At 46.1% G+C, this 285625-nt stretch overlaps 5 protein-coding genes across 6 annotated transcripts in view; 4 read left to right on the top strand and 1 right to left on the bottom strand.

Moving 5' to 3' along the window:
• The first annotated feature begins 14320 nt into the window (after nucleotides 1–14320).
• On the top strand, nucleotides 14321–48768 carry ZFTRAF1 (zinc finger TRAF-type containing 1). The gene is made up of 4 exons (XM_058815064.1): nucleotides 14321–14670; nucleotides 32840–33078; nucleotides 35592–35803; nucleotides 48360–48768. Exons 1-4 carry the CDS (start codon nucleotides 14338–14340, stop codon nucleotides 48749–48751), a joined length of 1176 nt encoding a protein of 391 aa, XP_058671047.1. The 5' UTR covers nucleotides 14321–14337; the 3' UTR covers nucleotides 48752–48768.
• A 20856-nt stretch (nucleotides 48769–69624) lies between these two features.
• Nucleotides 69625–182664, top strand: TONSL (tonsoku like, DNA repair protein). Its single transcript, XM_058812454.1, has 35 exons — nucleotides 69625–69667; nucleotides 74110–74205; nucleotides 82455–82597; nucleotides 86373–86525; nucleotides 86634–86676; nucleotides 87662–87704; nucleotides 88067–88086; nucleotides 88478–88607; nucleotides 92396–92422; nucleotides 92940–92966; nucleotides 93136–93162; nucleotides 93592–93618; nucleotides 93852–94023; nucleotides 95663–95774; nucleotides 100202–100347; nucleotides 101988–102140; nucleotides 117249–117374; nucleotides 124054–124158; nucleotides 124201–124228; nucleotides 126179–126243; nucleotides 128671–128760; nucleotides 132030–132102; nucleotides 143406–143569; nucleotides 145160–145271; nucleotides 148244–148901; nucleotides 152909–153059; nucleotides 160513–160615; nucleotides 167490–167785; nucleotides 168717–168818; nucleotides 168898–168999; nucleotides 171739–171880; nucleotides 174964–175169; nucleotides 177468–177541; nucleotides 179611–179744; nucleotides 182472–182664. The coding sequence occupies exons 1-35, from the start codon at nucleotides 69625–69627 to the stop codon at nucleotides 182564–182566; spliced, it is 4188 nt and encodes a 1395-aa protein (XP_058668437.1). The 3' UTR covers nucleotides 182567–182664.
• A 1116-nt stretch (nucleotides 182665–183780) lies between these two features.
• Nucleotides 183781–211455, bottom strand: VPS28 (VPS28 subunit of ESCRT-I). Of its 2 annotated transcripts, XM_058809022.1 has the most exons (9): nucleotides 211172–211451; nucleotides 211024–211052; nucleotides 210704–210741; nucleotides 208008–208097; nucleotides 207779–207884; nucleotides 201414–201515; nucleotides 199777–199830; nucleotides 194508–194599; nucleotides 183785–186005 (listed from the first exon to the last, which is right to left on the bottom strand). In XM_058809022.1, the coding sequence occupies exons 1-9, from the start codon at nucleotides 211395–211397 to the stop codon at nucleotides 185888–185890; spliced, it is 855 nt and encodes a 284-aa protein (XP_058665005.1). In that variant the 5' UTR covers nucleotides 211398–211451; the 3' UTR covers nucleotides 183785–185887. The 2 variants fall into 2 exon arrangements, with proteins under 2 accessions (XP_058665013.1, XP_058665005.1); XM_058809030.1 differs by lacking the exon at nucleotides 201414–201515 and having other exon boundaries at nucleotides 183781–186005; nucleotides 211172–211455.
• A 42-nt stretch (nucleotides 211456–211497) lies between these two features.
• HGH1 (HGH1 homolog) lies at nucleotides 211498–236401 on the top strand. Its single transcript, XM_058812336.1, has 7 exons — nucleotides 211498–211799; nucleotides 212019–212546; nucleotides 215461–215558; nucleotides 220208–220306; nucleotides 223053–223144; nucleotides 229977–230099; nucleotides 234863–236401. The coding sequence occupies exons 1-7, from the start codon at nucleotides 211498–211500 to the stop codon at nucleotides 234962–234964; spliced, it is 1344 nt and encodes a 447-aa protein (XP_058668319.1). The 3' UTR covers nucleotides 234965–236401.
• Nucleotides 236402–250075: 13674 nt separating this feature from the next.
• LOC131562439 (maestro heat-like repeat-containing protein family member 1) overlaps nucleotides 250076–285625 on the top strand; it is an 82608-nt gene continuing 47058 nt past the window's right edge. The window contains exons 1-8 of the mRNA XM_058812209.1: nucleotides 250076–250205; nucleotides 254098–254243; nucleotides 257939–258070; nucleotides 260473–260523; nucleotides 265686–265848; nucleotides 274550–274648; nucleotides 281471–281622; nucleotides 284970–285110. Of these exons, the coding sequence (XP_058668192.1) occupies nucleotides 250184–250205; nucleotides 254098–254243; nucleotides 257939–258070; nucleotides 260473–260523; nucleotides 265686–265848; nucleotides 274550–274648; nucleotides 281471–281622; nucleotides 284970–285110 (906 nt within the window). The 5' untranslated portion in view covers nucleotides 250076–250183. The remainder of the gene's footprint in view (nucleotides 250206–254097; nucleotides 254244–257938; nucleotides 258071–260472; nucleotides 260524–265685; nucleotides 265849–274549; nucleotides 274649–281470; nucleotides 281623–284969; nucleotides 285111–285625) is intronic.

Below are 285625 nucleotides of genomic sequence, written 5' to 3'. Positions count from 1 at the left end.
ATTACCCTAATTAGCCCCGCCCACCCATAACCACGCCCAGTACCCCATCCCAGCCCTAATTACCCTAATTAGCCCCACCCACTTGTAACCATGCCCAGTACCCATCCCAGCCCTAATTACCCTAATTAGCCCCGCCCACCCATAACCATGCCCAGTACCCATCCCAGCCCTAATTACCCTAATTAGCCCCGCCCACCCATAACCACGCCCAGTACCCCACCCCAGCCCTAATTACCCTAATTAGCCCCGCCCACCCATAACCACGCCCAGTACCCCATCCCAGCCCTAATTACCCTAATTAGCCCCACCCACTTGTAACCATGCCCAGTACCCATCCCAGCCCTAATTACCCTAATTAGCCCCGCCCACCCATAACCATGCCCAGTACCCATCCCAGCCCTAATTACCCTAATTAGCCCCGCCCACCCATAACCACGCCCAGTACCCCACCCCAGCCCTAATTACCCTAATTTGCCCCGCCCACCCATAACCACGCCCAGTACCCCATCCCAGCCCTAATTACCCTAATTAGCCCCGCCCACCCATAACCATGCCCAGTACCCCATCCCAGCCCTAATTACCCTAATTAGCCCCGCCCACCCATAACCACGCCCAGTACCCCATCCCAGCCCTAATTACCCTAATTAGCCCCGCCCACCCATAACCACGCCCAGTACCCCATCCCAGCCCTAATTACCCTAATTAGCCCCGCCCACATGTTCCCACACCCATTATCCAACCCCCAGCCCTAATTAGCCTAATTAACCCCACGCACTCCTAACCGTACCCGTTATACCAGGCCTAATTACCCTAATTAGCCACGCCCACCCTGTAACCACACCCAACATTCAACCCCAGTTTTAATTACTCGAATTAGCCCCGCCCACCTCATAACACTTCCCTAATTACCCTAATTTGCCCCGCCCACCCCATAACCACGCCCAACATTGGCCCCCAGCTCTAATTACCCTAATTAGCTCCGCCCACATCAATCTACACTCAGTATCTCATCCCCAGCCCTAATTACCGTAATTAGCTCCTCCCACTCCATAACCCAGCCAATCCCCATCCCTCTCTACCCTAATTAGCCCCGCCCATCCATAACCACACCCAGTATCCCATCCTTAATTACCCTAATTAGCCCCGCCCACATCAATCACTCCCCAATATCCCATCCCCAGCCCTAATTACCATGATTAGCCCCGCCCACCCTGTAACCACACCCAGCATCCACCCCTAGCTTTAATTACCGCTAATTAGCCCCGCCCACCCCCTCACCACACCCATTATACCAGCGCTAATTACCTTAATTAGCCCCGCCCACATCAATCTACACTCAGCATCCCATCCCCAGCCCTAATTACCCTAACTAGCTCCGCCCACTCCATAACCCAGCCAATCCCAGCCCTCCCTGACCCAATTAACCCCGCCCACGCTAAGCCACGCCCACCCCGGCGCTCTCACCGCCCTTAGCCCCGCCCACCGCGGCGCGATGCCCATATATGGCCAGTTAGCCCCGCCCAGCAGAGTCCCCAGCCAATCAGCGCGCTGGGCCCGCCCTGTAGGGCTCTCAGCCAATCGGCGCGCTCGGCCACGCCCCCGGCCCTGCGCGCGCTCCGGGCTCGCGGCTGCTGCCGGAAGTGGCGGTACCGGGGGGGGGCGGGGGGGGGGCAGGGGACAGGGGGGGACATTGGGGACAGTGGGGGGGCTTGGGGACAGTGGGGGGGCTTGGGGACAGTGGGGGGGCTTGGGGACACTCGGGGGTCTCGGGGACAGCGGGACAGGGGAGGGACATTGGGGACATCGGGATGGGGGGACATTGGGGACATTGGGGGGAATTGGGGACGTCGGGATGGGGGGACACCAGGACAGGGGGGCTTGGGGACAGTGGGGGGGCTTGGGGACACCGGGAGCCACCGGGATAGGGGAGGGACGTGGGGACAGCGGGACAGTGGGGGGACATTGGGGACAGTGGGGGGGCTTGGGGACATTGGGGGGGCTTGGGGACAATGGGGGGGCTTGGGGACACTCAGGGGTCTCGGGGACAGCGGGACCGGGGGGACATTGGGGACATTGGGGGGCTTGGGGACATTGGGGGGACATTGGGGACAATGGGGGGGCTTGGGGACACTCAGGGGTCTCGGGGACAGCGGGACAGGGGGGAAATTGGGGACATTGGGGGGCTTGGGGACATTGGGGGGGCTTGGGGACAATGGGGGGGCTTGGGGACAGCGGGACAGGGGAGGGACATTGGGGGGCCTGGGGACATTGGGGGGAATTGGGGACAGTGGGGGGGCTTGGGGACATTGGGGGGGCTTGGGGACAATGGGAGGGCTTGGGGACACTCGGGGGTCTCGGGGACAGCGGGACAGGGGAGGGACATTGGGGACATCGGGATGGGGGGACATTGGGGACATTGGGGGGACATTGGGGACATTGGGGGGAATTGGGGACGTCGGGATGGGGGGACACCAGGACAGGGGGGCTTGGGGACGATGGGGGGAATTGGGGACACCGGGAGCCACCGGGATAGGGGAGGGACGTGGGGACAGCGGGACAGGAGGGGACATTGGGGACAATGGGGGGGCTTGGGGACATTGGGGGGGCTTGGGGACAATGGGGGGGCTTGGGGACAATGGGAGGGCTTGGGGACACTCGGGGGTCTCGGGGACAGCGGGACAGGGGAGGGACATTGGGGACATCGGGATGGGGGGACATTGGGGACATTGGGGGGAATTGGGGACATCGGGATGGGGGGACACCAGGACAGGGGGGCTTGGGGACAGTGGGGGGGCTTGGGGACACCGGGAGCCACCGGGATAGGGGAGGGACGTGGGGACAGCGGGACAGGGGAGGGGACAGGGGGACAGGAGGGGACACCGGCATGCGGGGGGGGACATTGGGGACATTGGGGGGGCTTGGGGACATCGGGGGGGGCATTGGGGACACTCGGGGGGGTTGGGGACAGGGCAGGGGACATGGGGACACCGGGACAGGGGTGACAGGAGAGGGGACAGAGGGACAGCGGGAGCTTGGGGACACCTGGGGGGGGCTTGGGGACATTGGGGGGGTTTGGGGACAGCGGGACAGGGGAGGGGACAGGGGGACAGGGGAGGGGACAGGGGGACACCTGGGAGGGTTGGGGACAGCGGGGGGGCTTGGGGACATTGGGGGACACCAAGACAGGGAGAGGACATTGGGACGGGGGGGGGGGGACAGGGGGACACGGCGGGGTTTGGGGACACCTGGGGGGGCTTGGGGACATCAGAGGGGGGTTTGGGGACATTGGGGGGGTTCGGGGACACCTGGGGGCGTTGGGGACATTGGGGGGACTTGGGGACACCAGGGACACTGGGACAGGGGAGGGGACACGGGGACAGGGGGACACCGGGGGGGCTTGGGGACATCTGGGGGGGCTTGGGGACACCGGGGGGGGGTTTGGGGACACCGGCGGGGCTTGGGGACAGCGGGACAGGGGCGGGACAAGGGAGGGACACGGGGACACCGGGGGGGGGGGGGCTTGGGGACATTGGGGGGGCTTGGGGACATTGAGGGGGACATTGGGGGGGGGGCTTGGGGACACCTGGGGGACAGGAGGGGATGACGGGGGGAGGTTGGGGACATTGTGGGGGGGTTGGGGACACCTTGGGGACATCAGGCCAGGGTTGGGGACATTGGGGACACCAGGAGGGGCTTGGGGACATTGGGGACACCTTGGGGACACCTGGAGAGATTTGGGGACACCTTGGGGACATCGGGGGGGCTTGGGGACATTGGGGACACCTTGGGGACATCTTGGGGACATCAGGCCAGGGGAGGGGACACAGGGACACCTGGGAGACACGGGAGGGGCTTGGGGACACCTTGGGGACACTTTGGGGACCTTGAGGGACACCGGGCCGAGGGAGGGGACAGGGGGACACTGGGGGAGCTTCGGGACACCTTGGGGACATCTTGGGGACATCAGGCCAGGGGAGGGGACACAGGGACACCTGGGAGACACGGGAGGGGCTTGGGGACACCTTGGGGACACTTTGGGGACCTTGAGGGACACCGGGCCAAGGGAGGGGACAGGGGGACACTGGGGGAGCTTCGGGACACCTTGGGGACACCTTGGGGACACCTTGGGGACACCTTGGGGACATCTTGGGTACACTGGGGACACTGGAGACACCTTGGGGACACCTTGGGGACACCTTGGGGACATCTTGGGTACACTGGAGACACCTTGGAGACACCTTGGGGACATCTTGGGGACACCTTGGGGACACCTTGGGGCCCGGGGAGGTGACAGTGGGGGGGAGGGGACCCTGTGCCCTCAGTGCGCCCCCGTTGTCCCCGCAGGTCCCCGAGGTGTCCCTGGCGCCATGGGGGACACCGGGGTGGCCGCGTCACACGCCGGGGTGGCCTTGTCACACGCCGTGCTCTGTGTCACCAGCCTGGGCTGCGCCGTCGCCGCCAGACAGGTTGGGGACATTGGGGACACCCTGGGGGCACCCTGGGGACATTGGGGACACCTTGGGGACACCCTGGGGACACCTTGGGGGCATTGGGGACACCCTGGGGACATTGGGGACACCTTGGGGACATTGGGGACACCTTGGGGACACCCTGAGGACACCCTGGGGACACCTTGGGGGCATTGGGGACACCCTGAGGACACCTTGGGGACATCCTAGGACACACTGGGGACATTGGGGGCACCCTGGGGACATTGGGGACACCTTGGGGACACTGGGGACAGCCTGGGGACATCCTAGGACACACTGGGGACATTGGGGACACCCTGGGGACACCTTGGGGACACTGGGGACAGCCTGGGGACAGCCTAGGACACACTGGGGACATTGGGGACACCCTGGGGACATTGGGGACACCCTGGGGGCACCCTGGGGACATTGGGGACACCCTGGGGACATTGGGGACACTGGGGACAGCCTGGGGACAGCCTAGGACACACTGGGGACATTGGGGACACCTTGGGGACATTGGGGACACCCTGGGGACACCCTGAGGACACCCTTGGGACACCTTGGGGGCATTGGGGACACCCTGAGGACACCCTGGGGACACCTTGGGGACACCCTGGGGACATTGGGGACACCAGGGACAGGGAGGAGTGGGGACAGCAGGAACAGGGGGGACAGCGTCACCTGTGTCACCTGTGCCGTGTCACCTTTGCCACCCGTGCCATGCCCTGACCCCTGGCCCCACCATGTCCCCACAATGTCCCCATGACGTCCCCATGATGTCCCCATGTCCCCAACGATGTCCCCGCAATGTCCCTGCCACGTCTCCCCCTGAGGTCCCCACCATGTCCCCCTGATGTCCCCAACTTGTCCCACAGATGACAGGTGGCCCAGCCACCCCGGTCCCCACCATGTCCCCACCATGTCCCCCTGATGTCCCCATGATGTCCCCACCCTGTCCCCCCAATGTCCCCGTGATGTCCCCACGGGTGACAGATGGCCTGGCCACCATCCCTGTCCCCACAACGTCCCCTGATGTCCCCCTGATGTCCCTACAATGTCCCCACCATGTCGTATGATGTCCCACAATGTCCCCATGATGTCCCCACCGTGTCCCCACAATGTCCCCATGACATCCCCACAATGTCCCCCCAATGTCCCTGTGATGTCCCCACAATGTCCCCACAGGTCACAGGCCCAGCCACCGCCATGTCCCCACGATGTCCCCACCGTGTCCCCATGTCCCTACAATGTCCCCATGACATCCTGATGATGTCCCCTCAATGTCCCCACAGGTGACAGCTGTCCTGGCCGCCATCCCCGTCCCCGTGATGTCCCACCATGTCCCCACCACATCCCTGTGATGTCCCCACCGTGTCCCCATGACATCTCCACGATGTCCCCCTGATGTCCCCTCCATGTCCCCCTGATGTCCCCACAATGTCCCATTGATGTCCCCAGAGGTGACAGCTGGCCCAGCCACCGCTGTCCCCACCTGTCCCACAATGTCCCCACAGTGTCCCCCTGATGTCCCTGCCGTGTCCCCACAGTGTCCCCGTAATGTCCCCACGACATCCCCGTGATGTCCCCACAATGTCCCCATGACATCTCCACAATGTCCACCCAGCGTCCCCACGATGTCCCCACAGGTGACAGCCGGCCTGGCCACCCCTGTCCCCCTGATGTCCCCACAATGTCCCCACCATGTCCCCCCAATGTCCCCATGATGTCCCCTCAGTGTCCCCACATTGTCCCCATGACATCCCCACAATGTCCCCACCATGTCCCCACCATGTCCCCTTGACGTCTCCATGATGTCCCCACCATGTCACCGTAATGTCCTCCTGGTGTCCCCATGACATCCCCACGATGTCCCCACGGGTGACAGGTCTGGCCACCACCCCGTCCCCCTGATGTCCCCACAATGTCCCCCTGATGTGCCCTGGTGTTCCCATGACGTCCCCACGGTGTCCCCATAATGTCCCCTCAATGTCCCCCTGATGTCCCCACAATGTCCCCATGACACCCCCACCATGTCCCCGTACTGTCCCCACAATGTCCCCTCAATGTCCCCTCAATGTCCCCATGACACCCCCACCATGTCCCCGTACTGTCCCCACAATGTCCCCTCAATGTCCCCTCAATGTCCCCATGACATCCCCACCATGTCCCCACCATGTCCCCCTGATGTCCCCTCAATGTCCCCTCAATGTCCCCTCAATGTCCCCATGACATCCCCACCTTGTCCCCACCATGTCCCCCTGATGTCCCCACCTTGTCACCACAATGTCCCCATGACATCCCCACAATGTCCCCATGATGTCCCCTCAATGTCCCCATGGTGTCCCCCTGATGTCCCCACCTTGTCACCACAACGTCCCCTCAATGTCCCCATGACACCCCCACCATGTCCCCGTACTGTCCCCACAATGTCCCCACCATGTCCCCTCAATGTCCCCATGACACCCCCACCATGTCCCCGTACTGTCCCCACAATGTCCCCACCATGTCCCCTCAATGTCCCCTCAATGTCCCCATGACATCCCCACCTTGTCCCCACCATGTCCCCCTGATGTCCCCACCTTGTCACCACAATGTCCCCTCAATGTCCCCATGACATCCCCACCGTGTCCCTGTGATGTCCCCATGGTGTCCCCTTGATGTCCCCTCAATGTCCCCACCATGTCCCCCTGGTGTCCCCACCTTGTCGCCACAATGTCCCCTCAATGTCCCCATGACATCCCCACCGTGTCCCTGTACTGTCCCCACAATGTCCCCATAATGTCCCCACAATGTCCCCTCAATGTCCCCATGACATCCCCACCGTGTCCCCCTGATGTCCCCCTGATGTCCCCATAATGTCCCCTCAGTGTCCCCATGGTGTCCCCGTGGTGTCCCCACCTTGTCCCCACAATGTCCCCTCAATGTCCCCGCAGGTGACCCCAGGCCCGGCCGCCGGTTTCCTCCTGCAGGCCCTGGTGGCCGCCAGCACCGCGATGTCCCCTCTGTGTCACCTCCATGTTCCCACGATGCCACCACCGCCGCCATCCCCTCAATGTCCCCATAACGTCCCCAAGGCGCCACCGCCGCCGTCCCCTCAATGTCCCCACGACGTCCCCAACGCGCCACCGCCGCCGTCCCCTCAATGTCCCCACCATGTCCCCGAGGTGCCACCGCCGCCATCCCCTCAATGTCCCCACGATGTCCCCAAGGCGCCACCGCCGCCGTCCCCTCAATGTCCCCACGATGTCCCCACAATGCCACCACCGCCGTCCCCTCAATGTCCCCACGATGTCCCCGAGGTGCCACCGCCACCGTCCCCTCAATGTCCCCACGATGTCCCCAAGGCGCCACCGCCGCCGTCCCCTCAATGTCCCCACGATGTCCCCACAGTGCCACCACCGCCGTCCCCTCAATGTCCCCACGATGTCCCCGAGGTGCCACCGCCACCGTCCCCTCAATGTCCCCACGATGTCCCCACAATGCCCCCACCGCCGCCGTCCCCTCAATGTCCCCACGATGTCCCTGAGGTGCCACCGCCGCCGTCCCCTCAATGTCCCCACGACGTCCCCGCGGTGCCGCCGGGCTCCTGGATCTGCTCGGTGCTGTCGCAGCCCTTGGTGGCCTTCGGGTGCCACCGCCTGAGCGGCGACGGCGCCACCGCCGGGGTCCTGCTGGCCTCGGGGACGGCGGTGGCCGCGCTGGCGGCGGCGTGGCCGCGCTTCGTCGCCGAGGGCCGCTTTGTCCCCGCGGGTCACTTTGTCACCGCGCTGACGGCGGCGTCGCTGCTGGCGCTGGCGGCGCTCACGGGCAGCGCCACCGGGGCGGCGGCGGCGGCGCTGGTGGCACTCGGGGACGCGGTGGCACCGGGCGCCGTGCCCTGGGTCAGGGCGGCGGCCAGCGTGGCGCTGCTGGGGACGCTGCGGGAGCAGCGCAGGGGACAGCGGGGACAGCGGTGAAGGACAGCGGGGTGGCGCTGGCGTGGTGGCACTGGGGTGGTGGCACTGCGGGGACACCATTAAAGGCAGGGTGGCACCCAACTGGTGGCACTGGGGTGGCTTTGGGTGACACTGGGGTGGTGGCACTGGGGTGGTGGCACTGCGGGGACAACAATAAAGGCAGGGTGGCACCCAGCTGGTGGCACTGGGGTGGTGGCGCTGGCGTGGTGGCACTGCGGGGACACCAATAAAGGCAGGGTGGCACCCAACTGGTGGCACTGGGGTGGCTTTGGGTGACACTGGGGTGGTGGCACTGGGGTGGTGGCGCTGGGGTGGTGGCGCTGGGGTGGTGGCACTGCAAGGACACAAATAAAGGCAGGGTGGCACCCAACTGTTGGCACTGGGGTGGCTTTGGGTGACACTGGGGTGGTGGCACTGGGGTGGTGGCGCTGGGGTGGTGGCACTGCGGGGACAACAATAAAGGCAGGGTGGCACCCAACTGGTGGCACTGGGGTGGCTTTGGGTGACACTGGGGTGGTGACACTGGGGTGGTGGCGCTGGGGTGGTGGCACTGCGGGGACAACAATAAAGGCAGGGTGGCACCCAGCTGGTGGCACTGGGGTGGCTTTGGGTGACACTGGGGTGGTGGCGCTGGGGTGGTGGCACTGGGGGGACATCATTAAAGGCAGGGTGGCACCCAACTGGTGGCACTGGGGTGGCTTTGGGTGACACTGGGGTGGTGACACTGGGGTGGTGGCACTGGGATGGTGGCACTGCAAGGACACAAATAAAGGCAGGGTGGCACCCAACTGGTGGCACAGGGGTGGCTTTGGGTGACACTGGGGTGGTGGCACTGGGGTGGTGGCACTGGGGTGGTGGCACTGCGGGGACAACAATAAAGGCAGGGTGGCACCCAGCTGGTGGCACTGGGGTGGCTTTGGGTGACACTGGGGTGGTGACACTGGGGTGGTGGCACTGGGGTGGTGGCACTGCAAGGACACAAATAAAGGCAGGGTGGCACCCAACTGGTGGCACTGGGGTGGCTTTGGGTGACACTGGGGTGGTGGCACTGCGGGGACACCATTAAAAGCAGGGTGGCACCCAACTGGTGGCACTGGGGTGGTGACACTGCAAGGACACCAATAAAGGCAGGGTGGCACCCAAGCGGTGGCACTGGGGTGGTGGCACTGCAAGGACACCAATAAAGGCAGGGTGGCACCCAACTGGTGGCACTGGGGTGGCTTTGGGTGACACTGGGGTGGTGACACTGGGGTGGTGGCACTGCAAGGACACAAATAAAGGCAGGGTGGCACCCAACTGGTGGCACTGGGGTGGTGGCACTGGGGTGGCTTTGGGTGGCACTGGGGTGGTGGCACTGGGGTGGTGGCACTGCGGGGACACCAATAAAGGCAGGGTGGCACCCAACTGGTGGCACTGGGGTGGCTTTGGGTGGCACTGGGGTGGCACTGGGTGGCACTGGTGGTGGTGGCACTGCAGGGACACCAATAAAGGCAGGGTGACACCCAACCGGTGACACTGGGGTGGTGGCACTGGGGTGGTGGCACTGGGGTGACATTGGGTGACACTGGGGTGGTGGCACTGGGGTGGTGGCGCTGGGGTGGTGGCACAGCAGGGACACCATTAAAGGCAGGGTGACACCCAGCTGGTGGCACTGGGGTGGCCTTATGTGGCACTGGGGTGGTGGCACCGGTGGTGGTGACATTGGCATGGCACTGGGGTGGCTTTGGATGGCACTGGGGTGGTGGCACTGTGGGGCACACCATTAAAGGCAGGGTGACACTGGGGTGGTGGCCCTGGGGTGGCTTTGGGTGGCACTGGGGTTGTGGCACCGGTGGTGGTGACATTGGCATGGCACTGGGGTGGTGGCACTGGGGTGGTGGCACTGCAGGGACACCAATAAAGGCAGGGTGGCACCCAGCTGGTGGCACTGGGGTGACTTTGGGTGGCACTGGGGTGGTGGCACCGGTGTGACACTGGGGTGGCACTGAGGTGGTGCCACTGAGGCTGGTGACACTGGGGTGGCTTTGGGTGGCACAGAGGTGGTGGCACTGGTGGCCCTGGGGTGGCCCTGGGGTGGTGGCACTGCGGGGACACCAATAAAGGCAGGGTGGCACCCAGCCAGTGGCACTGGGGTGGCTTTGGGTGGCACTGGGGTGGTGGCACTGGGGTCACAATGGTGTTGGAGGTGATGGCACTGGGGTGGCACTGGCGTGACAGTGGTGGCACTGGGGGTGATGACACGAGTGGTGACACTGGGATGGTGGTGACACTGTGGGGACGCCATTAAAGGCAGGGTGACACCCAGCTGGTGGCACTGAGGTGGCTTTGGGTGGCACTGGGGTGGTGACACTGTGGGGACGCCATTAAAGGCAGGGTGGCACTCGAGTTGTGGCACTGAGGTGGCTTTGGGTGGCACTGGGGTGGTGGCACTGGGGTGGCACTGGGTGGCACTGGGGTGGTGACACTGTGGGGACGCCATTAAAGGCAGGGTGGCACCCAACTGGTGGCACTGGGGTGGCACTGGGTGGCACTGGGGTGGTGGCACTGCGAGGACACCAGTGAAGGACACCAGGGTGGCACTGGGGTGGCTTTGGGGTGGTGGCACTGTGGTGGCACTGGTGTGATACTGATGGTGGCACTGGGGTGGCTTTGGGTGACACTGGGGTGGTGGCACTGCGGGGCACACCATTAAAGGCAGGGTGGCACCCAACTAGTGACAATGGGGTGGCACTGGGGTGGCACTGGTTGACACTGGGGTGGTGGCACTGGGGTGACATTGGGTGACACTGGGGTGGTGGCACTGCAGGGACACCATTAAAGGCAGGGTGGCACCCAGCTGGTGGCACTGGGGTGGCTTTGGGTGACACTGGGGTGGTGGCAGTGATGGTGGCACTGAGGCGGCACTGGGATGGTGGCACTGGGTGGCACTGGGATGGTGGCACTTGGGTGGCACTGGGTGACACTGGGGTGGTGGCACTGTGGGGACACTGGGGGGTGGCACTGGGGTGGCGGCAGTGATGGTGGCCCTGGGGTGGTGGCACTGATGGTGGCACTGGGGTGGTGGCACTGGGGGGTGACACTGGGGGTGGCACTGGGGTGGCGGCACTGATGGTGGCACTGGGGTGGTGGCACTGATGGTGGCACTGGGGTGGTGGCACTGGGGGGTGACACTGGGGGGTGGCACTGGGGTGGCGGCAGTGATGGTGGCACTGAGGTGGCCCTGGGGTGGTGGCACTGTGGGGACACCAGTGAAGGACATCAGGGTGGCACCGAGGTGGCACTGGAGGGGTCTCACACTGCTCCACATTGGTCAATTCTGGTTTATACTGGTCCAGACTGGTTTATAATGATCCATACTGGTCCATACTGGTCTATACTGGTCTATACTGGTTTATAATGGTCCATACTGGTTTATAATGATTCATACTGGTCTATACTGGTCTATACTGGTCTATACTGGTTTATAATGGTCCATACTGGTTTATAATGATTCATACTGGTCTATACTGGTCCATACTGGTTTATAATGATCCACACTGGTCTATACTGGTCCACACTGGTCCATACTGGTTTATAATGATCCATACTGGTTTATAATGATCCATACTGGTCTATACTGGTCCACACTGGTCCATACTGGTTTATAATGATCCATACAGGTCCATACTGGTCCATACTGGTCCATACTGGTCCATACTGGTTTATAATGATCCATACTGGTCCATACTGGTCTATACTGGTCCATACTGGTTTGTAATGATCCACACTGGTCTATACTGGTCCATACTGGTTTATAATGATCCATACTGGTCCATACTGGTCCATACTGGTTTGTAATGATCCATACTGGTCCATACTGGTCCATACTGGTTTGTAATGATCCACACTGGTCCATACTGGTCTATACTGGCCCATACTGGTTTATAATGATCCATACTGGTCCATACTGGTCTTTACCAGTCCAGACTGGTCCCATACTGGTTTATACTGGTCCATACTGGTCCGTACTGGTCCCTACTGGTCCAAACTGGTTTATACTGGTTCTTACTGAACTGCACTGGTCCCGCACTGGTTTGTACTGGATTACACTGGTTTATGTTGGTCCTTACTGGTCCGTACTGGTCCGTACTGGTCTGTACTGGTCCAGACTGGTCTGTACCGATCTATACCAGTCTATACTGATGTATACAGGTCCATACTGGTCTATACTGGTCTATACTGGTTTATAATGATCCATACTGGTCCATACTGGTTTATAATGATCCATATTGGTCCATACTGGTCTATACTGGTTTATAATGATCCATACTGGTCCATACTGGTTTATAATGATCCATACTGGTTTATACTGGTCCATACTGGTTTATAATGATTCATACTGGTCTATACTGGTCCATACTGGTTTATAATGATCCACACTGGTCTATACTGGTCCACACTGGTCCATACTGGTTTATAATGATCCATACTGGTTTATAATGATCCATACTGGTCTATACTGGTTTATAATGATCCATACTGGTCTATACTGGTCCACACTGGTCCATACTGGTTTATAATGATCCATACAGGTCCATACTGGTCCATACTGGTCCATACTGGTTTATAATGATCCATACTGGTCCATACTGGTCTATACTGGTCCAGACTGGTTTATAATGATCCACACTGGTTTATACTGGTCCATACTGGTTTATAATGATCCATACTGGTCCATACTGGTTTATACTGGTTTATAATGATCCATACTGTTCCCATACTGGTCCATACTGGTTTATAATGATCCATACTGGTCTATACTGGTCTATACTGGTTTATAATGATCCATACTGGTTTATACTGGTTCAAACTGGTCCCATACTGGTTTATACTGGTCTGTACTTGTCCATACTGGTCTTTACCAGTCCAGACTGGTCCCAGACTGGTTTATACTGGTTTATACTGGTCCATGCCAGTCCATACTGGGCCATACTGGTCCATACTGGTTTATAATGATCCATACTGGTTTATACTGGTTTATAATGGTCCATACTGTTCCCATACTGTTCCCATACTGGTCCATACTGGTTTATACTGGTCCATACTGGTTTATAATGATCCATACTGTTCCCATACTGGTCCATACTGGTCCATACTGGTTTATACTGGTTTATAATGATCCATACTGTTCCCATACTGTTCCCATACTGGTCCATACTGGTTTATAATGATCCATACTGGTTTATACTGGTTTGTAATGATCCATACTGTTCCCATACTGGTCCATACTGGTTTATAATGGTTTATAATGGTCCATACTGTTCCCATACTGGTCCATACTGGTTTATAATGATCCATACTGTTCCCATACTGGTTTATACTGGTTTATAATGATCCATACTGTTCCCATACTGTTCCCATACTGGTCCATACTGGTTTATAATGATCCATACTGGTTTATACTGGTTTATAATGATCCATACTGTTCCCATACTGGTCCATACTGGTTTATAATGATCCATACTGTTCCCATACTGGTCCATACTGGTTTATAATGATCCATACTGGTCCATACTGGTTTATAATGATCCATACTGGTTTGTACTGGTTGCCCCGAGCGCGTCCCCCCCCGCCCCAAGCCCCGCCCCCAAACCCCGCCCTCTCCCTCCTCCCCTCTCCCATTGGTCCGCCCTCAGTGACGTCACCAAACCACGCCCCTCTACCGGCAGCCACCAACCCTACCGTTGCAATCCCCGCCCCCGACCCCAAACCTCACCCTCCCATTGGCCGCCTCACCCATCGCTCCTCCCTCCTCGCCCTCCCATTGGCTCCCTCCTTTCCCGCCCCGCCTCTCCCTCCCTCCCATTGGCTCCACCCCTGAGGGGAAGCCGTGAGGGCGGCCAAGATGGCGGCGGGGTGAGGCGGCGGCGATGGCGGCGATGTCCGGGCCGGAGGAGCGCGATGCCGGCGGCGGCCCCGCCGCTCCCTCCGCTCCTTCCGCGGCCGCTCCGGGCCCCGCGGCCGCGGCCGCGCTGGGGGGAGGAGGCGAAAGCGGCGGCGCGGAAGAAGCGGCGGCGGCGGCGGCGCTGCTGTTGGAGGCGGGCGCCGATCCCGACGCGCCGCCCAAGAAGCGGCTGAGGGCGGCCGGGAGCGGCGGCGGCGGCGCGGAGGGGGCGGCGGGCAGCGTGAAGCTGGAGGAGCGCCTCTACTCCGTGCTCTGCTGCACCGTGTGCCTCGACCTGCCCAAGGCTTCCGTCTATCAGGTACGGGGACACGCTGGGGACAGGGGGACACGCTGGGGACAGTGCCACCCCCTTGGGGACAGGGGGACACTCCCTTGGGGACAGGGGGACAGGTGGTGGTGGCACCGGGACAAGGCTGAGGGGGTGTCAGGAGGGGATTGGGGACAGTGCCACCCCCTTGGGGATAGTGCCACCCCCTTGGGGACAGTGCCACCCCCTTGGGGACATGGGGACAGGTGGTGGTGGCACCGGGACAGGCTGAGGGGGTGTCGTGAGGGGATTGGGGACAGTGCCACCCCCTTGGGGACAGTGCCACCCCCTTGGGGACACTGCCACCCCCTTGGGGACATGGGGACAGGTGGTGGTGGCACCGGGACAGGCTGAGGGGGTGTCGTGAGGGGATTGGGGACAGTGCCACCCCCTTGGGGACAGTGCCACCCCCTTTGGGGACAGGGGGACAGGTGGTGGTGGCACCGGGACAAGGCTGAGGGGGTGTCGTGAGGGGACTGGGGACACTGCCACCCCCTTGGGGACAGGGGGACAGGTGGTGGTGGCACCGGGACAGGCTGAGGGGGTGTCGTGAGGGGATTGGGGACATGGGGACACCCCCTTGGGGACAGGGGGACACCCCTTGGGGACATGGGGACATCCCCAGGTGGCACCAGGACGAGGCTGAGGTGGCACCGGGAGGGATCGTGAGGGGATGGGGACGGTCCTGAGGGGATTGGGGACAGTGCCACCCCCTTGGGGACACTCTCAGGGGACAGTGCCACCCCCTTGGGGACACTCTCAGGGGACAGGACACCCCTTGGGGACACGGGCACAGGGCTTTGGGGACATGGGGACAGCCCGCGGTGGTGGCAGCGGGGACAGGTTGAGGGGACAGCGGGACAAGGCCGAGGTGGCCCCGGGAGGGACCCTGAGGGGATTGGGGACAGAGCCACCACCTCGGGGACACCGGGACAGCCCCTGGTGGCCCTGTCACCCCCTTGGGGACACCTGGACACCCCTTGGGGGACATGGGGACAGCGGTGGTGGCACTGGGACAAGGCTGAGGTGGCACCGGGAGAGGCCCTGAGGGGGTGAGGACGGTCCTGAGGGGATTGGGGACAGGGACAGCCCTTGGGGACAGGGACAGCCCTTGGGGACAGGGACACCCTCAGGGGACAGGGACACCCTTGAGGGACAGGGGACATCCCTTGGGGACAGGGGACACCCCTTGGGGACAGGGACACCCCTTGGGGACACCCTCAGGAGACAGGGGACAGGGACACCCTCAGGGGACAGGGGACACCCCTTGGGGACAGGGACACCCCTTGGGGACACCCTCAGGGGACAGGGACACCCCTTGGGGACACCCTCAGGGGACAGGGGACACCCCTTGGGGACAGGGACACCCCTTGGGGACACCCTCAGGGGACAGGGACACCCCTTGGGGACACCCTCAGGGGACAGGGACACCCCTTGGGGACACCCTCAGGGGACAGGGACACCCCTTGGGGACAGGGGACAGGCGGTGGTGGCACTGGGACATCCCCAGGTGGCACCAGGACAAGGCTGAGGTGGCACCAGGACGGATCGTGAGGGGATTGGGGACAGAGCCACCCCCTTGGGGACATGGGGACACCCTCAGGGGACAGGGACACCCCTTGGGGACAGGGACACCCTCAGGGGACAGGGACACCCCTTGGGGACATGGGGACACCCTCAGGGGACAGGGACACCCCTTGGGGACAGGGGACAGGGACACCCCTTGGGGACACGGGGGGGACACCCTCAGGGGACAGGGACACCCCCTTGGGGACACCCTCAGGGGACAGAGCCACCCATTGGGGACATGGGGACACCCCCTGGTGGCCCTGTCACCTCCCTTGTGGCATTGTCACCCTCCTAGTGGCATTATCACTCCCGTTGTGGCATTGTCACCCCCCTTATGGCACTGTCACCCCCCTGGTGGCACTGTCATCCCCCCTGGTGGCATTGTCACCCCCCTAATGGCCCTGTCACCCCCCTTGTGGCATTGTCACCCCCCTTATGGCATTGTCACCCCCCTGGTGGCATTGTCACCCCCCTGGTGTCCCTGTCACCCCCCTAATGGCCCTGTCACCCCCCTGGTGGCATTGTCACCCCCCTAATGGCCCTGTCACCCCTCTGGTGTCCCTGTCACCTCCCTTGGTGGCCCTGTCACCTCCACTGTGGCCCTGTCACTCTCCTTGTGGCACTGTCACCTCCCTGGTGTCCCTGTGCCCCCTCTGGTGGCTCTGTCACCTCCCTTGGTGGCACTGTCACCCCCTTTGTGGCCCTGTCACCTCCCCAGTGGCACTGTCACCCCCTTGGTGGCCCTGTCCCCCCTTTGGTGTCCCTGTCATCCCTCTGGTGGCTCTGTCACCCCCTTTGTGGCACTGTCACCCCCCTAATGGCCCTGTCACCTCCCTTGGTGGCCCTGTCACCCCATTGGTGTCCCTGTCCTCCCTCCTGTGGCCCTGTCACCCCCCTGGTGGCCCTGTCACCCCATTGGTGGCCCTGTCACCCCCTGGTGTCCCTGTCACCCCCTTTGTGGCACTGTCACCCTCTTGGTGGCCCTGTCACCCCCCTAATGGCCCTGTCACCTCCCTTGGTGGCATTGTCACCTCCACTGTGGCCCTGTCACCCCCCTAGTGGCACTGTCACCCCTCTGGTGTCCCTGTCACCCCCCTATGGCCCTGTCCTCCCTCCTGTGGCCCTGTCACCCCCCTGGTGGCTCTGTCACACCCTTGTGGCACTGTCACCCCCTGGTGTCCCTGTCACCCCCCTAATGGCCCTGTCACCTCCCTAATGGCCCTGTCACCTCCCTTGGTGTCCCTGTCACCTCCTGGTGTCCCTGTCACCCCCCTATGGCCCTGTCCTCCCTCCTGTGGCCCTGTCACCTCGCTGGTGGCCCTGTCACTCTCCTTGTGGCACTGTCACCCCCTGGTGTCCCTGTCCCCCCTCTGGTGGCTCTGTCACCTCTCTGGTGGCCCTGTCACCCCATTAGTGTCCCTGTCCTCCCTCTGGTGGCCCTGTCACCTCCCTGGTGTCCCTGTCACCCCTTGGTGTCCCTGTCACCCCTCTGGTGGCCCTGTCACCCCCCTTGTGGCATTGTCACCTCCCTTGGTGGCCCTGTCACCTCCTGGTGTCCCTGTCACCCCCCTAATGGCACTGCTACCCCCCTATGGCCCTGTCACCCCCTGGTGTCCCTGTCACCCCCCCTTGTGGCACTGTCACCCCCCCTGGTGGCCCTGTCACCCCTCTGGTGGCTCTGTCACCTCCCTTGTGGCACTGTCACCCCCCCCCCCCCCATGGCCCTGTCACCCCCCCAGTGTCCCTGTCACCCCTGGTGTCCCTGTCCTCCCTCCTGTGGCCCTGTCACCCCCCTTGTGGCCCTGTCACCCCCCCACCATGTCCCTGTCACCCCCTTTGTGGCACTGTCACCCCATTGGTGTCCCTGTCACCTCCCTGGTGGCCCTGTCACCCCTTGGTGTCCCTGTCACCCCCCCCAATGGCACTGTCACCTCCCTTGTGGCATTGTCACCTCCCTTGGTGGCACTGTCACCCCCCTGGTGTCCCTGTCACCCCCCCATGGCACTGTCACCCCCCATGGCCCTGTCACCCCCTGGTGTCCCTGTCACCCCCCCTGGTGTCCCTGTCACCCCCCGGTGTCCCTGCCACCCCCCTTGGTGACAGCCGGTGTCACCGCGGGGGTTTTGTCACCCCCTGTCCCTCCAGGGCTCATTGGGGGCCACCAACGTCACCCCAGGGCCACCAAGGCCATCCCAGAGTGGCCCTGTCCCCTCAGGGGCCACCAAACCCCACCCCAGGGCCACCAAAGCCCCCTCAGGGGCCACCAAACCCCCCCAGGGGACACCAAAGTGTCCCCGAGGCCACCAAGGGCTCACTTGGTCCCTCCTGGGCCACCAAAGTGTCCCAGGGGCCACCAAACCCCCCCAGGGGACACCAAAGTGTCCCAGGGCCACCAAGGGCTCACTTGGTCCCTCCAGGGCCACTGAGTCCTGGCCAGGGCCACCAAAGTGTCCCGGGGCCACCAAAGTCCCCTCAGGGGTCACCAAAGCCCTGCCAGAGCCACCAAAGCCATCCCAGAGTGGCCCTGTCCCCTCCTGGGCCACCAAACCCCACCCCAGGGCCACCAAAGTCCCCTCAGGGGCCACCAAACACCCCCAGGGGACACCAAAGTGTCCCGGGGCCACCAAAGTCCCCTCATGGCCACCAAGGCCATCCCAGAGTGGCCCTGTCCCCTCCTGGGCCACTGAATCCTCCCCAGGGGACACCAAAGTGTCCCAGAGGCCACCAAGGGCTCACTTGGTCCCTCCTGGGCCACCAAAGTGTCCCGGGGCCACCAAAGTCCCCTCAGGGGCCACCAAAGCCCTGCCAGAGCCACCAAAGTCCCCTCAGGGGCCACCAAAGTGTCCTGGGGCCACCAAAGTCCCTTCCTGGGCCACCAAAGCCCTGCCAGGGCCACCAAGGCCATCCCAGAGTGGCCCTGTCCCCTCCTGGGCCACTGAATCCTCCCCAGGGCCACCAAAGTGTCCCAGGGGCCACCAAACCCCCTCAGGGGCCACCAAACACCCCCAGGGGACACCAAAGTGTCCCGGGGCCACCAAAGCCATCCCAGAGTGGCCCTGTCCCCTCCTGGGCCACTGAATCTCCTCCAGGGGCCACCAAAGTCCCCTCAGGGCCACCAAGGCCTCACTTTGTCCCCTCCTGGGCCACTGAATCCTCCCCAGGGCCACCAAAGTGTCCCAGGGGCCACCAAAACCATCTCAGGGTGTCCCTGTCCCCTCCTGGTGGCCACCAATGTCCTCTCACGGGCCACCAAACCCTCCTGGTGGCCACCAATGTCACCTCATGGGCCTCACTTTGTCCCCTCATGGGCCACCGAACTCTTGCCAGGGCCACCAAAGTGTCCCAGGGGCCACCAAAGTGCCCTCAGGGTGTCCCTGTCCCCTCGTGGGCCACCAAATCTCCTCCAGGGGCCACCAAAGTCCCCTCAGGGCCACCAAGGCCTGGGGCCACCAAAGGCTCCCCCTGGGCCACCAAGGGCTCCTTTGGCACCTCCTGGGCCACCACAGCGCTGGAAGGGGCCACCAAAGTGTCCCGGGGCCACCAAAGTCCCCTCAGGGGCCACCAAAGCCCCTTGAAGGGTGTCCCTGTCCCCTCAGGGGCCACCAAACCTTCCCCAGGGGCCACCAAAGTGTCCCAGGGCCACCAAAACCATCCCAGGGTGGCCCTGTCCCCTCCTGGGCCACCAAACCTCCCCAGGGGCCACCAAAGTCCCCTCAGGGGCCACCAAAGCCCTTTAAGGGTGTCCCTGTCTCCCCAGGGCCACCAAACCTTCCCCAGGGGCCACCAAAGTGTCCCAGGGCCACCAAACCCCTGCCAGAGTGGCCCTGTCCCCTCAGGGGCCACCAAACTGTCCCAGGGGCCACCAAAGTGTCCCTGGGGCCACCAAAGTCCCCTCAGGGGCCACCAAAGCCCTTTAAGGGTGTCCCTGTCCCCCCAGGGGCCACCAAACCCCTGCCAGGGCCACCAAACCCCTACCAGGGCCACCAAAACCATCCCAGGGTGTCCCTGTCCCCTCCTGGGCCACCAAACTGTCCCAGGGCCACCAAACCTGCCCAGGGGCCACCAAGGCCTGGGGCCACCAAAGGCTCCCCCTGGGCCACCAAAGCTCTTGACGGGGCCACCAAAGTGTCCCAGGGGCCACCAAACCTCCTCAGGGGCCACCAAATCCCCTCAGGGGCCACCAAAGTGTCCCAGGGCCACCAAACCTCCTCAGGGGCCACCAAACCTCCTCAGGGTGGCCCTGTCCCTTCAAGGGCCACCAAAGTCCCCTCAGGGCCACCATGGCCTCACTTTGTCCCCTCAGGGGCCACCGAATCCTTGCCAGGGCCACCAGATTGTCCCAGGGCCACCAAAGTCCCCTCATGGGCCACCAATACTGTCCCAGAGTGTCCCTGTCACTTCCTGGGCCACCAAACCCTCCTGGTGGCCACCAATGTCCTCTCATGGGCCACCAAACCCTCCTGGTGGCCACCAATGTCACCTCATGGGCCACCAAACACCCCCAGGGGCCACCAAAGTCTCTTCATGGACCACCAAACTCTCCTGGTGGCCACCAATGTCACCTCATGGGCCACCAAACCCTCCTGGTGGCCACCAATGTCACCTCATGGGCCACCAAACACCCCCAGGGGCCACCAAAGTCTCCTCATGGACCACCAATGCCACCTCAGGGTGTCCCTGTCCCCTCCTGGGCCACCAAACCTCCTCCAGGGCCACCAAGGGCTCCTTTGGCACCTCCTGGGCCACCAAAACCCTGGAAGGGGCCACCAAAGTGTCCCAGGGCCACCAAAGTGTCCCCAGGGGCCACCAAAGTGTCCCCAGGGTGTCCCTGTCCCCTCAGGGGCCACCAAACCTTCCCCAGGGGCCACCAAAGTGTCCCAGGGCCACCAAAACCATCCCAGAGTGGCCCTGTCCCCTCCTGGGCCACCAAACCTCCCCAGGGGCCACCAAAGTCCCCTCAGGGGCCACCAAAGTCCCCTCAGGGCCACCATGGCCTCACTTTGTCCCCTCAGGGGCCACCGAATCCTCGCCAGGGCCACCAAACTGTCCCAGGGCCACCAAAGTCCCCTCCAGGGCCACCAAAGTCTCCTCGTGGGCCACCAACCCACCTGGTGGCCACCAATGTCACCTCAGGGCCACCAAACCTCCCCAGGGCCACCAAAGCCACCCAAGATGTCCCTGTGCCCTCCTGGGCCACCGAAGTCACCCCAGAGGCCACCGATGTCCTCTCATGGGCCACCAAACCATTCCAGGGTGTCGCTGTCCCCTGATGGGGCCACCAAATCTTTCTCAGGGGCCACCAAAGTCCCTTCATGGCCACCAGAAGTGTCCCAGAGTGGCCCTGTCCCCTCATGGGCCACCATCGTCCTCTCAGGGGCCACCAAAGTCCCCTCAGGGTGGTCCTGACCCTTCATGGGCCACTGAATCCTCCAGGGCCACCAGAGTGTCCCAGGGGCCACCAAACCCCCCCCAGGGCCACCAAGGCCTCACTTTGTCCCCTCCTGGGCCACCGAATCCTTGACAGGGCCACCAAAGTGTCCCAGGGCCACCAAAGTCCCCTCAGGGTGTCCCTGTCCCCTCATGGGCCACCAAATTACTCCAGGGGCCACCAAAGTCCTCTGTGGGACCCCTCTGTCCCCTCCTGGGCAACCCAAGCCTTCCCAGGGCCACCAAACGCCTCCCCAGGGTGGCCCTGTCCCCTCCAGGGCCACCAAAGTGCCCTCAGGGGCCACCAAAGTCCCCCAAAGTGTCCCTGTCCCCTCCTGGGCCACCAAACCCTCCTGGTGGCCACCAAAGTCCGCCAAAGTGTCCCTGTCCCCTCCTGGGCCACCAAAGTCCCCTCAGGGGCCACCAAAGTCCCCCAAAGTGTCCCTGTCCCCTCCTGGGCCACCAAAGCCTCCTGGTGGCCACCAAAGTCCCCCAAAGTGTCCCTGTCCCCTCCTGGGCCACCAAACCTTCCTGGTGGCCACCAAAGTCCGCCAAAGTGTCCCTGTCCCCTCCTGGACCACCAAAGTCCCCTCCTGGGCCACCAAAGTGCCCTCAGGGGCCACCAAAGTCCCCCAAAGTGTCCCTGTCCCCTCCTGGACCACCAAACCTTCCTGGTGGCCACCAAAGTCACCTCAGGGCCACCAAACCATTGCAGGGCCTCCAAAGTCCCTCTGGGGCCACCAAACCTCTCCTCCAGACCTGCCTTGTCCCCTCAGGGGCCACCAAAGGCCTTGAAGGAACCACCAACGTCCCCTCAGGGCCACCAAAACCATCCCAGGGAGCACCAGAGTGTCCCCGGGGTGTCCCTGTCCCCTCAGGGGCCAGCAAAGTGTCCCAGGGCCACCAAAGCGTCTCAGGGCCACCAAAGTGTCCCCAGGGCCACCAGGGCAGGGATGGATGATGGATGGATGATGGATGGATGGATGGATGATGGATGGATGGATGATGGATGGATGGATGGATGGATGATGGATGATGGATGGATGATGGATGGATGGATGATGGATGGATGGATGATGGATGATGGATGGATGGATGGATGATGGATGGATGGATGGATGGATGGATGATGGATGATGGATGATGGATGGATGATGGATGGATGGATGGATGATGGATGATGGATGATGGATGATGGATGGATGGATGATGGATGGATGGATGGATGGATGGATGGATGGATGGATGGATGGATGGATGGATGGATGGATGGATGGATGATGGATGATGGATGGATGATGGATGGATGGATGATGGATGGATGGATGGATGGATGATGGATGGATGGATGATGGATGATGGATGATGGATGGATGATGGATGGATGGATGGATGGATGGATGGATGATGGATGATGGATGATGGATGGATGGATGGATGATGGATGATGGATGATGGATGGATGGATGGATGATGGATGATGGATGATGGATGGATGGATGGATGGATGATGGATGGATGGATGGATGGATGGATGATGGATGGATGATGGATGGATGGATGATGGATGGATGATGGATGATGGATGATGGATGGATGGATGGATGGATGATGGATGGATGGATGGATGGATGGATGATGGATGGATGGATGGATGGATGATGGATGATGGATGATGGATGGATGATGGATGATGGATGGATGGATGGATGATGGATGGATGGATGATGGATGGATGGATGGATGGATGATGGATGATGGATGGATGGATGGATGGATGGATGATGGATGGATGGATGATGGATGATGGATGATGGATGGATGATGGATGGATGATGGATGGATGATTGATGGATCCATGGATGATGGATGATTGATGGATCCATGGATGATGGATGATGGATGATGGATGATGGATGGATGATTGATGGATCCATGGATGATGGATGGATGGAGGGGGTAATTAATGGTGGAGGTAATTAAATCTGGGCCTAAATAATGTCAGGGTGGGATCCCTTTCATTCGTATTGATTGATTGCTTTATTGATTAATTAAGTATTTGGTTATTTAATTGATTAGTTATTTGATGAATTGTTTGATTAATTCAGGGATTGGTTGAGGAATTAAATGTGGGATTAATTAAATCTGAGGCTAATTATTTTCAGCATAGGATCCACTGAATTGGGGATTGATTGATTGATTGATTGTTTGGTTATTTAAATGAGTGAATATTTTATTAATTGATAATTCAGGGATTGATTGAGGAATTACTTTTGGGAATAATTTAATCTTGGGTTAATTAATGTCAGGATGGGATCCAATGAATTGGGTATTGATTGATTAATTGATTGGTGAATTGAGTCGTTATTGATGAATTATTTGATGGATTGATTGATTGCTTGATTGATTTATTCAGGGATTGACTGAAGAAATTATTCTGGGAATAATTAAATGTGGGGTTAATTAATGCCAGGATGGAAACCAGTGAATTGGGTTTTGGTTGATTAATTGAGTATTGATGAATTATTTGATTAGTTGATTGGTTAATTCAGGGATTGATTGAGGAACTAATTCTGGGATTAAATTAATCTGGGGCTAATTAATGCCAGGATGGGATTTAATGAATCTTTTATTGATTGCTTGATCGATTGATTAATTTATTGATTGATTCAGGGATTGATTTTTGAATTAGTTCTAAGAATAATTAGATCGAGTTAATTAATACCAGGATGAGATGCAATTAATTGGGTATTGATTGATTAATAATTGATTAATTTAATAATGGCTCATTTATTTAATTAATTGGTTGATTAATTTGTTCATTGATTAATTGATTATTGATGTATTATTTAATTTTTTGATTGATTAATTCAGGGATTGATTGATTGATTGACTATTGATTAACTATTTGATGAATTGATTAATTAATTCAGGGATTGATTGAGGAATTAATTCTGGGATTAATTAAAACTGGGGTTAATTAATGTCAGGATGGGAACCAATTAGCTGATTAATTGATTATTTAATTGATTGATTGATCGATTAATCCTGAGGTTAATTAATGCCAGGATGGCATCCAATTAATTGGTTATTTAGTTAATTAATTAATTGAATAATTATTCATTAATGGATCGATTAGTTAGTGGATATTAATTTATTAACTGATTGATTAACGAAATCTGGGATTAATTTAATGTAGGATTAATAATCCAAGAATCAGGTCAAATTAAATGATTAATTGGATAATTAATTGATTAAAATGGGAATATTTGGGATAAATAATGGGAAATTATTGATAAATAAGGAAGGAAAATGAGGATGAATTGGGAATGTTATTAAGAAATAATGGGAGAAATTATTGATAAATAAATGGGGGGAAATTGGAAAATTATTAATAAATAATTGGGGAAATGATTGAATAATAAGGGAAGAAAATGGGGAAAAATTGGGAATATTAGGGATAAATAATAGGGGAAAGTATTGATAAATAAATGGGGGAAATTGGGAATATTAGGGATAAATAATTGGGGAAATTAGTGATAAATAAATGGGGAAAATTGGGAATATTAGGGATAAATAATAGGGGAAATTAGTGAGAAATTAATGGGCAAATTGGGAATATTAGGGGTAAATAATGGGGGAAATTATTGATAAATAAATGCCGGAAATGGCAAATATTACGCATAAATAATGGGGGAAATTATTGATAAATAAATGGGGGAAATTGGGAATATTAGGGATAAATAATGGGGGAAATTAGTGATAAATAAAAGGAGGAAATTTGGAATATTAGGAGTAAATAATTGGGGAAATTAGTGATAAATAAATGGGGGAAATTGGGAATATTAGGGATGAATAATGGGGGAAATTAGTGATAAATAAATGGAGGAAATTTGGAATATTAGGGATAAATAATTGGGGAAATTATTGATAAATAAATGGGGACAATTGGGAATATTAGGGATAAATAATGGGGGAAATTATTGATAAATAAATGGGAGAAATGGAAAATATTAGAGATAAATAATGGGGGAAATTATAGAGAAATAAATGGGGAAATTGGGAATAAAGGGATAAATATTGGGGGAAACTATTGATAAATAAGGGAGGAAAATGGGGGCAAATTTGGAATATTTGAGTTAAATAATACGGGATATGATTGGTAAATAAAGGTGGAAAATGAGGAAAAATTGGAATATAATTAATAAATAATAGGGGAAAATATTGGTAATTAAGGGAGGGAAAATGAGGAAAAAATGGGAATATTTGGAATAAATAAAAGGGGAAATTATTGATAAATAAATGGAGAAAAATTTGGAATATTATTAATAAATAGTAGGGGAAATTATTGATAATTAAGGGAGGAAAATGGGGAAAATTGGGAATATTTGGGATAAATAATGGGGAAATTATTGATAAATAAATGAGGAAAATGAGGAAAAATTGGTGGAAAACTGTGAGTAAAAAAGGTGGAAAATTGAGGATAAATTTGGAATATTATTGATAATTATTAAGGTTTAATGATAGGAATAAATGTGGAAAATTAGAGATAAATTTCAGCATAGTTCCTACAATAATTTAACCCTTGAAGTGCCAAAATGGAGAATCCCATTGGGTTTCTGTGGGACGGCACCTCCATGACCACCCCGTGCCTCAGTTTCCCTCCCACCAACCCAACCACAAATTCCAATGTGACCAAATCCCCCAAAATTCCCATTTTTGAAATTCCCAATGGGAAATGGGAGTCAATGGGCAATTGGGGATCAATGGGGAATTGGGGATCAATGGGCAATTGGGGATCAATGGGGAATTGGGGATCAATGGGGAATTGGGAGTCAATGGGGAATTGGGGATCAGTGGGGAATTGGGGATCAATGGGCAATTGGGGATCAATGGGGAATTGGGGATCAATGGGAATTGGGGATCAATGGGGAATTGGGGATCAATGGGGAATTGGGAGTCAATGGGGAATTGGGAGTCAATGGGGAATTGGGGATCAATGGGGAATTGGGAGTCAATGGGGAATTGGGGGTCAATGGGGAATTGGGGATCAATGGGCAATTGGGGATTAATGGGGAATTGGGGATCAATGGGGAATTGGGGATCAATGGGCAATTGGGGATCAATGGGGAATTGGGGATCAATGGGGAATTGGGAGTCAATGGGGAATTGGGGATCAGTGGGGAATTGGGGATCAATGGGCAATTGGGGATCAATGGGGAATTGGGGATCAATGGGAATTGGGAGTCAATGGGGAATTGGGGATCAATGGGCAATTGGGGATTAATGGGGAATTGGGGATCAATGGGGAATTGGGGATCAATGGGCAATTGGGGATCAATGGGGAATTGGGGATCAATGGGGAATTGGGAGTCAATGGGGAATTGGGGATCAATGGGCAATTGGGGATCAATGGGCAATTGGGGATTAATGGGGAATTGGGGATCAATGGGCAATTGGGGATCAATGGGGAATTGGGGATCAATGGGGAATTGGGGATCAATGGGGAATTGGGAGTCAATGGGGAATTGGGGGTCAATGGGGAATTGGGAGTCAGTGGGGAATTAGGGATCAATGGGGAATTGGGAGTCAATGGGCAATTGGGGATCAATGGGGAATTGGGGGTCAATGGGGAATTGGGGATCAATGGGGAATTGGGAGTCAATGGGGATTTGGGGATCAATGGGGAATTGGGGATCAATGGGGAATTGGGGATCAATGGGGAATTGGGAGTCAATGGGGAATTGGGGATCAATGGGGAATTGGGGATCAATGGGGAATTGGGGATCAATGGGGAATTGGGAGTCAATGGGGAATTGGGGATCAATGGGCAATTGGGGATCAATGGGGAATTGGGGATCAATGGGGAATTGGGAGTCAATGGGGAATTGGGGATTAATGGGGAATTGGGGATCAATGGGGAATTGGGGATCAATGGGGAATTGGGAGTCAATGGGGAATTGGGGATCAATGGGAATTGGGAGTCAATGGGGAATTGGGGGTCAATGGGGAATTGGGGATCAATGGGGAATTGGGAGTCAATGGGGAATTGGGGATCAATGGGGAATTGGGGATCAATGGGGAATTTGGGGTCAATGGGGAATTGGGGATCAATGGGAATTGGGGGTCAATGGGGAATTGGGAGTCAGTGGGGAATTAGGGATCAATGGGAAATTGGGAGTCAATGGGGAATTGGGGATCAATGGGGAATTGGGGGTCAATGGGGAATTGGGGATCAATGGGGAATTGGGAGTCAATGGGGAATTGGGGGTCAATGGGGAATTGGGGGTCAATGGGGAATTGGGGATCAATGGGGAATTGGGAGTCAATGGGGATTTGGGGATCAATGGGGAATTGGGGATCAATGGGGAATTGGGGATCAATGGGGAATTGGGAGTCAATGGGGAATTGGGTGTCAGTGGGGAATTGGGGATCAATGGGGAATTGGGAGTCAATGGGGAATTGGGAGTCAATGGGGAATTGGGGATCAATGGGGAATTGGGGGTCAATGGGGAATTGGGGATCAATGGGAATTGGGAGTCAATGGGGAATTGGGGATCAATGGGGAATTGGGGATCAATGGGGAATTGGGGGTCAATGGGGAATTGGGAGTCAGTGGGGAATTAGGGATCAATGGGGAATTGGGAGTCAATGGGGAATTGGGGATCAATGGGGAATTGGGAGTCAATGGGGAATTGGGGATCAATGGGGAATTAGGGATCAATGGGGAATTGGGAGTCAATGGGGAATTGGAGATCAATGGGGAATTGGGAGTCAATGGGGATTTGGGGATCAATGGGGAATTAGGGATCAATGGGGAATTGGGGATCAAAGGGGAATTGGGGATTAATGGGGAATTGAGAGTCAATGGGGAATTGGGAGTCAATGGGGAATTGGGGATCAATGGGGAATTGGGGATCAATGGGAATTGGGGATCAATGGGGAATTGGGGGTCAATGGGGAATTGGGAGTCAGTGGGGAATTAGGGATCAATGGGGAATTGGGAGTCAATGGGGAATTGGGGATCAATGGGGAATTGGGAGTCAATGGGGAATTGGGGATCAATGGGGAATTGGGAGTCAATGGGGAATTGGGGATCAGTGGGGAATTGGAGATCAATGGGGAATTGGGGGTCAATGGGGAATTGGGGATCAATGGGGAATTGGGGATCAATGGGGAATTGGGAGTCAATGGGGAATTGGAGATCAATGGGGAATTGGGGATCAATGGGGAATTGGGAGTCAATGGGGAATTGGGGATCAGTGGGGAATTGGAGATCAATGGGAATTGGGGATCAATGGGGAATTGGGGGTCAATGGGGAATTGGGGATCAATGGGGAATTGGGAGTCAATGGGGAATTGGGAGTCAATGGGGAATTGGAGATCAATGGGGAATTGGGAGTCAATGGGGAATTGGGGATCAATGGGGGATCAATGATAATCAATGGGAATTAATGGGGGATCAATGGGAATCAATATGGAATCAATGGGAATCAATGGGGGTCAGTGGGGAATCAATAGGGAATTGGGAATCAATGGGGAATTCCAATGGGGAATTGGGAATCAATGGGGGTCAGTGGAGAATTGGGGATCAATGGGGAATTGGAGGTCAATGGGGAATCAATGAGAATCAGTGGGAATCAATGCGGTATTGGGAATCATTGGGGAATCAATGGAATAATCAATGGGGAATCGATGGGGAATTGGGGATCAATTGGAATCAATGGGGAATCAATGGGGAATTGGGAATCAATGGAGAATTCCACTGGGGAATCAATGGATATCAATGAGAAATTTGGAATCAATTGGAAATTAATGGGAATCAATGGGGAATCAATGGGAATCAATGGGGAATTGGGAATCAATGGGGAATCGGGGATCAATGGAGGATCAATGGGGATGAATGGGGAATTAGGAATCAATGGGGAATTCCAATGGGGAATTGGGAATCAATGGGGAATTCCAATGGGGAATTAAGAATCAATGGGGAATCAATGGGGAGTCAATGGGGAATCAATGGGAATCACTAGGGAATCAATGGGGAATCAATGGGGAATTGGGGATCAATGGGGAATCAGTGGGGAATTGGGAATCCATGGGAATCAATGGGGGATCAATGGGAATCAGTGGGAATCAATGGGAATCAGCGGGAATCAATGGGGAATCAGGGGATCAATGGAGGATCAATGGGGATCAATGGGGAATTGGGAATCAATGGGAATCAATGGGGAATTGGGAATCAATGGGGAATTGGGAATCAATTGGGAATCAGTTGGGAACTGGGAATCAATGGGGAATCAATGGGGAATCAATGGGGAATTGGGAATCAATGGGGAATTCCAATGGGGAATTGGGAATCAGTGGCGTATCAATGGGGAATCAATGGGGAATTGGGAATAAATGGGGAATTCCAATGGGGAATTGGGAAGCAATGGGGAATCAATGAGAATCACTAGGGAATCAATGGGGAATTGGGGATCAATGGGGAATCAGTGGGGAATTGGGTATCCATGGGAATCAATGGGGGATCAATGGGAATCAGTGGGAATCAATGGGGAATCAGGGATCAGTGGAGGATCAATGGGGATCAATGGGGAATTGGGAATCAGTGGGGAATCAATGGGGAATTGGGAATCAGTGGGGAATCAATGGGAATCAGTGGGGAATCAATGGGGAATCTATGGGAATCAATGGGGAATCAATGGGAAATTCTAATGGAAAATGGGAATAAATGGGGAATTCCAATGGGAATCAATGGGAATCAATGGGAATCAATGGGAAAATTCTAATGGGAAACTGGAAATAAATGGGGAGAAATAATGGGGAGAAATGAAGAAAAATTGGGAATATTTGGAATAAATAAAAGGAGAAATTATTAATAAATGAAGTGTGAAAATGGGGAAAATTTTGGAATATTTGGGATAAATAATGGGGGAAATTATTGATAAATGAATGGGGAAAATGAGGAAAAGTTGTGAATAAATAATACGGAAAAAAATTGATAAATAAGGGAGGAAAATGAGAAAAATTTGGAAATATTTGGAATAAATAAACACTAAAAATCTGAAAAATTCCCATTTTTTGTGTCCCCAGTGAACCAAGGGGCACCTGATGTGCGCAGGGTGTTTGATGCACTGCTGGGAAATGGGGAATTCCAATGGGAAAATGGGAATCAATGAGGGATCAATGGGGAATCAATGGGGAATCAATGAGAATCAATGAGGAATTGGAAATCAATGGGGAATTAATGGGGAATCAATGGGAATCAATGGGGAATTGGGGATTAATGGGGAATTGGGAATCAATGGGAATCAATGGGCAATTGGGAATCAATGGGGAATCAATGAGAATCAATGGGGAATCAATGGGGAATCAATGGGGATTCAATGGGAAATTCCAATTGGGAATTGGGAATCAATGGGAATCAATTGGGAATCAATGGGGTATTGGGGATCAATGGGGAATTAATGGGGAATTGGGAATCAATTGGGAATCAATGGGGAATCAATGAGAATCAATGGGGAATCGATGGGGATCAATGGGAATCCATGGGGTATTGGGGATCAATGGGGAATTAATGGGGAATCAATGGGGATTCAATGGGAAATTCCAATAGGGAATTGGGAATCAATGGTAATCAATGGGGGAATCAGTGGGGTATTGGGGATCAATGGGGAAGTAATGGGGAATTGGGAATCAATGGGGAATCAATGGGAATCAATGGGGAATCAATGGGGATTCAATGGGAAATTCCAATAGGGAATTGGGAATCAATGGGAATCAATTGGGAATCAATGGGGTATTGAGGATCAATGGGGAATTAATGGGGAATTGGGAATCAATGGGGAATCAATGAGAATCAATGGGGAATCGATGGGGGTCAATGGGAATCCATGGGGTATTGGGGATCAATGGGGAATTAATGGGGAATTGGGAATCAATGGGGAATCAATGGGGAATCAATGGGGAATCAATGGGGAATCAATGGGGAATCAATGGGGAATCAATGGGAATCAATGGGGAATCAATGGGGATTCAATGGGAAATTCCAATAGGGAATTGGGAATCAATGGGAATCAATTGGGAATCAATGGGGTATTGGGGATCAATGGGGAATTAATGGGGAATTGGGAATCAATGGGGAATCAATGGGGAATCAATGGGGAATCGATGGGGATCAATGGTAATCAATGGGGTATTGGGGATCAATGGGGAATTAATGGGGAATTGGGAACCAATTGGGAATCAATGGGGAATCAATGAGAATCAATGGGGAATCGATGGGGATCAATGGGGATTCAATGGGAAATTCCAATAGGGAATTGGGAATCCATGGGAATCTATTAGGAATCAGTGGGGTATTGGGGATCAATGGGGAATTAATGGGGAATTGGGAATCAATTGGGAATCAATGGGAATCAATGGGGAATCGATGGGGATTCAATGGGAAATTCCAATAGGGAATTGGGAATCCATGGGAATCAATTGGGAATCAATGGGGTATTGGGGATCAATGGGGAATTAATGGGGAATTGGGAACCAATTGGGAATCAATGGGAATCAATGAGAAATCAATGGGGAATCAATGGGAATCAGTGTGGAATTGGGAATCAATGGGGAATCAATGGGGTATTGGAGATCAATGGGAACTTGGGGATCAATGGGAAATTGGGAATCAATGGGAAATTGGGGATCAATGGGAAATTGGGGATCAATGGGAATTGGGGATCAATGGGGGATTCCAATGGGAAAAGAAGGGAAATTGGGAAGAAATAATGGGGGAAAATGAGGATAAATTGGGAATATTTGGAATAAATAATAAGGGAAAATATTGATAAATAAGGGAGGAAAATTGATAAAATTTGGAATAATTTGAAAAAATAATAGGGGGAAAATACTGATAAAAAAACAGGGGGAAAATGAGGAATTAAATGGTGAAAATGAGAAATAAATATGGGGGAAATTGCAATTGAAAAGGTGGCGAAAGGTGAATAAAAATTGGACAAAATTTGAAATTGAAAAGGTAGAAATACGAGAAATCGAATGGGAGAAATTTCACTTTAAAACGTGGGAAAATTATAATTAAAAATTCTTCAAAAACGGGGAACTCAATGGAAAAAATAACTAAAAACAGGAAAAATTCCCATTTTTTTTGTTTCCCCAGTGCACCAACGGGCACCTGATGTGCGCGGGGTGTTTCATCCACCTGCTGGCCGACTCGCGGCTGAAGGAGGAGCAGGCCACGTGTCCCAACTGCCGCTGCGAGATCTCCAAGAGCCTCTGCTGCCGCAACCTGGCCGTGGAGAAGGCGGTCAGCGAGCTGCCGGCCGAGTGCGGCTTCTGCGCCCGCCAGTTCCCCCGCTCGCTGCTCGAGCGCCACCAGAAGGAGGAGTGCCAGGACAGGTCCGTTTTTGGGAACGTTTGGGGGTTTTTTTTGAATTTTTGGGGTTTTTTTTGGAATTTTTGGGATTTTTTTTTGAATTTTTGGGAATTTTTTTTTGGAATTTCTTGAGGTGTTATGAGGTCTCGAGGTGGCGTTTGGTGGTTTCCGGGTGGTTTTTGGTGGTTTGGTGGTGGTTTAGGTGCTTTTGGAGTGGTGGGACTCCTCAATGTTCTTGAGATCTTCGTTGGAGCACCATCAGAAGGATGTCGGGGATTTCTTTGAGGTATTTTGGGGTCTCGAGGTGGTGTTTGGTGGATTCGTGGTGGTTTGGGGTGGTTTTGTGGTGGTTTGGGATGGTTTTGGGATGGTGGGACACCTCAAAGTTCTTGAGATCTTCATTGGAGCACCATCAGAAGGATGTCGGGGATTTTTTGAGGTATTTTGGGGTCTCGAGGTGGTTTGGGATGCATTCGTGGTGGGTTTTGGTGGTTTTTGGTGGTTTAGGTGGTTTTGGAGTGGTGGGACATGTCAAAGTTCTTGAGATCTTTCTTGCAGCACTATCAGAAGAATGTCTAGGGTTTTTTGAGATATTTTGGGGTCTTGAGGCGGTTTTTGGTGGTTTCCAGGTTGTTTGGGGTGGTTTCGAGGTGTTTTTGGTGGTTTCTGGATGGTGGGACACCTCAAAGTTCTTGAGATCTTTGGAGTGCCACGAGAAGGAGGAGTGGCATGACAAGAGAAAATTTTTTGGGGTTTTTTTTGCGATTTTCTTGAGATTTTTTGGGGTTTTGTGGTGGTTTTTGGTGGTTTTTGGATGGTGGGACACCTCCAAGTTCTTGAGATCTTCCTTGGAGCACCATCAGAGGTTGTGTCAGAATGGGTGATGGATGGGAATGGTCCTGGATGGGAATTTTTGGATTTTCTTGGGGATTTTTGGGGATTTTGGGGCCGGTTTGGTGCCGGTGGGATGTGGCCGTGGAGAAGGCGGTCAGCGAGCTGCCGGCCGAGTGCGGCTTCTGCGCCCGCCAGTTCCCCCGCTCGCTGCTCGAGCGCCACCAGAAGGAGGAGTGCCAGGACAGGTCCGTTTTTGGGAATGTTTAGGATTCTTTTTGGAATTTTTGGGATTTTTTTTTGAATTTTTGGGAATTTTTTTTGAATTTCTTGAGGTGTTATGAGGTCTCGAGGTGGCGTTTGGTGGTTTCCGGGTGGTTTTTGGTGGTTTGGTGGTGGTTTAGGTGCTTTTGGAGTGGTGGGACACCTCAAAGTTCTTGAGATCTTCATTGGATTGTCACCAGAAAAAGTGTCAGAATAGGTGAAAGATCTTTTGGGACTTTTAAGCATTTTTGGTGGTTTTAGGGCAGTTTTTGGTGGGTTTTGGGTGGTTTTTGGTGGTTTTGGGATGGTGGGACACCTCAAAGGTCTTGAGATCTTCCTTGGAGCACCATCGGAAGAATGTGTGGGATTTTTTTGAGATATTTTGGGGTCTCGAGGTGGCGTTTGGTGGTTTCCAGGTGGTTTGGGGTGGTTTCGGGGTGGTTTTGGTGCTTTTGGAGTGGTGGGACTCCTCAATGTTTTTGAGATCTTCATTGGAGCACCATCAGAAGGATGTCGGGGATTTCTTTGAGGTATTTTGGGGTCTCGAGGTGGTTTGGGATGGATTCGTGGTGGTTTTTGGTGGTTTTGTGGTGGTTTTGGTGGCTTTGGGGTGGTGGGACACCTCAAAGTTCTTGAGATCTTTCTTGCAGCACCACCAGAAGAATGTGTGGGATTTTTTTGAGGTATTTTGGGGTCTTGATGGGGTTTTTGGTGGATTCGTGGTGGTTTCGGATGGTTTTGAGGTGATTTTGGGTGGTTTCTGGATGGTGGGACACCTCAAACTTCTTGAGATCTTCATTGGAGCACCATCAGAGGAAGGTCTGGGATTTTTTGAGATATTTTGGGGTCTCGAGGTGGTTTTTGGTGGTTTCCAGGCGGTTTGAGCTGGTTTTGAGGTGGTTTTTTGTGGTTTCTGGATGGTGGGACACCTCAAAGTTCTTGAGATCTTCCTTAGAGCACCATCAGGAGAATGTCTGGGATTTTTTGAGGTATTTTGGGGTCTCGAGGTGGTGTTTGGTGGATTCGTGGTGGTTTGTGGTGGTTTTATGGTGGTTTGGGATTGTTTTGGGATGGTGGGACACCTCAAAGTTCTTGAGATCTTCCTTGCAGCACCATCAGAAGGATGTCTGGGATTTTTTGAGGTATTTTGGGGCCTCAAGGTGGTTGGGGATGGATCCGTGGTGGTTTCGGGTGGTTTTGAGGTGCTTTTAGATGGTTTCTGGATGGTGGGACACCTCAAAGTTCTTGAGATCTTCCTTGTAGCCCCACCAGCAGCACTGTGAGGACCACTGAGGGCTGGGAATGGTCCTGACTGGATTTTTAGGAATTTATGGGGATTCTTTGGGCTTTCGGACCATTTCTATCCCGAATCTCCCCAGAACCCCACCAATTGTCCCCAGATGTCCCCAAATGTCCCACGTTGTCCCCGTTTTCTCCGCAGGGTGACGCAGTGCAAGTACAAGCGCATCGGGTGTCCCTGGCAGGGCCCCTTCCACGAGCTGTCGGTGCACGAGGCCGAGTGCTCGCACCCCACCAAGACGGGCAACGAGCTCATGGACATCCTGGACGAGATGGACCAAACGCGCAAGAAGGAGATGCAGCTCTACAACAGCATCTTCAGCCTGCTCAGCTTCGAGAAGATCGGCTACACCGGTACGGGGCCACCGCAGTCCCACCAAACTCCATGGAATTCCAGAAAATTCCACAAAATTCCCAAGGTTTATGGGGTCTTCTGGAAATTCTCCATGGATTTCAGGAGGTTTTATGGAGTTTTCTCAAGGTTCTCCATGGTTTCCAGAAGGTTTTGTGGGGTCTTCTAAAGGTTCTCCATGGTTTCCAGAAGGTTTTCTGGGGTCTTCTAAAGGTTCTCCATGGTTTCCAGAAGGTTTTCTGGGGTCTTCTAAAGGTTCTCCATGGTTTCCAGAAGGTTTTCTGGGGTCTTCTAAAGGTTCTACATGGTTTCCAGAAGGTTTTATGGGGTCTTCAGAAGGTTCCTTGAGGTTCTAAGAAGGTTTTTTTGAGTTCTCCAAGGGTTTTCCATGGTTTTTTAGAAGGTTGTTTTGAGTTCTGCAAGAGTTGTCCATGGTTTTCTGGAGGTTTTATGGGGTCTTCTGAAGGTTCTCCATGGATTTCAGGAGGTTTTATAGAGTTTTGTCAAGGTTCTCCATGGTTTTGAGAAGGTTTTCTGGGGTCTTCAGAAGGTTCTCCATGGTTTCCAGAAGGCTTTATGGGGTTCTCCCAGGGTTGTCCATGGTTTCCAGAAGGTTTTCTGGGGTCTTCAGAAGGTTCCTTGAGTTCTCAGAGGGTTTTCTGGGGTTTTCCAAAGCAGGAGATGCAGCTCTACAACAGCATCTTCAGCCTGCTCAGCTTCGAGAAGATCGGCTACACCGGTACGGGGCCACCGCAGTCCCACCAAACTCCGTGGAATTCCAGAAAATTCCACAAAATTCCCAAGGTTTATGGGGTCTTCTGGAAATTCTCCATGGATTTCAGGAGGTTTTATGGAGTTTTCTCAAGGTTCTCCATGGTTTTGAGAAGGTTTTCTGGGGTCTTCTAAAGGTTCTCCATGGTTTCCAGAAGGTTTTCTGGGGTCTTCTAAAGGTTCTACATGGTTTCCAGAAGGTTTTATGGGGTCTTCTAAAGGTTCTCCATGGTTTCCAGAAGGTTTTATGGGGTCTTCTAAAGGTTCTCCATGGTTTCCAGAAGGTTTTATGGGGTCTTCAGAAGGTTCCTTGAGGTTCTAAGAAGGTTTTTTTGAGTTCTCCAAGGGTTTTCCATGGTTTTTTAGAAGGTTGTTTTGAGTTCTGCAAGAGTTGTCCATGGTTTTCTGGAGGTTTTATGGGGTCTTCTGAAGGTTCTCCATGGATTTCAGGAGGTTTTATAGAGTTTTGTCAAGGTTCTCCATGGTTTTGAGAAGGTTTTCTGGGGTCTTCAGAAGGTTCTCCATGGTTTCCAGAAGGTTTTATGGAGTTTTCTGAAGGCCTTTTGAGGTTTTCAGAAGGTCTTATGGGGTTCTCCAAGGGTTCTCCATGGTTTCCAGAAGGTTTTATGGAGTTCTCCAAACGTTCTCCATGGTTTCCAGAAGGTTTTATGGGTTCCTCAGAAGGTTCCTTAAGGTTTTGAGAAGGTTTTATGGGGTCTTCAGAAGGTTCCTTAAGGTTTTGAGAAGGTTTTATGGGGTCTTCTAAAGGTTCTCCATGGTTTTGAGAAGGTTTTATGGGGTCTTCAGAAGGTTCTCCATTGTTTTCAGAAGGTTTTATGGGGTTCTCCTATGGTTTTCCATGGTTTCCAGAAGGTTTTATGGAGTTTGCAGAAGGTTCTCCATGGATTTCAGAAGGTTTCATGGGGTTCTCCAAGGGTTGTCCATGGTTTCCAGAAGGTCTTCTGGAATTTTCCAGAGTTTTCCAAAATTTCCTGATAATTTTTTTTTTGATTTTCCAACATTTCCCCAAAGGTTTTCTGAACTTTCCCCACCTGTGAAAATGAGGTTCAGGAGATCTCCTGGAATTCCAGTAGAATTTGGGTCCTTGTGGGATCCATTGATAATTCTGGGAATTTTGTGGGATCCTGGTGAATCCTTGTGGGATCCATTGATAATTTTGGGAATTTTGTGGGATCCTGGTGAATCCTTGTGGGTTCCATTGATAATTTTGGGAATTTTGTGGGATCCCGAGGAATCCTTGTGGGTTCCATTGATAATTCTGGGAATTTTGTGGGATCCTGGTGAATTTTGAGGTTCCATTGATAATTTTGGGAATTTTGTGGGATCCTGGTGAATCCTTGTGGGATCCATTGTTAATTCTGGGAATTTTGTGGGATCCTGGTGAATCCTTGTGGGTTCCATTGATAATTCTGGGAATTTTGTGGGATCCTGGTGAATTTTGAGGTTCCATTGATAATTTTGGGAATTTTGTGGGATCCTGAGGAATCCTTTTGGGTTCCATTGATAATTTTGGGAATTTTGTGGGATCCTGGAGAATCCCTGTGGGATCCATTGATAATTTTGGGAATTTTGTGGGATCCTGGTGAATCCTTGTGGGATCCATTGATAATTTTGGGAATTCTGTGGGATCCTGGTGAATCCTTCAAAAATTTGGGAATTTTGTGGGATCCTGGTGAATCCTTGTGGGATCCATTGATAATTTTGGGAATTTTGTGGGATCCTGAGGAATCCTTGTAGGTTCCATTGATAATTTTGGGAATTTTGTGGGATCCCGAGGAATCCTTGTGGGATCCATTGATAATTTTGGGAATTTTGTGGGATCCCGAGGAATCCTTGTGGGTTCCATTGATAATTTTGGGAATTTTGTGTGATCTTGGTGAATCCTTCAAAAATTTGGGAATTTTGTGGGATCCTTGTGAATCCTTGTGGGTTCCATTGATAATTCTGGGAATTTTGTGGGATCCTGGTGAATCCTTGTGGGATCCATTGATAATTGTGGGAATTTTGTGGGATCCTGAGGAATCCTTGTAGGTTCCATTGATAATTTTGGGAATTTTGTGGGATCCTGGTGAATCCTTGTGGGTTCCATTGATAATTTTGGGAATTTTGTGGGATCCTGAGGAATCCTTGTGGGATCCATTGATAATTTTGGGAATTTTGTGGGATCCTGGTGAATCCTTGTGGGATCCATTGATAATTTTGGGAATTTTGTGGGATCCTGGTGAATCCTTGTGGGTTCCATTGATAATTTTGGGAATTTTGTGGGATCCTGAGGAATCCTTGTAGGTTCCATTGATAATTCTGGGAATTTTGTGGGATCCTGGTGAATTTTGAGGTTCCATTGATAATTTTGGGAATTTTGTGGGATCCTGAGGAATCCTTTTGGGTTCCATTGATAATTTTGGGAATTTTGTGGGATCCTGGAGAATCCCTGTGGGATCCATTGATAATTTTGGGAATTTTGTGGGATCCTGGTGAATCCTTGTGGGATCCATTGATAATTTTGGGAATTCTGTGGGATCCTGGTGAATCCTTCAAAAATTTGGGAATTTTGTGGGATCCTGGTGAATCCTTGTGGGTTCCATTGATAATTTTGGGAATTTTGTGGGATCCCGAGGAATCCTTGTGGGATCCATTGATAATTTTGGGAATTTTGTGGGATCCCGAGGAATCCTTGTGGGTTCCATTGATAATTTTGGGAATTTTGTGTGATCTTGGTGAATCCTTCAAAAATTTGGGAATTTTGTGGGATCCTTGTGAATCCTTGTGGGTTCCATTGATAATTCTGGGAATTTTGTGGGATCCTGGTGAATCCTTGTGGGATCCATTGATAATTGTGGGAATTTTGTGGGATCCTGAGGAATCCTTGTAGGTTCCATTGATAATTTTGGGAATTTTGTGGGATCCTGGTGAATCCTTGTGGGTTCCATTGATAATTTTGGGAATTTTGTGGGATCCTGAGGAATCCTTGTGGGATCCATTGATAATTTTGGGAATTTTGTGGGATCCTGGTGAATCCTTGTGGGATCCATTGATAATTTTGGGAATTTTGTGGGATCCTGGTGAATCCTTGTGGGTTCCATTGATAATTTTGGGAATTTTGTGGGATCCTGAGGAATCCTTGTGGGTTCCATTGATAATTCTGGGAATTTTGTGGGATCCTGGTGAATCCGTTTGGGTTCCATTGATAATTTTGGGAATTTTGTGGGATCCTGAGGAATCCCTTTGGGATCCATTGATAATTTTGGGAATTTTGTGGGATCCTGAGGAATCCCTTTAGGTTCCATTGATAATTTTGGGAATTTTGTGGGATCCTGGTGAATCCTTGTGGGTTCCATTGATAATTTTGGGAATTTTGTGGGATCCTGACGAATCCTTTTAGATTCCATTGATAATTTTGGGAATTTTGTGGGATCCTGGTGAATCCTTGTGGGTTCCATTGATAATTTTGGGAATTTTGTGGGATCCTGGTGAATCCTTGTGGGTTCCATTGATAATTCTGGGAATTTTGTGGGATCCCGGTGAATCCTTGTGGGTTCCATTGATAATTTTGGGAATTTTGTGGGATCCTGGTGAATTCCTGTAGGTTCCATTGATAATTTTGGGAATTTTGTGGGATCCTGGTGAATCCTTGTGGGATCCATTGATAATTTTGGGAATTTTGTGGGATCCTGGTGAATCCCTTTGGGTTCCATTGATAATTCTGGGAATTTTTTGGGATCCTGGTGAATCCTTGTGGGATCCATTGATAATTTTGGGAATTTTGTGGGATCCTGGTGAATTTTGAGGTTCCATTGATAATTTTGGGAATTTTGTGGGATCCTGGTGAATCCTTGTGGGATCCATTGATAATTTTGGGAATTTTGTGGGATCCTGGTGAATCCTTGTTGGTTCCATTGATAATTTTGGGAATTTTGTGGGATCCTGGTGAATCCTTGTGGGTTCCATTGATAATTTTGGGAATTTTGTGGGATCCTGGTGAATCCTTGTGGGATCCATTGATAATTTTGGGAATTTTGTGGGATCCTGAGGAATCCTTGTGGGTTCCATTGATAATTTTGGGAATTTTGTGGGATCCTGGTGAATTTTGAGGTTCCATTGATAATTCTGGGAATTTTGTGGGATCCCGAGGAATCCTTGTGGGTTCCATTGATAATTTTGGGAATTTTGTGGGATCCTGGTGAATTTTGAGGTTCCATTGATAATTTTGGGAATTTTGTGGGATCCTGGTGAATCCTTGTGGGATCCATTGATAATTTTGGGAATTTTGTGGGATCCTGGTGAATCCTTGTGGGTTCCATTGATAATTTTGGGAATTTTGTGGGATCCCGAGGAATCCTTGTGGGTTCCATTGATAATTCTGGGAATTTTGTGGGATCCTGGTGAATTTTGAGGTTCCATTGATAATTTTGGGAATTTTGTGGGATCCTGGTGAATCCTTGTGGGATCCATTGATAATTTTGGGAATTTTGTGGGATCCTGGTGAATCCTTGTGGGATCCATTGATAATTTTGGGAATTTTGTGGGATCCTGGAGAATCCCTGTGGGATCCATTGATAATTTTGGGAATTTTGTGGGATCCTGGTGAATCCTTCAAAAATTTGGGAATTTTGTGGGATCCTGGTGAATCCTTGTGGGATCCATTGATAATTTTGGGAATTTTGTGGGATCCTGAGGAATCCTTGTAGGTTCCATTGATAATTTTGGGAATTTTGTGGGATCCCGAGGAATCCTTGTGGGATCCATTGATAATTTTGGGAATTTTGTGGGATCCCGAGGAATCCTTGTGGGTTCCATTGATAATTTTGGGAATTTTGTGTGATCTTGGTGAATCCTTCAAAAATTTGGGAATTTTGTGGGATCCTTGTGAATCCTTGTGGGTTCCATTGATAATTCTGGGAATTTTGTGGGATCCTGGTGAATCCTTTTGGTATCCATTGATAATTCTGGGAATTTTGTGGGATCCTGGTGAATTTTGAGGTTCCATTGATAATTCTGGGAATTTTGTGGGATCCTGGTGAATCCTTGTGGGATCCATTGATAATTTTGGGAATTCTGTGGGATCCTGGTGAATCCTTGTGGGATCCATTGTTAATTGTGGGAATTTTGTGGGATCCTGAGGAATCCTTGTAGGTTCCATTGATAATTTTGGGAATTTTGTGGGATCCTGGTGAATCCTTGTGGGTTCCATTGATAATTTTGGGAATTTTGTGGGATCCTGGTGAATCCTTGTGGGTTCCATTGATAATTTTGGGAATTTTGTGGGATCCTGGTGAATCCTTGTGGGTTCCATTGATAATTTTGGGAATTTTGTGGGATCCTGAGGAATCCTTGTGGGTTCCATTGATAATTTTGGGAATTTTGTCGGATGCCGAGGAATCCTTTTGGGATCCATTGATAATTTTGGGAATTTTGTGGGATCCTGAGGAATCCCTTGGGGATCCATTGATAATTTTGGGAATTTTGTGGGATCCTGGTGAATCCTTGTGGGTTCCATTGATAATTTTGGGAATTTTGTGGGATCCTGGTGAATCCTTGTGGGTTCCATTGATAATTTTGGGAATTTTGTGGGATCCTGGTGAATCCTTGTGGGATCCATTGATAATTTTGGGAATTTTGTGGGATCCTGGTGAATCCCTTTGGGTTCCATTGATAATTCTGGGAATTTTTTGGGATCCTGGTGAATCCTTGTGGGTTCCATTGATAATTTTGGGAATTTTGTGGGATCCTGGTGAATTTTGAGGTTCCATTGATAATTTTGGGAATTTTGTGGGATCCTGGTGAATCCTTGTGGGATCCATTGATAATTTTGGGAATTTTGTGGGATCCTGGTGAATCCTTGTGGGATCCATTGATAATTTTGGGAATTTTGTGGGATCCTGGTGAATCCTTGTGGGTTCCATTGATAATTCTGGGAATTTTGTGGGATCCTGGTGAATTTTGAGGTTCCATTGATAATTTTGGGAATTTTGTGGGATCCTGGTGAATCCTTGTGGGTTCCATTGATAATTTTGGGAATTTTGTGGGATCCTGAGGAATCCTTGTGGGTTCCATTGATAATTTTGGGAATTTTGTGTGATCTTGGTGAATCCTTCAAAAATTTGGGAATTTTGTGGGATCCTTGTGAATCCTTGTGGGTTCCATTGATAATTTTGGGAATTTTGTGGGATCCTGGTGAATCCTTGTGGGATCCATTGATAATTTTGGGAATTTTGTGGGATCCTGGTGAATCCTTGTGGGTTCCATGGATAATTTTGGGAATTTTGTGGGATCCTGGTGAATCCTTGTGGGTTCCATTGATAATTTTGGGAATTTTGTGGGATCCCGAGGAATCCTTGTGGGTTCCATTGATAATTCTGGGAATTTTGTGGGATCCTGGTGAATTTTGAGGTTCCATTGATAATTTTGGGAATTTTGTGGGATCCTGGTGAATCCTTGTGGGTTCCATGGATAATTGTGGGAATTTTGTGGGATCCTGGTGAATCCCTTTGGCTTCCATTGATAATTTCGGGAATTTTGTGGGATCCTGGTGAATCCTTGTGGGTTCCATTGATAATTTTGGGAATTTTGTGGGATCCTGGTGAATCCTTGTGGGTTCCATTGATAATTCTGGGAATTTTGTGGGATCCTGGTGAATCCTTCAAAAATTTGGGAATTTTGTGGGATCCTGGTGAATCCTTGTGGGATCCATTGATAATTGTGGGAATTTTGTGGGATCCCGAGGAATCCTTGTGGGTTCCATTGATAATTTTGGGAATTTTGTGGGATCCTGGTGAATCCTTGTGGGATCCATTGATAATTTTGGGAATTTTGTGGGATCCTGGAGAATCCTTGTGGGTTCCATTGATAATTTTGGGAATTTTGTGGGATCCTGGTGGATCCTTGTGGGTTCCATTGATAATTTTGGGAATTTTGTGGGATCCTGGTGAATCCTTGTGGGTTCCATTGATAATTTTGGGAATTTTGTGGGATCCTGGTGAATCCTTGTGGGATCCATTGATAATTTTGGGAATTTTGTGGGATCCTGGTGAATCCTTGTGGGTTCCATTGATAATTTTGGGAATTTTGTGGGATCCTGGTGAATCCTTGTGGGATCCATTGATAATTTTGGGAATTTTGTGGGATCCTGGTGAATCCTTGTGGGTTCCATTGATAATTTTGGGAATTTTGTGGGATCCTGGTGGATCCTTGTGGGTTCCATTGATAATTTTGGGAATTTTGTGGGATCCTGGTGAACCCTTGTGGATTCCATTGATAATTTTGGGAATTTTGTGGGATCCCGAGGAATCCTTGTGGGTTCCATGGATAATTTTGGGAATTTTGTGGGATCCTGGTGAATCCTTGTGGGTTCCATTGATAATTCTGGGAATTTTGTGGGATCCTGGTGAATCCTTGTGGGATCCATTCATAATTTTGGGAATTTTGTGGGATCCTGGTGAATCCTTGTGGGTTCCATTGATAATTTTGGGAATTTTGTGGGATCCTGGAGAATCCTTGTGGGTTCCATTGATAATTTTGGGAATTTTGTGGGATCCTGGTGAATCCTTGTGGGATCCATTGATAATTTTGGGAATTTTGTGGGATCCTGGTGAATCCTTGTGGGTTCCATTGATAATTTTGGGAATTTTGTGGGATCCTGGTGAATCCTTTTGGTATCCATTGATAATTGTGGGAATTTTGTGGGATCCTGGAGAATCCTTGTGGGTTCCATTGATAATTCTGGGAATTTTGTGGGATCCTGGTGAATCCTTGTGGGTTCCATTGATAATTTTGGGAATTTTGTGGGATCCTGGTGAATCCTTGTGGGTTCCATTGATAATTTTGGGAATTTTGTGGGATCCTGGTGAATCCTTGTGGGATCCATTGATAATTCTGGGAATTTTGTGGGATCCTGGTGAATCCTTGTGGGTTCCATTGATAATTTTGGGAATTTTGTGGGATCCTGGTGAATTTTGAGGTTCCATTGATAATTTTGGGAATTTTGTGGGATCCTGGTGAATCCTTGTGGGTTCCATTGATAATTTTGGGAATTTTGTGGGATCCTGGTGAATCCTTGTGGGATCCATTGATAATTCTGGGAATTTTGTGGGATCCTGGTGAATCCTTCAAAAATTTGGGAATTTTGTGGGATCCTGGTGAATTCCTGTAGGTTCCATTGATAATTTTGGGAATTTTGTGGGATCCCGAGGAATCCTTGTGGGATCCATTGATAATTTTGGGAATTTTGTGGGATCCTGGTGAATCCTTGTGGGTTCCATTGATAATTTTGGGAATTTTGTGGGATCCTGGTGAATCCTTGTGGGATCCATTGATAATTTTGGGAATTTTGTGGGATCCTGGTGAATCCTTTCAGATTCCATTGATAATTCTGGGAATTTTGTGGGATCCTGGTGAATCCTTGTGGGTTCCATTGATAATTTTGGGAATTTTGTGGGATCCTGGTGAATTTTGAGGTTCCATTGATAATTTTGGGAATTTTGTGGGATCCTGGAGAATCCCTGTGGGATCCATTGATAATTTTGGGAATTTTGTGGGATCCTGGAGAATCCTTGTGGGTTCCATTGATAATTTTGGGAATTTTGTGGGATCCTGGTGAATCCTTGTGGGATCCATTGATAATTTTGGGAATTTTGTGGGATCCTGGTGAATCCTTGTGGGATCCATTGATAATTTTGGGAATTTTGTGGGATCCTGGTGAATCCTTGTGGGTTCCATTGATAATTCTGGGAATTTTGTGGGATCCTGGTGAATCCTTGTGGGATCCATTGATAATTTTGGGAATTTTGTGGGATCCTGGTGAATCCGAGTGGGTTCCATTGATAATTCTGGGAATTTTGTGGGATCCTGGTGAATCCTTGTGGGTTCCATTGATAATTTTGGGAATTTTGTGGGATCCTGGTGAATTTTGAGGTTCCATTGATAATTCTGGGAATTTTGTGGGATCCTGGTGAATCCGTGTGGGTTCCATTGATAATTCTGGGAATTCTGTGGGATCCTGGTGAATCCTTGTGGGTTCCATTGATAATTTTGGGAATTTTGTGGGATCCTGGTGAATCCTTGTGGGTTCCATTGATAATTCCGGGAATTTTGTGGGATCCTGGTGAATCCTTGTGGATTCCATTGATAATTTTGGGAATTTTGTGGGATCCTGGTGAATCCTTGTGGGTTCCATTAATAATTTTGGGAATTTTGTGGGATCCTGGTGAATCCTTTTGGTATCCATTGATAATTCTGGGAATTTTGTGGGATCCTGGTGAATCCTTGTGGGTTCCATTGATAATTTTGGGAATTCTGTGGGATCCTGGTGAATCCTTGTGGGTTCCATTGATAATTCTGGGAATTTTGTGGGATCCTGGTGAATCCTTGTGGGATCCATTGATAATTTTGGGAATTCTGTGGGATCCTGGTGAATCCTTGTGGGTTCCATTGATAATTCTGGGAATTTTGTGGGATCCTGGTGAATTTTGAGGTTCCATTGATAATTTTGGGAATTTTGTGGGATCCTGGTGAATCCTTGTGGGTTCCATTGATAATTCTGGGAATTTTGTGGGATCCTGGTGAATCCTTGTGGGTTCCATTGATAATTTTGGGAATTTTGTGGGATCCTGGTGAATCCTTGTGGGTTCCATTGATAATTGTGGGAATTTTGTGGGATCCTGGTGAATCCTTGTGGGATCCATGGATAATTTTGGGAATTTTGTGGGATCCTGGTGAATCCTTGTGGGTTCCATTGATAATTTTGGGCATTTTGTGGGATCCTGGTGAATCCTTGTGGATTCCATTGATAATTTTGGGAATTTTGTGGGATCCTGGTGAATCCTTGTGGGTTCCATTGATAATTTTGGGAATTTTGTGGGATCCTGGTGAATCCTTGTGGGATCCAATGAGAATTTTGAGAATTTTGTAGGATCTTGATGGATCTCTTTAGTATCCACTGGTAATTTTGGGAATTTTGTAGGAGCCTGGTGAATCCAGTTAAGCCCTGCAGACAATTCCAGGAGTTTTGTCGGATAAGGGCGAACCCTTGTAGCACCTGGTGGTGACTTCTGGAACTTTCCATGGCTCCGGTGAATCCGTAGGAATTCAGTGACAATTCCCGCCTTTTCCCAACATTATTCCCGTCTCATCCCAAATTTTTTTTTTCCCATTTTCCCCCCATTCCCAGAGGTTCAGTTCTGCCTGGATGGACTGGGATGGACTGGGAGGAACTGGGATGGACTGGGAGGGGACTGGGATGGACTGGGATGGACTGGGAGGAACTGGGATGGACTGGGAGGGACTGGGATGGACTGGGATAGACCTGGATGGACCGGGATGGACTGGGATAAACTGGGATGGACTGGGAGGGACTGGGATGGACTGGGATGGGACTGGGATGGACCGGGATGGACTGGGATGGACTGGGAGGGACTGGGATGGACTGGGAGGGACTGGGATGGACTGGGATAAACTGGGATGGACTGGGATGGACCTGGATGGACTGGGAGGGACTGGGATGGACTGGGAGGGGACTGGGATGGACTGGGATGGACTGGGAGGAACTGGGATGGACTGGGATGGACCTGGATGGACCGGGATGGACTGGGATGGACCGGGATGGACTGGGATGGGCTGGGATGGACTGGGAGGGACTGGGAGGAACTGGGATGGACTGGGATGGACTGGGATGGACCGGGATGGACTGGGATGGACTGGGATGGACTGGGATGGACTGGGAGGAACTGGGATGGACTGGGATGGACTGGGATGGACTGGGATGGGACTGGGATGGACTGGGATGGACTGGGATGGACTGGGATGGACTGGGATGGACTGGGATGGACTGGGATGGACTGGGATGGGACTGGGATGGACTGGGATGGACTGGGCTGGACTGGGATGGGACTGGGATGGACTGGGAGGGACTGGGAGGCACTGGGATGGACTGGGATTTCCTGGGAGTTCTTTAGGAAAATGGTGAAGCGTGTTGGGATCTGATGATGATTCCGGGGATTTTGTAGGACCCTGGTGAATCCTTTTGGGATCTGATGAGAATTTTGTGAATTTTGTAGGACCTTGGTGAATCCAGTTAGGATCTGGTGATAATTTGTGGAATTTTGTAGGATCCTGGTGAATCCTTGTAGGACCTGGTGATGGCTCCTGGAGCCTTCCAAGACCCCAACGAATCCGATAAAATCCAACGACAACCCCTGCCCTATCCCAACGTTATTCCCGACCCTTTTCTCATCTAATCCAATTTTTTTTTTTTTTTACTTTTTCCTCTCATTTCGCAGAGGTTCAGTTCCGCCCGTACCGCACGGACGACTTCATCACGCGCCTGTACTACGAGACGCCGCGCCTGGGATGGGCTGGGATGGACTGGGATGGACTGGGATGGACTGGGATGGACTGGGATGGACTGGGAGGCACTGGGATGGACTGGGATGGGACTGGGAGTTCTTTAGGGAAATGGTGAAGCGTGTTGGGATCTGATGATGATTCCGGGGATTTTGTAGGATCCTGGTGAATCCTTTTGGGATCTGATGAGAATTTTGTGAATTTTGTAGGACCTTGGTGAATCCAGTTAGGATCTGGTGATAATTTGTGGAATTTTGTAGGATCCTGGTGAATCCTTGTAGGACCTGGTGATGGTTCCTCAAACCTTCCAAGACCCCAACGAATCCGATAAAATCCAACGACAACCCCTGCCCTATCCCAACGTTATTCCCAACCCTTTTCCCGTCTAATCCCAATTTTTTTTTTGGACCTTTTCCTCTCATTTCGCAGAGGTTCAGTTCCGCCCGTACCGCACGGACGACTTCATCACGCGCCTGTACTACGAGACGCCGCGCCTGACGGTGCTCAACCAGACGTGGGTGCTGAAGGCGCGCGTCAACGACTCGGAGCGCAACCCCAACCTGTCGTGCAAGCGCACGCTGAGCTTCCAGCTGATCCTCAAGAGCAAGGTCAACTCGCCCATGGAGTGCTCCTTCCTGCTCCTCGAGGGGCCCTACGACGACGTCAAGATCAACCCGGTCATCTACCACTTCGTCTTCAGCAACGAGAGCAACGAGACCGACTACATGGCGCTGCCCATCGTCGACTCGGTGGAGTGCAACAAACTGCTGGCGGCCAAGAACATCAACCTGCGGCTTTTTATATTCCAGATCCAAAAATAAAACGTGACATTTTTTGCCCCGGGTGGGGGGGAGGGGTTTTGTTTGGGGGCGGGGCGGGGAGGGAGGGAAGGGAGGAGGAGGAGGAGGAGTTTTAGCGGCGGCGTCGGCGGCGTTGGCGGCGTTGTCGGACGCGGTGGGAGGTGGTGGAAGCATTAAAGAACGGAGTTGAAGCGGTTGAGAACGGGTTGGAAGGGCGAAAAAAAGCGGCGGGGGAAGCGGCGAAAAATGGGTTGGAGGCGACGGACGTTGGCGGGGAGCGAATGGAGTTCGCTTGGAACCATCAAAAATGCGTTGGAAGAGAGAAAAACGGTGGGGAGGCGACAGAAGTTGGTGGTGAGCGGGCGGAGTTGGCTTGGAATCATCAAAAATGGGTTGGAAGGGACAAAAATGGGTTAAAAGGGACAACAATGGGTTGGAGAACACAAAAAGTGGGTTGGAAAAAACAAAAGTTGGTGGTGAGCGAGTGGAATCGGCTTGGAACCATCAAAAATGGGTTGGAACCATCAAAGATGGCTTGGAACCATCAACGATGGTTCGGAACCATCAAAAATGGGTTGGAATTGGTAAAAATGGGTTGGAAATGATAAAAATGCGACGGAAGAGAGAAAAATTGGTGGGAAGGCGACAAAAGTTGGTGGTGAGCGAGTGGAATTGCCTTGGAACCATCAAAAATGGGTTGAGAGTGACAAAAATGGGTTGGAAGAGAGAAACGTTGGTGAGAAAGTGACAAAAGTTGGTGGTGAGCGAGTGGAGTTGGCTTGGAACCATCAAAGATGGGTTGGAACCATCAAAGATAGGTTGGAACCATCAAAAATGGGTTGGAACCATCAAAGGTGGGTTGGAATCATCAACAATGGGTTGGAACCATCAAACATTGGTTGGAAGAGGCAAAAGTTGGTGTTGAGCCAATGGAATTGCCTTGGAACCATCAAAAATGGGTTGGAATTGGTGAAAATGGGTTGGAAATGATAAAAATGCGTCGGAAGAGAGAAAAATTGGTGGGAAAGTGACAAAAGTTGGTGGTAAGCGAGCGGAGTTGGCTTGGAACCATCAAAAATGGGTTGGAACCATTAAAAATGGGCTGGAACCATCAAAGATGGGTCGGAAGACAAAAATGGGTTGGAAGAGGCAAAACTTGGTGTTGAGCCAATGGAATTGCCTTGGAACCATCAAACAACAGGTTGGAAGTGGCTAAAATGGGTTGGAATTGGTAAAAATGTGTTGGAAATGACAAAAATGCGTCGGAAGAGAGAAAATTGGTGGGAAAGTGACAAAAGTTGGTGGTGAGCGAATGGAGTCGGCTTGGAACCATCAAAAATGGGTTGGAACCATTAAAAATGGGAGGGAACCATCAAAGATGGGTTGGAAGAGACAAAAGTTGGTGTTGAGCCAATGGAATTGCCTTGGAACTATCAAAAATGGGTTGGAAGTGGTAAAATTGGATTGGAAATGACAAAAATGCGTCGGAAGAGAGAAAAATTGGTGGGAAAGTGACAAAAGTTGGTGGTGAGCGAGCGGAATCGGCTTGGAACCATCAAAAATGGGTTGGAAGGGACAAAAATGGGTTAAAAGGAACAAGAATGGGTTGGAGAACACAAGAAGTGGGTTGGAAAAAACAAAAGTTGGTGGTGAGCGAGTGGAATCGGCTTGGAACCATCAAAAATGGGTTGAGAGCTACAAAAATGGGTTGGAAGAGAGAAACGTTGGTGAGAAAGTGACAGAAGTTGGTGGTGAGGGAATGGAGTTGGCTTGGAACCATCAAAGATGGGTTGGAATTGGTGAAAACGGGTTGGAAGAGAGGAAAAATGGGTTGGAAGGGACAAAAATGGGTTGGAAGAGACAAAAATTGGCGTTGAACCAATGGAGTTGGCATCGAACCATCAAAAATGGGTTGAAAGCGGCGAAAATCGGTGGTGAGCGAATGGAATTAGTTTGGAACCATCAAAGATGGGTTGGAAGAGACAAAAGTTGGTGGGAAGGGACAAAAGTTGGTGGTGAGTGAATGGAGTTGGCTTGGAACCATCAAAGATGGGTTGGAACCATCAAAGATGGGTTGGAAGAGACAAAAGTTGGTGTTGAGCCAATGGAATTGCCTTGGAACCATCAAAAATGGGTTGGAATCATCAAAGATGGGTTGGAATTGGTGAAAACGGGTTGGAAGAGAGGAAAAATGGGTTGGAAGTGACAAAAATGGGTTAGAAGTGACAAAAATGGGTTGGAAGAGACAAAAATTGGCGTTGAACCAATGGAGTTGGCATCGAACCATCAAAAATGGGTTGAAAGCGGCGAAAATCGGTGATGAGCAAATGGAATTAGTTTGGAACCATCAAAAATGGGTTGGAAGAGACAAAAGTTGGTGGGAAGGGACAAAAGTTGGTGGTGAGTGAATGGAGTTGGCTTGGAACCATCAACGATGGGTTGGAACCATTAAAAATGGGCTGGAACCATCAAAGATGGGTCGGAAGACAAAAATGGGTTGGAAGAGGCAAAAGTTGGTGTTGAGCCAATGGAATTCCCTTGGAACCATCAAACAACAGGTTGGAAGTGGCAAAAATGGGTTGGAATTGGTGAAAATGGGTTGGAAATGATAAAAATGCGTCGGAAGAGAGAAAAATTGGTGGGAAAGTGACAAAAGTTGGTGGTGAGCGAGCGGAGTTGGCCTGGAACCATCAAAAACGGGTTGGAAGGGACAAAAATGGGTTAAAAGGAACAAGAATGGGTTGGAGAACACAAGAAGTGGGTTGGAAAAAACAAAAGTTGGTGGTGAGCGAATGGAATTGCCTTGGAACCATCAAAAATGGGTTGGAAGAGACAAAAACGGGTTGGAAGAGTCAAAAATTGGCGTTGAACCAATGGAGTTGGCATGGAACCATCAAAAATGGGTTAAAAGCGGTGAAAATCGGTGGTGAGCGAATGGAATTAGTTTGGAACCATCAAAAATGTGTTGGAAGAGACAAAAGTTGGTGGGAAGGGACAAAAGTTGGTGGTGAGTGAATGGAGTTGGCTTGGAACCATCAACGATGGGTTGGAACCATTAAAAATGGGCTGGAACCATCAAAGATGGGTTGGAACCATCAAAGATGGTTTGGAACCATCACAGATGGGTTGGAAGAGACAAAAGTTGGTGTCAAGCCAATGGAATTGCCTTGGAACCAGCAAACAACAGGTTGGAAGTGGCTAAAATGGGTTGGAATTGGTAAAAATGGGTTGGAAATGATAAAAATGCGTCGGAAGAGAGAAAAATTGGTGGGAAGGCGACAAAAGTTGGTGGTGAGCGAGCGGAGTTGTCTTGGAACCATCAACAATGGGTTGGAACCATTAAAAATTGGCTGGAACCATCAAAGATGGGTCGGAAGACAAAAATGGGTTGGAAGAGGCAAAAGTTGGTGTTGAGCCAATGGAATTCCCTTGGAACCATCAAACAACAGGTTGGAAGTGGCAAAAATGGGTTGGAATTGGTGAAAATGGGTTGGAAATGACAAAAATGCGCTGGAAGAGAGAAAAATTGGTGGGAAGGTGACAAAAGTTGGTGGTGAGCGAGCGGAGTTGGCCTGGAACCATCAAAAATGGGTTGGAAGGGACAAAAATGGGTTAAAAGGGACAAGAATGGGTTGGAGGACACAAGAAGTCGGTTGGAAAAAACAAAAGTTGGTGGTGAGCGAGTGGAATCGGCTTGGAACCATCAAAAATGGGTTGGAAGAGACAAAAACGGGTTGGAAGAGAGAAAAATTGGTGGGAAGGCGACAAAAGTTGGTGGTGAGCGAGCGGAGTTGGCTTGGAACCATCAAAAATGGGTTGGAAGGGACAAAAATGGGTTGGAAGAGACAAAAATTGGCGTTGAACCAATGGAGTTGGCATCGAACCATCAAAAATGGGTTGAAAGCGGCGAAAATCGGTGGTGAGCGAATGGAATTAGTTTGGAACCATCAAAGATGGGTTGGAAGAGACAAAAGTTGGTGGGAAGGGACAAAAGTTGGTGGTGAGTGAATGGAGTTGGCTTGGAACCATCTACGATGGGTTGGAACCATCAAAAATGGGTTGGAACCATCAAAAATTGCTTGGAACCATCAAAGGTGGGTTGGAAGAGACAAAAGTTGGTGTTGAGCCAATGGAATTGCCTTGGAACCATCAAAAATGGGTTGGAAATGACAAAAATGCATCGGAAGAGAGAAAAATTGGTGGGAAGGCGACAAAAGTTGGTGTTGAGCGAATGGAATTGCCTTGGAACCATCAAAAATGGGTCAGAAGTGACAAAAATTGGTGGAAACCCAATCTAAATGGTTTGAAAGTGCCGAAACACGGTCGACCCTGGACAGAAACGTTTGGAAATTGTCCAGAAATGGGTAAAACCGTCAAAAATGGGTTGAAGCTCAAGAGAAAGGTCTTGAAACCATCCAAAACCGGGTGAAAGCACCAAAAATGTCTCAAAACCCAACGGAACGGTCTCGAAACCATCAAAAAGTGGATGAAACCTTCAGGAATCGGTCCAAGCAGCACAGAAAGGTCGTGAAGCCATCAAAGCTCGGGTTGAAACCATCAAAAATGGATTGAAAGGGACAAAAATGGGTTGAAAGTGACAAAAGTTGGTGGTGCAGAAATGGAATCGCCTTGGAGCCATCAAAAAGGGGCTGGAAGTGGTAAAAATGGGTTGGAAGTGAAAAAAAGTGGCTGGAAACCACCAGAAATTGGTCCAAACCCAAAAGAAACGTCTTGAAACCACCAAAGTTGCTTTGAAACCACCAAAATTTGGTCCAAACCCAAAAGAAACGTCTTGAAACCACCAAAGTTGCTTTGAAACCACCAAAATTTGGTCCAAACCCAGCAGAGAAGTCTTGAAACCACCAAAGTTGCTTTGAAACCACCAAAATTTGGTCCAAACCCAGCAGAGAAGTCTTGAAACCATCCAAAATTGGTTGAAACCAGCAGAAAGGTCCTGAAACCATCAAAAACTGGCTGGAAACGTCCAAAGTTATTCCAAGCCAATGGACGGGTTTGAAAACCATCGGAAGTCGTTTTGAAGCCACCAAAAAGTGGTTGAGAGTCAGAAAAACGGGTGGGAAATGGATGGGATTGGCTTGGAATCATCAAAAATGGCAAAAGTTGGTGGGAAAGCATCAAAAAATGGTTCGAGACGGAAAAAAAAAAAGATTTGAAAGCGACAAAAATTGGCGGAAAAGCGACGGAAATGGGTGAGGCCCAGAAAGAAGATCTTGAAACCGTCAAAAATCGGCTCGAAAGGGGAAAAAATTGTCTGAGAACAACAAAAATCGGTGAGGAACCAAGAGGAAATCTTGAAATCGGTCGTTGGTTTGGAAGTAGCAAAAAATGGGTGGAAAGTGTAAAAAATGGACTTGAAAATCGTAAGAAGTGGTGGGAAAGCAACAGAGGAGTCTTGAAACCATCGGAAGTTGGTGTAAACCAAGAAAAATTGGCTCGAAACCACAAAAAACAAAAAAAAAAAAAGCTTGAAATGACCATAAATGGGTGAAAGCCACCAGAAGTTGGAGTTAACTCAATGGAAGCGTCTTGAAATTGTCGAAAAATTGGTTTGAACCCATCAAAAATTGATAAAAATCCCCCAAAATCAGCCTGAAACCACAAAAAAAAAAAAAATCATAAAAAGAAATTACTTGAGATCACCAAAACCGGTTTGAACCCATCAAAAATTGATAAAAATTCCCCAAAATCAGCCTGAAACCACAAAAAAAAATTAAAAAAAAAAAAATATTACTTGAGACCACCAAAAATGGTTTGAACCCATCAAAAATTGATAAAAATCCCCCAAAATCAGCTTGAAACCACCAAAAAAAAAAAAAAATCATAAAAAGAAATTACTTGAGATCACCAAAATTGGTTTGAACCCATCAAAAATTGATAAAAATCCCCCAAAATCAGCTTGAAGCCGCCAAAAAAAAAAATCATTAAAAAAAATTATTTGAGATCACCAAAAATGGTTTGAACCCATCAAAAATTGATAAAAATCCCCAAAACCAGCTTGAAACCACCAAAAAAAAATCATAAAAAAAAAATTACTTGAGACCGCTAAAAATGGTTTGAACCCATCAAAAATTGATAAAAATCCCCCAAAATCAGCCTGAAACCACAAAAAAAAAATAATAAAAAAAAATTACTTGAGACCACTAAAAATGGTTTGAACCCATCAAAAATTGATAAAAATTCCCCAAAATCAGCTTGAAACCACAAAAAAAAAATCATAAAAAAAAAATTATTTGAGATCACCAAAACCGGTTTGAACCCATCAAAAATTGATAAAAATCCCCAAAATCAGCTTGAAACCACCAAAAAAAAAAAAAAAATCATAAAAAAAAAATTTACTTGAGACCACCAAAAATTGGTTTGAACCCATCAAAAATTGATAAAAATCCCCCAAAATCAGCCTGAAACCACAAAAAAAAAATTCAAAAAAAAAATTACTTGAGATCGCCAAAAATGATTTGAGACCATCAAAAATTGATAAAAATCCCCCAAAATCAGCCTGAAACAACAACAACAAAAAAATAATAAAAAAGAATTACTTGAGACCACCAAAAATGGTTTGAAACCATCAAAAATTTCTTCCAAACTATCAAGAATTTCTTCCAAACCCAACACAAAGATCTTGACACCATCAAAAATTGTCCTCAGCTCGTGAAAATTGGGTTGAAACCGCCAAAAATGATCAAAACTCAATGGAAGAAGGTCTGGAAACCATCAAAAATTGACCCAAACCCACCAAAAAATGGATGGAGACCACCAACAGAGAGGTCTTGGAACCACCAAGAAAAGTTTTAAACCGTCCAAAAATGGTCAAAACTCAACGGGAAGGTCTTGGAACCACCAAAAATTGACCTAAACCCACTGAAAGTGGTTTAAAAATCCCAAAATTTTGTCCAAAACCAATGGAAAGGTCTTGAAAGCATCAAAAATTGGTTGAAACCAAGAAGAAATGGTCAAAACTCAACTGAAAGGTCTTGGAACCACCAAAAATTGACCTAGACCCACCAAAAATGGTTTGAAACCATCAAAATTTGGTCAAAACTCAACGGAAAGGTCTTGAAACCATCAGGAATTGGTTTGGAATCACTGAAATTGTCCTAAACCCACCAAAAATGGCTTGGAAACGCCAAAAATTGGTGGAAACCCAATGGAAGGGTCCTGAAACCACCTGAAATTGATCTAAAACCACCAAAAGTGGTTTAAAAAGACCAAAATTTTGTCCAAAACCAATGGAAAGGTCTTGATAGCATCAAAAATTGGTTGAAACCAAGAAGAAATGGTCAAAACTCAACTGAAAGGTCTTGGAACCACCAAAAATTGACCTGAGACCACCAAAAATTGGTTTTAAACCATCACAAAATGTCCAAACTCAACAGAAGGGTCCTGAAAGCATCGAAAATTGGTTGAAACCAACAAGAAATGGTCAAAACTCCACAGAAAGGTCTTGGAACCGCCAAAAATTGACCTGAAACCACCAAAAGTGGTTTAAAAATACCAAAGTTTTGTCCAAACCCAATGGAAAGGTCCTGAAACCATCAAAAATTGGTTGAAAGCAACAAGAAATGGTCAAAACTCAATGGAAAGGTCTTGGAACTACCAAAAATTGACCTGAAACCACCAAAAGTGGTTTGAAATCATCAAGAAATGGTCAAAACGCAACGGAAAGGTCTTGAAACCACCAAAAATTGACCAAAAACCACCAAAAGTGGTTTAAAAATTCCAAAATTTGGTCCAAAACCAATGGAAGGGTCTTGAAACCACCAAAAATTGACCAAAAACCACCAAAAGTGGTTTAAAATCATCAAGAAATGGTCAAAACCCAATGGAAAAGTCTTGAAACCATCAGGAATTGGTTTGGAATCACTGAAATTGTCCTAAACCCACCAAAAATGGCTTGGAAACGCCAAAAATTGGTGGAAACCCAATGGAAGGGTCTTGAAACCATCAAAAACTGCTTGGAACCTTCAAAATTTCATCCAAACCCAACATGAAAGACTTGAAACCACCAGGAATTGGTCAAAACCCAACAGAGAGATCTTGGAACATCAAAAATTGCTTTGAAACCACCAAAATTTGGTCAAAACTCAACGGAAAAGTCTTGAAACGCCCAAAATTGTCCTAAAATCAAAGAAGTTGGCTTGAAACCACCATAAACTTCTTCCAAACGCAGCAGGAAGATCTTCAACCGCCAAAAACTGGTGGAAGCCCACCAGAAACGGTTTGAAGCCATCAAAAATGGTTGAACGCCACCAAAAATTTGCTCCAAACCCGACAGAAAGGCCTTGAAACATCAAAAATTGGTTGAAACCATTAAAAACCGGGTTTAAACCATCAAAAATGATCAAAAATCACTGGGAGGGTCTTCAAACCGTCAAAAATTGGTGGAAAGCCACCAAAAATGGTTGGAAACCACCAAAATTTAGTCAAAAAAAAAAAAAAAAGGAAGGTCTTGAAACCCCCAGAAATTGGTTGAAACCACCAGAAAATGGCTTCAAACCATCACAAAATGGTCAAAACTCAACAGGGAGGTCTTGTAAACCATCAAAAATTGCTCAAAACCCACCAAAAGTTGTTTGAAACCATCAAGAAATGGTGAAAACTCAACAGAAGGGCCTTGAACGCACCAGAAATTGGTGGAAACCACAAAAATTGGTTTGAAACCACCAAAATTTGGTCAAAATTCAATGGAATCGTCTTGAAACGATGAAAAATTTGTCGAAAGCCACCGAAAATGGTTTGAAGCCACCAAAATTTGGTCCAAACCCAACAGGTGAGTCTTGACGCCACCAAAAATTGACCTGAAACCACCAAAAATGGTTTGAAACCATCACAAAATGTCCAAACTCAACAGAAGGGTCCTGAAAGCATCGAAAATTGGTTGAAACCAACAAGAAATGGTCAAAACTCAACGGAAGGGTCTTGGAACCGCCAAAAATTGACCTGAAACCACCAAAAGTGGTTTAAAAATACCAAAATTTTGTCCAAACCCAATGGAAAGGTCCTGAAACCATCAAAAATTGGTCGAAACCACCACAAATGGTTTGAAACCATCAAGAAATGGTCGAAACTCCACGGAAGGGCCTTGAAACCATCAAGAGTTGACCTAAAGCCACCAAAAATGGTTTGAAACCACCAGGATTTGGTCTAAAACCAATAGGAAGGTCTCGAAACCATCAAATTTTGTCCTGAAACCACCAAAAATGTTCTAAACCCACCAAAACTGGCCTTGAAATGCCGAGAATTGGAAACCCAATGGAAAGGTCTTGGAACCACCCAAAATTGCTCTGAACCCATCCAAAATGGTTTGAAGCCACCAAAATTTGGTCCAAACTCACCAGAAAGGTCTTGAACCGCCAAAAAATGGTGTAAACCCAACGGGAAGGTCTTGAAACCACCAAAAATGGTTTAAAACCATCCAAAATTGGTCAAAACTCAACGGAAGGGTGTGAAACCACCAAAAAATTGAGCTAAACCCCCAAAAAATGCTTTGAAACCACCAAAATTTGGTCAAAAACCAACGGAATGTTCTTGAAACCGCCAAAAATCGGTGGAAACCCAACAGAGAGGTCTTGAAACATCAAAAATCGGTTGAAACCACCACAAATGGTTTGAAGCCACCACAATTTGGTCCAAACCCAACAGAAAGGTCTTGAAACCATCGAAAATTGACCTAAACCCACCAAAAATGGTTTGAAGCCGCCAAAAACGACTTCAAAATGCCAAAAAATTGGTGCAAACCACAGGGAAAAGTCTTGAAACCACCAAAAATGGGTCAAAACTCAATGGAAGGGTCTTGAAACCACCAAAAAGGGGTCAAAATCACCGGAAATGGTTTGGAATCGTCACAAAAAAGGTCCCAACCCAACAGAATGGCCTTGAAACCACCAAAAAAGGTTTGAAACCGTCAAGAAATGGTGAAAACCACACAGAAAAGTCTTGAAACCACCAAAAATTGGTCAAAATGACCAAAAATGGTTTCAAGCCATCAAAAATTGGTCGAAACTCAATGGAAGGGTCTTGAAACCACCAAAAAATTGAGCTAAACCCCCACAAAATGCTTTGAAACCACCAAAATTTGGTCAAAAACCAACGGAATGTTCTTGAAACCGCCAAAAATCGGTGGAAACCCAACAGAGAGGTCTTGAAACATCAAAAATCGGTTGAAACCACCAAAAATGGTTTAATGCCATCAAAATACGGTCAAAAGCCACCAGAAATGGTTTGAAGCCACCACAATTTGGTCCAAAACCAACGGAAAGGTCTTGAAACCACCAGAAATTGGTTGAAACCACCACAAATGGTTTGAAGCCACCACAATTTGGTCCAAACCCAACAGAAAGGTCTTGAAACCATCGAAAATTGACCTAAACCCACCAAAAATGGTTTGAAGCCGCCAAAAACGACTTCAAAATGCCAAAAAATTGGTGCAAACCACAGGGAAAAGTCTTGAAACCACCAAAAATGGGTCAAAACTCAATGGAAGGGTCTTGAAACCACCAAAAATGGGTCAAAATCACCGGAAATGGTTTGGAATCGTCACAAAAAAGGTCCCAACCCAACGGAATGGCCTTGAAACCACCAAAAAAGGTTTGAAACCGTCAAGAAATGGTGAAAAGCACACGGAAAAGTCTTGAAATTTCAAAAATTGGTCAAAACCACCAAAAATGGTTTCAAGCCATCAAAAATCGGTCGAAACTCAATGGAAGGGTCTTGAAACCACCAAAAATGGGTCAAAACAACCAAAAATGGTTCCAAGCCATCAAAAATCGGTCAAAACTCAATGGAGGGGTCTTGAAACCACCAAAAATCAGTCAAAACTCAATGCGAAGCTCTTGAAACCAAAATTCATTTTGGACCCACCAAAAATGGTTTGAAACCACCAAAAATTGGTGGAAACCCAACAGAAAGGTCTTGAAATCGTCAAAAATTGGTCAAAGCCACCCAAAAATGGTTTAAAACCGTCACTCAACGGTCGAAACTCAATGGGAAGGTCTTGAAACCATCAAAAGTTGCTTGAAATGACCAAAAATGGTTGGAAACCATCAAAGAATTGTCAGAACTCATTGGAAAGGTCGTAAAACCATCAGAAGTTGTCCTAAAGCACAAAAAATGGATGTGGAGTCCCCAAAATTTCTCCCAAAGCCGATGAAAAGTCTTAAAACTCTCAAAAATTGGTTTGAAACCACCGAAATTTGGTCCAAATCCTGCAGGTCTTGAAACCACCAGAAATGGGTTGGAGCCACCAAAAAATGGTTTCAAACCATCAAGGTTTGGTCAAAACTCAACGGAGACGTCCTGAAACCATCAAAAATTGGCTCGAAACCATCAAAAATTGGTCCAAATCCGAAAGAACGGCGTTGACATCATAAAAATGGGGCCAAACCCACCAAAATTGACTTGAAACCATCAAGAATTGGTCAAAACCCACCAAAAATGGTTTGAAAGCACCAAAATTTGGTCCAAACCCAACAGAAAGGTCCTGAAACATCAAAATTTGTCCTAAACCGTGAAAATGGGCTTGGAACCCCCCAAAATTTCTTCCAAAGCCAACGGAAATCTCTTGAACCACCAGAAAGGTCTTGAAACCATCGGAAATGGGTTGGAACCGCCAAAATTTGGTCAAAAGTCAACAGGGAGGTCTTGAAACCACCAAAAATGGTTTAAAACCGTCCAAAAGTTGTCAAAACTCAATGGGAAGGTCTTGAAACCATCAAAAATTGGTCAAAACCCGCCTAAAATTGGTTTGAAACCACCGAAATTTGGTCCAAATCCAGCAGGTCTTGAAACCAGCAGAAATGGGTTGGAACCACCAAAAAATGGTTTCAAACCATCAAGGTTTGGTCAAAACGCAACGGAGATGGCTTGAAACCATCAAAAATTGGCTTGAAACCATCAAAAATTGGTCCAAATCCAAAAGAACGGCGTTGGCATCATAAAAATGGGGCCAAACCCACCAAAATTGACTTGAAACCATCAAGAATTGGTCAAAACCCACCAAAAATGGTTTGAAACCACCAAAGTTTGGTCCAAACCCAACAGAAAGGTCCTGAAACATCAAAATTTGTCCTAAACCATGAAAATGGGCTTGGAACCCCCCAAAATTTCTCCCAAAGCCAACGGAAATCTCTTGAACCACCAGAAAGGTCTTGAAACCATCGGAAATGGGTTGGAACCGCCAAAATTTGGTCAAAAGTCAACAGGGAGGTCTTGAAGCCACCAAAAATGGTTTAAAACCGTCCAAAAGTTGTCAAAACTCAATGGGAAGGTCTTGAAACCATCAAAAATTGGTCAAAACCCGCCTAAAATGGTTTGAAGCCACCAAAGTTTGGTCCAAACCCAACAGAAAGGTCTTGAAACCACCAGAAATGGATGAAACCCACCAAAAGTGGTTGAACACCATCAAAACACGGTCGAAACCACCAAAAATGGTTTGAAGCCACCACAATTTGGTCCAAACACAACATAAAAGACTTAAAGCCGCCAGAAACTGGGTGAAACCACCAAAAATTGGTCAAAACCCAACAGAAAGGTCTTGGAACATCAAAAATTGGTTTGAAACCACCAAAAAATTGGTCAAAACCCAACAGAAAGATCTTGGAACATCGAAAATTGGTTTGAAACCACCAAAAATTGGTCAAAACCCAACAGAAAGATCTTGGAACATCGAAAATTGGTTTGAAACCACCAAAAAATTGGTCAAAACCCAACAGAAAGATCTTGGAACATCGAAAATTGGTTTGAAACCACCAAAAATTGGTCAAAACCCAACAGAGAGATCTTGGAACATCAAAAATTGGTTTGAAACCACCAAAACTCGGTCAAAACTCAATGGAAAGGTCTTGAAACCATCAAAAATTGTCCTAAAAGCACCAAAAATGGTTTAAAAATCCCAAAATGGCTCCAAACCCACCCAAAAGGTCCCAAACCCCCCCAAAACCTCCTCGATCCCCCCCGACCCCAAATCCCCAAAAATCGACAGAAAAACGACGGCGAGACCTCGGAAACGCCAAAAATGACGGAAAAAATTCCCGGAAACGACGGAAATTCGGCAAAATCGGCGGCGCCGGCGGCACCGGAGAGGATTTGGGGGAAATTTGGGGAAATTTGGGGAATTTTGGGGAAATTTGGGGAATTTTGGGGCGGATTTGGGGAATTTTGGGGAATTTTGGGGTGGATTTGGGGAATTTTGGGGCTGATTTGGGGAATTTTGGGGAATTTTGGGGAAATTTGGGGAATTTTGGGGCGGATTTGGGGAATTTTGGGGAATTTTGGGGAAATTTGCGGAAATTTGGGGAATTTTGGGGCGGATTTGGGGAGGGGTGGCGCGGCCGCCGCTCGTTTTATTAGAGAATAAAAAAATTGGGGGAATTTTCCAATTTTTGGGGTTTTTGGGGGCGGTGTCACCGAAATTGGAGGATTTGGACCCCAAATTGGGGAGGTTTGGGGTGGATTTGGTTAAAATTTTAAGTTCTTGGAGAGATTTCTGTGACATTTTTCTGCTTTGGGGTGGTTTGGATGAAAATTGGACATTTTGGGGCGGCTTTGACCAAAGTTTGCTGATTTTGATGAAAGTTTGAGGGATTTGGGGAGGCTTTGACCAAAATTTCAAATTTGGGGTGGTTTGGGTGGAGATTTGTGGGGTTTGGGTTGGTTTGGGTGAAAATTTGATCTTTTTGGGGTGAATTTGACCAAAATTTGCTGATTTTGACCCAAATTTTCTGCATTTCCCCAAAATTTGAGAATTTGGGGTGGTTCTGACAAAATTTTTGAATTCTTGGGGTGGTTTGGGGTCATTTCTGTGAAGATTTGTGAGATTTTGGTTGGTTTTGATGAAAATTTGAGGTTCTTGGGGTGAATTTGACCAAAATTTGCTGATTTTGACCCAAATTTGCTGCGTTTGGCCAAATTTTTTAGAATTTTGGGTGGTTTAGGGCCAAATTTGGAGATTTTGGGTGGTTTTGATGGAAATTGTTGGGGTTTGACCCAAAATTGGAGACTTTGGGGTGGTTTTGGTGAAAATTTGGGCATTTTGATGAAAATTTGAGGTTCTTGGGGTGATTTTGACCAAAATTGAGGAGTTTTGGGGTGGTTTTGATGAAAATTTGAAGTTTCGGGGTGGATTTGACCCAAATGTAGCAATTTTGGGGTGGTTTTGACCAAAATTAGAGGTTCTTGGGGTGAATTTGACCAAAATTTGGAGATTTGGACCCAATTTTGCTATTTTTGGTGGAAATCTTTGGGATTTTGGGGGGTTTTGACCCAAATTTTAGACTTTTGACCCAAATTTTAGAATTTGGGCTGATTGAGGTCCAAACGTGAAGATTTTGGGTGGTTTTGATGGAAATTGTTGGGGTTTAGACCCAAAATTGGAGAGTTTGGGGTGGTTTTGGTGAAAATTTGGGGATTTGGATGAAAATTTGAGGTTCTTGGGGTGGTTTTGGTCAAAATTGGGAGTTTGGGGGAAGTTTGGATGAAATTCTGGAGTTCTTGGGGTGGTTTGGGTGAAAATTTGAAGTTCTTGGAGTGGTTTCAACCAAAATTTGAAGATTTTGGGTGGTTTTGATGAAATTTTGAGGTTCTTGGGGTGGTTTTGATGAAGCCTTGAAGTTTTGGGGTGGTTTTGACCAAAATTTAGCAGTTTTGGGTTGGTTTTGATGAAAATTTGAGGCTCTTGGGGCGATTTTGACCCCAATTTGCTGCATTTCTCCAAAAATTAAGGGATTTGGGGTGGTTTAGGTCCAAATTTGAGGATTTTGTGTGGTTTTGACAAAATTTGAGGGGTTTGACCCAAAATTGGAGAGGTTTGGGGTGGTTTGGGTGAAAATTTGAGGTTCTTGGGGTGAATATGACCAAAATTTGCTGATTTTGACCCAAATTTGAGAATTTGGACCCAAATTTCAGAATTTTGCGTGGTTTAGGTCCAAATTTGAAGATTTTGGGTGATTTTGATTGAAATTGTTGGGGTTTGATCCCAAAATTGGAGAGGTTTGTGATGGATTTAGTGAAAATTTGATGTTCTTGGGGTGAATTTGATGAAATTTTGCTGATTTTGACCCAAATTTCAGAATTTTCAGCGGTTTAGGTCCGAATTTGAAGATTTGGAGTTTTGATGAAAATTGTTGGGGTTTGACCCAAAATTGGAGAGGTGTGGGATGGATTTAGTGAAAATTTGGGGGCTTTGGTGAAAATTTGAGGTTCTGGGGGTGATTTTGACCAAAATTTGCGGATTTTGATTAAAAAATGAAGAATTTGGGGTGGTTTGGCTCCAAATGTGAGGATTTTGGGTGATTTTTGTGCAAATTGCTGGGGTTTGAACCAAAAATTGGAAGTTTTGGGATGGGTTTGACCAAAATTAGGAGTTTTGGGGTGGTTTGGATGAAATTTTGAGGTTCTTGGGGGTTTCTTTACCAAAATTTGCTGATTTTGACCCAAATTTGCTGATTTTGTCCAAAACTGTAGAATTTGGGGTGGTTTTGACGGAATTTTTGAATTCTTGGGGTGGTTTTTGGGTGGTTTTGGTGAAAATTTGAAGTTCCTGAAGTGGTTTTGACCAAAATTGGAAGGTTTGAGGTGGTTTTGATGAAGTTCTTGGGGTTTTTTTACCAAAATTTGCTGATTTTGACCCAAATTTGCTGATTTTGACCAAAATTGTAGAATTTGGGGTGGTTTTGACCAAATTTTTGAATTCTTGGGGTGGTTTTTGTGTGGTTTTGGTGAAAATTTGAAGTTCCTGAAGTGGTTTTGACCAAAATTGGAAGGTTTGAGGTGGTTTTGATGAAGTTCTTGGGGTTTTTTTACCAAAATTTGCTGATTTTGACCCAAATTTGCTGATTTTGACCAGAATTGTAGAATTTGGGGTGGTTTTGATGAAATTTTTGAATTCTTGGGGTGGTTTTTGGGTGGTTTTGGTGAAAATTTGAAGTTCCTGAAGTAATTTTGACCAAAATTGGAAGGTTTGAGGTGGTTTTGATGAAGTTCTTGGGGTTTTTTTACCAAAATTTGCTGATTTTGACCCAAATTTGCTGATTTTGACCAGAATTGTAGAATTTGGGGTGGTTTTGATGAAATTTTTGAATTCTTGGGGTGGTTTTTGGGTGGTTTTGGTGAAAATTTGAAGTTCCTGAAGTAATTTTGACCAAAATTGGAAGGTTTGAGGTGGTTTTGATGAAGTTCTTGGGGTTTTTTTACCAAAATTTGCTGATTTTGACCCAAATTTGCTGATTTTGACCAGAATTGTAGAATTTGGGGTGGTTTTGATGAAATTTTTGAATTCTTGGGGTGGTTTTTGGGTGGTTTTGGTGAAAATTTGAAGTTCCTGAAGTAATTTTGACCAAAATTGGAAGGTTTGAGGTGGTTTTGATGAAGTTCTTGGGGTTTCTTTACCAAAATTTGCTGATTTTGACCCAAATTTGCTGATTTTCTCCAAAACTGTAGAATTTGGGGTGGTTTTGACGGAATTTTTGAATTCTTGGGTTGGTTTTGGGTTGGTTTTGTTGAAAATTTGAAGTTCTTGGGGTTTTTTGACCCAAAATTTGCTGATTTTGACCCAAAATTTGCTGATTTTGACCCAAATTTGGTGCATTTGGTGTAAAGAGCGAAGGGGGAGTCACTGGGACGGGGATACTGGGAGTGAACTGGGAGCAAACTGGGGGCAAACTGGGATGGAGCTGCTGGAGATACTGGGAGTTACTGGGGGTTACTGGGAGTGAACTGGGAGTAACTGGGAGCAAACTGGGAGTGAACTGGGAGTTACTGGGGGTTACTTGGATGGTGATACTGGGAGCACTGGGAGCACTGGGAGTGAACTGGGAGTGAACTGGGAGGGAACTGGGATTGATTGGGAGGTACTGGGAATGAACTGGGAGCACTGGGAGTGAACTGGGATTGACTGGGAGTAACTGGGAGCTACTGGGAGCTACTGGGAATGAACTGGGAGCTACTGGGAGTTACTGGGATTTACTGGGAGCTACTGGGAATGAACTGGGAGCACTGGGAGTGACTGGGATGGTGATACTGAGAGCACTGGGGATACTGGGATTTACTGGGAGCTACTGGGAATGAACTGGGAGCACTGGGAGTGAACTGGGATTGACTGGGAGTAACTGGGAGCTACTGGGAGGTACTGGGAATGAACTGGGAGCTACTGGGAGTTACTGGGATTTACTGGGAGCTGCTGGGAATGAACTGGGAGCTACTGGGAGTTACTGGGATTTACTGGGAGCTACTGGGAATGAACTGGGAGCTACTGGGAGTTACTGGGATTTACTGGGAGCTACTGGGAATGAACTGGGATTCACTGGGAGTGAACTGGGATTGACTGGGAGTAACTGGGAGCTACTGGGGTGGGGATACTGGGAATACTGGGAATAACCGGGACTTACTGGGAATAACTGGGAGTTACTGGGAATGCACTGGGATTGACTGGGAGTTACTGGGGATACTGGGAGCACTGGGATGGGGGAACTGGGAGCACTGGGAGTACTGGGAGTGAACTGGGAGGGAACTGGGATTTACTGGGAGCTGCTGGGAATGAACTGGGAGCTACTGGGAGTTACTGGGATTTACTGGGAGCTACTGGGAATGAACTGGGAGCTACTGGGAGTGAACTGGGATTGACTGGGAGTAACTGGGAGCTACTGGGGTGGGGATACTGGGAATACTGGGAATAACTGGGACTTACTGGGAATAACTGGGAGCTACTGGGAATGCACTGGAGGTGAACTGGGAGCAAACTGGGAATGAACTGGGATAACTGGGAGTTACTGGGAATGACTGTGAGCAAACTGGGAGTTACTGGGAATAACTGGGAGTTACAGGGAATGAACTGGGAGTTACTGGGAGCTACTGGGGATACTGGGAGCACTGGGATGGGGATACTGGGAGCACTGGGAGTTACTGGGATGGGGTTACTGGGAATACTGGGAGCACTGGTAGGTGGATACTGGGAGCTACTGGGAATGAACTGGGGGCCACTGGGATTTACTGGGAGTTACTGGCAGTGAGCTGGGAATACTGGGAGTGAACTGGGATTTACTGGGAGCTACTGGGAACACTGGGATGGGGTTACTGGGAGCACTGGGAGTGAACTGGGAATAACTGGGAGTTACTGGGATTTACTGGGAATGAACTGGGAGCCACTGGGAGTTACTGGGGTTGACTGTGAGCAAACTGGGAGTTACTGGGAGCAAACTGGGAGTTACAGGGAATGAACTGGGAGTTACTGGGAGTTACTGGGAGCACTGGGATGGGGTTACTGGGAGCGCTGGGAGTGAACTGGGAATAACTGGGAGTTACTGGGATTTACTGGGAATGAACTGGGAGCCACTGGGAGTTACTGGGAGCTACCTGGGGCTTACTGGGAGCGAACTGGGAATGAACTGGGAGTTACTGGGAGTTACTGGGAGTTACTGGGAACACTGGGATGGGGTTACTGGGAGCGCTGGGAGTGAACTGGGAATAACTGGGAGTTACTGGGATTTACTGGGAATGAACTGGGAGCCACTGGGAGTTACTGGGAGCACTGGGATGGGGATACTGGGAGCGAACTGGGAATGAACTGGGAATAACTGGGAGTAAACTGGGATTTACTGGGAATGAACTGGGAGCCACTGGGAGTTACTGGGAGCTACCTGGGGCTTACTGGGAGCAAACTGGGAATGAACTGGGAGTCACTGGGAGTGAACTGGGAGATGCTGGGAGCACTGGGGATACTGGGAGGGCGATACTGGGAATACTGGGAGTGACTGGGAGCAAACTGGGAGTTACTGGGAGCTACTGGGAGCACTGGGATGGGGTGGCGGAGAGCTACTGGAAATGACCTGGGCAGCAAACTGGGATTTCACTGGGAATGAACTGGGAATAACTGGGAGTTACTGGGAGCTACTGGGAGTGAACTGGGAGCACTGGGAGTGAACTGGGAGTTACTGGGAGCGAACTGGGAGTGAACTGGGAGCGAACTGGGAGTTACTGGGTGTTACTGGGAGGTACTGGGAGTGAACTGGGAGTTATGGGGAGCAAACTGGGATTTACTGGGAGTAAACTGGGAGGTACTGGGAGCTACTGGGGTGGGGATACTGGGAGCTACTGGGAGCACTGGGAGCGAACTGGGAGTTACTGGGAGTTGCTGGGATTGACTGGGAATGAACTGGGAGTAACTGGGAGTAACTGGGAGCTACTGGGGATTACTGGGACTGAACTGGGAGTTAACTGGGATTTACTGGGATTTACTGGGAGTTACTGGGAGTTAACTGGGAGTTACTGGGAGCACTGGGATGGAGATACTGGGAGCACTGGGAATACTGGGAGGGGGATACTGGGAATACTGGGAGTGAACTGGGAATAACTGGGCGCTACTGGGATATACTGGAATTTACTGGGAGTCACTGGGAGCAATCTGGGAGTTACTGGGATCCATTGGGATTTACTGGGAGTTACTGGGAGTCACTGGGAGTCACTGGGAGCAAACTGGGATTTACTGGGCGTTACTGGGAGTCACTGGGAGTTACTGGGAGTTACTGGGAGTCACTGGGAGTCACTGGGAGTTACTGGGAGCAAACTGGGATTTACTGGGCGTTACTGGGAGTTACTGGGAGTTACTGGGAGTCACTGGGAGTCACTGGGAGTTACTGGGAGCAAACTGGGATTTACTGGGCGTTACTGGGCGTTACTGGGAGCAAACTGGGATTTACTGGGCGTTACTGGGAGCAAACTGGGCGTTACTGGGCGTTACTGGGAGTTACTGGGAGCAAACTGGGATTTACTGGGCGTTACTGGGAGTCACTGGGAGTTACTGGGAGCAAACTGGGATTTACTGGGCGTTACTGGGAGTCACTGGGAGTCACTGGGAGCAAACTGGGATTTACTGGGCGTTACTGGGAGTCACTGGGAGCAAACTGAGCGTTACTGGGCGTTACTGGGCGTTACTGGGAGTCACTGGGAGCAAACTGGGATTTACTGGGCGTTACTGGGAGTCACTGGGAGTCACTGGGAGCAAACTGGGATTTACTGGGCGTTACTGGGAGTCACTGGGAGTTACTGGGAGCAAACTGGGATTTATTGGGCGTTACTGGGAGTCACTGGGAGTCACTGGGAGCAAACTGGGATTTACTGGGCGTTACTGGGAGTCACTGGGAGTTACTGGGAGCAAACTGGGATTTATTGGGCGTTACTGGGAGTCACTGGGAGTCACTGGGAGCAAACTGGGATTTACTGGGCGTTACTGGGAGTCACTGGGAGTTACTGGGAGCAAACTGGGATTTATTGGGCGTTACTGGGCGTTACTGGGAGTCACTGGGAGCAAACTGGGATTTACTGGGCGTTACTGGGAGTCACTGGGAGTTACTGGGAGCAAACTGGGATTTACTGGGCGTTACTGGGAGTTACTGGGAGCAAACTGGGATTTACTGGGCGTTACTGGGAGTTACTGGGAGCAAACTGGGATTTACTGGGCGTTACTGGGAGTTACTGGGAGCAAACTGGGCGTTACTGGGCGTTACTGGGCGTTACTGGGAGTCACTGGGAGCAAACTGGGCGTTACTGGGCGTTACTGGGAGTCACTGGGAGTCACTGGGAGCAAACTGGGATTTACTGGGCGTTACTGGGAGTCACTGGGAGTTACTGGGAGCAAACTGGGATTTATTGGGCGTTACTGGGCGTTACTGGGAGTCACTGGGAGCCACCAGGGGCGCCCTCCCCTCCCCGAGCCGCCTCTGAGGGCCGGGCGGAAGCGCCTTTTCCCGCCTCACCAAAGGGGCGGGACTTCGCCTCTACTGACCAATAGACGCGTCCGTTCCGCCTCTCCGGGCGTTGATTGGTCAAGGCGTTAGCGCTCGGCCAATCAGAGCACGAGGGAGGCGTGGTCCCGGCGAGCGGCGGGAATGGCGGGCGAGCTGAGCGCGGAGGCGGCGCGGGAGATCCGCCGTGAGTCGGGGCTTTAATGGCGCTGAACGCGGTTTAAACGGCGCCGGAAGGGCTCGGAGCAGGGCTGGAAGGGGGCACGGGCACGCTCAGGGCTCCAAGAGTGACTTCCGAGCCGGAGCCTCCTCAGGAGGCCCCGCGGTCCCCTCACGATTCCCTCCCCTCAGGCCGCTATGAGCTCCGGTTCCCCTCACGGGTTTCAGATCTTCGCCCCGAGGCTTTTCAGTCCCTCAAACCCCTCACAGGGGCTCAAATTCACCTCACAGGGGTTCAAATCTTCACCCGGGGCCTTTTCAAACCTTCAAACCCCTCACAGAAGCTCCAGATTCTGTCACGAATGTTTAAATTTTTATTTCGCGGCTTTTCAATCCTTCAGACCCCTCACAGGATCTCCAAATCCCCTAACGAGGGTTAAAATCTTCACCCAGGGACTTTTCTGGCCCTCAAACTGCTCTCAGGAGCTCAAAATCCCCTCATGAGTGTTTAAGTTTTTATTTTGGGCCCTTATGACATTCCAACAACTCACAGGAGCTCCAGATCCCTTCACGAGTGTTTAAATTTTTATTTTGGAGCTTTTCTGACCCTCAGACCCCTCCCAGAAGCTCAAAATCCCTTCAAGAGTGTTTACATTTTTATTTTGGGGCTTTTCTGACCCTCAAACCCCTCACAGAAGCTCCAAATTCTGTCACGACTGTTTAAATTTTTATTTTGGGGCTTTTTAACCCCTCGCAGGAGCTCCAGTTCCCCTCACGGGGTTAAAATCTTAACCCTGGGGCTTTTCATTCCCTCAGACCCCTCACAGGAGCTCCAAATCCCCTCACAAGTGTTTAAAACTTTTATTTAAAGGCTTTTCAAACCTTCAAACCCTTCACAGAAGCTCACTTCCCCTCAAAAGTGTTTACATTTTTATTTCGGGGCTTTTTCATCCCTCAGACCCCTCCCAGGAGCTCCAGATTCCCTCATGGGGTTTAAAATCTTAACCCTGGGGCTTTTCAATCACTCAGAGGCCTCACAGAAGCTCACAATCCCCTCATGATTGTTTTAATTTTTATTTTGGGAATTTTCAGTCCCTCAACCCCTCACGGGAGCTCCAAATCCCTTTCACGAGTGTTTAATTTTATATTTTGGGCCTTTTCAATCCCTCAAACCCCTCCCAGGAGCTAAAAAACCCCTCATGATTGTTTTAATTTTTATTTTGGGGCTTTTCTAGCCCTCAAACACCTCACAGGAGCTCAATTCCCCTCTCGAGTGTTTAAATTTTTATTTTGGTGCTTTTCAACCCTTCAAACCCCTCACAGGAGCTCAAAATCCCTTCAGGAGTGTTTTAATTTTTATTTTGGGCCTTTTCAATCCCTCAAACCCCTCACAGGAGCTGAAATCCCCTCACAAGTGTTTAAATTTGTATTTTGGGGCTTTTTAATCCCTCAAACCCCTCATAGAGCTCCAAACCCCATCATGATTTTTTAAATTTTTATTTTGGGGCTTTTTAACCCCTCAAACCCCTCACAGAAGCTCAAAATCCCCTCATAATTTTTTAAAATTTTTATTTTGGGCCTTTTCAATCCCTCAAACCCCTCACGGGAGCTCAAAATCCCCTCGTGATTTTTTAAAATTTTTATTTTGGTGCTTTTCAACCCTTGAAACCCCTCACAGGAGCTGAAATCCCCTCACCAGTGTTTAAATTTTATATTTTGGGGCTTTTTGATCCCTCAAACCCCTCACAGGAGCTCAATTCCCCTCACGAATGTCTAAATTTTTATTTTGGGGCTTTTCAACCCTTCAAACCCCTCACAGGAGCTCAAAATCCCCTCACAAATTTTTAAAATTTTTATTTTGGGCCTTTTCAATCCCTCAAACCCCTCACAGGAGCTCAAAATCCCCTCATAATTTTATAAAATTTTTATTTTGCGGCTTTTCAACCCTTCAAACCCCTCACAGAAGCTCAAAATCCCCTCATAATTTTTTAAAATTTTTATTTTGGGCCTTTTCAATCCCTCAAACCCCTCACGGGAGCTCAAAATCCCCTCATGATTTTTGAAAATTTTTATTTTGGGGCTTTTGAACCCTTCAAACCCCTCACAGGAGCTGAAATCCCCTCACGAATATTTAAATTTTTATTTTAGGACTTTTCAATCCCTCCTTTATTTTATTTTTTTTTTTTTTTTGAATGAGTGGATTTTCTTTGGAATTTCCTGGACTTTTGTGAGAAATTCTTGGATTTTTAAAAAAAAATTCCTGGATTTTTGTAGGAATTCTCTGGATTTTCTTTGGAATATCATGGATATTTGTGGGAATTCCCTGGATACTTTTGTGAATTTTCTGTATTGTTTAAAAATTTCTTTTTTTTTAAAATTTTTAAAAATTTTGGTGAGAATTTCTTGGATTTTTTTTGGAAAATTTTTTTGATTTCTTGGGGAATTACGTGGATTTTTGTGGGAAATTTCTGGATTGTTTTTTAGGAATTCTGTGGATTCTGAAAATAAATTCTTGGATATTTGTGGGAATTCTCTGGATCATTTTGGGAATTTTCTGGATTTTATTTTTTAATTTCTTGGGCACTTCTGGGATTTTTTTATTTTTGTGAGCATTCCCTGGATTTTTATGGGAATTTCTTTGCTTTTTTTAGGAATTCCTGTATTTTTTGTGGAAATTTCTTGGATTTTTGGGGAGAATTTTCTGGATTTTTTCCCTGGAATTTCTTTGGGTTTTCTTAGATTTTTATGAGAATATTTTTGTTTTTTTTTTTTAGGAATTCCTTGGATTTTTGTGAAAATTCCCTGCATCCTTTTGGAAATTCCCTGCTTTTTTTGTGGGAATTTTCTGGATTTTCATGGGAAATTCTTTGATAATTTTTTTTTAGGAATTCTTTCAATTTTTATGGTTTTTTAAAATTTTGTTGGGGGAATTTTCTGGATTTTTTTGTTTTTTATTTCTTAGAATCTTGTGGGAATTTCTTTGCTTTTTTTAGGAATTCCTTGGACTATTTCTGGGAATTTCTTGGATTTTTTGGGGGGAAATTTTCTGGATTTTTTTTTCTGAATTTTTATGGGAATTTCCACAATTTTTATGGGAAATTCTTTGCTTTTTTTAGGAATTCCTTTAATTTTTCTGGGAATTTCTGGGATTTTTGGCGAGGAATTTTCTGGATTTTTTTTTTTCCTGGAATTTTAAAATTCTGGATTCTTTAAATGGGAATTCCCTGATTTTTTTTGTGGGGATTCCCTGGATTTTTTCGGGAATTTATTGGATTTTTGTGGGAATTTTCTGCATTTTTTCTCGGAATTCTTTGATTTTTTTAGGAATTCCTTGGATTTCTATAGGAATTCCTTGACTAAAAAAAAATTGTGGGAACTTTGTGGATTTTTGTGGGAATTCCCTGTATATTTATGAGAATTTTTTGATATTTTTAGGAACTTTTTTAAATTTTTGTGGGAATTTCATGGAGTTTTTTAAAATTTTCGGGATATTTTTGGAAATTTTGTGGATTTTTTGGGGGAATTCCCTGGAATTTTTTGAAATTTCCTGGATTTTGGTGGAAATTTCTTGTTTTTTTTTTAATTCCCTGGATTTTTAAAAAAACTCCTTGGATTTTTGTGGGAATTCCCTGAATTTTTATGGGAATTTCTTTGTTTTTTTTTTTAGGAATTCCTTGGATTTTGGGGGGATTTTTTTCTTATTTTTGTGGGAATTCACTGGATTTTTTGGGGGGAATGTCTTAGATTCTTTTAGGAATTCCTTCAATTTTTGTGGAAATTTCTTGGTTTTTTTGGAGGAATTTTTCTGGCTTTTTTCCCTGGATTTTTATGGGAATTCCCTGGATTTTTTTGTGGATTTATAAAATTTTTGTGGGAATTTTCTGGATTTTTATGGGAATTCCCTGGATTTTTCTGGGAATTTCTTGGATTTTGGGGGATATTTTAATTTTTTTTTCATTTCTTAGATTCCTGTGGTAATTATCTGGATTTTTGTGGGAATTTTTTGGTGACAATTTTTTGGATTTTCTTTAGAATTCCCTGGATTTTTTTGGAAATTTCTTGGATTTTTGTGAGGATTTTCTGGATTATTATTAAGAATTCCCCAGATTTTTCTGGGAATTTCTTGACTATTTGGGTGATATTTATTTTTGTAATTTCTTCGATTCTTGTAGGAATTCCCTGGATTTTTATGTGAATTCCCTGGAATTTTTTTGTGGTTTTTTTTTTTTTTTTTTTAATTTTTGTGGGAATTTTCTGAATTTCCTTTCGAATTCCCTGGATTTTTGTAGAAATCCCCAAAATTCTTGAGACAATTCCCTAAAATTCCCCTAAAAACTCCCCAAACCTTTGGTAAATCCCTCATCCCAAAAATCCCCTCTAGGAAAAAACCCAATCCCACCCTTTCCCCACCCCAAATTCCCAATTTTTTTTTTCCCAAATTGAATTTATTTTGGGAATTTTTCCTGGCAGAGCTGGAGAAATCCAAGGAGAAATCGCGGCGGGTCGGGAACGCGGCCGAGGAGGCGGCGGCGTGCAACCGAATGGGCGAGATCCTGGCTGCAAATGGTGAGAAAATTCCAGGGAAAAATGGGAATTATAAACTGGGAATTGTGAGAATTCCAAGTGGGAATGGGGCTGGAGAGATCCTGGCTGCAAATGGTGAGAAAATTCCAGGGAAAAATGGGAATTCCAAACTGGGAATTGTGAGAATTCCAAGTGGGAATGGGGCTGGAGAGATCCTGGCTGCAAATGGTGAAAATTCCAGGGAAAAATGGGAATTCCCAACTAGGATAAATGGGAATTGTGGGAATTCAAAGTGGGAATGGGGCTGGAGAGATCCTGGCTGCAAATGGTGAGAAAATTCCAGGGAAAAATGGGAATTCCCAACTGGGATAAATGGGAATTCCAAGTGGGAATGGGGCTGGAGAGATCCTGGCTGCAAATGGTGAAAATTCCAGGAAAAAATGGGAATTCCAAACTGGGATAAATGGGAATTGTGAGAATGGGGCTGGAGAGATCCTGGCTGCAAATGGTGAAAATTCCAGGGAAAAATGGGAATTATAAACTGGGAATTGTGAGAATTCCAAGTGGGAATGGGGCTGGAGAGATCCTGGCTGCAAATGGTGAAAATTCCAGGGAAAATGGGAATTCCAAACTGGGATAAATGGGAATTGTGGGAATGGGGCTGGAGAGATCCTGGCTGCAAACGGTGAAAATTCCAGGGAAAAATGGGAATTCCAAACTGGGAATTGTGGGAATTCAAAGTGGGAATGGGGCTGGAGAGATCCTGGCTGCAAACGGTGAAAATTCCAGGAAAAAATGGGAATTCCAACCTGGGATAAATGGGAATTGTGGGAATTCCAAGTGGGAATGGGGCTGGAGAGATCCTGGCTGCAAATGGTGAGAAAATTCCAGGGAAAAATGGGAATTCCAAACTGGGATAAATGGGAATTGTGAGAATTCCAAGTGGGAATGGGGCTGGAGAGATCCTGGCTGCAAACGGTGAAAATTCCAGGGAAAAATGGGAATTCCAAACTGGGATAAATGGGAATTCCAAGTGGGAATGGGGCTGGAGAGATCCTGGCTGCAAATGGTGAAAATTCCAGGAAAAAATGGGAATTCCAAACTGGGAATTGTGAGAATTCCAAGTGGGAATGGGCCTGGAGAGATCCTGGCTGCAAACGGTGAAAATTCCAGGAAAAAATGGGAATTCCAACCTGGGATAAATGGGAATTGTGGGAATTCCAAGTGGGAATGGGGCTGGAGAGATCCTGGCTGCAAATGGTGAAAATTCCAGGAAAAAATGGGAATTCCAAACTGGGATAAATGGGAATTCCAAGTGGGAGTTGGGCTGGAGAGATCCTGGCTGTAAACGGTGAAAATTCCAGGGAAAAATGGGAATTCCAAACTGGGATAAATGGGAATTGTGGGAATTCCAAGTGGGAATGGGGCTGGAGAGATCCTGGCTGCAAACGGTGAAAATTCCAGGGAAAAATGGGAATTATAAACTGGGAATTGTGGGAATTCCAAGTGGGAATGGGGCTGGAGAGATCCTGGCTGCAAATGGTGAAAATTCCAGGGAAAAATGGGAATTCCAAACTGGGATAAATGGGAATTCCAAGTGGGAATGGGGCTGGAGAGATCCTGGCTGCAAATGGTGAAAATTCCAGGGAAAAATGGGAATTCCAAACTGGGATAAATGGGAATTGTGAGAATTCAAAGTGGGAATGGGGCTGGAGAGATCCTGGCTGCAAATGGTGAAAATTCCAGGAAAAATGGGAATTCTGGGATGGGATAAATGGGAATTGTGAGAATTCCAAGTGGGAATGGGGCTGGAGAGATCCTGGCTGCAAACGGTGAAAATTCCAGGAAAAAATGGGAATTCCAACCTGGGATAAATGGGAATTGTGAGAATTCAAAGTGGGAATGGGGCTGGAGAGATCCTGGCTGCAAATGGTGAAAATTCCAGGGAAAAATGGGAATTCCAACCTGGGATAAATGGGAATTGTGGGAATTCCAAGTGGGAGTGGGGCTGGAGAGATCCTGGCTGCAAACGGTGAAAATTCCAGGAAAAAATGGGAATTCCAAACTGGGATAAATGGGAATTGTGGGAATTCCAAGTGGGAATGGGGCTGGAGAGATCCTGGCTGCAAATGGTGAAAATTCCAGGGAAAAATGGGAATTCCAAACTGGGAATTGTGGGAATTCCAAGTGGGAATGGGGCTGGAGAGATCCTGGCTGCAAACGGTGAAAATTCCAGGAAAAAATGGGAATTCCCAACTGGGATAAATGGGAATTGTGGGAATGGGGCTGGAGAGATCCTGGCTGCAAATGGTGAAAATTCCAGGGAAAAATGGGAATTCCAACCTGGGATAAATGGGAATTGTGAGAATTCAAAGTGGGAATGGGGCTGGAGAGATCCTGGCTGCAAATGGTGAAAATTCCAGGGAAAAATGGGAATTCCCAACTGGGATAAATGGGAATTCCAAGTGGGAATGGGGCTGGAGAGATCCTGGCTGCAAATGGTGAGAAAATTCCAGGGAAAAATGGGAATTATAAACTGGGAATTGTGAGAATTCCAAGTGGGAATGGGGCTGGAGAGATCCTGGCTGCAAATGGTGAAAATTCCAGGGAAAAAATGGGAATTCCAACCTGGGATAAATGGGAATTGTGGGAATTCCAAGTGGGAATGGGGCTGGAGAGATCCTGGCTGCAAACGGTGAAAATTCCAGGGAAAAATGGGAATTCCCAACTGGGATAAATGGGAAATCAAAGTGGGAATGGGGCTGGAGAGATCCTGGCTGCAAATGGTGAAAATTCCAGGGAAAAATGGGAATTCCAAACTGGGATAAATGGGAATTGTGAGAATTCCAAGTGGGAATGGGGCTGGAGAGATCCTGGCTGCAAATGGTGAAAATTCCAGGAAAAAATGGGAATTCCAAACTGGGATAAATGGGAATTGTGAGAATTCAAAGTGGGAATGGGGCTGGAGAGATCCTGGCTGCAAATGGTGAAAATTCCAGGGAAAAATGGGAATTGTGAACTGGGATAAATGGGAATTGTGAGAATTCCAAGTGGGAATGGGGCTGGAGAGATCCTGGCTGCAAACGGTGAAAATTCCAGGAAAAAATGGGAATTCCAACCTGGGATAAATGGGAATTCAAAGTGGGAATGGGGCTGGAGAGATCCTGGCTGCAAATGGTGAAAATTCCAGGAAAAAATGGGAATTCCAAACTGGGATAAATGGGAATTCAAAGTGGGAATGGGGCTGGAGAGATCCTGGCTGCAAATGGTGAAAATTCCAGGGAAAAATGGGAATTCCAAACTGGGATAAATGGGAATTGTGAGAATTCCAAGTGGGAATGGGGCTGGAGAGATCCTGGCTGCAAACGGTGAAAATTCCAGGGAAAAATGGGAATTATAAACTGGGAATTGTGGGAATTCCAAGTGGGAATGGGGCTGGAGAGATCCTGGCTGCAAATGGTGAAAATTCCAGGGAAAAATGGGAATTCCAAACTGGGATAAATGGGAATGGAATTTTGGGATCTGGGATTGGAATTTTGCGACCCAGGATTGGATTTCGGGATCAGGGTTGGAATTCTGGGATCGGAGCCAGAAATTTTGGGATTGGGGCTGAAGTTCTGTGATCAGAGCTGGAATTTTGGGATCAGGGCTGGGATTTTGGGATCAGGGCTGGGATTTATGGGATCAGGGCTGGGATTTTGGGATCAGGGCTGGGATTTATGGGATCAGAGCATGGATCTGTGGGATCAGGGCTGGGATTTTGGATTCAGGGCTGGGATTTGTGGGATCAGAGCTGGAATTTTGGGATCAGGGCTGGGATCTGTGGGATCAGAGCTGGAATTTTGGAATCAGGGCTGGGATTTTGGCATCAGGGCTGGGATCTGTGGAATCAGGTCTGGGATCTGTGGGATCAGGGTTTGCATTTATGGGATCAGGGCTGAGATTTGTGGGATCAGGGCTGGGATTTTGGGATCAGGGCTGGAATCTGTGGGATCAGGTCTGGGATTTATGAGGTCAGGGTTTGCATTTATGGGATCAGGGATCGAATTCTGGCAATCAGGGCTGGGATTTATGGGATCAGGGCTGGGATTGGATTTATGGGATCAGGGCTGGGATCTATGGGATCAAGGATTGGATTTATGGGATCAGGGCTGGAATTCTGGCGATCAGGGCTGGAATTTTGGGATCAGAGCTGGGATTTTGGGATCAGGGCTGGGATTTTGGGATCAGGGCTGGGATTTTGGGATCAGGGCTGGGATCTGTGGGATCAGAGCTGGAATTTTGGAATCAGGGCTGGGATTTATGGGATCCGGGCGGGGATTTTGGAATCAGGGCTGGGATTTTGGAATCAGGGCTGGGATTTGTGGGATCAGAGGTGGAATTTTGGAATCAGGGCTGGGATCTATGGGATCAGGGCTGGGATTGGATTTATGGGATCAAGGATTGGATTTATGGGATCAAGGATTGGATTTATGGGATCAGGGATTGGATTTATGGGATCAAGGATTGGATTTATGGGATCAGGGCTGGAATTCTGGCAATCAGGGCTGGGATTTTGGGATCAGGGCTGGGATCTGTGGGATCAAAGCTGGAATTCTGGCAATCAGAGCTGGGATTTTGGGATCAGGGCTGGGATTGGATTTATGGGATCAAGGATTGGATTTATGGGATCTGGGATTGGATTTATGGGATCAAGGATTGGATTTATGGGATCTGGGATTGGATTTTGGGATCAGAGCTGGGATTTTGGGATCAGGGCTGGAATCTGTGGGATCAGAGCTGGGATCTGTGGGATCAGGGCTGGAATTTGTGGGATCAGGGCTGGAATCTGTGGGATCAGGGCTGGGATTTTGGGATCAGGGCTGGGATTTTGGGATCAGGGCTGAGATTTGTGGGATCAGGGCTGGGATTTTGGGATCAGAGCTGGAATTTGTGGGATCAGGGCTGGGATTTTGGGATCAGGGCTGAGATTTGTGGGATCAGGGCTGGGATTTTGGGATCAGAGCTGGGATTTATGGGATCAGGGCTGGAATTTTGGGATCAGAGCTGGAATTTGTGGGATCAGGGCTGGGATTTTGGGATCAGGGCTGGGATTTTGGGATCAGAGCTGGAATTTTGGGATCAGAGCTGGAATTTGTGGGATCAGGGTTTGCATTTATGGGATCAGAGCTGGGATTTTGGGATCAGGGCTGGGATTTTGGGATCAGGGCTGGAATCTGTGGGATCAGAGCTGGGATTTTGGGATCAGGGCTGGGATTTTGGATCAGGGCTGGAATCTGTGGGATCAGAGCTGGGATTTTGGCAATCAGGGCTGGGATTTTGGGATCAGGGCTGGGATTGGATTTATGGGATCAAGGATTGGATTTATGGGATCTGGGATTGGATTTATGGGATCAAGGATTGGATTTATGGGACCAGGGATTGGATTTATGGGATCAGGTCTGGGGTTTATGGGATCAAGGATTGGATTTATGGGATCAGGGCTGGAATTCTGGCAATCAGGGCTGGGATTTATGGGATCAAGGCTGGAATTTTTAGATCAGAGCTGCGATTTTGGGATCAGAATCAGGATTTTTGGGATCAGGGTTGGAATTTTGAGATCAGGATTTGCATTTATGGGATCAAGGCTGGGATTTGTGGGATATCAGGGGTTTATAGGATCAGGTTTATAGGATTTATAGGATCAGGATTTACAGGATAATTCCCATTCCGGGTCTGTTCCATGAATCCCTGGCCTGGCACCGTGAGGAGCTGCAGCTCCTGCAGCGCTCAGGGCTGTGGGATATCGGGGCTATGATATATCAGGGCTCAGGGCTGTGGGATATCAGGGTTATGGTATATCAGGGCTATGGGGTATCAGGGTTATGGTATATCAGGGCTGTGGGATATCGGGGCTATGATATATCAGGGCTCAGGGCTGTGGGATATCAGGGTTATGGTATATCAGGGTTGTGGGATATCAGGGTTATGGTATATCAGGGCTCAGGGCTGTGGGATATCAGGGCTATGGTATATCAGGGCTATGGGATATCAGGGTTATGGTATATCAGGGCTGTGGGATATCAGGGTTATGGTATATCAGGGCTGTGGGATATCAGGGTTATGGTATATCAGGGCTATGGGGTATCAGGGTTATGGTATATCAGGGCTATGGGATATCAGGGTTATGGTATATCAGGGCTCAGGGCTATGGGGTATCAGGGTTATGGTATATCAGGGCTATGGGATATCAGGGTTATGGTATATCAGGGCTCAGGGCTATGGGATATCAGGGTTGTGGTATATCAGGGCTGTGGGATATCAGGGTTATGATATATCAGGGCTATGGGATATCAGGGTTATGGTATATCAGGGCTCAGGGTTATGGTATATCAGGGCTCAGGGCTGTGGGATATCAGGGCTATGGTATATCAGGGCTATGGGATATCAGAGCTATGGTATATCAGGGCTCAGGGCTGTGGGATATCAGGGGTTTATGGGATCAGGGCTATGGGATATCAGGGTTTATAGGATCAGGATTTATAGGATATTTTTTGTTCCCAGGCCGTTTCCAGGAGGCCCTGGCCCAGCACCGTGAGGAGCTGCAGCTCCTGCAGGGCTCAGGGCTATGGGATATCGGGGCTATGGGGTATCAGGGATCAGGGCTATGGGATATCAGGGCTGTGGGATATCAGGGCTATGGGATATCAGGGTTATGGTATATCAGGGGTCAGGGCTGTGGGATATCAGGGTTATGGTATATCAGGGCTATGGGATAGCAGGGTTATGGTATATCAGGGCTATGGGATATCAGGGCTATGGGATAGCAGGGTTATGCTATATCAGGGCTATGGGATATCAGGGCTATGGGATAGCAGGGTTATGGTATATCAGGGCTCAGGGCTATGGGATATCGGGGCTATGGGGTATCAGGGATCAGGGCTATGGTATATCAGGGCTATGGGATATCAGGGTTTATAGGATTTATGTGATCAGGGCTGTGGGGATTTATAGGATCAGGGGTTTATAGGATCAGGATTTACAGGATATTTCCCATTTCCAGGCCGTTTCCACGAGGCCCTGGCCCAGCACCGTGAGGAGCTGCAGCTCCTGCAGGGCTCAGGGCTGTAGGATCAGGGCTGTGGGATATCAGGGTTTATAGGATCAGGGCTGTGGGATATCAGGGTTATGGTATATCAGGGCTATGGGATATCAGGGTTATGGTATATCAGGGCTCTGGGATATCAGGGTTATGGTATATCAGGGCTCAGGGCTGTGGGATATCGGGGCTATGGGGTTTATGAGATATCAGGGTTTATGGGATCATGGTTTATGGGATCAGTGGTTTATAGGATCAGGTTTATAGGATTTGTAGGATCAGGATTTATAGGATATTTCCTGTTCCCAGGTCTGTTCCATGAAGCCCTGGCCCAGCACCGTTTGGAGCTACGGCTCCTGCAGGGCTCAGGGCTGTGGGATCAGGGCTGTGGGATATCAGGGCTATGGGATATCAGGGATCAGGGCTATGGGATATCAGGGCTATGGGATATCAGGGATCAGGGCTATGGGATATCAGGGCTATGGGATATCAGGGATCAGGGCTGTGGGATATCAGGAATCAGGGCTATGGTATATCAGGGCTGTGGGATATCAGGGTTATGGTATATCAGGGCTATGGGATAGCAGGGTTATGGTATATCAGGGCTGTGGGATATCAGGGCTATGGGATAGCAGGGTTATGGTATATCAGGGTTATGGTATATCAGGGCTATGGGATAGCAGGGTTATGGTATATCAGGGCTCAGTGCTATGGGATATCAGGGCTATGGGATATCAGGGTTATGGTATATCAGGGCTGTGGGATATCAGGGCTATGGGATAGCAGGGTTATGGTATATCAGGGCTCAGGGTTATGGTATATCAGGGCTATGGGATAGCAGGGTTATGGTATATCAGGGCTCAGGGCTATGGGATATCGGGGCTATGGGGTATCAGGGATCAGGGCTATGGTATATCAGGGCTATGGGATATCAGGGTTTATAGGATTTATGTGATCAGGGCTGTGGGGATTTATAGGATCAGGGGTTTATAGGATCAGGATTTATAGGATATTTCCCATTTCCAGGCCGTTTCCACGAGGCCCTGGCCCAGCACCGTGAGGAGCTGCAGCTCCTGCAGGGCTCAGGGCTGTAGGATCAGGGCTGTGGGATATCAGGGTTTATAGGATCAGGGCTGTGGGATATCAGGGGTTTATGGGATCAGGGCTATGGGGTTTATAGGATCAGGATTTATAGGATATTTCCCATTTCCAGGCCGTTTCGAGGAGGCCCTGGCCCAGCACCGTGAGGAGCTGCAGCTCCTGCAGGGCTCCGGGGACACCCTGGGCTGCGCCGTCGCTCACCGCAAGGTTGGGGAGTGCCTGGCTGAGCTGCACTGCTTCCCTCAGGCTCTGCAGGTGAGGGGGAACGGGAAATTTGGGAATTTCGGGAATTTTGGGAATTCTGGGAATGTTGGGGTGGGGTTTGGGGAGGTTTGGGAAAGGTGGAAATCAGGAAAATGGGAGAATTGGGAGCGCCTGGCTGAGCTGCACTGCTTCCCTCAGGCTCTGCAGGTGAGGGGAAACGGCAATTCCTCCTGCTTTTTCCTAATTTTTCCCATTTCCCCCACTTTCTCCCATTTTAAACCAATTTCTCCCATTTTTAACCAATTTCCTCCTTTTTCCCCCCATTTTCCCACCTTTTCCTCCCAGCCCCATCTCCAGCCCCTCTCCCTGCCCTGGCGTCTCTCAGACCCCTCAGAGCAGCAAATTCCTCCCAATTTCCCCAAATTTTCTCCAAATTTCACCCAATTTTTTGCTTTTTTTCCCAAACTTTCCAATTTTTCACCAATTTCTCCCTTTTTCTCCCATTTTTCCCCCATCCCCAGCTGCAGCACCTGTCCCTGGCCCGTTCCCTCAGTGACTCATGCAGCAGCAGCGCTCCTGATTTTTCTCCTTATTTTTCCCATTTTTGACCCTTTTCACCCAATTTCACCCAATTTTTTTTCCCAAATCCTCCCAGATTTTCCCATTTTTAACCAATTTTCCCCTTTTTTAACCAATTTCCCTCTTTTTTCCCCCATTTTCCTCCCTTTTCTCCCCAGCGCCATCTCCAGCCCTTCTCCCTGCCCTGGCATCTCTCGGAGCCCTCAGAGCAGCAAATTGCTCCCAATTTCTCCCAATTTTCACAAATTTTCTCCCAATTTTCTCCCAAATTCTCCCAAATTTTCCCTTTTTTTTTCCAATTTCCCCATTTTTAACCAATTTCCCCCTTTTTTCCCCCATTTTTCCCCCATTTTCCCATCTCCAGCCCCTCTGCCTGCCCTGGCGTCTCTCGGCCCCCTCAGAGCAGCAAAGTCCTCCAAATTTCCCGGAATTTTCCCCAATTTGAACCAATTTTTTTTCTGTTTTTTTCCAAATCCTCCTGAATTTCTCCCAAAATTTCCTTTTTTCGCCATTCTTACCCACTTTCCCTGTTTTTTCCCCCATCTCCAGCTGCAGCCCCTGTCCCTGGCGCGCTCCCTCAGTCACCCCGTGGAGCAGCAAATTGCTCCCAATTGCTCCCAATTTCTCCAAATTTCACCCAATTTTTCCCAATTTTTTCCCAAATTACTCCCAAAATTCTCAGTTTTCCCCATTTTTACCCCATTTTCCCCTTTTTCCCCCCATTTTCTACCAATTTTTCTCCCCATTTTCCCATTTCCAGCCCCTCTCCCTGCCCTGGTGTCTCTCGGACCCCTCAGAGCAGCAAATTGCTCCCAATTTCTCCAAATTTCTCCCAATTTTTTTTGGTTTTCCCCCAATTTTCTCCCAGAAATTCAATGTTTTCCCCATTTTTCCCCACTTTCCCTGTTTTTTCCCCAGCACCAGCTGCAGCACCTGTCCCTGGCGCGCTCCCTCAGCGACCCCCCAGAGCAGCAAATTGCTCCCAATTTCTCCCAATTTTCTCCAAATTTCTCCCATTTTTTTCTATTTTTTCCCCAAATTCCTCCCAAAATTCCCAATTTTCCCCATTTTTAACCAATTTCCCCCTTTTTCCCCCCATTTTTCCCACATTTTCCCATCTCCCCCCCCTCTCCCTGCCCTGGTGTCTCTCAGACCCCTCAGAGCAGCAAATTGTTCCCAATTTCCCCAAATTCCTCCCAAAGTTCCCATTTTTCCCCATTTTAACCAATTTCCCCCTTTTTTCCCCTATTTTCCCCCCATTTTCTCATCTCCAGCCCCTCTCCCTGCCCTGGCGTCTCTTGGACCCCTCAGAGCAGCAAATTCCTCCCAATTTCTCCCAATTTCTCCCAATTTTCTCCAATTTTTTTCCAATTTTTTCTGTTTTTTTCCCAATTTTTTCCCCAAATTCCCCATTTTTCCCCACTTTCGCTGTTTTTTCCCCCAGCACCAGCTGCAGCACCTGTCCCTGGCGCGCTCCCTCAGTCACCCCTCAGAGCAGCAAATCCCTCCCAATTTCCCCAAATTTCTCCAAATTTCTCCCAATTTTTTTTTGTTTTTCCCCCCAAATTTATCCCAAAATTCCAATTTTTCCCTATTTTTCACCAATTTCGCTGTTTTTTCCCCCAGCTCCAGCTGCAGCACCTGTCCCTGGCGCGCTCCCTCAGTCACCCCTCTGAGCAGCAAATTCCTCCCAATTTCTCCCAATTACTCCAAATTTCTCCAAAATTTTTCCAATTTTTAACCAAATTCCTCCCAAAGTTCCCAATTTTCCCTATTTTTAACCAATTTCCCCCTTTTTTTCCTCCTTTTTTCCCCCATTTTCCCTCATCCCCATCTCCAGCCCCTCTCCCTGCCCTGGTGTCTCTCGGACCCCTCAGAGCAGCAAATTCCTCCCAATTTCCCGGAATTTCTCCCAATTTTCTCCAATTTTTTCCCAATTTTTTCCCCAAATTCCCCATTTTTCCCCACTTTCCCTGTTTTTTCCCCCAGCACCAGCTGCAGCCCCTGTCCCTGGCACGCTCCCTCAGCGACCCCTCTGAGCAGCAAATTCCTCCTAATTTCTCCCAATTTCTCCCAATTTCTCCAAATTTCTCCAAAATTTTTCCAATTTTTAACCAAATTCCTCCTTTTTTTCCTCCATGTTTGCCCCATTTTCCCATCCCCATCTCCAGCCCCTCTCCCTGCCCTGGTGTCTCTCGGACCCCTCAGAGCAGCAAATTCCTCCCAATTTCTCCCAATTTCTCCAAATTTCACCCAATTTTTTTTGTTTATTTCCCCCAAAATTCCAATTTTCCCCCATTTTTCCCCACTTTCCCTGTTTTTTCCCCCATCACCAGCTGCAGCACCTGTCCCTGGTGCGCTCCCTCAACGACCCCTCAGAGCAGCAAATTGCTCCCAATTTCCCCAAATTTTCTCCAAATTTCACCCAATTTTTTCTGTTTTCCCCCCAAATTCCTCCCAAAATTCCCATTTTTCCCTATTTTTACCCAATTTCCCTGTTTTTTCCCCAGCACCAGCTGCAGCCCCTGTCCCTGGCGCGCTCCCTCAGTCACCCCTCTGAGCAGCAAATTGCTCCCAATTTCTCCCAATTTCTCCAAATTTCTCCAAAATTTTTCCAATTTTTAACCAAATTCCTCCCAAAGTTCCCAAGTTTCCCTATTTTTAACCAATTTCCCCCTTTTTTTCCTCCATGTTTGCCCCATTTTCCCATCCCCATCTCCAGCCCCTCTCCCTGCCCTGGTGCCTCTCGGACCCCTCAGAGCAGCAAATTCCTCCCAATTTCCCCAAATTTCTCCAAATTTCACCCAATTTTTTTTGTTTTTTTCCCCCAAAATTCCAATTTTTGCCTATTTTTAACCAATTTCGCTGTTTTTTCCCCCATCCCCAGCTGCAGCACCTGTCCCTGGCACGCTCCCTCAGCGACCCCGTGGAGCAGCAAATTGCTCCCAATTTCTCCCAATTTTCACCAATTTTCTCCCAATTTTCTCCCAAATCCTCCCAAATTTTCCCTTTCTTTTTTTTCCAATTTCCCCATTTTTAACCAATTTCCCCCTTTTTTCCCCCATTTTCCGTCATCCCCATCTCCAGCCCCTCTCCCTGCCCTGGTGTCTCTCGGACCCCTCAGAGCAGCAAATTCCTCCCAATTTCCCCAAATTTCTCCAATTTTCACCCAATTTTTTTTGTTTTTTTTCCCCCAAAATTCCAATTTTTGCCTATTTTTACCCAATTTCGCTGTTTTTTCCCCCAGCACCAGCTGCAGCACCTGTCCCTGGCGCGCTCCCTCAGCGACGCCGTGGAGCAGCAGCGCGCCTGGGCCACCATCGGCCGCACTTTCCTCTTCATGGCCGAAGGCCCCGAAATCCCCGAAATTCCTGAAATCCCAGAATTCCCAGAATTCCCGAAATTCCCTGAGCAGCCCCAGGAGGCCGAGGGCAGCCAGGGGAATTCGGGAATTTCGGGAAATTCGGGAATTTCGGGCGCTGGGAGCGCGCTGCGCCGGGCGCTGCAGGCCTTCCACAACAGCCTGCGCATCCTCGAGACTCAGCTGGAAGGTGAGGAGGATTTGGGGAAAAATTGGGAAATTTTGGGGAAAATTTGGGAATTTTGGGGAAATTTGGGGAATTTTGGGAGTGTAGGAGTGGAATTTTGGGATTTAGGAGTCAAGTTTTCCAGGTTTGAGAATGGAATTTTGGGGTTTGGGAGGGGAATCTGGTTTCCAAATCCTGCTATTCCCAGAATTCCCAGTTGCAAATCCTGGAATTTCGATCCCAAATCCCAGATCTCCTGGTCAGAAATCTTGGAATTTCTGACCAAAAACCTTGGAATTCCAGTAACAGATCCCAGAATTTTGATCTCAAATCCCAAAATTCCAAATGGCAACTTGCAGCATTTCGATCCCAAATCAAGGAATTCTGATCCCAAGTTCCCAAATGTCATTCCCAGATCTCCAGATTTCAATCCCAAATCCTCAGTCCCAAATCCTGGAATTCTAGTCCCAGATCCCCAGATTTTGACCCCAAATCCCACATTCCCAACCCCAAATCCCGGAATTTTGAACTCGAATGTCGGAATTTCATCCTCAAATCCCAGAATTCCCATATTTTCCCAATTTTTCCCATTTTATCCCGTTATTTCCAGGTGTTGTCCCGGTTCCGGAGCTGGCTCAGATGTGGAGCCGCCTGTGCCTGACATTCCTGAACCCAAACCCCAGAATTCCCATCCCAAATCCCAGAATCCCAACTCCACATCCCCAAACTAAGAACCCAAATCTCAGAATTCCCAGAATTCCCAGAATTCCCAGAATTCCCATTTTATTCCCGTTTTTATCCCGTTATTTCCAGCTGTTTTTCCGTAGCTGGCCCAGATGTGGAGCTGCCTGTGCCTGACATTCCCGACCCCAAACCCCAGAATTCCCATCCCAAATCCCAAATCCTGATCCCAAATCCCACATCCTCAATCCCACATCCCAGAATCCCCAAATTTTCCCAAATTTTCCCATTTTTATTCCCATTTTTGTCCCGTTTTTTTTCTCTGCAGGCGTTTTCCCCGTGGCGGAGCTGGCGCAGATGCGGAGCCGCCTGTGCCTGACATTCCCGACCCCAAACCCCGGAATTCCCATCCCAAATCCCAAATCCTGATCCCAAATCCCACATCCTCAATCCCACATCCCAGAATCCCCAAATTTTCCCAAATTTTCCCATTTTTATTCCCATTTCTGTCCCGTTTTTTTTCTCTGCAGGCGTTTTCCCCGTGGCGGAGCTGGCGCAGATGCGGAGCCGCCTGTGCCTGACATTCCCATCCCCAAACCCCAGAATTCCCATCCCAAACCCCAGAATCCTGATCCCAAATCCTACATCCTCAATCCCACATCCCAGAATTCCCAAATTTTCCCAAATTTTCACATTTTTATTCCCATTTTTGTCCCGTTTTTTTTCTCTGCAGGCGTTGTCCCCGTGGCGGAGGTGGTGCAGATGCGGAGCCGCCTGTGCCTGACATTCCCGACCCCAAACCCCAGAATTCCCATCCCAAATCCCCAAATCCTGATCCCAAATCCGAGATCCTCAATCCCACATCCCAGAATCCCCAAATTTTCCCAAATTTTCCCATTTTTATTCCCATTTCTGTCCTGTTTTTTTTCTCTGTAGGCGTTGTCTCCGTGGCGGAGCTGGCGCAGATGCGGAGCCGCCTGTGCCTGACATTCCCGACCCCAAACCCCGGAATTCCCATCCCAAATCCCAGAATTCCCATCCCGAATGCCCGAATCCTGATCCCAAATCCCACAACCTCAATCCCACATCCCATTTTTCCCAAATTTTCCCATTTTATTCCCATTTTTCCCTGTTGTTTTTCCAGGCGTTGTCCCCGTGGCGGAGGTGGCGCAGATGCGGAGCCGCCTGTGCCTGAACCTGGGGCTGGTGCAGGAGTCGCTGGGGAACCCCCGGGAGAGCTCCCGGCTGCTCTGGGACTGCCTCAAATGGGCTGAGTGAGGGAACATTCCGGAAATTTGGGAATTTCTCGGAATTTTGGGAATTCTGGGAATTTTGGGAACGGGCTCTGGGGGGTTCGGGGGCGTTTTTGGGGCTTTCCGAGGGGATTTTTGGGGGTTTCCAAGTCAATTTTTGCAATTTCGGGGAGGATTTCTGAGAGCTTGGGATGGAATTTCGGAGAGGATTTTGGGGATTTTGGGAATTGTGGGGTTGGGAATTTGGGGTGGAATTCTGGGATTCTGGGAATTTTGGGATTTTGGGATTTTGGGATTTTGGGAAGGAATTTGGGGATTTTGGAGAGGATTTTGGGGCAGTTTTGGGAAGGGATCTGGAGATTTGGGACGGAATTGTGGGGTTGAATTCTGGGAATTTTGGGATTTTGGGATCTTGGGAATTTTGGGAATTTTGGGATGGAAATTTTGGGAATTTTTGGATTCTGGGAATTTTGGGAATTTTGGGATTTTGGGATGGAATTTGAGATGGAAATTTTGGGAATTCTGGGAATTTTGGGATTTGGGGATTTTGGGATGGAATTTCGGATGGAAATTTTGGGAATTCTGGGAATTTTGGGATTTTGGGATTTTGGGATTCTGGGATTTTGGGATTTTGGGAAGGAATTTGGGGATTTTGGAGAGGATTTTGGGGCAGTTTTGGGAAGGGATCTGGAGATTTGGGACGGAATTGTGGGGTTGAATTCTGGGAATTTTGGGATTTTGGGATTTTGGGAATTTCGGGATTTGGGATTTTGGGATGAAATTTGGGATGGAAATTTTGGGAATTCTGGGAATTTTGGGGATTTTGGGATGAAATTTGAGATGGAAATTTTGGGAATTCTGGGAATTTTGGGATTTGGGATTTTGGGATGGAAATTTTGGGAATTCTGGGAATTTTTGGATTTTGGGAATTTTGGGATTCTGGGATTTTGGGATTTTGGGAAGGAAATTTTGGGAATTCTGGGAATTTGGGGATTTGGGGATTTTGGGATGGAATTTGGGATGGAAATTTTGGGAATTCTGGGAATTTTGGGATTTGGGGATTTTGGGATGGAATTTGGGATGGAAATTTTGGGAATTCTGGGAATTTTGGGATTTTGGGAATTTTGGGATTTTGGGATTTTGGGAATTTTGGGATTCTGGGATTTTGGGATTCTGGGATTTTGGGATTTTGGGAAGGAATTTGGGGATTTTGGAGAGGATTTTGGGGGAGTTTTGGGAAGGGATCTGGAGATTTGCGACGGAATTGTGGGGTTGAATTCTGGGAATTCTGGGAATTTTGGGAATTTTAGGAATTTTGGGATTTTGGGATGGAATTTGGGATGGAAATTTTGGGAATTCTGGGAATTTTGGGAATTGTGAGATTTGGGATTTTGTGATGAAATTTAGGATGGAAATTTTGGGAATTCTGGGAGTTTTGGGATTTTGGATGGAATTTGGGATGAAAATTTGGGATGGAAATTTTGGGAATTCTGGGAATTTTGGGATTTTGGATGGAATTTGGGATGAAAATTTGGGATGGAAATTTTGGGAATTCTGGGAATTTTGGGAACGGGCTCTGGGGGGTTCGTGGCCGTTTTTGGGGCTTTCCGAGGGGATTTTTGGGGCTTTCGGGGGCGGAATTTGGGCATTCCGAAGTCAGTGTTGGAGATTTTTGCGAGCGATTTTTTGGAATTTTGGGATGGAATTTTGGGAATTCTCTGCTTGGGTTGTGGGAATTTTGGGACAGAATTTTGGGGTGTTTGGGTTGGGAATGTTGGGAATTCCCATTTTTAAGGAATCGGGGATGGGAATTTCAGGATTTTCAGGAATTTTCTCCCAATTTTTCCCCTTTAGTTCCTCCCAGTGCCTGGAGGATCTGGGGTGGGAATTTTGGGAATCTGGGATTGGAAATTTGGGAATTTGGGAGTGGATTTTTGGGAATCTCGCATTGGAATTTGGCAATTTTGGAGAGAATTTTTTGGAATTTTAGGGAAAAATTTGGGGAATTTTTTGGGTTTTGGGATCGGAATGTTGGGAATTTCCATTTTAGGGGATTTGGGATCAGAATTTCAGGAATTTTCTCCCAATTTTTCCCCTTTAGTGCCTCCCATTGCCTGGAGGATCTGGGGTGGGAATTTTGGGAATTTTGGGACTGGAAATTTGGGAATCGGTGAATGGATTTGGGGAATTTGGGAGTGGATTTTTGGGAATCTCGCATTGGAATTTGGCAATTTTGGAGAGAATTTTTTGGAATTTTAGGGAAAAATTTGGGGAATTTTTTGGGTTTTGGGTTCGGAATGTTGGGAATTCCCATTTTAGTGGATTTGGGATCAGAATTTCAGGAATTTTCTCCCAATTTTTCCCCTTTAGTGCCTCCCAGTGCCTGGAGGATCTGGGGTGGGAAATTTGGGAATTTTGGGATTGGAAATTTGGGAATTTGGGAGTGGATTTTTGGGAATCTCGCATTGGAATTTGGCAATTTTGGAGAGAATTTTTTGGAATTTTAGGGCAGAATTTTTGGAATGTTTTGGGTTTTGGGACTGGAATGTTGGGAATTTCCATTTTTGTGGATTTGGGATCAGAATTTCAGGAATTTTCTCCCAATTTTTCCCCTTTAGTGCCTCCCATTGCCTGGAGGATCTGGGGTGGGAATTTTGGGAATTTTGGGATTGGAAATTTGGGATTGGAAATTTGGAAATTTTGGAGTGGATTTTTTGGAATTTTAGAGGAAAAATTTTGGTGTTTTTGGGTTGGGAATTTGGGAATTTCCATTTTTGTGGATTTGGGATCAGAATTTCAGGAATTTTCTCCCAATTTTTCCCCCGTCAGTGTCTCGGGGTGCCTGGAGGATCTGGGGTGGGAATTTTGGGAACTTGGGATTGGAAATCTGGGAATTTTGGAGAGAATTTTTTGGAATTTTAGGGAAAAATTTTGGGAATTTTTGGGGTTTTGGGTTGGAATTTTGGGAATTTCCATTTTAGGGGATTTGGGATCAGAATTTCAGGAATTTTCTCCCAATTTTCCCCCTTCAGCGCCTCGGGGAGCCTGGAGGATCTGGGGTGGGAATTTTGGAAATCTGGGATTGGAAATTTGGGAATTTGGGAGTGGATTTTTGGGAATCTCGCATTGGAATTTGGCAATTTTGGAGAGAATTTTTTGGAATTTTAGGGCAGAATTTTTGGAATGTTTTGGGTTTTGGGACTGGAATGTTGGGAATTCCCATTTTAGTGGATTTGGGATCAGAATTTCAGGAATTTTGTCCCAATTTTTCCCCTTTAGTGCCTCCCATTCCCTGGAGGATCTGGGGTGGGAATTTTGGGAATTTTGGGACTGGAAATTTGGGAATCTGGGAATGGAAATTTGGGAATTTGGGAGTGGATTTTTGGGAATCTCGCATTGGAATTCGGCAATTTTGGAGAGAATTTTCTTGAATTTCAGGGAAAAATTTGGGGAATTTTTGGGGTGTTTGGATCGGAATTTTGGCAGTGTCAATTTTAGTGGATTGTGATCAGAATTTCAGGAATTTTCTCCGTTTCCCCCGTCAGTGCCTCGGGGAGCCGGGAGGATCTGGGGTGGGAATTTTGGGATTGGAATTCTGGGAACTTGGGATTGGAAATTTGGGAATTTCAGAGTGGATTTTTTGCCAATCTCACATGGGAATTTGACAATTTTGAAGAGAGTTTCAGGAATTTTGGGCCGAATTTTGGGGAATTTTTGGGGTGTTTGGATCGGAATTTTGTCAGTGTCAATTTTTGTGGGTTTGGGATCAGAATTTCAGGAATTTTCTCCCATTTTCCCCCCCTTTTCAGCGCCTCGGGCTCCCTGGAGGATCTGGGGTGGGAATTTTGGCAACTTGGGATTGGAAATTTGGGAATCTGGGAATGGATTTGGGGAATTTGGGAGTGGATTTGGGGAATTTGGGAGTGGATTTTTGGGAATCTCGCATTGGAATTTGGCAATTTTGGAGAGAATTTTTTGGAATTTTGGGCCGAATTTTTTGGGGTTTGGGACTGGAATATTGGGAATTCCTATTTTAGTGGATTTGGGATCAGAATTTCAGGAATTTTCTCCCATTTTCCCCCCCTTTTCAGCGCCTCGGGCTCCCTGGAGGATCTGGGATGGGAATTTTGGGAATTTGGGATTGGAAATTTGGGAATCTGGGAATGGATTTGGGGAATTTGGGAGTGGATTTTTGGGAATCTCGCATTGGAATTTTGGCAATTTTGGAGAGAATTTTTTGGAATTTTGGGCAGAATTTTTGGTGTGTTTGGATCGGAATATTGGGAATTTCCATTTTAGTGGATTTGGGATCAGAATTTCAGGAATTTTCTCCCATTTTCCCCCCCTTTTCAGCGCCTCGGGCTCCCTGGAGGATCTGGGGTGGGAATTTTGGCAACTTGGGATTGGAAATTTGGGAATTTTGGAGAGAATTTTTTGGAATTTTGGGCTGAATTTTTGGGGTTTGGGACTGGAATATTGGGAATTCCTATTTTAGGGCATTTGTGCTCAGAATTTCAGGAATTTTCTCCCATTTTCCCCCCCTTTTCAGCGCCTCGGGCTCCCTGGAGGATCTGGGGTGGGAATTTTGGCAACTTGGGATTGGAAATTTGGGAATTTTGGAGAGAATTTTTTTGAATTTTGGGCAGAATTTTTGGTGTGTTTGGATCGGAATATTGGGAATTTCCATTTTAGTGGATTTGGGATCAGAATTTCAGGAATTTTCTCCATTTTCCCCCCCTTTTCAGCGCCTCGGGCTCCCTGGAGGATCTGGGATGGGAATTTTGGGAATTTGGGATTGGAAATTTGGGAATTTGGGAGTGGATTTGGGGAATTTGGGAGTGGATTTTTGGGAATCTCGCATTGGAATTTGGCAATTTTGGAGAGAATATTTTGGAATTTTGGGCCGAATTTTTGGGGTTTGGGACTGGAATATTGGGAATTTCCATTTTAGTGGATTTGGGATCAGAATTTCAGGAATTTTCTCCCATTTTCCCCCCCTTTTCAGCGCCTCGGGCTCCCTGGAGGATCTGGGGTGGGAATTTTGGCAACTTGGGATTGGAAATTTGGGAATCTGGGAATGGATTTGGGGAATTTGGGAGTGGATTTTTGGGAATCTCGCATTGGAATTTGGCAATTTTGGAGAGAATTTTTTGGAATTTTGGGCAGAATTTTTGGTGTGTTTGGATCGGAATATTGGGAATTTCCATTTTAGTGGATTTGGGATCAGAATTTCAGGAATTTTCTCCCATTTTCCCCCCTTTTCAGCGCCTCGGGCTCCCTGGAGGATCAGTTCCGAGCCCACCTGAACCTGGGGCTGCTCCAGCAGCGCTCGGGGGACGCCCGGGGGGCCCTGGGGAGCCTCGGCCGCGCCCGCGACTGCGCCCGGAAACTCGGCCAGAAACACAGGCAGGGCGAGGCCCTGGCACACCTGGGACAGGTCAGAACCTTCCAGAACATTCTCGCAGCTTTGCGCAATTTTTAGGATTTTTTTGGGATTGTTTTGGGATTTTTTTTCAGATTTTTTTGTAAATTTTTTGGCGATTTTTGGTGATTTTTTTGTGATTTTCTTGCAAATTTTTTTGATTTTTTGGGTGATATTTAAAAAGATTTTCTGTGTGGTTTTTTGACTTTTTGACTATTTTTAAAAATTTAGGGAAAAAACAGGGAATTTTCAGATTTTTTTGCGATTTTTTGGGAATTTTTGCGATTTTTCCGCAATTTTTTCGGACTTTTTTTGGATTTTTTTGGGGGGATTTTTTTCGGGATGTTTATGGCAGATATTTTTGTATTTTTCCAGGTGTTTTTCTACTTTTCCTTGAGTTATTTGTGGAATTTTAGGTATTTTTGAGAAAAATGTTTGGGATTTTTTAGGGGATTTTTATCCAATTTTTGGGGGATTTTTTTGCAATTTTTTTCTCAGTTTCATGGGGTTTTTTTGGGAATTCTGGGAATTTTTTTGAGAATTTCGTAATTTTTTTTGGAAATTCCATTAAATTTTTTGGTAATTCCCAGAAATTTTTGCTCACTGTTCATTGAGAGATTTTGGGGATTTTTCTTTTAAATTTTTTTCACAATTTCACAGGATTTTTTTGGGGAATTCTGGGAATTTTTTGAGAATTTCCCAATTTTTTGGGGAATTCCATTGAATTTTTTGGTAATTCCCAGGGATTTTTGTTCACTGTTCATTGAGAAATTTTGGGGATTTTGGGGATTTTTAAAAATTTTTTTTCTGTATTCCACGGGATTTATTTGGGAATTCTGGGAATTTTTTTGAGAATTTCATAATTTTTTGGGGGAAATTCCATTAAATTTTTTGGTAATTCCCAGGAATTTTTGCTCACTGTTCATTGAGAAATTTTGGGGATTTTTTTTTTCTTTTTTTCTGAATTCCTCAGGATTTTTTGGCAATTCTGGGAATTTTTTAAAAATTTCCCAATTTCTTTTGGGAATTCCATAAAATTTTTTGGTAATTCCCAGGGATTTTTGCTCACTCTTCATTGAGAAATTTTGGGGATTTTTTTTTATTTTGTTCTGATTTTCATGGGATTTTTTTTGGGAATTCTGGGATTTTTTTTGAGAATTTCACATTTTTTTGGGAATTCCATTAAACTTGTTGGTAATTCCCAGGGATTTTTGCTCAGTGTTCATTGAGAAATTTTTGGGATTTTGGGGATTTTTTTTTAAATTTTTTTTTCTGAATTCCACAGGATTTTTTTTTGGGGAATTCTGGGAATTTTTTAAAAATTTCCCAATTTTTTTGGGAATTCCATTAAATTTTTTGGTAATTCCCAGGGATTTTTGCTCACTGTTCATTGAGAAATTTTGGGGATATTTTTTTTTTTCTTTTTTTCTGAATTCCTCGGGATTTTTTTGGGAATTCTGGGAGTTTTTTGAGCATTTCACAATTTTTTTGGGGGGGAATTCTATTGAAGTTTTTTGGGGTTTTTTTGAAAAATATTTTTCTGAATTCCACGGGATTTTTTTGGGGGGGAATTCTGGGAATTTTTTTGAGCATTTCACAATTTCTTTTTTGGGGAATTCGCTGGGATTTTGCTGATTCTGTGTTTTCCCCGCAGGTGCTGCTGTCCCTGGGCGATTTCGAGGGCGCCAGGCGGGCGCTGCGCCGGGCACTGAGGCTGGGCACCGACAGCGCCGACACCCACAGCGTGCACAGCAGCCTCCGGCACGGTCAGTGGCACAAAAAGGGTTAAAAATGGCACCAAAATGGCACAAAATGGCACCAAAATCCCCTGAAATGGCACCAAATGGGGCTGAAATGGTGAAAAATGGCCCCAGATGGTGCCCAAGGGTGGCCGGGCACTGAGGCTGGGCACCGACAGCGCCGACACCCACAGCGGGCACAGCAGCCTCCGGCACGGTCAGTGGCACAAAAAGGGTTAAAAATGGCACAAAATGGCACCAAAATCCCCTGAAATGGCACCAAATGGGGCTGAAACGGTGAAAAATGGCCCCAGATGGTGCCCAAGGGTGGCCGGGCACTGAGGCCGGGCACCGACAGCGCCGACACCCACAGCGGGCACAGCAGCCTCCGGCACGGTCGGTGGCACCAAAAGGGTTAAAAATGGCACCAAAATGGCACAAAATGGCACCAAAATCCCCTAAAGTAGCAGAAAATGGCACAAAATGGGGCTGAAATGGTGAAAAATGACCCCAGATGGTGCCCAAGGGTGGCCGGGCACTGAGGCTGGGCACCGACAGCGCCGACACCCACAGCGGGCACAGCAGCCTCCGGCACGGTCAGTGGCACAAAAAGGGTTAAAAATGGCACCAAAATGGCACAAAATGGCACCAAAATCCCCTGAAATGGCACCAAATGGGGCTGAAATGGTGAAAAATGGCCCCAACAGGTGCCCAAGGGTGGCCGGGCACTGAGGCCGGGCACCGACAGCGCCGACACCCACAGCGGGCACAGCAGCCTCCGGCACGGTCGGTGGCACAAAAAGGGTTAAAAATGGCACCAGAGTGTCCAAAAATGGCACAAAATGGCGCCCAGTGATGCCAGGTGGAGCCAAATGGCACCAAAATGGCCCCAGGTTGCACTAAAGTGGCAAAAAACAGCCCAAGGGTGGCACCGCGATGGAACCAAATGGCCCAAAATGGCCAAAAGCGGCACCATGATGGCGCCAGGGGGCACCGAAATGGCAAAAGAATGACAAAAATGGCACCAAATGGGACTGAAATGGCCAAAAGTGGCACCAAAATGGCGCCAGGTGGCACCGAAATGGCAAAAGAATGACTCAAAATGGCACCAAATGGGACTGAAATGGCCAAAAGTGGCACCAAAATGTCCCCAATGTCCCCAACGTCCCCAGTGCCCCAATGTCCCTCAAGACCCCAACAGCCCCAAAGTCTCTGAGGGTCCCCAACATGCCCAGTGTGCCCAGGGTCCCTGAGTGTCCCCAATGTCCCCAATGTCCCCAACACCCCCAATGTCCCCAATGTCCCCCCAATCCCCATAATGTCCCCAGTGTCCCCAATGTCCCCAGTGTCCCCAACACCCCCAATGTCCCCAATGTCCCCCCAATCCCCATAATGTCCCCAGTGTCCCCAATGTCCCCAATCCCTCTAAGTGTCCCCTCTGTCCCCTCAGCCTCCCGTGTGTGTCGCCGTGTCCGTGCCCTGTCCCCTTGCTGTCCCCTCGCTGTCGCTGTCACCCCAATAGATGCAGTGTCCCCAATGTCCCTGAGTGTCCCCAATGTCCCCAACACCCCCGATGTCCCCAATGTCCCTCAAGTCCCCAGTGTCCCCACTGTCCCCTCTGTCCCCTCAGCCTCCCGTGTGTGTCGCTGTGTCCGTGCCCTGTCCCCTCGCTGTCCCCTCGCTGTCCCCTCGCTGTCCCTGTCACCCCAACAGACACAGTGTCTCCAATGTCCCTGAGTGTCCCCAGTGTCCCCAATCCCCGTAATGTCCCCAATGCCCCCACTGTCCCCTCAGTGTCCCCAGTGTCCCCAGTGTCCCCAATCCCCCCAATGTCCCCAATCCCCCAATGTCCCCAATGCCCCCACTGTCCCCTCAGTGTCCCCAGTGTCCCCAGTGTCCCCAATCCCCCCAATGTCCCCAATCCCCCAATGCCCCCAATGTCCCCTCAGTGTCCCAATGTCCCCAATGCCCCCAGTGTCCCCAATGTCCCCAATCCCTCTGAGTGTCCCCACTGTCCCCTCTGTCCCCTCAGCCTCCTGTGTGTCGCTGCGTCCGTGCCCTGTCCCAGGCCGACCCCGCTGTCCCCTCGCTGTCCCTGTCGCCCCAACAGACACAGTGTCCCCAATGTCCCTGAGTGTCCCCAATGTCCCCAAAGTCCCCAATGTTCCCTCAGTGTCCCCGGTGTCCCCAGTGTCCCCAATCCCCCCAGTGTCCCCAATCCCCCCAGTGTCCCCCATGTCCCCAATGCCCCCAATGTCCCCTCAGTGTCCCAATGTCCCCAATGTCCTCAGTGTCCCCAGGGTCCCTGAGTGTCCCCAATGTCCCCAACACCCCCAATGTCCCCACTGTCCCCAATCCCCCCAATGTCCCCAATCCCTCTAAGTGTCTCTTGTGTCCCCTCAGCCTCGCGTGTGTCGCTGTCTCTGTGCCCTGTCCCGCGCTGTCCCCTCGCTGTCCCTTCACTGTCCCTGTCACCCCAACAGACACAGTGTCCCCAATGTCCCCAGTCTGTTTGAGTGTCCCTCAAGTCCCCAATGTCCCCTCGCTGTCCCCAATGTCCCCAATCCCTCTGAGTGTCCCTCAAGTTCCCAATCCCCGCAATGTCCCCAGTGTCCCCCATCCCCCCAATGTCCCCAGTGTCCCCAATGTCCCCAATCCCCCCAATGTCCCCAGTGTCCCCTCTGTCCCCTCTGTCCCCCAGCGCGGCGCGTGTGTCGCTGTGTCCGTGCGCTGTCCCGCGCCGACCCCGCTGTCCCCTCGCTGTCCCTGTCACCCCAACAGACACAGTGTCCCCAATGTCCCCAATGTCCCCAATGTCCCCAACACCCCCAGTGTCCCCAATGTCCCCTCAGTGTCCCCTCTGTCCCCAGTGTCCCCTCAGCCTCGCGCGTGTGTCGCTGTGTCCGTGCGCTGTCCTGCGCTGACCCCGCTGTCCCCTCGCTGTCCCTGTCACCCCAACAGACACAGTGTCCCCAAATGTCCCCAACACCCCCAATGTCCCCAAACCCCCCAATGTCCTCAACGTCCCCAGTGTCCCAAATGTCCCCAATGTCCCCAACACCCCCAATGTCCCCGATGTCCCCAATGTCCCCAATGTCCCCAACCCCTGCAATCCCCCAAATGTCCCCAACACCCCCAATGTCCCAAATGTCCCCGATCCCCCCAATGTCCCCGATGTCCCCAACACCCCCAATGTCCCCAACACCCCCAGTGTCCCCAATGTCCCCAATGTCCCCAACGTCCCCAATGTCCCCTCTGTCCCCACTGTCCCCTGTGTCCCCCAGCGCGGCGCGTGTGTCGCTGTGTCCGTGCGCTGTCCCGCGCTGACCCCGCTGTCCCCTCGCTGTCCCTGTCACCCCAACAGACACAGTGTCCCCAATGTCCCCAACACCCCCAATGTCCCCAATGTCCCAAATGTCCCCTGCAATCCCCCAAATGTCCCCAACACCCCCAATGTCCCAAATGTCCCCGATCCCCCCAATGTCCCCGATGTCCCCAACACCCCCAATGTCCCCAACACCCCCAGTGTCCCCAATGTCCCCAATGTCCCCAACGTCCCCAATGTCCCCTCTGTCCCCACTGTCCCCTGTGTCCCCCAGCCCGGCGCGTGTGTCGCTGTGTCCGTGCGCTGTCCCGCGCCGGCCCCGCTGTCCCCTCGCTGTCCCTGTCACCCCAACAGACACAGTGTCCCCAATGTCCCCAACACCCCCAATGTCCCCAATGTCCCAAATGTCCCCTGCAATCCCCCAAATGTCCCCAACACCCCCAATGTCCCAAATGTCCCCAATCCCCCCAATGTCCCCAATGTCCCCGATGTCCCCAATACCCCCAATGTCCCCAACACCCCCAGTGTCCCCAACACCCCCAATGTCCCCAATGTCCCCAATGTCCCCAACACCCCCAGTGTCCCCAATGTCCCCTCAGTGTCCCCTCTGTCCCCTGTGTCCCCCAGCGCGGCGCGTGTGTCGCTGTGTCCGTGCGCTGTCCTGCGCTGACCCCGCTGTCCCCTCGCTGTCCCTGTCGCCCCAACAGACACAGTGTCCCCAATGTCCCCAATGTCCCCAATGTCCCCAGTGTCCCCAACACCCCCAATGTCCCCAGTGTCCCCTCTGTCCCCAGTGTCCCCTCAGCCTCGCGCGTGTGTCGCTGTGTCCGTGCGCTGTCCCAGGCTGACCCCGCTGTCCCCTCGCTGTCCCTGTCACCCCAACAGACACAGTGTCCCCAATGTCCCCAACACCCCCAATGTCCCCAATGTCCCAAATGTCCCCTGCAATCCCCCAAATGTCCCCAACACCCCCAATGTCCCAAATGTCCCCGATGTCCCCAATACCCCCAATGTCCCCAACACCCCCAGTGTCCCCAACACCCCCAATGTCCCCAATGTCCCCAATGTCCCCAACACCCCCAGTGTCCCCAATGTCCCCAGTGTCCCCACTGTCCCCTGTGTCCCCCAGCCCGGCGCGTGTGTCGCTGTGTCCGTGCGCTGTCCCGCGCCGACCCCGCTGTCCCCTCGCTGTCCCTGTCGCTGTGCGAGCGCCTCGGGGACAGCCTGGCCCGGCTCGGCCACTTCCAGACGGCGGCCGAGTACTACGAGAAACAGGTAAAACACGGAATTTGGGGGAAATTCGGGAATTTGGGGGGACTTTTGGGAATTTCAGATTTTTTTCTGATTTTTTGGGAATTTTTTGGTGATTTTTTTAAAATTTTTTCCTCATTTTCTGGGAGTTTTCTGGGATTTTTTTTTTTCTGATTTTTTGGGGATTTTTATGGGATTTTTTTCTGATTTTTTTGGATTTTTATGGGATTTTTTCGGATTTTTTGGGGATTTCTCTGGGATTATTTTCTGATTTTGGGGATTTTTATGGGATTTTTTCTGATCTTTTTTGGATTTTAATGGGATTTCTTTCTGATTTTTTAGGGATTTTTCTGACATTTTTTTCTATTTTTTGGTGGGATTTTTCTGGAATTTTTTTTTTTTGATTTTTTGGGGATTTCTCTGGGATTATTTTCTAATTTTTGGGGATTTTTATGGGATTTTTTCTGAGTTTTTTGGGATTTTTCTGGGATTTTTTTCTGATTTTTGGGGATTTTTATAAGATTTTTCAGGGTTCTTTTTGTATTTATTTCTAATCTTTTTCAGATTTTTTCGTGGATGTTTATTCAATTCTTTTCTGGTTTCTTTTGCATTTCTTTGTGATTTTCTCTGATTTTTTTCAGGGTTTTGCAATTTTTGTCTAATTTTTTTGTGATGATTTTTTTCTGATTTTTTTGGATTTTTCTGGGATTTTTTCCTCATCTTTTGGGGATTTTTTTCTGATTTTTTAGGGTTCTTTTTGTATTTATTTCTAATCTTTTTCTCATTTTTGGTGGGAATTTATTCAAATTTTTTTCTGGTCTCTTTTGCCTTTTTTTGTGATTTTCTCTGATTTTTCCAGTTTTTGGTGATTTTTATCTAATATTTTGGGGGGATTTTTTTCTGATTTTTAGGGGATTTTTTTCTGATTTTTTTTTTCTGATTCTTTGGGGGATTTTTTTCTGATTTCTTTTTTCTGATTTTTTTTTTTTGTGATTTTTTTGGGAATTTTTTCTGGTTTTTTCTGATTTTTTTCGGAATTTTTTCTGGGTTTTTTTCTGATTTTTGGGGATTTTTTTCGGATTTTTTTATGATTTTTTGGGGACTGTTTTCTGATTTTTTTCTGATTTTTTGGGAATATTTGCTGATTTTTTTGTGATTTTTTGGGGAATTTTTTCTGATTTTTTTTCTGATTTTTTGGGGGATTTTTTTCTGATTTCTTTTTCTGATTTTTTGGGGAATTTTTTCTGATGTTTTTTTCTAATTTTTGGGGGAATTTTTTCTGATTTTTTTTTCTGATTTTTTTTCTGATTTTTTTTCTGATTTTTTTGGGGATTTTTTTTTTCTGATTTTTTGGGAGATTTTTTTTCTGATTTTTTTGGGAATTTTTTCTGATTTTTTTTTTCTCTGATACTTTGGGGGATTTTCTTCTGATTTTTTTTCTGCGTTTTTGGGGGATTTTTTTCTGATTTTTTTCCTGATTTTTTGTGATTTTTTTTCTGATTTTGGGGGGATTTTTTTCTGATTTTTTTCCCGATTTTTTTTTTTTTTTTCCCTTATTTCCTCTGAATTTTTTTTCTGATTTATTTGGGATTTTTGGGGAGGGATTTTTCCTGCTCCTTTCTGATTCCTTCATTAACCTTTGAATTAATTAATCCCCCCTTCAGCTGTCGCTGGCCGAGTCCCTGGGGCTGCCGGGCCGGGAGCTGGCCGTGATCCACGTCAGCCTGGGCACCACCTACAGAGACCTGGGGGAGCACGGCCGGGCCCTGCAGCACTTCCAGAGGGAGCTGGAGCTGAGAAAAGGGGAGCCCCTGGAGGTGGGAGAGCACCTAAATCCCTAAAACTTAAAATCCCCAAATTCCTGCTCCTGAATCCCCAAAATTCCCAGTAAAAATCCCCAAATTCCTGCTCCTAAATCCCCAAAATTCCCAGTAAAAATCCCCAAATTCCTGCTCCTAAAAATTCCCAGTAAAAATCCCCAAATTCCTGCTCCAAAATCCCCAAAATTCCCAGTAAAAATCCCCAAATTCCTGCTCCTAAATCCCCAAAATTCCCAGTAAAAATCCCCAAATTCCGGTCCTAAATCCCCAAAATTCCCAGTAAAAATCCCCAAATTCCTGCTCCTAAATCCCCAAAATTCCCAGTAAAAATCCCCAAATTCCTGCTCCTAAATCCCCAAAATTCCCAGTAAAAATCCCCAAATTCCTGCTCCTAAATCCCCAAATTCCCAATAAAAAATCCCCAAATTCCTGCTCCTAAATCCCCAAAATTCCCAGTAAAAATCCCCAAATTCCTTCTCTTAAATCCCCAAATTCCCAGTAAAAATCCCCAAATTCCTGCTCCTAAATCCCCAAATTCCCAATAAAAAATCCCCAAATTCCTGCTCCTAAATCCCCAAAATTCCCAGTAAAAATCCCCAAGATTCCCAGTAAAAATCCCCAAATTCCGGTCCTAAATCCCCAAAATTCCCAGTAAAAATCCCCAAATTCCTGCTCCAAAATCCCCAAAATTCCCAGTAAAAATCCCCAAATTCCTGCTCCTAAATCCCCAAAATTCCCAGTAAAAATCCCCAAATTCCTGCTCCAAAATCCCCAAAATTCCCAGTAAAAATCCCCAAATTCCTGTTCCTAAATCCCCAAAATTCCCAGTAAAAATCCCCAAATTCCTGCTCCTGAATCCCCAAAATTCCCAGTAAAAATCCCCAAATTCCTGCTCCTAAATCCCCAAAATTCCCAGTAAAAATCCCCAAATTCCAGTCCAAAATCCCCAAAATTCCCAGTAAAAATCCCCAAATTCCGATCCTAAATCCCCAAAATTCCCAGTAAAAATCCCCAAATTCCTGCTCCTAAAAATTCCCAGTAAAAATCCCCAAATTCCTGCTCCTAAAAATTCCCAGTAAAAATCCCCAAATTCCTGCTCCAAAATCCCCAAAATTCCCAGTAAAAATCCCCAAATTCTGCTCTTAAATCCCCAAAATTCCCAGTAAAAATCCCCAAATTCCTGCTCCTAAATCCCCAAAATTCCCAGTAAAAATCCCCAAATTCCGGTCCAAAATCCCCAAAATTCCCAGTAAAAATCCCCAAATTCCTGCTCCAAAATCTCCAAAATTCCCAGTAAAAATCCCCAAATTCCTGCTCCTAAATCCCCAAAATTCCCAGTAAAAATCCCCAAATTCCTGCTCCTAAATCCCCAAAATTCCCAGTAAAAATCCCCAAATTCCTGCTCCAAAATCCCCAAAATTCCCAGTAAAAATCCCAAAATTCCTGCTCCTAAATCCCCAAAATTCCCAGTAAAAATCCCCAAATTCCGGTCCAAAATCTCCAAAATTCCCAGTAAAAATCCCCAAATTCCTGCTCCTAAATCCCCAAAATTCCCAGTAAAAATCCCCAAATTCCTGCTCCAAAATCCCCAAAATTCCCAGTAAAAATCCCCAAATTCCTGCTCCTAAAAATTCCCAGTAAAAATCCCCAAATTCCTGCTCCAAAATCCCCAAAATTCCCAGTAAAAATCCCCAAATTCTGCTCTTAAATCCCCAAAATTCCCAGTAAAAATCCCCAAATTCCTGCTCCTAAATCCCCAAAATTCCCAGTAAAAATCCCCAAATTCCGGTCCAAAATCCCCAAAATTCCCAGTAAAAATCCCCAAATTCCTGCTCCAAAATCCCCAAAATTCCCAGTAAAAATCCCCAAATTCCTGCTCCTAAATCCCCAAAATTCCCAGTAAAAATCCCCAAATTCCGGTCCTAAATCCCCAAAATTCCCAGTAAAAATCCCCAAATTCCTGCTCCTAAATCCCCAAAATTCCCAGTAAAAATCCCCAAATTCCTGCTCCTGAATCCCCAAAATTCCCAGTAAAAATCCCCAAATTCCTGCTCCTAAATCCCCAAAATTCCCAGTAAAAATCCCCAAATTCCTGTCCAAAATCCCCAAAATTCCCAGTAAAAATCCCCAAATTCCTGCTCCTAAATCCCCAAATTCCCAATAAAAAATCCCCAAATTCCTGCTCCTAAATCCCCAAAATTCCCAGTAAAAATCCCCAAATTCCTTCTCTTAAATCCCCAAATTCCCAGTAAAAATCCCCAAATTCCTGCTCCTAAATCCCCAAATTCCCAATAAAAAATCCCCAAATTCCTGCTCCTAAATCCCCAAAATTCCCAGTAAAAATCCCCAAGATTCCCAGTAAAAATCCCCAAATTCCGGTCCTAAATCCCCAAAATTCCCAGTAAAAATCCCCAAATTCCTGCTCCAAAATCCCCAAAATTCCCAGTAAAAATCCCCAAATTCCTGCTCCTAAATCCCCAAAATTCCCAGTAAAAATCCCCAAATTCCTGCTCCAAAATCCCCAAAATTCCCAGTAAAAATCCCCAAATTCCTGTTCCTAAATCCCCAAAATTCCCAGTAAAAATCCCCAAATTCCTGCTCCTGAATCCCCAAAATTCCCAGTAAAAATCCCCAAATTCCTGCTCCTAAATCCCCAAAATTCCCAGTAAAAATCCCCAAATTCCAGTCCAAAATCCCCAAAATTCCCAGTAAAAATCCCCAAATTCCGATCCTAAATCCCCAAAATTCCCAGTAAAAATCCCCAAATTCCTGCTCCAAAATCCCCAAAATTCCCAGTAAAAATCCCCAAATTCCTGCTCTTAAATCCCCAAATTCCCAATAAAAAATCCCCAAATTCCTGCTCCTGAATCCCCAAAATTCCCAGTAAAAATCCCCAAATTCCTGCTCCTAAATCCCCAAAATTCCCAGTAAAAATCCCCAAATTCCAGTCCAAAATCCCCAAAATTCCCAGTAAAAATCCCCAAATTCCGATCCTAAATCCCCAAAATTCCCAGTAAAAATCCCCAAATTCCTGCTCCTAAAAATTCCCAGTAAAAATCCCCAAATTCCTGCTCCAAAATCCCCAAAATTCCCAGTAAAAATCCCCAAATTCTGCTCTTAAATCCCCAAAATTCCCAGTAAAAATCCCCAAATTCCGGTCCAAAATCCCCAAAATTCCCAGTAAAAATCCCCAAATTCCTGCTCCTAAATCCCCAAAATTCCCAGTAAAAATCCCCAAATTCCGGTCCAAAATCCCCAAAATTCCCAGTAAAAATCCCCAAATTCCTGCTCCAAAATCTCCAAAATTCCCAGTAAAAATCCCCAAATTCCTGCTCCTAAATCCCCAAAATTCCCAGTAAAAATCCCCAAATTCCTGCTCTTAAATCTCCAAAATTCCCAGTAAAAATCCCCAAATTCTGGCTCCTTAATCCCCCAAATTCCGCTCCTAAATCCCCAAAATTCCCAGTAAAAATCCCCAAATTCCTGCTCTTAAATCCCCAAAATTCCCAGTAAAAATCCCAAAATTCCGGTCCAAAATCTCCAAAATTCCCAGTAAAAATCCCCAAATTCCGGTCCAAAATCCCCAAAATTCCCAGTAAAAACCCCCAAATTCCAGCTCCTAAATCCCCAAAATTCCCAGTAAAAATCCCCAAATTCCGGTCCTAAATCCCCAAAATTCCCAGTAAAAATCCCCAAATTCCTGCTCCTAAATCCCCAAAATTCCCAGTAAAAATCCCCAAATTCCTGCTCCTAAATCCCCAAAATTCCCAGTAAAAATCCCCAAATTCCTGCTCCTAAATCCCCAAAATTCCCAGTAAAAATCCCCAAATTCCTGCTCCTAAATCCCCAAGTCCCCAAATTCCTGCTCCTAAATCCCAAGTCCCCAAATTAATTCCTGATCCTAAATCCCCTAATCCCAAATCCATGATCCTAAATCCCCTAATCCCAAATTCCCGATCCTAAATCCCTGAAACTGTGATCCTAAATCCCCAAATTCCTGCTCCTAAATCCCCAAGTCCCCAAATTCCTGATCCTAAATTCTGGAAATTTTGATCCTAAATCCCCTAAGCCCAAATTCCTGCTCCTAAATCCCAAGTCCCCAAATTAATTCCTGATCCTAAATCCCCTAATGCCAAATCCACGATCCTAAATCCCCTAATCCCAAATTCCCGATCCTAAATCCCCGAAACTGTGATCCTCAATCCCCAAATTCCTGCTCCTAAATCCCCAAATTCCTGCTCCCAAATTCCCAAAAAAAAATTCCCAAGGGAGCGCTCCTAAATCCCCTAAACCCTGATCCTAAACCCCCAAATTCCTGCTCCTAAACCCCCAAATCCCTTATCCTAAATCCCCTAAGCCCAAATTCCTGCTCCTAAATCCCAAGTCCCCAAATTAATTCCTGATCCTAAATCCCCTAATCCCAAATCCATGATCCTAAATCCCCTAATCCCAAATTCCCGATCCTAAATCCCTGAAACTGTGATCCTAAATCCCCAAATTCCTGCTCCTAAATCCCCAATCCCCAAATTCCTGATCCCAAACTCCCAATAAAAAATCCCAAGGGAGTGCTCCTAAATCCCCTAAACCCTGATCCTAAACCCCCAAATCCCTGATCCTAAATCCCCTAAACCCAAATTCTTGCTCCTAAATCCCAGAAATTTTGATCCTAAATCCCCTAAACCCAAATTCCTGCTCCTAAATCCCCTAATTCCCGGTAAAAGATCCCAAATCCCTGAGGCCGTTCCCGGGCCCTGCAGCACTTCCAGAGGGAGCGGGGGCTGGGGGAGCGCCTAAATCCCCTACGCCCAAACTTCTAAATCTCCCAATCCCCAAAATCCCAAATTCCAGACCCTAAATCCCCAAATCCCCGTTCCCAAGTTCCCAATTTAAAAACCTCAAGGAAGTGCTCCTAAACCCTCTGAACCCTGATCCTAAATCTCCAAGTACCGCCTCCTAAATCCCTGAAATTGTGATCCTAAATCCCCTAAGCCTCAAATCCCCAAAGTCCTAATCCTAAATTCCCAATTAAAAATCCCAAATTCCTGATCCTAAATCCCCTAAGCCCAAATTTGTGCTCCTAAATCCCCAAGTCCCCAAATTCCTGATCCTAAATCCCGAAAATTTTGATCCTAAATCCCCTAAACCCAAATTCCTGCTCCTAAATCCCCAAGTCCCCAAATTCCTGCTCCTAAATCCCCTAAATATCAAATCCATGATCCTAAATCCCTGAAACTGTGATCCTCAATCCCCAAATTCCTGCTCCTAAATCCCCAAATTCCTGCTCCTAAATCCCCAAATTCCTGCCCCCAAATTCCCCAAAAAAAAATTCCCAAGGGAGTGCTCCTAAATCCCCTAAACCTTGATCCTAAACCCCCAAATTCCAGCTCCTAAATCCCCAAATCCCTGATCCTAAAGCCCCTAAGCCCAAATTCCTGCTCCTAAATCCCCAAGTCCCCAAATTCCTGATCCTAAATTCTGGAAATTTTGATCCTAAATCCCCTAAGCCCAAATTCCTGCTCCTAAATCCCAAGTCCCCAAATTAATTCCTGATCCTAAATCCCCTAATGCCAAATCCACGATCCTAAATCCCCTAATCCCAAATTCCCCATCCTAAATCCCCGAAACTGTGATCCTCAATCCCCAAATTCCTGCTCCTAAATCCCCAAATTCCTGCTCCCAAATTCCCAAAAAAAAATTCCCAAGGGAGCGCTCCTAAATCCCCTAAGCCCTGATCCTAAACCCCCAAATCCCAGCTTCTAAACCCCCAAATCCCTTATCCTAAATCCCCTAAGCCCAAATTCCTGTTCCTAAATCCCAAGTCCCCTAATTAATTCCTGATCCTAAATCCCCTAATCCCAAATTCCCGATCCTAAATCCCTGAAACTGTGATCCTAAATCCCCAAATTCCTGCTCCTAAATCCCCAATCCCCAAATTCCTGATCCCAAACTCCCAATAAAAAATCCCAAGGGAGTGCTCCTAAATCCCCTAAACCCTGATCCTAAACCCCCAAATCCCTGATCCTAAATCCCCTAAACCCAAATTCTTGCTCCTAAATCCCAGAAATTTTGATCCTAAATCCCCTAAACCCAAATTCCTGCTCCTAAATCCCCTAATTCCCGGTAAAAGATCCCAAATCCCTGAGGCCGTTCCCGGGCCCTGCAGCACTTCCAGAGGGAGCGGGGGCTGGGGGAGCGCCTAAATCCCCTACGCCCAAACTTCTAAATCTCCCAATCCCCAAAATCCCAAATTCCAGACCCTAAATCCCCAAATCCCCGTTCCCAAGTTCCCAATTTAAAAACCTCAAGGAAGTGCTCCTAAACCCTCTGAACCCTGATCCTAAATCTCCAAGTACCGCCTCCTAAATCCCTGAAATTGTGATCCTAAATCCCCTAAGCCTCAAATCCCCAAAGTCCTAATCCTAAATTCCCAATTAAAAATCCCAAATTCCTGATCCTAAATCCCCTAAGCCCAAATTTGTGCTCCTAAATCCCCAAGTCCCCAAATTCCTGATCCTAAATCCCGAAAATTTTGATCCTAAATCCCCTAAACCCAAATTCCTGCTCCTAAATCCCCAAGTCCCCAAATTCCTGCTCCTAAATCCCCTAAATATCAAATCCATGATCCTAAATCCCTGAAACTGTGATCCTCAATCCCCAAATTCCTGCTCCTAAATCCCCAAATTCCTGCTCCTAAATCCCCAAATTCCTGCCCCCAAATTCCCCAAAAAAAAATTCCCAAGGGAGTGCTCCTAAATCCCCTAAACCTTGATCCTAAACCCCCAAATTCCAGCTCCTAAATCCCCAAATCCCTGATCCTAAAGCCCCTAAGCCCAAATTCCTGCTCCTAAATCCCCAAGTCCCCAAATTCCTGATCCTAAATTCTGGAAATTTTGATCCTAAATCCCCTAAGCCCAAATTCCTGCTCCTAAATCCCAAGTCCCCAAATTAATTCCTGATCCTAAATCCCCTAATGCCAAATCCACGATCCTAAATCCCCTAATCCCAAATTCCCCATCCTAAATCCCCGAAACTGTGATCCTCAATCCCCAAATTCCTGCTCCTAAATCCCCAAATTCCTGCTCCCAAATTCCCAAAAAAAAATTCCCAAGGGAGCGCTCCTAAATCCCCTAAGCCCTGATCCTAAACCCCCCAAATCCCAGCTTCTAAACCCCCAAATCCCTTATCCTAAATCCCCTAAGCCCAAATTCCTGCTCCTAAATCCCAAGTCCCCTAATTAATTCCTGATCCTAAATCCCCTAATCCCAAATCCATGATCCTAAATCCCCTAATCCCAAATTCCCCATCCTAAATCCCTGAAACTGTGATCCTAAATCCCCAAATTCCTGCTCCTAAATCCCCAATCCCCAAATTCCTGATCCCAAACTCCCAATAAAAAATCCCAAGGGAGTGCTCCTAAATCCCCTAAACCCTGATCCTAAACCCCCAAATCCCTGATCCTAAATCCACTAATTCCTGATCCTAAATCCCTGAAATTTTGATCTTAAATCCCCTAATCCCAATTTCCTGATCCTAAATCCCCTAATGTCCAATAAAAATCCCCAAATCCCTGCTCCTAAATCCCGAAAACCCTGATCCTAAATCCCCTAATCCCCCATGTTTAGGGTTCCTAAATCCCCTAATCCCCCATGTTTAATGTTCCTAAATCCCCTAATCCCCCATGTTTAGGGTCCCTGAATCCCCAAATCCCCCATGTTTAATGTTCCTAAATCCCCAAATCCCCCATGTTTAAGGTTCCTAAATCCCCTAATCCCCCATGTTTAAGGTTCCTAAATCCCCTAATCCCCCATGTTTAAGGTTCCTAAATCCCCAAATCCCCCATGTTTAAGGTTCCTGAATCCCCAAATCCCCCATGTTTAGGGTTCCTGAATCCCCAAATCCCCCATGTTTAATGTTCCTAAATCCCCAAATCCCCCATGTTTAATGTTCCTAAATCCCCAAATCCCCCATGTTTAAGGTCCCTAAATCCCCAAATCCCCCATGTTTAGGGTCCCTAAATCCCCTAACCCCATTCCAGGAGTGCCGCACGTGGCTGAACGTGGCTCTCAGCCTGGAGGATTTGGGCTCCCCCCCATCCCAATGTTCCTAAATCCCCTAATCCCCCATGTTTAGGGTCCCTAAATCCCCTAATCCCCCATGTTTAAGGTTCCTAAATCCCCTAATCCCAAATTGTCCATGTTTAAGGTTCCTAAATCCCCTTATCCCCCATGTTTAGGGTTCCTAAATCCCCAAATCCCCCATGGTTAAGGTTCCTAAATCCCCAAATCCCCCATGTTTAATGTTCCTAAATCCCCTAATCCCCCATGTTTAGGGTCCCTAAATCCCCTAATCCCATTCCAGGAGTGCCGCACGTGGCTGAACGTGGCCCTGAGCCTGGAGGATTTAGGATCAGCCTTGTCCCAATGTTCCTAAATCCCCTAATCCCCCATGTTTAGGGTTCCTAAATCCCCAAATCCCCCATGTTTAATGTTCCTAAATCCCCTAATCCCCCATGTTTAGGGTTCCTAAATCCCCAAATCCCCCATGTTTAAGGTTCCTAAATCCCCAAATCCCCCATGTTTAGGGTCCCTAAATCCCCTATTCCCATTCCAGGAGTGCCGCACGTGGCTGAACGTGGCCCTGAGCCTGGAGGATTTGGGCTCCCCCCCATCCCAATGTTCCTAAATCCCCAAATCCCCCATGTTTAGGGTTCCTAAATCCCCAAATCCCCCATGTTTAATGTTCCTAAATCCCCTAATCCCCCATGTTTAAGGTCCCTAAATCCCCTAATCCCCCATGTTTAAGGTCCCTAAATCCCCTATTCCCATTCCAGGAGTGCCGCACGTGGCTGAACGTGGCTCTCAGCCTGGAGCATTTAGGATCAGCCCCATGTTTAATGTTCCTAAATCCCCAAATCCCCCATGTTTAAGGTTCCTAAATCCCCTAATCCCCCATGTTTAATGTTCCTAAATCCCCAAATCCCCCATGTTTAGGGTTCCTAAATCCCCTAATCCCATTCCAGGAGTGCCGGACCTGGCTGAACGTGGCCCTGAGCCTGGAGGATTTAGGATCCTCCCCATCCCAATGTTCCTAAATCCCCTATTCCCATTCCAGGAGTGCCGCACGTGGCTGAACGTGGCTCTCAGCCTGGAGGATTTGGGCTCCCCCCCATCCCAATGTTCCTAAATCCCCTAATCCCCCATGTTTAAGGTTCCTAAATCCCCTAATCCCCCATGTTTAATGTTCCTAAATCCCCAAATCCCATTCCAGGAGTGCCGCACGTGGCTGAACGTGGCTCTCAGCCCAGAGGATTTGGGATCCTCCCCATCCCAATGTTCCTAAATCCCCTAATCCCCCATGTTTAATGTTCCTAAATCCCCAAATCCCCCATGTTTAAGGTCCCTAAATCCCCAAATCCCCCATGTTTAATGTCCCTAAATCCCCAAATCCCCCATGTTTAGGGTCCCTAAATCCCCTAATCCCATTCCAGGAGTGCCGCATGTGGCTGAACGTGGCTCTCAGCCCAGAGGATTTAGGATCAGCCCCGTCCCAAACCCCAAATCCCCCATGTTTAGGGTTCCTAAATCCCCTAATCCCCCATGTTTAAGGTTCCTAAATCCCCCATGTTTAAGGTCCCTAAATCCCCAAATCCCCCATGTTTAGGGTCCCTAAATCCCCAAATCCCCCATGTTTAATGTTCCTGAATCCCCAAATCCCCCATGTTTAATGTTCCTAAATCCCCAAATCCCCCATGTTTAAGGTTCCTAAATCCCCAAATCCCCCATGTTTAATGTTCCTAAATCCCCTAATCCCCCATGTTTAATGTTCCTAAATCCCCAAATCCCCCATGTTTAAGGTCCCTAAATCCCCAAATCCCCCATGTTTAATGTTCCTAAATCCCCTAATCCCCCATGTTTAAGGTCCCTAAATCCCCAAATCCCCCATGTTTAATGTTCCTAAATCCCCTAATCCCCCATGTTTAAGGTTCCTAAATCCCCAAATCCCCCATGTTTAGGGTTCCTAAATCCCCTAATCCCCCATGTTTAATGTTCCTAAATCCCCAAATCCCCCATGTTTAATGTTCCTAAATCCCCAAATCCCCCATGTTTAATGTCCCTAAATCCCCAAATCCCCCATGTTTAATGTTCCTAAATCCCCTAATCCCCCATGTTTAATGTCCCTAAATCCCCAAATCCCCCATGTTTAGGGTCCCTAAATCCCCTATTCCCATTCCAGGAGTGCCGCACGTGGCTGAACGTGGCCCTGAGCCTGGAGGATTTGGGCTCCCCCCCATCCCAATGTTCCTAAATCCCCAAATCCCCCATGTTTAGGGTTCCTAAATCCCCAAATCCCCCATGTTTAATGTTCCTAAATCCCCAAATCCCCCATGTTTAATGTTCCTAAATCCCCAAATCCCCCATGTTTAGGGTCCCTAAATCCCCAAATCCCCCATGTTTAGGGTCCCTAAATCCCCTAATCCCATTCCAGGAGTGCCGCACGTGGCTGAACGTGGCCCTGAGCCTGGAGGATTTGGGCTCCCCCCCATCCCAATGTTCCTAAATCCCCAAATCCCCCATGTTTAATGTTCCTAAATCCCCTAATCCCCCATGTTTAAGGTTCCTAAATCCCCTAATCCCCCATGTTTAAGGTTCCTAAATCCCCAAATCCCCCATGTTTAGGGTCCCTAAATCCCCTAATCCCCCATGTTTAAGGTTCCTAAAGCCCCAAATCCCCCATGTTTAGGGTCCCTAAATCCCCTAATCCCATTCCAGGAGTGCCGCACGTGGCTGAACGTGGCCCTGAGCCTGGAGGATTTGGGCTCCCCCCCATCCCAATGTTCCTAAATCCCCAAATCCCCCATGTTTAAGGTTCCTAAATCCCCTAATCCCAAATTGTCCATGTTTAAGGTTCCTAAATCCCCTTATCCCCCATGTTTAGGGTTCCTAAATCCCCAAATCCCCCATGGTTAAGGTTCCTAAATCCCCTAATCCCCCATGTTTAATGTTCCTAAATCCCCAAATCCCCCATGTTTAAGGTTCCTAAATCCCCTAATCCCATTCCAGGAGTGCCGCACGTGGCTGAACGTGGCCCTGAGCCTGGAGGATTTAGGATCAGCCTTGTCCCAATGTTCCTAAATCCCCTAATCCCCCATGTTTAGGGTTCCTAAATCCCCAAATCCCCCATGTTTAATGTTCCTAAATCCCCTAATCCCCCATGTTTAGGGTTCCTAAATCCCCAAATCCCCCATGTTTAAGGTTCCTAAATCCCCAAATCCCCCATGTTTAGGGTCCCTAAATCCCCTATTCCCATTCCAGGAGTGCCGCACGTGGCTGAACGTGGCCCTGAGCCTGGAGGATTTGGGCTCCCCCCCATCCCAATGTTCCTAAATCCCCAAATCCCCCATGTTTAGGGTTCCTAAATCCCCAAATCCCCCATGTTTAATGTTCCTAAATCCCCTAATCCCCCATGTTTAATGTTCCTAAATCCCCTAATCCCCCATGTTTAAGGTCCCTAAATCCCCTATTCCCATTCCAGGAGTGCCGCACGTGGCTGAACGTGGCTCTCAGCCTGGAGCATTTAGGATCAGCCCCATGTTTAATGTTCCTAAATCCCCAAATCCCCCATGTTTAAGGTTCCTAAATCCCCTAATCCCCCATGTTTAATGTTCCTAAATCCCCAAATCCCCCATGTTTAGGGTTCCTAAATCCCCTAATCCCATTCCAGGAGTGCCGGACCTGGCTGAACGTGGCCCTGAGCCTGGAGGATTTAGGATCCTCCCCATCCCAATGTTCCTAAATCCCCTATTCCCATTCCAGGAGTGCCGCACGTGGCTGAACGTGGCTCTCAGCCTGGAGGATTTGGGCTCCCCCCCATCCCAATGTTCCTAAATCCCCTAATCCCCCATGTTTAAGGTTCCTAAATCCCCTAATCCCCCATGTTTAATGTTCCTAAATCCCCAAATCCCATTCCAGGAGTGCCGCACGTGGCTGAACGTGGCTCTCAGCCCAGAGGATTTGGGATCCTCCCCATCCCAATGTTCCTAAATCCCCTAATCCCCCATGTTTAATGTTCCTAAATCCCCAAATCCCCCATGTTTAAGGTCCCTAAATCCCCAAATCCCCCATGTTTAATGTCCCTAAATCCCCAAATCCCCCATGTTTAGGGTCCCTAAATCCCCTAATCCCATTCCAGGAGTGCCGCATGTGGCTGAACGTGGCTCTCAGCCCAGAGGATTTAGGATCAGCCCCGTCCCAAACCCCAAATCCCCCATGTTTAGGGTTCCTAAATCCCCTAATCCCCCATGTTTAAGGTTCCTAAATCCCCCATGTTTAAGGTCCCTAAATCCCCAAATCCCCCATGTTTAGGGTCCCTAAATCCCCTAATCCCCCATGTTTAATGTTCCTAAATCCCCAAATCCCCCATGTTTAGGGTCCCTAAATCCCCAAATCCCCCATGTTTAATGTTCCTAAATCCCCAAATCCCCCATGTTTAAGGTTCCTAAATCCCCAAATCCCCCATGTTTAATGTTCCTAAATCCCCTAATCCCCCATGTTTAATGTTCCTGAATCCCCAAATCCCCCATGTTTAAGGTCCCTAAATCCCCAAATCCCCCATGTTTAATGTTCCTAAATCCCCTAATCCCCCATGTTTAAGGTCCCTAAATCCCCAAATCCCCCATGTTTAATGTTCCTAAATCCCCTAATCCCCCATGTTTAAGGTTCCTAAATCCCCAAATCCCCCATGTTTAGGGTTCCTAAATCCCCTAATCCCCCATGTTTAATGTTCCTAAATCCCCAAATCCCCCATGTTTAGGGCCCCTAAATCCCCCAATCCCCCATGTTTAAGGTCCCTAAATCCCCAAATCCCCCATGTTTAATGTTCCTAAATCCCCAAATCCCCCATGTTTAATGTCCCTAAATCCCCAAATCCCCCATGTTTAATGTCCCTAAATCCCCAAATCCCCCATGTTTAGGGTCCCTAAATCCCCTATTCCCATTCCAGGAGTGCCGCACGTGGCTGAACGTGGCCCTGAGCCTGGAGGATTTGGGCTCCCCCCCATCCCAATGTTCCTAAATCCCCAAATCCCCCATGTTTAGGGTTCCTAAATCCCCAAATCCCCCATGTTTAATGTTCCTAAATCCCCAAATCCCCCATGTTTAATGTTCCTAAATCCCCTAATCCCATTCCAGGAGTGCCGCACGTGGCTGAACGTGGCTCTCAGCCCAGAGGATTTAGGATCCCCCCCATGTTTAGGGTTCCTAAATCCCCAAATCCCCCATGTTTAATGTTCCTAAATCCCCAAATCCCCCATGTTTAATGTTCCTAAATCCCCAAATCCCCCATGTTTAATGTTCCTAAATCCCCAAATCCCCCATGTTTAGGGTCCCCAAATTCCCAAATCCCCCATGTTTAGGGTCCCTAAATCCCCAAATCCCCCATGTTTAATGTCCCTAAATCCCCAAATCCCCCATGTTTAGGGTCCCTAAATCCCCAAATCCCCCATGTTTAATGTTCCTAAATCCCCAAATCCCCCATGTTTAAGGTTCCTAAATCCCCAAATCCCCCATGTTTAGGGTTCCTAAATCCCCAAATCCCCCATGTTTAAGGTCCCTAAATCCCCTAATCCCATTCCAGGAGTGCCGGACCTGGCTGAACGTGGCTCTCAGCCTGGAGGATTTAGGATCAGCCTTGTCCCAATGTTCCTAAATCCCCAAATCCCCCATGTTTAATGTTCCTAAATCCCCTAATCCCCCATGTTTAATGTTCCTAAATCCCAAATGCCCCATGTTTAGGGTTCCTAAATCCCCAAATCCCCCATGTTTAGGGTTCCTAAATCCCCAAATCCCCCATGTTTAATGTTCCTAAATCCCCTAATCCCCCATGTTTAAGGTCCCTAAATCCCCTAATCCCATTCCAGGAGTGCCGCACGTGGCTGAACGTGGCTCTCAGCCCAGAGGATTTAGGATCAGCCCCGTCCCAAACCCCAAATCCCCCATGTTTAGGGTTCCTAAATCCCCTAATCCCCCATGTTTAAGGTTCCTAAATCCCCCATGTTTAATGTTCCTAAATCCCCAAATCCCCCATGTTTAATGTTCCTAAATCCCCAAATCCCCCATGTTTAATGTTCCTAAATCCCCTAATCCCCCATGTTTAGGGTCCCTAAATCCCCTAATCCCCCATGTTTAATGTTCCTAAATCCCCAAATCCCCCATGTTTAATGTTCCTAAATCCCCAAATCCCCCATGTTTAGGGTCCCTAAATCCCCTAATCCCCCATGTTTAATGTTCCTAAATCCCCAAATCCCCCATGTTTAGGGTTCCTAAATCCCCAAATCCCCCATGTTTAATGTTCCTAAATCCCCAAATCCCCCATGTTTAATGTCCCTAAATCCCCAAATCCCCCATGTTTAATGTTCCTAAATCCCCTAATCCCCCATGTTTAATGTCCCTAAATCCCCAAATCCCCCATGTTTAATGTTCCTAAATCCCCTAATCCCCCATGTTTAATGTCCCTAAATCCCCAAATCCCCCATGTTTAGGGTCCCTAAATCCCCAAATCCCCCATGTTTAATGTTCCTAAATCCCCTAATCCCCCATGTTTAATGTTCCTAAATCCCCAAATCCCCCATGTTTAAGGTCCCTAAATCCCCTAATCCCCCATGTTTAGGGTCCCTAAATCCCCAAATCCCCCATGTTTAGGGTCCCTAAATCCCCTAATCCCATTCCAGGAGTGCCGCACGTGGCTGAACGTGGCCCTGAGCCTGGAGGATTTGGGCTCCCCCCCATCCCAATGTTCCTAAATCCCCAAATCCCCCATGTTTAATGTCCCTAAATCCCCAAATCCCCCATGTTTAGGGTCCCTAAATCCCCAAATCCCCCATGTTTAAGGTTCCTAAATCCCCAAATCCCCCATGTTTAGGGTTCCTAAATCCCCAAATCCCCCATGTTTAAGGTTCCTAAATCCCCAAATCCCCCATGTTTAATGTTCCTAAATCCCCAAATCCCCCATGTTTAATGTTCCTAAATCCCCAAATCCCCCATGTTTAGGGTCCCTAAATCCCCAAATCCCCCATGTTTAGGGTCCCTAAATCCCCTATTCCCATTCCAGGAGTGCCGCACGTGGCTGAACGTGGCCCTGAGCCTGGAGGATTTGGGCTCCCCGCCGGCTCAGCTCCTCCCCGCCCTGCAGAGCGCCCTGGGCTGCGCCCGCGCGGGCGGCGACCGACGGCTGCAGGTGGGTTCAGGAGCTCCAGGGGGTTTGGGGCGATTTGGGGTTTTTGGGGCGTTTTCTGGGGTTTTTGGGGTTTTCCAAAATTTTGGGGCATTTTGAGGCAGTTTGGAGGAGTTTTGGGCAAATTTTGTTGGGTTTTTTGGGGAGTTTTTGGGGTTTTCGGGTGGATTTGGGGGATTTTTTGGGGGATTTTTGAGGGTTTTTTGGGAATTTTTTAGGGGATTTTTTGGGGGATTTTCGAGGGGTTTTGGGTGGGATTTTTGGGGTTGATTTTTGGGATTTTTGGTCATTTTTAGGTTTTTTGGGGTGATTTTTTGGGTTTTTTTTGGGAATTTTTTAGGGATTTCTTTGGGTGATTTTTTGGGGGTTTGTGGGGTTTTTGGGGATTTTTGAGGGGTTTTGGGTAGGATTTTTGGGGTTGATTTTAGGGTGATTTTTTTGGAGGGATTTTTGGGATTTTTGGTCATTTTTAGGTTTTTTTGGGGTGATTTTTTGGGGTTTTTTTGGAATTTTTTTGGGTTTTTTTGGAATTTTTTAAGGATTTCTTTGGGTGATTTTTGGGGTTTTTTGGGAATTTTTTAGGGATTTCTTTGGGTGATTTTTTTGGGGTTTGTGGGGTTTTTGCGATTTTTTGGGGGTTTTGGGTAGGATTTTTGGGGTTGATTTTAGGGTGATTTTTTTGGAGGGATTTTTGGGATTTTTGGTCATTTTTAGGTTTTTTTGGGGTGATTTTTTGGGGTTTTTTGGAATTTTTTTGGGTTTTTTTGGAATTTTTTAAGGATTTCTTTGGGTGATTTTTGGGGTTTTTTGGGAATTTTTTAGGGATTTCTTTGGGTGATTTTTTGGGGGTTTGTGGGGTTTTTGGGGATTTTTTGGGGGATTTTTGGGGGTTTTGGGTGGGAATTTTGGGGTTGATTTTTGGGATTTTTTAGAGGGATTTTTGGGATTTTTGGTCATTTTTAGCTTTTTTTGGGGTGATTTTTTGGGGTTTTTTTGGAATTTTTTTGGGTTTTTTTGGAATTTTTTAAGGATTTCTTTGGGTGATTTTTGGGGTTTTTTGGGAATTTTTTAGGGATTTCTTTGGGTGATTTTTTTGGGGTTTGTGGGGTTTTTGCGATTTTTTGGGGGTTTTGGGTGGGATTTTTGGGGTGGATTTTTGGGATTTTTTGGAGGGGTTTTTGGGATTTTTGGTCATTTTTAGGTTTTTTTGGGGTGTTTTTTTGGGGGATTTTTGGGGTTTTGGGAATTTTTTAGGGATTTCTTTGGGTGATTTTTGGGGTTTTTTGGGGGGTTTTTTGGGGTTTTTTGGGAATTTTTTAGGGGATTTTTTGGGTGATTTTTGGGGGTTTTGGGTGGGATTTTTGGCGTTGATTTTTGGGATTTTTTGAGGGATTTTTGGGGTTTTTGGTCATTTTTAGGTTTTTTTGGGTGATTTTTTGGGTTTTTTTGGGGTTTTTTGGGAATTTTTTAGGGATTTTTTGGGGGGTTTTGGGTGATTTTTTGGGAATTTTTGAGGCATTTCTTTGGGTGATTTTGGGTTTTTTGGGGGTTTTTTGAGGTTTTTTGGGAATTTTTTAGGGGATTTTTGGGGGATTTTTTGGGGGATTTTGAGGGGTTTTGGGTGGGATTTTTGGGGTTGAGTTTTGGGATTTTTTTGAGGGATTTTTGAGGGATTTTTGGGATTTTTGGTCATTTTTAGGTTTTTTTGGGCTGATTTTTTGGGGGATTTTTGAGGGGTTTTGGGTGGGATTTTTGGGGTTGGTTTTTGGGATTTTTTTTGAGGGATTTTTGGTCATTTTTAGGTTTTTTTGGGGTGATTTTTTGGGGTTTTTTTGGGGGTTTTTGGGAATTTTTTAGGGATTTCTTTGGGTGATTTTTGGGGGACTTTTTGGGAATTTTGGGGTTGATTTTTGGGATTTTGGGGGTTTTTGGGGTTTTTTGGTGTGATTTTTTGGGATGATTTTGGGGTTTTTTGGGAATTTTTAAAGGATTTCTTTGGGGTTTTTTTGGGGATTTTTTTAGGGATTTCTTTGGGTGATTTTTGGGGATTTTTGGGAATTTTTTAAGGATTTCTTTCGGGGTTTTTTGGGGTTTTTGGGTTTTTTTCGGGGATTTTTGGGGAATTTTTTTGGGCTGTTTTGGGGGATTTTTTGGGATTCTTTGGGCTGTTTTAGGGATTTTGGGGGATTTTTTTGGGTTTTTTAAGGGGATTTTGGGGGATTTTTTTGGGCTGTTTTAGGGGATTTTTGGGAATTTTTTGGGGTTTTTTTAGGGGATTTTGGGGGATTTTTTTGGGTTGTTTTAGGGGTTTTTTGGGAATTTTTTTGGGGCTGTTTTAGGGGATTTCTTTTGCCTGTTTTAGGGGATTTTTGGGGATTTTTTGGGCTGTTTTAGGGGATTTTTGGGGATTTTTTTGGGTTTTTTTAGGGGATTTTTGGGGATTTTTTTGGGTTTTCTTAGGGGATTTTTGGGGGTTTTTTTGGGGCTGTTTTAGGGGATTTCTTTTACCTGTTTTAGGGGATTTTTGGGGATTTTTTTGGGTTTTTTAAGGGGATTTTGGGGGATTTTTTTGGGCTGTTTTAGGGGATTTTTGGGAATTTTTTGGGGTTTTTTTAGGGGATTTTGGGGGATTTTTTTGGGTTGTTTTAGGGGTTTTTTGGGTTTTTCTTTGGGCTGTTTTAGGGGATTTCTTTTGCCTGTTTTAGGGGATTTTTGGGGATTTTTTGGGTTTTTTTAGGGGATTTTTGGGGATTTTTTTGGGTTTTTTTAGGGGATTTTTGGGGATTTTTTTGGGTTTTCTTAGGGGATTTTTGGGAATTTTTTTTGGGCTGTTTTAGGGGATTTTTGGGGTTTTTTTCGGTTCTTTTAGGGGATTTTTGGAGGTTTTTTGGGCTGTTTTAGGGGATTTCTTTGGGCTGTTTTTGGGGATTTTTGGGGATTTTTTTCAGTTTTTTAGGGGATTTTTGGGGGTTTTTTTGGGCTGTTTTAGGGGATTTTTTGGGTTGTTTTTAGGGATTTTTGGGGATTTTTTAGGGGATTTTTGGGGATTTTTTTTGGGCTGGTTTTGGGGATTTTTGGAGAATTTCTTTGGGCTGTTTTAGGGGATTTTTGGGGATTTTTTTGGGCTATTTTAAGGACATTTTTGGGGTTTTTTAGAACAACATTTGGAGCTTCCTTTGGGGTTTTTTAGGGCCATTTTGGGGTTATTTTTCCATTTTTTTCGGGTCAATTTTGGCATTTTTGTTTTTTTTTTCGGGCACTTTTTGGGGTTTTTTTAAGGCTATTTTTGGGCACATTTCAGGGCTGTTTTTTCAGATTTTTGGGGTTAATTTTGCCAATTTTGGGATTTTTTTCCCCATTTCCAGCTGCAGGTGCTGCAGTTTTGGGGTTATTTTTGGGGATATTTTTTGGTTTTTTAGGACTATTTTTCCTGTCTATTTTAGGGCTATTTCAGGGCCATTTTGGGGTTATTTTTCAGATTTTTTGGTGTTAATTTTGTCATTTTTGGGGGTTTTTTTTTCCATTTCCAGCTGCAGGTGCTGCAGTTTTTGGGGATATTTTGGGGTTATTTTTGGGGATATTTTGGGGTTATTTTTTGGGATATTTCAGGGCCATTTTGGGGCTGTTTTTGGGGATATTTTTTGGTTTTTTAGGACTATTTTTCCTGTCTATTTTAGGGACATTTCAGGGCCATTTTGGGGTTATTTTTCAGAATTTTTGGGGTTAAATTTATGATTTTTTGGGGCTGTTTCCCCATCCCCAGCTTCAGCTGCTGCAGTTTTGGGGATATTTTTGAGGATATTTTTTGTTTTTTTAGGACTATTTTTCCTGTCTATTTTAGGGACATTTCAGGGCCATTTTTGGGATTAATTTTCAGAATTTTTGGGGTTAATTTTTCCATTTTTGGGGATTTTTTTCCCCATTTCCAGCAGCAGGTGCTGCAGTTTTTGGGGATATTTTGGGATATTTTTTGGGATATTTTTGGGGATATTTTTTGGTTTTTTAGGACTATTTTTCCTGTCTATTTCAGGGCCATTTTGGGGTTATTTATTCAGAATTTTTGGGGTTAATTTGATGATTTTTTGGGTTTTTTTTCCCCACCCCGAGCTGCAGGTGCTGCAGTTTTTGGGGATATTTTGGGGCAGTTTTTGGGGATATTTTTGGGTTATTTTTTGGGCTATTTCAGGGCCATTTTGGGGTTATTTATTCACAATTTTTGGGGTTAATTTGATGATTTTTTGGGTTTTTTCCCCCTCTGCAGCTGCAGGTGCTGCGGTTTTTGGGTTATTATTTGGGGGATATTTCAGGGCCATTTTGGGTTTATTTATTCAGAATTTTTGGGGTTAATTTGATGATTTTTTGGGTTTTTTTCCCCTCCCCAGCTGCAGGTGCTGCAGTTTTTGGGGATATTTTTGGGTTATTTTTTGGGCTATTTCAGGGCCATTTTGGGGTTATTTATTCACAATTTTTGGGGTTAATTTGATGATTTTTTGGGTTTTTTCCCCATTTCCAGCTGCAGCTGCTGCAGTTTTTGGGGATATTTTTGAGGATATTTTTTGGTTATTTAGGACTATTTTTCCTGTCTATTTTAGGGACATTTCAGGGCCATTTTTGGGGTTATTTTTCAGATTTTTTGGTGTTAATTTTGTCATTTTTGGGGATTTTTTTCCCCATTTCCAGTGGCAGGTGTTGCAGTTTTTGGGGATATTTTGGGGATATTTTTGGGGATATTTTGGGGATATTTTTTGGGATATTTCAGGGCCATTTTGGGGTTATTTTTGGGGATATTTTTTGGTTATTTAGGACTATTTTTCCTGTCTATTTCAGGGCTATTTCAGGGCCATTTTTGGGATTAATTTTCAGAATTTTTGGGGTTAATTTTTCCATTTTTGGGGATTTTTTTCCCCATTTCCAGCGGCAGGTGCTGCAGTTTTTGGGGATATTTTGGGGTTATTTTTGGGGATATTTTTTGGTTATTTAGGACTATTTTTCCTGTCTATTTCAGGGCCATTTTGGGGTTATTTATTCAGAATTTTTGGGGTTAATTTGATGATTTTTTGGGTTTTTTCCCCACCCCCAGCTGCAGGTGCTGCAGTTTTTGGGGATATTTTGGGGCAGTTTTTGGGGATATTTTTGGGTTAATTTTAGGGCTATTTCAGGGCCATTTTGGGTTTATTTATTCAGAATGTTTGGGGTTAATTTGATGATTTTTTGGGTTTTTTTCCCCCTCTGCAGCTGCAGGTGCTGCGGTTTTTGGGTTATTATTTGGGGGCTATTTCAGGGCCATTTTGGGGTTATTTTTCAGATTTTTTGGGGTTAATTTGATGATTTTTTGGGTTTTTTCCCCCTCTCCAGCTGCAGGTGCTGCAGTTTTTGGGGATATTTTTGGGGATATTTTTGGGGATATTTTTTGGTTATTTAGGACTACTTTTCCTGTCTATTTCAGGGCCGTTTTGGGGTTATTTTTTCAGATTTTCAGGGTTAACTTTGCCATTTTTGGGATGATTTTTCCCCATTTCCAGCAGCAGGTGCTGCAGTTTTTTGGGATATTTTTGGGGATATTTTTTGGTTTTTTAGGACTATTTTTCCTGTCTATTTCAGGGCCATTTTGGGGTTATTTATTCAGAATTTTTGGGGTTAATTTTATCATTTTTTGGGTTTTTTCCCCACCCCCAGCTGCAGGTGCTGCAGTTTTTGGGGATATTTTGGGGCAGTTTTTGGGGATATTTTTGGGTTATTTTTTGGGCTATTTCAGGGCCATTTTGGGGTTATTTATTCACAATTTTTGGGGTTAATTTGATGATTTTTTGGGTTTTTTCCCCATTTCCAGCTGCAGCTGCTGCAGTTTTTGGGGATATTTTTGAGGATATTTTTTGGTTTTTTAGGACTATTTTTCCTGTCTATTTTAGGGACATTTCAGGGCCATTTTGGGGTTATTTTTCAGATTTTTTGGTGTTAATTTTGTCATTTTTGGGGATTTTTTTCCCCATTTCCAGTGGCAGGTGTTGCAGTTTTTGGGGATATTTTGGGGATATTTTTGGGGATATTTTGGGGATATTTTTTGGGATATTTCAGGGCCATTTTGGGGTTATTTTTGGGGATATTTTTTGGTTATTTAGGACTATTTTTCCTGTCTATTTCAGGGCTATTTCAGGGCCATTTTTGGGATTAATTTTCAGAATTTTTGGGGTTAATTTTTCCATTTTTGGGGATTTTTTTCCCCATTTCCAGCGGCAGGTGCTGCAGTTTTTGGGGATATTTTGGGGTTATTTTTGGGGATATTTTTTGGTTTTTTAGGACTATTTTTCCTGTCTATTTCAGGGCCATTTTGGGGTTATTTATTCAGAATTTTTGGGGTTAATTTTATGATTTTTTGGGTTTTTTCCCCACCCCCAGCTGCAGGTGCTGCAGTTTTTGGGGATATTTTGGGGCAGTTTTTGGGGATATTTTTGGGTTAATTTTAGGGCTATTTCAGGGCCATTTTGGGGTTATTTATTCAGAATTTTTGGGGTTAATTTGATGATTTTTTGGGTTTTTTCCCCACCCCCAGCTGCAGGTGCTGCAGCTTTTGGGGATATTTTTGGGGTTAATTTTAGGGCTATTTCAGGGCCATTTTGGGGTTATTTATTCACAATTTTTGGGGTTAATTTGATGATTTTTTGGGTTTTTTCCCCCTCTGCAGCTGCAGGTGCTGCGGCGGCTCCGGGCTCAGCAGCTCCGGGCCGGGGACGCCCGGGGGGCCCTGGAGACCCTCGGGGAGCTCGGGGGGGACCCCGACAATGAGGAGGAGGAGGAGGAGGAGGAGGAGGAGGAGGAAGAGGAAGAGGAGGAATCGGATTTGGAGCTGTCCGAGAGCGGTGAGAGGCAAATTGGGGGATTTAAAGTGGATTTTTGGGGGATTTAAAGCAAATTTTTGGGGAATTTTGGGGCAATGTGGGGGATTGAAAGGGGTTTGGGGGTTGAAAGGGGATTGAAAGTGAATTTTGGGGATTTTGGGAATTTTAGAGGAAATCATGGGCGTTTGGGGGAAATTGGGGAGGTTTTGGGGGATTTAAAGTGGATTTTTGGGGAATTTTGGGGCAATGTGGGGGCTTGAAATGGGATTGAAAGTGAATTTTGGGGGATTTTAGAGGAAATTAAAGGCAGTCATGGGGGTTCTGGGGGAAATTAGGGAGGTTTTAGGGAATTAAAAGGGGATTTTTGGGGAATTTTGGGGCAATGTGGGGGATTGAAAGGGGGTTTGGGGGGTTAAAAGGGAATTGAAAGTGAATTTTGGGGGATTTTTGGGGGAATTAAAGGGGATTTTTTGGGGAATTTGGGGGATTTTGGGGGAAATTAGGGAGGTTTTGGGGGATTTAAAGTGGATTTTTGGGGAATTTTGGGGCAATGTGGGGGATTGAAAGGGGGTTTGGGGGTTGAAAGGGGATTGAAAGTGAATTTTGGGGAATTTTGGGGATTTTTGGGGGAATTTGGGGAATTTTAAGGGGATTTAGGGAGGGTTTGGGCATTGAAGGGGAAATTTGGGGGATTTTGGGGGGAATTTGGGGATTTTTGGGGGATTTCAAGTGGATTTTTGGGGAATTTTGGGGCAATGTGGGGGATTGAAAGGGGGTTTGGGGGGTTAAAAGAGGATTGAAAGTGAATTTTGGGGGATTTAAAGGGGATTTTTTGGGGAATTTTGGGGATTTTTGGGGGAATTTGGGGAATTTTAAGGGGATTTAGGGAGGGTTTGGGGAGTGAAGGGGAAATTTGGGGGATTTTGGGGGGAATTTGGGGAATTTTGGGGGATTTTTGGAGTTTTGGGGAATTGAGAGCAGAATTAGGGAATTTGGAGGGGGATTTTTGGGGGGATTTCAAGAGGTTCTGGGGGGGTTTTAGGATTTGGGGTTTTCAAGGGGATTTTTGGGGCATTTTTGGGGATTTTTGGGGAATTTTGGGTGATCTAAAGGGAATTTCCAGGGGATATTGGGGGGATTTTTAGGGGATTTGGGAATTTAAAGGGGTTTTGGGGGTTAAAAGGGGATTGAAAGTGAATTTTGGGAATTTTGGGAATTTTTGGGGGATTTAAAGGCAATCATGGGGGTTTGGGGGGAAATTTGTGTTTTTTTGGGGAATTGAAAGGGGATTTTTTGGGGAATTTTGGGGTTTTTTGGGGGAATTTTGGGGGAATTTGGTGGAATTTGGGGAATTTTAAGGGGATTTAGGGAGGGTTTGGGGATTGAAGGGGAAATTTGGGGGATTTTGGGGGATTTTTGGAGTTTTGGGGAATTGAGAGCAGAATTAGGGAATTTGGAGGGGGATTTTTGGGGGGATTTCAAGAGGTTCTGGGGGGGTTTTTAGGAATTGGGGTTTTCAAGGGAATTTGGGGCATTTTTGGGGGGTTTTAAGGGGAATTTGGGGACTCTTACGGGGGATTTGGAGAGGAATTTTAGGAAATGAATTTGGGGAGGTTTTCGGGGGTTTAAATGGGAATTTGGGGAATTTGAGGGTGAATTTCCAGGGGATCCCGGGAAGTTTTCGGGGGTTTCAAGAGAGTTTTGGGGGGATTTGGGGCAATTGAGCAACTTTGGGTGGACTCAGGGAGGTTTGGGGGATTTTTGGAATTTTAGGGGGGATTTCAAGGGGATTTGGAAAAGTTTGGGGGTTCTGGGAGGAATTTTAGGGGATTTTTGGGAATTTTTTGGGTGGATTTGAGGCAATTCTGGGAGGTTTTGGGGTTATTTAAGAGGGATTTGGGACTGAAGGGGATTTGGGGGAGTTTTGGGGAGCCCTGAGGGAATTTTGGGGCAATTTTGGGATTTTTGCAGAGGATGAGGACGAGGATCTCGAGGGTTACCCCAAAAGTGTCCCCGGGAGGCGCCGCAGGAACCAGGTGGGGACGCCCCAAAAATGCCCCAAATTCCCCCCAAAATCCCCAAAAATTCCCCCTGAAAATTCACAAAATTCCCCCTGCAAATTCACAAAATTCCCCCTGCAAATTCACAAAATTCCCCCTGAAAATCCCCAAAATTCCCCCTGGAAATTCCCAAAATTCCCCCTGAAAATTCACAAAATTCCCCCTGAAAAGTCACAAAATTCCCCCTGAAAATCCCCAAAATTCCCCCTGGAAATTCACAAAATTCCCCCTGGAAATTCACAAAATTCCCCCTGAAAATTCACAAAATTCCCCCTGGAAATTCACAAAATTCCCCCCAAAATCCCCAAAATTCCCTCTGGAAATTCACAAAATTCCCCCTGAAAATTCACAAAATTCCCCCTGAAAATCCACAAAATTCCCCCTGGAAATTCACAAAATTCCCCCCCCCAACAAAAAAAAAAAAAAAATTTGGAGGAAGAGCCCAAAAACGTGGAGTTGAAAATGCCAAGAATTCAGGAAAAATGGGGGAAAATCCTTAAAAATTGGGGGAAAACAAAAAAACAACAAAAAAAAAAAAACCAAAAAAAAAAAAAAAACCAAAAAAAAAACCCAAAAAAACCACAAAAAAACCCAAAAAAACCAAAACAATAAAAAAAAAAAAAAAAAAAAAAAAAAAAACACAAAAAAAACCTGGAAGAAAATTGTTCAAAAATGGGGAAAATCCCAAAAATGGGAGGAAATTCCCTCAAAATGTGGAGAAGATTCCAAAAAAATTGGGGGGAAATCCCAAAAATTTGGGTTAGATCCTGGAAAACTGGGGGAAAGCACCCAAAAATTGGAGTAAAATCCAAAAAATTTATGGAAAAATCCCTAAAAAATGGAGAATGAGCCCAAAAATTGAGATTAAACTGCAAGGAAAAAAAAAAGAAAAAGGAAAAAATGCCCAAAATGGGGTAAGATTAAAAAAACTCTGGGAAAAACCTCAAAAAAGTTTGGGATAATCCCAGGATTGGGGGAAGATGCCCAAAATTTCAGGGGAAATCCAAAAAAGTTGGCGGAAAATCCCAAAAATTGGGCAAAAATCCCAAAAATTTGAGAAAAAGTTTCGAAAATTCAGGGGAAAAAAAAATCCATAAAATTTGGTTTAGATCCAAAAAAATGGGGCAAAAATCCCAAAAAATTGGGCAAAAATCCCAAAAATTGGGCAAAAACCCCAAAAATTTGAGAAAAAGTTTCAAAAATTCAGGGAAAAAAATCCATAAAACTTGGTTTAGATCCAAAAAAATTGGGCAGAAATCCCAAAAATTGGGCAAAAATCCCAAAATTTTGAGAAAAAGTTTCAAAAATTCAGGGAAAAAAAATCCATAAAACTTGGTTTAGATCTAAAAAAAATGGGCAAAAATTCCAAATATTGGGCAAAAATCCCAAAATTTTGAGAAAAAGTTTCCAAAATTCAGGGAAAAAAATCCATAAAACTTGGTTTAGATCCAAAAAAATTGGGCAAAAATCCCAAAAATTTTCAAAAATCCCAAAAATTGGGCAAAAATCCCCAAAAACGGAGGAAATATCCTTAAAATCTGGAGGGAAATCCCCCAAAATTGAAGGAAGAGATAAAAAATGCTGGAAGAAATTGGGGCAAATCCCGAAAAATTTGGGATAAATGCTGAAAATCTGGGGAAACATCCAAAAATATTGGAGTGAAATCCCCGAAATTCAGGAAAATTAAAGATAAAATGGGGAAAACGCAAAAAAATGGAATAAAATGCGAAATATTGGGGGGAAATCCTGAAAAATTTGGGATAAATGCTGAAAATCTGGGGAAACACCCAAAAATATTGGAGTGAAATCCCCGAAATTCAGGGAAAATTAAAGATAAAATGGGGAAAATGCAAAAAAAATAGAATAAATCCAAAATATTGGGGGAAAATCCTGAAAAATTTGGGATAAATGCTGAAAATCTTGGGAAAAATCCAGAAATATTGGAGTGAAATCCCCGAAATTCAGGGAAAATTAAAGATAAAATGGGGAAAATGCAAAAAAATGGAATAAATCCAAAATATTGGGGGAAAATCCAGAAAAATTTGGGATAAATGCTGAAAATCTGGGGAAACACCCAAAAATATTGGAGTGAAATCCCCGAAATTCAGGGAAAATTAAAGATAAAATGGGGAAAATGAAAAAAAAATGGAATAAATCCAAAATATTGGGGGAAATCCCAAAAAATTTGGGTAAAATCTTCAGGAAAAATTAAAGATAAAAAGGGGGAAAACGCCAAGAAAAATGGAATAAAACCCGAAAATTTTGGGCAAAAATCCCAAATTTTGGAGGCTAAAACGCATCAGGATCCCATAAAATCGCTGGGGTTTTTTTGGGGTGGGAATTGCTGAATTTTCAGCCTGGAAAATTGTGGAAATTTCTGGAAATTTCTGGAAATTTCCGCAGTGGAAGCGGCGGAACGCGAAGGGGGAGACGGCGCTGCACCGCGCCTGCATCGACGGCGACGCCAGGAGGGTGCGGCTCTACCTGCAACAGGTCAGGGAAAAATCCAACCAAAATCACAAAATTCACCCCCAAAAATCACAAAAAATTGCCACTAAAAATTCACAAATTGTCCCCCGAAATTCCAAAGCAATCCCCGTAAAATTGGCCCGAAATTCCCTTGAAAAATCCCGAAAAACTCCCAAATTGCCCCTAAAAATTCACAAATTTCCCCCCAAAATTCCTCTTTAAAATTTTCCCAAAATTTCCTTGAAAAATCCCTAAAATCTCCCAAATTCCCCCTAAAAAATGCCAAAAAAATCCCCAAATTGTCCCTAAAAATTCACAAATTTTCCCCCAATATTCCAAAACAATCCCTTTAAAATTCGCCCAAATTTCCCTTGAAAAATCTCTAGAATCTCCCAAATTCCCCCTAAAAATTCCAAAAAAAATCCCAAAAAAATCCCCAAATTGCCCCTCAAAAATTCCCAATTTTTCCCCAAAATTCCCAAACAATTCCTTTAAAATTCTCCTGAAATTCCCTTGAAAAATCCCTAAAATCTCCCAAATTCCCCCTAAAAATTCCCAAAAAAACCCAAAAAATCCTCAAATTTCCCCTAAAAATTCCCAAATTTTCCCCCAAAATTCCAAAACAATCCCTTTAAAAAACCCTTCAAAATTCCCTTTAAAAATGCCAAAAATCTCCCAAATTTCCCCTAAAAATTTCCCAAAAAATCCCAAAAAATCCCCAAGTTTCCCCTCAAAAATTCCCAAATTTTCCCCCAAAATTCCAAAAAAATCCCTTCAAAATTCTCCCAAATTTCCCCTAAAAATTCCCAAAAAATCCCCAAATTCCCCCTAAAAATTCCCAAAAAAGTCCCAAATTGGCCCTAAAAATTCCCAATTTTTCCCCCAAAATTCCAAAAAAATCCCTTTAAAAAACCCTTCAAAATTCTCTTTAAAAATGCCAAAAATCTCCCAAATTTCCCCTAATAATTCCCCAAAAAATCCAAAAAAAATCCCCAAATTTCCCCTAAAAATTCCCAAATTTTCCCCCAAAACTCCAAAAATAATTTCTTTAAAATTCTCCTGAAATTCTGTTGAAAAATCCTTAAAATCTCCCAAATTTCCTCTAAAAATCCCAAAAAAAAATCCCAAAAAATCCCCAAATTGCCCCTCAAAAAATCCCAAATTTCCCCCCAAAATTCCAAAACAATCCCTTTAAAATTCTCCCAACATTCCCTTGAAAAATCCCTAAAATCTCCCAAATTCCCCCTAAAAATTCCCAAAAAAACCCAAAAAATCCTCAAATTTCCCCTAAAAATTCCCAAATTTTCCCCCAAAATTCCAAAACAATTCCTTTAAAATTCTCCCGAAATTCTGTTGAAAAATCCTTAAAATCTCCCAAATTTCCCCTAAAAATCCCCCAAAAAATCCCAAAAAGTCCCCAAATTTCCCCTCAAAAATTCCCAAAATTTTCCCCCAAAATTCCAAAAAAATCCCTTCAAAATTCTCCCAAATTTCCCCTAAAAATTCCCAAAAAATTCCCAAATTGGCCCTAAAAATTTCCAAATTTTCCTTTAAAATTCCAAAAAAATCCCTTTAAAAAACCCTTCAAAATTCTCTTTAAAAATGCCAAAAATCTCCCAAATTTCCCCTAAAAATTCCCCAAAAAACCCCAAAAAAATCCCCAAATTTCCCCCAAAAAATCCCAAAATTTCCCCTAAAAATTCCAAAACAATTCCTTTAAAATTCTCCCAAATTTCCCCTAAAAATTCCCCTAAAAATCCCAAAAAATCCCCAAATTTCCCCCAAAAAATCCCAAAATTTCCCCTAAAAATTCCAAAACAATCCCTTTAAAATTCTCCCAAATTTCCCCTAAAAATTCCCCAAAAACCCCCAAAAAATCCCCAAATTTCCCCAAAAAAATCCCAAAATTTCCCCTAAAAATTCCCAAATTTTCCCCCAAAATTCCAAAACAATTCCTTTAAAATTCTCCCAAATTTCCCCTAAAAATTCCCCTAAAAATCCCCAAAAAATCCCCAAATTTCCCCAAAAAAATCCCAAATTTTCCCCCAAAATTCCAAAACAATCCCTTTAAAATTCTCCCAAATTTCCCCTAAAAATTCCCCAAAAACCCCCAAAAAATCCCAAAATTTCCCCTAAAAAATCCCAAAATTTCCCCTAAAAATTCCCAAATATTCCCCCAACATTCCAAAACAATTCCTTTAAAATTCTCCCAAATTTCCCCTAAAAATTCCCCTAAAAATCCCAAAAAAATCCCCAAATTTCCCCCAAAAAATCCCAAAATTTCCCCTAAAAATTCCCAAATTTTCCCCCAACATTCCAAAACAATTCCTTTAAAATTGTCCCAAATTTCCCCTAAAAATTCCCCTAAAAATCCCCAAATTTCCCTCAAAAATTCCCAAATTTCCCCCAAAATTCCAAAACAATCCCTTTAAAATTCTCCCAAAATTCCCTTGAAAAATGCCTAAAATCTCCCAAATTCCCCCTAAAAATTCCAAAAAAAATCCCCAAAAATCCCCAAATTTCCCCTCAAAAATTCCCAAAATTTTCCCCCAAAATTCCAAAAAAATCCCTTCAAAATTTTCCCAAATTTCCCCTAAAAATTCCCAAAAAATCCCCAAATTCTTCCTAAAAATTCCCAAAAAATTCCCAAATTGGCCCTAAAAATTCCCAAATTTTCCCCCAAAATTCCAAGAAAAATCCCTTTAAAAAACCCTTCAAAATTCCCTTTAAAAATGCCAAAAATCTCCCAAATTTCCCCTAAAAATTCCCCAAAAAATCCCCAAATTTCCCCTAAAAATTCCCAAATTTTCCCCCAAAATTCCAAAACAATCCCTTTAAAATTCTCCCAAAATTCCCTTGAAAAATCCCTAAAATCTCCCAAATTCCCCCCAAAAAATCCCAAAAAATCCCCAAATTGCCCCTCAAAAATTCCCAAATTTTCCCCCAACATTCCAAAACAATTCCTTAAAAATTCTCCCAAAATTCCCCTAAAAATTCCCCTAAAAATCCCCAAATTTCCCCTAAAAATTCCCAAATTTTCCCCCAAAATTCCAAAACAATTCCTTTAAAATTCTCCCAAATTTCCCCTAAAAATTCCCCTAAAATCTCCCAAATTCCCCCAAAAAATCCCCAAATTTCCCCCTAAAAATTCCAAAAAAAATCCCAAAAAATCCCCAAATTTCCCCTAAAAATTCCCAAATTTTCCCCCAACATTCCAAAACAATTCCTTTAAAATTCTCCCAAATTTCCCCTAAAAATTCCCCAAAAACCCCCCAAAATTGGGATTTTTCCAGGGTCACCCCGTGAACCCGCGGGACTACGTGGGATGGACGCCCCTGCACGAGGCCGCCAACCACGGACACCTGGGTCCGGAATTCCCAAAAATTTGGGGAAAATTTGGGATTTTAGGGAAATTTGGGGAAATTTTTGGGATTTTGGGAATTTTGGGGGAATTTTTGGTGGAATTTTTGGGATTTAGGGGCATTTTTGGGGAATTTTTGGGAAGTTTTCTGGGGAATTTTGAAAGGTTTTAGGGAATTTTTTTTGAAATTTTGGTGGAATTTTTGGGATTTTTGGAGAATTTTTGGGAAGTTTTCTAGGGAATTTTGAAAGTTTTTAGGGAATTTTTTGGAAATTTTGGGATTTGGGGCAATTTTTGGGGAATTTTTGGGATTTTTTGGGAAACTTTTGGGGAATTTTTGGGAAGTTTTCTGGGGAATTTTGAAAGTTTTTAGGGAATTTTTGGGAAATTTTTAGGGAAATTTGGGGAAATTTTTGGGATTTTGGGGAAATTTTGGAATTTTGGGAAAATTTTTGGGGAAATTTTCGGGTTTTGGGGGAATTTTTGGGGAATTTTTTGGAGGTTTTCTAGGGAATTTTGAAAGTTTTTAGGGAATTTTTGGGAAATTTTGGGATTTGGGGCAATTTTTGGGGAATTTTTGGGATTTTTTGGGAAACTTTTGGGGAATTTTTGGGAAGTTTTCTGGGGAATTTTGAAAGGTTTTAGGGAATTTTTGGGAAATTTTTAGGGAAATTTGGGGAAATTTTTGGGATTTTGGGAAAATTTTTGGGGAAATTTTCGGGTTTTGGGGGATTTTGGGGGAATTTTTGGTGGAATTTTGGGGAATTTTTGGGGAATTTTTTGGAGGTTTTCTGGGGAATTTTGAAAGTTTTTCGGGAATTTTTTGGAAATTTTTAGAGAAATTTGGGGAAATTTTGGGAATTTGGGGGAATTTTGGGTGGAATTTTCTGGGGAATTTTGAAAGGTTTTAGGGAATTTTTTGGAAATTTTGGTGGAATTTTTGGGATTTTTGGAGAATTTTTGGGAAGTTTTCTGGGGAATTTTGAAAGTTTTTAGGGAATTTTTGGGAAATTTTTAGGGAAATTTGGGGAAATTTTTGGGTTTTGTGGGAATTTTTGGGGAATTTTTGGGATTTTTTGGGGAATTTTTGGGATTTTTTGGGAAACTTTTGGGGAATTTTTGGGAAGTTTTCTGGGGAATTTTGAAAGTTTTTAGGGAATTTTTTGGATTTTTTTGGGTGAGGTTTGGGAGTTTTTTGGTACCTTTGGGGATTTTTAGGGGAATTTGGGGAAATTTTTGGGATTTTTTGGGATTTTTGGGGAATTTTTGGGAAGTTTTCTGGGGAATTTTGAAAGTTTTTAGGGAATTTTTGGGAAATTTTTAGGGAAATTTGGGGAAATTTTTGGGATTTTGGGGAAATTTTGGAATTTTGGGAAAATTTTGGGGGAAATTTTCGGGTTTTGGGGGAATTTTTGGGGAATTTTTTGGAGGTTTTCTGGGGAATTTTGAAAGTTTTTAGGGAATTTTTTGGAAATTTTTAGAGAAATTTGGGGAAATTTTGGGAATTTGGGGGAATTTTTGGTGGAATTTTCTGGGGAATTTTGAAAGGTTTTAGGGAATTTTTTTGGAAATTTTGGTGGAATTTTTGGGATTTTTAGAGAATTTTTGGGAAGTTTTCTAGGGATTTTTGAAAGTTTTTAGGGAATTTTTTTGAAATTTTGGGATTTGGGGCAATTTTTGGGGAATTTTTGGGGAATTTTTGGGAAATTTTTGGGGCATTTTTGGGAAGTTTTCTGGGGAATTTTGAAAGTTTTTAGGAATTTTTTGGAAATTTTTGGGTGAGGTTTGGGCGTTTTTCGGTACCTTTGGGGATTTTTAGGGAAATTTGGGGAAATTTTCGGATTTTGGGGGAATTTTTGGGATTTTTTGGAATTTTTTGGGAAGTTTTGGGAAGTTTTCTGGGGAATTTTGAAAGTTTTTTGGGATTTTTTGGAAATTTTTGGGTGAGGTTTGGGAGTTTTTAGGACCTTTGGGGATCATTTGGGATTTTTAGGGAAATTTGGGGAAATTTTTGGGTTTTGGGGGAATTTTTGGTGGAACTTTTGGTATTTTTTGGGATTTTTGGGGAATTTTTGGGAAGTTTTCTGGGGAATTTTGAAAGTTTTTAGGGATTTTTTTGGAATTTTTTGGTGAGGTTTGGGAGTTTTTCGGTGCCTTTGGGGATTTTTAGGGAAATTTGGGGAAATTTTGGGGGGAATTTTTGGAATTTTTGGTGGATTTTTTGGAATTTTTGGGGAATTTTTGGGAGGTTTTCTGGGGAATTTTGAAAGTTTTTCGGGAATTTTTTGGAAATTTTTAGGGAAATTTGGGGAAATTTTGGGAATTTGGGGGAATTTTGGGTGGAATTTTCTGGGGAATTTTGAAAGGTTTTAGGGAATTTTTTTGGAAATTTTGGTGGAATTTTTGGGATTTTTAGAGAATTTTTGGGAAGTTTTCTGGGGAATTTTGAAAGTTTTTAGGGAATTTTTGGGAAATTTTTAGGGAAATTTGGGGAAATTTTTGGGTTTTGTGGGAATTTTTGGGGAATTTTTGGGATTTTTTGGGGAATTTTTGGGATTTTTTGGGAAACTTTTGGGGAATTTTTGGGAAGTTTTCTGGGGAATTTTGAAAGTTTTTAGGGAATTTTTTGGATTTTTTTGGGTGAGGTTTGGGAGTTTTTTGGTACCTTTGGGGATTTTTAGGGGAATTTGGGGAAATTTTTGGGATTTTTTGGGATTTTTGGGGAATTTTTGGGAAGTTTTCTGGGGAATTTTGAAAGTTTTTAGGGAATTTTTGGGAAATTTTAAGGAAATTTGGGGAAATTTTTGGGATTTTGGGGAAATTTTGGAATTTTGGGAAAATTTTTGGGGAAATTTTCGGGTTTTGGGGGAATTTTTGGGGAATTTTTTGGAGGTTTTCTAGGGAATTTTGAAAGTTTTTAGGGAATTTTTGGGAAATTTTGGGATTTGGGGCAATTTTTGGGGAATTTTTGGGATTTTTTGGGAAACTTTTGGGGAATTTTTGGGAAGTTTTCTGGGGAATTTTGAAAGGTTTTAGGGAATTTTTGGGAAATTTTTAGGGAAATTTGGGGAAATTTTTGGGATTTTGGGAAAATTTTTGGGGAAATTTTCGGGTTTTGGGGGATTTTGGGGGAATTTTTGGTGGAATTTTGGGGAATTTTTGGGGAATTTTTTGGAGGTTTTCTGGGGAATTTTGAAAGTTTTTCGGGAATTTTTTGGAAATTTTTAGAGAAATTTGGGGAAATTTTGGGAATTTGGGGGAATTTTGGGTGGAATTTTCTGGGGAATTTTGAAAGGTTTTAGGGAATTTTTTTTGAAATTTTGGTGGAATTTTTGGGATTTTTAGAGAATTTTTGGGAAGTTTTCTGGGGAATTTTGAAAGTTTTTAGGGAATTTTTGGGAAATTTTTAGGGAAATTTGGGGAAATTTTTGGGATTTTGGGGAAATTTTGGAATTTTGGGAAAATTTTGGGGGAAATTTTCGGGTTTTGGGGGAATTTTTGGGGAATTTTTTGGAGGTTTTCTGGGGAATTTTGAAAGTTTTTAGGGAATTTTTTGGAAATTTTTAGGGAAATTTGGGGAAATTTTGGGAATTTGGGGGAATTTTTGGTGGAATTTTCTGGGGAATTTTGAAAGGTTTTAGGGAATTTTTTTGGAAATTTTGGTGGAATTTTTGGGATTTTTAGAGAATTTTTGGGAAGTTTTCTAGGGATTTTTGAAAGTTTTTAGGGAATTTTTTTGAAATTTTGGGATTTGGGGCAATTTTTGGGGAATTTTTGGGGAATTTTTGGGATTTTTTGGGAAATTTTTGGGGAATTTTTGGGAAGTTTTCTGGGGAATTTTGAAAGTTTTTAGGAATTTTTTGGAAATTTTTGGGTGAGGTTTGGGCGTTTTTCGGTACCTTTGGGGATTTTTAGGGAAATTTGGGGAAATTTTCGGATTTTGGGGGAATTTTTGGGATTTTTTGGAATTTTTTGGGAAGTTTTGGGAAGTTTTCTGGGGAATTTTGAAAGTTTTTGGGAATGTTTTGGAAATTTTTTGGTGAGGTTTGGGAATTTTTCGGTACCTTTGGGGATTTTTAGGGAAATTTGGGGAAATTTTTGGGGGAATTTTTGGAATTTTTGGTGGATTTTTTGGGATTTTTGGGGAATTTTTGGGAAGTTTTCTGGGGAATTTTGAAAGTTTTTTGGGATTTTTTGGAAATTTTTGGGTGAGGTTTGGGAGTTTTTAGGACCTTTGGGGATCATTTGGGATTTTTAGGGAAATTTGGGGAAATTCTTGGGTTTTGGGGGAATTTTTGGTGGAACTTTTGGTATTTTTTGGGATTTTTGGGGAATTTTTGGGAAGTTTTCTGGGGAATTTTGAAAGTTTTTAGGGATTTTTTTGGAATTTCTTGGTGAGGTTTGGGAGTTTTTCGGTGCCTTTGGGGATTTTTAGGGAAATTTGGGGAAATTTTCAGATTTTGGGGGAATTTTTGGTGGAATTTTTGGGATTTTTTTGGATTTTTGGGGAATTTTTGGGAAGTTTCCTGGGGAATTTTGAAAGTTTTTAGGGATTTTTTTGGAATTTTTTGGTGAGGTTTGGGAGTTTTTCGGTACCTTTGGGGATCGTTTGGGATGTTTAGGGAAATTTGGGGAAATTTTTGGGTTTTGGGGGAATTTTTGGTGGATTTTTTGGGATTTTTGGGGAATTTTTGGGGTGTTTTTGGGAAGTTTTCTGGGGAATTTTGAAAGTTTTTAGGGAATTTTTTGGAAATTTTTTGGTGGGGTTTTGGAGTTTTTCGGACCTTTGGGGATTGTTTGGGATTTTTAGGGAAATTTTGGAGATTTTGGGGGACATTTTGGTGGGTTTTGAGAGGTTTTTTTCTTTTGGGGAATTTTTAGGGAAATTTTGGGGAACTTTTGGGGATTGTTTTTAGGTTTTTGGGGATGTTTTTTATTGTTTTCAGGGGATATTTGGGGGGAAATTTGGGATTTTTTTCTGGGACCAAAAATGAGATAAACAATGGGAACAGCTGATGAGATTGGGAATGGGATCGGGATTGGGATCGGGGATTGGGATCAGGAATTGGGGTCAGGAATTGGGGTCAGGAATAAGATTGGGATCAGGAATAAGATTGGGATCAGGATTGGGAATTGGGATCAGGAATTGGGATTGGGATCGGGAATTGGGATCAGGAATTGGGGTCAGGAATTGGGGTCAGGAATAGAGCTGGGATTGGGATCAGGAATTGGGATCAGGAATAAGATTGGGATCAGGAATTGGGATCAGGATTAGGATTGGGATTGGGATTGGGAATTGGGATCAGGAATTGGGTTCAGGAATAGAACTGGGATTGGGATCAGGAATTAGATTGGGATTGGGATCAGGAATTAGATTGGGATCAGGAATAAGATTGGGATCAGGAATTGGGATCAGGAATTGGGATCAGGAATAGAACTGGGATTGGGATCAGGAATTAGATTGGGATTGGGATCAGGAATAAGATTGGGATCAGGAATTGGGATCAGGAATTGGGATTGGGATTGGGAATTGGGATCAGGAATTGGGTTCAGGAATAGAACTGGGATTGGAATCAGGAATTGGGATCAGGAATAGGATTGGGATCAGGAATGGGATTGGGATCAGGAATTGGGATCAGGAATGGGATTGGGATCAGGAATTGGGATCAGGAATTGGGATCAGGAATAGAACTGGGATTGGGATCAGGAATTAGATTGGGATTGGGATCAGGAATTAGATTGGGATTGGGATCAGGAATAAGATTGGGATCAGGAATTGGGATCAGGAATTGGGATCAGGAATAGGATTGGGATCAGGAATGGGATTGGGATCAGGGATTGGGATCAGGAATAAGATTGGGAACGGGATTGGGATCAGGAATAAAACCAGGAATAGGATTGGGATCAGGAATTGGGATCAGGAATAGGATTGGGATCAGGAATTGGGATCAGCAATACAGCTGGGATTGGGATCAGGAATGGGATTGGGATCAGGGATTGGGATCAGGAATTTGGATCAGGAATAGAGCTGGGATTGGGATCAGGAATAGGATTTGGATTGGGATTGGGAATTGGGATCAGGAATAAGATTGGGATCAGGAATTGGGATCGGGAATTGGCATCAGGAATTGGGATTGGGATCAGGAATAAGATTGGGAATGGGATTAGGATCAGGAATTGGGATCAGGAATAGAGCTGGGATTGGGATCAGGAATGGGATTGGGATCAGGGATTGGGATCAGGAATAGAGCTGGGATTGGGATCAGGAATAAGATTGGGATCAGGAATTGGGATCAGGAATTGGGATCAGGAATAGAGCTGGGATTGGGATCGGGAATTGGGATTGGGATCAGGAATAGAACTGGGATTGGGATCAGGAATAGGATTGGGACCAGGAATTGGGATCAGGAATGGGATTGGGGTCAGGGATTGAGAACAGGGATCAGGGATTGGGGTTGGGATCAGGAATGGGGCTGGGATCAGGGATTGAGAACAGGGACTGGGATTGGGATTGGGATTGGGGTCAGGGATTGAGATCAGGGATCAGGAATTGGGATTGGGATTGGGGTTGGCAATGGGATCAGGAATGGGATTGGGGTCAGGGATTGGGATCAGGATCAGGATCGGGATTGGGATCAGGAATGGGATGAGGGATCAGGAATGGGACCAGGATTTGAGACTGGGGATGGGATCAGGAACAGGGATTGGAATGTGAAGGAGATGGTGAATGAGGGGACAGAGTTGGAATTGAGATTGGGGTCAGGAATGGGATCAGGGATGGGATTGGGATTGGGATTGGGATCAGGATCACATTTAGGATCAGGGTCAGGATTGGGATCAGGATCACATTTAGGATCAGGATTAGGATTGGGATCAGGGTCACATTTAGGATCAGGGTCAGGATTGGGATCAGGATCACATTTAGGATCAGGGTCAGGATTGGGATCAGGATCACATTTAGGATCAGGGTCAGGATTGGGATCAGGATCACATTTAGGATCAGGATTAGGATTGGGATCAGGGTCACATTTAGGATCAGGGTTGGGATCAGGATCGCATTTAGGATCAGGATCAGGATTGGGACCAGGGTCACGTTTAGGATCAGGGTCAGGATTGGGATCAGGATCACATTTAGGATCAGGATCACATTTAGGATCAGGGTCACATTTAGGATCAGGGTCAGGATTGGGATCAGGGTCACATTTAGGATCAGGATCAGGGTTGGGATCAGGATCACATTTAGGATCAGGATTGGGATCAGGATCACATTTAGGATCAGGGTTGGGATCAGGATCGCATTTAGGATCAGGGTCAGGATTGGGATCAGGGTCACATTTAGGATCAGGATCAGGATTGGGACCAGGGTCACATTTAGGATCAGGATCAGGATCAGTATTTTCCCTCCCCAGACACCGTGTGTTTGCTGTTGTCCTGCGGAGCCGCCCTGGATGACCCCGGTGGGCCGGGCTGTGACGGGATCAGGATTGGGATCAGGATGAGGGTCACATTTAGGATCAGGATCGGGATCACACTTAGGATCAGGATCAGGAATGGGGTCGGGGTCAGGATCAGGATCACATTTAGGATCAGGAATAGGATCAATAATGGGGTTTTCCCTCCCCAGACATTGTGCATTTGCTGCTGTCCCATGGAGCCACCCTGGACAATCCCGGCGGCCCCAGCTGTGACGGGGTCAGGGTTGGGATCAAGACCGGGATCACATTTAGGATCAGGATCAGGATCACATTTAGGATCAGGATCACAGTTAGGATCAGGATCACATTTAGGATCAAGATCACAGTTAGGATCAGGAATGGGATCACATTTGGGATCAGGATCACATTTAGGATCAGGAATGGGATCACATTTGGGATCACATTTAGGATCTGGATCACATTTAGGATCAGGATCACATTTAGGATCAGAATCACGTTTAGGATCAGGAATGGGATCACATTTGGGATCCCATTTAGGATCAGGATCACATTTAGGATTTCTCTCTCTCCCCAGAGATCGTTCGGCTGCTGCTGTCTCACGGCGCCGCCCTGGACGACCCCGGTGGCCCCGGCTGTGAGGGGGTCAGGGTTGGGATCAGGATCAGGATTAGGATCAGGATCAGAATCAGGATCATGATCACGTTTAGGATCAGGATCACATTTAGGATCATTATCAGGATCACATTTAGGATCAGGATCACATTTAGGATCATAAATAGGATTTTTTCCCTCCCCAGAGATCGTTCGGCTGCTGCTGTCCCACGGCGCCGCCCTGGACGACCCCGGCGGGCCGGGCTGTGAGGGGGTCAGGGTTGGGATCAGGATCAGGATCAGGATCAGGATCACATTTAGGATCAGGATCACATTTAGGATCAGGATCACATTTAGGATCAGGATCAGGATCACATTTAGGATTTCTCTCTCTCCCCAGAGATCGTTCTGCTGCTGCTGTCTCACGGCGCCGCCCTGGACGACCGCGAGGGTCCCGGCTGTGAGGGGGTCAGGGTTGGGATCAGGATCAGGATCACATTTGGGATCAGGATCACATTTAGGATCAGGATCACATTTAGGACCAGGATCGCATTTAGGATCAGGAATGGGATCACATTTGGGATCACATTTAGGATCAGGATCACATTTGGGATCAGGATCACATTTAGGATCAGGATCAGGATCACATTTAGGATCAGGAATGGGATCACATTTGGGATCATTAATAGAATTTTTTCCCTCCCCAGAGATCGTTCGGCTGCTGCTGTCTCACAGCGCCGCCCTGGACGACCCCGGCGGGCCGGGCTGTGAGGGGGTCAGGGTTGGGATCAGGATCAGGATTAGGATCAGGATCAGAATCAGGATCATGATCACGTTTAGGATCAGGATCACATTTAGGATCATTATCAGGATCACATTTAGGATCAGGATCACATTTGGGATCATTAATAGAATTTTTTCCCTCCCCAGAGATCGTTCGGCTGCTGCTGTCTCACGGCGCCGCCCTGGACGACCCCGGCGGGCCGGGCTGTGAGGGGGTCAGGGTTGGGATCAGGAATGGGATCACATTTAGGATCAGGATCACATTCAGGATCAGGAATGGGATCACAGTTAGGATCAGGATCACATTTAGGATCAGGATCAGGATCACATTTAGGATCAGGATCAGGATCACATTTAGGATCAGGAATGGGATCACATTTAGGATCAGGAATGGGATCACAGGATCAGGAATGGGATCACATTTAGGATCAGGATCACATTTAGGATCAGGATCACATTTAGGGTCAGGATCACATTTAGGATCAGGATGACATTTAGGATTTCTCTCTCTGCCCAGACATTGTGCAGTTGCTGCTGTCTCACGGCGCCGCCCTGGACGACCCCAGTGGTCCGGGCTGTGAGGGGGTCAGGGTTGGGATCACATTTAGGATCAGGAATGGGATCCCATTTAGGATCAGGATCACATTTAGGATTTCTCTCTCTCCCCAGAGATCGTTCGGTTGCTGCTGTCTCACGGCGCCGCCCTGGACGTCCCCGGCGGGCCGGGCTGTGAGGGGGTCAGGGTTGGGATCAGGATCAGGATTAGGATCAGGAATGGGATCACATTTGGGATCCCATTTAGGATCAGGATGACATTTAGGATTTCTCTCTCTCCCCAGAGATCGTTCGGTTGCTGCTGTCCCACGGCGCCGCCCTGGACGACCCCGGCGGGCCGGGCTGTGAGGGGGTCAGGGTTGGGATCAGGATCAGGATCAGGATTAGGATCACATTTAGGATCAGGATCACATTTGGGATCAGGATCACATTTAGGATCAGGATCAGGATCATTAATAGGATTTTTTTCCCTCCCCAGAGATCGTTCGGCTGCTGCTGTCTCACGGCGCCGCCCTGGACGACCCCGGCGGGCCGGGCTGTGAGGGGGTCAGGGTTGGGATCAGGATCAGGATCACATTTGGGATCACATTTAGGATCGGGATCACATTTAGGATCAGGATCACATTTAGGATCAGGATCAGGGTCACATTTAGGGTCAGGATCACATTTAGGATCAAGATCACAGTTAGGATCAGGATCACATTTAGGATCAGGATCACATTTAAGATCAGGATCACATTTAGGATCAGGATCAGGATCATTAATAGGATTTTTTCCCTCCCCAGAGATCGTTCAGTTGCTGCTGTCTCACGGCGCCGCCCTGGACGACCCCGGTGGCCCCGGCTGTGAGGGGGTCAGGGTTGGGATCAGGATCACATTTAAGATCAGGATCACATTTAGGATCAGGATCAGGATCATTAATAGGATTTTTTCCCTCCCCAGAGATCGTTCGGCTGCTGCTGTCCCACGGCGCCGCCCTGGACGACCCCGGCGGGCCGGGCTGTGAGGGGGTCAGGGTTGGGATCAGGAATGGGATCACATTTAGGATCAGGATCACATTTAGGATCAGGATCACATTTAGGATCAGGATCACATTTAGGACCAGGATCGCATTTAGGATCAGGAATGGGATCACATTTGGGATCACATTTAGGATCAGGATCACATTTGGGATCAGGATCACATTTAGGATCAGGAATGGGATCACATTTGGGATCATTAATAGAATTTTTTCCCTCCCCAGAGATCGTTTGGCTGCTGCTGTCTCACAGCGCCGCCCTGGACGACCCCGGCGGGCCGGGCTGTGAGGGGGTCAGGGTTGGGATCAGGAATGGGATCACATTTAGGATCAGGATCACATTTAGGATCAGGAATGGGATCACATTTGGGATCACATTTAGGATCAGGATGACATTTCGGATTTCTCTCTCTCCCCAGAGATCGTTCGGCTGCTGCTGTCCACGGCGCCGCCCTGGACGACCCCGGCGGGCCGGGCTGTGAGGGGGTCAGGTTGGGATCAGGATCAGGATCAGGATTAGGATCACATTTAGGATCAGGATCACATTTAAGATCAGGATCAGGGTCACATTTAGGGTCAGGATCACATTTAGGATCAAGATCACAGTTAGGATCAGGATCACATTTAGGATCAGGATCACATTTAAGATCAGGATCCCATTTAGGATCAGGATCAGGATCATTAATAGGATTTTCCCTCCCCAGAGATCGTTCGGCTGCTGCTGTCTCACGGCGCCGCCCTGGACGACCCCGGCGGGCCGGGCTGTGAGGGGGTCAGGGTTGGGATCAGGATCAGGATTAGGATCAGGATCAGAATCAGGATCAGGATCACATTTAGGATCAGGATCACATTTAGGATCAGGATCAGGATCACATTTAGGATCAGGATCACATTTAGGATCATTAATAGGATTTTCCCTCCCCAGAGATCGTTCGGCTGCTGCTGTCCCACGGCGCCGCCCTGGACGACCCCGGCGGGCCGGGCTGTGAGGGCGTCACCCCCCTGCACGACGCGCTGGCCTCGGGGCGCTTTGCGGTGGCGCAGCTGCTGATCGGGAGCGGGGCCCGGCTGAGCGCCCGGAACGCGCGGGTGCGTGAGGGGAAGGACCCAAACGTGGCCCGGCTGCTGCGGAATCCTCTGGGGTTGTTTCCAATTTCTTGCCATTCTTTCAGGCCATTTTTCCCTCCTTTTTTCCACATTTTTAGCGATTTTTTTCAGCTTTTTTATCTGTATTTTGAGCAGTCTTTATGAGTTTATGGGTGTTTCTAAAGACGTTTTTTGTCTGTTGTTATTTGCATTTTTTTCTGATTTTTTTCTGATTTTTTTCTGAATTTTTTCTGATTATTTTTCTGATTTTTTTCTGATTTTTTTCTGACTTTTCAGTCTTTTCCTTAAGCTTTTTACTTTATTTTTGCTGAATTTCTTCCAATTTTTTAATGATTTTTTCAGATTTTTTCCCTGAATTTTTAACAGTCTTTGTGATTTTTAGGGATTTTAAAGACGTTTTTTGCCTGAATTTATTTGCATTTTTTTCTGATTTTTTTTTTCTGATTTTTTTTTCTGATTTTTTTTCTGAATTTTTTCTGATTTTTCCAGCTATTCTTCAGACTCTTCCTTAAGCTTTTTACTTTTTTTCTGAATTTCTCCGGATTTTTTAAGGATTTTTTCAGATTTTTTCAGATTTTTTTTCCTGAATTTTTAACAGTCTTTATGAATTTTTGGGGGGTTTTAAAGACGTTTTTTGTCTGATTTTATTTGCATTTTTTTCTGACTTTTTTCTGATTTTTTTCTGATTTTTCCAGATATTCTTCAGACTTTTCCTCAAGCTTTTTACTTCATATTTTCTGAATTTCTTCCGATTTTTTATGAATTTTTCCAGATTTATTTTCTGAATTTTTAACAGTCCTTGTGATTTTTTGGGAATTTTTAAAGACCTTTTTTGTCTGATTTTATTTGCATTTTTTTCTGTTTTTTAAGCAATTTTTTTTCTTTTTTTTTTTTTAATTCTTTTAAATTTTCTTCTGTTTTTTTGGAGATTTTTTAGGATTTTTCAGCCCTTTTGTCTGAATTTTTTGGGCAATTTTTTCTGGTTTTTTCTGAACTTTTACTTTTTTTTTTTTTTATTTCATTTTCCTGATTTTTTGGCGATTTTTATTGTATTATTTTAGATTTGTTTTTCCTCACCTTTTGGGCAATTTAATTGGATTTTTTAATAATTTCTCCTGATTTTTAGGGATTTCATTCTGATTTTTTTCAAGATTTTCCCCCCAGCTTTTGGGGGGATTTTAATCTGATTTTTCTTCAGAAAATTTTTTTAAAATTTTTTTAAAATTTCCCCGATTTTATTTTCCCCGAATATTTCACTGCTTAAAAAAATCCTTTTAACATTTTTGTCATTTAATATTTTCCGATATTTTTTTAGCATTTCTTCTCATTTGAAAACAATTTTTAAGATATTTTTATTTTTTCCCTTAGGATTCTGTCTGATTTTCATCCGATTTTTCAGGATTTTAATCCAATTTTAATCCAATTTAATCCAATTTTTCCATCAAAAACCGAATTATTTTTGGCATTTTTTTAACCAATACTTGACCATTTAAATTCTTCTTTTTTCCCCATTTTTTTCTTCATTTTTTTGCCATTTTATTGTAAATTTTCTGAATTTTTTGTCCTTTCCAGGGCCAGACCCCCCTGCAGACCCTCCAGGAGTGGCTGCAAAATTTTGGACCAGAATTGGACTCGGAAACCTGGGACAGCGCCCAGGAAACGCTCCAAATCCTCCTGGAAAAAGGTAAAAAAATTCAATTTATTGGGGTTTTTTGGAGGGAATTTCTTGGGAATTTCTTGGGAATTCAAAGAGATTTTTTCAGAATTTTTTTCGGATTTTTTTCTCCATTTTTTTGTATTTTTTCAGAATTTTTTTCAGACTTTTTTTCAGATTTTTTCGGATTTTTTTCTCCATTTTCTTGCATTTTTTTCAAAATTTTTCCCCATTTTTTTACAATTTTAAAAATAATTTTTCCTTCTTTTTTTGGGATTATTTTGAGATCATTTTAGATAATTATTCTATTTTTTTTCCTGATATTTCTTCGGATTTTTTCCCCGAGTTTTTCAGATTTATTTTTAATTTTTCTTCCTTAATTTTTTGAGGCTTTTTCTTTAATTGTAGCATTTTTTGTAATTATTTCTAAAGATTTTTTTCCATAGTTCTTTAATATTTTTTTTTCATAATTTTTAGGATTTTCCCCCTCATTTCTCGTGAATTTTTAAAAAATTTTTCCCAGATTTTTTAGGATCTTTCCCAGATTTTTAAAGGATTTTGGTTTTTTATTTTTCTGTATTTTTAAATGATTTTCTTGAGAGTTTCAAGGACAATTTTGGAATTTTAGGTGGAATTTTGGGGAGATTTTTGCAGGAATTTTATTTTTTTTTTCCATTTTTTCCTATTTTTTAAAATATTTTTTTCTAGATTTTTAAAATAATTTTTAAATTTTATTTTCACTTTTTATTGAGATTATTTAGGGATATTTATTACCTTTTTGAATTATATTTCATGGCATTTTAAATTTTTTTTTTCTGAATTTTGTTCTGATTTTTTTTTGTCTTTTTTTTTTTAAATTTGTTTTCCTGAACTTTTAAGGATTTCTTTTAAAATTTTGAGGATTTGTTAAAAAAATTATTCTTGAGGATTTTTTTCCAATTTTTTCCATATTTTTAAAATATTTTCCAGAATTTTTAGGCGTTTTCCCTCTCATTTTTTCTGATTTTTTCCAGATTTTTTGGAATTTTTTTAAATTTTTCCCAGATTTTTAGGACTTTTTCCACATTTTTTATGGATTTTGAGGTTTATTTTTGCTGGATTTTTTGGAGGATTTTATTCAGATTTTTTAGGGCATTTTGGGAATTTAAGGGGGAATTTTTGGGCATTTTAGTGGGAATTTTTGGGGGAATTTTGGGCCTGAGCTGGACTCACAAAACCCTAAAAATGCGCCTGGAAAAAGGTAAAAAAAATTAATTTTATTGGGAATTTACATGTATTTTATTGGGAATTAATCAGGGATTTATTGGGGATTTTTTTCAGACTTTTTAAAAATTTTTTTAGGGATTATTTCGATTTTTTTCCTGTTTATTTCAATTTTTTTTTTTCAGTATTTTTTCCTTTTTTAAAGAATTTTTTTAGGATTTTTAAATTTTCTTTTTTCCTTTTTATTGAGATTATTTTGAGATATTTTATTTTATTCTGATTTTTCTTGGAATTTTTTTGGACTTTTTTCTAGATTTTTTTTTATTTTTATCTTTTTTGTAAAATTTGTTTTCCTGAACTCTCAAGGATTTCTTGTGAAATTTTTAGGATTTTTGTAATTATTTTTAAGCATTTTTTCCAAATTTTTTGTATTTTTTAGGATTTTTCCCCTCATTTTCCCAAATATTTTCTGAATTTTCTTTCAAATTTTTCCCAGATTTTAAAGAAAATTTTCCAGATTTTTAAACCGATTTTTGGGGTTTTTCCCTGAATTTTTTCAGAATTTTCTCTGAAATTTTTGAGGGTTTTTTTTTTTAGTTTTTTTAAATTTTTCTTCAGGTTTTATTTTTAGATTTTTTTTGGAGAATTTTAAAAAGATTTTTAAAATATGCTTTGTCTCTTTAATAACATTTTCTTCGAATTTTTTTTAATTTTTAAAAATAAATTTTTTGATGATTGTTCCAGGATTTTTTGTGATTTGTAGGAAATTTTTTTTAGTATTTTTAAATTTTTTCCCTATTTTTTTTCTCTTTTTTGGAATTTTTTGGGTTTTTTGGGGGGGATTATTTTAGGATTTTTCAGAATTCTAAAAGGATTTTTTCCAATTTTTCATTTTTGATTTTTAACATTTATTTTCATATTAATTTGCAACAATTTTTTGCTTTTTATTTTTAAACTTTTCATTCAATTTTCTGGTTTATTTTCCTAACTTTTAACGTATTTTTTGGAAGTTTTTTTCTTGTGATTTTTAAAATAATTTTAAACAATTTCAGCAAATTTCTTTAAAAGTTTTTACAAATTTTTTCGGATTTTTCAGCTTCTTGTGATTTTTAAATAATTTGAAACAATTTCAGCATTTTTTTAATTTTTTTTTTTGATTTTTCAGCTTCTTGTGATTTTTAAACAATTTTAAACAATTTCAGCAATTTTTTTTTTTTTGATTTTTCAGCTTCTTGTGATTTTTATTATTTTAAAATTATTTTATTATTTAATTATTATTATTATTATTATTTTATTATTTTAAATTATTTTAAATAATTTTAAACAATTTCAGCAATTTTTTTTTGATTTTTCAGCTTCTTGTGATTTTTATTTGAAAATTATTTTATTATTTATTTTTTTATATTATTATTATTTTATTATTTTAAATTATTTTAAATTATTTTAAACAATTTCAGCAATTTCTTCTTTTGATTTTTCACCTTCTTGTGATTTTTACTTTTTAAAATTATTGTTTATATTATTATTATTATTATTATTATTATTATTATTATTATTATTATTATTATTATTATTATTATTATTTTATTTAAAATTATTTTACAAAATTTTAAACAATTTCAGCAATTTCTTTTTAAATTTTTTTTATTTTTTTTTTTAATTTTTCAGCCTTTTTTGACCTTTTTTTCCCCCATTTTTTCCCAATTTTTTCCCCTTTCCTTCCCCCTTTTTTTTTAATTTTCCCCAACCCCAAACCCCCCCAATTTCCCCCTGTAACCCCAATTTTTTTCCTTTTCCAGCCCCTCCCGAGGAGCCAGAGCAGCCCCAAATCCCCAATTGCAGCCCCAGCCGGAAACGCCAACGAACCCCAGACACCAAAAACGCCCAAAAAACCCAAAATCCCGGAAAATCCAGCACAGAAAATCCCGAAATTCCAGCAGAAAATTCACATTTTCCACCCAAAAATTCCAATGTTTTGCCTAAAAATTCCAATTTTTCGCCCGAAAATTCCAATTTTTGGCCTGAAAATTCCAATTTTTTGCCCCAAAATTGCAAACCTGCCCTGATCCCCGAGGAGGAGTTCCTGGCGCAGGAGGATTGGCTCGAGGACGATTTGGGGCCGTCCCGGAAAAAACCTCGCAGGAATTTTCGGGAATTCCGGGAAATTTGGGAGCCCAAAATTCCCAAAGGCAAAAATTCCCAAAATTTGGGCAATTCCGGGCCCAAAGTTGGATCAAATTCTGCGGAAATTCCAGGATTTGCTGGGCTTGCATCGAATTCTTCGGAAATTCCGGAATTTTCTGGGAATTCTGCGGAATTTTCTGGGGATTGTGCGGAAATTCCGGAATTTTCCGGGAATTCTTCGGAAGTTCCGGAACCTTCCGGGAATCCAAATCCGACGCTGAGGATCCGGATCCAGATCCAGGACGAGCTTTTCCTCATCCCCGTGGTGCCAAGGTCACAATTCTCATTTTTTTTCCGCAAAAAAATCACAAAAAAATCCCCCCAAATTCCCTAAAAATCCCCCGGAATTCCACAGAAAAATCCCCCAAAAATTCCAAAATAAACCCCAAAAGTTCCTTTCAAAATCCTGTAAAACATCTATAAAAAATCCCCCAAAAATTCCAAAATAAAACCCAAAAGTTCCTTTCAACATCCTCCAAAAAATCCCAAAAAATTCACCCAAAAACTCCCCAAAAAATTCAAAATGAAAGGTAAAAAAAGCCCCAAATTTCCCATAAAAACTCCCAAAAATTTCTCAAAAAAAAACTTCAATAAAATCCCATAAAAATTCCTAAAAAATAAAAACGCAATTCCTAAAAAAACCCCCAAGATTTCTTTAAAATCCACCCAAAATTCTTTAAAATTAACACAAAATTCACGTAAAAGCCTCCAAAAATTTGACAAAAATCTCCAAAATATTCTCAAAAATTCCAAAAACATTCCCAAAAAATTCCCCAAAAATTAAAAAAATTCTTAGAAAATGCAAAAATATCATCCCAAAAAATCTCTAAATCCAAAAATTCTCCAAAAATCCCCCAAATTTCCCTGGTAAATTCTAAAAAAAAATTCCCAAAAATTCACAGTAATTCCTTGAAAAAGTTCTGCAAAAATGTCCAAAAACCTCAAAATTCCCCAAAAAATTACCAAAAACTTCCCTTCAAAAAAAAACCCCAAAATTGCCTAAAAATCCCCCGGAATTTCACAGAAAAATCCCCCAAAAATTCCAAAATAAAACCCCAAAAGTTCCTTTCAAAATCCTCCAAAACATCTCTAAAAATTCACCCAAAAATTCCCCAAAAAATTCAAAATGAAAGGTAAAAAAAGCCCCAAATTTCCCATAAAAACTCCCAAAAATTTCTCCAAAAAAACTTCCATAAAATTCCATAAAAATTCCTAAAAAATTAAAGCACAATTCTTAAAAAAACCCCCAAGATTTCTTTAAAATTCACCCAAAATTCTTTAAAATTAACACAAAATTCACGGAAAAGCCTCCAAAAATTTGACAAAAATCTCCAAAATATTCTCATTCCGGAATTTTCTGGGAATTCTTCGGAATTTTCTGGGGATTGTGCGGAAATTCCGGAATTTTCCGGGAATTCTTCGGAAGTTCCGGAACCTTCCGGGAATCCAAATCCGACGCTGAGGATCCGGATCCAGATCCAGGACGAGCTTTTCCTCATCCCCGTGGTGCCAAGGTCACAATTCTCATTTTTTTTCCGCAAAAAAATCACAAAAAAAATCCCCCCAAATTCCCTAAAAATCCCCCGGAATTCCACAGAAAAATCCCCCAAAAATTCCAAAAAATTCTAAAAAAAATCCCAAAAGTTTACAAAAAAAATCCCAAAAAATTCCCAAAAAAATCCCCAAAAATTAAAAAAAATCCTAAAAATTCTGAAAAAAATCCCAAAAAATTCCAAAAAAAAAAAAAAAAAATCGCAAAGAATTCAAAAAAAAAATCCCAAAAAATTCCCCAAAAAATCCCAAAAATTTACCAAAAAATCCCCAAATTTCCAAAAAAATCCCAAAAATTTACAGAAAAAATCCCAAAAAAATTAAAAAAATAAATCCCAAAAAATTCCAAAAAAACCCCAAAGAATTAAAAAAAATTCCCAAAAAATTCCAAAAAACTCCAAAAAAATTACAGAAAAAATTCCAAAAAATTACAAAAAAAATCCCAAGAAATTCCAAAAAAAATCCCAAAAATTTACAGAAAAAAATCCCAAAAAAGTCCGTAAAATTTCAAAAAACATCCCCAAGAATTCCAAAAAACTCCTAAAAAATTCCCAAAAAAATCCTCAAAAATTCCCAAAAAAATCGCAAGAAATCCCAAAAAACTCCTAAAAAATTCCCAAAAATATCCCAAAAAATTACAAAAAATTCCAAAAAATTCTGAAAAAAATCCCAAAATTTCTGAAAGTCCCAAAAAATTCCAAAAAAAATCCCAAAATTTCTGAAAAAAATCCCAAAAATTAAAAAAAAATCCTGAAAATTCTGAAAAAAAAATCCCAAAAAATTAAAAAAAAAAATCCTAAAAAATTCCAAAAAAAATCACAAAAAATTACAAAAAAAATCCCAAAAATTCTGAAAAAAAATCCCAAAAATTCTGAAAAAAAATCTCAAAAATTCTGAAAAAAAATCCCCAAAATTCTGAAAAAAATCCCAAAAAATTCTGAAAAAAATCCCAAAAATTCTGAAAAAAATCCCCAAAATTGTGGAAAAAATCGCAAAAATTCTGAAAAAAAATCCCCAAAATTCTGGAAAAAAATCCCAAAAATTCTGGAAAAAAATTCCAAAAATTCTGAAAAAATCCCAAAATTTCTGAAAAAAATCCCAAAAATTTACAAAAAAATCCTAAAAAATTCTAAAAAAAAATCTCAAAAGTTCTGCAAAAAAATCTCCAAAATTCCGAAAAAAATCCCAAAAATTCTGAAAAAAAATCCCAAAAATTCTGAAAAAAATTCCCCAAAATTCTGAAAAAAAATCCCCAAAAATTCTGAAAAAAATCCCAAAAAATTACAAAAACTATCCCAAAAAATTACACAAAAAATCCCAAAAAATTACAAAAAAATCCCCAAAAAATCCCCAAAAATTCCCAAAAAATTTTTGAAAAATCCAAAAAAATTACAAAAACTATCCCAAAAAGTTCCAAAAAAAATCCCAAAAAATCCAAAAAAAATCCCAAAAAAATCCCAAAAAACTCCAAAAAAAATCCCAGAATTTCTGAAAAAAAAGTACCAAAAAATTAAAAAAAAAATCCCAAAAAATTACAAAAAAAATCCCAAAAAATTCCAGAAAAGATCTCTAAAAATTCCAAAGAAAATCTAAAAAATTCCAAAAAAAATCCCAAAAAATTACAAAAAAAATTTCAAAAAATTCTAAACAAAATCCCAAAAATTCTGAAAAATCCCAAAATTCTGAAAAAAATTCCAAAAATTCACAAAAAAAATTCCCAAAAAATTCTAAAAAAAATCTCAAAAATTCTGAAATAAAAATCCCTAAAATTCTGGAAAAAACCCCAAAAATTCTGAAATAAAAATCTCTAAAATTCTGAAAAAAAATCCCAAAAATTCTAAAAAAAACCCCCAAAATTCTGAAAAAAATCCCAAAAATTCTGAAAAAAATCCCAAGAAATTACAGAAAAAATCCCAAAATTTATGAAAAAAATCTCAAAAATTTACAAAAAAAATCCCAAAAAATTCTAAAAAAAATCTCAAAAATTCTGCAAAAAAATCTCCAAAATTCTGAAAAAAATCCCAAAAATTCTGAAAAAAAATCCCAAAAATTCTGAAAAAAAGTCCCCAAAATTCTGAAAAAAAATCCCAAAAATTCTGAAAAAAATCCCCAAAATTCTGGAAAAAATCCCAAAAATTCCGAAAAAAAATACCAAAAAATTCTGAAAAAAATCCCAAAAATTCTGAAAAAAATCCCCTAAATTGTGGAAAAAATCGCAAAAATTCTGAAAAAAAATCTCCAAAATTCCGAAAAAAATTCCAAAAATTTACAAAAAAATCCTAAAAAATTCTAAAAAAAAATCTCAAAAATTCTGCAAAAACATCCCAAAAATTCTGGAAAAAACCCCAAAAATTCTGAAATAAAAATCCCTAAAATTCTGGAAAAAAATCCCAAAAATTCTAAAAAAAACCCCAAAATTCTGAAAAAAATCCCCAAAATTCTGAAAAAAATCCCAAAAAATTACAGAAAAAATCCCAAAATTTCTGAAAAAAATCCCAAAAATTTACAAAAAAACCCTAAAAAATTCTAAAAAAAAATCTCAAAAATTCTGAAAAAAAATCTCCAAAATTCCGAAAAAATATCCCAAAAATTCTGACAAAAAATCCTAAAAAATTACAAAAAAAATCCCAAAAAATTCAAAAAAAAACCTGAAAAAACCGCCAAAAATCTACAGAAAAAATCCCACAAAATGTCAAAAAAATTCCGCAAAAATTGTATTTATTTCCCAGCCCCTCGCGCACCATCTCGTGGCTGTGCTGGGCGGCGTCGCAGCGTTTCTGCCGCGTTTCCGGAACGTTCCCCCGGCTGCGGCTGCGCAGGGCGGGGGCGCTGCTGGAGCCCCAGGACGGCGTCGGGGCCGCGCTCAGCGACGGAGACACGGTGGGGACAAAAAACCTCAGGACGCGCGCACCGCTCGGGCCTGGGGCATTTGGGGGGGGATTTGGGAATTTTGGGGGAAATTTGGGAATTTTGGGGGGGAAATTTGGGAATTTTCAGGGAATTTTGGGGGATTTTTGGGGGGAAATTTGGGAATTTTGGGGGAAATTTGGGAATTTTGGGGGGGAAATTTGGGAATTTTCAGGGAATTTTGGGGGATTTTTGGGGGGAAATTTGGGAATTTTGGGGGGAAATTTGGGAATTTTGGGGGGGAAATTTGGGAATTTTCAGGGAATTTTGGGGGATTTTTGGGGGGAAATTTGGGAATTTTGGGGGAAATTTGGGAATTTTGGGGGGGAAATTTGGGAATTTTCAGGGAATTTTGGGGGATTTTTGGGGGGAAATTTGGGAATTTTGGGGGGAAATTTGGGAATTTTTGGTGGATTTTCTGGGGGGAATTTGGGAATTTTGGGGGTTTTTTTGGGGGGAAATTTGGGAATTTTGGGGGAATTTTGGGGGAATTTTTGGGGGGAAATTTGGGAATTTTGGGGGATTTTTGGGGGGGGATTTGGGAATTTTTGGGGGAAATTTGGGGGTGATTTTTGGGGGGAAATTTGGGAATTTTGGGGGAATTTTTGGGGGGAAATTTGGGAATTTTGGGGTTTTTTTGGGGGGGGAAATTTGGGAATTTTGGGGGGAAATTTGGGAATTTTTTGGGGGAAATTTGGGGTGTTTTTGGGGGGGGAAATTTGGGAATTTTTGGTGGATTTTCTGGGGGGAATTTGGGAATTTTGGGGGTTTTTTGGGGGGGATTTGGGAATTTTTGGGGGAAATTTGGGAATTTTGGGGGGAAATTTGGGAATTTTCAGGGAATTTTGGGGGATTTTTGGGGGGAAATTTGGGAATTTTGGGGGAAATTTGGGAATTTTGGGGGGATTTTTGGGGGGGGATTTGGGAATTTTTGGGGGGAATTTTGGGGGGATTTTTGGGGGGAAATTTGGGAATTTTCAGGGAATTTTGGGGGATTTTTTGGGGGGAAATTTGGGAATTTTGGGGGGGAATTTGGGAATTTTTTGGGGGAAATTTGGGGTGTTTTTGGGGGGGGAAATTTGGGAATTTTTGGTGGATTTTCTGGGGGGAATTTGGGAATTTTGGGGGTTTTTTTGGGGGGGATTTGGGAATTTTTGGGGAATTTTTGGAGGGAAATTTGGGAATTTTCAGGGAATTTTGGGGGATTTTTGGGGGGAAATTTGGGAATTTTGGGGGAATTTGGGAATTTTGGGGGGATTTTTGGGGGGGGATTTGGGAATTTTGGGGGAAATGTGGGAATTTTTGGGGAATTTTTGGGGGGAAATTTGGGAATTTTCAGGGAATTTTGGGGGATTTTTGGGGGGAAATTTGGGAATTTTGGGGGGATTTTTGGGGGGAAATTTGGGAATTTTTTGGGGGAAATTTGGGGTGTTTTTGGGGGGGGAAATTTGGGAATTTTTGGTGGATTTTCTGGGGGGAATTTGGGAATTTTGGGGTTTTTTTTGGGGGGGGATTTGGGAATTTTTGGGGAAAATTTGGGAATTTTTGGGGGTTTTTTGGGGGGGAAATTTGGGAATTTTCAGGGAATTTTGGGGGGAAATTTGGGAATTTTGGGGGGATTTTTGGGAGGAAATTTGGGAATTTTTTGGGGGAAATTTGGGGTGTTTTTGGGGGGGAAATTTGGGAATTTTTGGTGGATTTTCTGGGGGGAATTTGGGAATTTTGGGGGTTTTTTTGGGGGGGGATTTGGGAATTTTGGGGGAAATTTGGGAATTTTTGGGGGGAAATTTGGGAATTTTCAGGGAATTTTGGGGGATTTTTGGGGGGAAATTTGGGAATTTTGGGGGGAAATTTGGGAATTTTTTGGGGGAAATTTGGGGTGTTTTTGGGGGGGAAATTTGGGAATTTTTGGTGGATTTTCTGGGGGGAATTTGGGAATTTTGGGGGTTTTTTGGGGGGGGATTTGGGAATTTTTGGGGGAAATTTGGGAATTTTTGGGGGATTTTTGGGGGAAATTTGGGAATTTTCAGGGAATTTTGGGAGATTTTTGGGGGGAAATTTGGGAATTTTGGGGAGATTTTAGGGGGGAAATCTGGGAATTTTTTGGGGGAAATTTGGGGTGTTTTTGGGGGGGGAAATTTGGGAATTTTTGGTGGATTTTCTGGGGGGAATTTGGGAATTTTGGGGGATTTTTGGGGGGAAATTTGGGAATTTTGGGGGGAAATTTGGGAATTTTTTGGGGGAAATTTGGGGTGTTTTTGGGGGGGGAAATTTGGGAATTTTTGGTGGATTTTCTGGGGGGAATTTGGGAATTTTGGGGGTTTTTTTGGGGGGGGATTTGGGAATTTTGGGGGAAATTTGGGAATTTTTGGGGGGAAATTTGGGAATTTTCAGGGAATTTTGGGGGATTTTTGGGGGGAAATTTGGGAATTTTTTGGGGGAAATTTGGGGTGTTTTTGGGGGGGGAAATTTGGGAATTTTTGGTGGATTTTCTGGGGGGAATTTGGGAATTTTAGGGGTTTTTTTGGGGGGGGATTTGGGAATTTTTGGGGAAATTTTGGGGGGAAATTTGGGAATTTTCAGGGAATTTTGGGGGATTTTTGGGGGGAAATTTGGGAATTTTGGGGGAAATTTGGGAATTTTGGGGGGATTTTTGGGGGGGGATTTGGGAATTTTTGGGGGGAATTTTTGGGGAATTTTTGGGGGGAAATTTGGGAATTTTCAGGGAATTTTGGGGGATTTTTGGGGGGAAATTTGGGAATTTTGGGGGGAAATTTGGGAATTTTTTGGGGGAAATTTGGGGTGTTTTTGGGGGGGGAAATTTGGGAATTTTTGGTGGATTTTCTGGGGGGAATTTGGGAATTTTGGGGGTTTTTTTGGGGGGGGATTTGGGAATTTTTGGGGAATTTTTGGAGGGAAATTTGGGAATTTTCAGGGAATTTTGGGGGATTTTTGGGGGGAAATTTGGGAATTTTGGGGGAATTTGGGAATTTTGGGGGGGATTTTTGGGGGGGGGATTTGGGAATTTTGGGGGAAATTTGGGAATTTTTGGGGAATTTTTGGGGGGAAATTTGGGAATTTTCAGGGAATTTTGGGGGATTTTTGGGGGGAAATTTGGGAATTTTGGGGGGATTTTTGGGGGGAAATTTGGGAATTTTTTGGGGGAAATTTGGGGTGTTTTTGGGGGGGGAAATTTGGGAATTTTTGGTGGATTTTCTGGGGGGAATTTGGGAATTTTGGGGTTTTTTTTGGGGGGGGATTTGGGAATTTTTGGGGAAAATTTGGGAATTTTGGGGGGTTTTTTGGGGGGGAAATTTGGGAATTTTCAGGGAATTTTGGGGGGAAATTTGGGAATTTTGGGGGGATTTTTGGGAGGAAATTTGGGAATTTTTTGGGGGAAATTTGGGGTGTTTTTGGGGGGGAAATTTGGGAATTTTTGGTGGATTTTCTGGGGGGAATTTGGGAATTTTGGGGGTTTTTTTGGGGGGGGATTTGGGAATTTTGGGGGAAATTTGGGAATTTTTGGGGGGAAATTTGGGAATTTTCAGGGAATTTTGGGGGATTTTTGGGGGGAAATTTGGGAATTTTTTGGGGGAAATTTGGGGTGTTTTTGGGGGGGGAAATTTGGGAATTTTTGGTGGATTTTCTGGGGGGAATTTGGGAATTTTAGGGGTTTTTTTGGGGGGGGATTTGGGAAATTTTGGGGGGAAATTTGGGAATTTTCAGGGAATTTTGGGGGATTTTTGGGGGGAAATTTGGGAATTTTGGGGGAAATTTGGGAATTTTGGGGGGATTTTTGGGGGGGATTTGGGAATTTTTGGGGGGAATTTTTGGGGAATTTTTGGGGGGAAGTTTGGGAATTTTCAGGGAATTTTGGGGGATTTTTGGGGGGAAATTTGGGAATTTTGGGGGGAAATTTGGGAATTTTTTGGGGGAAATTTGGGGTGTTTTTGGGGGGGAAATTTGGGAATTTTTGGTGGATTTTCTGGGGGGAATTTGGGAATTTTGGGGGTTTTTTGGGGGGGGATTTGGGAATTTTTGGGGGAAATTTGGGAATTTTTGGGGGATTTTTGGGGGGAAATTTGGGAATTTTCAGGGAATTTTGGGAGATTTTTGGGGGGAAATTTGGGAATTTTGGGGAGATTTTAGGGGGGAAATCTGGGAATTTTTTGGGGGAAATTTGGGGTGTTTTTGGGGGGGGAAATTTGGGAATTTTTGGTGGATTTTCTGGGGGGAATTTGGGAATTTTGGGGGATTTTTGGGGGGAAATTTGGGAATTTTTGGGGGAAATTTGGGAATTTTGGGGGAATTTTTGGGGGGAAATTTGGGAATTTTCAGGGAATTTTGGGGGATTTTTGGGGGGAAATTTGGGAATTTTGGGGGGATTTTTGGGAGGAAATTTGGGAATTTTTTGGGGGAAATTTGGGGTGTTTTTGGGGGGGGAAATTTGGGAATTTTTGGTGGATTTTCTGGGGGGAATTTGGGAATTTTGGGGGTTTTTTTGGGGGGGATTTGGGAATTTTTGGGGGAAATTTGGGAATTTTGGGGGATTTTTGGGGGGAAATTTGGGAATTTTCAGGGAATTTTGGGGGATTTTTGGGGGGAAATTTGGGAATTTTGGGGGGATTTTTGGGGGGAAATTTGGGAATTTTGGGGGGAAATTTGGGAATTTTTTGGGGGAAATTTGGGGTGTTTTTGGGGGGGGAAATTTGGGAATTTTTGGTGGATTTTCTGGGGGGAATTTGGGAATTTTGGGCGTTTTTTTGGGGGGGGATTTGGGAATTTTTGGGGGAAATTTGGGAATTTTTGGGGGAATTTTTGGGGGGAAATTTGGGAATTTTCAGGGAATTTTGGGGGATTTTTGGGGGGAAATTTGGGAATTTTGGGGGAAATCTGGGAATTTTGGGGGGATTTTTGGGGGGGGATTTGGGAATTTTTGGGGGGAATTTTTGGGGAATTTTTGGGGGGAAATTTGGGAATTTTCAGGGAATTTTGGGGGATTTTTGGGGGGAAATTTGGGAATTTTGGGGGGAAATTTGGGAATTTTTTGGGGGAAATTTGGGGTGTTTTTGGGGGGGGAAATTTGGGAATTTTTGGTGGATTTTCTGGGGGGAATTTGGGAATTTTGGGGTTTTTTTGGGGGGGGGATTTGGGAAGTTTTGGGGAATTTTTGGGGGGAAATTTGGGAATTTTCAGGGAATTTTGGGGTGAAATTTGGGAATTTTGGGGGAAATTTGGGGGGAAATTTGGGAATTTTGGGGGGATTTTTGGGGGGAAATTTGGGAATTTTTTGGGGGAAATTTGGGGTTTTTTTTGGGGGGAAATTTGGGAATTTTTGGTGGATTTTCTGGGGGGAATTTGGGAATTTTGGGGGTTTTTTTGGGGGGCGATTTGGGAATTTTTGGGGGAAATTTTTGGGGGGAAATTTGGGAATTTTCAGGGAATTTTGGGGGATTTTTGGGGGGAAATTTGGGAATTTTGGGGAGATTTTTGGGGGGAAATTTGGGAATTTTTTGGGGGAAATTTGGGGTGTTTTTGGGGGGGGAAATTTGGGAATTTTTGGTGGATTTTCTGGGGGGAATTTGGGAATTTTGGGGGTTTTTTTTGGGGGGGGATTTGGGAATTTTTGGGGGAAATTTGGGAATTTTGGGGGGAAATTTGGGAATTTTCAGGGAATTTTGGGGGATTTTTGGGGGGAAATTTGGGAATTTTGGGGGGAAATTTGGGAATTTTTTGGGGGAAATTTGGGGTGTTTTTGGGGGGGGAAATTTGGGAATTTTTGGTGGATTTTCTGGGGGGAATTTGGGAATTCTGGGGGTTTTTTTGGGGGGGGATTTGGGAATTTTCAGGGAATTTTGGGGGATTTTTGGGGGGAAATTTGGGAATTTTGGGGGAATTTTTGGGGGGAAATTTGGGAATTTTTTGGGGGAAATTTGGGGTGGTTTTGGGGGGGGAAATTTGGGAATTTTTGGTGGATTTTCTGGGGGGAATTTGGGAATTTTGGGGGTTTTTTTGGGGGGGGATTTGGGAATTTTTGGGGGAAATTTGGGAATTTTTGGGGAATTTTGGGGGATTTCTGGGGGAAAATTTGGGAATTTTGGGGGGAAAATTTGGAAATTTTCGGGGAATTTTTGGGGGGAAATTTGGGATTTTGGGGGGGGGAAATTTGTGAATTTGGGGGATTTTTTGAGGCAAAATTTGGGGATTTTTGTGGAATTTGGGGCATTTTGGGGGGAAAATTGGGGAAATGTGCGAATTTTGGGGATTCTTCTGAGAGGGAAAATTTGTGGATTTTGGGGGGAAAATTTGGGAATTTTCGGGCAATTTGTGGGATTTTTGGGGTGAAATTTGGGAATTTTCAGGGAATTTGGGGCATTTTTGGTGGGGAAATTTGGGAATTTTTGGTGAATTTGGGGGATTTTTTAGGGGAAATTTGGGAATTTTGGGGGGGAAATTTGGGAATTTTCGTGCAATTTGGGGGGAAATTTTTGTGGAATTTTTGGGGTTGTTTTGAGGGGTTTTAGGAATATTTACGGGGATTTTTACAGAAATTTTGGGATTTTTTGGGGGATTTTAAGGGCATGTTTGAAATTTTTTGGGATTTTGGGGGCATTTGGGGGATTTTTGGGGGATTTTTTGGGATTTTTTGGGCATTTTTATTGGGATTTTTGGGGTAACTTTTGGGGGGATTTTTCTTGGGAATTTTTGGGGAATTTTTGGCAGAAGTTTGGGGATTTTCTGGGGCTTTTTTTAGAATTTTTGGGGAGATTTTTTCGAGATTTTTTGGGGATTATTTGGGAATTTTGTAGGAGTTTGGGGGGATTTTCTGGGCTATTTTTTGCGGGATTTTTGGGGCATACGTGGGGATTTTTTTACGGTTTTTTGGGCTTTTTTTTTTTATTTTTGTGGAATTTTTTGTGAGTTTTGCAGGGGATTTTTAGGGAACTTCATTGGGAACTTTTTTTGGAATTTTTAGGGGTTTTTGAGGCATTTTTTTGTGCCAGTTTTTGAGAATAGTTAGGCAACTTTTTTGTGGAGTTTTGAGGGATGTTGGGGAATATTTCTGGGAGTGCTTTGGGTCACTTTTTGAGACTCATTTTTCTGATATTTTGACGAATATTTTGGTTGATTTTTTGGGGAATATTTTACTGATACTTTAGGGAATATTTTCTTGTTTTGGGGGGATTTTTTTCTCATTTTTAAGGAATATTTTGGCTGCTTTTTAGGGAATATTTGAGTTGCTTTTTTGGCAATATTTGGCTGATTTTTAGGGAATATTTATCTCATTTCTTTAGAATATTTCGGTTGATTTTGGGAATATTTTTTCTAATTTTTGGAAGTATTTTTGCCGTTTTTTAGGGATGTTTGGAGTGATTTTTAGGGAGCGTCTGGCTGATTTTTGGGGTCTATTTTGGAATATTTCCAGGTGCAGGCGGAGATCCAGGGCTGGGATTTGCCGCCGCTCCCTGAGCGCTACCAGAGAATCTGCGCCAGCCTGGGCCTGAGTGAGCCCCAAAAACCCCCAAAATTCCCCTCAAATTCCCCAAAATCCCTCCCAAATCTCCTCAAAATCCCCCTGAAATTCCGCCAAAATTTCCCCAAAATCCCCGCAAAATCCCCCTAAAATCACCCCAAAATTACCCCGAAAATTTTCCCAAAATCCCCCTAAAATAACCCCAAAATTACTCCTAAAATTTCCCCAAAATCCCCTCAAAATCCCCCTAAAATCACCCCAAAATTACCCCTAAAATCACCCCAAAATTACCCCTAAAATTTCCCCAAAATCCCCGCAAAATCCCCCTAAAATCACCCCAAAATTACCCCTAAAATTTCCCCAAAATCCCCCTAAAATCACCCCAAAATTACCCCTAAAATTTCCCCAAAATCCCCTCAAAATCCCCCCAAAATTACCCCTAAAATTTCCCCAAAATCCCCCCAAATAATCCCAAATTTCCTTATAAAATTCCCAAACTTTCCCCCAAATTTCCCCATAAAAACCTGAAATTTCCACCCCAATTTTCCCCCAAAAATCAAAAATTTCCTTAGAAAATCCCCAAATTTCCCCCTGAAATGCCCAAATTCCACTGCAGAATTCCCAAATTTCTCCCAAAGAATCCCAAATTCTCCCCAAAAAATCCGCCCCAAATCTCCTCAAAATCCCCCTGAAATCACCCCAAAATTACCCCTAAAATTTCCCCAAAATCCCCTCAAAATCCCCCCAAAATTACCCCTAAAATTTCCCCAAAATCCCCCCAAATAATCCCAAATTTCCTTATAAAATTCCCAAACTTTCCCCCAAATTTCCCCATAAAAACCTGAAATTTCCACCCCAATTTTCCCCCAAAAATCAAAAATTTCCTTAGAAAATCCCCAAATTTCCCCCTGAAATGCCCAAATTCCACTGCAGAATTCCCAAATTTCTCCCAAAGAATCCCAAATTTCTCCCCAAAAAATCCCCCCCAAATCTCCTCAAAATCCCCCTGAAATCACCCCAAAATTACCCCTAAAATTTCCCCAAAGTCCCCTCAAAATCCCCCTAAAATCACCCCAAAATTACTCCTAAAATTTCCCCAAAATCCCCCCAAAAATCTTCTAAACCCTCCCAAAGTCCCCAATTCCCTCCCCAAAATCCCCCCAAAAAATCCCAAATTTTCCCCCAAATTTCCCCCTAATAACCTGAAATTTGCACCCCAAATTTCCCCCAAAAATCAAAAATTTCCTTAGAAAATCCCCAAATTTCCCCCTGAAAATCCCAAATTCCACTGCAGAATTCCGCCAAAATTTCTCCCAAAGAATCCCAAATTCTCCCAAAAAATCCCCCCCAAATCTCCTCAAAATCCCCCTGAAATTCCGCCAAAATTTCCCCAAAATCCCCTCAAAATCCCCCTAAAATCACCCCTAAAATTTCCCCAAAATCCCCCTAAAATCACCCCAAAATTACCCCTAAAATTTCCCCAAAATCCCCTCAAAATTTCCCCAAAATCCCCCCAAAAATCTTCTAAACCCTCCCCAAGTCCCCAATTCCCTCCCAAAATCCCCCCAAAAAATCCCAAATTTCCTTTTCAAGTTCCCAAATTTTCCCCCAAATTTCCCCCTAAAAACCTGAAATTTCCACCCCAAATTTCCCCCAAAAATCAAAAATTTCCTCATAAAATCCCCAAATTTTCCCCCAAAATTCCCATTTTTCCCAAAATAATTCCCATTTTTCCCCACATTCACCCCAAAAAAATCCCAAATGTGCCCTTAAAATCCAAAATTCCTGCCCAAAATCCTCACATTTCCCCTCCAAAATCCCTGAATTCCCAAAAAAAACCCCACATTTCCCCACAGAATTCCAAAGCTTTTCCCCAAAATTCCCAAATTTTCCCCCAAAATTCCCCCTCAATTTCTCTCTCTCAGAATCCCCAATTTTTTTTTTGCAGAATCCCCAAATTTTCACAAAGAATCCCAAAATTTCCTGAACTAAAAACCCCAGGTTTCCCCAAAAAACCCAAATTTCATCCCAAATTTCCCAGTTTTTCTCCTTAAAGGTCCCAAATTTTCCAGGGAATTCCCAAATTTCTCCCCAAGAATCCCAAATTTCCTCATAAAATCCCCAAATTTTCCCCAAAATTCCCATTTTTCCTCATAAAATCCCCAAATTTTTCCCCAAAATTCCCATTTTTCCTTATAAAATCCCCAAATTTTTCCCCAAAATTCCCATTTTTCCCAAAATAATTCCCATTTTTCCCCACATTCACCCCAAAAAAATCCCAAATTTACTCCTAAAATCCAAAACTCCTGCCCAAAACCCTCAAATCTTCAAAGGCCCAAATTTTCCCCCCAAAAATTACCAACATTCTCCCCAAAATCCCCACTTTCTTCCCCTCAAAGTCCCAACTTTTTTCCCCCCAAAGTCCCAAATTTCTTCCTGAAAACCCCAAATTTCCCCCCCAAATTTCCTTATAAAATCCCTCAAATTTTCCCCCAAAACTCCCACATTTCCTAAATCTGTCTTCCAAATGTCCACTTTCTTCCCTAGAAAACCCCAAATTTCTCCCCAAGAACCCCAAATTTCCTTATAAAATCCCCAAGTTTTTCCCCAAAATTCCCATTTTTCCCAAAATAATTCCCATTTTTCCCCATTTTCCCCCCCTGCAGCGGCTGCTGAGCTCAATCCCCGCTCAATTCACCCCACGCTGCCTCAAACCATTCCCAAAGTCCCCACTTTTCACCCCAGAATTCCTTCCAAAAAATCAAAGCTTTTCTCTCAAAATTCCCAAAATTCCCCTCAGGAAATCTCAGCTTTCCCCCGCCATTTTCCCTCAAGATTCCGCCCCAATTTCCTTACAAATTCTCCACGTTTTCCCATAGAAATCCCAAAACAATCCCAGGTTTTTCCCCAAAACCTCACCATTTTTCCCCAAAATCCTCCCAAAAATCCCAAATTTTCCCTCCCCAAAATCCCCAAATTCCCATTTTTCCCCCCAGAATTCCTTCCAAAAAATCAAAGCTTTTCTCTCAAAATTCCCCTCAGGAAATCTCAGCTTTCCCCCGTGATTTTCCCTCAAGATCCCGCCCCAATTTCCTTACAAATTCTCCACATTTTCCCATAGAAATCCCGAAACAATCCCAGATTTTTCCCCCAAAATCCTCCCAAAAATCCCAAATTTTTCCTCCCAAAATCCCCAAATTCCCATTTTTCCCACAGAATTCCTTCCAAAAAATCAAAGCTTTTCTCCCAAAATTCCCAAAATTCCCCTCAGGAAATCTCAGCTTTCCCCCATGATTTTCCCTCAAGATCCCGCCCCAATTTCCTTACAAATTCTCCACGTTTTCCCATAGAAATCCCAAAACAATCCCAGGTTTTTCCCCCAAAATCCTCCCAAAAATCCCAAATTTTTCCTCCCAAAATCCCCAAATTCCCATTTTTCCCCCAGAATTCCTTCCAAAAAATCAAAGCTTTTCTCTCAAAATTCCCAAAATTCCCCTCAGGAAATCTCAGCTTTCCCCCATGATTTTCCCTCAAGGTTCCACCCCAATTTCCTTACCAATTCTCCACATTTTCCCATAGAAATCCCAAAACAATCCCAGATTTTTCCCCCAAAACCTCACCATTTTTCCCCGAAATCCTCCCAAAAATCCCAAATTTTCCCCCCCAAAATTCCCCTCAGGAAATCTCAGCTTTCCCCCGCCATTTTCCCTCAAGATTCCACCCCAATTTCCTTATCAATTCTCCACGTTTTCTCCCAGAAGTCCCAAAACAATCCCAGGTTTTTCCCCCAAAATCCTCACCGTTTATCCCCCAAAATCCTCCCAAAAATCCCAAATTTTCCCTCCCCAAAATCCCAAAATTCCCATTTTTCCCCCATTTTTCCCCATTTTCCCCCGGCAGCCCCGCACGCTGCCCTGCAGCTCCCGGCCGGCGTCGTTCTGCCCCGCGGCCACCGGGCGGCGCTGCCGAGCTCAATCCCCACATTTACCCCTCAAAAATCCCAAATTTACTCCTAAAATCCAAAACTCCTGCCCAAAACCCTCAAATTTTCAAAGGCCCAAATTTTCCCCCAAAATTTCCTTATAAAATCCCTCAGATTTTCCCTCAGAACTCCCAGATTTTCTCCCTATTTTTTCCTAAAAATGTCAAATTTCCCCCGGCAGCCCCGCACCCTCCCCTGCAGCGGCTGCTGAGCTCAATCCCCGCTCAATTCACCCCACGCTGCCTCAAACCATTCCCAAAGTCCCCACTTTTCACCCCAGAATTCCTTCCAAAAAATCAAAGCTTTTCTCCCAAAATTCCCCTCAGGAAATCTCAGCTTTCCCCCGTGATTTTCCCTCAAGATTCCACCCCAATTTCCTTACAAATTCTCCACATTTTCCCATAGAAATCCCAAAACAATCCCAGGTTTTTCCCCCAAAAACCTCACCATTTTTCCCCAAAATCCTCCCAAAAATCCCAAATTCTCCCTCCCCAAAATCCCCAAATTCCCATTTTTCCCCCCAGAATTCCTTCCAAAAAATCAAAGCTTTTCTCTCAAAATCCCCCTCTGGAAATCTCAGCTTTCCCCCGCCATTTTCCCTCAAGATCCCACCCCAATTTCCTTACAAATTCTCCACATTTTCCCATAGAAATCCCGAAACAATCCCAGGTTTTTCCCCCAAAATCCTCACCGTTTATCCCCCAAAATCCTCCCAAAAATCCCAAATTTTCCCCCCCAAAATTCCCAAAATTCCCCTCAGGAAATCTCAGCTTTCCCCCGCCATTTTCCCTCAAGATTCCACCCCAATTTCCTTACAAATTCTCCACATTTTCCCATAGAAATCCCGAAACAATCCCAGATTTTTCCCCCAAAACCCTCACCATTTTTCCCCAAAATCCTCCCAAAAATCCCAAATTTTCCCTCCCCAAAATCCCCAAATTCCCATTTTTCCCCCCAGAATTCCTTCCAAAAAATCAAAGCTTTTCTCTCAAAATTCCCCTCAGGAAATCTCAGCTTTCCCCCGTGATTTTCCCTCAAGGTTCCACCCCAATTTCCTTACAAATTCTCCACATTTTCCCATAGAAATCCCAAAACAATCCCAGGTTTTTCCCCCAAAAACCTCACCATTTTTCCCCAAAATCCTCCCAAAAATCCCAAATTTTCCCCCCCAAAATTCCCCTCAGGAAATCTCAGCTTTCCCCCGCCATTTTCCCTCAAGATTCCACCCCAATTTCCTTATCAATTCTCCACATTTTCCCATAGAAATCCCGAAACAATCCCAGATTTTTCCCCCAAAACCCTCACCATTTTTCCCCAAAATCCTCCCAAAAATCCCAAATTTTCCCTCCCCAAAATCCCCAAATTCCCATTTTTCCCCCAGAATTCCTTCCAAAAAATCAAAGCTTTTCTCCCAAAATTCCCAAAATTCCCCTCAGGAAATCTCAGCTTTCCCCCATGATTTTCCCTCAAGATCCCGCCCCAATTTCCTTACCAATTCTCCACGTTTTCCCATAGAAATCCCGAAACAATCCCAGGTTTTTCCCCCAAAATCCTCCCAAAAATCCCAAATTTTTCCCCCCAAAATCCCCAAATTCCCATTTTTCCCCCCAGAATTCCTTCCAAAAAATCAAAGCTTTTCTCCCAAAATTCCCCTCAGGAAATCTCAGCTTTCCCCCGCCATTTTCCCTCAAGATTCCACCCCAATTTCCTTACAAATTCTCCACATTTTCCCATAGAAATCCCGAAACAATCCCAGGTTTTTCCCCCAAAATCCTCACCGTTTATCCCCCAAAATCCTCCCAAAAATCCCAAATTTTCCCCCCCAAAATCCCCAAATTCCCATTTTTCCCCCAGAATTCCTTCCAAAAAATCAAAGCTTTTCTCTCAAAAATCCCAAAATTCCCCTCAGGAAATCTCAGCTTTGCCCCATGATTTTCCCTCAAGGTTCCACCCCAATTTCCTTACCAATTCTCCACATTTTCCCATAGAAATCCCAAAACAATCCCAGGTTTTTCCCCCAAAAACCTCACCGTTTATCCCCCGAAATCCTCCCAAAAATCCCAAATTTTCCCCCCCAAAATTCCCAAAATTCCCCTCAGGAAATCTCAGCTTTCCCCCGCCATTTTCCCTCAAGATTCCACCCCAATTTCCTTATCAATTCTCCACGTTTTCTCCCAGAAGTCCCAAAACAATCCCAGATTTTTCCCCCAAAACCCTCACCATTTTTCCCCAAAATCCTCCCAAAAATCCCAAATTTTCCCCCCCAAAATCCCAAAATTCCCATTTTTCCCCCATTTTTCCCCATTTTCCCCCGGCAGCCCCGCACGCTGCCCTGCAGCTCCCGGCCGGCGCCGTTCTGCCCCGCGGCCACCGGGCGGCGCTGCCGAGCTCAATCCCCACATTTACCCCTCAAAAATCCCAAATTTACTCCTAAAATCCAAAACTCCTGCCCAAAACCCTCAAATTTTCAAAGGCCCAAATTTTCCCCCAAAATTTCCTTATAAAATCCCTCAGATTTTCCCTCAGAACTCCCAGATTTTCTCCCTATTTTTTCCTAAAAATGTCAAATTTCCCCCGGCAGCCCCGCACCCTCCCCTGCAGCGGCTGCTGAGCTCAATCCCCGCTCAATTCACCCCACGCTGCCTCAAACCATTCCCAAAGTCCCCACTTTTCACCCCAGAATTCCTTCCAAAAAATCAAAGCTTTTCTCCCAAAATTCCCCTCAGGAAATCTCAGCTTTCCCCCGCCATTTTCCCTCAAGATTCCACCCCAATTTCCTTATCAATTCTCCACGTTTTCTCCCAGAAGTCCCAAAACAATCCCAGGTTTTTCCCCCAAAATCCTCACCGTTTATCCCCCAAAATCCTCCCAAAAATCCCAAATTTTCCCCCCCCAAAATCCCAAAATTCCCATTTTTCCCCTAAATTTCCCCATTTTCCCCCGGCAGCCCCGCACGCTGCCCTGCAGCGGCTGCTGGCGCTGCAGTCCCTGAGCCCGGCGCTGGAGCTGCCCGCGGGTGTCGTTCCGCCCCGCGGCCACTGGGCGGCGCTGCTGAGGGCGCTGCGCCTGCAGGAGGCGCTGCGGGAGCTGCGGATGCCCAATGCCCGCCTGGAGCCGGGCACCGCGCGGGAGCTGGCAGCCACCCTGGGCACCCTGCCCGGCCTGCAACGGCTGGCGCTGCCCGGGGCCACCATCGGCCCACAGGGCATCCACAGCCTCTGCCAGGCTGGGGCCGCTCTGCAGGTGAGTGCTTGAAAATCCCATGAAAATCGCCCCAAAAATGGCAAAAATAGCCCCAAAAATGGCAAAAATAGCCCCAAAAATCCCAAGAAAATCCCTAAAGGCCCTGGGCACCCTGCCCGGCCTGGCACGGCTGGCACTGCCCGGGGTGGGCATCGGGCACAGGGCATCCACAGCCTCTGCCAGGCTGGGGCCGCTCTGCAGGTGAGTGCCTGAAAATTCCATGAAAATCGCCCCAAAAATGGCAAAAATAGCCCCAAAAATCCCAAGAAAATCACCCCAAAAATGGCAAAAATGGGCTCAAAAATAGCTAGAAAATTCCCAAAAGCCCTGGGCACCCTGCCCGGCCTGGCACGGCTGGCACTGCCCGGGGCCACCATCGGCCCACAGGGCATCCACAGCCTCTGCCAGGCTGGGGCCGCTCTGCAGGTGAGTGCTTGAAAATCCCATGAAAATCGCCCCAAAAATGGCAAAAATAGCCCCAAAAATGGCAAAAATAGCCCCAAAAATCCCAAGAAAATCCCTAAAGGCCCTGGGCACCCTGCCCGGCCTGGCACGGCTGGCACTGCCCGGGGTGGGCATCGGGCACAGGGCATCCACAGCCTCTGCCAGGCTGGGGCCGCGCTGCAGGTGAGTGCCTGAAAATTCCATGAAAATCGCCCCAAAAATGGCAAAAATAGCCCCAAAAATCCCAAGAAAATCACCCCAAAAATGGCAAAAATGGGCTCAAAAATAGCTAGAAAATTCCCAAAAGCCCTGGGCACCCTGCCCGGCCTGGCACGGCTGGCACTGCCCGGGGCCACCATCGGCCCACAGGGCATCCACAGCCTCTGCCAGGCTGGGGCCGCTCTGCAGGTGAGTGCTTGAAAATCCCATGAAAATCGCCCCAAAAATGGCAAAAATAGCCCCAAAATTCCCTAGAAAATCCCTAAAGGCCCTGGGCACCCTGCCCGGCCTGGCACGGCTGGCGCTGCCCGGGGCCACCATCGGCCCACAGGGCATCCACAGCCTCTGCCAGGCTGGGGCCGCTCTGCAGGTGAGTGCCTGAAAATTCCATGAAAATCGCCCCAAAAATGGCAAAAATAGCCCCAAAAATGCCTAGAAAATCCCTAAAGGCCCTGGGCAACCTGCCCGGCCTGGCACGGCTGGCACTGCCCGGGGCCACCATCGGCCCACAGGGCATCCACAGCCTCTGCCAGGCTGGGGCCGCTCTGCAGGTGAGTGCCTGAAAATTCCATGAAAATCGCCCCAAAAATGGCAAAAATAGCCCCAAAAATGCCTAGAAAATCCCTAAAGGCCCTGGGCAACCTGCCCGGCCTGGCACGGCTGGCACTGCCCGGGGTGGGCATCGGGCACAGGGCATCCACAGCCTCTGCCAGGCTGGGCCCGCTCTGCAGGTGAGTGCCTGAAAATTCCATGAAAATCACCCCAAAAATGGCAAAAATGGGCTCAAAAATGGCAAAAATAGCCCCAAAAATTGAGAGAAAATCCCAAGAAAATTCATTGGTCACTCATTGGTCACTCAGGGGTCAGGGGTCACTCAGGGTCACGCAGGGTCACTCAGGGTCACTCAGGGTCACTCAGGGTCAGTGGTCACTCAGTGGTCACTCAGTGGTCACTCATTGGTCACTCAGTGGTCACTCATTGGTCACTCAGGGTCACTCAGGGTCACTCAGTGGTCACTCAGTGGTCACTCATTGGTCACTCAGGGTCACTCAGGGTCACTCAGTGGTCACTCAGTGGTCACTCATTGGTCACTCATTGGTCAGTGGTCACTCAGGGTCACTCAGTGGTCACTCAGTGGTCACTCAGTGGTCACTCATTGGTCACTCAGGGTCACTCAGGGTCACTCAGTGCTCACTCAGTGGTCACTCAGTGGTCACTCAGGGTCAGTGGTCACTCAGTGGTCACTCAGTGGTCACTCAGGGTCACTCACGGTCACTCAGGGTCACTGTGCTCAGTCCCTGCAGGTGCTGGACCTGTCCCTGACCCCCCTGGGCAGCTCCGGTGGCCGCGCGGTGGCCGCTCAGTGGTCACTCAGTGGTCACTCATTGGTCAGTGGTCACTCAGTGGTCACTCAGTGGTCACTCAGTGGTCACTCAGTGGTCACTCATGGTCACTCAGTGGTCACCCATGGTCACTCAGGGTCACTGTGCTCAGTCCCTGCAGGTGCTGGACCTGTCCCTGACCCCCCTGGGCAGCTCCAGTGGCCGCTCAGTGGTCACTCAGTGGTCACTCAGTGGTCACTCATTGGTCACTCATTGGTCACTCAGTGGTCAGTGGTCACTCAGTGGTCACTCAGGGTCACTCACGGTCACTCTGCTCAGTCCCTGCAGGTGCTGGACCTGTCCCTGACCCCCCTGGGCAGCTCCGGTGGCCACTCAGTGGTCACTCAGTGGTCACTCAGTGGTCACTCATTGGTCAGTGGTCACTCAGTGGTCACTCAGTGGTCACTCAGTGGTCACTCAGTGGTCACTCATGGTCACTCAGTGGTCACCCATGGTCACTCAGGGTCACTGTGCTCAGTCCCTGCAGGTGCTGGACCTGTCCCTGACCCCCCTGGGCAGCTCCGGTGGCCGCGCGGTGGCCGCTCAGTGGTCACTCATGGTCACTCAGTGGTCACTCATTGGTCACTCAGGGTCACTCAGTGGTCACTCAGGGTCAGTGGTCACTCAGGGTCACTCATGGTCACTGTGCTCAGTCCCTGCAGGTGCTGGACCTGTCCCTGACCCCCCTGGGCAGCTCCGGTGGCCGCTCAGTGGTCACTCAGTGGTCACTCAGTGGTCACTCAGGGTCACTCAGGGTCACTCAGGGTCACTCAGGGTCAGTGGTCACTCAGGGTCAGTGGTCACTCAGGGTCACTCATTGGTCACTCAGGGTCACTCAGGGTCACTCATTGCTCAGTGGTCACTCAGGGTCACTCATTGGTCACTCACGGTCACTCATTGGTCACTCAGTGGTCACTCAGGGTCACTCAGGGGTCACTCAGGGTCACTCAGGGTCACTCAGTGGTCACTCAGGGTCACTCAGGGTCACTCAGGGTCACTCAGTGGTCACTCATTGGTCACTCATTGGTCACTCAGTGGTCACTCATTGGTCACTCAGTGGTCACTCAGTGGTCACTCAGTGGTCACTCAGTGGTCACTCAGGGTCACTCAGGGTCACTGTGCTCAGTCCCTGCAGGTGCTGGACCTGTCCCTGACCCCCCTGGGCAGCTCCGGTGGCCGCGCTGTGACCGCTCAGTGGTCACTCAGTGGTCACTCATTGGTCACTCATTGGTCAGGGGTCACTCAGGGTCACTCAGGGTCACTCAGTGATCACTCATTGGTCACTCAGGGTCAGTGGTCACTCATGGTCACTCAGTGGTCACTCAGGGTCACTCACAGTCACTCAGTGGTCACTCACGGGTCACTCATTGCTCAGTGGTCACTCATTGGTCACTCATTGGTCAGTGGTCACTCAGGGGTCACTCATTGGTCACTCAGTGGTCAGTGGTCACTCAGGGTCACTCAGGGTCACTCATTGCTCAGTGGTCACTCATTGGTCACTCAGTGGTCACCCATGGTCACTCAGGGTCACTCAGGGTCACTCAGGGTCACTGTGCTCAGTCCCTGCAGGTGCTGGACCTGTCCCTGACCCCCCTGGGCAGCTCCGGTGGCCGCGCGGTGGCCGCTCAGTGGTCACTCATGGTCACTCAGTGGTCACTCATTGGTCACTCAGTGGTCAGTGGTCACTCAGTGGTCACTCAGTGGTCACTCAGTGGTCACTCAGTGGTCACTCAGTGGTCACTCAGTGGTCAGGGGTCACTCAGTGGTCAGTGGTCACTCAGTGGTCACTCAGTGGTCACTCAGTGGTCACTCAGGGTCACTCAGGGTCACTCAGGGTCACTCAGGGTCACTCATTGGTCACTCAGTGGTCAGTGGTCACTCAGGGTCACTCATGGTCACTGTGCTCAGTCCCTGCAGGTGCTGGACCTGTCCCTGACCCCCCTGGGCAGCTCCGGTGGCCGCGCGGTGGCCGCGCTCCTGTCCCGCTGTCCGGCGCTGGCCACGCTCCAACTGCGGGGCTGCGGCATCGCCGAGCCCTTCCCCATCCCCGGTGAGGAGTTTGGGCTGAAAAATGGAAATTTTGGGGAAAAAATTGGGAATTTTTGGGAAAAAAATGGAATTTTTGGGGTCAAAAATGGGAATTTTATTGGAATTTTTATTGCGGTTGGTCACTCGGTGTCCGGCACTGGTCACTCTGAAACTGCGGGGCCGCGGGATCGCAGAGCCCCTCACCATCCCAGCTGAGAAATTTGGGGTGAAAAATGGGAATTTTGGGCAAAAAATTGGGAAAAAATTGGAATTTTGGGAGTAGAAAATGGGATTTTGTTGGGATTTTGTTGGGATTTTATTGGGATTGGTCGCTCTGTGGTCACTCTGAGTGTCAGGTCTGAATCCCCATTCCAGGTGAGGAATTTGGGGTGAAAAATGGAAATTTTGGGAAAAAAATTGGAATTTTTGGGAAAAAATTGGGAATTTTTGGGTCCAAAATGGGATTTTTATTGGGATTTTATTGGGGTTGGTCACTCTGAGTGTCAGGTATGAATCCACATTCCAGGTGAGGAATTTGGGGTGAAAAATGGAAATTTTGGGAAAAAATTGGGAAATTTTGGTAAAAAATTGGGAATTTTGGGGGTAAAAATTGGAATTTTTGGGGTAAAAATTGGAATTTTTGGGGTTAAAAATGGGATTTTTATTGGGATTTTATTGGGGTTGGTCACTCTGAATGTCAGGTCTGAATCCCCATTCCAGGTGAGGAATTTGGGGCGAAAAATGGAAATTTTGGGAAAAAATTGGGAAATTTTTGGGAAAAAATTGGGAATTTTTGGGGTCAAAAATGGGATTTTTATTGGGATTTTATTGGGGTTGGTCACTCTGAATGTTAGGGTTCACTCGGCTCATCCCCATTCCAGGTGAGGAATTTGGGGTGAAAAATGGAAATTTTGGGAAAAAATTGGGAATTTTTGAGAAAAAAAATGGAATTTTTGGTGTCAAAAATGGGATTTTTTATTGGGATTTTATTGGGGTTGGTCACTCTGAGTGTCAGGTCTGAATCCCCATTCCAGGTGAGGAATTTGGGGTGAAAAATGGAAATTTTGGGGAAAAATTGGGAAAAATTGGGAATTTTTTGGAAAAAAATGGAATTTTGGGGTCCAAAATTGGATTTTTATTGGGATTTTTTTGGGGTCGGTCGCTCTGTGGTCACTCTGAATGTCAGGTCTGAATCCCCATCCCAGGTGAAAAATTTGGGGTGAAAAATGGAAATTTTGGGAAAAAATTGGGAAATTTTGGGAAAAAAATTGGAATTTTTGGGAAAAAATTGGGAATTTTTGGGTCCAAAATGGGATTTTTATTGCGATTTTATTGGGGTTGGTCACTCTGAGTGTCAGGTATGAATCCACATTCCAGGTGAGGAATTTGGGGTGAAAAATGGAAATTTTGGGAAAAAATTGGGAAATTTTGGTAAAAAATTGGGAATTTTGGGGGTAAAAATTGGAATTTTTGGGGTAAAAATTGGAATTTTTGGGGTTAAAAATGGGATTTTTATTGGGATTTTATTGGGGTTGGTCACTCTGAATGTCAGGTCTGAATCCCCATTCCAGGTGAGGAATTTGGGGCGAAAAATGGAAATTTTGGGAAAAAATTGGGAAATATTTGGAAAAAAAATTGAATTTTTGGGAAAAAATGGAATTTTTTGGGGGGTCAAAAATGGGATTTTTATTGGGATTTTATTGGGGTTGGTCACTCTGTGCTCACTCTGAATGTCAGGTCTGAATCCCCATTCCAGGTGAGGAATTTGGGGTGAAAAATGGAAATTTTGGGAAAAAATTGGGAAATTCTGGGAAAAAAATTGGAATTTTTGAGAAAAAAAATGGAATTTTTGGTGTCAAAAATGGGATTTTTATTGGGATTTTATTGGGGTTGGTCACTCTGAGTGTCAGGTCTGAATCCCCATCCCCGGTGAGAAATTTGGGGTGAAAAATGGAAATTTTGGGAAAACAGTTTAGAATTTGGAGGAAAATGTTGAGAAAAAAAAGAGAATTTTGGGGGGAAAAGTTGGGATTATTTTTGAAAAATGCTGGAAATTTTGGGGAAAGAACTTTGGGAATAATTCTGGGGATTTTGGGAGTAATTGTGGAGTCATCTCCTGGCGACAGAGGTGTCCCCGCTGTGGGAATTTGGGGTTGGAAAATTGGAATTTTGTGGGCATGAATGGGAGTTTGGGGGGAAAATCCTGGGAATTCTGGGAAAATGAGAATTTTGGGGGGAAAAAACCAAGAATTTTGGGGAAAATGTTGGAAATTTTGGGAAAACAGTTTAGAATTTGGAGGAAAAAAATCAGAATTTTTGGGAAAATTGTAGGAATTTTTTTGGGAAAATTCTCAGAATTCTGGGAAAATGAGAATTTTGGGGGAAAAAAAACATGAATTTCAGGGAAAATGTTGGAAATTTTGGGGGAAATGTTGGAAATTTTGGGAGAACAGTTTAGAATTTGGAGGAAAACTTGGAGGAAAAAATCAGAATTTTGGGGGAAAATTGTAGGAAATTTTGAGGAAATTGCTGGGAACTTTATGGGAATAAATGGGGGAATTTTGGGAATTTTGGGGGGAAAATTGGGAACTTTATGGGAATAAATGGGAATTTGGGGGGAAAATCCTGGGAATTTTGGGAAAATGAGGTTTTGGGGGGAAAAAACCCCAGAATTTTGGGGGAAATGTTGGAAATTTTGGGAGAACAATTTAGAATTCGGAGGAAAAAATGAGAATTTTGGGGGAAAATTGTAGGAATTTCGCCGTCCCCTCCCACAACCCCCGGGGGGAAAATTTTGGGAATTTTGGGAGAAAATTGGGAACTTTATGGGAATAAATGGGAATTTGGGGGGAAAATCCTGGGAATTTTAGGAAAATGAGAATTTTGGGGGGAAAAAACCAAGAATTTTGGGGAAAATGTTGGAAATTTTGGGAAAACAGTTTAGAATTTGGAGGAAAACTTGGAGAAAAAAATCAGACTTTTTGGGGGAAAATGGTAGGAATTTTTTTTGGAAAAATCTTGGGAATTTTGGGAAAATTTCATGGAAAATTTGGGGATTTTGGGAGTGATTTTGTGACGGGTTCTGGAACGTTCCCCTGGTGGCAGAGCCGTCCCCGCTGCGGTCGCTGTCCCTGTCCCACAACCCCCTGGGCCGGGCGGGGCTGCGGCGCCTCCTGAGGGCGATCCCGGCGCGGAGCCTCCGGAGCCTCGAGCTGGCAAACGTCACCAACGGTGGCACCGGGGACAGACACGGGGACGTCGGCGACGGCCACGGGGACATCGGCCGGGACGTGGCTGAGTACCTGCAGCAGGTCTGGGGACACTCGGGGGTGTTGGGGACATTGGGGGATGTTGGGGTTTGGGGACATGGAGGACATTTTCAGGGACGTGGCTGAGTGCCTGCAGCAGGTCTGGGGACACTCGGGGACATTTGGGGACACTCGGGGACATTGGGGGACGTTGGGGTTTGGGGACATGGAGGACATTTTCAGGGACGTGGCTGAGTGCCTGCAGCAGGTCTGGGGACACTCGGGGACATTTGGGGACACTCGGGGACATTGGGGGACGTTGGGGTTTGGGGACATGGAGGACATTTTCAGGGACGTGGCTGAGTGCCTGCAGCAGGTCTGGGGACACTCGGGGACGTTGGGGACATTGGGGACATTGGAGATGTTGGGGACACTCAGGGGGACTGGGGACATGGGGGATGTTGGGGACATTGGGGACATTTGGGGACATTGGGGGAATTGGAGATGCTGGGGGGTTTGGGGACATTGGGGGTTTGGGGACATTGGGGGATGTTGGGGACATTGGGGACATGGAGGACATTTTCAGGGACGTGGCTGAGTGCCTGCAGCAGGTCTGGGGACACTCGGGGACATTGGGGGGATTGGGGACATTGGAGATGTTGGGGACATTGGAGATGTTGGGGACACTCAGGGGGACTGGGGACATGGGGGATGTTGGGGACATTGGGGACATTTGGGACATTGGGGGAATTGGAGATGCTGGGGGGTTTGGGGACATTGGGGACATTGGGGGACGTTGGGGTTTGGGGACATGGAGGACATTTTCAGGGACGTGGCTGAGCGCCTGCAGCAGGTCTGGGGACACTCGGGGATGTTGGGGACACTCGGGGACATGGGGGATGTTGGGGACATTGGGGGTGTTGGGGACATTGGAGATGTTGGGGACACTCAGGGGGACTGGGGACATTGGGGACCTTGGGGACATTGGGGACATTGGGGGAATTGGAGATGCTGGGGGGTGTTGGGGACATTGGGGGTTTGGGGACATTGGGGACATTGGGGGATGTTGGGGTTTGGGGACATGGAGGACATTTTCAGGGACATGGCTGAGTGCCTGCAGCAGGTCTGGGGACACTCGGGGACATTTGGGACACTGGGGACATTGGGGGATGTTGGGGACATTGGAGATGTTGGGGACACTGGGGACATTGGGGGTGTTGGGGACACTGGGGACATGGGGGATGTTGGGGACATTGGGGGTGTTGGGGACACTGGGGGATTGGGGACATTGGGGGATGTTGGGGACATTGGAGATGTTGGGGACACTGGGGACATTGGGGATGTTGGAGACATTGGGGACACTCAGGGGGACTGGGGACGTGGGGGACATTGGGGACATTGGGGATATTGGAGATGCCGGGGGGCTTTGGGGACATTGGGGGTGTTGGTGACATTGGGGACATTGGGGGTGTTGGGGACATTGGGGCGGATTTGAGATGTTGGGGACATTTTGACGTTGGGGACACTGGGTGGACACTCAGGGGACACGGGAGGGATTGGGGACGTCGGGGACTTTGTGGGACATTGGGGGGGACGTTGTCACCATGGGAGACGTTGGGGACACTGGGGACATTGGGGACATTGGCATCATGGGAGATGTTGGGGACATTGGTGACATTGAGGACATTGGGGGGGACATTGGCATCATGGGAGATGTTGGGGACACTGGGGACATTGGGGACATTGGGGGCATTGGGGACATTGGGGACATTGGCATCATGGGAGATGTTGGGGACATTGGGGACATTGGGGGGGACATTGGCATCATGGGAGATGTTGGGGACATTGGGGACATTGGCACCATGGGAGACGTTGGGGACATTGGGGACATTGGGGGGGACATTGGGGACATTGGGGCCATGGGAGATGTTGGGGACATTGGGGACATTGGGGGGGACATTGGGGACATTGGGGCCATGGGAGATGTTGGGGACATTGGGGACATTGGCATCATGGGAGACGTTGGGGACATCGGGGACATTGGGGACATTGGGGCCATGGGAGATGTTGGGGACATTGGGGACATTGGGGACATTGGCACCATGGGAGACGTTGGGGACACTGGGGACATTGGGGACATTGGAGGGATTGGGGACATTGGGGACATTGGGGACATTGGCACCATGGGAGATGTTGGGGACACTCAGGGGGCACTGGAGGGATTGGGGACGTTGGGGACATTGGTGACTTTGGTGACATTTGGGACCTTGGTGACACTGGGGACACTGAGGGGCCGTTTGGGCCGTTGGGGACATTGGTGACATTGATGACGCCATCGGTGTCACGGCGCTGTCCCTGCAGGCCGGCTGTGCCCTGTGCCACCTCTCGCTGGCCGGGAACCACCTGAGGGACGGGGACATCGACGAGCTGGCACGGTGAGGGCACAATGGGGACATTCGGGGGCATTTTGGGGCCGGTTTGGGTTGCTTTGGTGACATTTGGGACCATTTTGATGCCATTTGGTGACATTTGGTGCCACTTTGGGTCGATTTGGTGACAAGTGGTGACATTTTGGGGCCATTTGGGGACCATTTATGGTGCCAATTTTCAACATTTTGGGCCATTCCAGTGACATTCTGGTGCCACTTGGGACATTTCGGTGCCAATTTTGGGTTATTTTGGTCCCATTTTGGTGCCACTTGATGCCATCTTGAGGCCATTTTGAGATTAGGGAATATTTTGGTCCCGCTTTTGTGCCAATTTTGGCCATTTTGGTCCAATTTTGATACCAATTTTGGCCATTTTGGCCCCATTTTGGTGCCAATTTTGGTGCGATTTTTGACCATTCTGGGGCCATTTTTGTGCCAATTTTCGCCATTTTGGTGCCATTTTGATGCCGATTTTCACCATTTTTGCCCTATTTTGTGCCCCCCGCCCCCGCAGGTGCCTGCCTCTCTGTCCGTCCCATTTTGGTGCCATTTTTAACAATTTTGCTGCCAATTTTGGTGCCATTTCAGTTCCATTTTTGTCCCATTTTGGTGCCATTTTTGTGCCAATTTTGGCCCCATTTTGGTGCCATTTCTAGTCCCATTTTGGTGCCAATTTTGGTCCCATTTTTGACCATTTTGTCCCATTTTGGTGCCAGTTTTGGTCCCATTTTGGTGCCATTTTTGACTATTTTGGTGCCATTTTGGTCCCATTTTGGTGTCAATTTTGTTGCCAACTTTGGTGCCAATTTTGGTGCCATTTTGGTGCCAATTTTGGTCCCATTTTTGTCCCATTTTGGTCCCGTTTTGGTGCCATTTTGGTCCCGTTTTGGTGCTATTTTAGTACCATTTTAGAGCTCATTTTGGTGCCATTTCGGTGCCATTTCGGTCCAATTTTGGTGCCATTTTGGTCCCGTTTTGGTGCCATTTTAGTACCATTTTAGAGCTCATTTTGGTGCCGTTTCGGTCCCATTTTGGCGCGATTTTGGTCCCGTTTTGGTGCCATTTTGGTCCCGTTTTGGTGCCATTTTAGTACCATTTTAGAGCTCATTTCAGTGCCAATTTTGGTGCCATTTCGGTGCCATTTCAGTCCCATTTTGGTGCTATTTTAGTACCATTTTAGAGCTCATTTTGGTGCCATTTTGGTCCCGTTTTGGTGCCATTTTAATACCATTTTAGTGCTCATTTTGGTGCCATTTCGGTCCCATTTTGGTGCCATTTCGGTGCCATTTTGGTCCCGTTTTGGTGCTATTTTAGTACCATTTTAGAGCTCATTTTGGTGCCAATTTTGGTGCCATTTCGGTCCCATTTTGGCGCCGTTTTGGTCCCATTTTGGTGCTATTTTAGTACCATTTTAGTGCTCATTTTGGTGCCAACTTTGGTGCCATTTCGGTGCCATTTCAGTCCCATTTTGGTCCCGTTTTGGTGCCATTTTGGTCCCGTTTTGGTGCTATTTTAGTACCATTTTAGAGCTCATTTAGGTGCCAATTTTGGTGCCAATTTTGGTCCCGTTTTGGTGCTATTTTAGTATCATTTTGGTGACATTTCGGCCCCATTTTGGTCCAATTTTGGCGCCATTTTGGTCCCGTTTTGGTGCCATTTTGGTCCCGTTTTGGTGCTATTTTAGTACCATTTTAGTGCCAATTTTGGTGCCATTTTGGTGCCATTTCGGTCCAATTTTGGTGCCATTTCGGTCCTGTTTTGGCGCCATTTTGGTCCCGTTTGGCGCCATTTTGGTCCCGTTTTGGTGCCATTTTAGTACCAATTTAGAGCTCATTTTGGTGCCATTTCGGCGCCGTCTCGGTCCCATCTCGGTCCCATTGTGGCGCCATTTCAGTCCCGTTTTGGCGCCATTTTGGTCCCGTTTTGGTGCCATTTCAGCGCCATTTTGGTCCCACTTTGGTCCCGTTTTGGTGCTATTTTAGTACCATTTCGGTGCCGTTTTGGCGCCGTTTTGGTGCCAGTTGTGCCCATTTTTCCCCGATTTTGTGCCCCGTCCGCGCTGGGTGGCGGGTCAGGTCGCTGCCGCTGTGCCGCTCGCTGCTGTCCCTGGACCTGTCGGCCAACCCCGGCCTGGGCCCCGGAACCTTCCGGAACCTCCTGGCGGGGCTGGAGCGCCGCGGGCGCGGCCTGGAGCTGCTCAGCCTGGCAGGTACCGGGGCGGGAAGAAATCGCGGCAAAAAATGGGGATTTTGGGAAAAAATGGGAATTTTGGGGGCGGAAAATTGGGAAATTCTGGGGGGAAAAAAAATTGGGAATTTCGTGTGAAAAACGGGGAATTGCAGAGGGGAAAAACGGGAATTTTGGGTGAAAGAAATTGGGAATTTTGGGTGAAAGAAATTGGGTTTTGGGGCAAGCATTGGGAATTCTGGGGGGAAATTGGGGATTTGGGGAGAAAATGGGGATTTTGGGTGAAAAAATTGGGGATTTGGGTGAAAAAATTGGGGATTTGGGTGAAAAATGGGGATTTTGGGTGAAAAATGCGCATTTTGGGAGGGAAAAAAATTGGGAATTTCGTGTGAAAAATGGGGAATTGTGGAGGGGAAAAACGGGAATTTTGGGTGGAAAAAATTGGGAATTTTGGGTGAAAGAAATTGGGTTTTGGGGCAAGCATTGGGAATTCTGGGGGGAAATTGGGGATTTGGGGGAAAATGGGGATTTTGGGTGAAAGAAATTGGGATTTTGGGTGAAAAAATTGGGGATTTGGGGAAAAATGGGAAAAACTTGGGGAAAAACTGGGAGTTTTGGGTGAAAAAATTGGGAATTTGGGGGAAATGGGAAAAATTTGGGCAAAATATTGGGAATCCTGGGAAAAATTGGGAATTTTGGGTGAAAGAAATTGGGTTTTGGGGCAAGCATTGGGAATTCTGGGGGAAAATTTGAGATTTGGGGGAAAAATGGGGATTTTGGGTGAAAAAATTGGGGATTTGGGGAAAAATGGGGAAAACTTGGGGAAAAAATTTGGAATCTTGGGAAAAACTGGGAGTTTTGGGTGAAAAAATTGGGAATTTGGGGGAAATGGGAAAAATTTGGGGAAAATATCGGGAATTTTGGGGAAAATTGGGAATTTTGGGTGAAAAAATTGGGAATTTGGGGGAAATGGGAAAAATTTGGGGAAAAAATTGGGAATCGGGAAAAATTGGGAATTTTGGGAGAAAGAAATTGGGTTTTGGGGCAAGCATTGGGAATTCTGGGGGAAAATTGGAGATTTGGGGGAAAATGGGGATTTTGGGTGAAAAAATTGGGATTTTGGGTGAAAAAATTGGGGATTTGGGGAAAAATGGGAAAAACTTGGGGAAAAAATTGGGAATTTTGGGAAAAACTGGGAATTTTGGGTGAAAAAATTGGGAATTTGGGGGAAATGGGAAAAATTGGGGAAAAAATTGGGAATCTTGGCAAAAAATGGGGATTTTGGAAAAATGGGAAAAATTTGGGGAAAAAATTGGGAATTTTGGGAAAAACTGGGAATTTTGGGTGAAAGAAATTGGGAATTTGGGGGAAATGGGAAAAATTTGGGGAAAAATTGGGAATTTTGGGGAAAATTGGGAATTTTGGGAGAAAGAAATTGGGTTTTGGGGCAAGCATTGGGAATTCTGGGGGAAAATTGGAGATTTGGGGGAAAAATGGGGATTTTGGGTGAAAAAATTGGGAATTTGGGGGAAATGGGAAAAATTTGGGGAAAATATTGGGAATTTTGGGAAAAACTGGGAATTTTGGGTGGGGAAATGGAGATTTTTGGAGAAAATTGGGAATTCTGGGTGAAAAATTTGGGATTTTTTTTTTAAATGGGAATCGGGGGGGTGAATTGGGAATCTGGGGGGGAAATGGGGGATTTTGGGGTAAAATTGGAAATTTTGGGTGAGAAAATGGGGGTTTTGGGGAAAATTGGGAATTTTTTCAGGGAATTTGAGGGAAAAATTGGGAATTTTGGGAAAAAAAAACCAGGAATTTTGGGGGAAAGGGGGAATTTTGGGGGGAACTTTGGGAAAAATGTGTATTGTAAGGAAAACCAGGAAAATTTGGAAGAATTCCAGAGATTTGGGAAAAAATTGGGGATTTGAGGAGGAAAAGTTTGGAATTTGGGGGAAAAATTGGGAATGGGGGAAAAAAAATCAGGAATTTGGGGAAATAACATCAGAATTCAGGGGAAGTTGGGATTTGGGGGGAAAATTGGGAATTTAGGGAGAAAACCAGGAAACTTTTGGGAAAAAAGGGGAACTTTGGAGGGGAATATTGGTCAGAAATTGGGAATTTTGGGGGAGAAATTGGGACTTGAAGTAAAAAAAGGAATTTTTGGGGGAAATTGGGAATTTAGGGAGAAAACCAGATATTTTGGGGGGAAAAAGGGGAATTTTGGAGGGAAAATTAGGAAAAAATTGGGGACTTGGTAGGGGAAAGTTGGAAATTTGGGGGGTAAATGGCAATTTTGGGGAAATAACATCAGAATTCGGGGGAAGTTGGGATTTTGGGAAGAAAATTGGCGGTTTGGGGAGAAAAATCAGGAATTTTAGCGGCAAAATTTGGATTTTGGGAGAAAAGTTGGGAATTTAGGCAGAAAAACCAGATTTTTTTTAAAAAGGGGAATTTTGGAGGGAAAATTAGAAAAACAAATTGGGGGTTTTGGGGGGAATGTTGGGAATTTTGGGGAAGTTCCTGGGAATTTGTGGCAAAAATTCATAAATGCGGAGGCAAAAAAAATGAAGAATTTGGGGTAAAAGTTTTGAAGTTTTGGGAAAAAATGCCAAAAATTGGGGGGAAATTGCAAAAAATTCTGGGGGGGAAACGATGACGTCATCAGGATCCCCTCCCCCCCTCCCCTGAGGATTCTGGGAATTCCCAAAATTCCCAAAAATTCCCAAAATTCCGGGAATTCCCTCAGGGTGCGGCCTCGGGGAGCTGGAGCCGGACGGGGCCGAGGGCAAAATCCGGGAGCTGCGGCTGTCGGGGAGGAGGCGCTGCCGGGAACTGGGATGAACTGGGATGGACCGGTTTGGACCGGTTTGGACCGGTCTGGACTGGGAATTTGTCCCCATTTGTTCCAGTAACAGCAAGAAAATAAAGGAATTTTTCATGGATTTTTGGGATTTTTTTTCTCCTCCCGTTTATTATCCCAAATTTCTGCTGGCTCCAGTGTGGACTGGTCTGAACTGGTTTGGACTGGTCTGGAGTGGTCTGGACTGGTTTGGACTGGTTTGGACTGGTTTGGACTGCTCTGGATTGGTTTGGACCGGTCTGGACTGCTTTGGATTGGTGTGAACTGGTTTGGACTGGTTTGGACTGGTTTGGAGTGGTCTGGACTGGTCTGGACTGGTCTGGACTGCTCTGGATTGGTGTGAACTGGTTTGGATTGGTTTGGACCGGTTTGGACCGGTCTGGACTGGGAATTCGTCCCCATTTGTTCCAGTAACAGCAAGAAAATAAAGGAATTTTTCATGGATTTTTGGGATTTTTTTTCTCCTCCCGTTTATTATCCCAAATTTCTGCTGGCTCCAGTGTGGACTGGTCTGAACTGGTTTGGACTGGTCTGGACTGGTCTGGACTGGTTTGGACTGGTTTGGACTGCTCTGGATTGGTTTGGACCGGTCTGGACTGCTTTGGATTGGTGTGAACTGGTTTGGACTGGTTTGGATTGGTTTGGAGTGGTCTGGACTGGTTTGGACTGGTCTGGAGTAGTTTGGACTGGTCTGGACTGGTTTGGACTGGTTTGGACTGCTCTGGATTGGTGTGAACTGGTTTGGATTGGTTTGGACCGGTCTGGACCGGTTTGGACTGGGAATTCTTCCCCATTTGATCCAGTAACAGCAAGAAAATAAAGGAATTTTTCATGGGTTTTTGGGATTTTTTTCTCCTCCCGTTTATTATCCCAAATTTCTGCTGGCTCCAGTGTGGATTGGTCTGGACAGGTTTGGACTGGTTTGGACTGGTCTGGACTGGTCTGGACTGGTTTGAACTGGTTTGGATTGGTTTGGATTGGTCTGGACCGGTTTGGACTGGGAATTCTTCCCCATTTGATCCAGTAGCAGCAAGAAAATAAAGGAATTTTTCATGGGTTTTTGGGATTTTTTTCTCCTCCCGTTTATTATCCCAAATTTCTGCTGGCTTCAGTGCGGACTGGTCTGAACTGGTCTGGACTGGTCTGGACTGGTTTGGACTGGTCTGGATTGGTGTGAACTGTTTTGGACTGGTCTGGACTGGTCTGGAGTGGTTTAGACTGGTCTGGACTGGTTTGGACTGGTTTGGACTGGCTTGAACTGGTCTGGACTGGTTTGGACTGGTTTGGACTGGTTTGGACTGGGAGGTTCCCAGTTGGATCCAACAAATCCCAGTTTTATCCAAGATTTGGGTGATTTTTGGGATTGGACTCTGGTTTGAACCTGTCTGGACTGGTTTGGACTGGCTTGAACTGGTTTGGACTGGTTTGGACTGGGAGATTCCCAGTTGGACGCAATAAATCCCAAGTAAATCACAGATTTTTGGGATTGGGCTCTGGTTTGGACTGGTTTTTACTGGTTTTACTGGTTTGGACTGGTCTGAACTGGTTTGGATTGGTTTAAACTGGTTTGAACTGGTTTGGACGGGGACGTTCCCAGTTGGACGCAATAAATCGCAATTAAATTAAAGATTTTTGGGATTGGGCTCTGGTCTGGGCTGGTTTGGACACGTTTAAACTGGTCTGGACCGGTTTGGACTGGTCTGAACTGGGAATGACTCCAACAAACAGCAAGAAAATAAAAGAATTTTACAAAGGAATTTTTTTGGAGATTTTTGGGATTTTTCTCCTCCCGTTTATTATCCCAAACTTCTGCTGGCTCCAGTTTGAACTGGTCTGAGCTGGTCTGGACTGGTTTGGACTGGTTTAAAGTGGGAATGACTCCAAGAAACAGCAAGAAAATAAAGGAATTTTTCACAGATTTTGGGATTTTTGGGATTTTTCTTTTCCCGTCTATTATCCCAAACTTTTGCTGGCTCCAGTTTGAACTGGTCTGGACTGGTCTGGACTGGTTTGGACTGGTTTTTACTGGTTTGGACTGGTTTGAACTGGGAGTGGCTCCCAGTTTGATCCAATAACACTGAGAAAATAAAGGAATTTTGCACAAAGTTTTGGGTTTTTTCTCCTCCCATTTAGTCCAAATTTCTGCTGGCTCCAGTTTGAACTGGTCTGAGCTGGTTTAAACTGGTTTGGACTGGTTTGGATTGGTCTGAACTGGGAATGACTCCAAGAAACAGCAGGAAAATAAAGAAATTTTTCACAGATTTTTGAGATTTTTCTCCTCCCATTTATTATTCCCAAACTTCTGCTGGCTCCAGTTTGAACTGGTCTGAACCGGTTTGGACTGGTCTGGACTGGTTTGGACTGGGAACGGCTCCCAGCTTGATCCAATCTCTACAAGACAATAAAGGAATTTCTCACGGATTTTTGGGATTTTTCTCCTCCCATTTATTATTCCCAACTTCTGCTGGCTGCGGTCTGACCCGGTTTTTGCAGGTTTTTGCCGGTTTTTGCCAGTTTTTGTGGGTTTTTGCATTTTTTTGCCGGTTTTTGCCGGTTTTTGTGGGTTTTTGCCGGGTTTTGTGGGTTTCTGCGGGGTTTTGCCGTTTTTGTGGGTTTCTGCGTGTTTTTGAGGGTTTCTGCGGGTTTCTGCAGGTTTTTGCGGGTTTCTGCGGGTTTTTACGAGTTTTTGCCATTTTTGCGGGTTTCTGTGGGGTTTTGCGTGTTTTTGCCGGGTTTTTGCCATTTTTGTGGGTTTTTGAGGGTTTCTGCGGGTTTCTGCAGGTTTTTGCGGGTTTCTGCGGGTTTTTACGGGTTTTTGCCGTTTTTGCGGGTTTCTGCGGGTTCCTGCGGGTTTTTGTGGGGTTTTGCGTATTTTTGCCGGGTTTTTGCCATTTTTGTGGGGTTTTGTGGGTTTCTGCGCGTTTCTGCGGGTTTTTGTGGGTTTCTGTGGGTTTTCGGGGGTTTTGGCCGGGTTTTGCCGGTTTTGCGTTTTTTTGCGTTTTTTTGCCAGTTTTTGTGGGTTTCTGCGGGTTTTTGCCGGTTTTTGTGGGTTTCTGCCGGTTTCTGTGGGTTTCTGCGGGTTTCTGCAGGTTTCTGAGGGTTTTTGCAGGTTTTTGCCGGTTTTTGCCGGTTTCTGCGGGTTATTGCCGTTTCTGCCAGTTTTTGTGGGTTTCTGCGGGTTTTTGCGGGTTTTTGCGGGTTTCTGCGGGTTTTTTGCCGGTTTTTGCGGGTTTCTGCGGATTTCTGTGGGTTTCTGTGGGTTTCTGCGGGTTTCTGCGGGTTTTTGTGGGTCCGGGGCGCAGTCAGGCGTGCAGGAAGCGGTTGAAGGCGTTGTAGGCGGACTCGAGGTCGAAGAGCATCTGACGCACCTGGGAATCGTCCAGCTCGTCCGACGCCGACATCGCGCTCAGCGTCTGCAGCCTGGGGGAATTCGGGGTCAAACTCCCAAAATTGCTCCCAGAAATCCCCAAAAACATCCCCAAAAATATTCCCGAAACCGCCCCCAAAGCGTCCTGGAAACACCCTGAAAGTATCTTCAGAAACTCTTCCGAAACGCCAAAAAAAAAAAAAAAACCAACCTCAAATAATTTCCCCAAAAGTTCCTAAACTCCAAAAGGAATTCCCCTCAAAATTCACAAGACGATCCCCCAAAAATCCTCAAAAAAAAATTCCAAAAATTTTCTAGAAAATTATAGAAAAAAATCCCAAATTTTCCCCCGATTCCCGAAAAATCAAAATTTCCCGAAAAAATCCGAGTTCCCTAAATTGCCCGAATTCCGCTCCCAAACTCCTCAATCCCAGAGCCCCAAACTCGCCCGAGGCCGACGTCGCGCCTCAGCGTCTGCAGCCCGAGAGGGAAACTCGGGGCTCAATTTCTTGGGAAAAACATTCCCAACATTTCCAGAACATTCCCCAAAATATTCCCCAAAGCACCCCCAAATCATCCTAAAAAAACCCTACCAAAATATCCTAGAAAATCGCCCCCAAAAAATTCTTTAAGAAGCCAAAAAATTCCCCAAAAAACTTCCGCGATTTGCCCAAAAAAGTCCCCAAACTCCCCAAACAAATCCCCCAAAATTCCAGAAGAGGATCAAAAAATACTGAAAAATCTTCCCAAAATTTTGTAGAAGATTCCAGAAACAAAAAAAATCGGACAAAAAAAAAATCCCAATTTTCCCACTATTCCTGAAAAAAATGATGAAAATTCCTAAAAATCCCGGAAAATTTTCAGAAAAAAACCAAATTTTTCCCCTAAATAAAACAAAAATCTCAAAAGTGCCAGAGCTGCGCTCCCAAATCCCAACCTCGTCCTGTTCAGCATTCGCAGCCTGAGCAAATCCCAGAGAAAATTCCCTGAAAATTCCCAAGTTTTACAAATAAAACCCTTCAATTTAAAAAAAGTCCTCAAATTCCCAAAAAATCCCCCAAATTTCCCCAAATTCCCCGAATTTCACTCCCAAACCCCCCAGTCCCAAACTCATCCCGGACCGACACCGCCCTCAGCGTCTGCGGCCTGGGGGAAATTGGGATCAAATCCCCAAAATTATTCCCAGAATTCCCAAAAAATTCCCCAAAGTATTCCCAAAACCACCCCCAAAACGTCCTGGAAATACCTTGAAAATATCTTTAAAAACTCTTCCAAAACTAAAAAAAAAAAACGCTCAAATAATTCCCAAAATTTCCCAAATTCCAAAAGAAATTCCCCTCGAAATTCACAAAACAATCCTCCAAAGAGTCTCAAAAAATTCCAAAAAAATTTCACAACATTCTCAAGAAAATCACCGAAAAAAACCAAATTAAAAATCCCAAATTTTTCTGAATATTCCTAAAAAAATTCTGAAAAGTTTCCAAATTTCTGAAAAAATTAAAAAAAAAATCCTAATCTTGCCCAAAATCCCTGGAAATGCCCCAAAATTGCCAGAATTTCGCTCCCAAATGCCCCGATCCCAAACTCATCTGGGGCTGAAGAAAATTCAGGATGGAATTCATGGGAAAAACCTTCCCAAAATACCCTGAAAAATCTTTAAAAGTTCTTCAAAAAATCCAATAACATTCTCCAAAAATATCCCAAAGTTCCCAAAAGATTTCCCTCAAAATTCCCAAAAAATTCCCAAACCCCCCCCCAAACATCCCCCCAAAATTTTCCCAAAAACTTTCAAAAAACCCCAAAAATCTCAAGAAAATCCCAAAATTTAAAAACGAAATCCCCCTGAAATCCCCGAAAAATTCTCCCAAAATTCCCTGAAAATTCCTCAAAATCCTCCCAAAATAGTTCCAGAAAAATCCCCAAAATATCCGGAAAACATCTGGAAAAATTGCCCAATTTTTTTTAACTTTTTTTTTTTTTTTTTAATTCCCACAATTCCGCCCCAAAAATTCCCAAGAAATTCCAAAAAAAATTCCCCAAATCCTGGGATCTCAAACTTGTCCCAATCAATGTCTGAGGCTTGAGCAAATCCGGGATGGAATTCCCTGGAAAAATTCCCAAAATCCTCCAAACAATTCCAGAAAAAATGACCCAAAAAATCCCCAAAAGCCCCAGAAAAGTTCCCCAAAAAATTTCCCAAAATTCCTGAGAATAATTCCTAAAAATTTCCCAAATTCTCCTTCCAAAATTCCGGGAAAAAAAAAAAATCCCCAAAAATTTCCAAATTTCCTGCAACGCTTCCCCAAATTTCTGAGAAGATTCCCCAAAAATTGGCGGAAAAATTCTTGAAAATTTTTCAAAATAGTCCAGAAAATTCCCCCAAATTCCCAGAATTCCCAAATCCCTCAATCCTGGGATCCCCAACTCCTCCCAGGCAGCGTCGGCAGCCGGGGCAATTCTGGCATCAAATCCCCAAAAATTCCCAAAATTCTCCAAAAAATCCCCCCCAAAATTCTCAAGATTCCCAAAAAAAATGCCACAAAAAATTCTCCAAGAATTCTCAAAAGAGGCCTAAAAGTATTTTTTTTAAAAGGATACATTTTCACAGAACTCCTGAAAAGTTCGCAATGAATTCCCAAATTTTCACCAAAAGATTCTGAAAAAACTCCCCAAAAATCCCAAATTTTCCCCAAATCCCTGAAAGACCCCTCCAAAACTCCCTGAAAAAAATCTCTCAAATTCTCCCTAAAATAACCCAAAAATTCACAAAACAACCCCAATTCCCCCGAAATTCTCCAAAAATCCACAAAATTCTCAAAAAACCCCTGAAAAATTTCAAAAAATTCCCAAGATATTGCCCTAAAATTCTTTGGAAATCCCTAAAAAAATCCCTAAAATTCGCCCCAAAATCACCAAAATTGTGCCCCAAAAAAACCTCAAAAAATCCCAAACGTTCCCCAAAATCCCGAATGTCCCCAAATCCCAAATGTTCCCCCAAAATCCCAAACGTTCCCCAAATCCCGAACGTTCCCCAAAATCCCGAACGTTCCCCAATCCCAAACGTTCCCCAAAATCCCAAACGTTCCCCAAATCCCAAACGTTCCCCAAAATCCCGAATTTTCCCCAAATTCCAAACGTTCTCCAAAATCCCAAATTTTTTCCCAAAATCCCAAACGTTCCCAAAATCCCAAACGTTCCCCAAATCCCGAACGTTTCCCAAAATCGCAAATTTTCCCCCAAAATCTCAAATTTTCCCCCAAAATCCCAAACGTTCCCCAAATCCCAAACGTTCCCCAAATCCCAAACGTTCCCCAAATCCCAAACGTTCCCCAAATCCCAAACGTTCCCCAAATCCCGAACGTTCCCCAAAATCCCAAATTTTCCCCCAAAATCCCAAACGTTCCCCAAAATCCCGAACGTTCCCCAAATCCCAAATGTTCCCTAAATTCCCAAACGTTCCCAAAATCCCAAACATTCCCCAAATACCAAATTTTCCCCCAAAATCCCAAACGTTCCCCAAATCCCAAACGTTCCCCAAAATCCCAAGCGCTCCCCCAATTGCGGACTTTCTCCAAAATCCCAAATTTCCCCCAAAATCCCAAACGTTCCCCAAATCCCGAATGTTTCCCAAATTCCGGAATTTTCCCCCAAAATCCCAAACGTTCCCCAAATCCCAATTTTTCCCCAAATCCCAAACGTTCCCAAAATGCCAAATTTTCCCCCAAAATCCCAAACGTTCCCCAAAATCCAAAATTTTCCCCCAACATCCCAAACGTTCCCCAAATCCCAAACGTTCCCAAAACCCCAAACGTTCCCAAAATCCCAAATTTTCCCCCAAAATCCCAAATGTTCCCAAAATCCCAAATGTTCCCCAAAATCCCGAACGTTCCCCAATTTCCAAACGTTCCCCAAATCCCAAACGTTCCCCAAAATCCCAATTTTTCCCCCAAAATCCCAAACGTTCCCAAAATCCCAAATGTTCCCCAAAATCCCGAACGTTCCCCAAATCCCAAATGTTCCCCAAATCCCAAACGTTCCCCAAATCCCAAATGTTCCCCAAAATCCCAAATTTTCCCCCAAAATCCCGAACGTTCCCAAAATCCCAAATGTTCCCCAAAATCCCAAACGCTCCCCAAAATCCCAAACGCTCCCCCAATTGCGGACTTCCTCCAAAACCCCAAATTTCCCCCAAAATCCCAAACGTTTCCCAAATCCCAAACGTTCCCAAAATCCCAATTTTTCCCCAAATCCCAAACGTTCCCCAAAACCCCAAACGTTCCCCAAAATCCCAAACGTTCCCCAAATCCCAAATTTTCCCCCAAAATCCCAAACGTTCCCCAAATCCCAAACGTTCCCCAAATCCCAAACGTTCCCAAAATCCCAAATTTTCCCCCAAAATCCCGAACGTTCCCCAAAACCCCAAACGTTCCCCAAAATCCCAAACGTTCCCCAAATCCCAAACGTTCCCCAAATCCCAAATTTTCCCCCAAAATCCCAAACGTTCCCCAAATCCCAAACGTTCCCCAAAATCCCAAACGTTCCCAAAATCCCAAATTTCCCCCAAAATCCCAAACGTTCCCCAAATCCCAAACGTTCCCCAAATCCCAAACGTTCCCAAAATCCCAAATTTTCCCCCAAAATCCCGAACGTTCCCCAAAACCCCAAACGTTCCCAAAATCCCAAATTTTCCCCCAAAATCTCAAACGTTCCCAAAATCCCAAACATTCCCCAAAATCCCGAACGTTCCCCAATTTCCAAACGTTCCCCAAAATCCCAAACGTTCCCCAAAATCCCAAATTTTCCCCCAAAATCCCAAACGTTCCCCAAATCCCAAATTTTCCCCCAAAATCCCAAACGTTCCCCAAATCCCAAATGTTCCCCAAATCCCAAACGTTCCCAAAACCCCAAACGTTCCCAAAATCCCAAATGTTCCCCAAAATCCCGAACGTTCCCCAATTTCCAAATGTTCCCCAAATCCCAAATGTTCCCCAAAATCCCGAACGTTCCCCAAATCCCAAATGTTCCCCAAAACCCCAAATTTTCCCCCAAAATCCCAAACATTCCCCAAAATCCCAAACGCTCCCCCAATTGCGGACTTTCTCCAAAATCCCAAATTTCCCCCCAAAATCCCAAATTTTGCCCCAAAATCCCAAACGTTCCCCAAATCCCAAACGTTTCCCAAATTCCGGAATTTTCCCCCAAAATCCCAAACGTTCCCCAAATCCCAAATGTTCCCCAAATCCCAAACGTTCCCAAAATCCCAAACGTTCCCCAAATCCCGAACGTTCCCCAAAATCCCAAATTTTCCCCCAAAATCCCAAATGTTCCCCAAATCCCAAACGTTCCCCAAATCCCAAACGTTCCCAAAATCCCAAACGTTCCCCAAATACCAAATTTTCCCCCAAAATCCCAAACGTTCCCCAAATCCCAAACGTTCCCCAAAATCCCAAGCGCTCCCCCAATTGCGGACTTTCTCCAAAATCCCAAATTTCCCCCAAAATTCCAAACGTTCCCCAAATCCCGAACGTTTCCCAAATTCCGGAATTTTCCCCCAAAATCCCAAACGTTCCCCAAATCCCAATTTTTCCCCAAATCCCAAACGTTCCCAAAATGCCAAATTTTCCCCCAAAATCCCAAACGTTCCCAAAATCCCAAATGTTCCCCAAAATCCCAAATGTTCCCCAAATCCCAAACGTTCCCCAAAATCCGGAATTTTCCCCAAAATCCCGAACGTTCCCCAAATCCCAAACGTTCCCCAAAATCCCAAATTTTGTCCCAAATCAAACGTTCCCCAAATCCCAAATTTTCCCCCCAAATCCCAAACATTCCCCAAATCCCAAACGTTCCCCAAAATCCCAAATTTTCCCCAAATTCCAAATGTTCTCCAAAATCCCAAATTTTTCCCCAAAATCCCAAACGTTCCCAAAATCCCAAATGTTCCCCAAAATCCCGAACGTTCCCCAATTTCCAAACGTTCCCCAAATCCCAAATGTTCCCCAAAATCCCAAATTTTCCCCCAAAATCCCAAACGTTCCCCAAATCTTGAACGTTTCCCAAAATCCCAAAAGTTCCCAAAATCCCAAACGTTCCCAAAATCCCAAACGTTCCCCAAAACCCCAAACGTTCCCCAAATACCAAATTTTCCCCAAATCCCAAACGTTCCCCAAATCCCAAACGTTCCCCAAAATCCCAAACGCTCCCCCAATTGCGGACTTTCTCCAAAATCCCAAATTTCCCCCAAAATTCCAAACGTTCCCCAAATCCCGAACGTTTCCCAAATTCCGGAATTTTCCCCCAAAATCCCAAACGTTCCCCAAATCCCAATTTTTCCCCAAATCCCAAACGTTCCCAAAATGCCAAATTTTCCCCCAAAATCCCAAACGTTCCCCAAAATCCAAAATTTTCCCCCAACATCCCAAACGTTCCCAAAACCCCAAACGTTCCCAAAATCCCAAATTTTCCCCCAAAATCCCAAATGTTCCCAAAATCCCAAATGTTCCCCAAAATCCCGAACGTTCCCCAATTTCCAAACGTTCCCCAAATCCCAAACGTTCCCCAAAATCCCAATTTTTCCCCCAAAATCCCAAACGTTCCCAAAATCCCAAATGTTCCCCAAAATCCCGAACGTTCCCCAAATCCCAAATGTTCCCCAAATTCCGGAATTTTCCCCCAAAATCCCAAACGTTCCCCAAATCCCAAACGTTCCCCAAAATCCCAAACGTTCCCCAAAATCCCGAACGTTCCCCAATTTCCAAATTTTCCCCCAAAATCCCAAATGTTCCCCAAATCCCAAATGTTCCCCAAATCCCAAACGTTCCCCAAATCCCGAACGTTCCCCAAAATCCCGAATTTTCCCCCAAAATCCCAAATGTTCCCCAAATCCCAAACGTTCCCCAAAATCCCAAGCGCTCCCCCAATTGCGGACTTTCTCCAAAATCCCAAATTTCCCCCAAAATCCCAAACGTTCCCCAAATCCCAAACGTTTCCCAAATTCCGGAATTTTCCCCCAAAATCCCAAACGTTCCCCAAATCCCAAATGTTCCCCAAATCCCAAACGTTCCCAAAATCCCAAACGTTCCCAAAATCCCAAACGTTCCCCAAATCCCAAATTTTCCCCCAAAATCCCAAACGTTCCCCAAATCCCAAACGTTCCCCAAAATCCCAAACGTTCCCCAATTGCGGACGTTCTCCAATCCCAAATGTTCCCCAAAACCCAAACGTTCCCCAAATCCCGAACGTTCCCCAAAATCCCAAACGCCCCCCAATCCCGAACATTCCCCAAATCCCAAACGTTCCCCAAATCCCGAACGTTCCTCAAAATCCCAAATTTTCCCCAAATTCCGAAATTTTGCCCCAAAATCCCAAACGTTCCCCAAATCCCAAATTTTCCCCCAAAATCCCAAACGTTCCCCAAATCCCAAACGTTCCCCAAATCCCAAACGTTCCCAAAAATCCCAAACATTCCCCAAAATCCCAAACGCTCCCCCAATTGCGGACTTTCTCCAAAATCCCAAATTTCCCCCAAAATCCCAAATTTTGCCCCAAAATCCCAAACGTTCCCCAAATCCCAAACGTTTCCCAAATTCCGGAATTTTCCCCCAAAATCCCAAACGTTCCCCAAATCCCAAATGTTCCCCAAATCCCAAACGTTCCCAAAATCCCAAACGTTCCCCAAATCCCGAACGTTCCCCAAAATCCCAAACGTTCCCCCAAAATCCCAAACGTTCCCCAAATCCCAAACGTTCCCCAAATCCCAAACGTTCCCCAAAATCCCAAACGTTCCCCAAATACCAAATTTTCTCCCAAAATCCCAAACGTTCCCCAAATCCCAAACGTTCCCCAAAATCCCGAACGTTCCCCAAATACCAAATTTTCCCCCAAAATCCCAAACGTTCCCCAAATCCCAAACGTTTCCCAAAATCCCAAACGTTCCCCAAATCCCAAATGTTCCCCAAATTCCGGAATTTTCCCCCAAAATCCCAAACGTTCCCCAAATCCCAAATGTTCCCCAAATCCCAAACGTTCCCCAAATCCCAAACGTTCCCCAAATCCCAAATTTTCCCCCAAAATCCCAAACGTTCCCCAAATCCGGAACGTTCCCCAAAATCCCAAATGTTCCCCAATTGCGGACGTTCTCCAATCCCAAATGTTCCCCAAAACCCAAACGTTCCCCAAATCCCAAACGTTCCCCAAAATCCCAAACGCCCCCCAATCCCGAACATTCCCCAAATCCCAAACGTTCCCCAAATCCCGAACGTTCCCCAAAATCCCAAACATTCCCCAAAATCCCAAACGCTCCCCCAATTGCGGACTTTCTCCAAAATCCCAAATTTCCCCCAAAATCCCAAACGTTCCCCAAATCCCGAACGTTTCCCAAATTCCGGAATTTTCCCCCAAAATCCCAAACGTTCCCCAAATCCCAAATGTTCCCTTAAATCCCGAACGTTCCCCAATTTCCAAACGTTCCCCAAATCCCAAACGTTCCCCAAAATGCCAAATTTTCCCCCAAAATGGCGAACGTTCCCCTCCCCGGCATTTCGGGAGCCGTCGCTGACCACTGGTTGACTTTGAGGCGTCCCTCGAAGTCGGGGGGCAGGGAGCTCATCCTGGTCATCGTCTCCATGAGCTCCCGCAGGTCCGGCTGGATCTGGAAGGGCACCGTTTGGGCAATTCCCGCAATTTTGGGAATTGTTTCGGGAATTTTTTGGAATTTTTTTTAATATTTTGGGCATTTTTTTAAAATTTTTTAGGAATTTTGAGAATTTTTTGGGGAATTTTTTGGGATTTTTTTGGGTATTTTTTGGGATTTTTTGGGAATTTTGAGAAATTTTGGGGAAATTTTTTGGGAATTTTTTGGGGAATTTTTTGGGAATTTTTTTTAATTTTGGGGGAATTTGTTTGGAATTTTTTTTGGAATTTTTTCTTATTTTTTGGGAATTCTGAGAATTTTTGGGGAATTTTTTTGAAATTTTCTGGGAATTGTTTTGAATTTTTTCGGAATTTTGAGAATTTTGGGGGAATTTTTTTGGAATTTTTAGGGAATTTTTTTTTAATTTTTTGGGATTTTTTTTGGAATTTTTTGGGAATTTTTTTGGAATTTTTTTTAATATTTTGGGCATTTTTTTAAAATTTTTTGGGAATTTTGAGAATTTTTTGGGGAATTTTTTGGGATTTTTTTGGGTATTTTTTGGGATTTTTTGGGAATTTTGAGAAATTTTGGGGAAATTTTTTGGGAATTTTTTGGGGAATTTTTTGGGAATTTTTTTTTAATTTTGGGGGAATTTGTTTGGAATTTTTTTTGGAATTTTTTCTTATTTTTTGGGAATTCTGAGAATTTTCGGGGAATTTTTTTGAAATTTTCTGGGAATTGTTTTGAATTTTTTCGGAATTTTGAGAATTTTGGGGGAATTTTTTTGGAATTTTTAGGGAATTTTTTTTTAATTTTTTGGGATTTTTTTTGGAATTTTTTGGGAATTTTTTTGGAATTTTTTTTTAATATTTTGGGCATTTTTTTTAAATTTTTTAGGAATTTTGAGAATTTTTTGGGGAATTTTTGGGATTTTTTTGGGTATTTTTTGGGATTTTTGGGGAATTTTGAGAAATTTTGGGGAAATTTTTTGGGAATTTTTTGGGGAATTTTTTGGGAATTTTTTTTAATTTTGGGGGAATTTGTTTGGAATTTTTTTTGGAATTTTTTCTTATTTTTTGCGAATTCTGAGAATTTTTGGGGAATTTTTTTGAAATTTTCTGGGAATTGTTTTGAATTTTTTCGGAATTTTGAGAATTTTGGGGGAATTTTTTTTGAATTTTTAGGGATTTTTTTTTTTAATTTTTTGGGATTTTTTTGGAATTTTTTGGGAATTTTTTTGGAATTTTTTTTTAATATTTTGGGCATTTTTTTTAAATTTTTTGGGAATTTTGAGAATTTTTTGGGGAATTTTTTGGGATTTTTTTGGGAATTTTTTGGGTATTTTTTGGGATTTTTGGGGAATTTTGAGAAATTTTGGGGAAATTTTTTGGGAATTTTTTGGGGAATTTTTTGGGAATTTTTTTTAATTTTGGGGGAATTTGTTTGGAATTTTTTTTGGAATTTTTTCTTATTTTTTGGGAATTCTGAGAATTTTCGGGGAATTTTTTTGAAATTTTCTGGGAATTGTTTTGAATTTTTTCGGAATTTTGAGAATTTTGGGGGAATTTTTTTTGAATTTTTAGGGAATTTTTTTGGAATTTTTTGGGATTTTTTTTGGAATTTTTTGGGAATTTTTTTTGGAATTTCTTGGGAATTTTGAGAATTTTGGGGGAATTTTTTTGAATTTTTTTTTTAATTTTGAGAATTTCTGGGAATTTTTGGGGAATTTTTTGAATTTTTTCGGAATTTTGAGAATTTTGGGGGAATTATTTTGGAAGTTTTTTGGGAATTTCTTTGCAATTTTTTGGGAATATTTTTGGAATTTTGGGGGAATTTATTTTGAATATTTTGGGAATTTTGAGAATTTTTGGAGAATTTTTTGGGAAATTTTTTGGAATTTTTTGGGGAATTTTTTTGGCAATTCTTTTAACATTTTGGGAATTTTGGGAATTTTTTGGGAATTTTTTGGGAATTTTTGGGGAATTTTGAGAATTTTTGGGGAATTTTTTAGGAATTTTTTTGACATTTTTAGACAATTTTTTTGGGAATTTTTTGGAAGCTTTTTGGGAATTTTTTTTGAAATTTTTGGGAATTTTGAGAATTTTTAGGGAATTTTTTGGAAATTTTGAGCATTTTTGGGGAATTTTTTGGGAATTTTTTGGGAATTTTTTGGGAATTTTTTTGGAATTTTTGGGGAATTTTGGGAAATTTTGGGGAATTTTTGAGGAATTTTTTTGACATTTTCTGGGAATTTTTTGGAATTTTTTTGCGAATTTTTTGGAAGTTTTCTGGGAATTTTTTTTTTAATTTTTGGGAATTTTGAGATTTTTGGGGGAATTTTTTGGGGAATTTTCTAGGAATTTTTTTTACATTTTTAGGGAATCTTTTGGAAGTTTTTTGGGAATCTTTTGGAAGTTTTTTGGGAATTTTTTTTGGAATTTTTGGGAATTTTGAGAATTTTGGGGGAATTTTTTGGGAGTTTTTTTGGAATTTTTTGGGAATTTTTTTTTTATTTTTTTTGGAATTTTTTGTGACTTTTTTTGAATTTTTTGGGAATTTTGAGAATTTTGGGGAATTTTTTGGAACTTTTTGGGAATTGTTTGGGAATTTTTTGGGAATTTTTTTTTAATTTTTTGGGAATTTTTTTTATAAATTTTTTGGGAAATTTTTTTGAATTTTTTGGGAATTTTGAGAATTTTTGGGGAATTTTTTGGGAATTTTTTTGGAATTGTTTGGGAATCTTTTTGTAATTTTTTTGGATTTTTTTGGGAATTTTTTTGAATTTTTTCGGAATTTTGAGAATTTTGGGGGATTTTTTGGGAATTTTTTGGTGAATTTTTTGGTGAATTTTTTGGTAGTTTTGAGAATTTTTTGGGAATTTTTTGGGAATTTTTGGTGAATTTTTTGGGAATTTTTGGGTGAATTTCTTGGGAATTTTTTGGTGAATTTCAGGAGACTTGTTGGGATTCTTTTGCATTTTTGGGGCGATTTTTGTGGAATTTTTGGGAGGGTTTGGAGGGATTTGAAAGGATTTTTTTCAGATTTTTTTTCACTTCTTTTTGGGGATTCTTTTCATTTTCCTGAATTTTTGCGTGCGACCTTAATGAATTTTTGGGGAGAATTTTGGGGTTTTTAAGGAATTTCTAGTAAGGAATTTTTAGTAAGGAATTTTTAGTAAGGAATTTTTGGGGAATTTTTGGAGGATTTTGGGGAAGGTTTTTTGAATTTTTGGGGGAATTTTGAGGAGAATGTTTTGAGAATTTTGGGGGATTTTGGGGAATTTTTTGGGGAAATTTTTTGAGAATTTTGGACTAATTTTGGGGCCACTTTTCCCTGAATTTTCGGGAATTTTCGGGAATTTTCGGGAATTCAGGGTTGGCAGAGAGGGGCAGCGTCTCCAGCAGCTCCGGCTGCAGCTGCAATTTGGGAAATTTGGGGAATTTGGGGAATTTTTTGGGATTTTAGGAATTTTTCCAGAAATTCTGTGGGGATTTGGGGTGGGTTTAATAGAGGTTATGGGAATTTTAGGGATTTTTCGGTGATTTTTTCACTTTTTTGGGGGATTTTAAAAAAAATTTTCAGGATTTTTGAGGGGGATTTCAGAGAATTTTGGGGAGAAGTGCAGAAAACTTTCTGCAGGTTGAAGGGGGATTTGAGGAACATTTTTGGAATTTTTCAGCAGAAGTTTTGGGGAACTTTGGGTGAAATTTCTGGGAATTTTTCAGGATTTTTGGGGAGCTTTTAGGAGGATTTTTTGACTTTTGGGGGGGGTTGAGGAAGACTTTAAGAAAAGTTTTGGGATTATTTGAGGCATTTTTGGAGAATTTTGGGGGATTTTTAGGGAGGTTTTAGTGAGGAATTCGAGAGTTTTGGGGATTTTTGGAGGAATTTTTTGGGGATTTTTTGGGGAAGGAATTGGGGAAGTTTGAAGGGAATTTTTGGGAAAATTTTTGGGAATCTTGAGGGAATTTTTAGGAAAATTTTTGTGGAATTTTTTGGGAAGGGCCATGGGGACAGGGAGCTCAGCCGGGTCAGCAGCTCCGGCTGCAGCTGCAATTCAGGAATTTTGGGGAATTTTTAGAATTTTTGGGGATTTTGGGAAGTTTAGGAATTTTTGGGGAATTTTGGGAAGGGAGTTTGGGGGGTTTTAGGGAGATTTTGGAGAACTTTTAGAGATTTTTTTATATTTTCTGAATTTTTTGGGGAATCTTTCAGGAAATCTTTTGGGAATGTTTAGGATTTTTTGTAATTTTTGGGGAAATTCTGAGAGTTTTTAGGGATATTTTAGGTGATGTTTTGGGTAGGAATTGGGGAATTTCGGGGAATTTATTGGAGAATTTAAGGGAGGTTTGGGGAGTTTCTTTGGGGATTTTTTTCTGGCAAATTTTTGGAGGTTTTGGGGAATTTGGACGGAATTTTTTTGCAAATTTCTGGGAATTATTGAGACAGGAATGGGAAAATTTGGGGAATTTTGGGGGGGTTTTAGGAAGATTTTGGGGGAAATTTTCTGGCAAATTTTGCAGCATTTTTTGGATGATTTTATATTGGGATTTTTTTGGTTATTTGGGGAATTGTAGGGGATTCTTTTTTAATTTGGGAGGATTTTTAAGGAATTTTTAGCGAAATTTTGGAGAATTTTAAGGGGGGTTTTAGAGAGTTTTGTCAGTTCTTGGGGAAAGTTTTTCTCATTTTTTCGGTGAATCTGGAAGGATTTTAAAAAGTTTTGGCAGATTTTTGGGGAATTTTTTGGGAAATTTTGGAGGAATTTGTGGCAGATTTTGGGAAGTTTTGGAATTTTCGGGGAATTTTCGGGGCTTTTGTGGGGCTCAGGGGGTTTGTTAGGGATTCTTTGGGGGTCTTGAGGGATCTTTTTGGGAATCTTTTGGAGAATTTCAACAATTTTGGGGGGTTTTTAGTGCATTTTTAAGGGATTTTTTTTGGAAACAGGTATTTTTAATTTTGGGGTATTTTTAGGGACTGTTGGGGAATTCTAGGAGGTTTTTAGGGATTTATTTTTTTGTATTTCGAGGAGGTATTTTGGGAAAACTTGGGGGAATTTTTAAAGACTTTTAGGGGGGAATTTTGGAAGAATTTTCTTGGGATCTTTGGGCAAATTTTTGTGTGTTTTTAGGGGAATTTCCAGGGAGTTTTTCTGCATTTTTTTGTTGTTTTGGGGGATTTTGGGGAGTTCCCACCTCGTCCATGGCGCGGATCTCCAGGCGCAGTTTGTCCATGACTGTGATGAAAAGCTGGAAAACCCCAACGCAAATTTGGAATCAGCCTCAGCCCAAACGGCCCAAAAGCAAAAAACAATCCCCCCAAAAATCCCCAAAAACCGGACAAAATGTCCCCCAAAATCCCCAAAATAATCCCCCCGAAAATTAACAAAATGGCCCCAAAATTCCACAAAAAAATCCCAAAAAATGCCCCCCAAGATCACAACATGGCCCCCCAAAAGTACCTAAAAAAAAATAAAAAAAAATAAAAAATCGCTTTCTAAAAATTCCCCCAAATTAACAAAATGCCCCCAAAATCCCCAAAAAATCTTCCCCCCAAAAAAAATCACAAAATGGCCCCTAAAAATTTCCCAAATATCTCAAAAAAAAACCCCCAAACCAAATAAACCGCCAAAATAACAAAAAATCCCCAACCATCCCCGAAAAATCCCCCCCAAAAATCTCTAAAATTTACCCCCAAAAAATTTCTCAAAATAACACAAAAAAAAAAAAAACTCAAAAATTCTCAAAAAAATCTCCCAAAAATCCAAAATAACCCAAAAAATTGTCCAAAAATCCACAAAGAATCCCCCAAAAAATCCCTCCAAAAGATCCAAAATAATCCCCAAAAAATCCTCAAAAATCCCAAAAAATCCCAAAAATCTCCCTCCAAGAAACCCAAGAATTCTCCGAAAAATCCAAAATAATCCCAAAATTTCCTAAAAGTCCCCCAAAAAATCCCAAAATACCACCAAAAAAATTAAAATGATCCAAAAACATCACCCAAAAGTCACAAAAAATACCCCCAAAATCCTCAAAAAAATCACAAAAAATTCCAAAAAATTTCCCAAAAAATTCCCAAATCCCCCAGACATTCCTAAAACCCAAACGTTCCCCCAAAATTTCCCCAAAATTTCCATAAAATTTTGATTTTTGCACGGAGCGAGATGATGTCGTTGATGCAGCGGTTCAGATTCCCAAACAGTTCCCCAGAAAATCCCCAAAAACATCACAAAAATTCTCCCCCAAAATCCTCCCAAAAAGTTTTTAAAAACCCTCAAAAAAAAATTCCCCAACAATTTCAAAATAATCCCCCAAAAAAATCCATGAAAAATCCCCAAAAGCAATTCCTACAAATCCCCCCAAAAAATCCCAAAAAAACCCCAAAACCCCAAAATAACCCCAAAAATATCCTAAAAATATCAGGGAAAAAAAATTCCTAAAAATCCCCAAAAATTTCCCCCAAAAAATCTCCGTAAAACGCCCGAAAAATTCTCAAGAAATTTAAAACAACCAAGCAATCACAAAATCTTTCTAACAAATAAAAAAATTTTGGAAAAAACGCAAAAAAATTGTTATTAAAAAAAAAAAAACCCTTAAAACGCTCAAAAAATTCCCAAAAAACTGTAAAAATTCTCAATTTTTTTTTGGAAAAAAAAAAAAAAAAAAAAAACCAACCAAAAAATACCCCAAAAATCCTCAAAAAATCACAAAAAAAATCACAAAACGTTTCGGAAAAAAAAGCCAAAAAAATTCCCAGAAACCCCCAATGGTTCAAAGGGCCCCGGAATTGCCCAAAGTGGCTGAAATTGGAAATTTTGCGTTTGGGGTCGCACCGAGACGATGTCGGCGATGCAGCGGTTCAGGTTCCCCTTGTCGTCCCTGATGGTGATGGGCCGCTCCTCGCGGATCCGCTCCATGGCCAGCGGGCAGTCCAGCTGGGAATTCCCAAAATTCCCAAAATTCCCGAATCCCCAAAATCCCCAATCCACCCCCCAAGCTCAGAGAGAAAATTTCCAGCAGCTCCCAGAAAAATCCCCCCGAAAATCCCCAAACAACCCCCAAGAATTCCCACAGGATTCCCAAAAAACTCCTCCGAAAAATTCTACCCCCAAATTCCCAGAAATTCCCACAAAAAAACCCCCCAAAACTCCGAATTTTATCCCCAAATCTCCGAATTTCCCGTTGCCAAAATTCCCAGTTTTACTCCCAAATTTCCCAGAAATCCCCACAAAAATTTCCCCCCAAAATTCCCAAAATTCCCCAGAAAAATTCCCAATCAAATCCCTTAAAAAACCCCAAAGTTCCCAGAAATTCCCACAAAAAAACCCCCAAAAATCCGAATTTTATCCCCAAATCTCCGAATTTCCCGTTGCCAAAATTCCCAGTTTTACTCCCAAATTTTTCAGAAATCCCCACAAAAATTTCCCCCCCAAAATTCCCAATTTCAGTTTCCAATTCCCAAAATTCCCCACAAAAATTCCCAACCAAATCCCTTAAAAAACCCCAAAGTTCCCAGAAATTCCCACAAAAAAACCCCCAAAAATCCGAATTTTATCCCCAAATCTCCAAATTTCCCGTTGCCAAAATTCCCAGTTTTACTCCCAAATTTCTCAGAAATCCCCACAAAAATTTCCCCCCCAAAATTCCCAAAATTCCCCACAAAAATTCCCAACCAAATCCCTTAAAAAACCCCAAAGTTCCAAGAAACTCCTAAAAACATCCTGAAAACCTCCCCAAAAATTCCCAATTTACCCCCAAATGCTCAAACCCCAAATTCCAGACCTAAAATCCCCTGAAATTCCCACCAGAATTTTAAAAAATCCCCAAAGATTTCCCAATTCCCAGAAATTCCCACCAAAATCCCCAAAAAACTCCCCAGAATTCCCAATTTTACCCCCAAATTCCCTAAAATTCCCCTAAAAATTCCCAATTCCATCCATGGCCAGAGGCCGATCCAGCTGGGAATGCACAAATTCCCAAAATTCCTGAATTTCCCAAAATTCCCAATCCGCTCCCCAATTTCAGAGCAAAGATTTCCAGAAATTCCCAGGGAAAAAAAAAAAAAAAAACAAAAAACAAAAAACCAAAATTCCCAAAAAACTCCCCCCAAAATTCCCAATTTCACCCCCACATCCCCCAATTCCATCCATGGCCCGGGGCCGATCCAGCTGGGAACGCACAAAAATCCCAAAATTCCTCAATTTCCCAAAATTCCCAGAAATTCCTGTAAAAATCCCTCCAAGAATCCCCAAAATTCCCAGAAATTTCCACAAAAATTCCCAAAAAAGCTGCCCCGAAAGTTCCCATTTTACCCCTAAAATTCCCATTTTTCCCCCAAATCCCCAATCTCATCCATGGCCAGGGGCTGTTCCAGCTGCAATTCCCAAAAAATTCCCAAAAAAATTCCCCAAAAATTCCCGAATTTCCTGAATTTCCCAAATTTCCCATCAGAAATTCTCAGAAAAATCCCCCCCGAAAAAACCAAATTCCCATTTTCTCCCCAAATGCCCCAATTCCATCCACGGCCTGGGGCCGATCCAGCTGGGAATGCACAAAAATTCCACAAATTCCTGAATTGCCCAAATTCGCCAAAATTTCCAGAAATTCCCAGAAAAATCCCCCCCAAAAACCCCAAAAAATCCCAGAAATTCCCACAAAAATCCCCCCAAATTCCCAATACCAAAATATCCAAATTTCAATTCCCGCAATTCCCACACAAAAAACCCCAAAAAATCCAAATTTTATCCCCAAATTTCCCATTCCCAAAATTCCCAATTTGAACCCCCCAATTTCAGCCCCGAAATTCCCAGAAATTCCCACAAAAATTCCCAAAAAACTTCCCCAAAATTCCCAATTTCACCCCCAAATTCCCAATCCCAAAACCCCCAGAAATTCCCACAAAAATAAAGAAAAATTCCCCCAAAACTCCCAAAGTTTATCCCCAAATCCACAAATTTCCCATTCCCAAAATCCCCAATTTCAGCCCCAAATTTCCCAGAAATTCCCACAAAAATTCCCAAAAAACTTCCCCAAAATTCCCAATTTCACCCCCAAATTCCCAATCCCAAAATTCCAAATTTCAATTCCAGAAATGTCCAGTAAAATCCCCCCAAAAATTCCCCCAAAATCCCCCCAAAAATTCCCATTAAAATTGCAATAAATTCCCAAAAATTCCCAATTTTCTCCACAAAAATACCCAGAAAAAATTCCCAAAAAATCCCCCAAAATTCCCAATCCACTCCCCAATTTCAGACCTAAAATTCACCCCAAAAAATCACATAAAAATCCCAAAATTCCAAGAAATTCTTTAAAAAGTCCTTCAAAAAATCCCCCAAATTTACCCCCAAATTCCCCATCCCAAAATTCCCAGAAATTTCCATTAAAAAACCAAAATTCCCAATTTTATCCCCAAATTTCCCATTCCAAAATTCCCAGAAATTTCCATTAAAAAACCAAAATTCCCAATTTTATCCCCAAATTTCCCATTCCGAAAATTCCCACAGAAATCCCAATTTTAGTCTCAAATTCCCCACAAAAATTCCAAGAAATTCCTAAAAATATTCCCAAAAAGTCCCCAAAAATTCCCAATCCCAAAATTCCCAGAAATCCCCACCAAAATCACCAAAAAAATCCCTAAAAAGTTTCCCAAATTCCATCCAAAATTCCCAATTTTCCACCCTCAAAATTCCCAAATTTTTCCACTCCGCTTCTCAATTTCCCTCCAAAAATCCCAAATTTCACCCCAAATCTCCCAAATTTCACAAAAATTCCAATCGAAAATTCCCAAATCCCAGAATCCCAAATTCCCAAAATTCCCAAAATCCCAAATGTTTCAGCGCCACATCTCAATTTCCCTCAAAAAAATCCCAAATTCCGCTCAAATTTCGCCCAAATTTCACCTGAATTTTGCCCGACTTTCACCCAATTTCCACCCAAAATCCCAAAACTCCAATCCCAAAATCCCAAAATCCCATCCCAAATTCCCAAAATTCCACCCCCAAATTCCCAAATTCTTCCACTCTGCTTCTCAATTTCCCTCAAGAAAATCCCAAATTTTGCTCAAATTTCGCTCAAATTTTGCCCCAAACCCCTGAAAATTTCGCCCAAAATTCCTGAAATTCCCAAAGTTCCCAAAATTTGGGAATTCCCACCCGGAATTTGCGGCAGAAGTCGTCGATGGTGCCGATGTCCCCGCCCCGCACCTGCTTCCCACGACCCCGAAAAATTCCCAAAGTTTCATCCCAAACCTCCCAAATTTCACCCCAAATTCCCCAATTTTTGCCCAAATTCCCAAAATTCCCCCCGAAATTCCATCCCCAAATTCCCAAATGTTTCAGCTCCACATCCCAATTTCCCTCCAGAATCCCCAAACTTCACCTGAATTTCGCCCAATTTTCACCCAATTTTCGCCCAAAAATCCCCCAAATTTCACCAAAAATCCCTGAAATTCCAAATCCCAGGATCCAAATTTCCCAAAATTCCACCCTTAAAACTCCCAAGTTTTTCTGCTCCCAATCCTCAATTTCCCCCAAGAAAATCCAAACACCGCTCAAAATTTCGCTCGGATTTCGCCCAATTTTCGCCCGATTTTCGCCCAATTTTCGCCCAAAAATCCCCCAAATTTCACCAAAAATCTCTGAAATTCCAAATCCCAGGATCCAAACTTCCCAAAATTCCATCCAAAATTCCCAAAATTCCACCCTTAAAACTCCCAAGTTTTTCTGCTCCCAATTCTCAATTTCCCCCAAGAAAATCCAAACACCGCTCAAAATTTCGCTCGGATTTCACCCAGTTTTCACCCAATTTTCGCCCAATTTTCGCCCAGAAATCCCCCAAATTTCACCAAAAATCTCAGAAATTCCAAATCCCAGGATCCAAACTTCCCAAAATTCCATCCAAAATTCCCAAAATTCCACCCTTAAAACTCCCAAGTTTTTCTGCTCCCAATTCTCAATTTCCCCCAAGAAAATCCAAACACCGCTCAAAATTTTGCTCGGATTTCACCCAGTTTTCGCCCATTTTTCGCCCAATTTTCGCCCAAAAATCCCCCAAATTTCACCAAAAATCCCTGAAATTCCAAATCCCAGAATCCAAACTTCCCAAAATTCCATCCAAAATTCCCAAAATTCCACCCTTAAAACTCCCAAGTTCTTCTGCTCCCAATCCTCAATTTCCCCCAAGAAAATCCAAACACCGCTCAAAATTTTGCTCGGATTTCACCCAGTTTTCACCCAATTTTCGCCCAATTTTCGCCCAGAAATCCCCCAAATTTCACCAAAAATCTCAGAAATTCCAAATCCCAGGATCCAAACTTCCCAAAATTCCATCCAAAATTCCCAAAATTCCACCCTTAAAACTCCCAAGTTTTTCTGCTCCCAATTCTCAATTTCCCCCAAGAAAATCCAAACACCGCTCAAAATTTCGCTCGGATTTCGCCCAATTTTCGCCCGATTTTCGCCCAATTTTCGCCCAAAAATCCCCCAAATTTCACCAAAAATCTCAGAAATTCCAAATCCCAGGATCCAAACTTCCCAAAATTCCATCCAAAATTCCCAAAATTCCACCCTTAAAACTCCCAAGTTCTTCTGCTCCCAATCCTCAATTTCCCCCAAGAAAATCCAAACACCGCTCAAAATTTCGCTCGGATTTCGCCCAATTTTCGCCCGATTTTCGCCCAATTTTCGCCCAAAAATCCCCCAAATTTCACCAAAAATCCCTGAAATTCCAAATCCCAGGATCCAAACTTCTTAAAATTCCATCCAAAATTCCCAAAATTCCACCCTTAAAACTCCCAAGTTTTTCTGCTCCCAATTCTCAATTTCCCCCAAGAAAATCCAAACACCGCTCAAAATTTCGCCCAATTTTCACCCAATTTTCGCCCAAAAATCCCCCAAATTTCACCAAAAATCTCAGAAATTCCAAATCCCAGGATCCAAACTTCCCAAAATTCCATCCAAAATTCCCAAAATTCCACCCTTAAAACTCCCAAGTTTTTTGCTCCCAATTCTCAATTTCCCCCAAGAAAATCCAAACACCGCTCAAAATTTCGCTCGGATTTCGCCCAGTTTTCGCCCAAAAATCCCCCAAATTTCACCAAAAATCTCTGAAATTCCAAATCCCAGGATCCAAACTTCCCAAAATTCCATCTAAACTTCCCAAAATTCCACTCTTAAAACTCCCAAGTTTTTCTGCTTCCATCCTCAATTTCCCCAAAGAAAATCCAAACACTGCTCAAAATTTCGCTCGGATTTCACCCAGTTTTCACCCAATTTTCGCCCAATTTTCGCCCAAAAATCCCCCAAATTTCACCAAAAATCTCAGAAATTCCAAATCCCAGGATCCAAACTTCCCAAAATTCCATCCAAAATTCCCAAAATTCCACCCTTAAAACTCCCAAGTTTTTCTGCTCCCAATTCTCAATTTCCCCCAAGAAAATCCAAACACCGCTCAAAATTTTGCTCGGATTTCACCCAGTTTTCGCCCATTTTTCGCCCAATTTTCGCCCAAAAATCCCCCAAATTTCACCAAAAATCTCAGAAATTCCAAATCCCAGGATCCAAACTTCCCAAAATTCCATCCAAAATTCCCAAAATTCCACCCTTAAAACTCCCAAGTTTTTCTGCTCCCAATTCTCAATTTCCCCCAAGAAAATCCAAACACCGCTCAAAATTTCGCTCGGATTTCGCCCAATTTTCGCCCGATTTTCGCCCAATTTTCGCCCAAAAATCCCCCAAATTTCACCAAAAATCTCAGAAATTCCAAATCCCAGGATCCAAACTTCCCAAAATTCCATCCAAAATTCCCAAAATTCCACCCTTAAAACTCCCAAGTTTTTCTGCTCCCATCCTCAATTTCCCCCAAGAAAATCCAAACACCGCTCAAAATTTCGCTCGGATTTCGCCCAATTTTCGCCCGATTTTCGCCCAATTTTCGCCCAAAAATCCCCCAAATTTCACCAAAAATCCCTGAAATTCCAAATCCCAGAATCCAAAATTCCCAAAATTCCATCCAAAATTCCTAATATTCCACCCTTAAAACTCCCAAGTTCTTCTGCTCCCAATCCTCAATTTCCCCCAAGAAAATCCAAACACCGCTCAAAATTTCGCTCGGATTTCGCCCAATTTTCACCCGATTTTCGCCCAGAACCCCTCAAATTTTTCCCCGAATGCCCAAACTCCCCAAATTTGGGGATTCGCACCCGGAATTTGCGGCAGAAGTCGTCGATGGTGCCGATGTCCCCGCCCTGCACCTGCTTCAGCGCCGCCTTGAACTGCACCAGGAGCCGCGAGCACGCCGCCGTGTACCTGAGGGGTCCCCAATTTCCCCGCGCTTTTCCCCGATTTCTCCCCGTTTTTTGGGGGATTTTGGGTTCTTTGGGATCTCGAGGCTTTTAGGGAGTTTTTTGGGGGGTTTTTGGGGTCACTCACTCGTTGGGGGTGACGCAGTCTTTGATGTACGCCTTCTCCAGGGCCTGCAGCGTCTTCACCACCGCAAACAGCTCGGCCATGTTGTCGTACCTGGGCGAACTGGGTGAACTGGGAGGGACTGGGAGGGACTGGGAGGGGATTGGGATGGGACTGGGAGGGGATTGGGATGGACTGGGATGGACTGGGAGCCACTGGGAGCCACTGGGATGGACTGGGAGGGGATTGGGATGGACTGGGATGGACTGGGATGGACTGGGAGGGGACTGGGAGGGGATTGGGAGGGGACTGGGAGCCACTGGGATGGACTGGGAGCCACTGGGATGGACTGGGAGCCACTGGGAGCCACTGGGATGGACTGGGAGCCACTGGGAGCCACTGGGATGGACTGGGAGCCACTGGGAGCCACTGGGATGGACTGGGAGGGGATTGGGATGGACTGGGAGCCACTGGGAAGGACAGGAACAGCTCGGCCATGTTGTCGTACCTGGGCAAACTGGGTGAACTGGGAGGGACTGGGAGGGACTGGGAGGGACTGGGAGGGGATTGGGATGGACTGGGAGCCACTGGGATGGACTGGGAGGGGATTGGGATGGACTGGGAGGGACTGGGAAGGACAGGAACAGCTCGGCCATGGTGTCGTACCTGGGCAAACTGGGTGAACTGGGAGAACTGGGAGGGACTGGGAGCCACTGGGATGGGACTGGGAGGAACTGGGATGGACTGGGATGGACTGGGAGGGACTGGGAGCCACTGGGATGGACAGGAACAGCTCGGCCATGTTGTACCTGGGGATACTGGGATGGACTGGGAGGCACTGGGATTAACTGGGAGGGACTGGGAGCGACTGGGATGGACTGGGAAGGACTGGGAGGGACTGGGATGGGACTGGGAGGGGATTGGGATGGACTGGGAGGGACTGGGATGGGACTGGGAGGGGATTGGGATGGACTGGGATGGACTGGGATGGACTGGGAGGGACTGGGATGGACTGGGAGGGACTGGGAGCCACTGGGATGGGACTGGGAGGGACAGGAACAGCTCGGCCATGTTGTTGTACCTGGGCAAACTGGGTGAACTGGGAGAACTGGGAGGGACTGGGATGGGACTGGGATTAACTGGGATGGGATTGGGAGGGACTGGGATGGGACTGGGAGGGACTGGGAGCGACTGGGAGGGACTGGGATGGACAGGAACAGCTCGGCCATGGTGTCGTACCTGGGGATACTGGGATGGACTGGGAGGCACTGGGAGCCACTGGGATGGACTGGGAGGGGATTGGGATGGACTGGGATGGACTGGGATGGAACTGGGAGCCACTGGGATGGACTGGGAGGGACTGGGAGGGGATTGGGATGGACTGGGATGGACTGGGATGGAACTGGGAGGGGATTGGGATGGACTGGGAGGGACTGGGAGGGGATTGGGATGGACTGGGAGCCACTGGGAGGGGATTGGGATGGACTGGGATGGACTGGGAGGGACAGGAACAGCTCGGCCATGGTGTCGTACCTGGGCAAACTGGGTGAACTGGGAGAACTGGGAGGGACTGGGATGGGACTGGGAGGAACTGGGATTGGACTGGGATGGACTGGGGTTAACTGGGAAGGACTGAGAAGGGGTATTGGCAGGGACTGGGATATACTGGGGTTAACTGGGAGGGACTGGGAGGGGATGGGGATGAACTGGGAGGGGGTAATGGGATACTGGGATTAACTGGGAGGGGACTGGGAGGGGATTGGAATGGATTTGGATGGACTGGGACATACTGGGAGGGACTAGGACGGGATAATGTCGTACTGGGAGGGACTGGGATGGAATAATGTCATACTGGGATGGACTGGGATATACTGGGAGGGACTGGGATGGGGTAATGTCATACTGGGATGGACTGGGATATACTGGGAGGGACTGGGATGGAATAATGTCATACTGGGATGGACTGGGATATACTGGGAGGGACTGGGATGGGGTAATGTCATACTGGGATGGACTGGGATGTACTGGGAGGGACTGGGATGGGATAATGCCATACTGGGATGGACTGGGACATACTGGGAGGGACTGGGATGGGATAATGCCATACTGGGATGGACTGGGACATACTGGGAGGGACTGGGATGGGGTAATGCCATACTGAGATGGACTGGGATATACTGGGAGGGACTAGGATGGGATAATGTCATACTGGGATGGACTGGGACATACTGGGAGGGACTAGGATGGGATAATGCCATACTGGGATGGACTGGGACATACTGGGAGGGACTGGGATGGAATAATGTCATACTGAGATGGACTGGGACATACTGGGAGGGACTGGGATGGGATAATGCCATACTGGGATGGACTGGGATGTACTGGGAGGGACTGGGATGGAATAATGTCATACTGAGATGGACTGGGACATACTGGGAGGGACTAGGATGGGATAATGCCATACTGGGATGGACTGGGATGTACTGGGAGGGACTGGGATGGAATAATGTCATACTGGGATGGACTGGATATACTGGGAGGGGACTGGGATGGGGTAATGGGGAACTGGGAGGGACTGGGATGGGATTGGGATGGGACTGGGACGAACTGGGATTAGTCCCAACCCCCTCCATCCCTATCCCAAAATTCCAAAAAAAAAATCCAAAAAAATCCCCAAATTTCCCGAATTTCCCCAAAATTCCCGGCATTCCCTCACTCACTTCTCCCGTTCCCGGGCGTTCTTGTAGAGCTTCACCTCCTGCGGGGAGAGGAGACGGAAAATTCCCAAAAAATTCCCAAAATTCCCCAAAATGCCAGGGCTCATTCCCGGCTATTTCCGGACATCCTCGGACATTTCCGACAATTTCCGGATATCTCCGGACATTTCCAACAATTTCCGGACATTTCCGACCATTTTCGGATATCTCCGGACATTTCCGACCATCTTCGGATATTTCCGGACACCCCCGGCTACTTCGGCTATTTCCGGACATTCCCGGACATTTCCGACCATTTCCGGACATTCCCGAGCCGCACTCACCTCATAAAGCTCCGGTTTATTCCCGGGCGCTGCAGTGGGAGGAAGGAAAGGGTTAAAAGGAGGGAATACCGGGAATCTCATCCCGGGAATTCCGGGATTATCCCGGCGATCCCATCCCGGGAATTTCGGGATCGTTGCCCGCTCTCACCGCCCATCGCGGCCGGGCCCGCGATGCCGTGAAACATCCCCGGCTCAGCCTGGACGGCTCTGGGCCCTCTCCTCGATCCCGATACCGATCCCGACAATCCCGATAATCCCGACAATTCCGATCCCGATGATCCCGGTCCGGTCCCGGCGGCTCCGCGGCGCTTTCGCCTCTTTCCGTCAACACTCCCCCCTTGTCCCTCCTCTTCCGGCGGGTTTCGGCATTTCATTGGCCCGACTACACAGCCCTCTGTGTTCTCCTCGCTGATTAGCTCTTAGAGCTGTCAATCGAGAGAGTTGCCGAGCGACGCCGCCATGTTTACCCCAGCTATGGCGGCGCTGCAGGAGCCGGTGGCTCAGTCTCAGGGCCCGCCCTGTGTTTCTCCCTACAATTCCTCCCTTTACGTCACTAAACTTCCGGCATTTCTCGGCATTCAATTGGCTCAGCCTTTTCCACCTCTCAGTTTTCTCGTTGCTGATTGGCTCAAGGAACTGTCAATCAGAGCAGTTGCCAGGCGACGCCGCGAGGTTGACGCCGCTACTGCGGGCGGCCGTGTAGGAGCTGACGGCGCTCCTGTCACGGCGACGGACGAGGGTCCGCGGGCGGCCATAACAGAAGCGGCTGCGGCCCCGTCTGTCTTTTCGTGGTTTAATTAAGTCGTGCCCGAATTGGCGCTGGTCTTTGGGGCCATACGGCGTTTTTCCGCACAACTTCCTTTCTCCTTTAGCCCCACCCTTTCCGCCTTCATGCCCTCATCCTTTTGGCTTATTCCCCGCTCGTCCCTATTTCCGCGGCGCTGATTGGCTGTTACTCCCATCAATCTCCCCGTTGCTACGCAACACCCCCAAAGGGCGGAGACGAAGGCGGCCATGGCGGCGCCCATCGCGGAGCCCTCCCCGTCCGTGGCTCTGTCGGAGCTCACGGCGCTGCTCTCCCCGTCCTCCCCCGCCGCTCCCGAAGCAGCCGAGGCCGCTCTAGCCCTGTCTGGCAGCGCCTCAGGCCGGGCGCTGCTCGCCGAACATCCCGCGGCCTTGTCGGCCTTGTCCGCCATGGCCGCCTCGGCCTCGCGTGGAGCGCGGCCCGCCTTGGCCGCGCTGGTGAACGCCTCCTCCGAGCCCGCCGCGCTGGAGCCGCTGCTCGCCGCTGTCCCTTCGCTCCTCCCGCTCCTCCCCCGCTGCGGAGCGGCGTGCGGGGTGCTGGCCAACCTGAGCCGGGACGCGGCGGCGGCGCCGCGGGTGCTGCGGGCGCTGGGCCCCGGGGCGGAGGAGGCGCTGCTGCGGGCGCTGAGCGCCGAGCGGCCGCCGGCGGAGCTCGGGGCGCTGCTCTGCAACCTCAGCCAGGCCCCCGAGGGCCGCCGGGCGCTGCTCGAGCCCTCAGGGTGAGTGAAAATAAGAATTGGGAAATTTTTTAAAAATGTTTTTTTATTTTTATTTGGAATTTCGGCTCTCGGCGGAGCTCGGGGCGCTGCTCTGCAACCTCAGCCAGGCCCCCGAGGGCCGCCGGGCGCTGCCGGAGCCCTCAGGGTGAGCTGGGATTAAAATGGGGATTTTCAGTTTTAGTTTTAATTTTATTTCTATGTAATTCTGGCCGCTGGCGGAGCTCGGGGCGCTGCTCTGCAACCTCCGCCGGGCCTCCGAGGGCTGCCGGGCGCTGCTGGAGCCCTCAGGGTGAATGACAATGCAAATGGGAATTTTTATTTTTATTTTTATTGGAAATTTCAGCGGCTCTGCAACCTCCGCCGGGCCTCCGAGGGCTGCCGGGCGCTGCTGGAGCCCTCAGGGTGAATGACAATGCAAATGGGAATTTTTATTTTTATTTTTATTGGAAATTTCAGCGGCTCTGCAACCTCAGCCGGGCCTCCGAGGGCTGCCGGGCGCTGCTGGAGCCCTCAGGGTGAATGACAATACAAATGGGAATTTTTATTTTTATTTTTATTGGAAATTTCAGCGGCTCTGCAACCTCAGCCGGGCCTCCGAGGGCTGCCGGGCGCTGCTGGAGCCCTCAGGGTGAATGACAATGCAAATGGGAATTTTTATTTTTATTTTTATTGGAAATTTCAGCGGCTCTGCAACCTCCGCCGGGCCTCCGAGGGCTGCCGGGCGGTGCTGGAGCCCTCAGGGTGAATGACAATACAAATGGGAATTTTTATTTTTATTTTTATTGGAAATTTCAGCGGCTCTGCAACCTCCGCCGGGCCTCCGAGGGCTGCCGGGCGCTGCTGGAGCCCTCAGGGTGAATGACAATGCAAATGGGAATTTTTATTTTTATTGGAAATTTCAGCGGCTCTGCAACCTCAGTCAGGCCCCTGAGGGCCGCCGGGCGCTGCTGGAGCCCTCAGGGTGAATGACAATACAAATGGGAATTTTTATTTTTATTTTTATTGGAAATTTCAGCGGCTCTGCAACCTCAGCCGGGCCTCCGAGGGCTGCCGGGCGCTGCTGGAGCCCTCAGGGTGAATGACAATACAAATGGGAATTTTTATTTTTATTTTTATTGGAAATTTCAGCGGCTCTGCAACCTCAGCCGGGCCTCCGAGGGCTGCCGGGCGCTGCTGGAGCCCTCAGGGTGAATGACAATGCAAATGGGAATTTTTATTTTTATTTTTATTGGAAATTTCAGCGGCTCTGCAACCTCCGCCGGGCCTCCGAGGGCTGCCGGGCGCTGCTGGAGCCCTCAGGGTGAATGACAATGCAAATGGGAATTTTTATTTTTATTTTTATTGGAAATTTCAGCGGCTCTGCAACCTCCGCCGGGCCTCCGAGGGCTGCCGGGCGGTGCTGGAGCCCTCAGGGTGAATGACAATACAAATGGGAATTTTTATTTTTATTTTTATTGGAAATTTCAGCGGCTCTGCAACCTCCGCCGGGCCTCCGAGGGCTGCCGGGCGCTGCTGGAGCCCTCAGGGTGAATGACAATGCAAATGGGAATTTTTATTTTTATTGGAAATTTCAGCGGCTCTGCAACCTCAGTCAGGCCCCTGAGGGCCGCCGGGCGCTGCTGGAGCCCTCAGGGTGAATGACAATACAAATGGGAATTTTTATTTTTATTTTTATTGGAAATTTCAGCGGCTCTGCAACCTCAGCCGGGCCTCCGAGGGCTGCCGGGCGCTGCTGGAGCCCTCAGGGTGAATGACAATACAAATGGGAATTTTTATTTTTATTTTTATTGGAAATTTCAGCGGCTCTGCAACCTCAGCCGGGCCTCCGAGGGCTGCCGGGCGCTGCTGGAGCCCTCAGGGTGAATGACAATGCAAATGGGAATTTTTATTTTTATTTTTATTGGAAATTTCAGCGGCTCTGCAACCTCCGCCGGGCCTCCGAGGGCTGCCGGGCGCTGCTGGAGCCCTCAGGGTGAATGACAATACAAATGGGAATTTTTATTTTTATTTTTATTTGAAATTTCAGCGGCTCTGCAACCTCAGTCAGGCCCCTGAGGGCCGCCGGGCGCTGCTGGAACCCGCAGAGTGAGCAGGAATAAAGAATGGGAATTTTTATTTTAAATTTCGGCCCCCGAGGGCAACCGCGTGCTCCTGGAGCCCTCAGGGTGACCGGGAATGAAAAAGGGAATTTATATTTTTATTTTTGTTTGAAATTTCGGCCCCCGGTGGAGCTTGGGGTGCTGCTGGAGCCTGAGGGGTGAGGGAAAATTTGGAATAAAAATGGGATTTTTTATTTGTAATTTTGCCCTCAGCCAGGCCCCCGAGGGCCGCTGGGCGCTGCCGGAGCCCTCAGGGTGAGCTGGAGTTGAAAAGGGAATTTTAATTTTTATTTTTATTTGAAATTTCGGCTCCTGGTGGAGCTCGGGGTGCTGCTGGAGCCGGAGGGGTGAGGGGAAACTTGGAATAAAAAATGGGAATTCTGATTGTAAATTTGGGCTCCCGAGGGCCGCCGGGCGCTTCTGGAGCCCAAGGGGGGGAGGGAAAATCAGAAATGAAAATTTTTATTGGAAATTTCGGCCTCAGCCCGGCCCCCGAGGGCCGCCGGGCACTGCTGTAGCCTAAGAGTTGAGAGAAAATTTAAAAAATCAGAATTTTTATCAACATTTTATGATTTTGGGGGTATTTTTTGGCACTTCTTTTTGTAATAATTTTTATTTCTGAAAACAGAGGCCGAAATTGTGATTTTGGGGTGGTTTTTTTTTTTTTTTTTTTTTGTGGTTTTTGGGTGATTTTTTTTGGTGATTTTTGTGGCTAGTTTTGAGATTTTATTTTTTTTCTTAATTCATTTTTAGGAATTGTTTTTATCTTTGAGAAGGAAGGCCGGGATTGTGATTTTGGGGTGTTTTTTTTGCAGGCGGGTGCTGGGGCGGCTCCTGGCGCTGCTGCGCTGCCCGGACACGGAGCTGCGGAGGGGAATTGTGGGGGCGCTCAGGAACTGCTGCTTCCAGCACGGTAAAAACTGGGAATTTGGGGAAAATTGGGGAATTTTGGGAATCTGGGATGTGTGGGATAAATGGGGCAGTTGGGATTTATGGGGTATGTGGGATGAATGGGATACGTGGGATAAATGGGATAAATGGGATATATGGGAATGGAGCTCTGAGGAACTGCTGCTTCCAGCACGGTAAAAAATGGGAATTTGGGATTTTGGGGAATTTAGGGAATTTGGGATGTGTGGGATAAATGGGGCAGTTGGGATTTATGGGGTATGTGGGATAAATGGGATAAATGGGATACATGGGAATGGAGCTCTGAGGAACTGCTGCTTCCAGCACGGTAAAACATGGGAATTTTGGGAAATTTAGGGAATTTTGGGAATCTGGGATGTGTGGGATAAATGGGGCAGTTGGGATTTATGGGGTATGTGGGATAAATGGGATATATGGGAATGGAGCTCTGAGGAACTGCTGCTTCCAGCACGGTAAAAACTGGGAGTTTGGGGAATTTAGGGAATTTTGGGTTGTGTGGGATAAATGGGGCAGTTGGGATTTATGGGGTATGTGGGATATATGGGATAAATGGGATACATGGGAATGGAGCTCTGAGGAACTGCTGCTTCCAGCACGGTAAAACATGGGAATTTTGGGAAATTTGGGGAATTTTGGGAATCTGGGATGTGTGGGATAAATGGGGCAGTTGGGATTTATGGGGTATGTGGGATATATGGGATAAATGGGATACATGGGAATGGAGCTCTGAGGAACTGCTGCTTCCAGCACGGTAAAAACTGGGAATTTGGGGAATTTAGGGAATTTTGGGTTGTGTGGGATAAATGGGGCAGTTGGGATTTATGGGGTATGTGGGATAAATGGAATATATGGGAATGGAGCTCTGAGGAACTGCTGCTTCCAGCACGGTAAAAACTGGGAATTTGGGGAATTTAGGGAATTTTGGGTTGTGTGGGATAAATGGGGCATTTGGGATTTATGGGGTATGTGGGATATATGGGATAAATGGGATACATGGGAATGGAGCTCTGAGGAACTGCTGCTTCCAGCACGGTAAAACATGGGAATTTTGGGAAATTTGGGGAATTTTGGGAATCTGGGATGTGTGGGATAAATGGGGCAGTTGGGATTTATGGGGTATGTGGGATATATGGGATAAATGGGATACATGGGAATGGAACACTGAGGAACTGCTGCTTCCAGCACGGTAAAAAATGGGAATTTGGGGGATTTTGGGAATTTGGGATGTGTGGGATAAATGGGGCAGTTGGGATTTATGGGGTATGTGGGATAAATGGGATATGTGGGATAAATGGGAATGGAGCTCTGAGGAACTGCTGCTTCCAGCACGGTAAAAACTGGGAATTTGGGGAATTTGGGGAATTTTGGGAATCTGGGACGTGTGGGATTTACGGGGCATTTGGGATTTATGGGGTGTGTGGGATGAATGGGATGAATGGGATAAATGGGATATATGGGAATGGAGCTCTGAGGAATTGCTGCTTCCAGCATGGTAAAAAATGGGAATTTGGGATTTTGGGGAATTTTGGGAATCTGGGATGTGTGGGATAAATGGGGCAGTTGGGATTTATGGGGTATGTGGGATATATGGGATAAATGGGATACATGGGAATGGAGCTCTGAGGAACTGCTGCTTCCAGCACGGTAAAAAATGGGGATTTGGGGGATTTTGGGAATTTGGGATGTGTGGGATAAATGGGGCAGTTGGGATTTATGGGGTATGTGGGATAAATGGGATAAATGGGATATATGGGAATGGAGCTCTGAGGAACTGCTGCTTCCAGCACGGTAAAAAATGGGGATTTGGGAATTTGGGGAATTTTGGGAATCTGGGACGTGTGGGATTTACGGGGCATTTGGGATTTATGGGGTGTGTGGGATGAATGGGATATATGGGATAAATGGGATATATGGGAATGGAGCTCTGAGGAATTGCTGCTTCCAGCATGGTAAAAAATGGGAATTTGGGATTTTGGGGAATTTTGGGAATCTGGGATGTGTGGGATAAATGGGGCAGTTGGGATTTATGGGGTATGTGGGATAAATGGGATATGTGAGATAAATGGGATATGGGATATATGGGAATGGAGCTCTGAGGAATTGCTGCTTCCAGCACGGTAAAAAATGGGAATTTGGGGAATTTTGGGAATCTGGGAAGTGTGGGATAGATGGGGCAGTTGGGATTTATGGGGTGTGTGGGATAAATGGGATATGTGAGATAAATGGGATATGTGGGATAAATGGGAATGGAGCTCTGAGGAACTGCTGCTTCCAGCACGGTAAAAAATGGGAATTTGGGAATTTGGGATGTGTGGGATTCACGGGATTTATGGGATAAATGGGAATGTTGGGAATTTTGGGCTGGGGAATTTCGGGCTGAGGAATGTTGGGCATTTTGGGAATTTTGGGCTGAGGAAGGTCGGGAACGTTGGGCTGAGGAATGTTGGGAATTTTGGGAATGTTGGGCTGAGGAATGTTGGGAACGTTGGGCTGAGGAATGTTGGGCATTTTGGGCTGAGGAATGTTGTGCATTTTGGGAATTTTGGGATGAGGAATGCTGGGCATTTTGGGAATTTTGGGATGAGGAAGGTTGGGAACGTTGGGCTGAGGAATGCTGGGCATTTTAGGAATGTTAGGATAGGGAATGCTGGGCATTTTGGGAATGTTGGGCATTTTGGGAATGTTGGGCTGGGGAATGTTGGGCATTTTGGGAATGTTGGGATAGGGAATGTTGGGCATTTTGGGAATGTTGGGATGAGGGATGTTGGGCAGTTTGGGAATTTTGGGATAGGGAATGTTGGGCATTTTGGGAATGTTGGGCTGGGGAATGTTGGGAACGTTGGGCTGGGGAATGTTGGGCATTTTGGGAATGTTGGGATAGGGAATGCTGGGCATTTTGGGAATGTTGGGATGAGGAATGCTGGGAATTTTGGGAATGTTGGGATAGGGAATGCTGGGCATTTTGGGAATGTTGGGATGAGGGATGCTGGGAATTTTGGGAATGTTGGGATAGGGAATGCTGGGCATTTTGGGAATGTTGGGATGAGGAATGCTGGGCATTTTGGGAATGTTGGGCTGGGGAATGCTGGGCATTTTGGGAATGTTGGGAACGTTGGGCTGGGGAATGTTGGGCATTTTGGGAATGTTGGGATAGGGAATGTTGGGCATTTTGGGAATGTTGGGCTGGGGAATGCTGGGCATTTTGGGAATGTTGGGATGAGGGATGCTGGGCATTTTGGGAATGTTGGGATGAGGGATGTTGGGGAACGTTGGGAATGTTGGGATAGGGAATGCTGGGCATTTTGGGAATGTTGGGCATTTTGGGAATGTTGGGATAGGGAATGCTGGGCATTTTGGGAATGTTGGGCATTTTGGGAATGTTGGGATGGGGAATGCTGGGCATTTTGGGAATGTTGGGAATGTTGGGCTGAGGAATGTTGGGAACGTTGGGCTGAGGAATGTTGGGCATTTTGGGAATGTTGGGATGAGAAATGTTGGGCATTTTGGGAATGCTGGGCATTTTGGGAATGTTGGGATGAGAAATGTTGGGCATTTTGGGAATGCTGGGCATTTTGGGAATGTTGGGATAGGGAATGCTGGGCATTTTGGGAATGTTGGGATAGGGAATGCTGGGCATTTTGGGAATTTTGGGATGAGGAATGTTGGGAACGTTGGGCTGGGGAATGCTGGGCATTTTGGGAATTTTGGGATGAGAAATGTTGGGCATTTTGGGAATGTTGGGATAGGGAATGCTGGGCATTTTGGGAATGTTGGGATGAGGAATGCTGGGCATTTTGGGAATGTTGGGCATTTTGGGAATGTTGGGAACGTTGGGCTGGGGAATGTTGGGCATTTTGGGAATGTTGGGCTGGGGAATGCTGGGCATTTTGGGAATGTTGGGATAGGGAATGCTGGGCATTTTGGGAATTTTGGGATGAGGAATGTTGGGCATTTTGGAATGTTGGGCTGAGGGATGTTGGGAACGTTGGGCTGGGGAATGCTGGGCATTTTGGGAATTTTGGGATGAGAAATGTTGGGCATTTTGGGAATGTTGGGATGAGGAATGCTGGGCATTTTGGGAATGTTGGGCATTTTGGGAATGTTGGGAACGTTGGGCTGGGGAATGTTGGGCATTTTGGGAATGTTGGGCTGGGGAATGCTGGGCATTTTGGGAATTTTGGGATGAGGAATGTTGGGCATTTTGGAATGTTGAGCTGAGGAATGTTGGGCATTTTGGGAATGTTGGGCATTTTGGGAATGTTGGGGTGGGGAATGCTGGGCATTTTGGGAATGTTGGGATGAGGAATGCTGGGCATTTTGGGAATGTTGGGATGAGGGATGTTGGGGAACGTTGGGAATGTTGGGATAGGGAATGCTGGGCATTTTGGGAATGTTGGGCATTTTGGGAATGTTGGGCTGGGGAATGCTGGGCATTTTGGGAATGTTGGGAATGTTGGGCTGAGGAATGTTGGGAACGTTGGGCTGGGGAATGTTGGGCATTTTGGGAATGTTGGGATGAGAAATGTTGGGCATTTTGGGAATGCTGGGCATTTTGGGAATGTTGGGATAGGGAATGCTGGGCATTTTGGGAATGTTGGGCATTTTGGGCTGAGGAATTTGTGGAATTGGCAGAGCACCACGCTTGGCTGCTGAGCCCCGCGCTGGAGGCGCTGCCGCGGCTGCTGCTGCCCCTGGCCGGCCCCGAGGAGCTGCCCGAGCACGAGATGGAGCGTGAGCGAATCCGGCCTTCGGGGGAATTCCTTTGGGAATTTTGGGGGGAGATTCTGGGAATTTTGGGGGCATTTTCAGGGGGATTTGTGGGAATTTTACTGGGGATTTTACTGGGGATTTTGGGGGGATTTTTTAATTTTTCGGGGGATTTTATGGGAAATTTTTGGGGATTTTTTTGAGTTGTTGGGAATTTTTTGGGAATTTCAAAAATCTTTTTGGAATTTTTTGGGGAAATTTTGGGGATTTTTTGGGGGGAAATTTTTAGGAGAATTTGGGGGAATTTTTGGGGGGAATTTTGTGGAAATTTTTGGGAATTTTTTTTTTAATTTTGGGGGAATTTTTGGGATTTTTGGGGGGGGAATTTTTGGGGAAATTTTGGTTTTTTTTTTTTTTTTAATTTTGGAGAACTTTTGGGAATTTTTTCTGGGCTTTTTGGGAATTTTTGGGAGTTTTTTTGGGAAGTTTTTCGGGAATTTTGTGGGAAATTTTGGAAAATTATGAGGGTGAATTTTGGGATTTTTGGGGGATTTTTTGAGAATTTTTTGGGCGATTTTTGGGATTTTTTTAGAATTTTTGGGATTTTTTTTTTATTTTGGGGATTTTTGGGGGATTTTTTGGGGGATTTTTTGGGGGGATTTTGGGAATTTTATGGGGAATTTTGTTGAGATTATTTTAGGAATATTTGGGAATTTTGGGCTAATTTTTTGGAATTTTTGGGGGATTTTCTTGGAATTTTGGCGATTTGTTAGGGATTTTTTTTCAGAATTTTTTGGAAATTTTTGGGAATTTCTTGGATTTTTTTAAAGAATACTTTAGGAAGATTTGGGAAACTTTTTGGATTTTGGGGGATTAGTTTGTTTTTTTGGGTTTTTTTTTATTTTGTCGGGAATTTTTTGGAGTTTTTTTTTGGAATTTTGGGAATTTTTGGGGGGATTTTTGAGAATTTTTGGGGTTTTTCAAATTATTGGGAATTTTTGAGGGAAATTTTGGGAAAATTTGGGAAAATTTTTTTGGGAAATTTTGGGGAATTTTTTTTGGAAATTTTTTAGGGGATTTGGGGAAAATTTGGGGATTTTGGGGGGGTTTTGGAAATTTTTTGGGAATTTTTTGAGGTTATTTTGGGATTAGTTTGGGATTTTTTGGGAGTTTTTTTTAATTTTGGGGGGATTTTGTAGGGAATTTTTTGGGAAATTTTTTTGGAAATTTTGGGGAATTGGGGGAATTTTTTGGGATTTTTTGGGAATTTTGGGGGGAATTTTTTGCGGAGTTTTTTGGGGAATGTTTTGGAATTTTTTTCTGGAATTTTTTGGGGAATATTTTTGGGGGGGATTTTTTTTATTATTTTTTGGGAATTTTTTATTTTCGGGAAATTTTTTTGTTTTTAATATTTTGGGATTTGGGGGGAAATTTTGGGGAATTTTTTGGGGGGAATATTTTTTTTATTTTGGGAAATTTTATTGGGAATTTTTGGGGGAAATTTCGGGAATTTTTTTATTTTATTTTTCTTTATTTTTTGGACCATCCCCAATCCATTTCTCCCTTCCCCGTTGCAGAGCTGCCCCTGGAGATTTTTTTTCGGGGGATTTTTTGGGGAATATTTTGGGAATTTTAGGGGGATTTTTTTCGGGAACTTTTAGGGAATTTGGGGGATTTTTTTTAGGGAATTTTTGGGGGGATTTTGGGGAATTTTTTGGGAATTTTTTGAGGGATTTTTGGGAAATTTTGGTAATTTTTGGGGAATTTGGGGGAATTTTTGGGATTTTTTAAATTTTTGAGATTTTGGGAATTTTTTGGGGTAATTTTTGGGGAATTTTTTTAGGGAATTTTTGGGGGGATTTTGGGGAAATTTTGGGGAATTTTTTGGGATTTTTTTGAGGGATTTTTGGGAAATTTTGGTAATTTTTGGGGAATTTGGGGGAATTTTTGGGATTTTTTAAATTTTTGAGATTTTGGGAATTTTTTGGGGTAATTTTTGGGGAATTTTTTTAGGGAATTTTTGGGGGGATTTTGGGGAAATTTTTGGGATTTTTTTGGGAATTTTTTGAGGGATTTTTGGGAAATTTTGGTAATTTTTTGGAAATTTGGGAATTTGGGGGAATTTTTGGGATTTTTTAAATTTTTGAGATTTTGGGAATTTTTTGGGGTAATTTTTGGGGAATTTTTTTAGGGAATTTTTGGGGGGATTTTGGGGAAATTTTGGGGAATTTTTTGGGAATTTTTTGAGGGATTTTTGGGAAATTTTGGTAATTTTTGGGGAATTTGGGGGAATTTTTGGGATTTTTTAAATTTTTGAGATTTTGGGAATTTTTTGGGGTAATTTTTGGGGATTTTTTTTTAGGGAATTTTTGAGGGATTTTTGGGAAATTTTGGTAATTTTTGGGGAATTTGGGGGAATTTTTGGGATTTTTTAAATTTTTGAGATTTTGGGAATTTTTTGAGGGATTTTTGGGAAATTTTGGGGGTTTTTTAAATTTTTGAGATTTTGGGAATTTTTTGGGGTAATTTTTGGGGAATTTTTTTAGGGAATTTCTGGGGGGATTTTTTTGATTTTTTTTTTTTTTTTTTTTTTTTTTTTTTTGGTTTTTTTTTGTTTTTTTAGGATTTTTTTGAGAATTTGCAGGAATTTCTTGTGGAGATTTTTTGGGGATTTTTTTGGAAATTTTTGGGGTGGTTTTTTTTTTTTTGGGGTATTTGTTTTATTTTTGGGAGCATCCCCAACGCATTTCTTGTCCCTTTTTGGTTGCAGAGCTGCCGCTGGAGCTGCAGTACCTGCCCCCCGAGCAGCGGCGGGAGGAGCAGCCCGACATCCGCACGATGCTCCTGGAAACGCTGCTGCTGGTCAGCAACGCCCAAATTGGGGTTCCACGAGGACTTTTGGGGTTCCTGGAGGAGTTTTGGGGTCTCTTTAAGGAGTTTTGGGGTTTCTTTAAGGAATTTTGGAGTTTCTTGGGGAATTTTGGGGGTTCTTTAAGGAATTTTTGAGGGTTCCATGAGGAATTTTGGGGTTTCCTTAAGGAATTTTGGGGTTCCAGGTGGAATTTTGGGGGTTCTTTAAGGAATTTTTGAGGGTTCCTTGAGGAATTTCAGGGTTCTTTAAGGAATATTTAGGGGTTCCAGGAGGAATTTTGGGGTTTCTTTAAGGAATTTTGGGGTTTCTTTAAGGAATTTTTGAGGGTTCCAGGAGGAATTTTGGGGTTTCTTTAAGGAATTTTGGGGTTCCAGGTGGAATTTTGGGGGTTCTTTAAGGAATTTTGGGGTTTCTTTAAGGAATTTTGGGGTTCCAGGAAGAGTTTTGGGGTTTCTTTAAGGAATTTTTGAGGGTTCCAGGAGGAATTTCGGGGTTCTTTAAGGAATATTTAGGGGTTCCAGGAGGAATTTTGGGGTTTCTTTAAGGAATTTTGGGGTCTCTTTAAGAAGTTTTGGGGTTTCTTTAAGGAAATGTTGAGGGTTCCATGAGGAATTTTGGGGTTTTTTGACGAATTTTGGGGTTTCTTTAAGGAGTTTTGGGGTTTCTTTAAGGAATTTTTGAGGATTCCAGGAGGAATTTTGGGGTTTCTTTAAGGAATTTTTGAGGGTTTCTTGAGGAATTTCAGGGCTCTTTAAGGAATATTTAGGGGTTCCAGGAGGAATTTTGGGGTTTCTTTAAGGAATTTTGGGGTTCCATGAGGAATTTTGGGGTCTCTTTAAGAAGTTTTGGGGTTTCTTTAAGGAAATGTTGAGGGTTCCATGAGGAATTTTGGGGTTTCCTTAAGGAATTTTGGAGTTTCTTGGGGAATTTTGGGGGTTCTTTAAGGAATTTTTGAGGATTCCAGGAGGAATTTTGGGGTTTCTTTAAGGAATTTTGGGGTTCCAGGAGGAATTTTGGGGTTTCTTTAAGGAATTTTTGAGGGTTCCTTGAGGAATTTTGGGGCTCTTTAAGGAATATTTTAGGGGTTCCAGGTGGAATTTTGGGGGTTCTTTAAGGAATTTTGGGGTTCCAGGAGGAGTTTTGGGGTTTCTTTAAGGAATTTTTGAGGGTTCCATGAGGAATTTTGGGGTTTTTTGACGAATTTTGGGGTTTCTTTAAGGAGTTTTGGGGTTTCTTTAAGGAATTTTTGAGGGTTCCAGGAGGAATTTTGGGGTTTTTTGACGAATTTTGGGGTTTCTTTAAGGAGTTTTGGGGTTTCTTTAAGGAATTTTTGAGGATTCCAGGAGGAATTTTGGGGTTTCTTTAAGGAATTTTGGGGTTCCAGGAGGAATTTTGGGGTTTCTTTAAGGAATTTTTGAGGGTTCCATGAGGAATTTTGGGGTTTTTTGACGAATTTTGGGGTTTCTTTAAGGAGTTTTGGGGTTTCTTTAAGGAATTTTTGAGGATTCTAGGAGGAATTTTGGGGTTTCTTTAAGGAATTTTTGAGGGTTTCTTGAGGAATTTCAGGGCTCTTTAAGGAATATTTAGGGGTTCCAGGAGGAATTTTGGGGTTTCTTTAAGGAATTTTGGGGTTCCATGAGGAATTTTGGGGTCTCTTTAAGAAGTTTTGGGGTTTCTTTAAGGAAATGTTGAGGGTTCCATGAGGAATTTTGGGGTTTCCTTAAGGAATTTTGGAGTTTCTTGGGGAATTTTGGGGGTTCTTTAAGGAATTTTTGAGGATTCCAGGAGGAATTTTGGGGTTTCTTTAAGGAATTTTGGGGTTCCAGGAGGAATTTTGGGGTTTCTTTAAGGAATTTTTGAGGGTTCCATGAGGAATTTTGGGGTTTTTTGACGAATTTTGGGGTTTCTTTAAGGAGTTTTGGGGTTTCTTTAAGGAATTTTTGAGGGTTCCAGGAGGAATTTTGGGGTTTCTTTAAGGAATTTTGGGGTTCCAGGTGGAATTTTGGGGGTTCTTTAAGGAATTTTGGGGTTTCTTTAAGGAATTTTGGGGTTCCAGGTGGAATTTTGGGGTTTCTTTAAGGAATTTTTGAGGGTTCCAGGAGGAATTTCGGGGCTCTTTAAGGAATATTTAGGGGTTCCAGGAGGAATTTTGGGGTTTCTTTAAGGAATTTTTGAGGGTTCCAGGAGGAATTTTGGGGTTTCTTTAAGGAATTTTGGAGTTTCTTGGGGAATTTTGGGGTTTCTTTAAGGAATTTTTGAGGGTTCCTTGAGGAATTTTGGGGCTCTTTAAGGAATATTTAGGGGTTCCAGGAGGAATTTTGGGGTTTCTTTAAGGAATTTTGGGGTCTCTTTAAGAAGTTTTGGGGTTTCTTTAAGGAAATGTTGAGGGTTCCATGAGGAATTTTGGGGTTTTTTGACGAATTTTGGGGTTTCTTTAAGGAGTTTTGGGGTTTCTTTAAGGAATTTTTGAGGATTCCTTGAGGAATTTTGGGGGTTCTTTGAGGAAATGTTGAGGGTTCCTTGAGGAATTTTGGTGTTTCTTGAGGAATTTTGGGGTTCTTTAAGGAATTTTGGGGTTTCTTTAAGGAATTTTGGGGTTCCTTGGGGAATATGGGGCTTCCAGGAGAAATTTTGGGGGTTCCTTGAGGAATTTTGGGGTTTCTTGGGGAATTTTTGGAGTTTGTTGGGGAATTTTGGGGTTTCTTTAAGGAAATTTTGAGGGTTCCTTGCGGAATTTTGGGGTTCTTTAAGGAATATTGAGGGGTTCCAGGAGGAATTTTGGGGGTCCCTTGAGGAATTTTGGGAGATCTTTAAAGAAATGTTGAGGGTTTCTTGAGGAATTTTGGGGTTTCTTGACGAATTTTGGGGTTCCAGGAGGAGTTTTTGGGTCTCTTTAAGGAATTTTGGGGTTTCTTTGAGGAAGTGTTGAGGGTTCTTTGAGGAATTTTTGGGTTCCTTATGGAATATTTAGGGGTTCCAGGAGGAATTTTGGGGTTTCTTTAAGGAATTTTGGGGTTCCAGGAGGAATTTTGGGGTTTCTTTAAGGAATTTTGGGGTTTCTTTAAGGAGTTTTTGAGGATTCCTTGAGGAATTTTGGGGGTTCTTTGAGGAAATGTTGAGGGTTCCTTGAGGAATTTTGAGGTTCCTGAGCAATTTTGGGTTTCCTTGAGAACTTTCTGAGCTTCTGCGAGAACTTCTCGTTGTTCCACCACGAACTTCGCGGTTCCCCCGACAGATTTCACCGTCCGACCTGGATTTTTAGGGGTTTTTTTGGGGTTTGTTTGATGAGTTTTGGTTCCCATCACCCCCAAATCCCCAAATTCCCCGATTTCTCCCCAAACGTGTCCCAGCTGGCGGCCACCAAGGCGGGTCGGTGCCACCTGAGGTCCCGGGGGTCCTACCTGGGATTTTGGGGTTCTTGGAGGAATTTTGGGGTTCCTTGAGGAACTTCTGGGGTTCCTGGGAGGAATTCTGGAAGTTCCTGAGGATTTTTTGAGGGTTCCTCAAGGAATTTTGGGGTTCCTTGAGGAATTTTTGGGGTTCCTTGAGGAGTTTTGGGGTTTCTGAGGAATTTTGGGGTTCCCTGGGGGAATTTTAAAGTTCTTGAGGAGTTTTGGGGTTCCTTGAGGAATTTTGGGGTTCCTTGAGGAGTTTTGGGATTCCTTGAGGTATTTTGGGGTTCTTTGAGGAATTTTTGGAGTTTGATGAAGAGTTTTGGGGTTCCCTTGCGATTTTGGGGTTCCTTGATGGATTTTGGGCTTCCCATGAGAAATTTTGGGTTTCCTTGAAGAGTTTTGGGGTTCCTTGATGGATTTTGGGGTTTCCTGGTGGAATTTTGAGGTTCCTGAGGAGTTTTGGGGTTCCTTGAGGAATTTTGGGGTTCCTTGATGGATTTTGGGCTTCCCATGAGAAATTTTGGGTTTCCTTGAAGAGTTTTGGGGTTCCTTGATGGATTTTGGGGTTTCCTGGTGGAATTTTGAGGTTCCTGAGGAGTTTTGGGGTTCCTTGAGGAATTTTGGGGTTCCTTGATGGATTTTGGGCTTCCCATGAGAAATTTTGGGGTTCCTTGAGGAGTTTTGGGTACCTTGAGGAATTTTGGGGTTTCCTGGTGGAATTTTGAGGTTCCTGAGGAGTTTTGGGGTTCCTTGAGGAATTTTTGGTGTTTGATGAAGAGTTTTGGGGTTCCTGTGAGATTTTGGGATTCCTTGATGGATTTTGGGGTTCCTTGAGGAATTTTGAGGTTCCTGAGCAATTTTGGGTTTCCTTGAGAACTTTCTGAGCCTCTTTGAGACCTTCTCGTTGTTCCACCAAGACCTTCACGGTTCCCCCCGCAAACCTCACCGTCCAACCTGGATTTTTGTTGGTTTTTTGGGATTTTTCAGCATTTTTTTGGGTTTGTTTGACGAGTTTTGGTTCCCATCACCCCCAAATCCCCAAATTCCCCGATTTCTCCCCAAACGTGTCCCAGCTGGCGGCCACCAAGGCGGGTCGGTGCCACCTGAGGTCCCGGGGGTCCTATCTGGGATTTTGGGGTTCTTGGAGGAATTTTGGGGTTCCTTGAGGAACTTCTGGGGTTCCTGGGAGGAATTCTGGAAGTTCCTGAGGATTTTATGAGGGTTCCTCAAGGAATTTTGGGGTTCCTTGAGGAATTTTTGGGGTTCCTTGAGGAGTTTTGGGGTTTCTGAGGAATTTTGGGGTTCCTTGAGGTATTTTGGGGTTCCTTGAGGAATTTTTGGTGTTTGATGAAGAGTTTTGGGGTTCCTTGAGGTATTTTGGGGTTCCTTGATGGATTTTGGGCTTCCCATGAGAAATTTTGGGTACCTTGAGGAATTTTGGGGTTTCCTGGTGGAATTTTGAGGTTCCTGAGGAGTTTTGGGGTTCCTTGAGGAATTTTGGGGTTCCTTGAGGAATTGTTGGTGTTTGATGAAGAGTTTTGGGGTTCCTTGAGGTATTTTGGGGTTCCTTGAAGAGTTTTGGGTTTCCTCGAGGAATTTTGGGGTTCCTTGAGGAATTTTGAGGTTCCTGAGCAATTTTGGGTTTCCTTGAGAACTTTCTGAGCTTCTGCGAGAACTTCTCGTTGTTCCACCACGAACTTCGCGGTTCCCCCGACAGATTTCACCATCCGACCTGGATTTTTAGGGGTTTTTTTGGGGTTTGTTTGATGAGTTTTGGTTCCCATCACCCCCAAATCCCCAAATTCCCCGATTTCTCCCCAAACGTGTCCCAGCTGGCGGCCACCAAGGCGGGTCGGTGCCACCTGAGGTCCTGGGGGTCCTACCTGGGATTTTGGGGTTCTTGGAGGAATTTTGGGGTTCCTTGAGGAACTTCTGGGGTTCCTGGGAGGAATTCTGGAAGTTCCTGAGGATTTTATGAGGGTTCCTCAAGGAATTTTGGGGTTCCTTGAGGAATTTTTGGGGTTCCTTGAGGAGTTTTGGGGTTTCTGAGGAATTTTGGGGTTCCCTGGGGGAATTTTAAAGTTCTTGAGGAGTTTTGGGGTTCCTTGAGGAATTTTGGGGTTCCTTGAGGAGTTTTGGGATTCCTTGAGGTATTTTGGGGTTCTTTGAGGAATTTTTGGAGTTTGATGAAGAGTTTTGGGGTTCCCTTGCGATTTTGGGGTTCCTTGATGGATTTTGGGCTTCCCATGAGAAATTTTGGGGTTCCTTGAGGAGTTTTGGGTACCTTGAGGAATTTTGGGGTTTCCTGGTGGAATTTTGAGGTTCCTGAGGAGTTTTGGGGTTCCTTGAGGAATTTTTGGTGTTTGATGAAGAGTTTTGGGGTTCCTGTGAGATTTTGGGATTCCTTGATGGATTTTGGGGTTCCTTGAGGAATTTTGAGGTTCCTGAGCAATTTTGGGTTTCCTTGAGAACTTTCTGAGCCTCTTTGAGACCTTCTCGTTGTTCCACCAAGACCTTCACGGTTCCCCCCGCAAACCTCACCGTCCAACCTGGATTTTTGTTGGTTTTTTGGGATTTTTCAGCATTTTTTTGGGTTTGTTTGACGAGTTTTGGTTCCCATCACCCCCAAATCCCCAAATTCCCCGATTTCTCCCCAAACGTGTCCCAGCTGGCGGCCACCAAGGCGGGTCGGTGCCACCTGAGGTCCCGGGGGTCCTACCTGGGATTTTGGGGTTCTTGGAGGAATTTTGGGGTTCCTTGAGGAACTTCTGGGGTTCCTGGGAGGAATTCTGGAAGTTCCTGAGGATTTTTTGAGGGTTCCTCAAGGAATTTTGGGGTTCCTTGAGGAATTTTTGGGGTTCCTTGAGGAGTTTTGGGGTTTCTGAGGAATTTTGGGGTTCCTTGAGGTATTTTGGGGTTCCTTGAGGAATTTTTGGTGTTTGATGAAGAGTTTTGGGGTTCCTTGAGGTATTTTGGGGTTCCTTGATGGATTTTGGGCTTCCCATGAGAAATTTTGGGTACCTTGAGGAATTTTGGGGTTTCCTGGTGGAATTTTGAGGTTCCTGAGGAGTTTTGGGGTTCCTTGAGGAATTTTGGGGTTCCTTGAGGAATTGTTGGTGTTTGATGAAGAGTTTTGGGGTTCCTTGAGGTATTTTGGGGTTCCTTGAAGAGTTTTGGGTTTCCTCGAGGAATTTTGGGGTTCCTTGAGGAATTTTGAGGTTCCTGAGCAATTTTGGGTTTCCTTGAGAACTTTCTGAGCTTCTGTGAGAACTTCTTGTTGTTCCACCACGAACTTCGCGGTTCCCCCGACAGATTTCACCGTCCGACCTGGATTTTTAGGGGTTTTTTTGGGGTTTGTTTGATGAGTTTTGGTTCCCATCACCCCCAAATGCCCGAATTCCCCGATTTCTCCCCAAACGCGTCGCAGCTGGCGGCCACCAAGGCGGGTCGGTGCCACCTGAGGTCCACGGGGACGTACCTGGTGCTGCGGGAGCTGCACGCGTGGGAGAGCGACGCCGCCGCGCTGCGCGCCTGCCACAACCTCATCCAGGTCAGATCCGGGGGCAATTTGGGGCAATTTGGGGCAATTTGGGGGCAAATTTGGGGATTTTGGTTTTGGGGTGGGGTTTTGTCGTTTTTGGGGCTTTTTTGGAGGGGTCTTCCCATTTTTGGGGTTTTTTTGGAGGGGTTTTTCCCATTTTTGGGGTGGGATTTTCTCAGTTTTTGGGGTTTTTTTGGAGGGATTTTCCCATTTTTGGGGTGGGGTTTTCTCAGTTTTTTGGGGTTTTTTTGGAGGGGTTTTCCCTTTTTTGGGGTGGAGTTTTCTCAGTTTTTTGGGATTTTTGGAGGGATTTTCCCATTTTTGGGGTGGGATTTTCTCAGTTTTTGGGGTTTTTGGGGAGGATTTTCCTGGTTTTGGGGTGGGGTTTTGTCGTTTTTGTGGTTTTTTTGGAGGGGTTTTCCCATTTTTGGGGTGGGGTTTTCTCTTTTTTTGGGGTTTTTTTTGAGGGGTCTTCCCATTTTTGGGGTGGGGTTTTCTCAGTTTTTTGGGGATTTTTGGGGGGGAGGATTTTGTCGTTTTTCGGGGTTTTTTGGGGGTTTTTCCCATTTTTGGGGTGGGATTTTCTCAGTTTTTGGGGGTTTTTTGGAGGGATTTTCCCGTTTTTGGGGTGGGGTTTTGTTGTTTTTGGGGTTTTTTTGGAGGATTTTCCCATTTTTGGGGGGGAGGATTTTGTCGTTTTTCGGGGTTTTTTGGGGGTTTTTCCCATTTTTGGGGTGGGATTTTCTCAGTTTTTGGGGTTTTTTTGGAGGGATTTTCCCATTTTTGGGGTGGGATTTTCTCAGTTTTTGGGGTTTTTTTGGAGGGATTTTCCCTTTTTTGGGGTGGAGTTTTCTCAGTTTTTTGGGATTTTTGGAGGGATCTTCCCATTTTTGGGGTGGGATTTTCTCAGTTTTTGGGGTTTTTGGGGAGGATTTTCCTGGTTTTGGGGTGGGGTTTTGTCGTTTTTGGGGTTTTTTTGGAGGGATTTTCCCATTTTTGGGGTGGGGTTTTCTCTTTTTTTGGGGTTTTTTTTGAGGGGTCTTCCCATTTTTGGGGTGGGATTTTCTCAGTTTTTGGGGTTTTTTTGGAGGGGTTTTCCCGTTTTTTGGGTGGAGTTTTCTCAGTTTTTGGGGGTTTGGGGGAGGATTTTCCCATTTTTGGGGTGGGGTTTTCTCAGTTTTTTGGGGATTTTTGGGGGGGAGGATTTTGTCGTTTTTCGGGGTTTTTTGGGGGTTTTTCCCATTTTTGGGGTGGGGTTTTCTCAGTTTTTGGGGGTTTTTTGGAGGGATTTTCCCATTTTTGGGGTGGGGTTTTGTTGTTTTTGGGGTTTTTTGGGGGTTTTTCCCATTTTTGGGGTGGGATTTTCTCAGTTTTTGGGGGTTTTTTGGAGGGATTTTCCCATTTTTGGGGTGGGGTTTTCTCAGTTTTTTGGGGTTTTTTTGGAGGGGTTTTCCCTTTTTTGGGGTGGAGTTTTCTCAGTTTTTTGGGATTTTTGGAGGGATTTTCCCATTTTTGGGGTGGGATTTTCTCAGTTTTTGGGGTTTTTGGGGAGGATTTTCCTGGTTTTGGGGTGGGGTTTTGTCGTTTTTGTGGTTTTTTTGGAGGGGTTTTCCCATTTTTGGGGTGGGGTTTTCTCTTTTTTTGGGGTTTTTTTTGAGGGGTCTTCCCATTTTTGGGGTGGGGTTTTCTCAGTTTTTTGGGGATTTTTGGGGGGGAGGATTTTGTCGTTTTGGGGGGTTTTTTGGGGGTTTTTCCCATTTTTGGGGTGGGGTTTTCTCAGTTTTTGGGGTTTTTTTGGAGGGGTTTTCCCTTTTTTGGGGTGGAGTTTTCTCAGTTTTTTGGGATTTTTGGAGGGATTTTCCCATTTTTGGGGTGGGATTTTCTCAGTTTTTGGGGTTTTTTTGGAGGGATCTTCCCATTTTTGGGGTGGGATTTTCTCAGTTTTTGGGGTTTTTGGGGAGGATTTTCCCATTTTTGGGGTGGGGTTTTCTCAGTTTTTTGGGGATTTTTGGGGGGGAGGATTTTGTCGTTTTGGGGGGTTTTTTGGGGGTTTTTCCCATTTTTGGGGTGGGATTTTCTCAGTTTTTGGGGTTTTTTTGGAGGTGTTTTCCCTTTTTTGGGGTGGGATTTTCTCAGTTTTTTGGGATTTTTGGAGGGATCTTCCCATTTTTGGGGTGGGGTTTTGTTGTTTTTGGGGTTTTTTTGGAGGATTTTCCCATTTTTGGGGGGGAGGATTTTGTCGTTTTTCGGGGTTTTTTGGGGGTTTTTCCCATTTTTGGGGTGGGGTTTTCTCAGTTTTTGGGGTTTTTGGGGAGGATTTTCCTGGTTTTGGGGTGGGGTTTTGTCGTTTTTGGGGTTTTTTTGGAGGGGTTTTCCCGTTTTTTGGGTGGAGTTTTCTCAGTTTTTGGGGGTTTGGGGGAGGATTTTCCCATTTTTGGGGTGGGGTTTTCTCAGTTTTTTGGGGATTTTTGGGGGGGAGGATTTTGTCGTTTTTCGGGGTTTTTTGGGGGTTTTTCCCATTTTTGGGGTGGGATTTTCTCAGTTTTTGGGGTTTTTTGGAGGGATTTTCCCATTTTTGGGGTGGGGTTTTCTCAGTTTTTGGGGTTTTTTTGGAGGGGTTTTCCCTTTTTTGGGGTGGAGTTTTCTCAGTTTTTTGGGATTTTTGGAGGGATCTTCCCATTTTTGGGGTGGGATTTTCTCAGTTTTTGGGGTTTTTGGGGAGGATTTTCCCATTTTTGGGGTGGGGTTTTCTCAGTTTTTTGGGGATTTTTGGGGGGGAGGATTTTGTCGTTTTGGGGGGTTTTTTGGGGGTTTTTCCCATTTTTGGGGTGGGATTTTCTCAGTTTTTGGGGGTTTTTTGGAGGGATTTTCCCGTTTTTGGGGTGGGGTTTTGTTGTTTTTGGGGTTTTTTTGGAGGATTTTCCCATTTTTGGGGGGGAGGATTTTGTCGTTTTTCGGGGTTTTTTGGGGGTTTTTCCCATTTTTGGGGTGGGGTTTTCTCAGTTTTTGGGGGTTTTTTGGAGGGATTTTCCCATTTTTGGGGTGGGGTTTTCTCAGTTTTTGGGGTTTTTTTGGAGGTGTTTTCCCTTTTTTGGGGTGGAGTTTTCTCAGTTTTTTGGGATTTTTGGAGGGATCTTCCCATTTTTGGGGTGGGGTTTTGTTGTTTTTGGGGTTTTTTTGGAGGGGTTTTCCCGTGTCTGGGGTGGGGTTTTGTCATTTTTGTGGCTTTTTTGGAGGGATTTTCTCATTTTTGGGGTGGAGTTTTCTCAATTTTTTGGGATTTTAGGAGGGATCTTCCCATTTTTTGGGTGGAGTTTTCTCAGTTTTTGGGGTTTTTGGGAGGATTTTCCCATTTTTGGGGTGGAGTTTTCTCAGTTTTTGGGTTTTTTTGGAGGGATTTTCCCATTTTTGGGGTGGGGTTTTCTCTTTTTTTGGGGTTTTTTTTGAGGGGTCTTCCCATTTTTGGGGTGGGATTTTCTCAGTTTTTGGGGTTTTTGGGGAGGATTTTCCTGGTTTTGGGGTGGGGTTTTGTCGTTTTTGGGGTTTTTTTGGAGGGGTTTTCCCGTTTTTTGGGTGGAGTTTTCTCAGTTTCTGGGGGTTTGGGGGAGGATTTTCCCATTTTTGGGGTGGGGTTTTCTCAGTTCTTTGGGGATTTTTGGGGGGGAGGATTTTGTCGTTTTGGGGGGTTTTTTGGGGGTTTTTCCCATTTTGGGGGTGGGGTTTTCTCAGTTTTTGGGGATTTTTGGAGGGATTTTGCCATTTTTGGAGTGGGATTTTCCCATTTTTGGGGTGGGATTTGGGGGTGGTTTTGGGGGTGTTTTTGGGGTGTTTTTGGGGGTGTTTTTGGGGTGGTTTTGGGGTGTTTTTTGTGGTGTTTTTGGGGTGTTTTTGGGGTGGGATTTGGGCTGTTTTTGGGGTGTTTTTGGAGTGTTTTGGGGTGTTTTGGGGGTGTTTTTGGGGTGTTTTTGGGGTGTTTTTGGGGTGTTTTGGGGTGTTTTGGGGGTGTTTTTGGGGTGTTTTTGGGCGTGTTTTTGGGGTGTTTTGGGCTGTTTTTGGGGTGTTTTTGGGGGTGTTATTGGGGTGTTTTTGGGGTGTTTTTGGGGGTGTTTTTGGGGTGTTTTTGGGCGTGTTTTTGGGGTGTTTTGGGCTGTTTTTGGGCTGTTTTTGGGGTGTTTTGGGGGTGTTTTTGGGGTGTTTTTGGGGGTGTTTTTGGGGTGTTTTTGGGGGTGTTTTGGGCTGTTTTTGGGGGTGCTTTTGGGGTGTTTTGGGCTGGTTTTGGGGTGTTTTGGGGTGTTTTGGGGGTGTTTTTGGGGTGTTTTTGGGGTGTTTTGGGGGTGTTTTTGGGGTGTTTTGGGGGGTGTTTTTGGGCTGTTTTTGGGGTGGGATTTGGGGTGTTTTTGGGGTGTTTTTGGGGTGTTTTGGGCTGTTTTTGGGGTGTTTTGGGGGGTGTTTTTGGGGTGTTTTGGGGGGTGTTTTTGGGGGTGTTTTTGGGGTGTTTTTGGGGGTGTTTTGGGGTGTTTTTGGGGGTGTTTTTGGGGTGTTTTGGGCTGTTTTTGGGGTGTTTTGGGGGTTGTTTTTGGGGTGGGATTTGGGGTGTTTTGGGGGTGTTTTTGGGGTGTTTTGGGGGGTGTTTTTGGGGGTGTTTTTGGGGTGTTTTGGGCTGTTTTTGGGGTGTTTTGGGGGGTGTTTTTGGGGTGGGATTTGGGGTGTTTTGGGGGGTGTTTTTGGGGTGTTTTTGGGGTGTTTTTCCCATTTTTGGGGTGTCCCTGCAGGTGCTGATCGGGGACGAGCCCGAGCCCGGCCTGGAGAACCTGCTGGAGGTGAAGGTGCCCGAGCACCTGGAGCGGCTCCTGATGGACAGCGCCGACGGCTGACGCCCGGTGGCACCGAAATGGCACCGGCGCCAACGGGTGACACCGGGGCACTCCGGCATGGCACTGGCACCGACGGGTGACACCCGGTGGCACCGAAATGGCACCGGCGCCGACGGGTGACACTGGGGCACTCCGGCATGGCACAGACGGGTGACACCAGGGCACACTGAAATGGCACCGGCGCCGACGGCTGACACCGGGGCACACCGGCATGGCACAGACGGGTGACACCGGGGCACTCCGGCATGGCACCGGCACAGACGGGTGACACCGGGGCACTCCGGCATGGCACTGGCGCCGACGGCTGACACCCGGTGGCACCGAAATGGCACCGGCGCCGACGGGTGACACCGGGGCACTCTGGCATGGCACAGACGGCTGACACTGGGGCACTCCGGCATGGCACAGACGGGTGACACCGGGGCACACCGGCATGGCACAGACGGCTGACACTGGGGCACTCCGGCATGGCACCGGCACCGACGGGTGACACCCGGTGGCACCAAAATGGCACCGGCGCCAACGGCTGACACCGGGGCACTCCGGCATGGCACAGATGGGTGACACCCAGTGGCACCAAAATGGCACCGGCGCCGATGGCTGACACCGGGGCACTCCAGCATGGCACAGACGGGTGACACTGGGGCACTCCGGCATGGCACCGGCACCGACGGGTGACACCCGGTGACACCCAGGGGGCACCGGCACCGACGGGTGACACCGGGGCACACCGGCATGGCACCGGCACAGGCGGGTGACACCCGGTGGCACCGAAATGGCACCGGGACACATGGGTGACACCCAGTGGCACCGAAATGGCACCAGGACAGACAGGTGACACCCAGTGGCACCAGGGGATACCGAGATGGCACCGGCACGGACGGGTGACACCCGGTGGCGCCAGGGGGCACCGGGACAGACGGGTGACACCCGGTGGCATCAGGTGGCACAGGGGCACACCAGCACGGATGGGTGACGCCAAAATGGCTCCAGATGGCACCAGGGGACACCGGGATGGACAAGCGACACCAAAATGGCGCCAAAATGGCACCAGGTGACACCGAAATGGCACCAGGATGGCACCGAAATGGACAGGTGGCACCAGGGTGGCACCAGGGTGGCACCAGGATGCACAGGTGACACCAGGACAGGCTGCGGGGACACGGTGCTGTCCCCAAGGAGCCACCACAAGGACACCGTGTCCCCAGGGGCCACCGTGGGGGTGCGATGTCCCCGAGGGCCACCGCGGTGACAATTTCGTGTCCCCAAGGGTCCACGTGGGTGGCTCTTTGTCCCCGAGGGTCCCCACGGTGGCAGTGCCCCGAGTGTCCCCAGGGAGCCACGGTGGTGACAACGTGTCCCCAAGATACACCACCACGGTGACAGTGCGGTGTCCCCAAGGAGCCCCGCAGTGACAGTGCCCTGGATGTCCCCAAGGGTCCCACGGTGACAGTGCCCTGGGTGTCCCCAAGGAGGCCCGCAGTGACAGTGCCCTGGATGTCCCCAAGGGCCACTACAGTGACAGTGCCCTGGATGTCCCCAAGGGCCACCACGGTGACAGTGCCCTGGATGTCCCCAAGGGTCCCACGGTGACAGTGCCCTGGATGTCCCCAAGGGCCACCACGGTGACAGTGCCCTGGGTGTCCCCAAGGAGCCCCGCAGTGACAGTGCCCTGGATGTCCCCAAGGGCCACCACAGTGACAGTGCCCTGGGTGTCCCCAAGGGTCCCACGGTGACAGTGCCGTGTCCCCAAGGGTCCCATGGTGACAGTGCCCTGGGTGTCCCCAAGGGCCACCACAGTGACAGTGCGGTGTCCCCAAGGGCCACCACGGTGACAGTGCCGTGTCCCCAAGGGCCACCACGGTGATAGTGCGGTGTCCCCAAGGGTCCCACGGTGACAGTGCCCTGAATGTCCCCAAGGAGCCCCACGGTGACAGTGCAGTGTCCCCAAGGGTCCCACGGTGACAGTGCCCTGGGTGTCCCCAGGGAGCCCCACGGTGACAGTGCCCTGGGTGTCCCCAAGAGCCCCATGGTGACAGTGCCCTGGGTGTCCCCAAGGGCCACCACAGTGACAGTGCCCTGGATGTCCCCAAGGGTCCCACGGTGACAGTGCCCTGGGTGTCCCCAAGGGTCCCACGGTGACAGTGCCCTGGGTGTCCCCAGGGAGCCACCACGGTGCGATGTCCCCAGGGGTCACCGCGGTGACAATAAAACGTCCCCAAGGATCCGCGTTGGTGACAATGCGTCCCCAAGGAGCTCCACGGTGACAGCGCGGTGTCCCCAAGGGTCCCACGGTGCCCTGGATGTCCCCAAGGGTCCCACAGTGCCCTGGATGTCCCCAAGGAGCCCCACGGTGACAGTGCAGTGTGCCCAAGGGTCCCACGGTGACAGTGCCCTGAATGTCCCCAAGGGTCCCACGGTGACAGTGCCCTGGGTGTCCCCAAGGGCCACCACAGTGACAGTGCGGTGTCCCCAGGGAGCCACCACGGTGACAGTGCCCTGGATGTCCCCAAGGGTCCCACAGTGCCCCGAATGTCCCCAAGGGCCACCACGGTGACAGTGCAGTGTCCCCAAGGAGCCCCAGGGTGACAGTGCCCTGAATGTCCCCAAGGGTCCCACAGTGACAGTGCCCTGGATGTCCCCTGGGAGCCAGCATGGTGACAGTGCGGTGTCCCCAAGGGCCACCACAGTGACAGTGCCCTGGGTGTCCCCAGGGAGCCCCACGGTGACAGTGCCCTGGGTGTCCCCAAGAGCCCCATGGTGACAGTGCGGTGTCCCCAGGGAGCCCCACGGTGCGATGTCCCCAGGGGTCACCGCGGTGACAATAAAACGTCCCCAAGGATCCGCGTTGGTGACAATGCGTCCCCAAGGGCCACCGTGGTGACAGCGCGGTGTCCCCACAGGCCACCACAAGGACGGCGCGGTGTCCCCAAAGGGACCCCTGGCGTGGCAGTGATGTCCCCAAGGGCCACCACGGTGACAGGGCCACCTCCCCAAGGGCCACCACGGTGACAGGGCCACCTCCCCAAGGGCCACCACGGTGACAGTGCCACGGATGTCCCCAAAGGTCACCACGGTGACAGTGCCTTGGATGTCCCCAAAGGTCACCATGGTGACAATGCCACGGATGTCCCCAAAGGTCACCACGGTGACAGTGCCTTGGATGTCCCCAAGGGCCAATGACAGCGACAGGGCCACGGATGTCCCCAAGGGCCACCACGGTGACAATGCCACCTCCTCAAAGGCCACCACGGTGACAGTGGTGTCCCCAAGGAGCCACCACCAGGACAATGTGATGGCCCCAAGGTCACCGTGGTGACACTGAGGTGACAATGGGGTGACACTGGGGGTGACACTGAGGTGACAGTGACAATGAGGTGACACTGGGGTGACACTGAGGTGACACTGGGGTGACGCTGGGGTGACACTGGGGTGACAATGAGGTGACACTGAGGTGACACTGGGGTGACACTGGGGTGACACTGGGGTGACACTGGGGTGACAATGGGGTGACACTGGGGTGACACTGGGGTGACACTGAGGTGACAGTGACAATGAGGTGACACTGGGGTGACAATGAGGTGACACTGGGGTGACACTGGGGTGACACTGGGGTGACACTGAGGTGACACTGAGGTGACACTGGGGTGACACTGGGGTGACAATGAGGTGACACTGGGGTGACACTGGGGTGACACTGGGGTGACACTGGGGTGACACTGAGGTGACACTGGGGTGACACTGAGGTGACAGTGACACTGGGGTGACACTGGGGTGACACTGAGGTGACACTGGGGTGACACTGGGGTGACACTGGGGGTGACACTGAGGTGACAGTGACAATGAGGTGACACTGGGGTGACAATGAGGTGACACTGAGGTGACACTGAGGTGACAATGGGGTGACACTGAGGTGACAGTGACAATGAGGTGACACTGGGGTGACACTCGGGTGACACTGGGGTGACACTGGGGTGACACTGAGGTGACAGTGACAATGAGGTGACACTGGGGTGACAATGAGGTGACACTGGGGTGACCCCAAACTGCGCTGGGGACATTTGGGGACACTGGGGACGAGTTTGGGGACATCGGGGGGCATTTGGGGACACTGGGGACAGTTGGGGACACTGGGGCTGAGTTTGGGGACACTTGGGCGGCATTTGGGGACAACGGGGGGTGAATTTGGGGACATCCAGGAAATTTGGGGACGTTGGGGTTGGATTTGGGGACATCAGAGCCGAGCTCGGGGACATCTGAGGGGGTTTGGGGACACTTGGGGACACTGGGGCTGAATCTGGGGACACTGTGGGACATTGGGGACATCGGGGACAAATCTGGGGACATTTGGGGACGCTGGGGCTGAATCTGGGGACACTGTGGGACATTGGGGACATCGGGGACAAATTTGGGGACACCTGAAGGGATTTGGGGACGCTGGGGCTGAATCTGGGGACATTGGGGACATCGGGGACAAATTTGGGGACATCTCAGGGGGTTTGGGGACATTTGGGGACACGGGCTGAATCTGGGGACATTGTGGGACATCGGGGACAAATCTGGGGACATTTGGGGACGCTGGGGCTGAATCTGGGGACATTGGGGACATCGGGGACGAGTTTGGGGACATCTCAGGGGGTTTGGGGACATTTGGGGACACGGGCTGAATCTGGGGACATTGTGGGACATTGGGGACAAATTTGGGGACATTTGGGGACATTTGGGGACACTGGGGCTGAATCTGGGGACACTGTGGGACATTGGGGACATCGGGGACAAACTTGGGGACAAATTTGGGGACATTTGGGGACACTGGGGCTGAAACTGGGGGCACTGTGGGACATTGGGGACATCGGGGACAAATCTGGGGACATTTGGGGACGCTGGGGCTGAATCTGGGGACACTGTGGGACATTGGGGACATCGGGGACAAATTTGGGGACACCTGAAGGGATTTGGGGACGCTGGGGCTGAATCTGGGGGCACTGTGGGACATCGGGGACAAATTTGGGGACATCTCTGGGGTTTGGGGACATTTGGGGACACGGGCTGAATCTGGGGACATTGTGGGACATTGGGGACAAATTTGGGGACATTTGGGGGCGCTGGGGCTGAATCTGGGGACATTGGGGACATCGGGGACGAGTTTGGGGACATCTCAGGGGGTTTGGGGACATTTGGGGACACGGGCTGAATCTGGGGACACTGTGGGACATTGGGGACATCGGGGACAAATCTGGGGACACTGGGGACATTTGGGGACGCTGGGGCTGAATCTGGGGACATTGTGGGACATTGGGGACAAATTTGGGGACATTTGGGGGCGCTGGGGCTGAATCTGGGGACACTGTGGGACATTGGGGACATTTGGGGACAAATTTGGGGACACTGGGGACATTTGGGGACGCTGGGGCTGAATCTGGGGACATTGGGGACATCGGGGACAAATTTGGGGACACCTGAAGGGATTTGGGGACACTGGGGACATTTGGGCTGAATCTGGGGACACTGTGGGACATTGGGGACATCGGGGACAAATCTGGGGACATTTAGGGACGCTGGGGCTGAATCTGGGGACACTGTGGGACATTGGGGACATCAGGGACAAATTTGGGGACATTTGGGGACGCTTGGGCTGAATCTGGGGACATCTGGGACAAATCTGGGGACATTTGGGGACACTGGGGCTGAATCTGGGGACACTGTGGGACATTGGGGACATCGGGGACAAATTTGGGGACACCTGAAGGGATTTGGGGACGCTGGGGCTGAATCTGGGGGCACTGTGGGACATCGGGGACAAATTTGGGGACATCTCTGGGGTTTGGGGACATCTTGGGACGCTGGGGCTGAATCTGGGGACACTGTGGGACATTGGGGACATCGGGGACAAATTTGGGGACACTGGGGCTGAATCTGGGGACATTGTGGGACAAACTTGGTGACGTCGGGGGCATTTGGGGACGTTTGGGCCGAATTTGGGGACATCAGAGGGATTTGGGGACACCGGGGGCACTTGGGGACACTGGGGCTGAACTTGGGGACATTGGGGACAGATTTGGGGACATCGGGGGGATCTGGGGACGTCGGGGATGCTCGGGGACAATGGGGACAAATTTGGGGACATTTGGGTGGGATTTGGGGACACCTGACGGGATTTGGGGACACTGGGGACGAACTTGGTGGCATCGGGGGGATTTGGGGACCTTGGGGCTGAATTTGGGGACATCGGGGGGGCATTTGGGGACACTGGGGACATTTGGGGACATCGGGGTCAAACTTGGGGACATCGGGGGGGGGATTTGGGGACATTTGGGGTCAGGTTTGGGGGCACCGAGGGGATTGTGGGGACATTGGGGGCTGAATTTGGGGACATTGGGGACACCGAAGCACTTTGGGGACCTCGGGGGGGATTTGGGGACAATCAGGGACAACTTTTGGGGACATCGGGGGCATTTGGGGACACCGGAGGGGTTTGGGGACATGAGAACCGAGTTTGGGGACATTGGGGCCGAGTTTGGGGACGTCAGAGGGGATTTGGGGACACCGGGGGGGATTTGGGGACACCGGGGCTGAATTTGGGGATATCTGAGGAGATTTGGGGACACCGGCGTTGGATTTGGGGACACCTGGGGACATTTGGGGACATTTGGGGACAATGGGGCTGAATTTGGGGACATCGGGGGGCGCTTTGGGACACCAGAACGGAATCCGGTGGCATCTGAGGGGATTTGGGGACATTGGGACAAATCTGGGGACATCGAGAGCGATTTGGGGACGTTGGGGGACGCCAGGCCTGAATCTGGGGACGCTGCGTGGATTTGGGTACATCTGGGGACATCAGAGCCGGATTTGGGGACACTGGCGGGGATTTGGTGACATCTGGGGACACTGGGGCGGGGATTTGGTGACATTTGGGGACATTTGGTGACATTTGGGGACATTTGGTGACATTTGGGGACGTTTGGGGCTCCGCTGACGGCGCCGCCGTTTCCCCCCGGCGCCGCCAGGGGGCGCCACCACCGCGGGTCTCCCAGGCCCCGCCCCCTCCCCGCGCAGCCAATCAGCTCTCAGGGGCGTGGCCTCGCGGAACGGGCGCCGTCCCTTAGAGTAGGCGTGGCCCGAGGTGGGCGTGGCCTCCGCACCCGGAAGCGGCGCCGGGCGCGTCCCGGTGAGCGCAGAGCGGGGGGGGGGGGGGGGGCGGCGGAATTTGGGGAAATTTGGGGGAAATTCGGGGAAATTCGGGGGAATTCGGGATGCGGGAGGAGGAGGAGGAGGAGGAGGAGGAGGAAGGGAGGGAAATTCCCAGAAAACTCCGCGGCCTGGGCGGGACCTCCCCCCTCCCCCTCATCCCCTCAGGGACCTCCCTGTCCCTCCCTTGGCCATTCCGGGAGGGAAGAACCCAAATTCGGGCTTGGGGGGGGGTTTGGGAACCTTTGGGGTCGGGAGCGCCCCGGGATGGGAATTTCGGGATCGGGACCCCCCCGGCGGGAATCGCTCCCCAAAAATTCCCCCGGGGACCGTGTCCCAAAAATTCGGGATATTTCCCCAAAAATTCCCTCGGGAACAAATCCCCAAAAATCCCCCCAAAAACCCCGGGAACGTCCTCGGACAAGGGCAGGGAATGAGCCGGGAAAAGTCTGCAATGTCACAGCCGGGCTGGCCTTTTTGCCCTGAAAATTCCATATTTTTTTTTCTTTTTAATTCCATTTTTTTAATTCCCTTTTTTTATTCCCTGCTGTTGGTTTTATTTTCCCCCCCAAATCCGAGGGTTTTTCCCTTCTCGGTTTTTCCGTGCCCTGGAAAAGAAATTCCCGGAATTTTGGGGCCGAAGATTTGGGACAAGGCCCTGGAGCTCGGCCTGGGGTGCAGGGGGACCGCGGACAAAAATTTGGGATGGGGATTCCATAAAAAATTTTGGGATTGGGATTCCAGTAAAAAATTTGGGATGGGGATTCCATAAAAAATGGCATGGGGATTCCAGAAAAAAATATGGGATGGGGATTCCATTAAAAATGGCATGGGGATTGCAGTAAAAATGGGATTTGGGATTCCATAAAAAATTTTGGGATTGGGATTCCAGTAAAAAATTTGGGATTGGGATTCCATTAAAAATGGGATGGGGATTCCAGTAAAAAAATTTGGGATTTGGATTTCATTATAAAAACATTATTGGGATTCCATAAAAAAAATGGGATTGGGATTCCATTAGGCAATTGGGATTGGGATTCCATACAAAATTGGGATTCCATTCAAAAAAAATGGGATTGGGATTCCATAAAAAAATCTGGGATTGGGATTGCATAAAAAAATGGGATTGGGATTCCATAAACAAATTTGGGATTCTGATTCCATTTTAAAAATGGGATTTGGGATTCCATAAAAAATTATGGGATTGGGATTCCATTAAAAAATTTGGGATTGGGATTCCATAAAAAATTATGGGATGGGGATTCCAGTAAAAAATTCGGGATTGGGATTCCATGAAAAATGGGATGGGGATTCCAGTAAAAAATTTGGGATTTGGGATTCCATAAAAAAAAAATTTGGGATTGGGATTGCATTTAAGAAACTTGGGATTGGGATTCCATAAAAAAATGGGATTGGGATTCCATTAAAAATGGGATTGGGGAGCCCATAAAAAAAATTTGGGATTTGAATCCCATAAAAAAATGGGATTGGGATTCCATAAAAAAATGGGATGGGGATAACATTAAAAATGGGATTTGGGATTCCATAAAAAAATTTGGATTGGGATTCCGTAAAAAAATTTGGGATTTGAATTGCATTAAAAAAATGGGATTGGGATTCTGTAAAAAAATGGGATTGGGATTCCATTAGGGATTTGGGATTGGGATTCCATAGAAAAATGGGATTGGGATTCCATTCAAAAAAAATGGGATTTGAATTCCATAAAAACATGGGATTGGGATTCCACAAAAAAATGGGATTGGGATTCCATAAAAAAAAATTTGGGATTGGGATTGCATTTAAGAAATTTGGGATTGGGATTCCATAAAAAAAATTTGGGATTGGAATTCCATACAAAAATGGGATTGGGATTCCATAAAAAAAATTTGGGATTGGGATTCCATTAAAAAATTTGGGATTGGAATTTCATTATAAAAATGTTATTGGGATTCCATAAAAAAATGGGATTTGGATTCCATTAAAAAATTTGGGTTTTGAATTCCATATAAAATGGGATTGGGATTCCATAAAAAAAATGGGATTGGGATTCCATAAAAAATTTGGGATTGGGATTCCATTAAAAATGGGATGGGGATTCCAGTAAAAATGGGATTTGGGATTCCATAAAAAAAAATTTGGGATTGGGATTGCATTTAAGAAATTTGGGATTGGGATTCCATAAAAAAATTTGGGATTGGGATTCCATACAAAAATGGGATTGGGATTCCATAAAAAAAATTTGGGATTGGGATTCCATACAGAAATGGGATTTGAGATTCCATTAAAAAAATTGGGATTTGGAATTCCATAATAAAAATTGGGATTTGAACTCCATAAAAAAATTTGGTATTTGAATCCCATTAAAAAAAAAATTGGGATTGGGATTGAGATTGCATTTAAGAAATTTGGGATTGGAATTTCATTTAAAAAATGGGATTTGGGATTCCATACCATAAACAAATGGGATTGGGATTCCATTAAAAAATTTGGGATTGGGATTTCATTAGGAATTTGGGATTGGAATTCCACAAAAAAATGGGATTGGGATTCCATAAAAAAATTTGGGATTGGAATTTCATTTTAAAAATGGGATTGGGATTTCATAAAAAAATGGGATTTGAGATTCCATAAAAAAATTGGGATTTGGAATTCCATAAAAAAAATTGGGATTTGAATTCCATACAAAAATGGGATTTGGGATTCCATAAAAAATTTGGGATTTGAATCCCATAAAAAAAAATTTGGGATTGGAATTCCAGAACAATCTCAGAGTGGGATTCCAGAGGGGGGAAATAATTGTGGAATTGGAATTCCAGAAAAAAAAAACCAAAAAATTGGGCTTGAGATTCCAGGAAAAAAAAAGTGGGATTGGGATTCCAAAGGGGAAAAAAAAATAAATTTGGGATCGGAATTGCAAAGGAGGGGGAAAAAACCTGAAATTCCAGAGGGAGAAATAATTCTGGAATTGGAATTACAAAGGGGGAGGGGGAAATAAAAATCTGGGATTCCAGAGGAGGGGAAAAAAAAAATCTCGGATTTGAATTTCAGAGGGGAAAATTCGGGATTGGGATTCCACGAAAGCCTGGGCTCCGAATTCCAAAGAGAAAAGGAAAAAAATCTGGGGCGGGAATTCCGGAAAAAAATGGGATTGGAATTCCAGAGCGGGGTGGGAGAAAAACGTCGGGATTGGGGTTCCAGGAAAAAAAAAAACAACGGGATTTTGGATTCCAGAGGGGGGAAACTTGGGATCGGGGATCCAGGAAAAAAATTCCAGGATCGGAATTCCAGAAGGGGGGGGGCGGGAAATGGGATTGGGGTTCCAGAGAGGGGGGAAAAATCCGGGATTGGGGTTCCTGAAAATCCGGGATTGGGGTTCCTGAAAATCCGGGATTGGGGTTCCTGAAAATCTGGGATTGGGGTTCCTGAAAATCTGGGATTGGGGTTCCAGAGAGGAGGAGGAAAATCTGGGATTGGGATTCCTGAAAATCCGGGATTGGGGTTCCTGAAAATCCGGGACTGGGGTTCCTGAAAATCCGGGATTGGGATTCCTGAAAATCCGGGATTGGGGTTCCTGAAAATCTGGGATTGGGGTCCCAGAGAGGAGGAGGAAAATCTGGGATTGGGATTCCTGAAAATCTGGGATTGGGGTTCCTGAAAATCCGGGATTGGGATTCCTGAAAATCCGGGATTGGGGTTCCTGAAAATCCGGGATCGGGGTTCCTGAAAATCCGGGATTGGGATTCCTGAAAATCCGGGATTGGAGTTCCTGAAAATCTGGGATTGGGGTTCCTGAAAATCCGGGATTGGAATTCCTGAAAATCCGGGATTGGGGTTCCTGAAAATCCGGGATTGGGATTCCTGAAAATCCGCGATTGGAGTTCCTGAAAATTCGGGATTGGGGTCCCAGAGAGGAGGAGGAAAATCCGGGATTGGGATTCCTGAAAATCTGGGATTGGGATTCCTGAAAATCCGGGATTGGGATTCCTGAAAATCCGGGATTGGGGTTCCTGAAAATCCGCGATTGGGGTTCCTGAAAATCCGGGATTGGGATTCCTGAAAATCCAGGATTGGGGTTCCAGAGAGGGGGAGGAAAATCTGGGATTGGGGTTCCTGAAAATCCGGGATTGGGATTCCTGAAAATCCGGGATTGGCGTTCCTGAAAATCCGGGATTGGGGTTCCTGAAAATCCGGGATCGGGGTTCCTGAAAATCCGGGATTGGGATTCCTGAAAATCTGGGATTGGAGTTCCTGAAAATCTGGGATTGGGGTTCCTGAAAATCCGGGATTGGGGTTCCTGAGAGGAGGGAAAAATCTGGGATTGGGATTCCTGAAAATCCGGGATTGGAATTCCTGAAAATCCGGGATTGGGGTTCCTGAAAATCCGGGATTGGGGTTCCTGAAAATCCGCGATTGGGGTTCCTGAAAATCTGGGATTGGGATTTCTGAAAATCCGGGATTGGGGTCCCAGAGAGGAGGAGGAGGAAAATCCGGGATTGGGGTTCCTGAAAATCTGGGATTGGGATTCCTGAAAATCCGGCATTGGGTTCCTGAAAATCCGGGATTGGGGTCCTGAAAATCTGGGATTGGGATTCCTGAAAATCCGGGATTGGGATTCCTGAAAATCCGGGTTTGGGGTTCCTGAAAATCCGGGATTGGCGTTCCTGAAAATCCGGGATTGGCGTTCCTGAAAATCCGGGATTGGGGTTCCAGAGAGAAGGAGGAAAATCTGGGATTGGGATTCCTGAAAATCCAGGATTGGGGTTCCTGAAAATTCGGGATTGGGGTCCCAGAGAGGAGGAGGAAAATCCGGGATTGGGGTTCCTGAAAATCCGGGATTGGGGTTCCTGAAAATCCGGGATTTGGGTTCCTGAAAATCCGGGATTGGGATTCCTGAAAATCCGGGATTGGGGTTCCTGATAATCTGGGATTTGGGTTCCTGAAAATCCGGGATTGGGATTCCTGAAAATCCGGGATTGGAGTTCCTGAAAATCTGGGATTGGGATTCCTGAAAATCCGGGATTGGAATTCCTGAAAATCCAGGATAGGGGTTCCTGAAAATCCGGGATTGGGGTTCCTGAAAATCCGGGATTGGGGTTCCTGAAAATCTGGGATTGGGATTTCTGAAAATCCGGGATTGGGGTCCCAGAGAGGAGGAGGAGGAAAATCCAGGATTGGGGTTCCTGAAAATCTGGGATTGGGGTTGCTGAAAATCCGGGATTTGGATTCCTGAAAATCCGGGATTGGGGTTCCTGAAAATCCGGGATTGGGGTTCCTGAAAATCCGGGTTTGGGGTTCCTGAAAATCCGGGATTGGGATCCCAGAGAGGAGGAGGAGGAAAATCCAGGATTGGGGTTCCTGAAAATCTGGGATTGGGGTTCCTGAAAATCCGCGATTGGGGTTCCTGAAAATCTGGGATTGGGATTTCTGAAAATCCGGGATTGGGGTTCCTGAAAATCTGGGATTGGAGTTCCTGAAAATCCGGGATTGGGGTTCCTGAAAATCTGGGATTTGGATTCCTGAAAATCTGGGATTGGGGTTCCTGAAAATCCGGGATTGGGGTTCCAGAGAGGGGGAGGAAAATCTGGGATTGGGATTCCTGAAAATCTGGGATTGGGGTTGCTGAAAATCCGGGATTGGGATTCCTGAAAATCCGGGATTTGGATTCCTGAAAATCCGGGTTTGGGGTTCCAGAGAGGGGGAGGAAAATCTGGGATTTGGATTCCTGAAAATCCGGGTTTGGGGTTCCAGAGAGGGGGGAAAAATCTGGGATTGGGATTTCTGGGAAATGTGGTTTTTTAAATGTTTTGGGGGGGGATTTCAGAGCTTTTCCCCCTTTCAGGAGCCGGAGGAGGAGGAGGAGGAGGAGGAGGAGGAGGAGGAGGAGGAGGAGGAGGAGGAGGAGGAGGAATCCCCCGCAGGATGAGGCGGTGGCTGCCCCCGGGATGAGGCCGGATCCCATGGAAGCTTCCGGAACCCTGGGGATTTTCCTGGACCGGCTGCGCACGGAATTCCCGTTGGGAGGAGCGGAGAATTCCCAGTGAATTCCCAGCAGGATCGGAGAATTCCCGTTGGGTTCAGAAAATTCCCGTTAATTCCCAGCGGGATCGGAGAATTCCCAGTGGGAGCGGAGAATTCCCGCCTGGAGCGGAGAATTCCCAGTGGGATTACAGGATTCCCAGTGGGATCGGAGAATTTCCAGTGGGATTACAGGATTCCCACCTGGAGCAGAGAATTCCCAGTGGGATTACAGAATTCCCAGCGGGATCGGAGAATTTCCAGTGGGATTACAGAATTCCCAGCGGGTTCAGAGAATTGCCAGTGAATTCCCACCTGGAGCCGAGAATTCCGTCCAGGATCAGAGAATTCCCAAAGAATTCCCACCGGAACCAGTGGATTCCCGCCTGGAGTCCCAGGAAATTCCAGAGAATTCCCGCAGAATTCCCACCGAGTTCCCACCTGGAGCCACAGGACATTCCTGCAGATATTCCCGGCTGGATCAGAGCATTCCCTCCGGGATCGCAGCATTCCCACCAGAATCCGCACCTGGATCAGAGGATTGTTCCCGCAGGATTCCCAAGGAATTCCCGCCAGGATTCCCTGGGGATTCCCAGCTGGATCAGAGGATTATTCCCGTGGTATTCCCAGCTGGATCAGAGGATTGTTCCCGCAGCATTCCCAAGGAATTCCCGCCAGGATTCCCAGCTGGTTTAGAGGATTATTCCCGCAGCATTCCCAAGGAATTCCCGCCAGGATTCCTGTAGGATTCCCAGCTGGATCAGAGGATTATTCCCGCAGGATTCCCAAGGAATTCCCGCCAGGATTCCCTGGGCGTTCCCAGCTGGATCGGAGGATTATTCCCGCGGGATTCCCAGCTGGATCACAGGATTATTCCCTGGGGATTCCCACCAGGATCAGAGGATTTTTCCCGCGGGATTCCCAAGGAATTCCCACCAGGATTCCTGCAGGATTCCCAGCTGGATCAGAGGATTATTCCTGCAGGATTCCCAAGGAATTCCCGCCAGGATTCCCAGCTGGATCAGAGGATTGTTCCCGCAGGATTCCCAGCTGGATCAGAGGATTATTCCTGCAGGATTCCCAAGGAATTCCCGCCAGGATTCCCAGCTGGATCAGAGGATTGTTCCCACAGGATTCCCAGCTGGGTCGGAGGATTGTTCCCGCAGCATTCCCAAGGAATTCCCGCCAGGATTCCTGTAGGATTCCCAGCTGGATCAGAGGATTATTCCCGCAGGATTCCCAAGGAATTCCCGCCAGGATTCCCTGGGCGTTCCCAGCTGGATCGGAGGATTATTCCCGTGGGATTCCCAGCTGGATCACAGGATTATTCCCTGGGGATTCCCACCAGGATCAGAGGATTTTTCCCGCGGGATTCCCAAGGAATTCCCACCAGGATTCCTGCAGGATTCCCAGCTGGATCAGAGGATTATTCCTGCAGGATTCCCAAGGAATTCCCGCCAGGATTCCCAGCTGGATCAGAGGATTGTTCCCGCAGGATTCCCAGCTGGATCGGAGGATTGTTCCCGCAGGATTCCCAAGGAATTCCCACCAGGATTCCCAGCTGGATCAGAGGATTGTTCCCGCAGGATTCCCAAGGAATTCCCGCCCGGATTCCCAGCTGGATCAGAGGATTGTTCCCGCGGCATTCCCAAGGAATTCCCGCCAGGATTCCTGCAGGATTCCCAGCTGGATCAGAGGATTATTCCCGCAGGATTCCCAAGGAATTCCCGCCAGGATTCCCAGCTGGATCAGAGGATTGTTCCCGCAGGATTCCCAGCTGGATCAGAGGATTGTTCCCGCGGCATTCCCAAGGAATTCCCACCAGGATTCCTGCAGGATTCCCAGCTGGATCAGAGGATTGTTCCCGCAGGATTCCCAGCTGGGTCGGAGGATTGTTCCCTGGGGATTCCCAAGGGATTCCCTCCCGGATTCCCCGGGCGTTCCCAGCTGGATCGGGGGGTCCCCGCGGGGCTCCTGGGGCCGGGCCCGGGGGCGGCTCCGCGCTCGCGCTCCATGATGGAGACGCGCCTCAGACGTGAGAATTCCCCCCAAAAAAATTCCCACATTTCCCCCCCAAAAATTCACACAATTCCCACATTTCCCCCCCAAAAATTCACACAATTCCCACATTTCCCCCCCAAAAATTCACACAATTCCCACATTTCCCGCCCTGGGTTTGCCTGGAAAGTCGGGAATTCCCACAATTTCCAGCCGGGTTTTCCAGCAGGGATCGGGAAAATCCCAAACTTCCAGCCCCGGTTTTCCAGCAGGGATCGGGAATTCCCAGATTTCCATCCCCGAATTTTCCCAGCAGGGATCGGGAATTCCCAGATTTCCATCCCCAATTTCCCTGCAGGGATTGGGAATTCCCAGATTTCCATCCCCAGTTTTCCTGAATTTCCAGCCGAATTTTCCAACAGAAATGGGAAATTCCCAAATTTCCAGCTGCAGTTCTTTTCCCCATGAAAATCGGGAATTCCAGAGAGTTTTCCCAAAATCCCAGCCCCTGTCTCCAAAGAGAATTGAGAATTCCCAAATTTCTAGCTCGGCTTTCCCAGAGAGATTGGGAATTCCCAGATTTCCATCCCAAATTTCCCACAGGGATCGGGAATTCCCAGATTTCCATCCCCGAATTTTCCCAGCCGGGATTGGGAATTCCCAGATTTCCATCCCCAATTTTCCCAGCCGGGATTGGGAATTCCCAGATTTCCATCCCCAATTTCCCTGCAGGGATTGGGAATTCCCAGATTTCCATCCCCAGTTTTCCTGAATTTCCAGCCGAATTTTCCAACAGAAATGGGAAATTCCCAAATTTCCAGCTGCAGTTTTTTCCCCCATGAAAATCGGGAATTCCAGAGGGTTTTCCCAAATTCCCAGCCACAGTTTTCCAGCTGGGATTGGGAATTCCCAGATTTCCATCCCCAAATTTTCCCACAGGGATTGGGAATTCCCAGATTTCCATCCCCAGTTTTCCTGAATTTCCAGCCGAATTTTCCAATTCCCAAATTTCCAGCTGCAGCTTTTTTCCCCATGAAAATCGGGAATTCCAGAGGGTTTTCCCAAATTCCCAGCCCCAGTTTTCCAGCCGGGATTGGGAATTCCCAGATTCCCAGCCCTGGTTTCCCTGTGAAAATTGGGAATTTCCACTTTCCCCGCCCGATTCTCCCAAATCTCCAGCCCCAGTCTCCGAAGAGAATTGAGAATTCCCAAATTTCCAGCTCGGCTTTCCAGCCGGGATTGAGAATTCCCAGATTTCCATCCCCAATTTTCCCACAGGGATTGGGAATTCCCAGGTTTCCATTCCTGAATTTCCACCCGAATTTTCCAACAGAAATGGGAAATTCCCAAATTTCCAGCTGCAGTTTTTTCCCCCATGAAAATCGGGAATTCCAGAGGGTTTTCCCAAATTCCCAGGCCCAGTCTCCAAACAGAATTGAGAATTCCCAAATTTCCAGCCCCAATTTTCCCACCAGGGATTGGGAATTCCCAGATTTCCATCCCCAAATTTCCCTGCAGGGATTGGGAATTCCCAGATTTCCATCCCCAATTTCCCCGCAGGGATTGGGAATTCCCAAATTTCCAGCCGAATTCTCCGACAGGAATTGGGAATTCCCGCCAGTTTTTCCCCAAATTTCCAGCCAGGTTTCGCCACGGGAAAATTGGGAATTCCCAAATTTGCAGTTTTCCCATGAAAATCCGGAGTTCCCAGATTCCCAGCCCGATTCTCCCAAATTTCCATTCCGCTTTTCCCAGGAAAATCGGGAGTTCCCAGATTTCCAGCCCGGTTTTCCCAAATTTTCAGCCAAGTTTTCCCAAAGGAATTGGGAATTCCCAAAATTTCAGCCAAGTTTTCCCAAAGGAATTGGGAATTCCCAAATTTCCAGCCCAGTTTTCCCACAGGGATTGGGAATTCCAGAGCTTTTCCCGAATTTCCAGCCCAGGTTTTCCCGCAGGGATTGGGAATTCCCGAATTTCCGGCGAGGTTTTGCCCCGGGGAAATTGGAAAAAAGGGGGGGAAAATGGGGGAAAAAGGGGCATAAATGGAAAAATGGGAAAAACAGGTCGGGGAAAGGGGGCGGAAAATGGGGAAAAAGTGGGAAAAAAAAAAAGTGAAAAAATAGGGAAAAGTGGGGGAAATGGGGGGCGAAAATCAGGGAAAAAAAAGGTGGAAAAATGGGAAAAAAGATTGGGAAAAAAGGGAGGGAGGGAGTGGGGGAAATTGGGGGAAAATGGGGGAAACTTGGGAAAAAGGGGTTGGGAAAAATTTGGGGGAAAAAGAGAAAGAAAAGGGGGGAAAATGGGGGAAAATTGGGGGCAAGGAGGGAAAAAAGGGGAAAATGGGAAAAGGGGTGAAGGGAGAGAAATGGGAAAAAAGTGGAAAAAAAATAAAAATTGGAGGGAAAAAAAGGGGGAAAAGAGAAAAAGGATTGGGGACAAAAAAGGGGGAAAATGGGGGAAAAAATGGAAAAAAAGGAGACAAAAAGGGAAAAAAAAGGAGAAAAAATGGCAAAAATGGGGGAAAACAGAAAAAATAGGGAAGAAAATGGAAAAATTGGAAAGAAGTGGGGAGAAAAAAGGAAAATGATGGGAAAAAAGTGGAAAAAGTTGGGGAAAAAATGACCAAAATAAGGGCGGAGGAGGGAAAAAAAGTGGAAAAAAAATTGGAAAAAATGAGAAAGAAAGAAAGAAAGAAAGAAAGAAAAGAAAGAAAGAAAGAAAGAAAGAAAGAAAGAAAGAAAGAAAGAAAGAAAGAAAGAAAGAAAGAAAGAAAGAAAGAAAGAAAGAAAGAGGAAAAATGGGGGGAAACAGGGGGAAAAAAGTGAATAAAAATTGGAGAAAAGGGACAAAAAGTAGGAAGAAAAGGGGGGAAAAGCGAAAAAAGGAAAAAATTGGGAAAAAAGAAAAAAATTGGAACAAAAGGGTGAAAAAAGAGAAAAAAAAGGGAAAATGGAGAAAAATTAAGGGGGAAAAGGGGAGAAAAAAGGAAAAAAAGGGGGAAATTGCAAAAAAGGGGAAAAGGGTTGGGAAAAAAGGGGGAAAATTAAGAAAAAAATTATAAAAATTGTGGGAGAAAAGGGGGAAAACATAGGGAAAAAGGGGGAAAATGGGAAAGGGATTGGGAAAAATGAGGGGAAAAGGAAAAATGGGGGAAATCAGGAAAAAAAAGGAAAAATTACGAAAAAAGGGGGGGAAGGGCAAAAATTGGAAAAAAAAAGGGAGGGAAGGGAAAAAATTCGAAAAAAAAGGGAGAAAAAGGGGCGCAGTGAAAAGAAAAAAAAAGGGAAAAATTGGATAAAAATTGGAAAAAAATGAGGGGAAAAGTGGAAAAAATGGGGAAAACGAGGAAAAAAAGGAGAGAAAGTTGGGGAAAGTTGCGGTGCTGGTTTGCGGCGGTTCCGGAACGTTCCAGGGCCGACGCCGCTGGAGGCTCAGCCCGAGGTGCAGCAGCACATGAGGGAGCGGCACAAAGGGAAAACAAAGGCGAAAATGAGAAGAAAAGGGTGAAAAATAGGGGAAATACGGGGGGAAAAAAGGGGGGAAAATTAGGAGAAAAAACGGGAGAAAAAGGGAAAAAATGGGAAAAGAATTGGGGAATATGGAGGGAAAGCGTAGGGAAAAATTAGGGAGAAAAGGGGCAGAAAAGGAGGAAAAACGGGGAAAACGATGGGGGAAAATGGGAAAAAAATTGGGAAAAAACATGGGAAAAGTGGGCGAAGAAAGGAAAAATTAAAAAAGGAAAAGATGTGGGGATAAAAGGGGAAAGAAAGGGGAAAAAAACGGGTAAAAGGGACAAAATAAAGAAAGCGGGGTAAAAGGTGGGAAAAAAGTGGAAAAAATTGGGAAAAAAAGGGGAAAATTAGTAAAAAAGGGAGAGCAGGCGGGGGAAGGTTCTGGTGCTGATTCGCGGCGGTTCCGGAACGTTGCAGGGCTGGCGCTGCCGCTGCTGGAGGCGGGCGCGGACGCGGAGCCCGACGTGCGGCAGCAGCTGAGGGACGCCCTGAGCGGCCTCGGGGCCGCTGATCCCGAGGAGCTCCTGCAGGTCTGCGGGGAGTACCTGAGGAACCACGACAAGGTCGGCAAATTGAGGCTTTTGGGGATTTTCGGGGATTTTTTTGGGGATTTTTGGGGGATTTTTTTGGGGTTTCTGTGAGGGCCTGAGCGGCCTCGGAGCCGCCGAGCCCTCAGAGCTCCAGCAGGTCTGCGGGGAGAGCCTGAGGAACCACGACAAGGTCGGGCTTTTGGGGGTTTTTTTGGGGATTTTTGGGGATTTTTGTGAGGGTTTTTTTTTTTTAAATGTTTTTGGGATTTTTGGGGGGATTTTTTGGGAATTTCCGTGAGGGCCTGAGCGGCCTCGGAGCCGCCGAGCCCTCAGAGCTCCTGGAGCGCTGTGGGGAGAGCCTGAGGCTGCACCACAATGTGGGGATTTTTGGGGCTTTTTGGGGAGTTTTCTAGGAATTCTGGGCATTTTGGGGTTTTTTTGGGCCTTTTTGAGGTTTTTTGGAGGTTTTTGGCGATTTTGGGGGGATTTTTTGGGAATTTGTGGGGGGCCCTGAGCGGCCTCAGAGCTGCTGATCCCGAGGAGCTCCTGCAGGTCTGCGGGGAGAACCTGAGGAACCACGACAAGGTCGGGCTTTTGGGGGATTTTTTGGGGATTTTTGGGGATTTTTCTGTTTTGTTTTTTTTTTTTCATGTTTTTGGGATTTTGTTTGGAATTTTTGGGAATTTCCGTGAGAGCCTGAGTGGCCTCGGAGCCGCCGAGCCCTCAGAGCTCCTGGAGCGCTGTGGGGAGAGCCTGAGGCTGCACCACAATGTGGGGATTTTTGGGGCTTTTTGGGGACTTTTCTAGGAATTCTGGCCTTTTGGGGGGTTTTTTTGGGCCTTTTTGAGGTTTTTTGGAGGTTTTTGGCGATTTTGGGGGGATTTTTTGGGAATTTGTGGGGGGCCCTGAGCGGCCTCAGAGCTGCTGATCCCGAGGAGCTCCTGCAGGTCTGCGGGGAGAGCCTGAGGAACCACGACAAGGTCGGGCTTTTGGGGGATTTTTGGGGATTTTGGGGATTTCTCTGTTTTGGTTTTTTTTTTCATGTTTTTGGGATTTTTGGGGGGATTTTTTGGGAATTTCCGTGAGGGCCTGAGCGGCCTCGGAGCCGCCGAGCCCTCAGAGCTCCTGGAGCGCTGTGGGGAGAGCCTGAGGCTGCACCACAATGTGGGGATTTTTGGGGCTTTTTGGGGAGTTTTCTAGGAATTCTGGGCATTTTGGGGTTTTTTTGGGCCTTTTTGAGGTTTTTTGGAGGTTTTTGGCGATTTTGGGGGGATTTTTTGGGAATTTGTGGGGGGCCCTGAGCGGCCTCAGAGCTGCTGATCCCGAGGAGCTCCTGCAGGTCTGCGGGGAGTGCCTGAGGAACCACGACAAGGTCGGCAAATTGAGGCTTTTGGGGATTTTCGGGGATTTTTTTGGGGATTTTTGGGGGATTTTTTTGGGGTTTCTGTGAGGGCCTGAGCGGATTCGGAGCCGCCGAGCCCTCAGAGCTCCAGCAGGTCTGCGGGGAGAGCCTGAGGAACCACGACAAGGTCGGGCTTTTGGGGGTTTTTTTGGGGATTTTTGGGGATTTTTGTGAGGGTTTTTTTTTTTTTAAATGTTTTTGGGATTTTTGGGGGGATTTTTTGGGAATTTCCGTGAGGGCCTGAGCGGCCTCGGAGCCGCCGAGCCCTCAGAGCTCCTGGAGCGCTGTGGGGAGAGCCTGAGGCTGCACCACAATGTGGGGATTTTTGGGGCTTTTTGGGGACTTTTCTAGGAATTCTGGCCTTTTGGGGGGTTTTTTTGGGCCTTTTTGAGGTTTTTTGGAGGTTTTTGGCGATTTTGGGGGGATTTTTTGGGAATTTGTGGGGGGCCCTGAGCAGCCTCGGGCCTGCTGATCCCGAGGAGCTCCTGCAGGTCTGCGGGGAGAGCCTGAGGAACCACGACAAGGTCGGGCTTTTGGGGGATTTTTTGGGGATTTTGGGGATTTCTCTGTTTTGGTTTTTTTTTTCATGTTTTTGGGATTTTTGGGGGGATTTTTTGGGGATTTCCGTGAGGGCCTGAGCGGCCTCGGAGCCGCCGAGCCCTCAGAGCTCCTGGAGCGCTGTGGGGAGAGCCTGAGGCTGCACCACAATGTGGGGATTTTTGGGGCTTTTTGGGGAGTTTTCTAGGAATTCTGGGCATTTTGGGGTTTTTTTTGGGCCTTTTTGAGGTTTTTTGGAGGTTTTTGGCGATTTTGGGGGGATTTTTTGGGAATTTGTGGGGGGCCCTGAGCGGCCTCGGGCCTGCTGATCCCGAGGAGCTCCTGCAGGTCTGCGGGGAGAGCCTGAGCAACCACGACAAGGTCGGGCTTTTGGGGGATTTTTTGGGGATTTTGGGGATTTCTCTGTTTTGGTTTTTTTTTTTCATGTTTTTGGGATTTTTGGGGGGATTTTTTGGGGATTTCCGTGAGGGCCTGAGCGGCCTCGGAGCCGCCGAGCCCTCAGAGCTCCTGGAGCGCTGTGGGGAGAGCCTGAGGCTGCACCACAAGGTGGGGATTTTTGGGGCTTTTTTGGGAATTTTCTAGGAATTCTGGGCATTTTGGGGTTTTTTTGGGCTTTTTTGAGATTTTTGGGGGATTTTTGCGGGATTTCTTAGGGATTTTTTTGGGAATTTGTGAGAGGCCCTGAGCGCCTCGGGGCCGCTGATCCCGGGGAGCTCCTGCAGTGCTGCGGGGAGAGCCTGAGCAACCACGACAAGGTGGGGAATTCGGGGATTTTGGGGATTTTTTGGGGATTTTTTGGGAATTTCCGTGAGACCCTGAGGGGCCTCGGAGCTGCCGAGCCCTCAGAGCTCCTGGAGAGCCACAGGGAGAGCCTGAGGCTGCACCACAAGGTGGGGATTTTGGGAGATTATGGGGGAAATTTTTAGGAATTCTGTGGATTTTAGGGATGTTCTGTGAATTTTTTTGAATTTTTGGGGGGATTTTTGGCGATTTTGGGGGTTTCCGGGAGGCCCTGAGGGGCCTCAGAGCTGCCAAGCCCTCAGAGCTCCTGGAGCGCTGTGGGGAGAGCTGAGGCTGCACCACAAGGTGGGGATTTTTGGGGCTTTTTGGGGAAATTTTTAGGAATTCTGTGGATTTTAGGGATGTTCTGGGAATTTTTTTGAAATTTTGGGGTATTTTTTTGGGGCTTTTTTTGGGGTTTCTGTGAGGGCCTGAGCGGCCTCGGAGCTGCCGAGCCCTCAGAGCTCCTGGAGAGCCACAGGGAGAGCCTGAGGCTGCACCACAAGGTGGGGATTTTTGGGGCTTTTTGGGGAATTTTTTTAGGAAATCTGTGGATTTTAGGGATGTTTTGGGATTTTTTTTTTTTAATTTTTGGGGGGATTGTTTTTGGATTTTGGGAATTTCCGTGAGGGCCTGAGCAGCCTCAGAGCCGCCGAGCCCTCAGAGCTCCTGCAGCGCTGCACTGAGCACCTGAGGGGGCATCCCAAGGTGGCGATTTTGGGGATTTTCTGGGAGTTGTTGGAGAATTTTCTGGAATTGCAGGAATTCCTTGGGATTTTTAATGAATTTTTGGGAATTTTTTTGGATTTTCTTGGGGGGATGTTTGGGAAGCTCTCCCTGACCCCCAAATCCCCACGGATCCCATCCCAAATTCCCGAATTTTGGGGTTTTTTTTGGGAATTGCAGCTGCGCCCCCTGACCCCAAACCCCCAGCCCTCTGTGGATGCCATCCCAAATTCCCAATTTTTGGGTTTTTTGGTGATTGCAGCTGCCGGCCGCTCAGCGGGCGCTGATCTTGGCCTCCATGGGCGCCGTGGTTCGGAGCCACCTCGGGGAGCTGGGCAAGGCCGCGGCCAACGACGCCATCGCCCTGGGGGCGCACGAGATCAGCAGGGCCAAGGTGACAAATCCCAAATTCCCTGAATTCCCCGAGTCCCCAAATCCCAAAATTCCCAAATCCTGAAATTCCCAAATCCCCAAATCCCCAATGCCAACGACGCCATCGCCCTGGGGGCGCACGAGATCAGCAGGGCCAAGGTGAGAAATCCCAAATTCCCTGAATTCCCCGAGTCCCCAAATCCCAAAATTCCCAAATCCTGAAATTCCCAAATCCCCAAATCCCCAATGCCAACGACGCCATCGCCCTGGGGGCGCACGAGATCAGCAGGGCCAAGGTCAGAAATCCCAAATTCCCTGAATTCCCCGAGTCCCCAAATCCCAAAATGCCCAGAATTCTCAAATCCTGAAATTCCCAAATCCCCAAATCCCCAATGCCAACGACGCCATCGCCCTGGGGGCGCACGAGATCAGCAGGGCCAAGGTGAGAAATCCCAAATTCCCTGAATTCCCTGAGTTCCCCAAATCCCAAAATGCCCAAAATTCTCAAATCCTGAAATTCCCAAATTCCCAAATCCCCAATGCCAACGACGCCATCGCCCTGGGGGCGCACGAGATCAGCAGGGCCAAGGTGACAAATCCCAAATTCCCTGAATTCTCTGAAATCCCCAAATCCCAAAATGCCCAAAATTCTCAAATCCTGAAATTCCCAAATCCCCAAATCCCCAATGCCAACGACGCCATCGCCCTGGGGGCGCACGAGATCAGCAGGGCCAAGGTGACAAATCCCAAATTCCCTGAATTCTCTGAAATCCCCAAATCCCAAAATGCCCAAAATTCTCAAATCCTGAAATTCCCAAATTCCCAAATCCCCAATGCCAACGACGCCATCGCCCTGGGGGCGCACGAGATCAGCAGGGCCAAGGTGACAAATCCCAAATTCCCTGAATTCTCTGAAATCCCCAAATCCCAAAATGCCCAAAATTCTCAAATCCTGAAATTCCCAAATCCCCAAATCCCCAATGCCAACGACGCCATCGCCCTGGGGGCGCACGAGATCAGCAGGGCCAAGGTGACAAATCCCAAATTCCCTGAATTCCCAAATCGCAAAATGCCCAGAATTCCCAAATCCTGAAATTCCCAAATCCCCAAATCCCCAATGCCAACGACGCCATCGCCCTGGGGGCGCACGAGATCAGCAGGGCCAAGGTCAGAAATCCCAAAATCCAGAATTCCCCGAGTCCCCAAATCCCAAAATGCCCAGAATTCCCAAATCCTGAAATTCCCAAATCCCCAAATCCCCAATGCCAACGACGCCATCGCCCTGGGGGCGCACGAGATCAGCAGGGCCAAGGTGAGAAATCCCAAATTCCCTGAATTCCCTGAGTTCCCCAAATCCCAAAATGCCCAAAATTCTCAAATCCTGAAATTCCCAAATTCCCAAATCCCCAATGCCAACGACGCCATCGCCCTGGGGGCGCACGAGATCAGCAGGGCCAAGGTCAGAAATCCCAAATTCCCTGAATTCCCCGAGTCCCCAAATCCCAAAATGCCCAGAATTCTCAAATCCTGAAATTCCCAAATCCCCAAATCCCCAATGCCAACGACGCCATCGCCCTGGGGGCGCACGAGATCAGCAGGGCCAAGGTGAGAAATCCCAAATTCCCTGAATTCCCTGAGTTCCCCAAATCCCAAAATGCCCAAAATTCTCAAATCCTGAAATTCCCAAATTCCCAAATCCCCAATGCCAACGACGCCATCGCCCTGGGGGCGCACGAGATCAGCAGGGCCAAGGTGACAAATCCCAAATTCCCTGAATTCTCTGAAATCCCCAAATCCCAAAATGCCCAAAATTCTCAAATCCTGAAATTCCCAAATCCCCAAATCCCCAATGCCAACGACGCCATCGCCCTGGGGGCGCACGAGATCAGCAGGGCCAAGGTGACAAATCCCAAATTCCCTGAATTCCCAAATCGCAAAATGCCCAGAATTCCCAAATCCTGAAATTCCCAAATCCCCAAATCCCCAATGCCAACGACGCCATCGCCCTGGGGGCGCACGAGATCAGCAGGGCCAAGGTCAGAAATCCCAAAATCCAGAATTCCCCGAGTCCCCAAATCCCAAAATGCCCAGAATTCCCAAATCCTGAAATTCCCAAATCCCCAAATCCCCAATGCCAACGACGCCATCGCCCTGGGGGCGCACGAGATCAGCAGGGCCAAGGTGAGAAATCCCAAATTCCCTGAATTCCCTGAGTTCCCCAAATCCCAAAATGCCCAAAATTCTCAAATCCTGAAATTCCCAAATTCCCAAATCCCCAATGCCAACGACGCCATCGCCCTGGGGGCGCACGAGATCAGCAGGGCCAAGGTGACAAATCCCAAATTCCCTGAATTCTCTGAAATCCCCAAATCCCAAAATGCCCAAAATTCTCAAATCCTGAAATTCCCAAATCCCCAAATCCCCAATGCCAACGACGCCATCGCCCTGGGGGCGCACGAGATCAGCAGGGCCAAGGTGACAAATCCCAAATTCCCTGAATTCTCTGAAATCCCCAAATCCCAAAATGCCCAAAATTCTCAAATCCTGAAATTCCCAAATCCCCAAATCCCCAATGCCAACGACGCCATCGCCCTGGGGGCACACGAGATCAGCAGGGCCAAGGTGAGAAATCCCAAATTCCCTGAATTCCCAAATCCCAAAATGCCCAAATCCTGAAATTCCCAAATCCCCAAATCCCCAATGCCAACGACGCCATCGCCCTGGGGGCGCACGAGATCAGCTGGGCCAAGGTCAGAACAAACCCTAAAATTCCAGAATTCCCTAATCCCAAATCTCCTTAAATTCCCAAAATTTCCCATCCCAAATCCCAATCCCAAAATTTCCCATCCCCAATCCCAATCGCAGGGTAATCCCAATCCCAAACTCCAGAATTCCCGATCCCAAAATCTCTGATCCTAAATCCCAGAATTCTCCTCTCAAATCCCAAAATTCCCCTCCCAAATCCAAGGTAATCCCTGACCCCAAATCCCAGGATTTTCCCGTAACTTTCCCAGATTTTTCCCAAAATTTTCCCCAAATTTTTCTGTATTTTCCCCAATTTTTCCCTGACCTTCCCTCAGAATTTTCCCATGAATTTTCTCCATATTTTCTTTTTTGCTGTATTTTTCCCAGGTTTTTCCCATTTTTTCCCGTAGTTTTCCCATATTTTTCCCAGTATTTTCCCCAATTTTGCCATGACTTTCCCTCAAATTTTCCCCAGGTTTTCCCGTAATTTTCCCCAGATTTTCCCCCAAATTTTCCTGTATTTTTCCTGCAATTTTCCCAGAATTTTCCTGAAATTTTCCTGTATTTTCCCCTGAATTTTCCTGTATTTTTCCCATCATTTTCCCAAATTTTCCTGTATTTTTCCCATCATTTTCCTGGAATCTTCCCCGAATTTTCCCAGTATTTTCCCCAGTTTTTCCCAGATTTTTTCCCTTTATTTTCACATAATTTTCCTGTAATTTGGCCCGAACTTTCCCATATCTTTCCCATAATTTCTCAGAATTTTCCTCGAATTTTCCCTGACTTTTACTCAAATTTTCCCTGAATTTTCCCATACTTTCCCCCAAATTTTCCCTGACTTTTCCTGTATTTTCCCCCCAAATTTCCCTAAATTTTCCCCAGTTTTTCCCATATTTTCCCCTAATGTTTTGTGTATTTTCCCCGCATTTTCCCCTGAATTTTCCCCAAATTTTCCCGTATTTTCTCCTGAATTTTCCCCAAATTTCCCATATTTTTCCCTGTTTTTTCCCGTATTTTCCCCAATTTCCCCATAATTCCCCTGATTTTCCCATGATTTTCTTGTATTTCCCCCAAACGTTCCCCATGTTTTCCCTATAATTTTCCCTCTATTTTTCCCAAATTTCCCCCACTTTTCCCCCAAATTTTCCCCATATTTTTCCCTGATATGCCCCCTGTTTTCCCATAATTTCCCCAATTTTCCCCCTAATTTCTCCCGAATTTTCCTGTATTTTCCCCTAATCTTTTGTGTATTTTCCCCCAAACTTCCCTGAATTTTCCCTGCATATTCCCCACATTTTCCCCACATTTTCCCCTGTATTTTCTCCTGAGTTTTCCCCAAATTTTCTCCTGAATTTTCCCCAAATTTTCCCCACTTTTCCCCCAAATTTTCCCCATATTTTTCCCTGATATGCCCCCTGTTTCCCCATAATTTCCCCAATTTTTCTCCTAATTTCCCCTGAATTTTCCTGTATTTTCCCCTAATCTTTTGTGTATTTTCCCCCAAACTTCCCTGAATTTTCCCTGCATATTCCCCACATTTTCCCCACATTTTCCCCACATTTTCCCCTGTATTTTCTCCTGAATTTCCCCCAATTTCCCCAGTAATTCCCCATATTTTTCCCATATGTTCTTGCATTTTCCCCAAATGTTTCCCATCTTTTCCCTATAATTTTCCCGTTATTTTCCCCCTATTTTTCCCAAATTTCCCCCGCTTCTTCCCCAAATTTTCTCCAGTTTTACCCCGTCATTTTCCCCATATTTCCCCCGTCATTTTCCCTGCTTTTTCCCCAAATTTTCTCCAAATTTCCCCTGATATTCCCCCTATTTTTCCCATCATTTCCCCAAATTTTCCCCTGATTTTTCCCCTAATTTCCCCTGCATTTTCCCTGTATTTCCCCCTGAATTTTCCCCAAATTTTCATGTACTTTCTCCTGCATTTTCCCCACATTTTGCCCTGAATTTTCCCCCAATTTTCCCCATAATTCCCCTGAATTTCCCCATATTTTTCCCATAATTTTCTTGTATTTTACCCAAATTTTCCTCCAAATTTTGCTCCAAATTTTCCCCCGATATTCCCCTTTTTTCCCACATTTTCCCCATAATTTCCCCAAACTTTCCCCACATTTCCCCCTGATATTCTCTCTTTTTTCCTGTATTTTCCCCCTTAATTTCCCCGAATTTTCCCTCCATTTTCCCCATAATTCCCCCAAATTTTCCCATATTTTTCCCGTATTTCCCCCAATTTTCCCCATAACTCCCCTGAATTTCCCCATATTTTTTCCAGAATTTCCCTGAATTTTCCCCACATTTTCCCCATAATTTCCCCGATTTTTTCCATAATATTTCCTCCAATTTTCCCCATAATTCCCCTCATATTTCCCCATTTTTCCTGTACTTTCCCCATAATTTCCCCAAATTTTCCCCACATTTTCCCATAATTGCCCCAAATTTTCCCACATTTTTCCCTGATTTTTTCCTGTATTTCCCCCCAATTTTTTCCCATAATTCCCCTGAATTTCCCCAAGTTTTCCCCGTATTTTTCCCATAATTTCCCCAGATTCTCCACGATTTTTCCTCTAATTTCCCCCAACTCTTCCCATATTTTTCCACGATTTTTCCCCTAATTTTCCCCAATATTCCCTCTTTTTTTTTTCCCGTATTTCCCCCGTAATTGCCCCAAATTTTCCCTGTATTTTTCCCATAATTTCCCCAACTCTTCCCATATTTTTCCTGTATTTTCCCCCAGTTTTCCCCATAATTCCCCTGAATTCCCCCATATTTTCCCCTGATATTCCCCCATTTTTCCTGTATTTTCCCCATAATTTCCTCAAATTATCCCTGCGTTTTCCCCATAATTTCCCCAGATTTTCCCCAATATTCCCTCGATTTTTCCTGTACTTTCCCCGTAATTTCCCCAAATTTTCCTTGTATTTTTCCCATAATTTTCCCATAATTTCCCCGTATATTCCCCAACTCCTCCCATATTTTTCCATCATTTTTCCCCTAATTTTCCCCAATATTCCCCCTATTTTCCCCGTACTTTCCCCATAATTCCCCCAAATTTTCCCCAGATTTTCCACATTTTTACTCTAATTTTCCCCAACTCTTCCCATATTTTCCCCTGATTTTCCCTCTAATTTTCCCCAATTTTCCCTGTATCTTCCCATATTTTCCCAAGATTTTTCCCCTAATTTTCCCCAATTTTCCCTGTATTTTCCCCGTACTTTCCCCGTACTTTCCCCGTAATTTCCACAAATTTTCCCCAGCTTTTCCACATTTTTACTCTAATTTTCCCCAACTCTTCCCATATTTTCCCATGATTTTTCCCCTAATTTTCCCTGTAATTTTCCCCAATTTTCCCTGTATTTTCCCCGTACTTTCCCCATAATTCCCCCAAATTTTCCCCAGATTTTCCACATTTTTACTCTAATTTTCCCCAACTCTTCCCATATTTTCCCATGATTTTTCCCCTAATTTTCCCCATAATTTTCCCCAATATTCCCCCTATTTTTCCCGTACTTTCCCCATAATTCCCCCAAATTTTCCCCAGATTTTCCACATTTTTACTCTAATTTTCCCTGTATCTTGCCATATTTTCCCATGATTTTTCCCCTAATTTTCCCCAATTTTCCCTGTATTTTCCCCGTACTTTCCCCGTAATTTCCACAAATTTTCCCCAGATTTTCCACATTTTTACTCTAATTTTCCCCAACTCTTCCCATATTTTCCCATGATTTTTCCCCTAATTTTCCCCGTAATTTTCCCCAATATTCCCCCTATTTTCCCCGTACTTTCCCCATAATTCCCCCAAATTTTCCCCAGATTTTCCACATTTTTACTCTAATTTTCCCCAACTCTTCCCATATTTTCCCATGATTTTTCCCCTAATTTTCCCCATAATTTTCCCCAATATTCCCCCTATTTTTCCCGTACTTTCCCCATAATTCCCCCAAATTTTCCCCAGATTTTCCACATTTTTACTCTAATTTTCCCCAACTCTTCCCATGTTTTCCCATGATTTTTCCCCTAATTTTCCCCAATTTTCCCTGTATTTTCCCCGTACTTTCCCCGTAATTTCCACAAATTTTCCCCAGATTTTCCACATTTTTACTCTAATTTTCCCCAACTCTTCCCATATTTTCCCCTGATTTTCCCTCTAATTTTCCCCAATTTTCCCTGTATCTTCCCATATTTTCCCATGATTTTTCCCCTAATTTTCCCCAATTTTCCCTGTATTTTCCCCGTACTTTCCCCGTAATTTCCACAAATTTTCCCCAGATTTTCCACATTTTTACTCTAATTTTCCCCAACTCTTCCCATATTTTCCCATGATTTTTCCCCTAATTTTCCCCGTAATTTTCCCCAATATTCCCCCTATTTTTCCCGTACTTTCCCCATAATTCCCCCAAATTTTCCCCAGATTTTCCACATTTTTACTCTAATTTTCCCCAACTCTTCCCATATTTTCCCATGATTTTTCCCCTAATTTTCCCCAATTTTCCCTGTATTTTCCCCGTACTTTCCCCGTAATTTCCACAAATTTTCCCCAGATTTTCCACATTTTTACTCTAATTTTCCCCAACTCTTCCCATATTTTTCCATGATTTTTCCCCGTAATTTTCCCCAATTTTCCCTGTATTTTCCCCGTACTTTCCCCATAATTTCCCCGTATTTTCCCTGTATTTTCCCCATCCTTTCCCCTGATTTTCCCCAATTTTCCCTGTATTTTCCCCATAATTTCCCCGTATTTTCCCCGTGTTTTCCCCGTACTTTCCCCATACTTTCCCCTAATTTTCCCCAATTTTCCCTGTATTTTCCCCGTACTTTCCCCATAATTTCCCCGTATTTTCCCCGTACTTTCCCCCGATTTTGCCCAATTTCCCGGTGTGCAGGAGGCGCACTGGGAGTGGCAGGAGGCGGCGGGGGCGCTGCTGGTGGAGCTGGGCCGGCGCTTCCTGGCGCGGGTGATGGAGGAGCTGCTGCGGCTGCTGCCGCCCGCGGCGCTGCCCCACCCGGGGCTCGTGCGCGCCCTCGCCGACCTGGCCGCCGCCAACGGTGAGAGGGGAAAAAATCCGGGAAAAAATCTGGGAATTATGGGGAAAATCTGGGAAATCATCTGGGAAATAATCCGGGAATTCTGGGGAAAACGGAGGAGCTGCTGCGGCTGCTGCCGCCCGCGGCGCTGCCCCACCCGGGGCTCGTGCGCGCCCTCGCCGACCTGGCCGCCGCCAACGGTGAGAGGGGGAAAAATCTGGGAATTATGGGGAAAATATGGGAAATCATCCGGGAAATAATCCGGGAATTCTGGGGAAAACGGAGGAGCTGCTGCGGCTGCTGCCGCCCGCGGCGCTGCCCCACCCGGGGCTCGTGCGCGCCCTCGCCGACCTGGCCGCCGCCAACGGTGAGAGGGGGAAAAATCTGGGAAAAAATCTGGGAATTATGGGGAAAATATGGGAAATCATCCGGGAAATAATCCGGGAATTCTGGGGAAAACGGAGGAGCTGCTGCGGCTGCTGCCGCCCGCGGTGCTGCCCTCGCCGACCTGGCCGCCGCCAACGGTGAGAGGGGAATAATCTGGGAGTTCATCTGGGAATTATGGGGAAAACATGGGAAATCATCTGGGAAATAATCCGGGAATTCTGGGGAAAATGGAGGAGCTGCTGCGGCTGCTGCCGCCCGCGGTGCTGCCCTCGCCGACCTGGCCGCCGCCAACGGTGAGAGGGGGAAAAATCCGGGGAAAAATCTGGGAATTATGGGGAAAATCTGGGAAATCATCTGGGAAAAAATCTGGGAATTATGGGGAAAACCTGGGAAATAATCTGGGAATTATTCTGGGAATTCTGGGGAAAATCTGGGAAATAATCCGGGAATTCATCTGGGACTTCTGGGGAAAATGGAGGAGCTGCTGCCGCCCGCGGTGCTGCCCTCGCCAACCTGGCCGCTGCCAACGGTGAGAGGGGAAAAAATCTGGGAAAAAATCTGGGAATTATGGGGAAAACATGGGAAATCATCTGGGAAAAAATCTGTGAATTCTGGGGAAAATCTGGGAAATCATCTGGGAATTCATCTGGGAATTGTGGGGAAAATGGAGGAGCTGCTGCGGCTGCTCCCTCAGCTGCTCGCAGCGCTGCCCCTCATGCGCTCCCTCGCCGACCTGGCCGCTGCCAACGGTGAGAGGGGAAATAATCTGGGAGTTCATCTGGGAATTCTGGGGAAAAATCTGGGAATTCATCTGGGAAATCATCTGGGAATTCATCTGGGAATTGTGGGGAAAATGTAGGAGCCGCTGCGGCTGCTCCCGCCCGCGGCGCTGCCCTCGCCGGCCTGGCTGCTGCCAACGGTGAGACCACAGAAATGGGAATTCATCTGGGAATTCACCTGGGAATTCATCTGGGAATTCACCTGGGAATTCACCTGGGAATTCATCTGGGAATTCACCTGGGAATTCACCTGGGAATTCACCTGGGAATTCATCTGGGAATTCACCTGGGAATTCATCTGGGAATTCATCTGGGAATTCACCCTGGGAATTCACCCTGGGAATTCATCTGGGAATTCACCTGGGAATTAACCTGGGAATTCACCTGGGAATTCACCTGGGAATTCATCTGGGAATTCATCTGGGAATTCACCCTGGGAATTCACCCTGGGAATTCATCTGGGAATTCACCCTGGGAATTCACCTGGGAATTCATCTGGGAATTCATCTGGGAATTCACCCTGGGAATTCATCTGGGAATTCATCTGGGAATTCATCTGGGAATTCACCCTGGGAATTCATCTGGAATTCACCTGGGAATTCACCCTGGGAATTCACCCTGGGAATTCATCTGGGAATTCATCTGGGAATTCACCCTGGGAATTCACCTGGGAATTCATCTGGGAATTCATCTGGGAATTCACCCTGGGAATTCACCTGGGAATTCATCTGGGAATTCATCTGGAATTCACCTGGGAATTCATCTGGGAATTCACCTGGGAATTCACCTGGGAATTCATCTGGAATTCACCTGGGAATTCACCCTGGGAATTCATCTGGGAATTCACCTGGGAATTCATCTGGGAATTCATCTGGGAATTCACCTGGGAATTCATCTGGGAATTCATCTGGAATTCACCTGGGAATTCATCTGGGAATTCACCTGGGAATTCACCTGGGAATTCATCTGGAATTCACCTGGGAATTCACCTGGGAATTCATCTGGGAATTCATCTGGGAATTCACCCTGGGAATTCACCTGGGAATTCATCTGGGAATTCATCTGGGAATTCACCCTGGGAATTCACCTGGGAATTCACCCTGGGAATTCATCTGGGAATTCACCTGGGAATTAACCTGGGAATTCACCCTGGGAATTCATCTGGGAATTCACCTGGGAATTAACCTGGGAATTCATCTGGAATTCACCCTGGGAATTCACCCTGGGAATTCACCTGGGAATTCACCTGGGAATTCACCCTGGGAATTCACCCTGGGAATTAACCTGGGAATTCATCTGGGAATTCATCTGGGAATTCACCCTGGGAATTCATCTGGGAATTCACCCTGGGAATTCATCTGGGAATTCATCTGGAATTCACCCTGGGAATTCATCTGGGAATTCACCTGGGAATTCATCTGGGAATTCACCCTGGGAATTCATCTGGGAATTAACCTGGGAATTCATCTGGGAATTCACCCTGGGAATTCACCTGGGAATTAACCTGGGAATTCATCTGGGAATTCATCTGGGAATTCATCTGGGAATTCACCCTGGGAATTCACCTGGGAATTAACCTGGGAATTCACCCTGGGAATTCATCTGGGAATTCACCCTGGGAATTCATCTGGGAATTCATCTGGGAATTCATCTGGGAATTCACCTGGAATTCACCTGGGAATTCACCCTGGGAATTCATCTGGGACTGACATGGAATATCTGGGAATTAAATGGGAAAATCTGGGAATTAATCCAGGAATTACTATGGAATTATTCTTGGAAAATGTGGGAAAATCCATAAATTATCTGGGAATTAATCTGGGAATTCATCTGGGAATTAACCTGGGAATTAATCTGGGAATGATGGGGAAAATCTGGGAATTCATCTGGGAAAGTCTGGGAGTTCATTGTGGAATCATTCTGGGAGCTATTCTGGGAAAATCCAGGAAAATCTGGGAATTATTCTGGGAATTATTCTGGGAAAATCTGGGAATTAATCCAGGAAAATGCAAAAAAAAAAAAAAAAAAAAAAAGGAAAAAGATTTTTTGAATTTTGGGGATTTGAGGTTGGGAATTTGGGGATTGTTTGGGATGTTGGGATGTGGGGCCGGCAATGTTGGGATGTTTTGGGATGTTTTGGGATGTTTTGGGATTTGGGGATTGTTTGGGATGTTGGGATTTGGGGCCGGAACGTTGGGATGTTTTGGGATTTGGGGATTTTGTGGGATGTTGGGATTTGGGGCCGGAAGGTTGGGATGTTTTGGGATGGTTTGGGATTGTTTGGGATGTTGGGATTTGGGGCCGGAACGTTGGGATGTTTTGGGATGTTTTGGGATTTGGGGATTGTTTGGGTGTTGGGATTTGAGGCTGCCATGTTGGGATGTTTTGGGATTGTTTGGGATTGTTTGGGATGTTGGGATTTGGGGCTGCAATGTTGGGATGTTTTGGGATGTTTTGGGATTGTTTGGGATTGTTTGGGATGTTGGGATTTGGGGCTGCAATGTTGGGATGTTTTGGGATGTTTTGGGATTGTTTGGGATTGTTTGGGATGTTGGGATTTGGGGCTGCCATGTTGGGATGTTTTGGGATGTTTTGGGATTTGGGGATTGTTTGGGATGTTGGGATTTGGGGCTGGAACGTTGGGATGTTTTGGGATGTTTTGGGATTGTTTGGGATGTTGGGATTTGGGGCTGCCATGTTGGGATGTTTTGGGATGGTTTGGGATTTGGGGATTGTTTGGGATGTTGGGATTTGGGGCCGGCAATGTTGGGATGTTTTGGGATGTTTTGGGATTTGGGGATTTTGTGGGATGTTGGGATTTGAGGCTGCCATGTTGGGATGTTTTGGGATGTTTTGGGATTGTTTGGGATGTTGGGATTTGGGGCCGGAACGTTGGGATGTTTTGGGATTTGGGGCCGGAATGTTGGGATGTTTTGGGATTTGGGGATTGTTTGGGATGTTGGGATTTGGGGCTGCAATGTTGGGATGTTTTGGGATGTTTTGGGATGGTTTGGGGTGTGGGGATTTGGGGCCGGAACGTTGGGATGTTTTGGGATTTGGGGATTTTGTGGGATGTTGGGATTTGGGGCCGGAACGTTGGGATGTTTTGGGATGTTTTGGGATTTGGGGATTTGGGGCTGCAGTGTTGGGATGTTTTGGGATGTTTTGGGATGTTTTGGGATTGTTTGGGATTGTTTGGGATGTGGGGATTTGGGGCCGGAACGTTGGGATGTTTTGGGGTGTTTTGGGATGGTTTGGGATGTTGGGATTTGAGGCTGCCATGTTGGGATGTTTTGGAATTTGGGGATTGTTTGGGATGTTGGGATTTGGGGCCAGAACGTTGGGATGTTTTGGGATTTGGGGCCGGCATGTTGGGATGTTTTGGGATTTGGGATTTTGTGGGATGTTGGGATTTGAGGCTGCCATGTTGGGATGTTTTGGGATGTTTTGGGATGTTTTGGGATGTTTTGGGATGTTTTGGGATTGTTTGGGATGTTGGGATTTGGGGCCGGAACATTGGGATGTTTTGGGATTTGGGGCCGGCATGTTGGGATGTTTTGGGATTTGGGATTTTGTGGGATGTTGGGATTTGAGGCTGCCATGTTGGGATGTTTTGGGATTGTTTGGGATTGTTTGGGATGTTGGGATTTGGGGCCGGCAATGTTGGGATGTTTTGGGATTTGGGATTTTGTGGGATGTTGGGATTTGTGGCTGCCATGTTGGGATGTTTTGGGATGTTTTGGGATTGTTTGGGATGTTGGGATTTGGGGCTGCCATGTTGGGATGTTTTGGGATGTTTTGGGATTTGGGGATTGTTTGGGATGTTGGGATTTGGGGCCAGAACGTTGGGATGTTTTGGGATGTTTTGGGATTGTTTGGGATGTTGGGATTTGAGGCTGCCATGTTGGGATGTTTTGGGATGGTTTGGGATTTGGGGATTGTTTGGGATGTTGGGATTTGGGGCCGGCAATGTTGGGATGTTTTGGGGTGTTTTGGGATTTGGGATTTTGTGGGATGTTGGGATTTGAGGCTGCCATGTTGGGATGTTTTGGGATGTTTTGGGGTGTTTTGGGATTGTTTGGGATGTTGGGATTTGAGGCTGCCATGTTGGGGTGTTTTGGAATTTGGGGATTGTTTGGGATGTTGGGATTTGGGGCCAGAACGTTGGGATGTTTTGGGATTTGGGGCCGGCATGTTGGGATGTTTTGGGATTTGGGGTTTTGTGGGATGTTGGGATTTGAGGCTGCCATGTTGGGATGTTTTGGGATGTTTTGGGATGTTTTGGGATTGTTTGGGATGTTGGGATTTGGGGCTGCCATGTTGGGATGTTTTGGGATGTTTTGGGATGTGGGGATTGTTTGGGATGTTGGGATTTGGGGCCGGAACGTTGGGATGTTTTGGGGTGTTTTGGGATTGTTTGGGATGTTGGGATTTGGGGCCGGAACGTTGGGATGTTTTGGGATGTTTTGGGATTGTTTGGGATTGTTTGGGATGTTGGGATTTGAGGCTGCCATGTTGGGATGTTTTGGGATTTGGGGATTTTGTGGGATGTTGGGATTTGGGGCCGGAACGTTGGGATGTTTTGGGATGTTTTGGGATTTGGGGATTTGGGGCTGCAGTGTTGGGATGTTTTGGGATGTTTTGGGATGGTTTGGGGTGTGGGGATTTGGGGCCGGAAGGTTGGGATGTTTTGGGGTGTTTTGGGATTGTTTGGGATGTTGGGATTTGAGGCTGCCATGTTGGGATGTTTTGGGATGGTTTGGGATTTGGGGATTTTGTGGGATGTTGGGATTTGAGGCTGCCATGTTGGGATGTTTTGGGATGTTTTGGGATTGTTTGGGATGTTGGGATTTGGGGCCGGAACGTTGGGATGTTTTGGGATGTTTTGGGATTTGGGGATTTTGTGGGATGTTGGGATTTGGGGCCGGAACGTTGGGATGTTTTGGGATGGTTTGGGATTTGGGGATTGTTTGGGTGTTGGGATTTGAGGCTGCCATGTTGGGATGTTTTGGGATTGTTTGGGATTGTTTGGGATGTTGGGATTTGGGGCTGCAATGTTGGGATGTTTTGGGATGTTTTGGGATTGTTTGGGATTGTTTGGGATGTTGGGATTTGGGGCTGCAATGTTGGGATGTTTTGGGATGTTTTGGAATTTGGGAATTGTTTGGGATGTTGGGATTTGGGGCCGGAACGTTGGGATGTTTTGGGATTTGGGGATTTTGTGGGATGTTGGGATTTGGGGCCGGAACGTTGGGATGTTTTGGGATGTTTTGGGATTGTTTGGGATGTTGGGATTTGAGGCTGCCATGTTGGGATGTTTTGGGATGGTTTGGGATTTGGGGATTTTGTGGGATGTTGGGATTTGAGGCTGCCATGTTGGGATGTTTTGGAATTTGGGGATTGTTTGGGATGTTGGGATTTGGGGCCGGAACGTTGGGATGTTTTGGGATGTTTTGGGATTTGGGGATTGTTTGGGTGTTGGGATTTGAGGCTGCCATGTTGGGATGTTTTGGGATGGTTTGGGATTGTTTGGGATGTGGGGATTTGGGGCTGCAGTGTTGGGATGTTTTGGGATGTTTTGGGATTGTTTGGGATTGTTTGGGATGTTGGGATTTGGGGCTGCAATGTTGGGATGTTTTGGGGTGTTTTGGGATGGTTTGGGATTTGGGGATTTGGGGCCGGAACGTTGGGATGTTTTGGGATTTGGGGATTTTGTGGGATGTTGGGATTTGGGGCCGGAACGTTGGGATGTTTTGGGATGTTTTGGGATTTGGGGATTTGGGGCTGCAGTGTTGGGATGTTTTGGGATGTTTTGGGATGGTTTGGGGTGTGGGGATTTGGGGCCGGAAGGTTGGGATGTTTTGGGGTGTTTTGGGATTGTTTGGGATGTTGGGATTTGAGGCTGCCATGTTGGGATGTTTTGGGATGTTTTGGGATTGTTTGGGATGTTGGGATTTGGGGCCGGAACGTTGGGATGTTTTGGGATTTGGGGATTGTTTGGGATGTTGGGATTTGGGGCTGCAATGTTGGGATGTTTTGGGATTGTTTGGGATTTGGGGATTTGGGGCTGCCATGTTGGGATGTTTTGGGATGTTTTGGGATGGTTTGGGGTGTGGGGATTTGGGGCCGGAACGTTGGGATGTTTTGGGATTTGGGGATTTTGTGGGATGTTGGGATTTGGGGCCGGAACGTTGGGATGTTTTGGGATGTTTTGGGATTTGGGGATTTGGGGCTGCAGTGTTGGGATGTTTTGGGATGTTTTGGGATGTTTTGGGATTGTTTGGGATTGTTTGGGATGTGGGGATTTGGGGCCGGAACGTTGGGATGTTTTGGGGTGTTTTGGGATGGTTTGGGATGTTGGGATTTGAGGCTGCCATGTTGGGATGTTTTGGAATTTGGGGATTGTTTGGGATGTTGGGATTTGGGGCCAGAACGTTGGGATGTTTTGGGATTTGGGGCCGGCATGTTGGGATGTTTTGGGATTTGGGATTTTGTGGGATGTTGGGATTTGAGGCTGCCATGTTGGGATGTTTTGGGATGTTTTGGGATGTTTTGGGATTGTTTGGGATGTTGGGATTTGGGGCTGCCATGTTGGGATGTTTTGGGATGTTTTGGGATTTGGGGATTGTGTGGGATGTTGGGATTTGGGGCCAGAACGTTGGGATGTTTTGGGATGTTTTGGGATTGTTTGGGATGTTGGGATTTGAGGCTGCCATGTTGGGATGTTTTGGGATGGTTTGGGATTTGGGGATTGTTTGGGATGTTGGGATTTGGGGCCGGCAATGTTGGGATGTTTTGGGGTGTTTTGGGATTTGGGATTTTGTGGGATGTTGGGATTTGAGGCTGCCATGTTGGGATGGTTTGGGATGTTTTGGGATGTTTTGGGATTGTTTGGGATGTTGGGATTTGAGGCTGCCATGTTGGGATGTTTTGGAATTTGGGGATTGTTTGGGATTGTTGGGATTTGGGGCCGGAACATTGGGATGTTTTGGGATTTGGGGCCGGCATGTTGGGATGTTTTGGGATTTGGGATTTTGTGGGATGTTGGGATTTGAGGCTGCCATGTTGGGATGTTTTGGGATTGTTTGGGATTGTTTGGGATGTGGGGATTTGGGGCCGGCATGTTGGGATGTTTTGGGATTTGGGGTTTTGTGGGATGTTGGGATTTGTGGCTGCCATGTTGGGATGTTTTGGGATGGTTTGGGATGTTTTGGGATTGTTTGGGATTGTTTGGGATGTTGGGATTTGGGGCTGCAATGTTGGGATGTTTTGGGATTGTTTGGGATGTTGGGATTTGGGGTTGCAATGTTGGGATGTTTTGGGATTGTTTGGGATTTGGGGATTTGGGGCTGCCATGTTGGGATGTTTTGGGATGTTTTGGGATTGTTTGGGATTGTGTGGGATGTTGGCATTTGGGGCCGGAGCGTTGGGATGTTTTGGGATGTTTTGGGAGGTGGGGTGTGGGAATTTGGGGATTTTGTGGGCACGTTGGGTTTTTTTGGGGTGTGGCGTTGGGAATTCTGTGTTTTGACCCTTTTTCTGTTTTTCCCCTCCAGTTTTCGGGATGGTTCCGTTCCTGGGCTCCATCCTGGGGACGCTGCTGCCGCTGCTGCCCACGGCCCGCGCCGACTCCATGAAATGCACCCTCTGCTATGGTAACGCTCCCAAACCTGCAAGTTCCAAACAAATTCCCCAAAAAAACCCGGAAAAGTTCCCCAGAAATCTCCCCAAAAATTCCCAAAAAAACTGAAAAATTCCTCAAAAACCCACTGGAAAATTCCCCAAAAACCCACTGGAAAATTCCCCAAAAAACCCTAGAAAAATTCCAAAAAAAGCCTGGAAAATTCCCCAGAAATCTCCCCAAAAATTCCCAAAAAAACTGAAAAATTCCCCAAAAACCCACTGGAAAATTCCCCAAAAACCCACTGGAAAATTCCCCAAAAACCCATTGGAAAATTCCAAAAAAATTCCCAAAAAAACCCCTGGAAAATTCCCCAGAAATCTCCCCAAAAATCCCCAAAAACACCTGAAAAATTCCCCAAAAACCCACTGGAAAATTCCCCAAAAACCCTAGAAAAATTCCAAAAAAAGCCTGGAAAATTCCCCAGAAATCTCCCCAAAAATTCCAAAAAAACTGAAAAATTCCCCAAAAACCCACTGGAAAATTCCCCAAAAACCCATTGGAAAATTCCAAAAAAATTCCCAAAAAAAACCCTGGAAAATTCCCCAGAAATCTCCCCAAAAATTCCCAAAAACACCTGAAAAATTCCCCAAAAACCCACTGGAAAATTCCCCAAAAAACCCTAGAAAAATTCCAAAAAAACCCTGGAAAATTCCCCAGAAATCTCCCCAAAAATTCTCAAAAAAACTGAAAAATTCCCCAAAAACCCACTGGAAAATTCCCCAAAAACCCACTGGAAAATTCCCCAAAAAACGCTAGAAAAATTCCAAAAAAAGCCTGGAAAATTCCCCAGAAATCTCCCCAAAAATTCCAAAAAAACTGAAAAATTCCTCAAAAACCCACTGGAAAATTCCCCAAAAAACCCACTGGAAAATTCCAAAAACACCCTGGAAAATTCCCCAGAAATCTCCCCAAAAATCCCCAAAAACACCTGAAAAATTCCCCAAAAACCCACTGGAAAATTCCCCAAAAAACCCACTGGAAAATTCCAAAAACACCCTGGAAAATTCCCCAGAAATCTCCCCAAAAATCCCCAAAAACACCTGAAAAATTCCCCAAAAACCCACTGGAAAATTCCCCAAAAACCCACTGGAAAATTCCCCAAAAAACCCACTGGAAAATTCCAAAAACACCCTGGAAAATTCCCCAGAAATCTCCCCAAAAATCCCCAAAAACACCTGAAAAATTCCCCAAAAACCCACTGGAAAATTCCCCAAAAAACCCACTGGAAAATTCCAAAAAAAGCCTGGAAAATTCCCCAGAAATCTCCCCAAAAATTCCAAAAAAACTGAAAAATTCCCCAAAAACCCACTGGAAAATTCCCCAAAACCCCACTGGAAAATTCCCCAAAAACCCATTGGAAAATTCCAAAAAAATTCCCAAAAAAACCCCTGGAAAATTCCCCAGAAATCTCCCCAAAAATCCCCAAAAAACCCACTGGAAAATTCCCCAAAAACCCACTGGAAAATTCCCCAAAAAACCCTAGAAAAATTCCAAAAAAAGCCTGGAAAATTCCCCAGAAATCTCCCCAAAAATTCTCAAAAAAACTGAAAAATTCCCCAAAAACCCACTGGAAAATTCCCCAAAAACCCACTGGAAAATTCCCCAAAAACCCATTGGAAAATTCCAAAAAAATTCCCAAAAAAACCCCTGGAAAATTCCCCAGAAATCTCCCCAAAAATCCCCAAAAACACCTGAAAAATTCCCCAAAAACCCACTGGAAAATTCCCCAAAAACCCTAGAAAAATTCCAAAAAAACCCTGGAAAATTCCCCAGAAATCTCCCCAAAAATTCCCAAAAAAACTGAAAAATTCCTCAAAAACCCACTGGAAAATTCCCCAAAAACCCACTGGAAAATTCCCCAAAAAACCCTAGAAAAATTCCAAAAAAAGCCTGGAAAATTCCCCAGAAATCTCCCCAAAAATTCTCAAAAAAACTGAAAAATTCCCCAAAACCCCACTGGAAAATTCCCCAAAAACCCACTGGAAAATTCCCCAAAAACCCATTGGAAAATTCCAAAAAAATTCCCAAAAAAAACCCTGGAAAATTCCCCAGAAATCTCCCCAAAAATCCCCAAAAACACCTGAAAAATTCCCCAAAAACCCACTGGAAAATTCCCCAAAAAACCCTAGAAAAATTCCAAAAAAACCCTGGAAAATTCCCCAGAAATCTCCCCAAAAATTCCCAAGAAAACTGAAAAATTCCCCAAAAACCCACTGGAAAATTCCCCAAAAACCCAGAAAAATTCCCCAAAAATTCCCTGGAAAACCCTGGAAAATTCCCCAAAAAAAAAAAAAAAACAAAAAAACCTGGAAAATCCCCCAAAAATTCCCAAAAAAACCTGGAAAATTCCCCCCAAAATTTCCCAAAAAATTCCCAAAAAACCCCTGGAAAAATTCCCCTGAAACCCACCGGAAAATTCCCAAAAAACCCAGAAAAATTCCCAAAAACCCACTGGAAAAATTCCCAAAAAAAAACCCCTAAAAAATTACCCCAAAACCCCAGAAAAATTCCTAAAAAATTCCCCAAAACCCGACTGGAAAATTCCCCAAAAAAAGCCCCCTAAAGCTTCTCAGAAGCTTCAAGAAAATTTCAAGAAAACTCACGTAAAATCACCAAAAACTCTAAAAACATTGATGAAAAATGCATTTAAGAATCCTCCAAATCCCCCCAAAAATTCCCAAAAAATTTTTAAAAATCCACAAAAATTTCCCAAAAATCCTCCTAAAAATGCCCTAAAAAAATTGTCAAAAAATCTCCAAAAAATCCCCAAAATTTCTGGAATTTTCCCCAGCGCTGCAACATTTCAGTGAGAGCCCCCAGGAAAGCCTGGCAGGGAAGGGCCAGAGCAAAATGCCCCCAAAAATCCGAAAAAATCACCCCAAAATGCCCCCAGAACAGCCAAAAGTTGCCAAAAATAATTCCAGAGGATCTCCAAAAAATCTCTGAAATTCCCAAAACGTTCCCCAGAAATCCTAAAAAAAAAATCTTCCTAAAATTCCCCCAAAATTCCCCAAAAATCTGAAAAAGTTTCCCCAAAAATCCCCAGAAAATCATTTTAAAAATTCCCTAAAATAATCCCAAATAATCCCAAAATTAAAAAAAAAAATCAGCAAAAATTCTTCCAAAAACTTAAAAAAAAAAAATCCCAAAAAAGCACCTAAAAATCCCCCCCCAAATTAATCACAATTGATCACCAAACATCCCCCAAAAAATTCTCAAAAACTTTTCAAAAATTCCCCAAAAGTTCCCCCAAAAATCAGAAAAATCTTCCGGAAATTCAGAAAAAAATCCACAAAAAATTCAGGAAAAATTTGAAAAAAAATCAGAAAAAAATCCCCAAAATTCCCGAAAAAAACCCAAATTTTCTGGAATATTCTGTGCTTGGCAGCCCTGCGGCGTTTCAGGGGTGCCGGGCAGGGAAGGACCGAGGGCCCCATCAAAATACCCAAAATCATCTTTAACATTTCCCAAAACTTCCCCAAGAATCCTTCCAGAAAACTCCTAAAAGTTACCAAAAATAATCCCAAAAAATCCCCCCAAAACCCCCCCCAAAGATTCTCCAAAAAATCCTGGAAAACAAAAAAAATTCCCCCAAAAATCCCAAATAATCACAAAAAATTCCCCCCAAAAAATTCCCCCCAAAAACTCCCGAAATTCAAAAAACATCTCTAAAAAATTCCCCAAAATCTCCAGACAAACCCGAAAATGAATCACAATTAATCACCAAAAATCTCCAACAAAATCCAAGAAAGCCTCAAAAAAATAAAAAAGTTCTCAGAAATTCTCCAAAATTGATAAAAAATCTCAAAAAATTCAGAAAAAATCTCCAAAAATCCCCCAAAAATCCCCCCAAAATGCCCCAAATTCCTGAATTTTCTGGAACATTCTGTTGGCAGCCCTTCGGCGTTTCAGCGAGAGCATCCAGGAGTACCTGGCGGGGCAGGAGCAGGGCCCCACCAAAATACCCAAGAAAACCCAAAAAATATCTGAAAAAATTCCCAAAAAATCCCCAAAATTCCCAAAAAATCCCCCAAATTCCCGAAATTTCTGGACCGTTCTGTGTCCCAGCCCTGCAGCGTTTCAGCGAGAGCATCCAGGAGTGCCTGGCGGGGCAGGAGCAGGGCCCCCACCAAAATACCCAAGAAAACCCAAAAAATATCTGAAAAAATTCCCAAAAAATTCTGAAAAATCCCCCCAAAATTCCCAAAAAATTCCCCCAAAATGCCCCAAATTCCCGAATTTCTGGAACGTTCTGTGTCCCAGCCCTGCAGCGTTTCAGCGAGAGCATCCAGGAGTACCTGGCAGGGCAGGAGCAGGGCCCGACCAAAATACCCAAGAAAACCCAAAAAATATCTGAAAAAATTCCCCAAAAATTCCCAAAAAATTCCCAAAATTCCCAAAAAATTCCCCCAAAATGCCCCAAATTCCCGAATTTCTGGACCATTCTGTGTCCCAGCCCTGCAGCGTTTCAGCGAGAGCATCCAGGAGTACCTGGCGGGGCAGGAGCAGGGCCCCCACCAAAATACCCAAGAAAACCCAAAAAATATCTGAAAAAATTCCAAAAAAATTCTGAAAAATCCCCCCAAAATTCCCAAAAAATTCCCCCAAAATGCCCCAAATTCCCGAATTTCTGGAACATTCTGTTGGCAGCCCTTCGGCGTTTCAGCGAGAGCATCCAGGAGTGCCTGGCAGGGCAGGAGCAGGGCCCCACCAAAATACCCAAGAAAACCCAAAAAATATCTGAAAAAATTCCCAAAAAATTCCCAAAAAATTCCCAAAATTCCCAAAAAATCCCCCAAATTCCCGAATTTTCTGGACCGTTCTGTGTCCCAGCCCTGCAGCGTTTCAGCGAGAGCATCCAGGAGTACCTGGCGGGGCAGGAGCAGGGCCCCACCAAAATACCCAAGAAAACCCAAAAAATATCTGAAAAAATTCCCAAAAAATTCCCAAAAAATTCCCAAAAAATGCCCCAAATTCCCGAATTTTCTGGACCGTTCTGTGTCCCAGCCCTGCAGCGTTTCAGCGAGAGCATCCAGGAGTACCTGGCGGGGCAGGAGCAGGGCCCGACCAAAATACCCAAGAAAACCCAAAAAATATCTGAAAAAATTCCCAAAAAATCCCCAAAATTCCCAAAAAATCCCCCAAATTCCCGAATTTCTGGACCGTTCTGTGTCCCAGCCCTGCAGCGTTTCAGCGAGAGCATCCAGGAGTACCTGGCGGGGCAGGAGCAGGGCCCCCACCAAAATACCCAAGAAAACCCAAAAAATATCTGAAAAAATTCCCCAAAAATTCCCAAAAAATTCCCAAAATTCCCAAAAAATTCCCCCAAAATGCCCCAAATTCCCGAATTTCTGGAACATTCTGTGTCCCAGCCCTGCAGCGTTTCAGTGAGAGCATCCAGGAGTGCCTGGCGGGGCAGGAGCAGGGCCCCACCAAAATACCCAAGAAAACCCAAAAAATATCTGAAAAAATTCCCAAAAAATTCCCAAAAAATCCCCCCAAAATGCCCCAAATTCCCGAATTTCTGGAACATTCTGTTGGCAGCCCTGTGGCGTTTCAGCGAGAGCATCCAGGAGTACCTGGCGGGGCAGGAGCAGGGCCCCACCAAAATACCCAAGAAAACCCAAAAAATATCTGAAAAAATTCCCAAAAAATCCCCAAAATTCCCAAAAAATCCCCCAAATTCCCGAAATTTCTGGACCATTCTGTGTCCCAGCCCTGCGGCGTTTCAGCGAGAGCATCCAGGAGTGCCTGGCAGGGCAGGAGCAGGGCCCCCCCAAAATACCCAAGAAAACCCAAAAAATATCTGAAAAAATTCCCAAAAAATTCCCAAAAAATGCCCAAAAAATGCCCCAAATTCCCGAATTTTCTGGACCATTCTGTGTCCCAGCCCTGCAGCGTTTCAGCGAGAGCATCCAGGAGTGCCTGGCGGGGCAGGAGCAGGGCCTGACCAAAATACCCAAGAAAACCCAAAAAATATCTGAAAAAATTCCCAAAAAATTCCCAAAATTCCCAAAAAATCCCCCAAATTCCCGAATTTTCTGGACCATTCTGTGTCCCAGCCCTGCAGCGTTTCAGCGAGAGCATCCAGGAGTGCCTGGCGGGGCAGGAGCAGGGCCCCACCAAAATACCCAAGAAAACCCAAAAAATATCTGAAAAAATTCCCAAAAAATTCTGAAAAATCCCCCCAAAATTCCCAAAAAATCCCCCCAAAATGCCCCAAATTCCCGAATTTCTGGAACATTCTGTTGGCAGCCCTTCGGCGTTTCAGCGAGAGCATCCAGGAGTGCCTGGCGGGGCAGGAGCAGGGCCCCCACCAAAATACCCAAGAAAACCCAAAAAATATCTGAAAAAATTCCCAAAAAATTCTGAAAAATCCCCCCAAAATTCCCAAAAAATTCCCCCAAAATGCCCCAAATTCCCGAATTTCTGGAACATTCTGTTGGCAGCCCTGTGGTGTTTCAGCGAGAGCATCCAGGAGTGCCTGGCGGGGCAGGAGCAGGGCCCGACCAAAATACCCAAGAAAACCCAAAAAATATCTGAAAAAATTCCCAAAAAATCCCCAAAATTCCCAAAAAATGCCCCAAATTCCCGAATTTTCTGGACCGTTCTGTGTCCCAGCCCTGCAGCGTTTCAGCGAGAGCATCCAGGAGTACCTGGCAGGGCAGGAGCAGGGCCCCACCAAAATACCCAAGAAAACCCAAAAAATATCTGAAAAAATTCCCAAAAAATCCCCAAAATTCCCAAAAAATGCCCCAAATTCCCGAATTTTCTGGACCGTTCTGTGTCCCAGCCCTGCAGCGTTTCAGCGAGAGCATCCAGGAGTACCTGGCGGGGCAGGAGCAGGGCCCCGACCCCACCGTGCGCGGGGACGCCTTCGCCCCCGAGCTGGGAGCGGCGTTCGACGTGCTCAGCCTGCAGTGGGTGCAGAGCCGCGATGCCAAGGTGGGATTTGGGGTTTTTGGGGTTTTTGGGGTTTTTGGGGTTTCTGGGGTCGTGTTTGGGGTGTTTGGGGTTTGGGGTTTGGGGTTTGGGATCAGGGATTGGGGATGGGGACGCCTTCGCCCCCGAGCTGGGAGCGGCGTTCGATGTGCTCAGCCTGCAGTGGGCACAGAGCCGCGATGGGAAGGTGAAATTTGGGGTGTTTGGGAGTTTTTTGGGGGGTTTGGGGTTTTTGGGGTGTTTGGGGTTTGGGGTTTGGGGTTTGGGATCAGGGATTGGGGATGGGGATGCCTTCGCCCCCGAGCTGGGAGCGGCGTTCGACGTGCTCAGCCTGCAGTGGGCGCAGAGCCACGATGGGAAGGTGAAACTTGGGGTTTTTGGGGTTTTTGGGGGGTTTGGGGTTTTTGGGGTTTGGGGTTTGGGGTTTGGGGTCAGGTTTGGGGTTTGGGATCAGGGATTGGGGATGGGGACGCCTTCGCCCCCGAGCTGGGAGCGGTGTTCGATGTGCTCAGCCTGCAGTGGGCGCAGAGCCGCGATGGGAAGGTGAAACTTGGGGTGTTTGGGAGTTTTTTGGGGTGTTTGGGATTTAGGATTTCTGGGGTTTGGGGTTTGGGATCAGGGATTGGGGATGGGGACGCCTTCGCCCCCGAGCTGGGAGCGGCGTTCGACGTGCTCAGCCTGCAGTGGGCGCAGAGCCGCGATGGGAAGGTGAAACTTGGGGCGTTTGGGAGTTTTTTGGGGGGTTTGGGGTTTTTGGGGTTTGGGATTTAGGATTTCTGGGGTTTGGGGTTTGGGGTTTGGGGTTTGGGATCAGGGATTGGGGATGGGGACGCCTTCGCCCCCGAGCTGGGAGCGGTGTTCGATGTGCTCAGCCTGCAGTGGGCACAGAGCCGCGATGGGAAGGTGAAACTTGGGGTTTTTGGGGTTTTTGGGGGGTTTGGGGTTTTTGGGGTTTGGGGTTTGGGGTCAGGTTTGGGGTTTGGGGTCAGGGATTGGGGATGGGGACGCCTTCGCCCCCGAGCTGGGAGCGGCGTTCGACGTGCTCAGCCTGCAGTGGGCACAGAGCCGCGATGGGAAGGTGAAACTTGGGGTGTTTGGGAGTTTTTTGGGGTGTTTGGGATTTAGGATTTCTGGGGTTTGGGGTTTGGGATCAGGGATTGGGGATGGGGACGCCTTTGGGAGGAGAAGGTGAAATTTGGGGTCAGATTTGAGGTTTTTGGGGGCTTTGGTGTCAGGCTTGGGGTGTTTGGGGTTTGGGGTTTGGGATTGAGATTTCTGGGGTTTGGGGGGTTTGGGGGGTTTGGGATTGAGATTTCTGGCATTTGGGGTTTGGGGTTTGGGATTGAGATTTCTGGGATTTGGGGTTTGGCGTTTGGGATTGAGATTTCTGGCGTTTGGGGTTTGGGGTTTGGGATTGAGATTTCTGGGGTTTGGGGTTTGGGCGGTTTGGGGGGTTTGGGATTGAGATTTCTGGCATTTGGGGTTTGGGGTTTGGGACTGAGATTTCTGGGGTTTGGGGTTTGGGGTTTGGGATTGAGATTTCTGGGGTTTGGGGTTTGGGATTGAGATTTCTGGGGTTTGGGGTTTGGGGTTTGGGATTGAGATTTCTGGGGTTTGGGGTTTGGGGTTTGGGATTGAGATTTCTGGGATTTGGGGTTTGGGGTTTGGGATTGAGATTTCTGGGGTTTGGGGTTTGGGATTGAGATTTCTGGGGTTTGGGGTTTGGGATTGAGATTTCTGGGATTTGGTTTGGGGTTTGGGATTGAGATTTCTGGGATTTGGGATTTGGGGTTTGGGATTGACATTTCTGGTGTTTGGGGTTTGGGGTTTGGGGTCAGGGATGCAGACGCCTTCGCTCCCAAGGTGGGGGCTGCATTCGACAGAGCAGGGATGGGAAGGTGGGATTGGGGTCAGGATTGGGGTTTTTGGGGTTTGAGGTTTTTGGGGTTTGGTTTTTGAGGTTTGAGGTTTTTGGGGTTTGAGGTTTTTGGGGTTTGAGGTTTTTGGGGTTTGGTTTTTGAGGTTTGGAGTTTGGGGTTTGGTTTTTGGATTTATGGGGTTGGGGTTTTGCGTTTGGGATCAGGGATCAGGGCTGGGCACAGAACTGCAACAGCAGGGCGGGAATGGAGATGGGTTTGGGATTGGGACATTGGGACATTGGGACGACATTGGGACATTGGGACGTTGGGACGTTGGGACGTTGGCATTGGGACATTGGGACGTTGGGACATTGGGATATTGGGATATTGGGACATTGGCATTGGGACATTGGCATTGGGACATTGGGACATTGGGACATTGGGACGTTGGGATATTGGGACATTGGGATATTGGGACGTTGGGACATTGGGACATTGCGACATTGCGACGTTGGGACGTTGGGACGTTGGGACATTGGGACATCATTGGGATATTGGGACATTGGGACATTGGGACATTGGGATATTGGGACATTGGGACATTGGGACATTGGGACATTGGGACGTTGGGATATTGGGATATTGGGACGTTGGCATTGGGACATTGGGACATTGGGATATTGGGACATTGGGACATTGGGATATTGGGATATTGGGACATTGGGACATTGGGATATTGGGACATTGGGACATTGGGACGTTGGCATTGGGACATTGGGACATTGGGACGTTGGGACATTGGGACATTGGGATATTGGGACGTTGGGACATTGGGACATTGGGATGTTGGGACGTTGGGATATTGGGACATTGGGATATTGGGACGTTGGGACATTGCGACATTGCGACGTTGGGACGTTGGGACGTTGGGACATTGGGACATCATTGGGATATTGGGACTTTGGGACACTGGGACATCATTGGGACATTGGGACATTGGGACGTTGGGATATTGGGACATTGGGACTTTGGGACATTGGGACATTGGGACGTTGGCATTGGGACGTTGGGACATTGGGACATTGGGATATTGGGATATTGGGACATTGGGACATTGGGACATTGGGACGTTGGCATTGGGACATTGGCATTGGGACGTTGGGATATTGGGATATTGGGACATTGGGATTTTGGGACATTGGGATATTGGGATATTGGGATATTGGGATATTGGGATATTGGGACATTGGGACACTGGGACACTGGGACACTGGGACATTGGGACACTGGGACATTGGGATTGGGAACGGAGTTTGTGTTTTGGGTTTGCGGTTTGGCCAGTGGCACTGGCTCCGAGCTGGACGCCGAAGCAAACCGGGAGGCGGCACTGGGGTCGCAGCTGGGACTGGGAGTCGGCGTTTGGGGTTTCTGCATCGGGGTTTCCCTGGGGACCAGCCGTCCCAGGTCCCCGTTGTCCCCCCTTGTCCCCAGGTGCGCGTGGCCGTGCTGGAGGCCCTGGGCCCCCTGAGCGCCCTGATCCCCCCGGAGCAGCTGCAGGAGCAGCTCCCAAAGCTCCTCCCCACCATCCTGGGCCTCTACAGGAAACACCCCGAGCCCTTCCCCATCTCCAAGGTGCCCAAACCCTCCCCGGTGTTTCATTTACCCTGCAGTTGTTTCCTGAATTTATCCTGCATTTCTCCAGAATTTTTTCTCAAATTTATTCCGAATTTTCCCTACATTTCTTCCCATTTTTACCTGAATTTCCCCGAAGTTTTCCTCACTTTTACCTCAATGTTTTCCATATTTTTCCCTCTTTTCCTCAACGTTTTCCTCATTTTTACCTCCGTTTTCCCCAAATTTTCCCCATTTTATCCTGAATTTTCCTCTAAATTTTCCCCTATTTTTCCACATTTTCCCTGAATTTTCCCAATTTTTTTCCCAGATTTTCCCCAGACTTTTTGCTCATTTCCCCTCCAAATTTTTCTACATTTTCCCCTATTTTCTTCATATTTTCCACAATTTTCCCTGAATTTTCCCCAAATTTTTACCCATTTTTACATCAATTTGACCAATTTTTTTCCTGAATTTCCCCCCATTTTTTACTCAAATTTTCCCCCACATTTTCCTTCAATTTCCCCCATTTTTCC

This window comes from Ammospiza caudacuta, chromosome 1 (assembly GCF_027887145.1).
Source record: "Ammospiza caudacuta isolate bAmmCau1 chromosome 1, bAmmCau1.pri, whole genome shotgun sequence".
In the NCBI taxonomy this organism is placed as follows: Eukaryota; Metazoa; Chordata; class Aves; order Passeriformes; family Passerellidae; genus Ammospiza; species Ammospiza caudacuta.
This window is presented reverse-complemented; position numbering and strand designations above follow the sequence as displayed.

Excerpts from the sequence above, each read along its gene's own strand:
- ZFTRAF1 (XM_058815064.1), top strand. The coding sequence starts at position 14,338 with ATGGCGGCGATGTCCGGGCCGGAGGAGCGCGATGCCGGCGGCGGCCCC. Across the intron at positions 14,671-32,839 it reads CCAAGGCTTCCGTCTATCAG|TGCACCAACGGGCACCTGAT; the intron begins GTACGGGGACAC and ends TTGTTTCCCCAG. Across the intron at positions 35,804-48,359 it reads CGAGAAGATCGGCTACACCG|AGGTTCAGTTCCGCCCGTAC; the intron begins GTACGGGGCCAC and ends CTCATTTCGCAG.
- TONSL (XM_058812454.1), top strand. The coding sequence starts at position 69,625 with ATGGCGGGCGAGCTGAGCGCGGAGGCGGCGCGGGAGATCCGCC. Across the intron at positions 74,206-82,454 it reads CGAGATCCTGGCTGCAAATG|GCCGTTTCGAGGAGGCCCTG; the intron begins GTGAGAAAATTC and ends TCCCATTTCCAG. Across the intron at positions 160,616-167,489 it reads GCCCCAAAAACCCCCAAAAT|CCCCGCACGCTGCCCTGCAG; the intron begins TCCCCTCAAATT and ends TTCCCCCGGCAG.
- VPS28 (XM_058809022.1), bottom strand. The coding sequence starts at position 211,397 with ATGAAATGCCGAAACCCGCCGGAAGAGGAGGGACAAGGGGGGAGTGTT. Across the intron at positions 207,885-208,007 it reads GACTGCGTCACCCCCAACGA|GTACACGGCGGCGTGCTCGC; the intron begins GTGAGTGACCCC and ends GGGACCCCTCAG. Across the intron at positions 186,006-194,507 it reads CGCCTCAAAGTCAACCAGTG|GCTGCAGACGCTGAGCGCGA; the intron begins GTCAGCGACGGC and ends GAATTCCCCCAG.
- HGH1 (XM_058812336.1), top strand. The coding sequence starts at position 211,498 with ATGGCGGCGCTGCAGGAGCCGGTGGCTCAGTCTCAGGGCCCGCCCTGT. Across the intron at positions 212,547-215,460 it reads GCGCTGCTCGAGCCCTCAGG|GCGGGTGCTGGGGCGGCTCC; the intron begins GTGAGTGAAAAT and ends TTTTTTTTGCAG. Across the intron at positions 215,559-220,207 it reads GAACTGCTGCTTCCAGCACG|AGCACCACGCTTGGCTGCTG; the intron begins GTAAAAACTGGG and ends TGGAATTGGCAG.